Raw genomic sequence first — 252,029 nt, 5'->3', positions numbered from 1 at the left:
CAAGTCAAATGAAATTGGAAGCTCGTACGCACACACAGACACACACAGACACACACACACACACACACACACACACACACACACGTATGCACGCACACACAGCAGCTGAGAAACTATCAAACTGATTAATACAGATACCAGGAATGCTTCCCTAAGAAACCTTGGCCTTCTCAGAGTGTGAAAATGGAAACATTCCACCTGCTCAACCTCATATTCCCTTTCTCTGTAGCTATTTTGAACCTATGTAGTGTGTAATAATGATTCACATATCCCTAATCAAAATTTAAGAACTAGAAATGTTTAAAAGATATGGAGCAATATTTTAAAGTTAAGCCAACACCTCGATTTTAATGAAAATAAGATTTCAACACTATAGGGTTATTTTTTTGAAAGGAAAAATACTGAATGAGAAAAAGTATTATTTTAACATATTAAGAGCATTCATTTAAAATGCTGAAAGAATCAAGTACTCTTTGAATGCTGTTTGCAGTCCTTATAATGATTAACTGAAACAGCTGCTCCATACTGCTAATTTAATGCACAATGGGCTCAACTCTCCCATTCTAACCTAAACTAATACAGCAATAAACCCTCCCAACTCAAGCTAGCAAGACAGTCACTGTTGTCTCTTGCGGTCTACAATTATTTCTAGGCCAACAAATATAAAATGAGAAGAAATTAGGATTGAAATCCATTTCTACAGGTGTCCCTAGTTCTAGATAATGTTTTATTTTCTTTTTTAACAGCTTGATTGATATATAATCCACTGATCATACAGTGTTCAAATGTACAATTCAGTGGTTTGGGTATACTCCCAGAGTTGCCCAATCATTAGCAAAATCTAACTTTGGAACAATTTTTTTCCCCCAAAAGAAACCCCTTATCTGTTAGCAGTCAATCCTCCACCCTGTCCCCAGCCCTACACTACAGCTTTTTTCTTTTTATATATAAAAATTCTTTTATAGACTTTCCTATTCTGGAAATTTTGTATTAACAAATTTATCCAATATGTGGTCATTTGTCTCACTCCAGTCATTTAATGTTTTCAAGGGCCATCCATGTATCATGTAGCATGTATCAGTAGTTCATTTTTTTATTGCCCAATAATGATTCCATTGTATGGATATAGCACATTTTATTTATCAACTTATCAATTAATAGACATTTGTTTCCACTTTGGGGCTGTTTGTGTGGATGTTGCTTATTCTTTTTTAATACTTTAAAAAATAATATATATATCCAGTTTACAAGTCCATATGTTTTTCTCCTAGCAGAATTACTTTGCTCCTTGTTGTTATTTAGTCACTGAGTCATGTCTGACTCTTCGAGACCTTGTGGACTCTAGGCTGCCAGGCTCCTCTGTCCATGGGATTCTCCAGGCAAGAATATTGCGGTAGGTTGCCATGCCCTTGTCCAGGGGATCTTCCCAGACCCAGGGATTGAACCTGTGTCTCCTACCTTGGCAGGTGGATTCTTTCCCACTGGGCCACCAGGGAAGCCCCTAGCTTTGTCTTTTTTGCCTGCTGTTTGAAATCTGCACTCATCCCCGGAAGGCTGGCATTTCTATTTGGGTATTTCACATCTGGCCATATCACTGCCCTGTTTAAAACCTTTTAAAAGGCTTGTGATTGGTCTACCCATGATCTTCCTAACTTTCTTCCCCGCTCTGATGTCATTCTCTTTCTCAGATAGTCTTCGTTTCAGTTCCTGGACGTAGGGCCAGACCCTCCTTGCTTCAGAGCCTTCCCACAAGCTGTTCCTTAGTAAATGTTCTTTCTCTCCCCATTCCCCTTAGCCTCTGAATGAATGCCCGTGAATCTGCCAGCATCCTGCTCTGCTCTCAGTTCGTCAAGAACTCTTCCTAACTCCCCAGACTAAGCCCCTCCTTATCTAGGACTCTCTACTTTTTCTTCAAAGCATTCATCAACTTAAAATGATTTCTATTTGAGTACTTGGTTACTGTCTGTCTCTTTCCCCTGCTAGACTGCAAGATCCCTGAGCAGGAACCACATCTGTTTTTACTTAAACATGCCTGGCACACAGCAGGTGTTAGTAGTTCTTCAGTAACTATTCAGAGGAAGTAAGGGAGGAAGGGAGAGGAGGAGGGAAGGAAGGAGGGAAGAAGAAAGAGAAAGAAGGAGAAGGAGGGGGTGGGGAGGTGGAGGGGGAGGAAAAGGAAGAGGAAGAAGAGAAAAATAAGAAGGAAAGGAGGGAGGAAGAGAAAGAGAGGGAGGAGAAGGAGGGGAGAGTGGGAGGAGAAAGAAAGGAAAGAAGGAAGGAAGAGAAGGAAAGGGGGGTTCTATTTTTCCCTGTTTTTCTAGACTTGAACTAAATTATAAGCCCACCATGGAGGCTCTTGGGCCCACAGTACTACCTCAGCAAACCAAAACTTAGAGAACTTTTATGTTCCTGTAATTCATCCACTAGACCAGAAACACAGTATATTCAGTCAGACAAACCCCACTGTTCTTGCCTGGGGAATCCCATGGACAGAGAAGCCTGGTGGGCTACAGTCCATGGATGGCAAAGAGTCAGACATGATTGAGCAACTAAACAGCAACAAATCCCCAAATGCCAAGGCAACGCCGAGTTTATTCCTTGTTCCTTCTCACCCCAAGCAAGGTCGGCAGTGTGGCCCCAGGCACTCAGATATTTTCTGTTTTTGTTTTTCCCTGTTTTTTAGCCTGTAAAAGCTTCCTGCCTTTCATTCCATTTTGCAATTCTTGGAATGGAGGCTGTCTACTTCATGAAGAGTTAGCTCATTTGTATCACCTAAATTGTTTACTTTAAGCATTTTTTTAATACCAGGAAAGTCCTGGTCTTCAGCAAGTCCTGAAGCAAGGTCCTGATAAATGTTGTAAGGCCTATCTGTGCTGTGGTAAAGGAAATGAATAGAAAGCCTGGCCCATGCTTGAGATGGTGTAGCAAGGGAGGCACATATCCGCTGCCCCATGCTTCTTACAGAGAGGGCGATGTGCGGAGGGAAAGGCATTGGTGTACAGTGAAGATGAGGCCTCAGTATGACAAGTCAGAGAACACAGGCTGTGTCTACTTTACCTAACATATACCAAGGAAAGCCTCAGTGGTCCCCCAAGTGCCCAGGACACATTTTAGTGGACTGATTCCCAGCAGTCAAGTTAGTGGCTGGTGGATCTCCTCCAAAGTAGTTTTGCCACTTAATGAAAATGTTACTTCCATTTGTTTGCATAGCCTAATGGAGCCAAGACATTTGAGTTACAGGCGCATGAAAGAATCCTGGCCCAGCCCAGATGAATGATTTGTTCTGATCACCTGGGGCATTAAGCATCATGTTGTTGTGGCTGTTGTTTAGTGAGTCAGGTACAACTCTTTTGTAACCCTCCCGACTGTAGCCCCCCAGGCTTCTCTGTCTATGGGATTTTCCAGGCAAGAATACAGAGTGGGTTGCCATTTGCTTCTCCAGGGGATCTTCCTAACCCAAGGATCAAACCTGCATCTTCTGCGTTGGCAGGTGGATTCTTTATCACTGAGCCACCTGGGAAGCCCACTAAGTGTCGTGGTTCTGACTCAAGTCAGCTCGTTCAGTCTGGTTCTGCCTTTCCATGGAACTAGGCATGTGAACAAAGCTAGCTGTCCATGTAATCCTCCTAATGACCTTTTGACGACAAAGCAGGCATCATCTTTCCTCCGGATCTCTGGAGCTTTACACCAGCAACCTCTGACAGCCAGGAGTAGATTCCATGTCGCTTCCTGTTTGAAAACTTGAGCCTCCCTTTGGCCCACTTGCTGAATTCCTGTTTCCTGCCTGAGTGATGGTGCCAGCTGGCTGTTCACTTGTGACAGAGAGATGTCAGTCCTTCTTTGTCACGCTGCTGTTTGGGGATTTGGGAGGTTTTAGTAATAACAAATCAATACTCACACGTTATGTAGAATAATGGAAAATACAGGAAAAGAGAATAGAGCTGATTCCCTCTCTAGTGGTTGCTTTACATACATTACCGTTTCCCTGATGGCTTAGACTGTAAAGAATCTGCGGGCAATGCAGGAGATGCTGGTTCAGTCCCTGGGTCGGCAAGATCTCCTGGAGGAGGAAATGGCAACCCACTCCGATATTCTTGCCTGGAGAATCCCACAGACAGAGGAGCCTGGTGGGCTACAGTCCATGGGGTGGCAAAGAGTCGGACATGACTGAGCAACTAACGTTTTCACTTTACATACATTATTTAGTAATATTTAATAAACCAACTTTGGAAGGTGGGAAAATATGAAAGTTATAATTTCATCAGCCAGTTAAAAACATAAAAATACTTTTTAAATTTAAAAGATGAAGTATCTCATTCATGACTTTGTTTTGCGTGAGTGATTACTCAGTCATGTCCGACTGTTTAAGCCATCAGAGAAACGGTAATGTATGTAAAGCAACCACCAGAATACTGGCGTGGGTTGCCATTTCCTACTCCAGGGGATCTTCCTGACCCAGGGATTGAATCTGCATCTCCTGCATTGGCAGGCAGATCCTTTACCACTGAGTCACCTGGGAAGCCCTGACTTAGTTTCACTAGTGTGCATATTACATCACAATCTGTTGTGTCATTTATAACACTTACCTTACTTGTTTGTAATGAGTCTCCTGAAGGACAAAAGTTCATCTTAACCTTTTGTATAAAATGACACCTAGTAACATTTTTTGTTGTTTGTTTGTTTTTACTGCAGTATAGTTAATTTACAATGATGTGTCAGTCTCGGCTATACAGCAAAATGACTCATAGACATATATACATTCTTTAATATTCTTTTCCATTATGGTTAATCCCAGTAATGATTTTATGTATAGTAGGTGTTTATTAAATGCTCCATGACTGCTAAAATCCTGACTATAAGTATTAGTAAACAGTACAGAAGATAATTCATAAGTGCCACTCCAAATTAAAGACATATTGAATTGGAAAAATATATTTGAGTGCTGTTATATATCATACTCATATATAATAATTATTCTGATTTAAAACATTATGCTGCTGCTGCTGCTAAGTCGCTTCAGTCGTGTCCGACTCTGTGCGACCCCATAGAAGGCAGCCCGCATAGCTAAATGACTAACTTAACTTCCAATATGTAAAATACAGGTATACCGTCTTTTAAGAAAACATAATGTATGACTGTATGAAGTTCAAAAACAATGTCTAAATATAACTGCTTCATAAGACAGCTTTTAAAATAGCAGTGCCCTTCTTATTTTGTGTGGTTGGTATAGAGTTAACTGTGGGCTTTCCAAGTGGTGCAGTCATAAAGAATCTGCCTGCCAGTGCAGGAGACACAAGAGACACGTGTTCGAAGCCTGGGTTGGGAAGATCCCCTGGAGGAAGAAATGGCAACTCACTCCAGTATTCTTGCCTGGAGAATCCCAATGGACAGAGGATCCTGATGGGTTACAGTCCATGGGGTCACAAAAGAGTTGGACATGACTGAGCACAAGCACAAAGAGTTAATCATAAAATAGAAGAGCAACACTTTATAAAATAAATTTTTACTACAGCGACTTCCCTGGTGGCTTGATGGTAAAGAATTCACCTGTCAGTGCAGGAGACACAGGTTCAATCCCTGATCCAGGAAGAACCCACTTGCCAAGAATCAGCTGAACTCATGCGCCAAACTATTGAGCCTGTTCTCTAGGGCCGGGGAATCACAACTACTGAGCCCATGTGCCACAACTATTGAAGCACCTATCCTCTAGAGCCCATGCTCCACAAAAAAAGAAGCTTCTGCAACGAGAAGCCGGAGCATGGCAGCTAGAGCGTAGCCCCCTCCGGCAGCAACAAGAGAAAAGCCTGCACAGCACAGCTCTGTGATCCAGTGGATGTTGGTAATTTGATCTCTGGTTCCTCTGCTTTTTCTAAATCCAGCTTGAACATCTGGAAGTTCTCGGTTCATGTACTGTAGAAGCCTGGCTTGGAGGATTTTGAGCATGACCTTGCTAGCATCTGAGATGAGTGCAATTGTGCGGTAGTTTTAAACATTCTTTGGCCTTGCTCTTCTTTGGTATTGGAATGAACTCTGGCCTTTTCCTGGAGCTTTTCTGGAGTGGGTAGCCATTCCCTTCTCCAGAGGATCTTCCTGACCCAGGCAGGGATGGAACCTAGGTCTCCTGCATTGCAGGCAGATTCTTTACCATCTGAGCTGCCAGGAAAGCATTGCTTTTTGAAAGCCTGTCCATATCTCACATTTGATTGACCAGGTTGCTATCCTTATCAGTTGCTGTAATAAGATTCTTACAAGGATCTTGTTATCTTGAAACATCATGATTAAAGGCAAGGTGTAATGGGTGTAACATGATTCTTGCTGAGCTCCTGTTTCACACTTTAATAGCCTGTAACTCTCTTTTTCAGGTGCATGCATGCGAGCCTAGCCGCTTCAGTTTTGTTGTTGTTGTTATTTAGTCACTGTCGTGTCTAATTCTTTGTGACCCTATAGACTGTAGCCCGCCAGGCTCCTCTGTCCTTGGGCTTTCCCAGGCAAGAATAGTGGAGTGGGTTGCCCTGCCCTCCTCCCAGGGACCTTCCTGACCCAGGAATCAAACCCTCATCTCCTGCATTGGCAGGCAGGCTTTTTACCATTGACACCACCTGGGCTGGTCAGTAGCTATTCTGAAGTTCCTGTATAAACATCTGATGAAAACAAGATGTTTAGTAAAATAAAACCAATAGAATACCACACTACCTTTTGTATATGGGTTGTGGAAACGTCATTCTTTTATGGAAAATACAAGTCAAAACTTTACTAGGTTGGTGCAAAAGTAATTATGGTTTTACACTGTTGCACTTTGACATTGGAATACAGTCTTAAATGAATGTGGTTATGTTATACATCATTTTGATGCATGTTTCTTGCTTTATGTTTTTTTGCTAATGACTTATTACTTGCTGTTTATTTTAGACTATAGAAATGATGTTAGACAAAAAGCAAATTTGAGTGATTTTTTTTTCAAGTTCAAAATGGGTTGTAAAGCAGTGGAGACAACTCACGAGATCAGCAACGTGTTTGGCCCAGGAACTGCTAATGAATGTACAACGCAGTGGTGGTTCAAGAAGTTTTGGAAAGGAGACGAGAGCCTTGAAGATGAGGAGCATAGTGGCCGGCCATAGGAACTTGACAACAATCAAATGAGAGCCGTCATCGAGGCTAATCCTCTTAAACTACGTGAGAAGTTGCCAAAGAACTCAAAGTCAACCATTCTATGGTCATTTGGTATTTGAAGCAAATTGGAAAGCTGAAAAAGCTTGATAAGTGGGCGCCTCATGAGCTGACCACAAATAAAAAAAAAATTGTTGTTTTGAAGTATCATTGGACTGTGATGTGAAACAAGAAGTGGACTGTGTACACCAACCAGAGACAACTAGCTCAGTGGCTGGACCAAGAAGAAGCTCCAAAGCACTTCCCAAGGCCAAACTGGCACCAAAAAAACATCATGGTCACTGTTCGGTGGTCTGCTGGCCTGATCCACTACAGCTTTCTGAATCCCGGAGAAACCATTACATCTGAGAAGTATGTTCAGCAAATCGATGAGACGCACCAAAACCTGCCATGCCTGCAGCCGGCATTGCTCAACAGAAAGGACCCAATTCTTTTCCATGACAACGCGTGACCACATGGCAGGTCGCACAACCAGCGCTTCAAAAGTTAAATGTGTTGGACTACTCTCACCATCCAGCTACCACTTCTTCAAGTGCCTCCATGAGTTTTTGCAGGGAAAATGCTTTCACGACCAGCAGGAGGCAGAAGATGCCTTCCAAGAGTTCATCAAATCCCAACATATGGATTTTTGCACTACAAGAATAAACAAACTAATTTCTCATTGGCAAAAAATGTATTGACTGTAATGGTTCCTATTTTGATAAATAAAGTTGTGTTTGAGCCTAGTTATAATGATTTAAAAGTCACAGTTTGAAACCACAATCACTTTTTCATCAACCCAATACTAGGTACTTCTTGGACTTTAGTGTCAAATCCTGTGCCCTGCCAACTTTAATATTAGTCTGAATTTTTTATAACTATTCTTAATTATTATGAACATTTCTTGCTCATTGTACTCTTTATGTAATGCCAAGAATTCAGCTAAATTCCAGGAGGAACTAAAGCCCTTGGTGGATGTCTGCTGAAATGTACGCTATCTTATTTGATTCTGAATCATTATTACCTCCTCACTTTGGCATGCTCCAAAGTGCCTGCATTTCTACCTGGTCTCTACCAAAAAGGTCAGTGCAGCCTTCTTGCTACAGCATCCTTCATTAAAACAGAAATGGACAGTGAAAAGCTCTTTCTGAAGAAGTAATTGATTCTTAGACGCCATGTGGAATCTGTAGGGCATGGTATGCAGGACATGGCACATCCTTCTGCCAGGACACAGCAAATGCTTCCTCTTCTTGTTTTTAACGATCTGATTCACCACTTCCCCTGGAGACAGGGTTTTGTGACACCAAAATGTTCAATCCTCTGATCCAGCCTGTATTCCACTCCTGTCCCTCATCCTGAAATGACAATAATTTACGAAAAGTCTTAGTTGATCAGTCATGTCTGACTCTTTGCGACCCCATGGACTGTAGCCCACCAGATGCCTCTGTCCATGGAATTCCCTAGGCAAGAATACTGGACTGGGTTGCCATTCCCTTCTCTATGGTATCATTCTGACCCAGGAATCAAACCCGGGTCTCCTGCATTGCAGGCAGATTCTTTACCATCTGAAGCCCATAATATATGAAGAGACCCAGCAAATTGTCTGCCTTCCCTCAATCAGAAGTCTCTCTCATTACCTACAAGTCAGAGAAGATTGCCATGAATTGCCATGAATCCTGACCTCTGTTCACTTGTTAACTTTGGCCAACTTGGGTTCTACTTTTCATGACTCGTGGCTTCTGATACCTGCAGGTCAAAAGGTGAAAGTAATGAAACATAAAGATGCACAAGTATACACAAGCACAAACACCTGCAGGGAGAAGCCAAAGGCTTTCTGTGTCCCCTGCCAAGAAATTAGTCTCCCTGTCCACCTTCATGATGGATTTCCTCACTAGGCTCCCTCCTTCTCAGTGATGTAACAGCAACTTCACGGCTGTTCCAGTAACAGGTGGTTCACTTCCACCTATTCCAGGAGCCGCTGGGATGTTCATATCGGTCATCTTTGACCTCCATAAAGGCATCAACAAAACCACTGTAGTCTCAGGACCACGCTCTCACCCCAGCCCCTATATTTATATTCAGGATCACTTTACATCCTCTTTTCACCTGGTACAATCATATACCATCCTGATACAATCATGGTCGTTGCCTGTGATCAGTACCTCTTTTCTTTCTTAAAAAAAAAAATCTCAGTTTGTAAAATAAATTATAATGACATTGTATGTACGTCCTGCTAGACAGACTTTTTCTTTCCTGCCAAGTCAAAATGGACCTGTCCTGGGATACTTGCCAGAGAGAAATAACCAGCCAAATCCTAAAGTTACAATCTTCAGTTCTACTCTTCACCCTACAAAGAAATCTAATGGTCGTTTCTCCTTCCCACCATCTAAATTGAAATATCATCCACCCTTACCTCAGAATATCAAAAGTGCATGAACCACATTTTCTAACTAGGGTACTTCCTGGACTTAATTCTCTTTGTCAGCATTTGTAGCTGTAAAATATGGTGAGGAATTCTAAGTCACAATTCTAATTGACAAGCTTTCTCAAGGAAGCCAAAGTGACCTTCAAGTGATATGTCAAAGTGGTACCCAGGGACAACCCTACCAGCATGTTACTAATCTCAGTAGCATCCTGGTAATTTCTCTCTTTAAAACCTTTTGCAAAGCTGCCTGACACTTGTCTCATCTTCTCAACATTAAGCCTGCCATATTGGTTTGACCTACAACTACAGCTCTTTAAGTGCTCTCAAATTCTACAGCTCTCAAATCTAGCAGCCTCTCCTTCATCCTGCCAAGCACAATCCCCACTGTTCCCACTAATAAAGGATATTTAGGAATATGTAGTTCATGTCATACCAGATTTTTTGGATGTCCTGGAAAAAATTCCAGTACTTCGATAAATGGAATACAAGCAGAAGACCAGAGCTGGGAGCCTGCCTTCTCATCTCTGCTTGCCATTTGCAGTCCTAGGCCATTAGCCTATGCAGATGATGCAGAGTCCCATAATTCTAAAGTGTCTATTGCCCCCTGGGCCCTAGAAAACTATCTAGTCCACTTAGAGAAAATGACATCACTACCTATCCCCAAGGGTCTAACTCCCCCTGAGAATTTCTGAAAACTCATTTGGCAGGAAGCCTCCACGGGATAAATTTTTCTCCACTCTGATCCTGCCCTCTTCACCGATTATTTTTGCTTCATTGCAACCTGTTTGACAGCTGTGCCACTTGAAGGCAGGCAGGGACTGTATGTTGTTTATCGTTGACTTTCCCCAAGTCACAAAATTAGGCAAGGAGCTTCCATAGTGGTGCAGTGATAAAGTGCATTGCCTGCCAATGCAGGAGATACAGGAGACACAGGTTCAATCCCTGGGTCGGGAAGGTCCCCTGGAGGAGGAAATGGCACCCCACTCCAGTATTCTTGCCTGGAAAAAAAATCCCATGGACAAGGGAGCCTGGTGGTCTATAGGTCATGGAGTCGCAAAAGAGTCAGATACAACTGAGCGACTAAACAGCGACAAAGAGCTGGGCAATGAGCATCATTTAGGCAGCAGACTCATCCCTGCTGCTTCACTATATCCTGTAGCTCTCTCTTTTCCATATGCTGGCCTTGAGGCTTGGCCTGACGAATGGGAGCAAAAAGCACTGGAAAAAGAGATGTATGTTTTCTACATATAAATGTTTTTCTACTGCTGGTTATTTCACAAATTGAATAAAAATCTGTACTCTAGCTTCTTGTTTTTTCTCTCACAACCATCCAAGGTTCTTTTTCTTCCCTCAATAACACAGTTATATCAGGCCTGGAAATGGAATGACCCAATGAGACCAAGTCACTATTGTTCTCCATCATCATATCGTGGTACACCTTCTTTGGAACAGGGTGGAGAAATTCCCACTCATGCTGAAAGAACTCTATGGCCACACCCCTGAATGTTATTGATCCACGGGCCTTGGTTTTAGACCTGCAAGAGCTGATCAGTCCTCAGGGTTCCTTTATCAGAAAAAACTCAGAGAGGTCACACATGTATTGGTATTTGCCTTTCTCTGTCTGACTTCACTTACAATGGGGCTTCCCTGGTCGCTCAGATGGTAAAGAATCCGCCTGCAATGCAGGAGACTCAGGTTCAATCCCTGGGTCAGGAAGATCCTCTGGAGAAGGGCATGGCTCCCCCATGCCAGTGTTCTTGCCTGGAGAATTCTGTGGACAGAAGAACCTGGTGAACTACAGTCTATGGGGTCACAAAGAGTCCAACACAGCTGAGCCACTAACACTTTTACTCATTTTCATTCTCTTCACTTAATATAATGCCTTCTAGATCCATCCATGTTGTGGCAAATGGCAGAATTTCCTTCTTTTTATAACTGAATAACATGCGATTGTATATATGCCACATTTAAAAACTCCACTCATCTCTTGATGATCTCTTGTTGTTTCCGTCTCTTGGCTATTATAAATGGTGCTGCACTTAACACTGGGGTGCTGATATGTTTTCAAGGCATGATTTTGTTTCCTTTGGATAAATATCAAGAGGTGGAACTGCTGGGTTATATGGTAGTTTTGGTTTTGGGGGGACTCTCCGTGCTGTTTTCCATGGTGGTTGCACCAGTTCACATTCCCTCCAGCAGCGCACAGGGGTTCCCTTTAGTCCACATCCTCGCCAACACTTGTTGTTTCTTGTCTTTTTGATAAATGGCCATTCTTGCAGGTGTGAGGTGCTATTTTATTGTAGTGTTGATTTGCATTTGCCTGATTGCTGATGATGTTGAACTCCTTTTCCTGTACTTGTTGGCCATTATTGTGTCTTCTTTGGGAAAATGTCTCTTCTGAGCCTCTCCCTGTTTTTCTTTTTTTCATTATTTTATTTTTTTTTTAATTTTATTTTTAAACTTTACATAATTGTATTAGTTTTGCCAAATATTGGGATGTTTGTTTGCTTTTCTATTAAGCTCTATAAGATTTTTTAAAATATATTGTGAATTATAAGTCAACTATATTCTAATATAAAATTTAAAAAAATTTTTTTTAAAGCAGTGGAGCTCTGGGATCAGAGTTCGTAGCCTTGAAGATAGTGGGGCTTCAGTTTGGGTGTGATCCGGTTGCTAACGGATCTAAATCAGGCCTGAGCTGTAGTCATCTCTAAAAGGGCAATAAACAGAGGAGTCTTAGAAGAAGCAAGAAGACAAGCTAGTAGAGCCAGAGAGAAATGTTCAGAGAGCAGAAAGACCACACTGTTCAATGCAGAACTATTCAGGAGACCTTGGGCAAAGTGTTGCTGACAGATGTTGTATTTCACAACACAAGTAGCCTGGAAGCATGCCATCCTGGGTACGTGCTTAAAGGACTCATGATACCCGAGTCTTCTCTAAGACAGAGGGTTATATTTCTAAGAGGCGCTTTAGGTCTGAGGAGAAAGAGAAGGTTAAGAGAGACAGTTGTGTCCTAATAAATGAGTTTCTATTCTGAAGGCCTGGATCTCAAGAGTGTTTAATTTGATCAGTCTGACACAAGTTAGGAAGGAAGTCTGAAAGCAAGTGCAGAGAGCTGTAAATTTTCATCACTCTTAGCTGAGCTATCTATTACACTCATTCACTGGACTGAAAGAGGTTTCAGACAACTGAGCTGGGTGGAAATCCAGTCTGGAACTCAGAGTTCCATATCCTGAAATAGTTCATGAATGCAGCAGGTGTCAAAAGATCTAACAACAAGTCTAAGAGGTGATTCAAAAGGCAGACAAATCCAGGCTCAGGGAACCTAGGCTCCAGAGATATTTAGGAATCCAGGCTGACAGCTGGCAGGATGTGTATCAACAAATAAAAGAATGTCTCTCCAAATGGGTGCAGAAGCGGGACATCAGTTTTGGAAGAGAAATGGCCCAAACAAGGGAACTCCTGTTCCTAGATCAATTCCTTAGGTACCCAGGAGCTCAGGTTCAATGAAAAGAGAAAAATCAATTGTGTGAATCAGCAATCAAGTTACTAAATTGAGATGTAAGATCAGGGCCAACACTAAGATATTTGGGGGACTTCCCTGGTGGTTCAGTGGCTAAGACTCCGCACTCCTAATACAGGGGGTCCAGGTTCGATCCCTAGTCAGGGAACTAGATCCCAGAGGCCATAACTAATACCTGGCACAGCCAAATACATAAACTAGTTAATTAAACAAAATACTAGGATGTTTTGTATACCTTAAAGAAGTTTTGCAGTAAGGATAAATTCTAGAACCTGGCTCAGCTTGTTCTGCAGGGACAAGATGGAGGCAGATGATGGGAACTAGGTATAGTTTTAAATTAAGAAAATTTACAAGAAACTGCAAGTAATATAACAGATTTTTTTAAAAGAAGTAAAATGTTCCAGGTACAGTTAAAGCTTTATTCTCACTATGCTTTCTTCTCCTTTTCTCTTCATAGGAAACCGCCATCCTGAAGTTGATGAATATCTTTACCACAAATGTTTTTATATTTTTAGTATATGAATTCATAAACAATATATGCTATTTGAGTGTTAAAATTTTTACATAAATGGTGTCACATGGTCACGTGGTGTGTATATATTTGGCAGCCCACTTATTCTTTCATTCAACACTAAAAAGTCTAATATACTGATTGATGCATGTTTCTATGATTCATTCCATTGTATTAACAGACAAGTTTATTTACGCATTCTCCTTGAGCTTCTCTGGTGGCTCAGATGGTAAAGAATCCACCTGCAATGCGAGAGACCTGGGTTCGATCTCTGGGTTGGGATGATCCCCTGTAGAAGGGATAGGCTACCCACTCTAGTATTCTTGTCTGGAGAATTCCATGGACAGAGGAGCCTGGCAGGCTATAGTCCGTGGGGTCGCAAAGAGTCAGACTAAGCGACTGAGTGGCTAACACACACGTTATTAAACATCTCTAGTTTTCATTAAGACAATCTTGAAATACACCCTGTTATACATATCTCTTTGTGCCTGTATGTATATACCTAGGAGTGGAATCACTGGGTCAGAGACCAGAGGTATCTTCAACCAATAAGGTATTACCAAATAGGTCTCCAAGTGGTTATACTGATTTACATTCCCATTTGCAGTGCGTATGAATTCCTATTTTCTTTTGCCCTTGCCAAAACCTCTGTTATCATACAGTTTTGCCAAGCTGAGGGATCTAAAATGATCTCTCATTTGCCTGCATTTCTCTGACTACAGTACCACTGAGCATATTTTTCGATTTTGTCAACATTGATTATTTAAATTCCTTTGATAGAAGTTGCTTTTTCATTCAAATTGCCCATTTTTCTAATGGATTATTTGCTTTCTGAAATTATTTGATATGAATTTATACAGATGGCAAAGAATCATATGAAAAGATGCTCAATATGACTAGTCACTAAATAAACGCAGAGTAAAACTATAATGAGATAAGCTAACCTACTAGAACTTACCCATTCATCGGGCTCAGTCACTTGATTGTGTCGGACTCTCTGCGACCCTGTGGACTGTAGCCCGCCAGGCTCCTCTCTCCATGGGAATTCTCCAGGCAAGAATACTGGAGTGGGTTGCCATGTCCTCCTCTAGAGGATCTTCCCAATCCAGGGATCTAACCCAGGTCTCCCACACTGCAGGCAGATTCTTTACCATCTGAGCCACCAGGGAAGCCCAAGAACATTGGAGTGGGTAGTCTATCCCTTCTCCAGGGGAACTTCCCAATCCAGAAATTGAACCAGGGTCTCCTGCATTGCAGGCAGATTCTTTACCAGCTGAGCTACCAGGAAAACCCATATGTATATCATAGATACTAATTCATGGTACAATAGTTTTTATGTTTGAAAGTATTTTTCCAGTCTGTGGTCTATCTTTTAATTTTTATATGTTGTTTATTATTGAACAGAACCTTAATAATTTTGTTTAGTCAAATTTTGAATCCTTTTTAAAAAATGGTCTATGCTTTTTATACCTTATTTAAAATAATCCTTCCCTAGCCCAACAACACAGAATATTTTCTTATATTTTCTTTTAAGAAGTCTGAAGGTTGGCTTTTTACATTTATGCATTTTATTTATTAGAATTAATTTTGAATATGATGTAAAGAAAGGGACCTAATTTTTTTCTTTTTCCTTGTAGATGTCTAATAATTCCAGCACTATTGACTGAACAGCTTTTTACTTCCCTCTTAATTTTAAGTATCAATTTTCATTCTTCGAGTCTAAGAAACATGCCTGACACTGCTTTTTCTACATTTATATTTTGTCCTCTCAAATAGCATGGCATTCCACAAGCCCAAAATCTTGTCACTTCTGAGAGATGACATTGACAGCAAATCAAGTGTTTATTAAATACTCCCTTTTAGAATAAAAATTCTAGAAAATAACTAGAATTTATTAGCTTTTTAAATTTTTTTTATTCAATTAAAAAATTAAAATCTCCATTTGTGCTCATAAACACCCTTGTAATATATATTAGCACCCATAACGTATAAAAAACTAATATAATGCTGTGATTAAAAACAGGTACATTTCCTAAATAATCCTACAGACTGAATTATTTAAACCAGTACAGTCTGAAAGAAATCTAATGCAAGCCATGCATGTAATTAACTTTTTTTCTAGTAGCCATATTAAAAAGGTAAAGAGAAATATGAAAAACTAATTCCATGATATATTTTATTTAGCCCAATATATTAAGAATAGTATCATTGCAACATTTAGCTAATATAAGAATTATTATTGAGGCATTTTACATTCTTTTTTTCATCCTAAGTAGCAAAATTTGATGTGTATATCTGAATTCAGACTAACCTCATTTCAAGTGTTTAATAGCCACATGTAGCCAGTGGCTACCATATTGGATAGTGCATATTGAGGCTCAGACGGTAAACAATCTGCTCACAATGTGGAAGACCAGGTTTGATCCCTGGATCTGGAAGATCCTCTAGAGAAGGGCATGGCGACCCACTCCAGGGCTCTTACCTGGAGAATCCCAGGTAAGAGGAGCCTGGTGGGCTACAGTCCATGGGGTCGCAGAGTCAGACACGACTGATCGACTAACACTTTCCCTGTAAATAGCTATAACTGTTGGATAAAATTTGAATGAAGACAAAATTCTAGAGAGTTAAGTTTACTACTGAATCAGATTTTATCTGAGGGCGTTTGCCAAAATGGCTGAATGAACGGCTATTTTCACGGCTTCCAGGATCTCAGGAGAAAGACTGTCTAGTCAGGAGCCACCCTAGGTGAGGAGTCTAACAGGAAACCCTTGTCACTGTTGTTTAGTAGCTCATTCATATCCGTCTCTTTTGTGTCCCATTCCCCCTCCCTAAAACACAAAAAGACTGCCCCCTCAGCCTCATTCAGGTGAGTCAGAAATTAATCCATCCCATGGACTATGACTGGACCGTCTCCAGAATGGAAAGCTGCCATTAACACACGTATTAAAATCTTGTGAATCAAAGAGAAAAATCATGAAGTAAATTATTATATGTTTGAAATTGGGTAATGAGGCTGAATGTTAAAAGTTGGGGGATACGCAATACCTTCCCCGCATCAGGCTCAGCCTTGCCATGTCAGTCCTGAGCAGGGCATGGGCCTCTGTCTGTTGGAGGGCTTCTCACACAGCATTGGTGTGAAATTGCAGGTCTGGTGGCCGGAGGACTTGCTGTCAAACCTGGACATCCACAGAATCTTTCCACTGAACTCCAGCTCTCTCCTGCTTATACCATGCTGGGTTGGTTGTCTGATTGGGGTTTGGCCTGAGTTTCCTAACTGAGGTTAGAGACTTGTCCTAAGTCTAACCCACAGACCTCTCTTAAGTGACTGAACTTGTCCAGGAAGTCCCAAACAGGCAGATGACCATCTTGGACCTACCATGCTTGTGTGGTACCTTGTGTCTGACTCTTTGTGACCCCACTGACTGTAGCCTGCCAGGCTCCTCCATCCATGAGATTCCCCAGGCAAGAATACTGGAGTGGACTGCCATTTCCTCCTCCAGAGGATCTTCCCGACCCAGGGACTGAACCCACATTTCCTGCATCTCCTGCATTGGCAGGCTGATTCTTTACTACTGAGCCAAGTGAGAAACCCCATCTTGGACCCAAACATGGCCTCTAAAAATAGAAAAAGAAAAATCCTGTGGGATGCAGCTAAAGTAGTACTTAAAGGAAAATTGATGATTTGTATCCTTTTATTAATTAATAAAAAGTATATACTAAACATCCAACCCAAGAAGTAGAAAACTAAAAAGAGAACTAACTGAGAGTTTCTAAGAAACTAAGAACCTAACAACTAACTAAGAAACTAAGAGGAAATAAAGTCATGACTAAATAGTTCTACTGGTAACTCCACTGTATGTTCAAAGAACGGACAATTCTGTTCTTATGCAAACTCTGTCACAGGATAAAAAAGAAGGTATGCTTTCAACTCATTTAATGAGTTACTGTAACCTTGACTCTCAAACTAAGCAAGGGCAGTGTCACTTTTGAACATAGATGTAAGAATTTTAAAATATTGCACATAAGATATCCTCTTCACTCATTCAATAGACATTTTTTGAAGATCAGCTAGGAGCCAAGCTTCGTTCAATGTGATGGGGACAAAATGAATAATATATGCTCTTTGTTCTTAAGAAACAGTGAATTTAGTGGGAAGAGAGATGCATTAATAATTATGCTGTAACATAATTGCTCTAGTCAAAAATGAAGTGTAATGGGAACAGAATGTCTAAGTTTGCCTTAAGAAGGTCACATTGGGAGATCCCCTGAGCTGTGCCTCTATGGAAGTTTGACAGGTAGAGAAGAGGTGGTGTTGGTGGTGGAGCCAGGGAGGAGGGTAGGAGTGTAATTTAGGGTACTCTGTGTGTGTGTGTCTGTGTGTGTGTGTGGTATATGTTATATGTGGAGGGCAGAGGAAATGATGTAAAGGATGAGAAAAAAACACCAATTCAGAGGTAGGCTTGAAAGCTTTCCTTTCATGCAGACTCAATGTACAAGGGAGATAAGTGACTTTGTGCTGTGCTTAATCGCTCAGCCATGTCCAACTGTTTGTGACCCTATGGATTGTAGCCCTCCAGGTACCTCTGTCCATGGGGATTCTCCAGGTAAGAATACTGGAGTGGGTTGCCATTTCCTCCTCCAGTGGATCTTTCCAACCCAGGGATCTAACCCAGGTCTCCAGTGTTGCAGGCAGATTCTTTACTGTCTGAGCCATCAGGGAAACCCAAGAGTATTGGAGTGGGTAACCTATCCCTTTCTCCACGGGATCTTCCCAATCCATAAATCGAACCAGAGTCTCCTGCGTTGCAGGCAGATTCTTTACCAGCTGAGCTACCAGGGAAGCCCTAAGTGATTTTAGTTAATACCTAAACTACTCTGTAATTAAAGTTATCAGAGAATGCAGAATATCAGAGAATGAGTCAGTATAACATGAATATAAATTAACATTTAAGTTCACAGAGTTTACAATGAATTGATTCACTAAAGTTAGTTTGACTTCCAATTTTTGCTTGTGTTTATTTTTATTCATTTTATTGTTATTGAAGTCCCTATATTAAGATAGATAGAAATTACATTAAGATAATTTCTATCTTGACGAAAATAGAGACTGGATTTTACTTTTAAATTTAGAAATTACTTCTGGCCAAAAACAGTAAAACATATTTCCAAGGATTCTATAATCATTTTCAAATAAGCTGAAGTGCTCTTTAATAATTTGATTTCCAGTTGAAATTGCATATTTCATCAAATCATTATTAAGCTAATCAGAGTGTTATATATCAGTGTTTCTTGATGGTCAAAAAATTGTCATCATCGAATAATGAGCTTTTAGACATTCATGCCATTGAGCTGAACAAACTTTTATCATAGTCTTGAGATGTTTAATATTCTTATTGTCAGTCTAATGGTTATTGGCTTCTGAGCTTTAACTGGTTATCAGTTTTGCTGATTTACTGTGGGGATATATTTTGAACAAGTTATGAGAGGTAAGTTTTATGCTCTGTTGCAGATTTCTTGTTATTAATTTCCAACTTAACTGCACTAGGGTTAAGAGTCTCTAGTTTGTATGAGTTGGGTTCTTTAAACTTGTTGACAGTTTCTTGAAGCCCAGAACTTAGCTTTTCAAGCTCTAGTTTATTTTCTGTAAACTAGGGGCTAAGGTGAGTAGAGAGGTTGGATCAGATCAGTGATTCCTAAGCCTGGTCAAGGTAAGAATTATGCAGGGAGGGTGATCAGAATGGCACACTGATCCCTTCCCCAAAGATTCTAGTTCCATAGGTCCTGGACATTTTTTAACTTGCTTTCCAGATGATTCTTGGGAAGTCAGTGGAGCACTGGAAACTTTTGAACTAGGGCTGCATTTTTAAAACTGTAGAACTGTGGACAATGACCTATTAGTGCAGGGGTCAGGCTGCCTTCTGTTTTAGTATTTATTTATTTGGCTGGGTTGAGTCTTACTTGCAGCATGCAGGATCTCTGCTGTGTCATGCGTGATCCTTTACTGCAGTGCATGGATTCTCTAGTTGTAGTGTGAAGGCTCAGTAGTCGCGGCTCACAGGTTCTCTAGTTATGGTCCATGGGCTTAGTTGCCCAGAGACATGTGGGTCTTAGTTCCCAGACAAGGGATTGAACCCATGTCACCTGCATTGCAAGGTGATTCTTAACCACTGGACCACCAGGGAAGTCCCCTTGTCATCTGTTTTTGTAAAGAGCGTTCTGTTGGAACACAATGATGCCCATTATTCACATCTTGTCTGTGACTGCTTTTCTGCTGACACAGCAGTGTTGAGTAGACTTAAGAGTCCCCCATGGCCCACAAAGTCCAAAATATTCACTAAACCCTTTACAGAAAAAGTTTGCCGATTCTTTCACTAGTGAGTTATAAAATCATTTTGATAGGTTGCAATCAGTATTTTAAAAAAGAAAATAGAGGTGCTTCCCTGGCAGTCCAGTGGTTAAGACTTTGCCTTCCAGTGCAAAGGGTGCAGGTTCGATCCCTGGTTGGAGAGAGCTAAGATAGGTTCGATTCCTGGTTGGAGAGAGCTAAGAGTCCACATACCTCACTGCCAAAAATCCAAAACTTAAAAACAGAAAGCAATATTGTACCAAATTCAATAAAAGACTTTTTAAAAAATGGTCTACAAAAAAATAGAAAATATTAAAGCAGATTGCACGTGCGTAAGAGCTGTTCAGTTAAACTTGTTAACATATAAGCATGTGTATACATATGTATCGGAGAAGGCGATGGCACCCCACTCCAGTGCTCTTGCCTGGAAAATCCCATGGACAGAGGAGCCTGGTGGGGTCGTGAAGAGTCAGATGCGACTGAGCGACTTCCCTTTCACTTTTCACTTTCATGCATTGGAGAAGGAAATGGCAAATGCCTGGAGAATCCCGAGGATGGGGGAGCCTGGTGGGCTGCCGTCTATGGGGTCACACAAAGTCGGACACGACTTAAGTGACTTAGCAGCAGCATACATATGTATGTATACACACATATGTATATATTTGTGTTGTTCAGTTGCTCAGTCATGTCCGACTCTTTGTGACTGCAGCACACCAGGCTTCTCTGTCCTTCACCATCTCCCAGAGCTTGCTCACACTCATATCCATCAAGTTGGTGATGCCATCCAACCATCTCATCCTCTGTCGTCCCCTTCTCCTTCTGCCCTCAATCTTTCCCAGCATCAGGGTCTTTTCCAGTGAGTTGGCTCTTCACATCAGGTGGCCAAAGTATTGGAACTTCAGCCTCCGCATCAGTCCTCCCAGTGAACATTCAGTATTGATTTCCTTTAGGATTTACTGGTTTGATCTCCTTGCAGTATTTATATATACTGGAAAAAATGTATTTTTTGGAAAAAATGAGTAGAATGCTTTAAAAAAAAACCTACTGGATAATCTTTGGTCCCTTCCCTTCGTGGACTTTCTCCCAGTTGGTAGGGTGCTATGGCAGGGTGGATTGCGGTGGGAAGGAAGTGTGGGTAGGAAAGGAGGTATTCAAAGAATGTGCTTTACTGATACCATGCTTCTGGGGCTTCTTCCTACTTGGTGAGTCAGTGTCTCTCCTTTAAGGAAGGGTAATGCACGATGCCCATATTGATCCAAAATATCATGGCCAAAAGTAGAACCAACCTGAGTTGTGTGGAGGGTGTGAGAACATTTCTCATGGGACTAATGCTAAACTTACAGGGTTATGATGAAGATTAAGTGTACATGTGTGCATGTGTGCTAAGTCTCTTCAGTCATGTCCGACCCCATGGACTGTAGCGTGCTAGGATCCTCTGTCCATGGAATTCTCCAGGCATGGATACTGGAGTGGGTTGCCATTTCGTACTCCATTAAATGTACATATAGTGCCTCAAACTAAGAAGTGCTATTCAATTCTAGGACGCTATAATTTCTCATCTGTAGCCTCTCATTCTTGTGGCTGGAATCTACACCCCAGTCAGAGGCAAGTTCCAGGATGTTACCAACCATAGCACTAATTGTCACATTTTGTGAAGGCACCACGATGGCACAAGGACTGGGGAAGACAAACATCAAGGCTAGAGATAGGGGAGGAAAGATAAGGTTCAGATCCTTGGACTATTGGGAAAATTCTTGTTTCTAAAATAATAATAATGCAGAGAAATTCACTGTATTTAGGTTTCCCGGTAAAAAATTATTGTGCTAGCACTACACCACGATCTGAATGTTTGTTGAAATCCTAACCCTCAAGGAGATGATATTAGGAGGCCGGGCCTCTTGGAGGTGAGTAGGTCACAAGGACTGTGCCCTCATGAGTGGGATTAGTGCCCTTATAAAAGAAACTCCTGGAGAAGGAAATGCAACCAGCCCAGTATTCTTGCCCGGAAAATCCCATGGACAGAGGAGCCTGGTGGCCTACAATCCATGGGGTCACAAAGAGTCAGACACGACTGAGTGACTGAGCACACACACAGAGACTCCAGAGAGCTTCCTGGCCTCTTCCAACATATGAAGACAGAGGAAGAAGGTGGTCCTCTGTGAACCAGAAAATGGGCTCTCGTCAGACACAGAATTTCCTAGGACCTTGATCTTGGACTTCACAGCCTCCAGAACTATAATCTATAAATTTCTGTTGTTTAAAATCTATCCAGTTTATGGTATTTTGTTATAGTAGCCTGAAAGGTCAAAGACAGACTCTACACTGTTTGCTGCCAAGATTAGGAAACTGACCTTCTGATTAAGGAAGAATTATGACTATATAAACAAGTTACTGCTTTAAAGAATTTTTATAGAATATAATTTGCATTTTAAAGTAAAAATAATTTAATATGATGATTCAGAAAGTCCTTCAGACAGTATCTCAGGGTCACCATGGAAATGAGTAAATGTTTCGGTCACTAGTGACTTGTTTTTAAAAGGATGCTGGATAACAAGCTTTTTTTTTGGAGTTTAAACTCTGGTTCTTTTTTTTTTTCCTAACTTGGTTAGGATTCTGCGTATTTTCCCTTTATATATAGCCAAATGCAAGGTTAAAGGGCCCCTCAAGATGTTCTGCTCCTGTGATCTGATGCTCGAATTAATTCTTACTTAGTCATCAAATAGATCACGTGCATACCATGTGCCAAGCACTGGTCCATACACTGGGATACAGTGGTTAAAAATTTTCTTCCCCCATGGGTTCACATCCTCTCAGTCTCTGAACCCTTTTCTTAAAGGGGAACTCATTCAATGAGACAGTCCAGTGCGTCTTTGGACATCATAGTTTTTCCTGTCAATTTCACTTGTTTATCTCATTTAGAAGTGTCCATCAGTAGATGAATGGATAGAGGAGATGTTTTTTATATATATATATATAAATATATATATATACATATATATAATGAAATACTATTCAGCCATAAAAAAGAATGAAAATGTTGCCATTTGCCAACATTGAAAATGTTGGCAAATGGCATGCCAAATGCATGCCATTTGCATAGATGGGACTTGAAGGGTATTATGCTAAGCCAGACAGAGAAAGACAATACTGTTTAACATCACTTACATGTGAAATCTAAAAAAATACAACAAAATAGTGAACATAACAAAAAAGAAGAAGACTCACAGATATAGAGAGTGACCCAGTGGTTACCAATGGGGAGAGAGAGGAGGCAATATAGGGGTGGGGCAGTAGGAGGTCCAAACTATTGGTTAGAAGACAGGCTACGGGGATGTATTGTACAACATGGGGATATAGACAATATTTTGAAATAACTGTAAATGGAATATAACCTTTAACATTGTATAAAGATATGAAAAATTTTAAATTAATGATTTAATAATTTATTAAAGATGGATAAATAAAAGATAAATAATTTAATAAAATATTAAGAATTAATGCAAGCCAAACTCCCTGTGATTGTCTCTCAAATATCTTAATCAACTTTAGGTCCAACTTCATCTCCTCCCACCTCTACCCCATTTCCTCAACCCGAAATTTTCTCTTTTTCAAACTAAGAATCCTCTGGTCCCTCAGCTGTTTCTCTGGGGGCAACATCTTGCCCCACTTTCCACTGTTCTTAAAGAAAAGTGCTGTGTGCGACTAAGAAGCCACTGACCTCTCAGCTCCCATATACACATTGTCTGCTGTGATGCTGGGGTTGAGGCTCTCGCAATACGAATGCTCTGCTCCCTTGCCAGCTGGTTTCCTGCCCACTCTGCCAATGTGGGGCACAGGAAGGCAAGTGGGAAGCAAAGAGGCTTACTCTTCCTCCTTTCTTCACCCTTGTTGCCAGCATGGCCTGGGACCAGTTCTCACCTCCGAAGTGTAGTTGGTCCCGTTCTCCAGCCCGGAATCGGCTTCATCACACCCATCTCCCAGAGGCACCATCTGTACAGCACCCCTTCCTCGGAGGTCTTCCTCAAAGTTGGAGGAAGAACTCCAACTTCCTCGGAGTCCTAGCTCTGTGGACGCCTCTTCTGAGTCCTTGGGGATCTTTCAGGACTTCATCTTTCTAATGGCTTCAACCCACCTCATGAGGCTCCCAGATCAGTATTTCCTTCCCATCTCTCTCCCGGACACTGTCATGTACCTTATGGAAATCCTATGGTCGTCTTACCCTGTGATGCCCGAGTAAGAAGTTGACTTAGGTACTTTCCTTTTCAGTTGGTAGAAATCCGAGTCTTCTCTTCTCCTTGCTTATCCACTGCCAGTCTCCAAGCGCAAGCCGTTTTCATCTATTTCTCAGATCTGTTCCCTCCTTTCCATTTCCACTAAAACTGCCCTAAAGAAGTCCCTCATCATCCATTGCTTCAATCTCTAGCTAATCGTCCTGTCTTTAGTCCTCTGCAGGTCTACTCCACCCACGGAGGTCAGACCTGATCACGTGGTCAGATCTGATCACGTGGTCCGGCCGTCACCAGCTCAGTTTCCGTCTCCGCTGTACTCCCTTTATGCTTCTGCAGCACCAGGCTGCACTGTCAGCCCTACATCACACACCCGTACTTTGCCTGGCTAACTGCTTGAAGACTCAAGGTCACTGATCCAGGAAGGCACCCCTAAACCTCCTCTCATCCTCTGTCCCTCTGTGCTCCCCACATACAGTAAGTCCCCTACATACGGCCCTTCAAGATGCAAACTTCAAAGACGTGAACACGTGTTCATATGTCCAGTCACATGAGTTAGGTCGTGTCTAACTCACATTATCACGTGGGTGGACCCTCTACAAGTGGTTGTGCGTTTGTGTACTTTGCTGTACAGCATTGTAGAGAGTACAGTATCTTTATTTCAAACCCAAGATGTCCGGAAGTAAGCGTAAAAGCAGCGGTGACGTAGCTGGCACTGGTACTATGATAAAATGTTTTGCTTGCTTTCATGTATTATTCGGGTGAAAAGTATTATAAAGCTATTACAATACAGTTCTAGACAGCCAATCGTGTTCATTAGGTACCTAGGCTAACTTACGGTGTTCTTGGAATGGAACTCATTCCTTTTGCAGGGGACTTGCTGTACACGGTTGCAGACTTTTATGACTGCACATAACAGTCTGTGCTACAATAGCCTTTCTTTCTCACTAGACAGGACTATTCATAGATTGTTCCCACTGGAAACAGCTACTTGGTTCTTAACAAGTGTTGATTATCAGTAAACTGCAATGACTCTTTACTATAAGGATAAACCAAATAAACGTTTACCATGAATCCCCCCACTGAATGGAGTATTACTCAGCAATAAAAAGAAACAGACTACTGATGACTATTGATATATGCAACAACTGGATGAATCTCAGAAAACCAGACTGAGTTAAAAAAGGAAGTCACATACTATATGACTCCACTAATATAATGCTCTTGAAATGCTAAGATTATAAAAGTGGAAGTAGATTAATGGTTTCTCAGGATTAAGGATGGGGTGGAGGTGGGAGGGAAATAGATGTGGCAAAACAAGGGGATCTTTGTTGTGGGTCCTTGTGATGAGAGAACATTTCTGTCTTGACTATGTCAGTGTCAATATCCTGGTTGTGATATATGTTTGCAAGATGTCATTACCAGGGGGAAATGTGCAGAGGGTACACAGGATCTCTCTCTCTGTTATTTTCTTATGACTATATTAGACTCCACAATTATCTCAACAGAAAATATTTAATTAAAAAAAAAAAGATTCCAACCAGAAAAAAAATGGAGACTTCACACACTGTCCAAATGCAATCTTTTTATTTGAGAAGGACAATCTCAAGGCAGTGCCCTTTGGGAAAGGCATCTCTCATCATCAGATACATCAAGATCAACCATTACTCTCGGCAAGGTACAAAAATACACGCATCAGTGACTTCCATACAATAAATACATAATCATGCATCCCACAATAAAAGGCACAGAAACCTGGTCACTTAGTAGTCATAAAAATTACTAGCTACATTAACAAAGCCACCCAAATTATCAGTATAAGGAACTGTAACAATATATTCCAAAGGTGAAAACACATAAAACATCTTTAAAATAGTATGCAATAAATATCTCAATTGTTGTATATATTTAAAAAATTATGCCATTGTAAACAGCATGTAAACAAACAAAACTCATGTTTTCTTACCATTATTAAAAGTTATTAGAGCTAAAGTTATAACCTCTGCTCTTTCAGGTATATTTCACTGGCAAGTGTGCTAAGCAGTTTAAAGTTTCACTCTTTTCTGCAGCAAACAGAGCCCACTGTATAATAAATAGATAGGATCTCCATCTTTCAGATAAAAGTTTCAAAACAGACTACAAAAACGTAGTAAATTATTAGCTATAAGTAATATGGCAAAGGCTAGAGTACAACTACCTTCTGCAATGCAAGGGACAAAAGGAACTATGCTGTTAGATATTCAATGTGATGATAAATAAGAGGCAAATCATTGCTAATTCTCTTTATTGAAAGGTAGAATGATGCTACTGAGTGTAACGGTCAAGTGTCCAGTCTTCTGAGCCTCCTTTGTTTGTGGGCCTTTCACAACACGGAACAAAGAGTAAAGTTCTATCAAACTAAGAATTTCTTTTTGCTAGAGAACATAGAAATGGTTGATATTTTATACTGATGGGAAGTGGTGACTTCAAAATATGCCTATCAAAATGTAAGTATACATTCAAGTAAGGTTTTTTCCATACTTACAATATTTTTTCCTTCTTATAAAGGAATCCAATTGTCTAACCATTAATAAATATTCAGAGAAGTTAATTTTTTGCAACTCAAATAGTTCATCTATGTATCAGTGCATTGCGGCACATAAATACTAATAGTGGATTTACCATATGCTTAGATAAGTATGCTAGCTGTTAATATTATGACTCCTTTCTCCCCATTAAAAATAAAAGTGGTGGAAACATCAACCCATAACTACAAATGGAGCCTTTGAAGTACATTGCAAAGCATTGTTTTATAACTTTTTCCTTTTACTGTGAATTCCCAATGGATATTTCATATATTTTGGAGTAACTGTCATTAATAAGGATATATGCCTTCCTAAAATAGACTGAAAGTTGAATTTGTGTTCTATAAACTCATTAGTCATTTGAATCATGTATAGCACCTATGGTTGTGAAAATGGGGTTTTATAGAATTGGTGAAAGATGTACTTGACGAGTGATGGTCAAAAATTATTTGCAGTTGACCTGAAAATACAAAAATTGTGGACATAAAAATGAGATTAGTCCTTTATGACACAGAACTTGTTAGTTTTTTGGGTGGAAGGTGATGACTTTTCTGGAAAACCCTGAGAAGTAGTATTTGCCTTAAAAACATGTCCTCCCAATTTCTTAAACAGACTAGAAAAATAATCATGACCATGAACTTGAACTCTATTAGATAAGAGCGGTCTTATTTTATTTGCATCCCCAGCATTAATCAAAGGTCAAATGTAGAGCAGGTAGAAAAAATCCTACTGAGTGAAGTAAGAGGTGATTTAATTTAATTATATGCAAATTGGGGACTTGTTTCATTTTAAAAATTGACTTTAAAGGACTTTTTGTGTCAATCTTTATCATAATTTGGAGACATGGTAGAAAGGCTTTACAGAATCACAAAATAAAAACAGTCCCTTAGGTAATAGTTTTTAGTCTTTATGGTCTATCTGTGTGTGTCAGTCGCTCAGTCATGTCTGACTCTTTGCAACCCCATGGACTGTAGCCCGCCAGGCTCCTCGGTCCATGGAATTCTCCAGGCAAGAATACTGGAGTGGGTAGCCATTACCTTCTCCAGGGGAATCTTCCGGATCCCGGGATCAAACCCAGGCCTCCCACACTGCAGGCAGATTCTTTACCATCGGAGTCACCAACAGTGGCAAAGAAGCCTTCTTACATTTACATAATAAAAAATGAAATAATCATTAACTATAAATGACCTGAAAAATGACCTGAAACTGCACAAATCATTCTCCATCTCTGGTTGAAATCTATTTTTCAGAAAATTTTACCTTCATTTTTTTTTTATTCTTTCTCAAGTGTCATTATTTTGTGTAGGTCATTAGTGTACGTATCTATGTAGACTGTATACACTGAATACAGAACATCTGCCAATGAGAAAGATCATCTTTAAGGCATATTTACGAATTACAAATAAGAATTCTGCAATTACAAGAAAATTTTCTAAGCCTCAACTTTAGAAACAAGAATTCAAATTTGGTAAATATTTCTCATGAGTAGCTAACGATTATTCTTCATTAATCAACTGTTCTTTCCTGCTGTTTCTCTTCTGTTGATTCTCCCAAAATTCCTTTTTTTAAATTTTTTAAAATTTTTTTCCCCAAAATTCCTGCATGCTTCTGAACACACACCCACCTCTTGTGGACTGTCAGGAAAGTTTATACGTTCATTTATGGAAGTGCAAAAATACAGAGAAGTCTGGGCTCTATATTATCTTCACCATTTCAAAAACATTTACTAAAATCCTACCATGGGCTCGCTAGATACTGAAACTACGAAGATAGAGAAATCCAGTTGTTGACAAGCAGATATATACATTGAATTGCTGAAATGTGAGATATATATATATATATATATATATATATATATATATATATATCTTACATATGGGGGCATCCCGGATGGCTCAGACAGTAAAGAATCTGCCTTCAATGTGGGAGACTCAAGTTCAATCCCTGGGTTGGAAAGAGCCCCTGGAGAAGAACACGGCTACCCACTCCAGTATTCTTGCCTGGAGAATTCCACAGACAGAGGAGCCTCATGGGCTACAATCCATGGGCTCGCAAACAGTCGGACACGAATGAGTGACTAACACTTTGACTTTTCTTTCATATATTCATACATATTCAATAATTATTGAAATGATTTTATAGAATAAATTTCAAGAGACTATGGAGCATGGATGAAATACTTAACCTTCTGGGTAGTTAGGCAGAGTGTCCCAGAAGGTAAAATCTGAACTGAATCTTAAATGAGTTAATCTCCAGCAAGTGATTATGCCAAAGCACTGAACTGTGAGTAGCTCCAAATTCCTGGGTTACAAAAGGTCTCTAGTGGAAACGGTAGGTGAGGATGCTAAAAAAGGTGGGACGAGGTCATGGAGATCCTTATCCATCACACTAAGGAGTTGGGGTGCTGTGCTGTAAAGAAGGAGAGTCTAGTTAAGATTTTTTTTCAGCTGAATCATGACAAAAGAAATTTGTGTTTTAAAAAGACCACTCTGTCAGTCATGTGGAAGATGGATGAGTGGTAGGGGAGAATGAGGCGGGAAAACTGGTTACTGAAAAACCATAGCAAAACCATAGAAGAATAATGAAGGTTTGTTCTGATAAAGGCCTGAATGGAATTGTCACTTTGCTTTACTGCAACTAATTAGAAATAGAACACAAAATGCCAATTCAATTTTTGAGATGGACAAAAAATGAAATATGCAACTGTATAAGTACTAAAAAAAATTTTTTTTTATATAGAAAATGCTTTGGCTTACACAATTCAAAACCAAGATTAGGTTAAGCTTGTGTTTTGTTCCACATTTTAGCTTAGGAGTTTCTTGGCAGAAGAACATGATCACATAATGTTGCTATGAGAACTGTATCACCTCTCAAAAGCTTTCTAAAATCTTTTCGAGTAAAAGGAGGCGAGGAAACAAAAGACCTGCTCGAGTTTGCAATGCTTTCATCCTCATCATTATGTATATAAAAAAATAGCTGCACAACAGAAATCTGTAAACAGGGAAGGTTCTAATTAAAATTATAATTAAGTTATACTAAGATCAACTGTATATCAGGTCACTGTGGGAAGCAAATTCCCAGAAAAATAACTTATTCCCATCACTGTACCAAACCGTTCTGGAATCATCATTTAGAGATCTGTTATTATGAAAGCTAAGTTGTCCCATTGTTGTTGCTGAGTCTCTAAGTTGTGTCCAACTCTTTGTGACCCCATGGACTGTAGCCCACAAGGCTCCTCTGTTCATGGTATTTCCCAGGCAAGAATACTAGAGTGGGTTGCCATTTCCTTCTCCAGGGGATCTTCCTGACTCAGGGATTGAATCTGCATCTCCTACAATGGCAGGTGGGTTCTTCACCACTGAGCCACCAGAGAAGCCATTAAGACAGATCAAAACACAGGTAAATGAGTTCTGATTCAGTCTTTTCCTTGATGTCATGCAGCTTACAGCCTCTTAAAATCCCAACATTTTTAGGGGAAAGGGATGCCACAGGAGTGCCAATGTATCATATTATACTGTTATAAATAGCAGATTTAGCAAAGAACTTTTTGAGTCAAGTGGTCAGATAGTGACTGAATTCAAGGGTCAGGGGAAAATAAAGTCAATATTCATTTACCCTCATCTACATTTGATAATTTTAACTGGGTTATTCTAATTTCTTTAATTGTACTCAGGTTTTCATTATGGTAATGAGTAAGACAATCTCTAGCTTAATTTCTTTACCGGAAGTTTTAAAGGTACTTTGCAAGAGACAGTACCACTCCATAGCTAGAGAAGACAGTGATGCATGCTTCAGATGATACAGGATGCTCAGGGCTGGTGCACTGGGATGACCCAGAGGGATGGTATGGGGAGGGAAGTGGGAAGGGGGTTCAGGATGGGGAACATGTATACACCCATGGTGGATTCATGTTGATGTATGGCAAAACCAATACAATATTGTAAAGTAATTAGCCTCCAATTAAAATAAATTTATATTAAAAAATTAATAAATAGCAAGGAAACCATTCAGAATTCACTGGGTAAATGACATCACAGAGTTAAACATCCGGTGTTCCTTTTTTTCAATGCTGATTTAAAGAGACATTTCCTCTTTGGGGATTTAAGCTATGAAAAGATGTGTAGTTCTTAGTTATATATATATAACAGAATCACAGAACTCAGCTATATTATATAATATACATATGTATATATTTATAAAATGTTTGTCTGGGGTGAGTGTAAAAAAATTACTCTAAATTTCTGAAGATTTTAGAAGTTTTTAGCCTATCCTAAGATGAAAAGATAAATCTATACTACATAGATGAAAATACCTATAACCTAGTCTGAGCAAGATAGTGCTAATGTGACTTCACTCTCATTTTCAAAATAAACACTGAAGGATACTAACTCGGACTTTTAATTTTCATGCTATAGTCTGGGATCCTTTATATCTAAACGACAGCGGGAAAAGAGGTATGTTTAAGTACGACTCACACTTACATAGTTCCCTGATAATATCGTGGGCCATTTCTAACTAGGGAAACCAAAGGACCGAAACATAGAGCTCGTAGAAAGGACAAAGGGAGCCAGGGCTAAAGTCAGTTGCGGAATCCAATGAACCCAACCCTATTCCCACCTCTAGACTCACAGGATTCAGCTACTAGGAATACTGTAAATTTGAATACTTTGTTGCTGTTTCAAACGAAAGAAAAATCCATCCTTCTAACAAATTTCAAGGCTGGGAAGGTTCATAAATACCTCTTTACTCCGTGTGGTCTGGTCTGATCTACCTTTACCAGAGCTCTTCTTTGGGAAGTTGCTAAGCCCTACTGACCAGTTCTCTATCATTCACGAACGTGAAAAAAGTGAAGTCGCTCAGTCGTGTCCGACTCTTTGCGACCCCATGGACTGTAGCCTACCAGGCTCCTCTGTCCATGGGAGTTTCCAGGCAAGAGTACTGGAGTGGACTGCCATTTCCTTCTCCAGGGGATCTTCCCAACCCAGGGATCGAACCCCGGTCTCCCTCATTATAGCAGACGCTTTACTGTCTGAGTTACCAGGGAAGTCCAGGGATTATTGTCTAGGAAGTCTGTATATATATTATGGTTTATCTTGCCTCATGTAATGCACACAAATGATCAGGTCATCCAAACCATATCGTAGCTATAAAATGTTATGGAAAAACCCAAATGAGCTTTCTGGCCAACCAGTATCTGTTTAACCGACTTCCAAGCTTCAACAGTAGAATGGGCTCCTTAAACTCACTGGTTATTTTGAAAAGAGTAAAGATACAATTCCAAACTTCACCAGTGTAACATTTTTATGTTCTTGTTTTGTGCCCGCCATATATCTCACACCTGCTTTGCATTTCTATAAAATAAGCTGAAAGAGATCTACATTCACACTCTTCATTTCCAAAACTCTCCCAAATTACCAAGCTCCTTTATCCTTTAATTTTCATAGAATGTTTCTGATATGTTTTCTTCTTTCCTGCCATCAATAATTGATTGGGCAACAGTATAATAAAACTCTTTTGAGTTAAATTAATTCTTAATTTTCTACATTTCTTAAACAGTTTACAATTCATCTACTGCTTATACTGTAAAGCAATATGGCAATTGAGTTTAGGGCTTTAATATGTGACATTTTTCCTTGAAAATGTGATTTTTATTCTGTGTAGTATGCTGTTGTGCTACTATGTTTCAGATTTTTGGTTTTTAAAAAGTTGAATAGAGAATATTTCAAAAACAGAAATAGTTCAAGACTCAATTAGAATCTCACTGACTTAATTGACAGAAACAAACTAGCAAACCATAATCGCTTAGGGGTACTCTGACTGAAGCAGCCCAGAGTCAAATGCAAACCTGTTAAAAACATACACTTTGAAACCAAGAGCTGGAAGTATGTGAAATTTGGAGGGTTCAAGATTCTGAATGTTCATTCAAATGCCACTCGTGTCTGTGCGCTCAGTCACTTCAGTCGTGTCCGACTCTTTGTGACTCCACGGACATGGACTGTAGCCTGCCAGGCTCCTCTGTCCATGGGATGCTCCGGGCAAGAATACTGGAGTGGGGTGCCATGCCCTCCTCCAGGGGATCTTCCTGACCCAGGGATCGAACCTGCATCTCCCGCATCTCCTGCATTGCAGGTGGATTCTTTACCACTGAGCCACTGGGGAAGCCCTCAAATGTTATACTGGCAGTATAATCACTGAGCTCTCTTTTACAACAAAAGTTGAAGATTAACTACAGAAAAGATGTTCTGACTTGAAGATAAAATGTATATTGGGCAAATACAGCATGACGAATCCCTTTGCTATATTAAATTCTTAACCTTGATGATTTCATTTTTTGATTTATGCCTTTTTTATTTTATGCCTTATTTATTTTAAACATGAAATAAATATGCCTTATTTATTTTAAACATGAAAATGATTTTTTTTAAACAAAGTCCCTATGACTTTTCCATTGTCTAGGAAGGTAAATAATACCATTTTTTACAAAGAAAAAAAACTGGGCATCTGTTTGGCAGAAATGAGTACTTCAAGTACATAAGTCAATCAGGAACAGAGCTATTACACTCTAAGCAACAGCAGTAACAAGGAAAAGAGCTAGAATATGCATTTGGTATAAAGATTAAATTTCATGGTATAATAAATAAGTGCACTCTGATTTACACAACTTGTAAAACCTTCTGCTGATGATTATGAATAATACTGTCTATCATTGACTTTGCTGATATCAGCACTGCCTCACATAGAGTTTCAAAGACAAAATTCTTGCCCCCAAAGCCACAAAATGTACAAAGCTGCTTTGTTATTAAATATTTTGTCTGCCAAAAGCCCTGCAAACTAAAATACATCTTGGAAGTCTGAATCACCAGCATGATCATTATTTTGGTATAAAAAGATAAGAAAAATTTTAATATGAAAATTAATAAAACCAGTAAAAGGAGAAAGCTGTTGTATAAATAGACATTTTAACATAAAAGTGAGACTTTTATCTCACTTCAGAGAAAGAAAAAATTTGATACAACTTACTTGAAGATTTGAAAATATCTTATTTTCCCAGCTCTAGATAAATATATTACTCCAATTTATTAGTCATCTTCAATACACAATATATAACTCACAAAACTGGGAATATCACAACACCAAAACCTTTCACAGCACTAGCTACCAGTTACCAGAACTGTAAGAAATCTCATAGCTACATATCAGCTTAATACTTAGAATAGAGAAATAGATGGCTAAGCTGTGGTAAACAATAGTGCAATCAAACAGTAAGGACCACAAAATATATTTGTTTTCCTTTTTAGCTTGTATAACTAACCTCATTAACCTACTTCAATAGCCTTATCAACTGAGTATGAAACATTTTATTCCATTTAAAAAGTTGCCATATGTTCCTTTAGGTTAGGTTAATTTATTCTTGAAGTGCAGTTCTATGAAATATCCAGACTATTCATAAATTCCTATACAATGAGTAACTCGTAGCTAAAATGAAAAATTTTATGTGGAGCTTTTTAAAATAACTTTTAAGTAGTGGCTTGGTTTCTACTTTTCCAACTAAAACTTGGAAGTGCATACAAAACTAAGAGAGAAGATATAAATATATGTAAATAGAATCTTAATTACATAAAAGAATTAACTTGTTCACCTATGTTAGTAATATGGGTTTTTACTAAACACCATTACTGAGTTGTTTTTTTTTTCTTTTGGCTGCATTGTGCAGCATGCAGGATCCTAGTTCCCTGGCCAAGGATTGAACCCGTGCCCCCTGCATTGGAAGCACAAGTCTTAACCACTGGACCTTTGGTGAAGTCCCTATCGTTACTGAGTTTAACGCAGCCTTGCTTACTGTGTTAAGCTTCTCCTGAAAATAACAGAAAGAAATACACAAATAGGTACAGCCCAGCTGTCATTTCTCTCTCTGTTCTCTGTAATGACAAACCTTTATAGCTTTTTCCATTCTAACGGAAATATCTCTCAACAGAACTTGGAGAAAATAAAAGAGAAAACAATAAGAAAGATATAAATTAGTGCTCTGCATATTATAAAAATCAACCATTGTCTTTCTAAAGTTTTGCTTGTTTCTTCAGGAAGGCATCCCATTGCAAAGTCAACATATTATCCATCTAAGACAGAAACTGCTATACAGGAGTCACTGGGGAGATGCCGGAGCAGACAGAAACAAGCCCCGGGCCCCCTGGCATCGGGCGAGGGGCACTGAGGGGACAGACGTGGCAGCCAAGCTCTGGAAAACACTTGGGAAGCCATCCCACTGACCAACATGAGTACTGAGGACTCTGCACTTCCCATTCTTTCAGCTGACTTAAAGAACTGTCACTTTGGTCATCAGTCCAAGCTGCATGTGAAACATTCAAGATAAGTTCATTTTGGAAGGGGGCGGCAGGAGGGACCGTAGATGTCAAGGTTGAGAGATGTAATGTTTTTAGAGCTTAATGAGAAGCAGTATCTTTAAAGAATTCACATCTGTACAACATTAAAAGTCCACTATGTTGTCAACTCTGTTGGGCAAACGGGTCATTTACTTTAGACATGGCATAGAGAAGTTTCTGCTCTAATTTTTTAAGTCATAGCTTTGCATGAGTATTTCCTTCCTCCATTCCTGTTACAAATAACTTCTATGGAGACTCAAGCAGTGATCTCATCATTCTTCAAAGTTAGCTGAAGAATCTCTAGGCAGTAATGTTTTGGTCAATTATATCATTACGTAAATAGTAAAGGCTTACTGACTGTACGTCACTGGGAAAGATCTTATTATAGAATTACATAATTTGTATTTTGAGGGTCAAGAATCTATTATTTTCCAGGCACTATTTTAAAGAATTATTAACCACCTGAAAATCAAGATAAGGTAGCATAATAAGAAAGCCAGATTTTAGTCTAGCAAAATATGCCTCGAGGGCTTTAATGACATATTCACTTTACTTGCAATCATTTTGGGTCTCTCTCCCCCACCCCTTTTTTTTTGCATGCCTAATGATTCATTTAATGTGTGTGTGCTGCTGTGTGTCCTCAAGCATGAACAATGTCAATAGGATAGTCTGCTGATAAGAGAAAGCGAAAAGTACAAGTTGCTGGAGACTGACCCAGTCTTTCCTCATCTCAGTACATATTCTTCTGAAACGTTCCCTGTGGTTTAAGTTGTGAACAAATGAGAATGTCACATGAGCAAATGCAGACTGTTAATGACTTAGACGTGGGGTGAGGGCCTAGAGTGAGGTCAGCTGTGTTGGCCAGGATCTGTGTGCCACCTTAGCTACCAAAATATATACTGGGTAGGCAGGGCTCATCCAGAACCTGAATTAGGAATAAGGACTGAGAGGGAAACTGGTGATGGGTGATGAATGAGTTTCAGCTCATTTCTGGGATTAGTTGGAGAAGGGATAGGAAAGAGTGGGTTGGAGAGTCAGCTATTCTAAGCACCTCTGAAGACCTCAGATCCCACTCATCTAGAAGAGATAAAACCAGTTAGGCCAGTACTAATCACCTCACAAATCTTAGGAAGATTTTGACTCAGTAGGGACGGAGTGGACTGAGATTCTGCACTCCTCTAAGCTCCCAGGTGACAGGATGCCGCTGGTCCATGGACCACATTTTGAGTAGCAATGATTGTAGCGCAATGTTACCCAGTAAAATTTTTGCAATGACGGAAGTATTCAACATCTAAATTGTCTACTCTCGTTACTGAGCACTTGAAATGTGGCTAGGACAGTTAAGAAAGTAAATTTCTACTTAAATTAACTTTAAATAGCCACATGGCGCTAGTGGCTACTATGTAGGACAGCATAGATCTTGGACATTTACGGACCTCTTCTCACCAGAGAATTTACATCATGGTCCCCAAATGCTCTAATCCATCAATTCATTTAGATGAGTAAGTTCCCTTCCATTAAATGCAAACTATAAAATTTAAATTTAAATTGTTTTCTTCCTAATAACACTTGGCTAGATGACCCACAATGAGGGGGCAAAGGTGCTCATGCTCAGTTACTCAGTGGTATCTGACTCTTTGCAACCCCGTGGACTGCGTAGCCTGTCAGATTCTGCTGCCTGTGAGATTCTCCAGGCAAGAATACTGGAGGGTTGCCATTTCCTCCTCCAGGGGATCTTCCCAACCCAGGGATTGAACCCACGTCCCCAGTGGTTTAGCGGTAAAGAATCCGCCTGCAATGCAGGAGCCGCAAGAGATATGGGCTTGATCGCTGGGTGGGGAAGATCCCCTGGAGGAGGGCATGGCAACCCACTCCAGTGTTCTTGCCTGGAGAATCCCATAGACAGAGGAGCCTGGTAGGCTCCAGTACATGGGGTCGCAAAGAGTCAGGCATGACTGCAGTGACTTAGCACGCATTTCTGCATTGGCAGGCAGATTCTTTACAACTGAACCACCAGGGAAGCCTAGGGGCAAAAGTGGGGTGAGACAAAAGGAGCCCTTTTGCAGTGGGATAATTGCAGAGGAAAGAGTAGTACATGGTAGTGAGAATGTGAGTAACCATCTCTGACTGGGCCTGTGGAAAGATGGGAAAGTGAAAGTGAAGTTGCTCAGTCGTGTCCGACTCTTTGTGAACACATGGACTGTAGCCCACCAGGCTCCTCCGTCCTGGGATTTTCCAGGCAAGAGTACTGGAGTGGGTTGCCGTCTCCTTCTCCAGGGGATCTTTCCAACCCAGGGATGGAACCCGGGTCTCCTGCATTGCAGGCAGATGCTTTTACCATCTGAGCCACCAGGGAAGTCCTGAAAGATGGGAAGCCAGGCAGTAAGAATGAAACTCAGAAAGTGACGTAGAAGGACGAATGGAAGAGAGAAAATGAGTACTTGGAAATTTTATCCAGGCCTGACCATGTCCCTGTCTTTCTTAAAAAGTCAGTTGTTCCTCAGGAAAATGAGCAAAGTGAGGGAACACGAAAGGAAGTGGGTGTTGGGAGGTCAGCTGTGAGTCTCCTCCAGTGCTCTGAGATTACCCATGTGTAGGAGAGTCTGGAGGGGAGGAAAGTCTGCAATTACAGTCCCCAAGCCAGGCTCCGACTTGAGCTTCTCACCTCAGCTTATATGTGGACTCAGGCACGGAGCCCCTCTGCACTCCCCAGAGCTCTGATCAGCTCTCATGGAAAGCTCCTCCTATCCCTGCTGTAACCCCCTCTACGACAGAAGCTGGTTCCTCCGTGAGGCTGGACCGTGGCCTCCGGAGGCTCTGAGGGCACTGTCCTGACAAGCAGGTGTGGGTGAAGTCCTCTGGGTCCTACAGAGCCATGCACGGATGACTCATATAGTGAAAAGTGCTTTTATTTAACCCCAAAGATCAATCTTGTCATTTTTAAAGAATTTCCCTCATCCAAAAGCCATGTGCAGGAAAATTCTAGCTAACGATTCTGTTTAGTGAGGTTCGGCATACATAAGAGATGTTACTCAAGACTGAAAAGTGTTAGTCACTCAGTCGTGTCTGACTTTTTTGCGACCCCATGGACCACAGCCCCACCAGGCTCCTTGGTCCATGGAATTCTCCAGGCAAGGACACTGGAGTGGGCTGCCATTCCCTTCCCCAGGGTGAGGGTGAAAGAGCAACATCAAATAAAAAATTCGGTCATTAACATCTTACTCTTAAACTGAACAAGTGATAACTTGAGAATCTTTTCAATTGGCAAAGAAGAATTTGAGGAGAGTGAAAAATCAATAAAGGTTTTTTATACTAATTCATTCTTTTCTAGGATTTCTTGCCTCCTTTTCTCTACCTTTCCTTTTTTTGTGTGTGGACAAGGATCTCTGATCTAAGCAGAGTTCAGAGAATCTGGACTGCCTGATTTCACAGGGAAGTGACTGAGGACACTTTCCAGTGTGGATGACTCGAAAAGGAACTGGAAATGACTTTTGATTTCATAAGTGTGGATAATGTTAAAATTACTAAGTGAGAAGCTCTTGGCTCTTTTAAGCTACCTGATACAATCTGGAAATTTTCCCATTTATTCACAACTTAGGTAAAATATATAGTCAGACACATTCGGTCAGGAGCCTGAGTTCATTTATTTTTAAGATATCCAAACTGTGACTTTTACTAGTAAATACTCAAATCATAAATAAAGTGTTAAATATGTAAACCCTTTTGATACAATTAAATTATATGTCTGACAATAGCTCATTTTAAATGTTTTCCCATCAATATTTCTCTTTAAGCATTTGGCAAAAAAGTCTAGAAAATATCAATGAAAGTATATTTTAGATTACACGTATGCAAGTATGAACATACATATAAATGTACACGTGTATGTGTACATATATGTGTGTCTATATATTTATGTGAATATGTATATCTTTTGAGCACCTACCTAGAAAGCTACTTTATGAGAACTGTCACCACTGGGTCAGTATCCTGTTTAATTCTCTTATATAGAAGATTTTTAAATACTATAATGAATTTTTTAGTATATAATGTCTAAAGTAAATTTATTTGAGGACATTTTTCTGACTTTGTGATAGGTATGCCTTTGGCTTTCAAAGATTTTGATTACAGAAATGTTAACTTCTCATGCACTATATTGAAGTAGAGTGGTTTATAAAAAGGAAAATAATATCTGCCTGACAGGATATAAGAATTAAGTGAGATAATAATAATGGAAAGCCCTTAAGAGAAAATTTAAATCTCTTTCATTGGGAAGTTTCTGTCAATTGTCTCTTTAGCAAATGGATGACTCTGGTGGCCAGTCAGAATACTGATCCTAGTTTGAGACACTGGGGAAATTCCTGGTTGTCAACAGTCTGTTATATTATAGATGCAAACACAGTATTAAATAAATATTAAATTGAAATGAAAAACAGCATGGGAATTTTGGTTTGGAGAGCTATACTAAGTTTTCTTAAGACAAAAGAACATATAATTTTATGAAAATATACAGAGAATTTTCTTAATGTGCACGCCTGCTGTTTACGACAGACTGATATAAAATTGGCTTGCATAAGATATATATCATTTGTTGATTGGGGCCCTGACACATGTTCACAGATTCTTAGATATATAATATGCAAAATTCCACATCAAAGAACAGAAAAGCGCCTTTAGCCAACCAAAAGGTACTTGCTGCTGCTACTGCTGCTGAGTCACTTCAGTCGTGTCCAACTCTGTGCGACCCCATAGACGGCAGCCCACCAGGCTCCCCCGTCCCTGGGATTCTCCAGGCAAGAACACTGGAGTGGGTTGCCATGTCCTTCTCCAATGCATGAAAGTGAAAAGTGAAAGTGAAGTCGCTCAGTCCTGTCCGACTCTTCGCGACCCCATGGACTGCGGCCCACCAGGCTCCTCCGTTAGGTAATAATAAATTAAATTCCATTAAAACTGACGTTAAAGCTAAGTGTTACATATTAAATGTGACATGCAAGAAACAGAAAAACAATTCAGGCAGCAACATCGTGCATTAAGATCTGCATTCATTCATAGTGTTTGAGGGATTTTAACCATATCCTTTGACCACTGAGAGCTAGAAATCTGAAATGATACCAATTCAAAACATCACTTAACTGACATCTTAGTCTTCTAGCCAGTGATTTGAGGGAAGAAGCCAATGCCTCTAACAATGAAACCCAGTAAGTTTCAGCCACATATTTTTATGTGGTTGTGTGATAAGAAAACCTCGTCTGACCAGATTAAAGGAAAGTAAACATTCTACAGTTCCACCTTTTGGACAATGCAGTTGTCTCAGATTCCTCCTGCCTTTTTACTAATATGAGCATATTTGAACATGTCAGGTTTGCACAATAAGAAAATGGCTTCGTGGAATGTATTTTTTTGGCACAAAAATATTTTCTAATACCTCAAATCAAAATTTTCACCCGTAGCCAAATATTAAGCCATAGAGGTGTCTTAGTGGTGCTTACTCATCTAGGCAGAAAACTACAAGAACAGCCAATGGCTCCCAAGGACTTTGTATTAAGTAGCGATGACCTTCCTTCCAAGGAATAGCACCAGTATGATTACACCTCAGGCTGGAGGGTGCTCCTTTCAAGCTCTTTAATTCCCTGGAGAATTCGCTTCACATGACCCACTTTCGGTATCCCCAGGTCCTAAAAAAAAAAAAAAAAAAAAAAAGGTAAAAAGAAAGAAAGAAGTTAACTGATATGAGAAAACTGATGGTTAAATATTTAGCCAGCTAATAAAATGTAGTTAGCATTCAGCTGATTCATCTTAGTTGAGATTCAATGATTTACAAAGAAAAGTCAGGAAAGTAAGTTTATAAAACCAAAATCCTGAAATTAAAAAATTACCAACCATTAAAAAGCCCACATCTTACACACTCTTAAATGTAACATTCTCAGGTTACACGCAAGGTCAATTTTTCAACTGTCAAAATTACTTTCTCCTTTTTCTTTTTTGATTTACAAAAACACAGGTCCTATTGGAATCTCTGAGAGAAGTGACATGTGACACCAGGGTACCCACAAAATTTACTCAAATAAATTTTGTAGTCTTAAAACAACTACACATTTCCTTGCTAAAATATTAAACTTACAAATAAGTCCTGCTCCTCAAGGAAGGCTCCAGTACCTATGACCTACATGTGGAATGTAAATCCTTTTGTACTTGCATTTAGAGTCTTTGATGTGAATGAAATATTTAAATAATTTTTATGTTTTATAAGTGTAAAAAAAATCACATAAGCATAGGTATATGTGAGTTGATGTTTTTCCTCAAAACACTTTTGACTCCTTTCCCTCAGAACTCTTCTTGTTTTTTTATTTATTATTATTTTTTTCATGCAGCCCCAGAGGGGCTATTCTTATTTTTTTAAAGACCCATCTTCCTGAAAAGAACCAAGAAGCCAAGATTTATTGGGTTGGCCAAAAAGTTCATTTGGGTTTTTCCATAACATCGTATGGATGTTTCCATCAATGTTATAGGAAAAACCCAAATGATCTTTTCGGCCAACCTAACAGTTTTCAGAAATGAATAGTGACTGCTGAGTGTGCAGCATAGAGCAGGCACTTGGCAAACGAATGCTTGTTGCATGGATAAAGGAGATGCATTCAAGATAGCCATAATATTTACTGTCTGAAAAACTAAAACAGATGGTGAAGATCTCTACTCCCGACCGCTTCTTAAAGCTTAATGGCCATAGTGTATTTGCCAGTATGTGAAGTCAATTTCTTCACAAAACAGAGTGTGGAATATCTGAAAATAAGTAAAAAGATGACTTTCAAAGCAGTCTCAAAAGTAGGATTATAAGGTATCACAAGATTATTTGTCTGAGAAGACACACACACACACACACGTTCTCTCAATCTCCCCCAAATACTTTATGAACTCTCTGAATTCTATAGCACCAATGCTACTGAGGATTCAGCATCTTTCCGGAAAATAATCTTTCCAAAGTGAGTGCTCTTTTTGAGCCTGAGATAACTTCAGGGTAATGTTTTTAACAATATTGATCCTGATTGATCCTGAAAAACATCTGCTCATGTGACACCAGGTCATCCAAGACTAGTCTTACATCAACTACCCAACTCCTGAGTGTGTGCTAAAACAGCAAACTTAAAACAAGGCCAAACCTTAAAGGAAGATAGAAATGCAGATGCATTTGATTTGAGTGGAATAGGTAGGTATTCTTTATATTTTGTGATAATGTAGTTATCTGATTAAGAAAGATATTTAATATCAAATATTTTATCTTAGGCCATAGGCATACTATATTCTCAAGAGTAAAAGCTTCGTTGAGAAAAGCAGACTCTACTCATAATTATTTTTGGAGTCATGAGATGAATGTTTTCCCTAGAGTTACACTAACTTCTTAGCTATATTTTCTTTAGTTTGAGTTCAACACATTCATGTCTTCTAGGAATCAGGCTGTGATAAAGTTATGCCATGAGATCATATTCATTAGTGTTGACTTTTTCTTTCTTTGGAAGAAGAGCTTTAACTTTGCAGAGGCATGCTTTGTAGCTACTGTTATCCTTTGGCCCACTCATAAACAACTTTCCAAATGGAGAAAACAAAACACCAGCCAAACAATCCCCCCGTGTCTTCACCACTTTCTTTGGGGGGTGTGTGTGTGTGTGCACTCAGTCGCTCAGTCATGTCTGACTCTTGAGACCTGCTGGACTGCAGCCCACCAGGCTCCTCTGTCCATGGGATTTTTTCCGAAAAGAATACTGGAGCGGGTTGTCATTTCCTGTTTCAAGGGATCGTCCCAATCCAGGGGTGGAACCCGAGTCTCTCATGTCTCCTGCCCTGGCAGGCAGATGCTTCACCACTGTGCCACCCGAGAAGCCCTACTTTCTTTGGTATCCCTCACTGCTTTCTGCTGGCTTCCAGGAGAGAAACTGCTGCAATCGGTTTGTCTGTTACAGCACATTAGAAATATCTTCCCTTTCCCACCTTTAGACTGTCACATTGCTACCTCCAGTTGAGCCAAGATCTGAGCAACAGCTAGCCAAGTGGCAGGTAGGTAAGAAGCACACCTTCAGAGGTTATACCCCTGACGTGAGAGTTTCATATTTTTAAATCAATGAAGCACGGCCAGATTGGAAGAGTATGTCCCCAAAGGGTCAGTGGCCCCACAGCAGGTTAAATACATAGGCAGAACTTTGTGGGTGTCCCATAGATGCTGAGTCTTTATTGGGATTGAAATGGGAAGCCACCAAAAGGTTTTAAGCAGATGAGTGATATACCTGATGTTGTTAAAGCATCATTCTGGGCTTCCCTGGTGGCTCAGATGGTAAAGAATCCGCCTGCAGTGTGGGATACCTGAGTTCAATCCCTGGGTTGGAAAGAGCCGATGGAGAAGGGAATGGCAGCCCACTCCAGTATTCTTGCCTGGAGAATCCCACAGACAGAGGAGCCTGGTGGGCTACAGTCCATGGGGTTACAAAGAGGCAGACAAGACTGAGCGACTAACACACACACACACACAAAGCATCACTCTAGTTGCAATGATAATAGATGAGAGGGCAAGAGTGTCAGTGGGTGGGCCAATGAGGAAGCTACTGACCTTACAGAGGCAAGAGGAAGGGTTGTGGAAAGGAGAAAGAAAACTAAAGGGAGATTAAAATCAAACTACTTTGTGATGGTCTAATGAGGCACGGGGGAAGGATAAGGAAAAGGAAGGTGCTAAATGTGACCCTGGGTTTCTCTGGCTCAGGTCCCTGAGTTGCTAAGATAACAGACCACAGGAGAAGGGGCAGAATAGGAGGAGGACAGGACTGCAAAAGTTTGGTTGTGGACACTTTAAGACTGATAGTCTGTGTTGTGGCCTAGTGGCAAGCAGACTTGGTGATACGATCCTAGACTTTACAAACGAGGTCAGGGCTAGAAGTAGAACTGTGTGAACCGATGATATATCCATGCACAGTATCTGAAGTCATGGAAATGGATATGGTTACCTAGGGAGTAGATAACCCTTCACCAACATTCAGAGACTTTCCTCTAAAGGGTCTGCTCCCTCTTAAAGCTCCAACGACAGAGAACGAGGTGAGCTCATTTCTGGCTTGGTTTTGTCCCACTGAAGACTCTGTAAAATTACTACCCTTCCCATTGCCCTATACTCTGTTTTAGAACCAAAAACTGACTATGTCAATACAAATTTCTGAAAGCAAAGTTTTAAGGGAAAGAATGTCATTTGCCCTAAAAATAAAAACAAAAGTCTCATGCTAAATAAAAATTTTACTAACATAATTCTTCATCACCTCCTTTGTACTCTTATTGATTTTCCCAGCCGGGTTCTATCAGTCTAACTTTAACTTTTATATGTGAGCTTTGTTTTTTTGTTCTGCAAATATTATCACTCATTGTGTGCATGTGTTATGTTTATGTATGTTTGTGTATGTTTATAATACATATATTATATATAGACAAAGTTTTTTCCTTCAATGTATGCTTATTCATGGCAAGTGAAATGCAAGCTTCTAGAGGGCAGATGCTACCTAGAGAAGAAAATAATATATTCATCAGTATGTACATATGTATGTGTTAGTCGCTCAGTTGTGCCTGACTCTTTGCAACCCTATGAGCTGTAGCCCGCCAAGCTCCTCTCTCCATGGGATTCTCCAGGCAAGAATACTGGAGTGCATTGCCATTTCCTTCTCCAGGGGATCTTCCCAACCCAGGGATCAAACCTGGGTCTTCTGCTTTGCAGGCAGATTCTTTACCCTCTGAGCCACCAGGGAAGCCCATTCATCACTAGCTATTCAATAAATATTGCTGCCTGTTGAGGATATCAGAAGCTACACAAATATGTTACATGTAATGGTCTTCTACATTTACTTTTTGGTGTATTCATTCCAAGTGCTGAAGTCAATTTTTACTCTAATACTATATATTCTATATATTTTGCTATGTTCCAGATTTGGGACTTTCAACTAAGGTAATTAGTTAATCTATTATTTTATTATTCTTCTGGCTAAAAATGTCTAGGTATATGTCTTTAGGTATAATGTTTAGTTATGTGTGCATGTGTGCATGCTAAACCACTTCAGTCCTGTCTGAATTTTTGTGACCTTATGGACTATAACCCACCAGGCTCCTCTGTTCATGGGATTCTCCAGGCAAGAACACTGGAGTGAGTCACCATGCCCTCCTCCAGGGGATCTTCTGACCCACAGATCGAACCCACGTCTCTTACATCCCCTGCATTGGCAAGTGGGTTCTTTACCACTAGTACCACCTGGGGAAGTGCCAATGTTTAGGTATAATATACTTTATATTACCGATTTGGGTTTAAAAGTCTCTACTAACATATTTTTAGATAAAGGCACAGCTGTTCATGAATTTATTAGGAATTTACTGTCTCATAATTTTATGCATTTTAGAACCAGGTGATTAGGAAAGGAATCAATCCATCAAATGTTGAAGGCTTTATCACTGGCTTAATGAATCACTCTTGGAATTTTTAAATGGCAGTATGTGGCAAGAAAATATAATATGACAGAATGCTACTTTTAACTCTGGGACAGAATATGCTACTTTGGCCATTTCTGTGGTTGAGTGTCCACTCAAAGAGGAAAAGGGAATTGCTGCAGACCATGAATTCATAATTTTTCTTCCCTGTCATAAAAGACAAATAAGTTTTGAGAACCTCTCTAGCAAAAACAAGGCATAATTTTTACTTCATTCACTAAAAAGGAAAATACGTTTATTTGGGGGAAGAATACAATTTCAATAATAAAGCCATGGAAAGGAAACTTGAATTTGTGTAGTTGTTCATGTGACCTCTGAAAGGTCAATTCAGAAACACAACCAAATCATAGAATTCTAAGTAGCCACTGCTATAAGTCTCTCATCTAGTTCCCTATATCAGGAAGGCCTTGTTGTTGGCATTTTGAATGAATTTTAGTTGTTTGAACTTTTTAGTAGATATTTTCAGTCATTTTAAGCAACAAATATCACCTTTCATGTTGATTCAAAAAAATGAACTGATGGAAACGTGATCCATTTGGAAATATTAGCACAGCCATGCCAATGGACACAAAGAAAAATTACTAAGTTCATGCTAAGCTTTAGCTATAACTGTCCGACAATGATTCTGACAGAAAAATATTACTGACTTTCTCTTTTCAAAAGCACATAAGGAACTCAGGCCACAGAACAATGCATATTATATAGATTACATACGCATACCATGAGCCAAGCTGCAAGCGCAGAACTGAAGGGTGCAGCAGAAAGGAGTCTGTTTTGCAAGAAAAAAATTTAAGAACAGAAGAGTAGCACAAAGGAAATACCTTAAGATCTCGCCTTTCCAGATGCAAAAGTTCAGCCCCTCTGATGTCATGGCGGATGAAGATTTCTTTGTACTCTCCCAAATTGAGCAGATCCAGCCAAGCAGCAACTTCCTCTGTGCCCCATTTCTGAACTACCAAAGTTAAGAGCAAAACCCCCTTAATTTCTACATGCTCAATGCATTACAAAGCACAGGTTGGCCAAAGAAGATGCAAAACAGAGTACAGCGGCAGTGCCAGCAAAGGGAAAGGTTCAAGGTACTGTCTCAACAAAACTACAACTCCGCTTTTTCCCATGCAAGTTTCAGACTGCCAGTCAACTTGAGGTTCTGACTCTACAAAGACATTCACTGCTGTGCACTTGAGCCTTTCGCTTTAGCTCAATTTCCTCCTTAAAGCCATGCAAACTACACAATGTGTATAAAAATGTGTTCCTCATAATTGGGATCAGCAGTACAAGGTCTAAATAAACTCTGACGATTTCCTTACGATCATATACGAAACTTATTATAGTTGAGCTACCAATGCTAATAAAAATTTCAAATCTGACACAGGATATAATTTTACACAAACTTCCGCTTCAGGTCTTGCCAACTTCAAGACCTTCATTGGTTCTCAGATGCCTTTATTGGTTCTATTCTATTGATGATACCCATTACAGACAATCACGCAATGCTTGCGTGCTAATAATTATGCAAGGCTTGCGTGCATGCTAATCGCTTCAGTCGTGTCCGACTCTTTTCGATCCCATGGACTGTAGCCCGCCAGGGTCCTCTGTCCATGGGATCCTCCAGGCAAAAACACTGGAGTGGGTTGTTGTGTTCCCCTCTAGAAGATCTTCCCGACCCAGGGATCGAACCCATGTCTCTTATGTCTCCTGCATTGGAAGGTGGGTTCTTAACCACTAGCACCACCTGAGCGACTTCACTTTCACTTTTCGCTTTCATGCATTGGAAAAGGAAGTGGCAACCCACTCCAGTGTGCTTGCCTGGAGAATCCCAGGGACGGCAGAGCCTGGCAGGCTGCCGTCTATGGGGTCCCACAGAGTCGGACACGACTGAAGCGACTTAGCAGCAGCAGCGCTACCTGGGAAGTACAATTATGCAATAAGTGTCTTGTTAAATCAACTTAACATTGTCTAAAAACTGTCAACACTGCTTTCCAAGATTAATTGGGTTATTTTACTGTATGTATCCTCTTTCATACGTTTTACCCAACATTGATTAGCTTAATAAAAAGTTTCCCTGTTTGCCACATTTGGTTTTAAAATGCTCTTCAACAGCTGCTCTGTGCATTATCAAAAATAAGGTTATATATCACTTTTTAGTATGAGATGGTTAACTCAGAAGAGTTATAAAATTATTTGATAAATTAAGACATCTACCATCATATACATAGAACTTGAAGGTCTTCAGCAGTATTACAGGACTAAATTTGATCTCTAGGGAAAGGTGAAAAGGCAATTTGAAAGAATATCCAAGAAAGAGTTTAATCTTTGCTTGAGAATACAAGCGTCACAGTGAATTGTTATTAATGAGCTGAAACAGCGTTCTAAGTCCTTAAACGAGGAGGAACAGAATATATAACTTGAGGTGGGAAATACACGTGGCAAGTTAAAGGATTAAGCGAAAGTTTCTATGTTCCGTTTGTCAAAATGAGGTAGATTGTGCATGCTAAAGAAGGAAAACAAATTATAGGCGTTGAACTGCTGTTGAGCAAGATGAAGAGCCAGCAAACAGAGGTGCTGACGTTTACACAATGAAGTAGAAACAAATCAGCAACCACTTCGTAGTCTTGTGTGCTTCACGACTACAGACTCCTACTCACAACGGGACTTATTTTAGGTGTGCTATGATTTTTTTGTATGATGGTAAAGTGAACATAAAATGAAATTCACTATTTAAACCATTTTATAGTGTATGATTCAATAGCATAAATGCTATTTATAAGTACATCCATAAAAGCTATTTATGAGTACATCCATAATGTAGTACAATGATTATCACTCTCTAATCTCAGCTCATTCTCATCCCCTCAATGATATCACGTTAATCCGTTATTTTTTTCATAACATTATACTTTCCCTTTCCGTGTGGATCACCTACCAGGCTGTGAACTTGTCTTCTGCTTCTGAACCTTCTCCTTTTTGAATTTGGGCACAATACGAAATACCGTGCTTCTGCTATTTCTCTTGGTGCAATCCATGGGGGGCTCCTGTTTGAGTCGATCAAGGAAAGAATTTTCTCAGGATATTAAGAGAAGAAAAACCCACTCTGACAGCAGAGATAACAGAGGAAGAGGTTATACACACAGAACATTGTTGGAGTGATAACTCCCTCCCCAGAAGTTCATGGTGTTGTATACTCCTGAAAATGTACTGATTCCTGCAAGATGACTTTGTTCACATAAAAGCTTTTTCTCATTTGCTCAAGAAAAGTGCATTCGAAAGGAGGACAGTAGTCTCCCCGACCAGGACAGTAGTGTGGTTCCCCTTTCCATGGCTTCTGTTACCTGCCGTCAACCTCATTCTGAAAATACTACATGAAAATTCCAGAAATAAACAATCCGTACAAGTTTTAAGTTGTACCCTTCTCTGAGCAGCATGATGAAGTCTTGAGCCATCCTCATCCATCCCGTCTGTGAGTCCCTTCATAACCAATCTGAGTTATCTGACCAGGTGTTGTGGTATCACGGTGCTTGTGTTCAAGTCACCTTATTTTACTTAATAATGGTGCCAGAGAATAAAAGTAGTGATGCTGGCAACTCACATATGCTAAAGAGAAGCTGTAAAACGCTTCCTTTAATGAAAAGACCAGAGTTCTTAATAAGGAAAAAAAAATTGTATGCTGAGCTGGCTAAGATCTACGGTAAGAATGTATCTTCAGTCTGTGAAACTGTGAAGAAGGAAGAAAAAATTCACGCTAGTTTTGCTGTTACATCTCAGATTGCAAAGGTTATGGCCACAGTGCGTGAGACTTGCTCAGCCAATTTGGAAGAGGCATGACACCTGTACAGGAAGATATTTTGAGAGACGGACCACACTCACATAACTTTTGTTACAGTGCATTGATCGTTATAATTGCTCTATTTTATTATTGCTGTTGTTCATGTCTTGCTGTGCCTAATTTATAAACTCAACTTTATCCTAGGTATGTGTGTGTGTGAGGAAGAGCATAGTACATGTAGGGTTTGGTCCTGAGGTTCCAGGGGTCCCGTGGGTCTTAGAATGTATTTCCTGCAGATAGGGGAGGATGGCGATATTTAAAATGTATTTCCTCCTGAACATTTCTTTTTTCAAAAGGTGTGTTCAAATTCTATTGTCACAAAGCGCACACATTTATAAACAGGTTGAATGTTACATACCTCATCCTCATTCGGGTGTAAGATATAATAAAGCCATGGAATCTCTGTTAACTTCTGTAGCTCCACTTCCACGGAATGTAAGGCATTGGATACTCGCTCTTCATGTGGAGATTCCAATTGCTATTTAACAGCAGATTAAAAACCGAGATAAAACAAGCCTTAGAGACCAACCTCAAACCCTCAAACAGAATAAACTATTTCACTGACACTGAACATCCTCACCTCTTGTGAGACGAGACAGAGTGTTGTTGGTTTTAACACAAAGGAATAGAGAAAAAAGAACAAATTATTTTATACTGACTTCACTTAAGCAAATTTGCATAGATTTATCCTCACTTCCAAAAGGTAGTATAAGCAACTAGTGTGACTTAAATAATTTCACAGCAAACACTATTGCTATTGGTGGTTTTTTCCTATGCAAATCTCTTCTTCCTTCTTATCCTTGCATCCCATCTGCCTTGACATAGTGAATAATCTTATCATTTTAACTTATTTGTAGCAAAAAATCATTTTTATTTACATAGGCTATGGTGTAAACAAATAATGATATTTCAAATTGGTCAAAAACATGTCACATAAGAAGAATCACCTGCCACAAAAATCTTTTGGGTAAAGATTAATAAAATAATAACTAAAATAATAACTTTAGGAGGAAAAAAGCCTATGGATCTCAGAAAAATTGGTGATAAAAAAGCTGTTGTACAAATCAGGAAAAGCTAAATGGCTTGTAAACTGGAAGAAGATTTGGAAACTTTAAAGAGAATTTAACTGGTCACCTCTTGCCCATTCATTTAAAGCACTTATCATCACTATTTTTTAAAATTTTTTGGCTACACGGGGCAGCATGGGGAACAGTTCCTTGACCAGGGATCAAACCCCAGCCCACTGCATTAGGAGCTTGGAATCTTAACCACTGGACCACCAGGGAAGTCCGTAAAGCAGTTATTAAAAGTCACAAATTCGATAAATAAATAAAGGTGAAATCAACACTGCTACAAGCAGAATTGGGAGGCGCTGAATTCTAGCCTTGGCCTTGTTACTAACTATGCCCCCAAGGGATGATGAATTGATTTGAGGAGTCTTAGTTTCCTTCTTGGGCTTCCCTGATAGCTCAGTTGATAAAGAATCTGCCTGCAATGCAGAAGACCCTGGTTCAATTCCTGGCTCGGGAAAATCCGCTGGAAAAGGGACAGACTACCCACTCCAGTGTTCTTGGGCTTCCCTTGTGGCCCAGCTGGTAAATAGTAGAACATGACTACACAATTTCGAGGATCTCTTCTGGCAAATCGAACTTTGATAAATGATGTCAAAATTGTACAGTACCTATATATAGGTTCACGGGGATTGAATTTATTTATTTTGGTCACACTGCAAAGCATGCAAGATCTTAGTTCCCCAAACAGGGATGGAACTCACACCCGCTGCAGGGGAAGTGTAGTCTTAACCACTGGAACACCAGTAAAGTTCTGGTTGACAAGATTTTAAACTGAAAGTTTAGAGAGAATATTATTATTATTTTTTATGGACATTATTTTTTCCCCTCTGTTCTTCAAATGCTCTCAATTCCCCTCTGTTATGCAAATTCTAGTATTTCTAGAAGCTAATAAAAATACAGAAATTCTCCACCATATCATATAAAGTTATCACTTTTATTTTAGTCTAAGTATGTATGTCTTATAAAACTGATAAAATAGTCATTGTGTGTGCTATGTGCTAATAAGTGGCTTCAGTTGCATCTGATTCTTTGTGACCCTGTGGACTGCAGCCCGCTAGGCTCCTCTATCCATGGGATTCTGCAGGCAAGAATACTGGAGTGGGTTGCCATGCCCTCCTCCAAGGGATCTTCCTGACCCAGCGATTGAACCTATTTCTCTTATGTCTCCTGCATTGGCTATATTCATTCTATAAGCAAAATAAAGAGTGTAACTTAGCTGCTCTCAAATATGATTGGTTTTTTATTTTGATATCAATATTGCCAAACATTTAAAAATCATCCACTGGTAAAGGGGAATTCCCTGATGGGCCAGTGGTTAGGACGTATCCTTTCACTGCCGTGGACCAAGGTTTGATCCACAGTCAGGGAACTAAGATTTCACAAGCGGTGCAGTACAGTCAAAAAATAAAAATTTCACTGATGTACATTTTCAAGCCAAACATCCATGTTTGACTATGACAGAAGAATTAAAAGTGCATAAGAATCCTATATTAACAAAATATAATTGATTAATATTAACCAAGTAATACTCAATGGGTACTTTCAGTATAGAGAGCTAAAATATAAAATAAGTTATGCTTCTAGTTCTTCTCGATCAGCAATTATCTTAAATATATTTCAAATAACATAAAAAAAATACATGTCCTTCATCTAGTAATTGGTACTGAGGTCATGACTTGCTGGATTTCCTATAGGACTAATTTTAGAAGAGCAGCAAGAAGATTTTGGTTAAAAATATAAGTGTCAAGAATAACCAAGATGATTTTCCTATTGGTTTTATCAAAAGATATATCCAATATTTCTTCCTAAAAGTTTCTATTCACGACCATAGCAGAGGCAGCCACCTCTTGCCCCAAGGAAGTCACTCTTGAGTTTCCCTTGGAAATGGGTAAAACCAATTGATTCATGCAGCCTTTAAGATTCTCTTCTCAGAGCAAAGGATGCTTCAATGGCAATATTCTTCTGGACAGCAGCCAATCACCTCCAATCACCTCTCTCATTCTTTCACTATGCCAGATACTATGATTTTTATTCTCACTTTTATTTAGATGTATAAATTTTCCCCAGCAAGAGATAAAATTATAGTAAACAGAAATGTTTTAAGATTATCACCTCATCTATCAATTAATGAAAACTGTTACAAGGAATTTAAAAATAGCTAATACATTAGGCTTTCTACATTTACAACAGCATGTGTGAATAACCTAAAATTGAACACTAGGTGGCGAACAGACCCAACGCTAGAACATTTCCAGGGTGAGGGAGGAAAAGCCAGCAAGGGAAGGATTCTTGGCAAACCAGACAGAAACATTTACAGAATCCTAGCACTTATGCTTGAGGTCCAAGGACTGTGGTCTGATTCACACTTGGCCTCAACTCGATTTCCAGCACAAATCTTGAGTTAATCCAGGGCTAGGTCTAGTTCCTGAAATTTAGTTCTGGACACACCAAGTCTAGAAAGCATCATCTAAGCCAATCTAGAAAACAGTAACAATTGTATTTCAAAGGTTAATTTCGGAGACACAAGACCTCCTCTACTTTTCTGCATTCATGGGTGAACAAGTCCTTGAAGAAGGTCTCACTGTCTGTAAAGCCCAAGATTCTCAAAGCTGACTGGGGAGAGCAGGATTATATAAAGACATGATGACAGGGAAGCTCTACTCCTGCTGTGGTTTAGTTTCAAGGTCGTCTCTGACTCTTTGTGACCCCATGGACTGTAACCCATCAGGCTCCTCTGTCCATGGGATTCTCCAGGCAAAAATACTGGAGTGGGTTGCCATTTCCTTCTCCAGGGGATGTTCTCCACCCAAGGATCAAACCCGGGTTTCCTGCATTGCAGGCAGATTCTTTCCTGACTGAGCTATGAGGGAAGCCCTCTACTCCTGTTAGCCTGAAGTGTACTCCCAGGCACAGCCGTATAGTTTCTTGAAAGCAAAAGCGAGGTGAAAAGGAAGCTCTAGAGATGGGGGCCAGAGCCTGCCTGTGCATTAGAATCTGGTGAATGCATGCTCCCAAATGAAGGCAAGAACCATACATTTATCATCATTCTGATGTTATCCATCATTTCTTTTCCTTACCAAAGGAACCCTGCCCACTAGTAAAGATTCTGTTTCGTTATATAGGGCCTTCACATTGATGGCTATTTCAGTGGCAGTGTCTCTTGTAAGACTCTAGGAGAAAAAAACAAACAAACAGAGACATCAAAGACAAGTAGTTCTGTATTAAACTGGGATTCAGTCATCAGAGAGTACATTTTATCTTTCTGATTTAAATTCACATTGCAAATCTTTTAAAAAATCTGCCAAAATGCTCTTGTAACTGCAAAATTTCACATTCACATTTGTTAGCAGGATTACCTCTTCTACATCTTACAGCACAGAACCAAAAGAATACGCTGACTATAGTAAACACACAGAAACACATCTCGGGCACACAAGCCTATATATGCTGGTGACAGAAGACACATGTTCCCACAAAAATTAAGTCAAAGAAACTTATGTCTTAAAAGGGGCATTATCTGATCATATTAGCTCTATCCATTGAATTTCACTTTCATTAGTTCCAACCAACCAGACTGATTTTTAGACTTTCATCTTGAGGATGAACACTTCTTTTTACACTCACTTAGGCAACTTCAACTAAATAATTGAAAGGATAAAAACAATGCCATGTATCACTTGGCAAGTGAATATAACTTCAAGAGTCAGATTCTATCCACCTGTTGTAACTTCTATATTAGAAAACTGACCAAATTTACTGATGCAGTAAAACAAAATGATGAATTATTTCAGTGGACAGCTTCAACACCAAGTGATCAGTTCTAGTTAAACGCATGATACCTAGGTGTGCCCTGTATGAAAGGTGCAGGGGAGAAGGTAAAAAAGAGGAATGGTGGGTACTTAAAAGGACAAGGAGTACAAGGAAGATGGTAGGGTGCCAAGTGAGTCAAAGCAAAACAGAAAAAAAGTGATGTGAACTTAAGAGCAGGAGTGGGAAAACGGTGGCAGGAAAGGAAAATCAAGAAAACTCTGGTCATAAGTGAAGGGTAAGCTTTCAGTAGAGACTCATATACTGTTTTCTTTCAAAGCATGAGGCATGTTTAAAGTATCAACCTCTGCACGTAACACCAAAAAATGTGCGGAATGGGCATTTACCATTAGCTCCTCACCTCTGGGAAGCGTGGGTTGGCTTTGTTCAGGGCGTGGGAGCAGGCGTTCACCGCGTGGGCCAGCTCCTGCTCCAATAGACAGTGGATGGTGGCCGCATCGCAGATCCTGGAGGCAGAAACAAGACCCATGAACACACCACTCTTCTGAGCACTACTTGAGTTTTCTGAAGTGTAGAAATGGTAGAATAAAACAAGTAAAAAAAAAAAAAAAAGATCACGAAAGGGAAAATTTTTTTTAATAACTGCTCAATTATAAATGGCACAGGGTAGATTTACAAAATTCAAACTCTACTGCAACAAAAAATGTGTGTATGTGTTAGGCGCTCAATCATTTCTGACTCTTTGTGACCCCATGGACTGAGGCCGCTAGGCTCTCTGTCCATGGGATTTCCCAGGCAAGAATACTTGAGTGGGGTGCCATGCCCTCCTCCAGGGGATCCCGGATTCGATGCAGGGATCGAACCCGGGTAGCCCACATTGCAGGCAGATTCTTTACCATCCGAGCCACCAGGAAACAAAAAATACCAACCCCCAAATCTTTTATATAAAAAGTTAGGCCTATGGACTCTCCAGGTGGTTAAGAATCTGCCTGCCAATGCATATCAAACACAGGTTTGATCCCTGGTCTGGGGAGATTCCTCATGCCTTGGGGCAGTCAATCAAGCCCAAGTGCCACAACTACTGAAGCCCGCGCACCCTAGAGCCTGCGCTCCACGAGAGAAGCCGCCGCAACGAGACGCCTGTACGCTGCAACAAAGAGGAGCCCCTGCTCACTGCAACTGGAGAGTCCGTGGGCAGCAACGAACACCCAGTGCAGCCAAAAATAAATTAATTAAATTGAAAAAGACGTTAGGCCTAGCATCAGAGATACGCATACTGAGGTGCTACTTGGAAGCACAAGATACAGTAACACTTCATTTTGCATTATCGCTGGAAAGTTGAGAGGGGTCCCAAATGTAGAGTGTAGACACATCTTTTATTCACTGGAAGTTTAACCAGGCACAGTTACAACAGATTCAGTCAGTTCAGTTCAGTCACTCAGTTGTGTCCGACTCTTTGCAACCCCATGGACTGCAGCACGCCAGGTCTCCCTGTCCATCACCAACTCCGGGAGTTTACCCAAACTCATGTCCATTGAGTCGGTGATGCCATCTAACCATCTTATCCTCTGTTGTCCCCTCCTCCTCCCACCTTCAATCTTTCCCAGCATCCGGGTCTTTTCAAATGAGTCAGCTCTTTGCACTAGGTGGCCAAAACATTACCACATATATCATCATGCTAAGTGCTTTATATGCACTATCTAATTTAATGTTCACAACCTAACAGGTAGTTGTGGTTTTTCTCCACTTTGCAGATGACGACATATGAGGCTCAGAGAGCGTTAGTATGTACACAAAGCTAATCAGTGATAGAGCCTGGATTTTAGTCTATTTCTATCCAACGCCAAAGCCTGTTGTGCCGCAGTCCTCTGGAATCTAGACCTTCAAGAACAGTCCTAGAAAGACAGGATCTAGAAAGGCAGGGCAAAAAGGTCAAAGAGAAAAAGGAGAAATTCTACTGACTGCTAGAAAATGAGCAAGGTGTGCAATAAGCAAGAAGGTACGTCTATTCTAATCCTTTTGCTTCTGACATCTTCAAGCAGAATGATCTTCAATCCAGAAAGGGAAGAACAAAGGAAGAGACAGGAGTCCTCCATGGCTGAATCATGAGCGAAGGAGAAGAATTTAATTCTTAAGGATAATATGATAGATATCCAAGACACAAAGGAACTTGCAAACATCACCTAAGCATCCTTATCAATAACCTTGAAATCAGGAGGAAGAGGAAGAACAGAGATGAGAAAATGTTATTCTAATTTTCAAGGCAAAAGAAAGTATTCAACATCAAGGGAACCCTTCCAACTGCTAAATGAATTTCCTACTAGGTGCAAGCTTCCCTGGTGGCTCAGATGGTAAAGAATCTGCTGCAATTCAGGAGACCAGGGCTCGATCCCTGAGTCAGGAAGATCCTCTGGAGAAGGGAATGGCCACCCACTCCAGTATTCTTACCTGGAGAATTCCAAGGACAGAGGAGCAGGAGAGGCTGCAGTCCTGGGGTCACAGAGAACTGGACCCGACTATGAGACCAACTTTCACTTTTCTGCTTTTTCAAATGAATACACATTCTGAAAATTGATGAGTGAGCCTGATTTACTGGCTGATGGGGAATCATGTCCCCTCTTTTTTTTTTTTTTTGGATAAGGATATTTGGTTGATTGACAGGATGATAATATAGGAAGAACATTGCGGTTTCAAGGGAGCATGCTTTAGTTTCAAGAAAACCAAGGAACCTCCATACTGCTTTCCATAATGTATATATTAGCTGGATTGTATTAATTATTTTACAATACATATGTATATCAAACCATCACACTGCATACTTTAAATATACAGTATAGAATTTTTATTTGTCCATTGTATCTCACTAAAGCCAAGAAAAAAAAAACACAAAAAATTCTGTAAATTGAAGTCAACAGAACATGTTCACAGTATCTAAGATGTATTTACCTTAAAACTACTATGTCTGTGGATAAGAAGCTGAGATGCACAATAATGCAGTTACGTGGATTTAGCTGGCTAAATATTAATTTTTCCTTATCTTTTTCCTAAGCTACTCAGTATCTTACAGTTATCATCCTTTATTCTAAAATGTTAAATACTGGTCTCCAGCAATAGGGAGTGTGTATCTTTTTTCATATCTCTAACATCTAGCACAGTCTGGGCATCTAACATATATTTAAAGAGGAAAATAAGGAATGAGTGAGAGAGAGCAGACGGAGAGGGTGGGGAATGAGTGAGAGAGAGCAGACGGAGAGGGTGGGGAGGGGAAAGGAAGCAAGTTAGCTCCTCGGACTCCTAAGCTTTGCTTTCCTTCTTTTCTATTTCAGCGTTTTGATCAGTGACCAGGCGAAGGTGTGGGAAGACTTAACAGCAATCATGCACAGAACACCGAATATGCCGGACCTGCTGTGCCAAGGGCACTTCCCATGGCGGGTCTCACTTAACCTTCACAGTGACCTGGTCAAGCAGCTCTTACCCACGTTGGGTAGATGCCATTTGGGTGAAGAGGCGAGAAGACGCATGCCTGTGGTCCCGCCTCATCTTTGAAGTTTAATCCTGGTCATAGTGATTTTTATCTGCTTTATGTTCACAGAACTTTTTCTCTTTTTTAAATCTTCTCTTTCTGTCTCCTAAAATTAATTTCTGTGGTCTGGCAAAGTCCGTGATGTACCTATTGGAAACAGATTTTTGGACAGTTCCCACCCATTCCCACCCCCTGACTCTTCTTGGGAGCAGGGTTAATGTTTATATTTCCTTCTATATCCTATAAACATTTAATAAGTACAAAGCACCATATAAGTGAGTAATGTAGTATAAAGAGGGCTTCCTGGGTGGCTCAGGGGTAACGAATCCGCCTGCCAATGCAGGAGACACAAGAGACCTGGGTTCAATCCCTGGGTGGGACAGATCCCCTGGAGGAGGGCATGGCAACCCACTCCAGTACTCCTGCCTGGAGAATTTCATGAACAGAGAAGCCTGGTGGGCTACAGTCCACTGGGGGTCACAAAGAGTCAGACACGACTGGGCGACTAGGCACACACGCACAGTAGAGACTGTATGTAAAGTGGGGAAATAATAACAAAAGGGTTATATATATAATATATATACATAATACATACATATATGCTTTATATGTGTTAAGTTGCTTCAGTTGTGTCTGACTCTTGCAACCCCATGGACTGTAGCCTGCCAGGCTCCTCTGTCCACGGGTTCTCCAGGCAAGAATACTGCAGTGGGTTGCCATTCCCTTCTCCAGGGGATCTTCCTGACCCAGGAATCAAACCCACATCTTTTAACATCTCCTGCCTTGGCATGTGGGTTCTTTACCACTAGTGCCGTCTATAAAATAGGGCTTCCCAGGTGGCTCAGTGGTCAAGAATCCAACTGCCATGCAGGAGATGCAGGAGACTGGGGTTCGATCTCTGGGTGGGGCAGATCCCCTGGAGAAGAAAATGGCAACCCACTCCAGTATTCTTGCCAGAAGAACCCCACGGCCTGAGGAGCCTGGAGGCCTACAGTCCATGGGGTCGCAAAGAGTTGGATACAATGGAAGCGACTGAACACATATATAAAACACAAAATATACAAAATAACAAGAGTGTACATTAGGCAAGCTCTGCCTTGTGTTTCAGGAAGTCCGAGACCCGGCCTGTCGTGGTGTCGGAGTGGACTGATGAAGGCAAACAGGGATTTCTGAGGCACAAGGGAAGTAGCAAATGGAGGAGAACAGAGGCGTCCCTTCCAGAGACCCAGAACCACCGCAGAGACGGATTCAAACTACGGAAAGCAGAACGGGCCACGCCCGGTGTCCTCGCAGCCGCCAAGGCTCGCGGGGCTCGGATACCTACCTGGTGATGAGCTCCTCGGCCGCCTGCGAGCACAGCTGCATCTGAGACACTTCCTCCGTGGCCAGGTCCGCCGCGTGCTGGATGTACAAGTGCGTTCGGAGAACTGGCTTACCCGAATCACATTTCTGCTTATCTTCCCAAGACTTCAGGGTGCTTTCAAAGGCCTATTTAAAGTCAATACGTAATGAACTGTGCGCTTAGAGCTAAACGCACACAAATAAATGTGTATGTAGATAGTACACATGGCTTTAAATGGCTTTAAATTGGCTTTAAATGGCTTTAAATTGGCTTTAAATGGCTTTAAATGGCTTTAAAACTACTAGTAGTTTTTCCTAATCCTAACACTTCATGAAATATATTGCAAGGACGAAGAAGATATCTTAAAGTTTTCTCATATATTACAACAAATAAAAAGTAATGTAATTGATGATCATTATATCAGAAAGTTTTTAAAAAGCTTCAACTTATGCTTCAATATTTACTACTGTATGAATAACAAACCGGATGGATGTTGTAGTCTTATTTGTTATGGGTGTGACCTTAATTAAGAATACATATTCTGGTAAGGCAAAACTGTCAAGACAGAAAAAGATGGGGGTGCCAGGGGTTGGAATAAGGGAGGGAGGGATGTGAGGAGGAGGACAGGAATATTTAGGGCAGTGAGACTACTGGGCATGTATCTGTAACGGTGGACACAAATGATTATACACTTGTCAAACCTATAGAATGGAGAACACAAACTATTACTTCAGTGAATAATAATGGATCAATAGTGGTTCATCAGCTGTAATAATGTACCACACTAAACCAAGATATTAAGGGGAACAGAATAGGGAAATACAATAGGGGAATTCATGTGCTTGTCAGGGAGGTGAGGACATATGTGGGACCAGAAACAGAATCCTCTACAGTTTCTGCTCAATTTTTCTCTAAACCTAAAAAAAGAAACCATTTTCAGAACTAAATATTTTTTTCATGTTTTTAAACTAGAATGATCTACATGTCAGACTTAAAAGACAATTTAAATCTTTTCCCTGGGCTTCTGTTTTTCATGACAATTTACTTTTTACAGGTTGAACAGACTCTAGAAGAACTTATTTTCGGTTACGTACCCTGTCCCTGGTGAGCATCTGAGCTCTGTTCTTGTGCACGATCTTGATAATCCCTGGAGGCTGAACCCATGCTTCTCCGTCCACCTGCACTGGGACTCCCTCGTCACCAAAGATAGTGATCTTTACTGTACGGCACTGAAACAAAGCGAGTTATTTGAGAGTACAACTCATCTGACACTCAATCTTGTTGTATTCAAAGTTGACTCTTAGTCCATTCTGTGGAATGGGATGTTATGCTTTTCCACATAGGATGACACAGTAACAACTGGAATAACAAGAAAGCCCATTATTTTATAGATGAATATACAGCGTACGAGTCATTGGAATAGCTTCTCAACAGCCCAAGCGGTGAGGGCTTCTCAGCTGGCATTAGTGGTAAAGAACCTGTCTGCCAATGCAGGAGATTTATGAGACACAGGTCTGATCCCTGGGTCGGGAAGATCCCCTGGAGGAGGGCATGGCAACCCACTCCAGTATTTGGGCCTGGAGAATTCCATGGAGAAAGGAGGCTGGCGGGCTACAGTCCATAGTGTTGCACAGAGTCAGACACAACTGAATCACCTTAGCACGCACATGCACACAAGTAGTGAAGTCAGGTTTGGGTAGGGAAACCAACCTGGGCGATTCGATGGTGCTGCAGTTTAATGACCCTTGAAACGGCCATTTGCACGCTGTCAAATATTGCAACGACTTCTAGGATCTTGTCATCAAATGATGGTGCAGCAAATATCTGAAAGAAAAACCACATTACACTTTCACTAATACAGTTAAGGTTTAAATGAAGTGGCCCACCAAGCAATGTAAACCCTGCAACATATATATTTTTTAAAATATATAAAAATAGGAAGCAGAAAAGTAAGCAAATATTATCAGCAAATGATACTTCAAGGACAAAATCACTGAAGAGAGCTTAAAATAAACTTAATAAAGGTTTGAAAACCCATGGATATAATACTCATGCCCCTCTTATAAAGCAATCTTGACAGGAGTAAACTAATATATTTCCAAATGATTCATCTTGGTGTGTGTGTGTGTGTCTGTGTGTGTGTGTGTACTGTGCTCAGTCGTGTCTGACTCTTTGCAACCCCATGGACTGTAACCCGTCAGGTTGCTCTGTCCATGGAATTTTCCAGGCAAGAATACTGGAGCGCATTATCACTTCCTACTTAGGGAATCTTCCTGACCCAGGGATGAAATCTGCGTCTCTTGTTTCTCCTGCATTGGCAAGAGGATTCTTTACCACTGCACCACCCAGAAAGCCCCATCTTGGCATGAGATGTACTAAATATCTGTTCATACATAACTCAGGTATCTCAATTAAATGATGCATGTAACTTTAGGAAACTTTAAAATTTCAGAATGTGATGCAGATTTCAGAAAAGTAAAGATAATGCCCACCACTGCGCCACCTGGAAAGCCCCGTCTTAGTATAAGATGTATTAAATATCTGTTCATACATAACTCAGGTATCTCAATAAAGTGATGCATGTAATTTCAGGAAACTTCAAAATTTCAAAAAGTGATGCAGATTTCATAAAATTAAAGGTAATGAACATGGAAATTGCAATCGGGTTCACTTGGTATATTTTAAGGGAAATTTTTCAAGGTGTTACAAGCGGTGTCTGTATGTGCTTTATTATATACCTTACTACAATTTTTTAGGGCATTTAAGAACATGAAAAGAAATCTCAGAAGATGAAAACACGTGGGCTTACTTTGCTTTGATGTTAAATGTATTTTCACAAAATTAACCTAAAAACTTTAAATTTCAGCTCTATTACTTTGTTCCTTTTACTCCCTCTTTTTACTGTATCATACATAATTATGCCTCTGAGACATTACTTTGCCAACAAAGGTCCGTCTAGTCAAGGCTATAGTTTTTCCAGTGGTCATGTATGGATGTGAGAGTTGGACTGTGAAGAAAGCTGAGCTCCAAAGAATTGATGCCTTTGAACTGTGGTGTTGGAGAAGACTCCTGAGAGTCCCTTGGACTGCAAGGAGATCCAACCAGTCTATTCTAAAGGAGATCAGTCCTAGGTGTTCTTTGGAAGGAATGATGCTAAAGCTGAAACTCCAGTACTTTGTCCACCTCATGGGGAGAGTTGACTCATTGAAAAAGACTCTGATGTTGGGAGGTATTGGGGGCAGCAGGAGAAGGGGACGACAGAGGATGAGATGGCTGGATGGCATGACCGACTCAATGGACGTGAGTTTGAGTGAACTCTGGGAATTGGTGATGGACAGGGAGGCCTGGCGTGCTGCAATTCATGGGATCTCAAAGAGTTGGACACGAATGAGCGACAGAACTGAACTGAACTGAGGGCTAGAACTGTGGACCTTAAAATATTTTGCTGGCATATCTTCTAAAAGAATTTTGAGAAACTATGAACCTTCTTGTAATTTTGTTTGACACATAAAATATTTCACTTTAACTTGGCAAAAAATATAATTCCTATTTTAAATATTACTATTATAAGTATATTTATAAAATAGATAACAAAAATGGAAATGCATTTTCATTAATAAATATCAAACATAAAAATGAAAAAAAAAAATTCAATGTAAAGTAGTACCATAATTAAAACTTTTACTGAAAATCTCAGGACACAAATTTGGGAACTTTTTGTTATCAGACTGCCTGGTTTTAAACTCTGTCTCCTCCACTTATGAATTGTGTAAACTTGTGTCAGTTTCTTCATTGATAAAATTTAGATAAAAATTGTGGCTATTCATATGATAATCTCAATAGATGCAGAAAAAGCCTTTTACAAAATTCAGCACCCATTTATGATTAAAACTCTTTAAAAAATGGGCACAGAAGGAACCTAGTAAAGCCATATATGATAAGCCCACAGTAAACATTATTCTCAATGGTGAAAAACTGAAAGCATTTCCTCTAAGATCAGGAATAAGACAAGGATGTCCATTCTTGCCACTATTATTCAACATAGTTTTGGAAATCCTAGCTATAGGAATCAGAGAAGAAAAAGAAATAAAAGGAATCCAGATTGTAAAAGAAGAAGTAAAGCTCTCACTGTTTGAAGATGACATGATACTATACATAGAAAACCCTGAAGATATTATCAGAAAATTGCTAGAGCTAATCAGTAAATTTAGCAAAGTCGCAAGATACAAAATCAATACACAGAAATCATTTGCATTCCTATATACTAACAATGAAATATCAGAAAGAAAAACTGAGGAGTCAATCCCATTCACCATTGCAACAAAAAGAATAAAATGTCTAGGAATAAACCTACCTAAGGAGACAAAAGAACTGTATACATAAAATTGTAAAACACTGATGAAAGAAATCAAAGATGACATAAACAGATGGAGGGATATTCCATGTTCCTGGGTAGGAAGGATCAATATTGTGACAACGACTATACTACCAAACGCAATCTACAGATTCAGTGCGATCCCTATCAAATTACCAATGGCATTTTTCACAGAACTAGAACAAAAAATTTCACAATTCATATGAAACACAAAAGACCCCAAATAGCCAAAGCAGTCTTGAGGAAGAAGAATGGAGCTGGAGGAATCAACCTTCCTGACTTCAGATTACCACTACAAAGCTACAGTCATCAAGACAGTATGGAACTGGCATAACAACAGAAATATAGACCACTGGAACAAGATAGAAAGCCCAGAAGTAAGCCCATACACCTATGGGTACCTTACTTTTGACAAAGGAGGCAAGAATATACAACGGAGAAAAAACAGCCTCTTCAATAAGCAGTGCTGGGGAAACTGGACAGCTACATGTAAAAGAATGAAATTAGAACACTTCCTAACACCATACACAAAGATAAAGTCAAAATGGATTAAAGACCTAAATGTAAGACCAGAAACTATAAAACTCTTAGAGGAAAACATAGGCAGAACACTTGATGACATAAATCAAAGCAAGATCTTCTATGACCCACCTCCTAGAGTACTGGAAATACAAACAAAAGTAAACAAGTGGGACCTAATTAAACTTAAAAGCTTTTGCACAGGAAAGGCAACTATAAACAAGGTGAAAAGACAAACCTTAGAATGGGAGACAATAATAGCCAATGAAACAATTGACAAAGGATTAATTTCCAAAATATACAAGCAGCTCATACAACTCAATGCCAGAAAAATAAACAATCTAATCAAAAAGTGAGAAAAAGATTTAAACAGACATTTCACCAAAGAAGACAAACAGATGGCTAACAAACACATGAAAAGATGCTCAACATCGCTCCTTATTAGAGAAATGCAAATCAAAATTACAATATATCAGCTCACACCAGTCAGAATGGCCATCATCAGAAAGTCTACATACAATAAATGCTAGAGATGGTGTGGAGAAGAGGGAACCCTCTTGCACTGTTGGTAGGAGTGTAAATTGGTGCAGCCACTATGGAAGACAGTATGGAGATTCCTTTAAAAACTAGGAATAAAACCACCATACGACCCAGCAATCCCATTTCTAGACATTTACCAAAGACATATACGTGAGGAAACCAAAATTGAAAAAAATACATGTATCCCTATGTTCATTGCAGCACTATTTACAATAGCTAGAACATGGAAGCAGATGTTCTGTAGATGTTTATCAACAGATAAATGGATAAAGAAGCTGTTTTACATACACAAAATGGAATATTACTCAGCCATAAAAAAAGAACACCTTTGAGTCAGTTCTAATGAGGTGAATGAACCTAGAGCCTATTATACAAAGTGAAGTAAGTCAGAAAGAGAAAGATAAATATCATATACTAATACATATATATGAAATCTAGAGAGATGGTACTGATGAATTTATTTGCAAGGCAGCAATGGAGAAACAGAGACAGAGAAGAGACATGGGGAGAGGGAAAGAAAGGGTGAATGTATGAAGACAGCAACGTGGAAACTTACATCACCATATGTAAACTAGATAGCCAATGGGAATTTGCTGTATGACTCAGGGAACTCAAACAGGGGCTCTGTATCAACCTAGAGGAGTGATCAGGAGGAGCTTGGGAGGAGGTTCAAGAGGGAGGAGACATATGTACACCTATGGTTGATTCATATTGCTGTTTGACAGAAAACAATAAAATTCTGTAAAGCAATTATCCTTCAAATAAAAAATAAATACATTTATTTTTTAAATGTGGGTTATTAAGTTATGAATGTGAAACTCTCAGAAAACTGTCTGCCTACCTAGTAGGAGTTCAAGAAACATTAGCTTTATTTATCTCAATCTCACTGATTTCTTCTTGAAATATTTAAGAGTGATGATGGGCTGACAAATAACTGGTTGCTAATTTAAATTTCTATACTCCAATAGGATTGGAATATATTCATATTATGAAAATTACAAATATTTTCCAATTTATTTTATACCTTAATCCCTGCCTGCACATCTAAGAGCTCTGAGAAATTGGTTCAGTGAGAGCCACTACATCATAAGCCTCAAATCAAAGGGCCTATCATTCGGTGTATATGACTCTTCAAAGACCATGGTAAACTTTCCAGTTTTATTGTTATATATGCGTTAATAAGTGTGTCAACTCTCATCTTTAGCACAACTGCATTTCTTAGGTTGTATTTTTTCTTTTTTAATAAAGGAGAGTATAAAAACAAAAATAACCATATTCCTCAATGGCCAAGTGAGCCCTTTGACATTTCTAAAAATTAAAACAGTAATAAAATACAAATTTAGAAAAGTAAAGGTACAGAAAAGTATTTTGGTAGGCAGAATAATATTCCCTTCCCTGCCTTCCAAAATGCCCCTGTCCTCATTCCTGGAACCCGGGAATGTCACCTTACACGGCAAAAGAGCCTTTGCAGATGTGATTAAATTAGGAACCTTGAGATGGGGAGATTATCCTGGATGACTGGGGTGGGCCCAGTGTAATCACGGAAGTCATTATAAGTGGAAGCAGGAGGCAGAAGAGATCAGAGTGATGCAACGTGACAAGGACTCAACCGCCTCCATCAGCTATGGGGATGGAGGGAGGGACCTCATGCCAAGGAATGTGGGCAACTTCTAGACAGAGCAAGGGAATACTTACATCATCTTCTTTAGTTCCACCCCAAAAGTTAGTGCCTCCGGCATAGCTGGGGATGTTCAGCACTGCTATTCCTTGCAGACTGGGGAGAGGGATATACTGCCCGTCACACTGTAAAGTCAAAAGCTGAGAGGTCAGATCAAAAGAGCAAAACCACAAGTTTGGAAGACAGCAGAAGACCAAAGGCAAAGGACAATGGAGGAAAGTGGTGGTGACGTCAGCTTTCCTGTAAATATGTTCCTACACATTATCTTATTCTTTAATTTAAAAAATTTTACAGAGTAAATAATTATTTATTTATAGAAGTTGTTACAGAAAAACAAATTGAAAAAAAGTGTTTTATAAACCAACCTCAGTGTTCACTGATGGATAAATGGATTAAAAATGTGATATATATATATATATATATATCACATACATATAAAATATGCTGTGCTATGCTTAGTTGCTCAGTTGTGTCTGACTCTTTGTGACCCTATGGACTTTATCCCACCAGGCTCCTCTGTCCATGGGATTCTCCAGGCTGGAGTGGGTTGCCATTTCCGTTTCGAGGGGCTCTTCCCGACCCAGGGATCGAAACCCGTGTCTCCTGTACTAGCAGGCAGATTCTTTACTACTGAGTCACACATGAGTAAGTTCTTGCTGAAGAGAAGGTTTTAGCCTTTGTTTTGAAAGCAAGGAGTCTGCAGATGTCATACTTAAAACAGGTGCTGTATTTTCACTAATTCTCAAATTAAACTAATTAAAAATTAAAAAATAATTAACATAATTTTATTAAAATTCCATTTTAATGCCCAATGAAAATGATCTTCAACCTTTAGAACAAATGAGAATCTGGTCTGAACCCACTTTTCAAAAATTTTAAGTAAGTGCGAATACTTCCTAACACTAACCTCCACGAGGTGTTTTCAACCTTTCCTTTCCTTTGCAGGACAACATAGTCAAAGGCTCACACTGTATCTGGGCGCCTAGGGCAGTTCCCGGCACACAGCAGGTGCTCAGTGAGTGTTTGATAAATGAATGAACAGAAAGTATTTAGTTGAACAATAAACCTTTTCTGAACTCAACTGAACAAATATTTTTGTGTGCTTTAGAAAAAAGTCATATGAGTCACAAAGGAAATGGAAAAATGATATCTTCATAAATATAAAAGGAATACTAAAAACATTCAGAGCAGTCCTTAAAGATTTTATCAATGAACATACTATTTGCAAGCATAATACGGAATAAGATGAAAATGTCAAAAGCTCCATATGGTTTGCTGAATTTAACATACATGCATTAGGAAAACACCCAGGGTTAAGAGCTTAATGTCCATTTCATATAGTCTCAGGGAAAGTATGAGCAGTACAGATTCAATAAATTAAGGTCACCTGATTCAACTGTTTCTTTCAGATTCAGGAGTAAATTCAGGAGTGTTATATTTTTTGTATAATCTTCTCTAATCTCATATTTCCACTTGTTCATGATGCTGCAAAATGCTTTAAAACTGCAGTCACACTTTTTTTCTGATCAGTGTTTGCTTTTCAGCTCCTTTCATTAGGAACTATGGGAAGACAGGGGACCTGTTTGGAATCCTGTCACTTATTTGGTCAAATGCCTTAGACTTTCAGAGATTCATTTTGCTCATTGGGAAAATGGGCTAATAATACTTCGTCCACAGGGTGGCCAACAAGGTACGGGATGGGAAAACATCTACAACATCTAGTGGGGAGTCAGTAGATGTCTTTTTTCAGTTATATTACAAATTAATGTTTTACAGGGAAAAAAACTGGAGTTGAAGTTTTGGCATCTCCAGGTACCAACTGCTTGATCTTAGTTAGGTAAGTGACTTAAAATGAAATAATAATACTTGCCTCATAAAGAATAATAACTCTCATAAAGTTTAAATATTAAACATAATATGTAGAAAGCATTCAGGAAGCTTCAATTATTATTTTTGCTGCTGTTTAGTCACTCAGTTGTGTCTGACTCTCTTCTGACCCCAAGGACTGTAGCCCGCCAGGCCCCTCTGTCCACGGGTTCTCCAGGCAAGAATCCTAGAGTGGGTTGCCATTTCCTGCTCCAGGGGATCTTCCCAACCCAGGGATTGAACCTGCGTCTCCTGCTTTGGCAGGCAGATTCTTTATTACTGAGCCACCAGGGAAGCCCTCAATTACTATACAACATGACTTAAAATGTAGCTATAGTCATTATTATTGAATGAACTAAATAAAGATAGAAATTACTATAAGCCAATTTTAACAAATTATGGAAACAACTGTTGTGAGACTATGGAAATATGTGAAATTACAAAAAATGTGAATTAAACAACTCTTTGTTATATTTTATTAAGGATTACAGGTGAACATTGTTTTTCTCCTTCATGTATCTTGGTATTTAAAGGCCTCAAAACAGTATTTGATCATTACTTTACTTAAAATCTAGAACAAGCTGCTTGATGCATGTAAATTAGGTATATCTGGACCAAAAAGTCATCTTTAGGAAAAAATTTGAATCTTAATGACATTTTTCATTCATAGGTCAAAGGTATTTCTGCTCTACAAATTGCAAAATTTGATATTACATTATTCTACGTTTCTGGCATTCCCATGATTGTAGAGAGGATTCTAAATGTCATTCAAAGGTTCTAAATCTTCAGTACCTATCAGATTCACAGGGTATATGGCTTGAGAAACAGGGTTTATATTTGCATAATTCTTTACAGTTTAAACTGTGATTTCCTATATCAATGAATTATAATTCTGCACATAAGCATTATTTTATCCATTTTGCCATTGGAAAAGCCAAGGCCAAGGTCTTTGCTTTGTGCAAACTCAAAGTCAACACATGACTTCTATACAACACAACAGGGGAAGGCAGACTCCTGAGCAAAAAGCTGAGGTTTTTTGGCCAGTGACTGGCACTTGATGAAAAGGGATCTTTCTGAGAAAAATTCCCTAAGCCCTGGGTCTCTCTTCTCTACCTTTATCCTAAGTGATCCAACATCAAGGAAATTAATTTTTCAACAATGGACCTTCCATGGTCCTCAGGAGTAGCAGGCGTTTTGTTTGTTTATTTTTAACTATAGCAAAGAATTCTCTTAATTTTTCTACTTTACTTTTTGTGCATATTAACAAGATGCTTTCACCTAGTTTTCCTAAATTTACTTTCCTTTTAATCACTGAATATAAACTTCTGTATCAGGTCAGAATTATATCAAGTTCTGAATCTGAGGTTCAAAAACCAAGGGTCCACGGTTAGATTCACTGTCTGTTAACTACAATGGTAAAAACATATCTCTAATAGTCAGCAATCTCTGAAATCTAGCAATGCACTCAATTATAAATGTAGACAACAAACCACACATTGGCAATACAGTACTGTGACTTCATCACAATAGAAACCAATATTCTGTATTATATTACAGATGTTTCAGATATCTTTTAGTATCATTTGTGTTCATCATTACTTCAAAAGTAAAGTAAAAGTGTGAAGTGTTAGTCGCTTAGTTGTGTCTGACTCATTGCGACCCATAGACTGTAGCCCACCAGGTTCATCTGTTCATGGAATTCTCCAGGCAAGAATACTGGAGTGGGTTGCCATTCCCTTGTCCAGGGGATTTTCCTGACCCAAGGATTGAACCTCTTCTATATTGCAGGAAGATTCTTTACTATCTGAGCCACCAGGGAAGCCCACACTTACTATTATATATACCATTAGATTTTTGTCATTTGATGTAGCAATAAAGAAACAAATATATCACTCTACAATGCTTTAAAAACATTTTGTTAATTTATTTCAATATTATTTTATTTTGTGTCTATATATATTTAAAGAGTGCTTTAAAAACAATATTCCGAGAAGGGGTCCATAGTTTTTAATAGCATGCCAAAGGGTTCACAGATCAAAAAGTGTTAAGAACCTCTGCTTAATGGAGATTACAAAGCAGCTGCGTAGGATATTGTTCAGAATTTGGACCATCAATCAAAAAGGACAGAAACAGAACTTCTGAAGACCTGAAGGCTCTCCTAGAAATAAAGCAATCCAGTCATTCTCATTCTGGATAGTTCCCCAAATCCTAAAGATGGCCAGCTATGGGTCTTGACCACACAACACTTAACAAATTATGTAAATGATCATTTGCCTGTCTGTTTCCCTCTCAAGTCAGGGCCAGGACCTGTGCAAGCTTATGGGGCTAACAAAAACTTCTTACCCATCCTTAAGCAGAGTGTAGCTGACTAGGGGACATAAATAAGGAAAATGATTATACAGGCAATCCATAGGCAAGAACCCAAGTTAAGCAATGATGGGGTGGCCAACAATAGCATTTACAGAGTATGAGCCTTCCTGATTTTGTACCTTTTCAGCCAGTAACATCTATCTTCATTTCACAAGCAATGATAAATCAAACCAGTGGATCATGTAGCTGTGCTCTAGAGTGGCAGGTAAAATAGGTTTATTTTTGCTAGGACATTTAGTTGATAATGAATGAGCCAGACACGTCTCTAGTCCATATTTCATTACTAAGATAACAACTAAAATAAAAAACATTCTGTTTAATTCATTGAGCTGTCAACTTAAGATTTGTCCTGGTGGCTCAGACAGTAAGGAGTCTGCCTGTAATGCAGGAGACCTGGGGTTCGATCTCTGGGTTGGGAAGATCTCTTGGAGAAGAAAATAGCAACCCAATCTAATATTCTTGCCTTGAGAATCCCATGGACTGAGGAGTGTGGTGGGCTACAGTCCATGGGGTTGCCAAGAGTTGGAGAAAACTGAGCGACTACCAATTTCCCTTTCACTGTATGTAGTCTATACCTCAACTTAAAATATCTGGTTATAAAAAGATCCAAGATAGGAAAGACAAGCCTATCATCATAAACAGTGAGCTCTGGAACAAAGGTGAAGGAAAATAATACTCTAAAAATAAGTACACTTCTCGGGCTTCCCTGGTGTCTTAGTCGGTAAAGAATCTGCCTTCAATGCTGGATCCTGGGTTGGGAAGATCCCCTGGAGGAGGAGATGGCAACCCACTCCAGTATTCTTGCCTGGAGAATCCCCATGGACAGAGGAGCCTGGTGGGCTACAGTCAGTCCATGGGTTTGCAAAAAGTCAGACATGACTGAGCGGCTAAGCACACACATACACAGCAGACTTCTCAGAGCCATGTCCTCTATCTTCTTTTTCCTGTTACCAGATTAAAGAACTTTTGCTGTCCTTATCATCCTATTTAAATTAGAAAAAAAAAAAAAACTAGAAAATGTAAATGCTCAGAATCTCTTTTGATTTTATTAACTTGTTGTTAGAATTAACTGGAACAAAGTATACATTTAACTTAAAAACTATTTATTGTGAATGGTATTTTCAGAGATTTGTGAAACTTCAGGCATTATAGAATCAAGTCAGAATTTAGAAACTTAAATGAAAAAATCTGATAAAAATGCTTTCCTGGGAGGGAGGTTCCAGAGGGAGGGGGCATATGTATACCCTATGGCTGATTAATGGTGATGTATGGCAGAAACCAACACAACAATGTAAAGCAATTATCCTCTAATAAAAATAAATAAATTGTAAAAATGTTATCCTGTGTATGTACACACTTCCATGGTCTGGCCTTTTCACGGGGAACCTCAATTTCATAAAAGCATCTAAATTTCATGATCTAATGATAATGGTAATTAAGCGTATCACTCATATCCAGTGTCTAATACCTCCTTTGGCATAAAGTAGAAAACCACATTAATTTTTTTTTCCTCCAGTGTTTAAGCACTATTCAAGAGAATAAAGTGTGCCCTAAATGTCCTAAGTGTTAGTCACTTAGTCATGTCCAACTCTTTGCGACCCCTTGGTCTGTCCATGGAATTCTTCTAGGCAAGAACACTGGAGTGGGTAGCCATGCCCTTTTCCAGGGGATGGTCCCAACCCAAGGTTCAAACTGGAATCTCCTGCAGTGCAGGCAGATTCTTTACCATCTGAGCTACCAGGGGAGCCCATTCAAGAGAACAGTTAAGGCCAAATCAGCTCCACAAATAAACCTTGCAAGATAATCTGAAATTTCTTTACTATCAAGATGAACTTACTTCGAGTTGAACCCTCTGTTCCAAATTCTTGTATGATCTTTGTAATAATTCCCGAGTTCCAAGGACTCCATACCACATCAAGTTTTTAGTTCGGCTCCTGAAAATAAACATAGGCGGAGAATTTCTGTAACTATTATTTATTTACCCTTTAAACGCAGAGTGAGCCAAAGAGGTAATAAATGAAATTAAAGTAAAATTGCCTTTGTGTAATTACATTATCACTATTATCCAAATTACCTGCATTTTTCAGGGTGCTCCTCTCTCTTATTATTAAATTCTAATGAAATTTTTGCATCTAATCCAATCCCAAAGTAATTGTTCATGACACATTTTTCTGAATAGCCATCTCTACAATAAGGAAAAGTACGTGAAAGTCAATTTCAGGTTCATAACAACAATTACAATTTGCACACAAAATAACACTTGACACCATTTAAGCTTACATTTCCTATGAAAAGGGGAAAGTTTACCAGGAATCATTTCCTATTTATGTGCCATGCGCATGTCCCAGTGTGTCTTAAATTTCAGAACAAGTGACCTAAAGGGACTGCGGGCAGGGGAAGTGGAGACAGTAGTGGTAATGCTTTTTCTATTAATTGTAACAAAATCTTAGTTCTTCTACTTCCTATGTAAGCCCCTCACTACATACACAAATTAGAGGGCCTCACAGTCAGATGCTAATACTCTTTTTTTGGTCAGAAAGTCTCCTCCACACTTGTACTTTTATTATTTATTGAGCAGAAAACAACTAAATTAGTCCCTTCTTATAGGCGCTTTAAAAACGTACAAAGGAGTGTGGCACAGTCCTTCAGGAGTGTCATTAGGGAAATGAGACATAAAAAAGCAAAGTTAAATATGGAAGTAAAACAAAGTATCAGTACATATTGAACAACTGATGTTTTAAAGGAATTTTAAGAAGGGAAGGGATCAGTATGAGCCAGAAACTCCCTGAAATAAGTAAACCTTGACGTTGAAAGATGGAAGAATTGGCAAGGCTGAGAAAAAATGAGGTGAAAGGAATAGCAAAATTACAATTATGAAGGCAGTGATGAATAAAACATTCCAGGGAAAAGTGTATGCAGCTGCGACTCACTTTGCCACTGGGTTGGTATCCGAGACTACAGGCTGGAAGGGACCTACCTTAGATCATGAAAACCACTGTATTTCACATATGTTCATGTATTCATCACCATCAACTTTTGAAATTTTCTGATGATTCTTTTTTTGGATGGGGGACTATTTTTATTGTAATGTATTTAAAATGTTACCATTCAAATAAAACAGAAACAAGGAAAGCCAAAACAAAATATATGCAAAAGTATATTCTTACACTGAATCTGGATCTGGGTCAATAAATGGCGTGGCACCAAAAGGGTCAATATTTGCTAGCAACATTTTGTTGATAATAGAACTTCCAGCAATTGAGGCAGCTAGTCCTGCTCTTAAACCTGGCCAGGAAAAAAATACAGGAGGACACGTTAAGAGAAGAACAGAAACAGCCGATACATTGTTTTTAGTTTTCATCAGAAACATCTTGCTCCCAAAGCATGGAGCAAAATGTCTCTATGCTTTTCAGTGTTTGTTCTCATTAATCAAAACTAAGAATTATGATATTGGTAAATACAAGGTTTCTGATGCTCCTTTTTATGATCTGTTGTCATAAAAAGTGAAAGAGATAAGGACCTAAATAGGAGTCTCTTCCTGACAGTTTCTCATTGACCATCAATGATTCTGTAATTTCAACAAGTAACCGCTGCTTCCTTTTCATTAGCAAAGAAGGCAGGGAAGGGAGTCTGTAAGGAATTTACAATAAAGGCCGAATTATCCAGAATGTCACAAAGTTAACATTTTCACACTCTTGATGCACAGACAATAATACTCAAGTAAAAACGCTGACGTCCAAGGGTGAAAGCTCAGTGTTGGTGTCAAGAATAAGTAGTAAAATATTAAACCCAGGTATTTATGGATTTTAGAAGAATACAGCCTTGAACATAAAAATGAAGCATCTTACCTCTAAATATGCAAAACTTCAAATTCATTTCAACAACTAGTTAGCTTTCTGCTAACTAGTTATAGTATTCAAAGCTAATGAGTTTTATGATTTACCAAACCAAATGTTAAGGCCAGAAGCACTAAGGAATAAGGACCCCAGGGAAGAGACAGACAAAAAGGAAAGAATAGTGAAGAAAAATAGGTTTTGCAATCAAGAAACACTAGGAAATTAGGAAACAAAGTCCTTTCTTTAGCTAACATTCCTTTCTTCAACAAAGCACTCCTCTTAGAAATATTCATTATTTTAGTTACAAAGGTTAGCTGATTATCAAATAATCAAGATTAACTGTATTCTGTCATTTACTCTCATAGTTTCGAATATACAACGGTTATGCCAGTTCCCTTTACGTCTAAATAAAATAAATAAATGAACAAAACAACCATGCTGGTGAGAGAATAACGGCTTGAAAAGATGAAGAGTCATATTTCAGATGCCCCAAAGAAAAGCACAGTATTTTCTAAAATGTTTTAAGGTTAGCCATATGTACAGCTTCCATCCAGAAGGGTCCAGGTTTGAAGAGAGATAGGACTTCTAGACACAGAATCCTTTCCGGAACCAAATGTGTCCTGGATTTATCATTTATACTTTAATATTTTCACTAAGATATAATTCACATACCATAAAATTCACCCCTTTAAAGTATGTAACTAAGTTTTACATACACAAAGTTGTTCAATGATCATTACTACCTGATTCAGAACTTTTTATTACCACTGAAAGAAACCCCATATGGGTTTGCAGTTATTTTCCATTCCTTCCAGGGCCCCCAGGTCTCAGATCCTGGAAACCACTAAGCCACGAAAGTTCTCTTTCTCTATAGACTAGACTCTTCTGGAGATGTCATGTAAATGGAATCATATAATATGTGCCTTTCTGTGTTGAGCTTCTTTTGCTTGGCATAATGTTTTCAAGGGTAATTATGTTATAGCATATATCAGTGGTTCATCATTTTTAATCACTAATATTCCATTGTATGGTCACAGTGTATTTTGTTTCTCCACTCATCAACTGATGAATATTGGGTTGTTTCCACTTTTTGACTATTATAGTACGGTGAAGTCGCTCAGTCGTGTCCGACTTTGTGATCCCATGGACTGTAGTCTACCAGGCTTCTCTGTCCATGGGATTTTCCAGGCAAGAGTACTAGAGTGGGTTGCCATTTCCTTCTCCAGGGGATCTTCCTGACCCAGGGATCGAACCCAGGTCTCCTGCATTGCAGGCAGACGCTTTACCCTCTGAGCCACAAGAAGCTCTATTATAAACAATATATGACTATTACAAACAATAATAAAGTCTCCAAATATTACTCTTGAATTGTGATACACCTTTAAAAAATCATTTGTAGAAGAGATTGATTTTTAGAGTGTAATCTAGGTTCCAAAGTACTCTGGAATGAATTTGGAAAGTTTTCACTAAGGCAAACAAATGGTACTTAAGGAGATCTCTGAGACACTTATCCTAAATCCCAAGCCCTTATCAGGGCTGAAACAGATGCCTCGGACATTCCAAAACGATGCAGTATTATCAGTCTAAAAATAACTGTAGATACTTGTGCTTAAAACTAAGAGGAAGGCTGTAAGGATACTTTAAAGTTGGTTAAATACAAGATCAAATTTACCTTAGGACTTAAATTCAGATTCCTGGGTTCCATTCTAGAGCTACTCAATCAAAATTTCTCAGGTCAGGGGCCAGGAATATGCTTTCTAAGAGTTACAGACAATTCTTAAACATACCACAGTCTAAGGATCTAGACTTTGAATAATGAAAGTACTAAGAACACTTTCTTAAAGGAACACATTTATGAGCACATTTCTATAAAGTTCAGGAAGATGAGTACTTATACATTTTCACAGAAACACTTAAAAATACACCATGTTTCAGAGTCAGTACTACCTGGGCAAATTATTCTGGTATTGAGCACAGGGAGGTTTTCCTTGCTGGCTGCCACAGGGGCACCAGGGCCAGAGTCAGTTTGGGAACGACCAGCCCGGCCATCCGGAGACCGAGGTGCACCTTTAACTGTGGGCAAAAAGTCCAGATTAAAAAGAGATGCTGATAAAGCTGTTTTAAAAAACAAGCAAGTCTCTATACACTTGATGACATAAAATAATTTCATACATGTTTAATCAGTCGAACTGAAAATATTACCTTGTGTTTACTTTTTTTTTTTTTTTACCATTTTCTATTCATTTTCTTGGGATTTACCATGTGGAAGGAATGTGTCACAGGTAGCTGTATTGATCTCTCATTTGAAATAGATGATGATCAATAGGATCAGACGGTAAACTATCTGCCTACAATGCAGGAGACCAGGGCTTGATCCCTGGGTCAGGACGATTCCCTGGGGGAGGGCATGGCAACTCACTCCAGTACTCTTGCCTGGAGAATCCCCATGGACAGAGGAGCCTGGTGGACTAGAATCCATGGGGGTCACAAAGAGTCGGACACGACTGGGCAACTAACATTTTTACTTTTCACCATAATTAAAGGTCTATCCCACATTGAAGGTCAGGAAGGGCGGCGGTGAGGAGATACCCCTCGTCCAAGGTAAGGAGCAACGGCTGTGCTTTGCTGGAGCAGCCGTGAAGAGATACCCCACGCCCAAGGTAAGAGAAACCCAAGTAAGACGGTAGGTGTTGCAAGAGGGCATCAGAGGGCAGACACACTGAAACCATACTCACAGAAAATTAGTCAGTCTAATCACACTAGGACCACAGCCTTGTCTAACTCAATGAAACTAAGCCATGCCCGAGGGGCAACCCAAGACAGGCGGGATCATGATGGAGAGATCTGACAGAATGTGGCCCACCGCAGAAGGGAATGGCAAACCACTTCAGTATTCTTGCCTTGAGAACCCCATGAACAGAATGAAAAGGCAAAATGATAAGATACTGAAAGAGGAACTCCCCAGGTCAGTAAGTGCCCAATATGCTACTGGAGATCAGTGGAGAAATAACTCCAGAAAGAATGAAGGGATGGAAAAACAATACCAAAGCAAAAACAGTACCCAGCTGTGGATGTGACTGGTGATAGAAGCAAGGTCCGACGCTATAAAGAGCAATATTGCATAGGAACCTGGAATGTCAGGTCTATGAATCAAGGCAAATTGGAAGTGGTCAAACAAGAGATGGCAAGAGTGAATGTCGACATTCTAGGAATCAGTGAGCTAAAATGGACTGGAATGGGTGAATTTAAATCAGGTGACCTTTATATCTACTACTGCAGGCAGGAATCCCTCAGAAGAAATGAAGTAGCCATCATGGTCAACAAAAGAGTCCAAAATGCAGTACTTGGATGCAATCTCAAAAACAAAAGAATGATCTCTGTTCATTTCCAAGGCAAACCATTCAATATCCAGTAATCCAAGTCTATGCCCCAACCAGTAACGCTGAAGAAACTGAAGTTGAACAGTTCTATGAAGACCTACAAGACCTTTTAGAACTAACACTCAAAAAATATGTCCTTTTCATTATAGGGGACTGGAATGCAAAAGTAGGAAGTCAAGAAATACCTGAAGTAACAAGCAAATTTGGCCTTGGAATATGGAATGAAGCAGGGCAAAGACTAATAGAGTTTTGCCAAGAAAATGCACTGGTCATAGCAAACACCCTCTTCCAACAACACAAGAGAAGACTCTACACATGGACGTCACCAGATGGTCAACACCGATTTCAGATTGATTATGTTCTTTGCAGCCAAAGATGGAGAAGCTCTATACAGTCAATAAAAACAAGACCAGGAGCTGACTGTAGCTCAGATCATGAACTCCTTATTACCAAATTCAGACTTAAATTGAAGACAGTAGGGAAAACCACTAGACCATTCAGGTATGACCTAAATCAAATCCCTTATGATTATACAGTGGAAGTGAGAAATAGATTTAAGGGCCTAGATCTGATAGATAGAGTGCCTGATGAACTATGGAATGAGGTTCGTGACATTGTACAGGAGACAGGGATCAAGACCATCCCCATGCAAAAGAAATGCAAAAGAGCAAAATGGCTGTCTGGGGAGGCCTTACAAATAGCTGTGAAAAGAAGAGAAGTGAAAAGCAAAGGAGAAAAGGAAAGATGTAAGCATCTGAATGCAGAGTTCCAAAGAATAGCAAGAAGAGATAAGAAAGCCTTCCTCAGCAATCAATGCAAAGAAATAGAGGAAAACAACAGAATGGGAAAGACTAGAGATCTCTTCAAGAAAATCAGAGATACCAAGGGAACATTTCATGCAAAGATGGGCTCGATAAAGGACAGAAATGGTATGGACCTAACAGAAGCAGAAGATATTAAGAAGAGATGGCAAGAATACACAGAAGAACTGTACAAAAAAGATCTTCATGACCCAGATAATCATGATGGCATGATCACTCACCTAGAGCCAGACATCCTGGAATGTAGAGGAGGTGATGGAATTCCACTTGAGCTATTACAGATCCTAAAAGATGATGCTGTGAAAGTGCTGCACTCAATATGCCAGCAAATTTGGAAACCTCAGCAGTGGCCACAGGACTGGAAAAGGTCAGTTTTCATTCCAATCCCAAAGAAAGGCAATGCCAAAGAATGCTCAAACTATCGCACAATTGCACTCATCTCACACGCTAGTAAAGTAATGCTCAAAATTCTCCAAGCAAGGCTTCAGCAATATGCGAACCATGAACTTCCTGATGTTCAAGCTGGTTTTAGAAAAGGCAGAGGAACCAGAGATCAAATTGCCAACATCCGCTGGATCAGGGAAAAAGCAAGAGAGTTCCAGAAAAACATCTATTTCTGCTTTATTGACTATGCTAAAGCCTTTGACTGTGTGGATCACAATAAACTGTGGAAAATTCTTCAAGAGATGGGAATACCAGACCACCTGACCTGCCTCTTGAGAAATCTGTATGCAGGTCAGGAAGCAACAGTTAGAACTGGACATGGAACAGACTGCTTCCAAATAGGAAAAGGAGTACGTCAAGGCTGTATATTGTCACCCTGCTTATTTAACTTATATGCAGAGTACATCATGAGAAACGCTGGACTGGAAGAAGCACAAGCTGCAATCAAGATTGCCGGGAGAAATATCAATAACCTCAGATATGCAGATGACACCACCCGTATGGCAGAAAGTGAAGAGGAACTAAAAAGTCTCTTGATGAAAGTGAAAGAGGAGAGTGAAAAAGTTGGCTTAAAGCTCAACATTCAGAAAACGAAAATCATTGCATACAGTCCCATCACTTCATGGGAAATAGATGGGGAAACAGTGGAAACAGTGTCAGACTTTATGTTCTGGGGCTCCAAAACCACTGCAGATGGTGACTGCAGCCATGAAGTTAAAAGACGCTTACTCCTTGGAAGGAAAGTTATGACCAACCTAGATAGCATATTCAAAAGCAGAAACATTACTTTGCCAACAAATGTCGGTCTAGTCAAGGCTATGGTTTTTCCTGTGGTCATGCATGAGTGTGAGAGTTGGACTGTTAAGAAAGCTGAGCACCGAAGAATTGATGCTTTTGAACTGTGGTGTTGGAGAAGACTCTTGAGAGTCCCTTGGACTGCAAGGAGATCCAACCAGTCCATTCTGAAGGAGATCAGCCCTGGGATTTCTTTGGAAGGAATGATGCTAAAGCTGAAACTCCAGTACTTTGGCCACCTGATGCGAAGAGTTGACTCATTGGAAAAGACTCTAATGCTGGGAGGCACTGGGGGCAGGAGGAGAAGGGGACGACAGAGGATGAGATGGCTGGATGGCATCACTGACTTGATGGACGTGAGTCTGAGTGAACTCTGGGAGTTGGTGCTGGACAGGGAGGCCTGGCATGCTGCAATTCATGGGGTCACAAACAGTCGGACACGACTGAGCGAACTGATTGAACTGATTGAACTGAAAGGTCAATGATATTCCTAATCTGAAAGTGAGCAATCCATATTTAAAGAAAGGAAATTTTGACACCTTACAATCTTTGAAAATGGAACATATATATTGTAGTGTATATTACCAATGTAATCCTTTTCTCAAAAATGTTGAGTAAATAATCAAAGGTAATTAGTGTAATTCTCAGAGGAAAAATATTATTTTTTCAAATGAAATCAATATACTTTTATGTCTCAATTAACCATTACTCAAAGAAAACAGTTCTACCATATTCTTATAAAAGCTCATTAAAAAAATTATTCCAAAACAGAATTATTCTCAAAGTAAACAAGAAAAAGAGATTTAATTCTACCTAAACTGGCACAATTTAATGGAGATCAAATAGTATCTTTAACTGATTTAGGAGCAGTTGGCAGGTGTTTAAAAGAAACAGTAATCCTCAAACTCAATTTAAAAATACTCTAAAACCTTATTATCTTTACTTTGCCTAAGACTAATTACAAACTAACTATATTAATCTTACACTCTCATCTCTCATTCAAAAACTGTCCAGTCGCACTAAGGAAAAGGAACAGAACAGAGCTCTTTTTTTTTTAGACAGATGGGAGCCCTGAAACTAATTTCTTATAAAAATAACCTTTTGATATTCATCTCTGATAAAAAAAAACCAGAGAGTATTCTGGTGACCAAGATTGATGTTTCACTACAGGTAACTAAATTAATGTTTCATGGCTCTTCTTAAACATATCATTGATCATATTAATGTGTATTTTGCACATCTAAGACATACAAATAATCAAGTTATTCAATGATAATATAATGAATGTGCTTCAGAAAGTTAATGATTTAACTTAGAAAACACTCCTCCAGATACTGATGCCCAATAAACTGGAATACTAGGCAAAAATTAAGAACAAATGCTGTACCATAAAGACTTGCATAATCTATGCTTATTTCAATAACAACATCTATGTCATTCTATCTCTACTTTTTGGTTTTCTTTGCAGACTACAACAGAAGCATCAAATTCATGACAGTATAGTAAGATGGGATGGGAGGTGGTTGGAAAACCAAAACCAATGAGCGCTGAAAATCCAATCCTCCAAAGAGCCATTCACTGTGTCCAGAAGGAGGAGTGTATGAGTATTGATGTGCTATTACATTACAGAAATACCTGGAAGATGCTGTTCAAAATGGGGCATCACATTTTAATGGGGCATCATATTGACCATTAATGAGAAAAACAAAAGGTTTAAAATGATCACGTTAGATTGGTAAAATAATTTACTAGACAGAACCTGGAAAAAGAATATGCAATGTGTGGAAAGAGGATATGATGCCCTGAAAGCTGTTTTCAGTAAGGGCTGTCCCCTGGAAGAGCAATCTGCAATATCATGAAATGATGCGTGTAAAACTGAACCATGAAGCAGATGTCAGTAGTTGTTTCTCTTAACATGATCTTGCAAAATGTTTTTTAATAATAATGTAACCACGGGTAGAAATTTAAGGAAGAAAATATAGAGCTCAATACATTGACAGAAGAAAAACTTTCTAACAATTAGAGCTGATCATGAGAGCAGGCTCCAAAATCACTGCAGATGGTCAATGCAGCCATGAAATTAAAAGATGCTTGCTCCTTGGAAGAAAAGCTATGACAAACCTAGACAGTGTATTGAAAAGTCAAGACATCACTTTGCCAACAAAGGACTGTATGGTCAAAGCTATGGTTTTTCCAGTAGTCATGTACGAATGTGAGAGTTGGACTATAAAGAAGGCTGACTGCCAAAGAACTGATGTTTTTAAATTGTGGTGCTGGAGAAGACTCTTGAGAGTCCCTTGGACAGCAAGGAGATCAAACCAGTCCATCCTAGAGGAAATCACCCCTAAATATTCATTGGAAGGACTGATGCTTAAGCTGAAGCTCTAATACTTTGGCCACGTGATGCGAAGAGTTGACTTACTGGAAAAGACCCTAATGCTGGGAAAGAATGAAGGCAGGAGAAGGGACAATAGAAGATGAGCTGGTTGGAAGCCATCACTGAATCAATGGATGTGAGTTTGAGCAAACTCTGGGAGAAAGTGAAGGACAGGGAAGCATGGCATGCTGCAGTTTATGGGGTTGCAAAGAGTCAGGCACGACTTAGAGACTGAACAACAACAATGAGCATGGGTTGTAGCGACAGTGAGTAATACAAGGCTCATGACCATTGGTCAAGGGTGTAAAATATGCCTACACTGGATTATATTCTGCAATGGGGCCATTTAAGGTCAAAAAGGTCAAAGGTTAAATTAATATAACTGGGTTATGTGCTGGAAAAGGTCTGCTAAGTCACTTCAGTCGTGTCCGACTCTGTGCAGATGTGCCCACCAGGCTCCGCCGTCCCTGGGATTCTCCAGGCAAGAACACTGGAGTGGGTTGCCATTTCCTTCTCCAGGAAAAGGTCTAAACAGGTCTAAAATAAGGTCCAAAAAGACGCTGTAAAATATGAAAGAACTGGTTATAGGTCAGACACATGAGGTCTATAATATGGTCCAGTTTCAAAGTTTCTAGGAGTTTTAAATACAATTAAGAACTAGTCTTTCAAAGTTAGTGTAGTTAGTAGCAACAACAGCAGAAGCAGTAGCAATAATCATAATCGTGACACTGACCGCAAACATTCCTTTTCAGCACAATGTATCCAGAGCTATTCTAAGCACTTAATGGGTGTTAACTTATTTAAACACCACAAAAAAGTAGGTACGTTATTACCCCCATTTTACAAATGAGGACACCGCAGAGAACTTAAGTAATCTACCCAAGTTTACATGTAATGAAAGTAAAAGCAAAAATGTAATGATTGCGAACAGTTGTGATAGAATAGTATTGATTTTCATTTGTACTATGTTAATTATTTTCGTATTATCTTCTCGCCTTCATTAATAATTCGGCTTGTTTTATATCCTAGTAAATTAATACCTTTTCCCTTATTCAACATGAAAAATTAAAAGTATAAATTCACCTTCAGTTAAAGCTGGAAAAGTAGAGAAATAGTTAATACTCTTCAAGCAACTACATATTAATTCCCTGGCAAAAATAATTTCAGTAGAAAAAAAATAATAATAATTTCAGTAGAGATAGGGTTGTAACTAGATGTCCTATGATTTAAAAACTTAATTTAACAATAAGGATTATCAACCATCTAGGCTGATCAATAGAACTCAAGGGACCAATGAGTTATTTAAATGCAACGTTTTATGTTTGTGAGGCCTGCAGCTTCCATATTATTCTCAAAGAAATCTGAAAGCTAAAACAAGTTAAAATCTTCAGTTTTTGTAGTTACTCTTCCTAGAGGAAAATTAAGATATTTAGCCATGTTTGGTCCCCAAATTCTTAGTTTATGATGATGATTTTCAGATTAAATGATAAAAAGGGATGTGAGAGTACTTGCCAATAGTCTAAACAATGTTACCTTCATTACTTCAGCATTCATGAATACCTAAGCTTTAATTTCTGAAAAACCTTGTTAAAAAATAAAAATGCAAATAGTTTATTTCATACTAATAAGCCGTTCGAAAACAGAAAGCAGAGTTATATTTTATCTAATCCCAAAATAATCTTATCACAGTTTTCTTACCAGTTAATGACTCTTTCGCATCATCTTCTTTTAACTCATCTTTGGAATCATCTGTTTCTGTGCTATCATAATCGAATGACTGATTAACTGGTTCAGAGGAGTGAACTGGCTGGTCATCCATCACTTTAAGTAGCAAGAGGAGAAATATGTTTGAATGAGCAAAAATAAGATCCATAAATATTAACGTATTCTTGGAAAATTGAAATATAAACTCAAAGAAAGTTCCCATTCACCAATAAGCACTGATTGGCAGTGAACTCTGGGGTCATGTGATATCTGTTAAGTATTAATACTAGAGACTATAAAAGGAAATATTTTAAAATCTCAAAACTATATTTTTAGCAGAAGAGAAAAATTTAATCTAAGAACTTCGAGGATGAAAGACAAGTCCAACCACAAGTTACAATTCATAAAGGTTTCTGAATATTATTCAAAGTTAAGTTTTAGTCGACTACCTCAAATTCTAAGTACACATATTACAGGAATACAGAAAAACTAAAATAGAGGTGGAACTTTTATAAAAACCCTTAAAAAAAACAACATAAACATTTAAGAGATAAATGTTAAGAAAATATTTTCAAAGTAGCTTATAGGCTTGATTTTCTTTTAAGAATTTAACAGATTCCAGTTAAAAAATTTAATTTCAGAAATATGATTTAAAAGTAATTTGTAATTTTATTTTAACATTTTCAGTGTACTTTATCTCTGAAATTCTTTTAACATGTGTCTAGTCTGACCAACGGGCTTCCCAGTTGGAGCTAGTGGTAAAGAATCCGCCTGCCAATGCAGGAGACTCAAGAGTTGTGGGTTCAATCCCTGGCAGAGGGTGGGGGGCAAGATCCCGTGGAGTAGGAAATGGCACCCCACTCCAATATTCTTGCCTGGAAAAGTCCATGGGCAGAGAAGCCTGGTGGGCTATAGCCCATGGGGCTGTAAAGAGTCAGACATGACTGAGCACGCACAGTCTGACCAGTAGGAAAATTCTCTTGTGCTTGCAATAAGAATGTTGCCAACTCCAGAAGCTGCTTCTGTTAACGTGTACCTTTTCTGGCCTCCTCAATGACTTGCCTCACTGCTTTCTTTAAACTGTTTGCCCGCAGCATTATTTCCCTTGGTTTGACAGCTTTCTGGGAAGAGGGTTTCGTAGTGTCATCCAAGAGATGTTCCTTGCTCTCACACAAGGATTCTTCGCTGGAAGATTCCACAGCATCTTCTACCACGAGAGGGCTGACGCCTGGGAGAACTGGACCTGCCTGGGACTCTATGTGCAAAGCCTGGAGCAGTTGTTCAAGCTTCTCATTTAGGATGGAACACTAAGAAAACAAAAACATAGTGATGAGTCTTCATTGAGTGGAGATGGAAAGTGACAGTTTAAATGATGGTTTTCAATTTTTTAGAGGAAAGATGCCTACATTGATGTTTTTCATTAATATTGTTGCTGTTTAGTCCCTAAGCCATGTCCGACTCTTTGTGACCCCATGGACTGTAGCCCACCAGGTCCTCTGTCCATGGGATTTCCCAGGCAAGAATACTGGAGTGGGTTGCCATTTCCTTCTCCAGGAGATTTTCCTGATCCAGGGATTGAACCTGAGTCTCCTTCACTGGCAGGTGGATTCTTTATCACTGAGCCACCTGGGAAGCCGTTATCATTAATTGGCTATCTATTATAAATTATACTTTAGATAACTATGGACTAAATAAATTTTTTTAAAAACTGCACAATTATTTTGTAAATTTACTGATTTATACTTCCAGAACTATTTAAACTCCATTGCATGAGTGAAAAATCTTTACATTCCTCCTAAAGTTATTTTTCCGTAAAAGAAAACAAAGAATGTTTCATGATAAAGTGACACATTACATAAACAATTTACACATTATACAAAATTTGCTATACATTAAACAAAACATGGACTTCCCAGGTGGTGTGAATAGTAAAAAAAAAAAAAAAAAAATACCTGCTTGCCAATGCAGGAGACATAAGGGTTCAGCCCCTGGGTTGGGAAGATCCCCTGGAGGAGGGCATAGAACCCACCCCAGTATTCTTACCTGGAGAATCCCATGGACAGGGGAGCCTGGCAGACTGCAGGCCATGGGGTCACAAAGGGTTGGACACGAATGAAGAGGCTTGGCACACACGCATTCACGGCAAAACACTGAATAAACATTTTTTAAGTGATCAACTTATGGCACTGTTTGGAGCATCACAAATTGCCAAGTCTGGCTGAGTCTTGCAAACACGCCTTCAAAGCTGTGGTTTTGCAAAGGAGTGTGAGTACTTAAGGGATTATTGGCTCAAAGAAAGAAAAAGAATGTGCCCAGGATAGGAAATCACGATGCAGAAAGGAAAACAAGTGCAGGGCTCTTGTTTCCTTCTGCTTTCCTTGAATTCCTCAGGGTAAAGAAAGACTTAGGACTGAAGGTGTGGCTCACGCTGCTTAGTTGCTTCAGTCGTGCCTGACTCTGTGAGAACCTAAAGACCAACAGCCCGCCAGGCTCCTCTGTCCATGGCATTCTCCAGGCAAAAATACAGGAGTGGCGTGCCATTTCCTTCTCCAGGGATCTTCCCGACTCCGGGATTGAACCCATGTCTCTTATGTCTCCTACTGGCAGGCAAGTTCTTTACCACTAGCTTCACCTGGGAAGCCCAAAGCTACTGATGCTGCTCCCTAATGTACCTGGTATCTCCACACAAATTTCCAGTCCTCTCTGCCTTTTTTTGATCACAGGCCAAGACAAAGTCACAGTGGAAATAGTCAGGGGAAAAGCGTGTAATGACGCAGGGTCTCTGTTTTCTGAAGCTCTCCACAGAGTAGAAAAATACGAAAAAGAGGCCGAAAACTTCAGATGTATTGTTTCTATTTTCTTTCCCTTCCACTCAATCCAACCACCATCCACAGCTGGGGAAGATCATGCCTTTGCAAAGCCCCAGAGAGCCAAACCTTCTGTAAGGATGCCCTGTTGTTAGCAAATGAAAGCAAAGGCAGTGGCTTTCAGGGTTCAGTAAACTGTTCCTATTTTAGCCTAAGACAGCTCACAAAGGGAAGAAAGGTACCTATCAAGAAAAAAGGCAAAGAAAGAGACAGAAACCTGAAAGATGCCAAGGACCATAACATCCGGGGAATTCGAACAACCATTCTGGCAGGGAACTTGGGTGGTCAAGGTTTGCCTGGAAATGGAAAACCATTCCTCTCCCCACTGAAGCACCAGCTGCCTAGCAATTTCCCCCATATGACCCAACTACTGTGCACTTCTCCTTCAGAATGTCAACCAGTGGGGAAAAGGAGGCGAGTTATCAAATTCGGATTGTTGGTCTTCAGCAATGCAGTTTTCGTAGGTACCAATGGGAGGGAGGTCCAAGAGGGATATTTGTAAACCTCTAACTGGTTCACTTCATTGTAAAGCAGAAACTAACACAACATTATAAAGCAATTATACTCCCCCAAAAAAAAGGAAAAAAATAGCGTATGTTTTAAATCCTCATATCTGATACAAAAGCAATTTTCTCTTGCCTTGAGATGCCTTGGCAGGAAAGCCACTTCATCAATTTAGCTGTAAAACAGTTTGATGTTCACATTGTAAAAGACCTTCCCGCCCTGAACGTGTCCCGCTTACTTTATTGGCCACTGCATCGGCTGCAACAGCTTTTTCCAGCGTTTTCTCGTGTGCTTTTTCTACTTTGGCAACGAAGTCCTTTACAGTCTCACAGAGTATCCTTTGAGCAAAAGAAATTGTGCAATTCAGGAAACTCAGAAAGCGGCTTTGCTTTGATTTACAAACATATTTAAAAATAAGCACAATTGAGTAAACTGTTAAAATATCAGGAACATTGCTTTATAAACCCAAACTTGTATCTGTTGTGTGGTGCGCTCTAGATTAGTTCAGGACATTCAAAGTGATAAATGGATATACGAATAAGCCTTGCTCTACATAATTGAAATAAGTCGTTTTAAGGTTATATCAAGTTTTTCTGAAATATTTAAATGCTTTAAATTCTTGAGAAGAGTAGTTTTAGATCGTATTTAAAATATAAATCATTATCTTCTGCGTCTTACATATTCTTATAATAGAATTTGCAGTGTTGAACAAACAAAAAAATTTGTCACTGATGATGTCCCTGTTGCTCTTCTATTCATTATATGTGTAACTTGGAAGTATATCTTTCCTGAAGAGAAAAGAGGTTGTACGTTATGCTGGAAACCAACCTGCCACTTGAACTGACTTATATTCTCTGTAAATCCAATCTCCTCCCCACCTCCCTTAAGATAACTAATGCAATACCATGCAGACTAATTGAATTTAGGTCTTGTTAGTGTCAGCAATACACGGTTTATCTGTTTGTGTCTTTTAATTACATTTGGTTTCTTTGCAATGAAATAGACTAAAAAGAAAAAAAAATCATCTGAAATAAAAACAAAATTTGTCAAAAGTCTAGAACTGGTGTTGGATTAAAAACTACAACCAACAGAATGGTATGAGCAGCTTTCTGAAGCAAGAGCTTATAAAGTAATTTTTGAAAACAAAATCAGACTATTTAAAAAATAGTATTTCTCTTTAACACTGATAGAAGTTGAGGAATTTTAAGAAAAAGAAGATTCCACCAGATATTTTTTTCTATTATATTGACAATTTTCTCTGGTATGTGAGCAACATAAAGTTTTCAGATACTTAAATAACTATGAAATCAAGCCATTCAATAGATACAGGGGACACACACATACTCCAAACCTTCACATTTATCATCTAAGAAATAAATAAATTACTCCAAACAATTTTTGTTTTGTCCTTTGGCAACAATTTCTACGTGTCACTTGGACAAAAGGTAATATCCTAACCTTCCACCTTTTTGATCACCCTTTTAAACTCAAATTTCTACAGAGACTCTAGTTTATCAGAGATTCATTCATGTGTTTCATGTCATTTGGTCTTCTTTGTTTTATGTATAATACTTCTATGGAATTTCTTGAAATATTAAGACAGGCTACTATGAGATTTCTTCTATGGACTTTAGGATTCTGTGTTAGAACACTGGCCACTTAGCTGGAGGAATCTCATGGTTCATTAAGTTCCACATTCCAGAAGATAGAGGATATTTATTATAATCCAGAGGAATGAATTCACTTCTTGTTACACCTAAATGGGTAGAGTTTTTAAATAGAAATAAAATATATACTTAAAAGCAGTATGATTTCAAAGTCACACCAACCAGGAACTTGCAAAATTGGGGAAAAACAGGTTTAAGATGTACTTACCATAGTAACACAAAAAACATTCTCCAGCTGATACAATTTCCCCCTTAATACATAAAGACTGCCAGAAAACACGCACAAAAATCAAATGAATGAATGCGGCACGTGCACCTTCAAACGGAGCTAAAAATATTTTAAATTCCTAATTACATATTTGATTAATGTTAGTTATTATTTTAATGAAGCATTTCCAGCACTGTATTTCTTTAGTTTTGCCCTCTCTCTTCAAGCTGAACAAACACGTGCATTGAATATTCAGTTGAACCTAACAAAAGCCCACAGTTAGCATGCCTGATGGTTCCCACCATCATCTCAATTACGAGATCCATACTTATCAGCAGCAGTACCGTCATTTATCAGTTTTCACTGATTTTTTATGAAAGATAAATGACAATAAAACATGCAAATGCTACAGTAAGAAAAATATGGCAATGGTGCCCAAACAGGATCACATGTTGGTAGGCAGGGATCATACGATCAGAACCCGAAAATTTCATTTTTAATCTGATATTAAGAAGTTCCAATCAAAAATTAAAGGTGATTTACAAGTATCAATGCATAATATATTAAAATCCCTAGCTACCTATGTGCCCTGAAGAAGAGTCTAACGACTATGTATCATCCCTCATCTGTTCAGTGAGGCAGGCTGCCTAAGTTATCTCTAAAATAGTCCCCAAATCTAAAATTCTATGGTTCTAAGACAAGGATTCCAATTTTATTGTTTTGTTTCCTGCTAGTGATCCCGTTTTCTGAGAAGTTTTGTCTACAGAGCAAATTGCATTTACTTAATAACCTGCTTTTCATTTTTATTAATAAATGACATCTATAATGACTAATTAGTGCGTCTGAGTCTCAGAAGATAACTCATGTTGTCTTACTGGACTGACAAAATTTCAAAGTCAAAGAAATATTGATGTTGTGTTGATGAACTACATTAGTTAACCTACTTATTAGCTATGCTGATGAAATACAGCTTTTTCATCAGCATTTTCAACATTTAAAAATAGTTAAAAATAGCTTAAGCTACTGAGAATTACTATCTTATGAAACAAATATAAACATAAAAAACAGGAGGCTTATTTAAAAAATGTTCTGCCTCAATATTGGATCATGCAATAATTAAATGGCATTAACAAGGGAAGGAAATGCTTTATTTTATCTGGGTGGTGGTCAGAAGAATGTGAGTGTGAATGTGTGTTATTTTTTTCTAAGCACTGAGTTGTACCTTTATGGTTTGAGCACTTTATTGTGTATGTATCATGCCTCAATAACACAATTTTTTAAAAGCAGGAGAAATATTATAGATTTTCTATGTTTTAGAGACATAAAACCTAAAGGCAATATGTAGCTTGTTAGGATTTTGATTTGAATGAATCAACTGTTTAAAAAAAAAAGAACTTCAAGAAAATTAAAGAAATGGAATATAAGTTGAGTAATTATTATTAATTTTATTAGACTTTAAAAAAATTATTGGATATACAAACTGAAAGTGGAATAAAATGATTTCCAGTATTTGCTTAGATATACCAGCAAGAGAAAGTGGAGAGTAGATAACAAAATATTGACAAAATACTGAAGCTGAGTGACAGGTATGGTAGAAAATCATTACACTAATGTCTCAATTTTTTTGTATGTCTGTAAAAAGTCTGTAACAAAAATCAAAGTAGGGACCTTCCCTGGCAGTCCAGCAGCTAAGACTCTGCACTTCCATTGCAGCAGGCGCAGGTCTGATCCCTGGTTGGGGAACTCAGATTCTGCATGCCACTTGGTGAGGCCAAAAGGAAAAAAAAACTCAAAAATATACTATACTGGTATAAAAATATACTATATTGGTACTATATTACTGGCATAGTAAAAACATACTATACTAGTACTATTACTATATTACTGGTACAAAGTTATTGCATATAGTCACATCTTTTCTCTCTTGAACCTCATTATGGCAAATCCCCTTGAATTTTAATCTGCAGTTGCAAAGGTTGGGCATCTGGGCAGGTCTGGGCACCTGGACGAGTAACAAGAAAGAGGGGACCAAGACAGGAACAGAGTCTGCTTAAAGGCAAGCCAGTCAGTCAGAGAGAAATCCAAAGCTAAGCTAATAGAGGCTAGACAAGGAGCCAGGTCAAGGTCAAAGAAAAAATGTGAAATGCAGTTGGGTAAAACATGAGGTGACGACACCATAGTTTAATACAGCACTCTGTACTTCATAAGTTCTATATTTATTTCGTTCCTCAAGTTAATTCCCCTAACAGTTCCACGAGGGAGGAAGGACAGGCATTCTTTCCATTCTTACACTTGATAAAACAGACATGGGTCACAAAGCCAGCAAATGGCTGAATCTCATGTAGGACCTCAGACTGACACGGCGCAGCACTGCGACTTACGTCAGTGGTTTTCAAGCTACTTTTCAGAAATATTTCAAGGATTCCACCAAGGCTAGATTAAAATTTCATTTAGAAATATAGACTATAATTTTTAAAATGTGCTCAAATCATTAAGCATGTAAGAGAACAATACTATGTTAGCTTTTAATTTTGAATTCACTACTTTTTGGGCAAGTCTTGGACTATATTCAATGCAGTTTCCAGCTATTTCTGTATTTTATGTTGGTTACGTAATTGTAAGGAAGTTGTCCTCAATTAATAAATAAAAATGGCATCCTTACAATTACATAACCAACATAAAATACAGGTAACTGGAAACTGCATTGAATATAAACTAAAACTGTCACCTGTAACCTTATTGCTTATTTTTTCTCATAAATAACCAAAAACTTAATCCTATCCAGTGTATTAATGTCAACAAAATAGAATTTTAGTTTTTAAATATTGAGATTCTGCATAAAATATTTTTTAAATTGTTATAAGTTTTTTTAAAATGTTATAAGTCTTAAAGATATATACTCTTAGAGAAATAAAATAAAAAATATATAAAATGTAGAGGAGGCAGTAACCAAACACATCAAATACACAAAGTTCAATATTAAAGCTCTGCTAACATCCAAACTAAGAGAGGTGGCCAAAGATAATATTTACTTAACTATATTGAAGAATAATTCTGCAACTTTTTATCCCTTTAAAAAGGTCCCATTTCAACTTTTCATGTTTTCTAACAATATCCTTTAAAATGTCCTGTAAAGAAGCATTTGACTCGTAGGGCCAGAGTGCAAATGCAAATAGCTTCCTTGTAGAAGTAACTTAAGAAACACCTAAGGAAGTAACTTCAGTCTATGGATTTGGCCCAAGATGAAAAAGGCCATAGGAGGTGTTAAGGCCTGGGATAAAGTTGAGATTTGTACATTTCACCATAAAGCAATACAACTAATTAGAAAACACCCAACCGAGGGATCAAACCCAAAAACCCAGTAGCAGCACTGTCCATCAAAGAGCTCTGGAGCCCACCAATCTGGACAACCAGTGTGTTCCCTTGACTTACACTGCTCAACTCTTTTCCTACTGCTCGGTCATATCTCCCCTCCTGGGGGTTGTAGCATCAAAAGCGACTGTCACTACATTTGTACTTTTGTCACAAGCAAATTTATTTATAATGATTTATCTTGTCTTTCCTTGATTTATTTGCTAATTAAGTATATAACATACTAAATTTTATGTCTTTTTTTCCTCCACCACTTTCCCGTCCCCTTTCTTTAGTTCCTCTTTCTCACTTCTTTCTGTGCATCAGTAATATTTCCTTGCTAAACCAGACTCCTAAAGCATGTTTTTACTTTCACTTATTAGTTGAAAATTTGAGTGAGTTTCACCCCTTCCTCCAGCTGATTTTTCCATTTCTCATGATGGCAGTAGAGGATGCTTCAAACCAAAATCCTAAGTTCTACCCAGGCAACATTTGGAACAATAAAATAGTTTGGGGGTCCATGTATGGAACCAACAATTAAAATCTGATCACTTTGAATTCAAATATAATTACAAAATTTAACCACGCTGAGAAATGCCATTTTGAAAAATCTCCTTGTTATTTTCCTTTCCTTTTTCTGATGTGAACGATCCCTAAATAGTAGTGTTTATGGAAATAATGAATTATAGTAAACTGTGTTTTCCACATCATAATTAATCATAAATGTTTGTTTAAATAAGAAAGATAAAATGCTTTCCTCGCATTTTCGCTGTATAACTATTTCATGACTTGAACGCCACAACTCACTTGGTAGAAGATATGACCACTGCATGTTCATCAGAATTGAGGATTTTTGTAAGATGAGCTGCAACTGAGTCTTCATAAATTGTCATCTGAAAAAAATAAAAAAAAACCTACCCTGTATTACTGTTGCTGGCATTCATACAACTCTGTTATAGCTTCAAAAATGGCATCATCTTGACGCATGTGACACACGGCAATGGCTATAATGAAATATAAATGACTTTAATGAAATAAATACATCTATGAGAGTCATTATACAAAACAGATAAGTATTTCCTTTCTCTGAAAGGTTTTTAGTTTCTGGATTCCTTAATTCATATTCTCAGAGAAACCCAGAAAATCCATTTAAAATTTTGTAGGAAGTTTCATTCAAAATCTTTCACACTAAAAATAGCCTTCTTCCATGTAGTTACAGTTGTACCTTATATTTAGTGACTACACATGTGATAAAAGTAAATTGTCTAGCTTTATTTTATATGCTAGGAGATAGACATCTCTGAAGTAAGAAAAGCAAAACAATCTCTTCCTTTTGTCCCTTTGGAGAGAAAATTGATAACATTAAAAATTCTATGAAGAAAAAAGATTGGTTCCTATAAAACCTTTATGTTTACAGTTGGATAAAATATTCTTATAAACAAAAACAAAAATGCTGCTGGAAATAAAGTAGAAAATATATTCATCTTTAACAGTAATTATTAAATATTAGTAATTAGGGCTTCTCGGGTGGAACTAGTGATAAAGAACCTGCCTGCCAATGCAGGAGACATAAGAGACACAGATTTGATCCCTGGGTTGGGATGATCCCCTGGAGGAGGGCATGGCAACCCACTCCAGTATTCTTGCCTGGAGAATCCCATGGACGGAGGAGCCTACCGGGCTACAGTCCATGGGGTCACAAGGAGTCGGATGTGACTGAAGTGATTCAGCACACATGCACCTCTGGGTGGCGGGACTATAAATAAAATTTTTCTTTTCTTTGTTAAATGTTTTTGTATTTTCCAAATTTTTTAGAAGCAGTTTTTGCTATTTCTATATCAGGGAAAAAAATTAAATACAATTAGTTTCTTTAAGAAATAAAGCCCGTGTTTCTAGATATTATTCCCTTCCTTAGTTTTGACAAGATCATAATTTTCTTAATGACAAAACAAAGATTTCCACTGTAAAATAAACAGATGAATTTTCCTAGAGGGAAAAATAAGCTGTCATAGATCAAACGGTCTTAGTAAGTCAGAGAATAATCCTTTGAAAATTATGTTCTTTTTAAAATCTCCAGTGCTTTGAGGTTTAATCAGAATGTAGAGTCTTTAAGAACGTCTAAACACTGCAGCTATTAACGGTCTGGAGCAGGGATGGAATGAAGGGCCCTGTCTTCCTTTGTTTTATCTTGATCAACAGGCTTAATCTAGAGAACCTTAACCTAGGGAGGTTATTCTGATACGCCCTCAACACAGCAGGCAAAGCAGGAAGAGAGAAATTCTACAATATTCTGGCAACAAGTATTGGTGTGCTTGGAGGTTATTTAAGGGAGCTGGGTGAACACCTAAGAATCAAACAGGTGCTCATGGCTGACGCAGGAGATGAGTGAAAGCTGACTGGAGCCTGGCATCAGCTGACTTCCCTAGAGCCCTGCTGGAAAGAGTAAACGGGCAGGAAGACTATTCAGGGAGAATTCTCTTGGGGTGGGATTAAGGGGGTCTGGATATGCGGTGCTTTCCACACTCATCACTTCCTTCAATCCTCCCAACAAGGCGCCTCCTCAACAGATGAGATCCATGAAGACGAGACCCACGAAGGCGAGTGACGCGGCTGAATTCACACAGCCAAGGAGGGTGTCGGGGAAGGACCCTAACCGGGATGGTAAGGATTCTTTCCTCCAGAGGGGAGGACTAGAGGCAGTCAGAGACCAAACCCCAAATGGGAACAATTACAATTAAGTGAAGATGCTACTAGATCTTATACATGTTTTTTTTTTTTATTGTTCAAGATACTCTGTTTTCAAATGATAAACAGGTAAAGAGTTAGTCTTACATAAAATTCTTCAGACGCCTCTGGAGGTTCGGGAAGTAGAGAAGCTTTTGGCGGCAATTTGAGTTCATAGGTCATAATACTCCACCTGAAGGGAGAAGAATATCTGGTCTAAAATTGCTTTAAAATTTAATGGATTTTGTTCTCACCTCACATCCACACATGCTCGTGCTAAGTCACTTCAGTCATGTCTGACTCTTTTGCAACTCCATGGACTGTAGCCCAACAGGCTCCTCTGTCCATGGGATTCTCCGGGCAAGAGTACTAGAGTGGGTTGCCATTTCCTCCTCCAGGGGATCTTCCTGTCCCAGGGATGGAACCTGGGTCTCCTGCATTGCAGGTAGATTCTTTACTATCTGAGTCACCAGGGAAGCCCCTCACATACACATGCACATACACATACATTCATGAACATGTTTACCAAGTATGGGAAGAGATGGACTTATCATAATCTCATAAAACGCTGAATTCATAATTTATGATTTCCCTATCTTACCAAACCTGAAATAACCAAGTATGGGAAGAGATGGACTTTATCATAATCTCATAAAATGCTGAATTCATAATTTATGATTTCCCTATCTTACCAAATCTCTGATTGGAGACTTTCAGACATTTGAAGGCCATGGCCCACAGTAAGAAATGTACATATGTAACAAGACCGCCCCTCTTTACTAAGTGCAAAGCATTATGACTTTTCTGTTCTTTTCTGTTTTACTTTTTAAATAATGCTCACTGCAATTTCTAACTAGATTATAAAAGTTACTAATGGGTCACAACCCCAAATTCTAAAATAATGTTCAAGATTAAATAAATGCACCTATGAAAAATAAATCATTCTGCAGGTAACAATCACTCTTACCAAGTCAGCTTATACAGATATGAAATGGAAATTAGCTAAATAGTCCCTCTTAAATTAAGAAAATAAGTGTGGAATTGAGAGGAAAATATTAATAGAAATAATGCTTGACTGAAGCAAATTCATTTCAATTAGCTGTAAACATTAATTTCAAACCAAACACTGAATCATTTGGTGTTAGACATAAGCAATCAACTCCAGATAAATCCAGTCATTTATCTAAAATAATTTCAATACGTGAGAAGAACAATTGGGTATAGACATTATTATTGTCAGTAACGAGATGTGAAATAAAGACTTTTAAAAGACACAAAGCATAATGAGAGCAGTATTACAAATTATGAAACTTTAAGAAAAGCATATCACAGTGACAGAACGTAGAGGGAAATCCCAAGATTAGCACCAGTATGTAAACAGAACCTAGTATATCAATCAGACTAATAAGTCTGCATAAAAATTCAAATTCTGAGAGAATTCCCAGAAAGACATAGGTTATCTGTTAGGGTGTGTAAACTAAATAGATGTGTATAACTACTATTCAACTCTTGATATGAATATATTATAAATATATGCCTGTTGCTGGTTTAGTCACTAAGTTGTATCTAAGTTTGAGACCCCATGGACTGCAGCCTGCCAGGCTCCTCTGTCCATGGGATTTTCCCAGAAAGAATACTGGAGTGGGCTGCCATTTCCTTCTTGACCCAGAAATCAAACCGCCATCTCCTGTATTGCAGGCAGATTCTTTACTGCTGAGCCTGCATGGAAACCCTCATTATAAATATACATATTTGAGCATAAAAAGTCATTCTTTCCTTCATGCATCTATGCAACAGGTATGTACTGAACATCTCACACTGACAGTATTCAAGGGTCTGGTAATAGAAAAGTGAATATGACCTCTCTAATAAAGCTTATATTTTGGTGCTGAAAACAGATGTAATAAAAGCAATGAATAAAATAATAAAACTTTGTAAAACTTCATAAAGGGAAAAATCACAACTGAAAACCAGGAAGTCAAGTTCTGTATACCTGGAAATACTTCTCTGGTCAAAGGACGGTTACAGAATTGGGAAAGAAATCCACCCAAGTGTCCTTGACCTTCCACCTATACCTCTTCCCTTTATTGGCAAATGACTGGAGCTGAAGAAACAGGAGAAAGTCTCAGCACAAGCCAGGAAGGGATGCTCATTGGTACCGACTAGGTAGAGCTGGAGGCAGGAAGTAGGGAACCAGTTTGGTGGTGATTATGTGCATTAAGGGCTTCCCAAAGTTCAATCCTTGGGTTGGGAAGATCCCCTGGAGGAGGGCATGGCAACCCACTCCAGTATTCTTGCCTGGAGAATCCCATGGACATAGGAGCCTGGTGGGCTGCAGTCCATGGGGTCGCAAAGAGTCGGACACGACTAAAGCGACTTAGCATGCACGCATGTGCATTAAGAGTGAGTGCAGTGTTGAACAAAGGCCCTTGGAAACAGTCTGTATTTTGGTGTAGACAATTGGTTCAACCGCTTATTAGCAATTTGACCTTGAAAACAAAAGAAATCTCCTGAGCATTTTACCCTGTAAGATAGAATAGTATTAACCATCTCTAAATGTATAGTGAGGATTAAATGAGATGATATTCTATTAAGAAAAGCAACTAGATGTGGCAGGCAGCCAAAAATATTAATCATTCTTACTCCCACTGTCTCTAGAAAACTCAACATTCATCTTTGTGAAATAGTCATAATAATGCTTTTCTTAGCCAGTGCTGTTTTGAGGACTAAATAAGTTAAAGTGAAGTCACTCAGTCGTGTCCGACTCTGCGACCCCATGAACTGTAGCCTACCAGGCTCCTCTGTCTATGGGATTTTCCAGGCAATAGTACTGGAGTGGGGTGCCATTTCCTTCTCCAGGGGATCTTCCTGACCCAGGGATCGAACCCAGGTCTCCTGCATTGTAGACAGACGCTTTGCCGTCTGAGGGAAGCCCATATAAGTTAATATATATGAAAAAGCATATATAATGTGGAATATTTTTAAACATCAATTTTCCACTTGTACTGACAAACGTCCATAGTCAAAGCTATGGTTTTTCCAGTAGTCATGTACGGATGTGAGAGTTGAACCATAAAGAAGGCTGAGTGCTAAAGAATTGATGCTTTCAAACTATGGTGCTGGAAAAGACTCTTGAGGAGTCCCTTGAACTGCAAGATCAAACCAGTCAACCCTAAAGGAAATCACCCCTGAATATTCATTGGAGGGACTGATGCTGAAGCTGAAGCTCTAATACTCTGGCCACCTGATTCAAAGAGCCGACTCACTGGAAAAGACCCTGATGCTGAGACAGATTGAAGGCAGGAGGAGAAAGGGGTGACAAAGGATGAGATAGATGGATGGCATCATTAACTCGATAGACATGACTTTGAGCAAACTTCTGAGAGACGGTGAAGGAAAGGGAAGCCTTGGCCTGCTATAGTCCATGGGTGGCAAAGAATTGGACACAACTTAACAACTGAATGACAACAATCAGCTAAAGATATCCTGTTATCCTGTGGCCTTCTGACTGACTGAAATGGGTGACAGAGGATGGGATGGTTGGATGGTATCACCAGCTCAATGAACATGAGTTTGAGCAAACTCTAGGAGATAGTGAAGGAGAGGAAGCCTGGCGTGCTGCAGTCCATGGGGTTGGACATGACTTAGTGACTGAACAACAATAACAATTCTTAAATTAGTAAAGAAAGCACAAGAACAAAATTTTCTTATGTTTCTAACAATAGTCCTAGCTTTTTAAATCCCCTTTATTTTTTGGGGGGGGGTGGAGTGGCTTTGGGGGCTTCCCTTGTGGCTCAGCTGGTAAAGAATCCACCTGCAATGAGGGAGACCTGGGTTCGATCCCTGTGGGAAGATCCCCTGGAGAAGGGGAAGGCTTCACTCCGGTATTCTGGCCTGGGGAATTCCATGGACTGTATAGCCCATGGGGTCGCAGAGTCGGACATGACTGAGTGACTCACTTTCACTTTTTTTTTTGCAGGTCTGTATTAAGGAGTTTTACCACAGGGGTGTTGTTTCTCTGCTAACCACCTGGAGACATTAATTTTTATAACATACGAGGGAAAAGCACACACCCAGTGCAGAGGAAATGCCTCACAGTATTTCCTAGGTTGTGGGGAGAGTGGTATTTAAATTTACAAGAAAAAGCCATTTAAAATACCTTGTGAGGTTTGGTAAGTGCTAAATTGGGCAGTCTTCTGGGAAACCACCTCCAGACTCTTTTAAAGACTGGAGACTGAGTCCACTTTATGCTCCCAAACTACATGGGGATCCCCCTCATGACTGGTTTGGGATTAACTCAGATAAATGCTCACCAACCTAGCTTTCTTTTTAAATATCCTATCTGCAGAAGAATCAGCCATTGCAACATTACCTTATGGCAGGCAAGGTTACCATTAATTAGATTACAGCTTATTTTAGAGTAATTACATTTTGGATTGGTGGCTCCCTGATGAGATTTTGTTATTTTCGGGAAGAGTTCCACAGATGGCTAATCCTATCAGAGTTGTTTTGATTCATGCTAGCTAGAGTTTATAATGAGATTTTGACATTTGTGTTCCAGTGATGATGGCGGTTACTGCTTACTGAGTCCTGGTTGCTCCTTATGTGCCTGCGCGCAGTCGTGTCTGACTCATTGCAACCCCATAGACTAGCCTACCAGGCTCCTCTGTCCATGGCATTCTGTAGGCAAGAATACTGGAGTTGGTAGCCATTTCCTTCTCCAGGGGAGCTTCTTGATGGAGTAATCAAACCCACATCTCCTACACTGGCAGATGGATTCTTTATCACTGAGCCACTAGGGAAGCCTGGTTGCTCCCTATATGTCAATTCTAAACACCTCCTCCATAATACTCAGGTCACACAGACTGTTTTTTTTTTTTTCTTTTTACATGTGAGGTATTTAGAGAGAGAGCAGTTAAGAGATGCAATCCAGAATACCATAAAAACAGTGATGGCTCCTCCATGTGAAGCTGTTTTCCTAGCATTTTCCTGTCCCTGGGAAAGGATTATATTTTTTAGTATTTTGTTGGCTCGATTTCTTATTAACATGTATAATTAAGAAGATATACTATCTACAGTTTGTATGTTTTCTTTGGTTTTCATGAAACCAGAAGAGGAAAGGGCCATACCTTGTATATTCATCAAAAGACCCCCCATAAATTAACTATTTAAGCTTTCTGACCCAAACAGCAGTTAAAAGTAATTAGTATCAACATGAGCTTTCCAAATAGTTCAGTGGTAAAGAATCTGCCTGCCAAGGCAGGAGACGTGGTTTCAGTCCCTGGGCTGGGAAGATCCCCTGGAGAAGGAAATGCAAACCTACTTCATTATTCTTCCCTGGAAAATCTCACCGACAGAGGAGACTAGTGGGCTACAGTCCATGGGGCCACAAACAGTAACGTGACTGAGCGACTAAACAGCAGTAAGCATTAATGTAGCCATCTATCTTTAAAATGATGGGTTCATTAAACTAGTCTTCTCATTAAAAAAATTCATTCATTCACTCAAAAAACATATTTACAGAGTGTCTGTTCTGTGTCAGGCTCTGTTCTAGACCACAAGGGTGGAACCCCTTCATGGGCTTACTGTCAGTACAGTCCTAATGATCAAAAAGAGGATATCAGTATGCTGCTTTCAATCTAGTTTTAGAAGAGAATTTGTTATTACCTGTCCAACATTTTGGTACTGGCTCGTTCCAGCTTCTCAAGTATCTGAGGAAGTTGGGTGTCGTCATCGTACGAGCCTCCCCAGCCGAGAACCCGGGCAAGGTCATTTCCTGTCCCCAGAGGCAGTACTCCCAGCTGACACTGAAAAAAAAACAGCCCCACCGGAGACCTCAGACAAGTCGAGAGAGGGGGACTCTGACACTTCTGCACTTCACTGGTCAGCAGGTTAGGATACATTCATGTTAACTAGCAACGAAAAGAATGATGACCACTTGCCTGTTTGTTCAAGTTGAGCTTATCAATTTCTGACAAAACCCAACCTACACTTCCATCTCCTCCACAAACAAGAATCCGGAAATTGTCAAACTTCTGGAATAATCTTAAACTGAAAGTAAGAAGTATTTGATTTTAGGATAAGTGAATAAAAATCACTCTCCCCAATTCTTTTGTCATTCTATTGTTACATATTGGTACTCATGTTCAGATTAAATATAAGAACTCTTACAGGTGAATCATACTATAAAAATTAATTTGAGTGCAATGTGGAACTCACAAAAATGTCTTAATCATAAAGAGGAAAGAGGATTATATGCAGAAATGGAGACAAAATTAGGAAGAAAGGGGAGTGAGAAATGCAAAAACAAAAAAGAAGCAGAACCCAGGAAAGATTATTGAAGGTTAAGTGATAGGCGATGGTAAAAATAGTGATTTTTTTTCTTTCTATCACAAGGATATATTATTTCCATGAGTAGCATATTAAGACCAGGGTGGAGAATCCAGGGCACTGATGCTCTTGAGTGCCATGGAGGCGATTCCTAAAGAGATCCACCAAACATCACTAATGTACCCCCACCACACTGCCAGCAGTTTTTTAACTTCCTCTTTTCCTTTTCTCAGGTCAATCTTTCTACTTCTGCCTTCCTTCATCTCAAATTTTGACACATCTCACCCTCTGAATGTACCTTTGTATACCTCAAGTATTGTGGAAAATTGAAAAAATATGGAGACAATCTCAAGAAGTTTCACAAAGGGAGTTCCTTGGAATTTTAGAGGATGAGTAGAAAAAATAAGATATTGGAGCCATGAAGGGTTATAAAACAGATATGCTAGAAGGGGAGACAAAGCTAATCAGCAATGGGAGAGACAGAGGTGATGAGAGAAGCTAGATGGGGAAGTGCCAGGACCCATGCAGGGGGAAGGAAGGGAGGTACAGCACATAAGGCAGGACTCGGGTTCAAATGAAGAGCGATACCCAGGGAACCAGAAGGGCCTGAGATAGCAAGAAAAAGGCAATGGGAACAAGGAAGGCCCCGAAGGGACAAAAGTGAAAGGGGCACAAAGAGAGACTGAGAAGAGAAACAGAGAAGACAGGAGAGTGCTGGAGCACAACAGGCCTTTTCAGGAACTGGGATCTAAAGTCTTCATTTCTACTTCGGCGTTACAGTGGACTCAAGAGAAAAGCCAAGCTGGCGTGAGCAAATCAGAAAGAGAGTGTATGCCCCTGGTTCAGACGACTCAATATCACCTCTTCAATGAAAATCATATATATATATACATATACTAAAAATGTATTCAAAGTGCCTCAAGGCATATTTTCCAACACTGAAACATTAATTTTTTCCCCCAGATTTTAAGTTACATGACATTCCAGAAAGTTTGAAGTGGACAGTTAACAAAAGTACTTTCTGTCATTTATGGGAACCAAGTCTTAAATCCTTGACAACTTGTTTCTGAGATCCACAAGAGTATCTGTGTTTCAGTTAAATAACTGATTATTTGTATTGTATACAGTTCAATACTAGCCTCCCAATGCAAATCATTTTCTGAAGTTATTTTTTTGTATTTCTCCATTTACATAAGTTGGTCTACTTCTATAGAGCTAAGCAAACAGAATTGTTTGATGTAGGATATATTCGAAAACATTTTCTAAACAAATTTTAGAGCTTTGGGCACACAGGAAGTTATATAAATATCAAAACGGTTGTGTTAAAATTTATAATTAGAACGTTAAAAAAAGGGAGGTGTGAGAAGATCAACCCAGAGGCGTCTAGATGAATCTACAATTTTCATGAACTGAAAAAACAAATGTACTTCACACTTAGTGCTACATTTCATTCAAGGAAGATTTGTCAGTAATCAATTACCCCAAATGAGGACCGCCATTCATCAAATCAAACACCTGAGCTGGATTTAGTAACTGTTTAAATCGACGAAGAAATTTTACTCCCTGATTATCTCCACTCTTAGAATTGACAAAAACCAATAAAGGACTAACACAGAATGAAAATGTTGCTCTACAGAAACCTGCGGGGAAAAAAACAAAAACACAATGTAAGATCAATATGCACCGCTTTCTCTTAACAAAACTTTAGAAGAAAAACAGTTAAGTTCATACTTCAGAGCCCCCATATGCAGACAGGTTTATTACTCACATATTAAGAACACAGAACTTACCTTCTAAAATATGAGCTATAATGAAAAATCATACAAAAGATGGTGAAAGTATTAAGCACAGATAATTTGAGATCTACCACTTGCCCTAGCAACACTTAATTATTAAGAAAAACCAATCATAGTGTACAAATTCACAGTTGTTAAAGGATTCATGCTAATTTTCAGTATTATACAATATTTAACACCTCCTCCTTAAGGTCTCAGAAAGTATTTTTAAATTTTATAATAAGTAACAGAACTTTGATATATTGGGGCTTAGGGGGAGGCTGTTAACAGCACAGGTTAAAAAAATCATATCTTCTGCAGCTTCTAGTAGCTATGATATCTACTGGCATATTTCTATAAAAAGTTTGAAAAGATAAAGCACTTTATTGATGCAAAACATTAATAATAGTTTATGGTAAAAGCCTTATGTAATACGGTTTGTTTACAAAGAAGTGGTAAGTATGCTATCCCCAAACCAGTGTTGTAAATGGGTTAATATGTACAATTAAGTCATAAAATAGAAACACTAAAAAAAGTGAATGAATGTATGGGAATATAAATTCTTACAATGAAACGATAGAAAAATGGGTTTCAAAAAGAGCTTTGCTAATGGGCAGTTTCAACTACAGAGGGGAAAAAATGCTTATAAAAAATTAATTTGTTCAGGTTGCATTTTCTTACAGAATAATGATCTTATTTGATTTGCTGAAATGTAAAATCTATAAATCTTATACACTGTAATTTCACCACTGTGTTAATAGTTATGTTAAACCTTAATTTTAAAATGTTCTTGTATAAATTAAATGTACTGTTCTGCAATTGAAATGGAATTATTATATATAAACTGACCAGAATAACCAACCACAGTGTTATTTATACTAGGGAAATAGTGTACATATCAACATTTGATGAACCAGGAATATACATACTTCTACTACCGATACTTACCATCAGAATCAGTGCTGTTGAGTGCAATTGGAGGTATGACAGATACTTTACATTGGCCAAGTGGACATACAGGATGATATAAATCTTTACAGGCAGTGTGTACCTAGTAGCAAAGAAAGAAGCCTTCAGGAATCACTAAACACACATCCATGTTTTGTTATGGTACAAACTATGTCTAAGGAACTGAAAAATTAAGACTAAGTGCATCTTCAAATGTCCAGGAATTCATAAAGTATTTTAATGGCACAGTGTTTCTATTTCTAAGGAATGGACTAATCATTTTAGAGATGGGAATTTGATTTGGTTTGTGCAGTCTGTTTTCGTGGGTGACTCAGGCAAGTAGTATGTAGTCAGTAAATGCCTGGTGAGAGCAAGGAGAGAGGAAGAGACAGAGGAAGGAGGACAGAGGAAGGAAGAAGGGGAGAGGGGAAGGGAGGGAAGAAGGGATGAAGAAGGGAAGCAAACCGGTATGCGTCCAGCATCACTGTCCATAGGAAAAACTGATGACACTAACCGTACAAAATTCTTACATAATATAATGAAAATAAAAACAGTCTGCAAGGTGTCTGCAGGGATCCTGCAACTTTCCATTCACACCTTTTTTATAACACTGTCATGCTAGTACAGTTATAAGGACATCTGTGCCTACTGTCTCAGCTAGACTGCCCTCTCGGCAACGAAAAGAGAAAGGTCTTATTATCGCCCACTCATCTTTAGAAGTGATCCACATCGCCAGCACTCAGCAGATGTCTTAATTCCGTAGGAAAAAAAGTTTCAAGGTCACTCAAGCTTTGGAAACATATAATGTAGGACCTAGGCAGGAGTTGGAGAAGGCAATGGCACCCCACTCCAGTACTCCTGCCTGGAAAATCCCATGGATGGAGGAGCCTGGTAGGCTGCAGTCCGTGGGGTCGACAGGAGTCGGACACGACTCAGCGACTTCACTTTCACTTTTCACTTTCATGCATTGGAGAAGGAAATGGCAACCCACTCCAGTGTTCTTGCCTGGAGAATCCCAGGGACAGGGGAGCCTGGTGGGCTGCCGTCTATGGGATCACACAGAGTTGGACACGACTGAAGTGACTTAGCAGCAGTAGCAGGACCTAGGCAATTTAGAATAATTTATGTATCTACCTAGAGAGCTTTTAAATGCTTCATCAGTAAAAGCAGGCACTTCATAAAGCACTTATTTAATGTGGTTTTATTTCATTAGTCCTTTAGAAAACTGGCATATCAGTTAAATATATTTATAAAACTTTTAGGAAAGTAATTGAAATTTGATAGTGATTCTTATTCTGCTGATGACCTGATTTGGGACAGTTTCCTATTATGATTTATAATAATTAATCCATCAGGATTTTAGAAAAATGAAAATGCACAGTTTTAAAAGAAAAAAGTTTGAGAGTCATGAAACAAAACAGAAAAATATTTATAACAGTGTTAAATGAAAAAAGCAGAGATAAAATTGTATCTTCACTATTTTTATAAAAAAGGTAAAACTATATCCAAAAACTGGGCAACAGCTGGAAAACTTAGGAGGTGATTCATTAAGGTTGTGGAAATACGGCTTGGTTTGGTTTTGAACCAAGTGACCATGTTTAGACACTAGAGATTCTGCTGTTAGAAACTCATAGTCTAAAGGCAAAATAATATCATAACAGATAAATGATAGTGTATATGATATACAAGATTAAGAGGGATGGAAAAGGTGGCAACAGAGGATGAGATGGCTGGATGGCATCACCGACTCAGACACGACTGAGCGACTGAATAACAGCAAGCTTTCCTTTTTGGTTACTGTAAGTTTATCTCCTATGTCTGCAGGATAAATTAGGAGTTTGGGATTAATGTACACACACTACTGTATATAAAATAGATAACCAACAAGAACCTGCTGTACAGTACAGGGAACTCTACTTAATATTTTGTGTAGCTATAAGGGAAAGGAATCTGAAAATGAATATATATACACACGTATGTTTACTTATGTATAAATGAATCACTGTGCAGTACACCTGAAACGAACACACCACTGTACATCAAGCATACTTCAGTTAAAAAAAAATAATAGCTGACTAAAGATAAGGAGAGAGCTATATATTGCAGGTAAAGACAACTTTTATAAAATCTTTCTAAAATGAATCATCACACAGATGATCTCCCTTCTTTTCAAAACGTTATGAAAAGAGCAGCTGCAGTTTCAGAAGGAGAGAAATAGACTTCAGTAAATGCAGACTAATAAAAGCAGTGGTAGAGACATATATCAGCAGTTACCCCCCCAAAAAAAGAAATCTTAAGTGGAACGGAATCTTGACTTAAAATCTGGTTTGAATGGCACAAGAGTGTTTTCAGGGTTAGGGTTGCACGAAAACTCCAAAAGGAGAGAGATTATCCAATATAGTCTGTATATTATATTAAATGGGATTTAAAAAGTAACACCTATGGCAATAAAAATCATGGCAATCAGGAGAATTATGTTTGATTCAAAGACGAAAAAGAAACACAAGATAACCTATCAGTCCTGACTAAAAAGTCATAGGACTTATTTTTCCTCCATGGCTCATGGAATCAATTTCATGGATTACAAAATCAAAACATCATATGCAGACCTCTTGCATTCACTGATCTTCAAATCAACAGTATTTTTAAAATTTTTATTAACACTATTTTTTATTTTTATTTTTTGGCCACATCATGAGAAGATTTTAGTTCCTGGACCAGGGATTGAACTCACACCTCTGCAGTGGAAATACAGACTCTTAACCACTGAACCACCACAGAAGTCCCTTCAACATAGTTACTGAGAGCAATGGTTTCCCATCTTTTTTGTTGGGGGGAGGGGGTGACTTCCAAGACTCAAAACTTGACCAAACAACTCAGCCTCAACGCAAGGCAATCGGCACCCTAGCTGGACAGCATCGCCCAGTGCTCAGGTGGGCGCACACTGCCTCCTCGCCCTGCTGTCTTTTAGCCCCACATCACCCTCTGAGGGCCGTGAGGACACCCTGAGGTCCTGCCGGGACCACCCTCCTGCAGCATGGAGGCCCAGTCCTCACGCAGACTGTCAGAGGTGGGACCATTCCTTGCCGCGGGCTCCATGCTGTGCTGTACCTGCTTCCCACCACTTGCTTACATGTGCAAAGAAGATTTTAAATATCTACCCATTTCTAAAACATAAAGGCATACACTTTAAAATGTATCAGTGCACGGCCTATTGAATTCGGCTTCTTTCTGTCAAGAGAACATGCATGGGGTTGTAGCAAACCCACACCTTGCTTGTCAGTCAAAATCTGGTGGCTTTCTGTCAGCAACAGGTGTTAAAATGGGCTGAAAATAGCAAACCACTAGATGCGGCTAAAGCTTGATGAAAAACAGTAAGACTGTGAGAAAGAGGTCTTCAGATAAAAGAAATATATAACAAGAACAGGTGTCACAAACAGGAAACGTGCAGAAGTAGCCAGAGGGGAAAGAATACACTTTGAAAAAGGTGCATCTTAAAATGGGCTTCCCTGGTAGCACAGCTGGTAAAGAAATGCAGGAGAACGCCTGCAATGCAAGAGAACGCCTGCAACGCAGGGCACGTGGGTTCCATCCCTGGGTCAGGAAGATCTCCCGGAGGAGGAAATGGCAACCCACTCCAGTATTCTTGCCTGGGAACTCCCATGGACAGAGGAGCCTGGCGGGCTACAGTCCACGGGGTCACAAGAGTCAGACACGACTAAGCGACTAAACCACCACCACCAAAACGGGTACCTGTACTATCGGCTGTGCTCTGCCATAAATTCTTAGCTTTGTCTCTAAACCACATAGATGAAAAGATACAGGAAGAGTCATTTCTTTTAATGGAGAATATTCATAAACCTCTCACCATCGTTCTACACCAAAGGCATCTCCAATCTTGAAGACGGAGAACGCTGCCGCACGTTTTGTCGCAGACGGCACACTTGGCGCTCACGGGCAAGTTACCCTCGAGCCACTGGTGAGGCATAGCCACCTACACAGCAGGAAGAAAGGGCAGTCGAGTTAAGACCATGGAGGACACCGTTCTTAGCCCAGGGAAGAGAGACAATGATTTCTTACTCTATGGAATCAGCAGCATGTATCATTCCTGGCATGCATGCATTTCCCCCACTTTTAATGAGCATCTATTATGCCCAAGCACGATAGGGATACAAAAATAAAACTAAACCCCTACCCTGCAGGATGTGTATTCTGGCTGAGCACAGAGAGGGATTATCGTAAAGTGACCAGGAAGGGGTATCAGAGATTTGCATGCAAAGGAGATAAGGTTTTGAAGGTGGGGGAGCAGGCTCCAAAGTCCGAGGAGTGAATGTCTGGGTATACAGCTGAGCTGAGCCTTACAGAGTACCTTAGTCGGCCAGATAAGGGTCTGCAGCATCAGCCCAGCCCAACAACCCCTCCTAAGCCCTTACACACCAATCCTCTTAAAATTTAAGAGCTGAAAGAAGCTACGAAGGATTGAATTGAAAATAAAAAGTCCCAATCTACCCAAACTTTCCATCTGATCCTAATAATCAACACTTCCTCTTAACTTCCTGTTGTAATTTAACTAATTAGATGGCTCCCACTGAACTTCCACGGGAGCAGAGAACGAAGGAGTGGGGGTGTCTGGGAGAGAGAGGAGAGGAAGGGAGCCTACCCCGTCCTCGTTCTCGATGATGTCCTTCCCAATGGAGGCCAGGGTCGTCCACTTGCAGTTGTTCGTTGCCCTCACTGCACAGCGTTTGTGAGCCTTGAATTTACACACTAAAAAAAAGCCAACCATTGCTAAGTGAACATGTACTTCTGGACCAATGATGAAAGGAAATCACAGCATGAAATTTCAAAGGGCTGGGGAGGGTGAGTAGAAGAAAGACAATATTTTTTAAAGTTTCTATTACTCTTCAATAACAGTCAATATTCTAAAAATCAAATATGATTATGTGCTTATGAAGCATTCTGATCAAGCTACAGATTGCTACTTAAAGAGATTTCACTTACTCCTAAAAGAAGAAAGGAAATAAATACTAAAAGAATTAATTCTTGAGAAAGGAGACAACACACACACACACAAAGAAGATAAAATTCAGTAATACAGGTTTTCCAGTGGTCATGTATGGATGTGAGAGTTGGACTGTGAAGAAAGCTGAGCACCAAAGAATTGATGCTTTTGAACTGTGGTGTTGGAGAAGACTCTTGAGAGTCCCTTGGACTGCAAGGGGATCCAACCAGTCCATCCCAAAGGAAATCAGTCCTGAATGTTCATTGGAAGGACTGATGTTGAAGCTGAAGCTCCAATACTTTGGCCACCTGATATGAAGAGCTAACTCATTGGAAAAGACCCTGATGCTGGGAGGGATTGGGGGCAGGAGGAGAAGGGGACGACAGAGGATGAGATGGCTGGATGGCATCACTGGACATGGGTTTGGATGGACTCTGGGAGCTGGTGATGGACAGGGAGGCCTGGCGTGCTGCGATTCATGGGGTCGCAAAGAGTCGGACACGACTGAGTGACTGAACTGACTGACTGACAGGAGTTCTGGTAACATCCAATTTCTAAGTCTGGGTGCTGATTACATAAAAGCATTTAATTTGTGAAAATTCAACAAACTGTGTACCCTTCTGATGTCTTCTTTTTTCTGTTCGTATATTACACTTAAATAAAAAGTTTGAAAATATCAGAGAGATAAAGAACAAGATAATTCAGGGGAATCTGAAAGTCCAAGTACATCAAGAAAATATCCAGACATCATGGGAAATGCATTGATGAGGGTCACAAAGACGGCACTGTCTTTTAAAAGTGTCCTGTTGGGACTTCCTGATGGTCCAGTGGCCAAGACTCTGTGCTCCCAATGCAGGGTCCCCAGGTTCGATCCCGGATCAAGGAACTAGATCCCACATGTCACAACTAACACCCAGTACAGCCAAATAAATATTTTTTAAAAGTATCTTGTTGGAAGTGAGTAAATAAAAAAGAGAAAAACAAACATCGCATACTAACGCAAATGTATGGAATCTAGAAAGATGGTGCTGATGAAATAATCACAGACATAGAGAACAGACTTGTGTACACTGAGCAGGGGAGGCAGGGGGTAAGGGAGGAGAGGGTGGGATGCAAAGAGACAGTAATATGGAAACACACATTACCATGTGTAAAAGAGACAGCCTTTGGGAACTTGCCCTGTGACTCAGCGAACTCAAACCAGAACTCAGTAACAGCTGAGAGGGGTGGGATGGGGAGGGAGGTGGGAGGAGGTTCGAGGGAGGTGACTTAGGTAAACCTACAGTTGATTCATGCTGATGTCTGGCAGAAACCAACATAACACTGTAAAGCAACTGCGTGTGTGTTAAGTCACTCAGTCTTGACCAACTCTTTGCAACCCTATGGACTGTAGCCCGCCAGGCTCCTCTGTCCATGGGATTCTCCCAGCAAGAATACTGGAGTGGGTTGCCATTCCCTTCTCCAGAGGAACTTCCCAACCCAGGGATTGAACCTGGTCTTCTGCATCATAGGCAAATTCTTTACCGTTTGAGCTACAGGGAAGTCCTAGGGATATATCCTTCGATTAAAAACAAACAATGTTTTTTTAAAAAAAGATTTAAAAAGTATCCTGTTGGGATGACTACATGATAATGCAGAAGAAAGGAATAATGAAGTGACACTCCCACTACAGGCATCACTAAAGCTCCCCAGCCGTATCACCAGAAAGATACCTACAAAAGAGAAATATGAGGAAACAGCAAGACAGAAGCAGCGTGTACACGAACAAAACAAATAAACCACAGATTATCTGAAAAATTAAACCTTGCTTATGAAAATCAGAACTTGACTACTACTACGCTTATCCATCCCTGTAAGGACACACGCGGTTGTTTACTCGCTCAGTCGTGTCTGACTCTTCTCGACCCCATGGACTGTAGCCCGCCAGGCTCCTGTGTCCATGGGATTCTCCAGGCAAGAATACTGGAGTGGGTTGCCGTGCCCTCCTCCAGGGGATCTTCCTGATCCAGGGATTGAACCCGTGTCTCCTGCACTGCAGGTGTATTCTTTACCATTGAGCCACCAGGGAAGCCCACCAAGAACATGCATTAACATACATTTAGCCAATTGCTAATGAATATTGACATTATAAAGAGTTTCTGACTTTTCAGAGAAATATTTAAAAGTAGAGATCATTTTGGTAGAAACATAACAAGGTACCTGTTGCAAATTCAAAATGAAAAGGTGGCTCCTTTTTGCATGGTTTTTGAATTTCTGCCAGTAAACCATTAACAAATTTCAAATAACAGGTTATGAGCTCTTCTCTTTAAATTGTCTTAATTTAATATAACATGAAAACAAACAGGTCAAGTAAAATAAATGAGATGCCTATATAGCCAAATGTTCAGAATGCTTCAGTATATAAGTAGCCAGTATATAAATGGCCATTTAAATTGAGCCATTTTTCCTTAAAAACAATATGAGTACATAGATACTGGCAATGTTTCATTTACCTGCTCTTTTTGTGTACACTGACAAATTCTTTCCTGGAAATCATAATATTTTTGCTATAAATGACTTTGTGACTCAAGCACAGACCTCATACAGAAAACAAATTTTCCACTTAACTTTATTGCTGAGAAACAGCAAAGTAAAGAAACAGCATCGCAGAAGGTAAGCTTTGTTTGAAAAGTTACTTCAGCATGATATCTACTCCCTTTTGCTATAAGGCAAGTGACTTTTACATTAGTTACTATTTTAAATTATTTAAATGGCTCAATCTGTTATTTTATTTCTCAAAAGAATGGTTTTAGTTTTAAAAAAGCAAGGTGTTTTCTAAGTACAAATAAGTGTTGATAGTCAATAACTTTTCTAAGAGACAAAGAAGGAAGTAATATAAAGAGGGCAACAGGGTCTAATTTCATGGCTTTTTGAAGATTTTGCCATTAAAAATTAAACGGTTCATGAAAAATAAAAATCACTTTTGTAATAATAAAGTTCTTCATGCAATGAGCATTGAGAATCACAAAGGTGTTTAATATAATATATAACGATTAAAATAAAACAAACGAATGAAATTATGGTCACTAAGGAATGGACATGAGGAATAGGCCCCTTAATTTGGCAGGTGACAATTTTCTCCACACAAGTGATTCTGAAATAAAGCATTTTTTCCTGACCTATAATATAGCCATTATTTTAAACCACAGAACTTAAAAAATACACTGGCTTGTAATAAAATTATGATTCTTTATTGCAATATAGTCTTGAACAAGTTTTAAGTGTTCAACAGTGGTTAAGACAAAAATTCATAAATACCCCTGTAGAGATATTTTAAGCTGTTGATTAAAAAGAATTACCATCTAACTTTTTATTCTTAGAGTGCTGTTTAAATCCTTGAGAATCACAATTATGCTCTGAAATTATAATTAGCATTCTCAATTGATTTAGGGAATTTGTGAAATGCATTTTCTGCCTTCTGTTTTTCATTCATATATTTTATATATGCAAGGTTTTAAAATAATTCAGTTATTGTTTAACACAAGCCTAGAAGACAAATCAGTACAGACTCCTTTTACTGTGAAAAAGGGGAAGAAAGACTAAGTAAATATAGTATTGGTGTTGCACCCTGGAAGATGGATTCTATTATAATACTTTATTCATTTTCATTATTGAATGAATTTTTCCTGAATTTGCACCTCTGTTATAACTTTAAAAAATTTTTGTGTTGTAAGCCTTCGGTTTTGCTAAACAAGCAGTTTATGCAGATTTCAAGGGGATTTCTAAAATTTAACTTTGTTTACAATAAACATATCCTAAATAACTACAGTCTCAGAGAATAAAAAGGCTTCCCTGGTGGTTTGTAGAGAATCCCCCTGAAAATGCAGGAGATGTGGGTTTAATCCTTGAATCAGGAAGATCCCCTGGAGAAGGGAATGGCTACCCAGTCCAGTATTCCTGCCTGGGAAATCCCATGGACAGAGGAGCCTGGCGGGCTACAGTTCATGGGGTCACAAAAGAGTCAGACATGACTTAGCAACTAAACAATAAAACAACACAAAATAAAAGGCAACCTTTTTGGGTATTCATAAAACCTTTGGGATTTCTAAAATCTGCTACAGTTCTAAATATACTAATGGCAAGATTTAAAATTTTTATCAACAAAAAAATTGAATACTAACATATATTCCTCTAAAAGGTATTTTAAAAATGCTATAATTGAGACTTTAAAAATCAGAAACTTAATTATCAATAGAATAATGTAACACATCTTTTTAAAGACTTGGAAGCTTTTTATCCCCACCAGCTAATGTAATTTTCATTTTTCTTTTAAAATGTTTAGAAAAATATTCAGTCATCCCACTGTTAAGTTCAACTCCTTTACCATTAAATATATTTAATAATGCATAACTCTCAGATCAGAAGGGTACCACAGATCAGTTCTAACAGTATCTAAGATACTAATAGATTTGATTTTTTTTTTTTAGCAGTTTGAGGAATAACAGACTATAAGGTAACTGTAGGGGGGCTTCCCTTATGACTCAGTTGGTAAAGATCTGCCTGCAGTGCAGGAGACCTGGGTTCAATTCCTGGGTTGGGAAGATTCTCTGGAGAAGGAAATGGCAACCCACTCCAGTATTCTTGCCTGGAGAATCCCATGGACAAAGGAGACTGGCAGGCTATAGTCCATGGGGTCACAAGAATCGGACATGACTTAGAGACTAAACCACCACCAAGGTAATTGTACAAAGACCTTCAGAATAACTCCATATAATCACTAAAGTCAGAAAGACTAATTATGTCTTTGTTTTCAATCATTTGTTAAATCTAAAAAAAATGTTTACGTCTCCTCCAAATTCTCATTTTCATGAATTTTAATGCATCAGGCCATGATACAATCTCTAATTGTTTGCTTGATGAATTTCTTATACAACTCACCTACAAATGTCTACAATTTATCTGACTAGAAAAACAGCATCATTGTATGCATTCTCTTATTTCATTTTTATAGTATTCTGTGAGATATAAATGACTATTATCCCCATTTTAGAGAGGAGGCAGCCAAAGTCTAAAAGGGTTAGACTAATCCTGGTCATAGTCTGTAGTGTTGAAACTGGAATCTGAACCCACAGAGTTTAACTACAGAACTTTATTCTTACACACTAAGCCTGTCATGTTAAATAGCTGAAATACTGATGTATCCTGGGTTTTATAATTCAAAATGAGTTAAAACTGTGACTCTATTTCTTATTTATTATTTAATTGTAATAGTTATATTACAAAATTATCTAAGAATTTTTTGTATTAAGAGAGAAAAGCTAATAATAGTATTATATGTGGTTTAAAAAGAGGTACACAGTGATGGAACCACTGAGCTATTAAATAAATCAAAAGAAGGTATGAGTTTTCTCCTGGTGATGTTAAGTGGTCACTTCTCTTAAATTTAAAAATAATCCACAAATCCTGTGATGAGAACAACAGCATAGACCTTATTTTTAGAGAACTTTAAAGAAATTTAAAAGGATGTGTGTGAGTGTTAGTCGCTCATTCATGTCCAACTCTTTGCAACCCCATGGACTGTAGACAGCCAACTTCTCTGTCCGTGGGATTCTCCAGGCAAGAATACTGGAGTGGATTGCCATTCCCTTCTCCAGAGGATCTTCCTGATCCAGGGATCAAACCCAAGTCTCCTCCATTGCAAGCAGATTCTTTAGCATCTGAGCCACCAGGGAAGCCCCATTTACATTAAACACAAATGAAATAAAACATTTAAAATGATGTAGTATAAGTAACCATCAGAAATTCTGCCAAAGGAGTATATACTATCCACCAGAAAGTTTTGTCCTCTATAATCAAACAGAACAGAAAAAGAATGCTGGAAAATGAGAATGAAATACACAGTCTACAGAGTTTTCTTTACCAGTAGATGCTAGTTCCTGAGGAGGGAAATGCCATACTTTGATTTATGCGTGTATGCTCACTCACTCAGTCGTGTCCTACTCTTTGCGGATGTTTGGACCAGAGCCCACCAAGCTGCTCTGTCCATGGGATTTTTCGGGCAAGAATACTGGCTGCTGCTGCTGGAGTGGGTTGACATTTCCTCCTTCAGATGATTTCATGTTATCTTTTCCTAAGCTAAACTATTTTCTAAGTCGTTCATATCTGGGCAGAGCTCCTCTTGAAGCCACAGTTTAAGGACAACACTCTGGTCCCCCGAGAGGCTCCCACTCACTGCTTCCACCCAAGGGCAATGCCTTGCTGCGGAGCTGTTTCTCTGTTCGCAGAGGTGCCGGTGGTGGCGTGTGTACAGGAAGGACAGCGTTGAAGGAGGACACGCCCTGGTTGCTACTGTACCTTCGCAGGACAGGCCGTGGGAGGTGACTCCAGAAAGACTCTCTCGGCACACGTTACAGAAAGTGGGGCGGGCGTGGGAGCACGCGTACCAGTTATGCATCCCTGAGAAATGTTCCACGTTAAACTGGGCCACCTGGAAACGAGACGTCAGGGTAGGTTTGCCAAACGAGAGAACAGGACTACATGCAGAAGCTACATAATGATGACCGAAATTTCAAATCCATTATTTTTAAAACTAAAACACTTTGCTTTAGCTAAAAAAAAAAAAAAAAAACTATATCAGGTTTAAACAGGTTGCCAAATGAATCTACATATACTTTTCCCCCCCACAGAATATAGCTGTAGCATTATGGATCACATTTATTCTCTAAGAGGGCAAGAGGAAAAGAGAGATGCTACTTCACCTCGTAAGGTTCTCTGGTCTGTACAGACTTCAGCGAGCTGATCCAATCCTCCATCTCTTTCCTGTTCTCAGCGCACAGCATTAGTCTTCTAAATGGAGTGATTATCTGAAAGGGATAATTCAACATAATGACTGCTAACAGGCAACAGAGAGAGGTGATTATAAGACCTAACATCTTGCAAGGTGATTCTATTTCTAACCTTTGAGTCCTTACTTCCTTGATGAAGAAAGTATGATGCCCTATAATGTAAATGGATTTAGTTCTCACTGTGGTACAGAATGTTTCTAGGAAAGACACATTCTGACGAATCTTTTCTAGTTTTTTATCTCATTGCTATTCACTTATCAGCCCTTTACCCAAGTCTATGAACTCAAATGAGCAGAGTATTCTTATTTCATGGAATATATCTTGAAAATTAACTTAAAATATACTTCAAAATAATTCACAGTAAGCTTAGAATTAATACATTTTCCAATATGGAAATTTTTTAAATTCAAAAATCAAAGGAAAGTAATATTAAATGATTTCATAACGGGTTCATTACAGTTTCAAGACTATTCTAAGTAATGTTGGGTTTACACATCCTTCCCATGGCCTATTGTAATATGATTTATGTGATGAACTTTTCTTCCTGCTGTGTAGAACTCCACTGTACTACCTTTTAGTGAGAGCAGGGAAGAGGAATTAGCACGCAAGTCCTTTAGCTGGCTTTAAGAGAAGAAAATAATTGTGACTTTCATCTTTTTTCTCATGTTACTAAAGAAGGCAAATTCACTACACCAAGAATCTTAAAGCAAGAGGAATAAAAATTTCATGCTGTTATAGTACCAAAAGTAAGATTCTTCGAGGTAAGATTCTGAAATGACTTGAAAGCAGCCACTATTTACCTGTGAATACAATACTCAGGTTGTAATCTTGAAGTTGCTACACCCAAAGCATTTACGGACAGAAGGGACCATTTATTTATTTGTGAAAGAAAAACAAAATGTTACATTACTACCTGGAAACTAATTCTGAATAATAAATTATATATTTATTTATAGAGCAAACAAGAAATTTTCTCAGGTTAAAAGCCATTTGATTAAGTGATAATCTACATATTGCATTAGAGAGCAGATTTCCCAAGTTGTGGAAAAGTAATAATTATATTAAAAACAAACAAACACGGAGCACTTCTCCAAAAGAGTAAACTGGCAAGCCTCAATCACTACAGCTCATCTTAGGAAATAAGTCCTTTATTCAAAGCTAGAGTTCAGCACAGTTGTAGCTACTCACCAGTCATTGCCTATTGCCTCCTGTCAACCGTCGTTAGTTAAGGCTAACAATCCTTCCGCAGACCAAGGGGATTTCAGTACACTGCACAGGCACTCGTGCTTAAATACAGCTGGCCAGAAGTCACGTGGATGGGGAGCACGAACCACTCAGCACTGAGTATTTGTTAATTGCACATGAAATTGAACAGAACCTCACTTTTCTTCTGTTTTCCACTAAGCTCTCTGGATGAAGCTTATTAGCAATTGGTCACTCCTCTTCCTCAATAAATAGTTAATGCAAAGAGCAATGCCTCCCTCATTACTTACAAGCCAAATGGATGCTTTATTGCTTCAAAATGTTTTTCCAGGACAGCTCATCGAGTGCAGCAGAGAGGTACCATTAAATGATAAAACACCCCTGGCTCCAGTGACTGGCACAACACTCCAGAAATATCTGCATGTCAATGGGACTGACTGAGTAAATCTGGTATTTAAATAAGTATCATCTTCTGTATGCTTTACTTAATTTTTCTGCTATATGATATGATGTCACTTTAAGGATTCCTTCTCTTTCATTATGGCCTTAGAGTGAGTGAGATGCATATTATACAGGTAAATAAACCAGGCTTGCTATCTTATTCTTTCATTTTGTTTTTGTTGATGTTAATTTCTTAGTAAAGCAGGATGTCTGATGGTTTTAACTATCTTTAATGGCTTTAACAGCCATTGTGAATTCTATATAAAGAGGGTAAAGAAAGATGGAGAAATAGCTTCTAATTTTTCTTGCAGTTTTTGGAACTACATGAATGCCTCAATGCTGAACGATTTCAGCAACATAAATCATGCATGTACTTCATGCATTCACAAAGTAAAATGTTTACACTTTCAAATTCTCCTTTTAAAAAAAAATGCGTTTTAAAATGGGCAATAATAAGCCAGTAAAGATAATATATCCTTAAAATACAAGACTTTTTAAAGCCATACAGAAATTATAAATAATCAGGATTTACAAGCCTTGTGATTAAGAAATCTACTGATTATCAAGTTAAGATGTTGATCCAGAAAAAGGAAATCCTCCATAAATCGTGAAATGCAGAGAGATCTCGTTTTGTGGCTGCAGGACCAAAAATACCTCAGGGAGCAGCCCAGAACTGGCTGGGCTGAACAGAAGACAAGACTGGTTCACCAGGCAAACCGGTAACACCTCCCAGATTGCCCCTTTCCCCGGTGAGTTAATCGCTCATCCATTCGCCAAAGCAAAGAGTCTTCTCCCCACCTTTAATGTAAATTCTTCCTCATCACCGAGAAGAGGAGCAAAAGAATGTGATGTGACAGTCACAGCCGCTAACTGATGGGCTCTGGCTGCATCGTCACCAAACCCCATTAAACTACAGTAGTCCCTCATCCAAATCTTTATTAGGAAAATACCTGAGAAGCAGCAAACTCTGAGAATTACTTAGTTCTACTCTGAAAGCCTTTTTATTACAACAGACAAGGGAGTAGGGTAGGGAGATCGAAGGACAGAGGCGAGGCCATTCCCAGGGAAGACTACGTTTGTGGGTGCTCACTCAGTCTCGTCTGACTGTGACCCCAGGGACTGCAGCCCACCAGGCTCCTCCCATCCATGGGATTTCCCAGGCAAGAATACTGGTGTGGGTTGCCATTTCCCTCTCCAGGGGATCTTTCTGACCCAGGAATCGAACCTGTGTCTCCTGTTTTGGAAGGCGGATTCTTTACCCACTAAGTCATCAGGGAAGCCGTGCTGGGGGCCAAAGCTGGGATGTTTCTGGAGGTAGAGGACTTTTTCCCTTTATTGCGGGATTTGTGCTTTACCTATTCTAAGGCATCCCCAGCTTTCCCGGTGGTTCACCAGTAAAGAACTCACCTGCCAATGAGGAGACATGGTTTCGATCCCTGGAGTACAAAGGAAAGATATCTAACACTACTATGTATAAGATACATAACCAACAAATACCTTCTGTACAGCACAGGGAGCCCTTCTCAAAATTCTATGATAACCTATGTGTGAAAAGAATATGAAAAAGAATGAATATACACATAGAGAGAGATAGATATAACTGAATCACCTTGCTGTATACCTGAACTAAAAAAAGCAACTACACCGTAAAGCAACTACAATCCAATACAATTTTTTTAAAAAGGAAAGATGTCTAAATTAGTTTTTTAAGTGCTACCTCGAATTAAAGACAAACTGTAGAAACAGAGATACTCTTTCACTTTGGTGGTTACTGGCCTATAAGGGTTAATCCAACAACATGATTATGTTGTAAAAGGATCAATAATTTCTCAGTCCAGTAAAGCATATAAACATAAAAAACAGATATAAAACAATCTGGCATTAATATATAAAATTATATCAAAGAGAAACATTAAGACTTTAAATACATGAACAGGAAAAAACAAATAACTGTATTGGTCATCTTTCAGTGAAAGAACTGTAGACAATTTAAATATTTTGTTTTGGTTTGCCTGTGGTTTCTAAAGCAAATATGTAGTATTTCAGTCATAAAAACATTCTTTAATTTTTTTTTTACTAACATTAGAACAGGAACTTAAAACTTTGCACTGTTTCAAAGCAGGAGTTTTCAAACTTGGCCGTACTTTAAAATCACCTGGAGACTTTAAAAAATTCCAGTGTCAAGGCCACACTCCACACTGATGAACTCGGAACATAAGAGGGTGGGATCCAGCTACCAGTGGTAATTTTTTTAAACCCCCAAGTGATTCCAAAGTGCAGCCAAGTTTGAGAGCCAACATTCTAAAGATGCGTGCGTGCTCAGTCACTCCGGCGCTCAGTCGTGTCCAACTCTTTGCGACTTCATGGACTATAGCCTGCCAGGCTCTTCTGTCCATGGGATTTCCCAGGCAAGAATATAGGAGTGGGTTGCCATTTCTAAAGATATTTTACTGTAAATTCCCAACTGGAAACCAAGAATGTAACAACAGAGTGATTCAGTGTCTAAACCCTGAAGTCAGACTTAGAATGAATACCAACAGCATCCTTCCTTAGATGTGTGGCTAGGAACGCCTCCTGGCTCTCTGAGCCTCAGTTTCGCATCTGCAAAGAGAGGCTGGAGCAGCTCCTCACAGCTCTGCAGAGTGTGGTGTGCATTAGGGAGACAATCCAAGCAAAGCCCTCAGCACAGTGTCTGTTAGGAAGCCAGAGATGAGATGAGGGACATATTCACAGCTTTCTTCTATAATATACATATTTCTTGTGACAATATACATTGCGTGTTAAGTCGCTTCAGTCATGTCCAACTCTTTGTGACCCCATAGACTGTAGCCTGCTGGGCTCCTCTGTCCATGGGAGTCTCCAGGCAAGAATACAGGAGTGCGTTGCCATCCCCTTCTCCAGGAGATCTTCCCGATCCAAGGGTCAAACCCTCATCTCTTATGTCTTCTCCAATAACTAGCACGTTCTTTACCACTAGCACTGTGTAAGTGTAGTCATAGACAAAAGTAATAGGAACTTGGGTCAAAAAAATGGAGGCATTTTGCCAAGAAAATAGTCACTGAGTAGGAAGCCACCCAAATAGAGTTAAAGATAATGACCTATTCCTTAGAAGACATTAGGAAATATCAACAAATAAATCAGGAAACAATGGTCCCTTCCTTTAATTGCAGTGTCTGCTGCTGCTGCTAAGTCACGTCAGTTGTGTCCGACTCTGTGTGACCCCATAGACGGCAGCCCACCAGGCTCCGCTGTCCCTGGGATTCTCCAGGCAAGAACACTGGAGTGGGTTGCCATTGCCTTCTCCAATGCATGAAAGTGGAAAGTGAAAGGGAAGTCTCTCAGTCGTGTCCAACTCTTAGCGACCCCATGGACTGCAGCCTACCAGGCTCCTCCATCCATGGGATTTTCCAGGCAAGAGTACTGGAGTGGGGTGCTGTTGCCTTCTCCAGCACTGTGTCTAACCTTACCCAAAGCAGTATTATAATGGTAAAAGGCTTACCAAAGAGCATGAGATCCCAGGACAGCAGTGAAAGAGTTCAGAATGCTGGCTCTGGTAGGTATCATGTCTCAACTAATTAAGATAGAAGGTTCCTTCTGCAGGGATGGGGGAGGTGCAGAGGAGAGAGTGAGAGAAAGTGTGTGTGTGTGTGTGTGTGAGAGAGAGAGAGAGAGGGAGCATGTATGTGAGAGAGAGAGGGAATGAGGTTGAGGTGGTGGTGAATGTGTGTGTGTTAGTTGCTTAGTCACGTCCGACTCTTTGCAACCCCATAGACTGCAGCTCACCAGGCCCCTCTGTCCATGGGATTCTCCAGGCAAGAATACTGGAGTTGGTTGCCATTTCCTTCTCCAATGCATGAAAATGAAAAGTTAAAGTGAAGTCACTCAGTCGTGTCCGACTCTTAGCGACCCCATGGACTGCAGGTCACACAGAGTCGGACACGACTGATGCGACTTAGCAGCAGCAGCAGCAGGGACTACACTTTGACTTTGTGAAAGCCGAACCAGGTATAGAGATATGTCTTTCTAACACTAGGTCTGCTATACACGAAGTGGCCAGAAGCTCAGTCTTAATATCCCTCTTCCATCCTTCCTCATAAAATCTACATCCATCTCTTAAATTATGTATGTTCTCTTTTTTTCCATTCTCCTTTTATGGAATGAAATAATTCACTTTGACAATTTAAATGTGCCAAACTGCAACACAGCTAAGCATCCTACATGGGTATTTTGAGAGCAGAGATACTCCCATACTTCAGCGAGTAAACAGGGATCGCTACATCCAAAGGCACAGGTCTTCAATGATGTGTCCATACTTGAATCAAGCCGAGAGTTTTTCCAAAACACGCTCCAAATCAGACTTGGTGAATCAAAATCTTATTGGGGGGCATGAATAATTTCAGATATTACTGCATATTGACAAAGCTATACAGGTAATTCTGGTGCACCTCCATTAGTCAACCATGAAGGATAACAGAAGCAACCAATTTTCCCATTCATCAAGGAGGGATCTGGTCTAAATAATGTACAGAAAATGATCTTAAGCTTTATGGCTCTTTATGGGGAAAGAGTCACACCCCTTTCCCCATACCCCTGTGCTCCCAAGTTTCCAGAGCTCTGCCCCTAGTAGTATTTCCTTGTGTGGGACCCATATATAACATGGAGAAGGAAATGGCAACCCACTCCAGTATTCTTGCCTGGCAGGCTACCGTCCATGGGCTTACAAAGGGTTGGACACGACTGATCGACAATTACCCACTCACTCGTATGTAACAGCCCACCACCTTTAGCACCCACATGATACAACATTAGTTACCAAATGGTGGGCTCCGAGGTTTTCGTTTGGCCCTCTGTTGACCACTGAAGCGCTGTGTTATGAAACAACAAGTTAATATCTATCATATTAGACAGGTTCCTTGCTCATCACAATACAAGCAGCTTAAACCTATTTTCTTCAGCTGACCACTCCATAGCCTGTTGGTTCCTAGAGGCATCCGAGTTTGCAAATCCTACATAAACTCTGATGCCTTGCCTTCTAAGGTCAGTGCTTCCCTCTTTTATCATAGTTGCTCAAGCCCCACTGGTTTTCTAAGATGACAAATACTGATCTAAAAAGTAATTTTTCTAAGGTGTTGATGGATGTGCTGCTGTGCTATGCTAAGTTGCTTCAGCCATGTCCAACTCTGCGACCCTACAGACTACAGCCTGCCAGACTCCTCTGTCCATGGGGATTCTCCAGGCAAGAATACTAGAGTAGATTGCCATGCTCTCCTCCAGGGGATCTTCCCAACCCAGGGACTGAACCCAGGTCTCCTGCATTGCAGGCAGATTCTGTACCATATGAGCCACCAGGGAAAGCCATGAATACTGGAGTGGGTAGCCTATCCTACTCCAAGGGATCTTCCCAACCGGGGAATTGAACTGGGGTCTTCTGCATTGCAGGCAGATTCTTTACCAGCTGAGCTGCTAGGGAAGCCCTCTACTTTCTATACGAGGGGTTTAAAAAGTGTTACAGCAAATTAAAAAAAAAATTATTCCTTCACTGTAAAATACTGAACTAAGTAACTATGGTCAATGCAGATTCTCTTTCTTCTCTTTCACAGCTTCTGCATCCCCAGGTTTTGTTTGAGAAGAAAGATGAAAAAGAGGCAGAGTTAAAATCTGGCAACTAAATTTTGAGGGATGCCTACTAAAGAATGAGGGGTCAATACAACGATGAGAAAGATTTGCTTTAAAGCACTTCAGATAAAATAGAGAAAATAGAGAATAGATAAATCAAGTGTGGCAACATCTAGATGGCAGTAAGAGAGAGGCAATGTGGATGTGGGGGTTCATCACAGTTATTCTGAGTCTGGATTTAAAAAAAAATGTACCAAGCATTTGGGAACCCCAAACAAAACTCTTTAAGGAAATGAGAAGGCAAGGGATGTGGGTGTCTTAAATCTCAGCTTGCAGGCCACACCCACCGGGACACAGCATCTGACCTCCCACTTCCTTCTCCCATGCTGCTGACGCCTGGTCGATTCAGTCACGTCTGACTCTGTGCGACCACATGCACTGCAGCCCGCCAGGCTCTTCTGTCCATGGGGATTCTCCAGGCAAGAATACTGGAGTGGGTTGCCATGCCTTCCTCCAGGGGAATCATCTCAACCCAGGGATCGAACTCAGGTCTCCTGCATTGCAGGCAGATTCTTTACCACTGTGCCACCAGGGAAGCCCTCCTTCTTCCATACCAAACTCAAATTAGATGAGTAATGTGGTTCCCTTGCTCAAATGACCCAAAATGTCCACAGAATCTAATGAAGCAAGACTTCTGATTACTGATGGAGATGGGTTGGGATAAAATATGCTGCAGAGAGCTGTGTAAATCCTCCTCCCATATAATTGTTGAGTTTCAATGATTCTGCTTAAGATTAAACCTGTAGATCACAAAACTTGATACAGGGAATCATGGCTTCATAACAATGTCATTTTCCATGCTAATTTGATTTGCCTTATAACCTATGGTTGGATTCTTTAAATTGCCTTAGAATGTCAAACGTAAATAATATAAACTCTGGTACCTGTTCCCCTGAAAAAAGAACCACAGACTTCAATGCTATCAGTACCAACATTCTCTCTACATATCTAGTATTTCCACAGGATCTCACATTCTAAAAATCAAAGTTTCCCTTCACTTAAATTAAAAAATCTAAAATACTCAAAAATCAAAATTTTCTTGAAAAATAACATATTAACACTACAAAATAGAGACATGTTAGCTGCCAGAATCTAAATATTTTTCAAAGGAGCAATGAACTCAACATTACATAATTCACACAGTCTTAGAATCCATACAAAAACTGTAAAAGAAAGCAGTGCATTTAATGTCTTTATGGGAATGTCGTGTCTTTAAGGCTTTGCTTCAGGGCAATCGTTCTGTCACTTCCTAGAAGCATTTGGTTCACTAGAGAGTCAAAGAGGGGACACAGTGAAGCTGTAAAGTCAGTACCTCTGAAGCTGTGCTTCCCTGACCTGCTATCCCTGGAAAACAAGACGAGGCAAAGGCTTCATGGAGGCTATTAAGGAAAGCTATAAAAGTGTTCCTTTCTGGGATTTCCTACCATATCATTTACATACATAAATTAGTTGTATAATGACAAACCACTGTTTCTTTGAAGACAAAGAAAGTTTGTATCCAAGTTAGTATTAACAGTCTCTATGCTGTTGTTTAGTTATCAAGTCACATTCAATTCTTTTGCGACCCCCTGGACTGTAGCCCGCCAGGCTCCTCTGTCCATGGGGTTTTTCCTGGCATGAATACTGGATCCAGTTGCCATTTCCTTCTCTAGGGAATCTTTCTGACCCAGGAATTGAACCCATGTCTCCTGCATCTCCTGCATTGGCAGACAGGTTCTTTACCAGTGAGCCACCTGGGAAGTACAGTTATTAATGTCAGGCAATCCCTACTGTATTAGTTTCCTATTGCTGCTATAACAAAGGATTCCCATACAGTTGTGATAGGAGTTTGAAATCAAAGGTGTTGGAGGGCTACATTTCTTCTGGAGGCTGTAGAAAGAATCTACTTTCTGTTTTGTTTCAGCTTCTAGAGGCTGCCTGCATTCCTTGGCTCACGGTGCCTTCCTCGTATCATATCGTTTCACCTGTTTTCTTCTCTGATTCCTCTTGCCTTCCTCTTACAGGGACCCAGGTGATAACTGGGCCCACTCCAATAATCCAGGATAACCTCATCTAGCAAGTCTCTTTTGCCATAGAAAGTGATGTTCACAGGTCACAGGAATTAGGGTGTAAACATCTTCAGGGTTCATTATTTAGCTTACCACACCCACAAAATAAATATATAGTTGTAACTTTTGATACTGTAATAATGAACTGATAAATTAATGACACCCCTAGTATATTTTATTATATTCATAATTTTAACTAATATCCATGGATGTAAACAACTTCTTTTCAAAGGGATTAATAATTAAGTTCCTTAAAAATAGGAGGCTCTTCACATGGAAACTCTCCCCAGCGTTATGTGGCAGCCTGGACGGGAGGGGAATTCACAGGGTAATGGAAACACGTGCGTGTATGGCTGAGTCCCTCCACTATTCACCTGAAACTATCACAACATTGTTAACTGGCTCTACACCAATACAAAATGCAAAGGTTTTTAAAAATAGGAGACTCTTATGTTCATAAATGGGATTTCCCTGGTGGCTCGGACCAGGTTTGATCCCTGGATTGGGAAGATCCCCTGGAAAAGGGAATGGTAACCCACTCCAGTATTCTTGCCTGGGAAATCCCATGGACAGAGAAGCCTGGAGGGCTACAGCTCATGGGGTCACAAAGAGTCAGATAGCACTCACTTCCATGTTAACAGACAGAATGATTCCTCCTGCAGCATCTTACATTTTCAGAGTGCCTTACCATCAATAAGGTCACATACATTATCTCATGCAATCATCCAGCTATTTAGCTGGCCGACATGACAGGCAAAAATAAATTTAACTTGTTTAAAATCTCCTATTTAAACGTGTTAAATAGGAGAGCCAGAGCGTACAGTTAGAATGTCCAGCTTCATACCACAACCTCTTTTTCTTGTTAAGCCAAACAAGTAGAGCCTGTTTCTCAGCTGCTGAAAGTGAAATCTCTTGTGCTATAAACTGAGCTATCAACTCTAAGAAACCAACTGTTGACAAAACAATTATGTCAACAGAAAACAAAAAGCTTAAGGTGAAGAAAGTTTCAGATTAGCAATAACAAAAAAAATTTCCTATAAAAAATATCAAAATAATTAAGCTATAACTTAACTAAATAATAGTACCTAAAATATACTTGGTTCACCAAAATTGGTTTCTAAAAAATCTAAAAATCACTGATCATCATTCTAAAAGGACACCAAAGTCAATTAATATTTACACTGCCAGTACAAAGCAAACCTATTTCACAACTACCAAAGGGAATTAAAAGAATTCAGAACCAAAAGGCAGGCCACACCCATCAGCTGTGTAGTGTTCCATATAGTTTTCTTAGTGTGTGCAGGTTCCCCACGCGTCCAACACCCAAGCGTCTGAAAAACAGAGTTGAGTAACTTCCTGAGTTCACCTGGCTTCTAGGTGCCTGGGTTCACCTGGAGCCAGACATCCTGGAATGTGAAGTCAAGTGGGCCTTAGGAAGCATCACTATGAACAAAGCTAGTGGAGGTGATGCAATTCCAGTTGAGCTATTTCAAATCCTAAAAGATGATGCTATGAAAGTGCTGCACTCAATATGCCAGCAAATTTGGAAAACTCAGCAGTGGCCACAGTACTGGAAAAGGTCAGTTTACTTTCCAATGCCAAAGAAAGGCAATGCCAAAGAATGCTCAAACTACTGCACAATTGCACTCATCTCGCACTCTAGCAAAGTAATGCTCAAAATTCTCCAAGTCAGGCTTCAACAGTACGTGAACGGTGAACTTCCAGATATTCAAGCTGAATTTAGAAAAGGCAGAGGAACCAGAGATCAAATTGCCAACGTCCGTTGGATCATCGAAAAAGTAATAGAGTTCCAGAAAAACATCTACTTCTGCTTTATTGACTATCCCAGAGCCTCTGAATGTGTAGATTACAACAAGCTGTGGGAAATTCTGAAAGAGATGGGAATACCAGACCACCTAACCTGCCACCTGAGAAATCTGTATGCAGGTCAAGAAGCAACAGTCAGAACCGGACATGGAATACCAGACGGGTTCCAAATTGGGATAGGAGTACGTCAAGGCTGTCTATTGTCACACTGCTTATTTAACTTATATGTAGAGTACATCATGTGAAATGCCAGGCTGGATGAAGCACAAAGATAGAATCAAGACTACCAGGAGAAATATCAATAACCTCAGATATGCAGATGACACCACCCTTATGGCAGAAAGAGAAGAAAAACTAAAGAGCATCTTGATGAAAGTGAAAGAGGAGAGTGAAAAAGCTGGCTTAAAACTCAACATTCAAAAAATGAAGATCATGGCACCCAGTCCAATCACTTCATGGCAAATAGATGGGAAAACAATGGAAACAGTGACAGACTTTATTTTGGGGGCTCCAAAATCACTGCAGATGGGGACTGCAGCCATACAATTGAAAGACGCTTGCTCCTTGGAAGGAAAGCTATGACAAACCTAGATAGCATGTTAAAAAGCAGAGACATTACTTTGCCAACAAAGGTCCCTTTAGTCAAAGCTACATCCAGTAGTCATGTATGGATGTGAAACTTGGACTACAAAGAAAGATGAGCACCAAAGGATTGATGCTTTTGAACTGTGGTAAAGGAGAAGACCCTTTAGAGTCCCTTGGACTGTAAGGAAATCCAACCAGTCCATCCTAAGGGAAATCAGTCCTGAATATTCATTGGAAGGACAGATGCTGAAGCTGAAACTTCAATACTCTGGCCACCTGATGTGTAGAATGGACTCATTGGAAAAGACCCTGATGCTGGGAAAGATTAAAGGCAGAAAGAGAAGGGAACGACAGAAGATGAGATAGTTGGATGGCATCACCGACCTGATGGACCTGAGTTTAAGCAAGATCCAGGAGTTGGTGATGGACAGGGAAGCCTGGCGTGCTACAGTCCATGGAGTCACAAAGAGTGAGACACAACTGAGCTATTGAACTGAACTGAACTGAACTTCCCTGATAACCTTATCTAAGGTTTCCACTTTCACTCTCTACCTTTACGGCACTTTTCTCCACTCAGAGAGAAACATTTGACTGTTTCCTGACTCCACCCACTTCATGTCTGTTGTACAAGTGCATTCTAAAAGTCAAACACACACACACACAACATAAATAAATAATAAAAAATAAAGATCAAAAGCAAGTGTAGCACAGAGTGTATTAATGTCTTAAGCAATGGGCAAAGATAATGGATTAGATGAGCTATAACATTATGAGGAAAGTGCTAAAGGCTATCTATTGTGATCATTTAAAAACTTACCCTATTTGAATCCATCAATCAAATTACTCACTCAATCACTAGAAAATATAAAGAGTGTCTATTTTATGCCAAGCAATATTGCAGCCCTGGAGGCAAAGAAATGAAATACTCCATTCTCAAGGAGCTCATAGAATAATGAGGAACATGAGGTAAGTAAACATGATTTCAGTACAGTTAGTTCCTGCCATCTTCTAGACCACGTGACCCGACTTCAAGATCCTTCAAGATCTGGACCCTTATCTACGCTCTCAGCACCCAGGGTGCAACTGGAATACAGTGAAACTTTGGCAGCTAACCAAGACTGATGCATTAGGGAGCCAATATTCAAGCATTGAAGGATGAAAATAAGATTTTTTTCACACCTAAAAAATGTAATAATCCCTTACTATCATTTTATAATCAGTCAATGGCCAAAATTTCCCCAATTGTCCCATTAAGTGACTTTTTTTTCAAGTTAAGATGTTGAGTGCATTTCTATGGAGAGGGAGGGTTATTGCCAATAAAGGGACACACAAACCACACAGCTGAAGAAGGGCAAGGTGAGAACCAGTATTGTAAGTAGTGTGATAAGCCAACCATAGCTGGAAGAACAAAGAGAAGCCAAAGGTAGTCATGAAAAGCTTTCAGCCATGCTCAGGAGTCTGGCTTTGATCCCCAGAGTGACAGAGCGCTACCAAAGGGCTGTAAGCAAGGAAGCGAGCAAACCCTTTATTTCAGAAAGAGAACTCTGGCAGCAATGCAGCGGGTCAGCCGGGTGGGCAGGAGACAGGGGAGAAGACTCTTCTGAAACTGTAGGCAAGACAAGCCAGGGTCTGAGCTCAGGGTGGCGGTGGGCTGCTATGGAAGGAGGAGTCCAGAACAGACAACAGAGATGGTGAAGGGTTTAACAGCTTTCCAGGGGCATTAATGGGACGTGGCGACCGGCTGTGAGAGAGATAATGAGAGAGCAGTTCAGATGACTCCGGCTTTCACACTTGGAATGAAAATCAGTTTAAAGTCCAAAATGCTAAGAATTACCATTTACGGAGCGGTTATAACAGGCCAGAACACACGTGTACTAAGAAATATCTCATCATATATCATTTCATCTGTCATACAGCGTATACCATGTGTGTGAGCTCAGTCATGTCCAGCTCTTTGTGACCCCATGGACTGTAGCCCACCAAGTGCCTCTGTCCTCGGGACTCTCCAGGCAAGAATACTCGAGTGGGTTACCATTTCTTTCTCGAGGGGATCTTCCTGACCCAGGGATCGAACCCTTATCTCCCGCACTGGCAGGCAGATTCTTTCCCACTGTGCCACCTGGGGCACCCAGCATATATAATATTACATCACATATCATATTGTATCAATTTCATCCACAGAGCTCAAAGGGAGCAAACCATTTTACACTTGAGGAACCTAAGACCCAAAGAGGTTTGCAATCTGCCCAAGGTCACAATGCACATGCAGGATTTGAAACTAAATTTGGTCTGCTTTCCTAGCCATCTCCTAGAGACTGAAGGAACATCAAACAATTTACTGGCATTATCCTAGAAGAAATGACAGAAAAGGCTGTACAAACTGCTACCTTTTTCTCCCCTTAAAAAATAATCAGGGATATTTCATTTATATCTCAATCCTGTATATACTTGTACATTCTTTAAAGATGAGCACGGAAAGGTGCTGGTAAAATAATAACTTCATTTACTAACATAGACAGATCTCTGCAAACCAGATATCTTTGGAGAGCAAGAGAGTAACAAGAACAAGGAAATCGTAAAGGAAATCAACCCTGAATATTCATTGGAAGGACTGATGTTGAAGTTGAAGCTCCAATACTTTGGCCACCGGATTCAAAGAACCAACTCACTGGAAAAGACCCTGGTGCTGGGAAAGATTGAAGGTAAAAGGAGAAGGGGGTATCAGAGGATGAGATGGTTAGATAGATAAGATTTATGTCCACCAACTCAGCGGACATGAATCTGAGCAAACTCCTGGAGACAGTGAAGGACAGGGGAGCCTGGCGTGCTGCAGTCCACAGAGCTGCAGAGTCAGACACAACACAGCGACTGAACAACAGCAAAAAAGACAATCATGCGGAGCACTGTGCTTGAGGTATTACACTGTCCATAGGAAACTGAAAGGTTTTTTGTTTATAAACAGACCATTAATCTCAGTATTAATGGCAATAACAAGGATCACAGTGATTTCAGAAATTATTTCTGTAGGCTGTCACATACACTTCCACTGAAAATTAGCAGCGAGCATTAGTTAATGGACACATTAAAAGTTTTACCCTTCATTTAATATTTTTAGACTGTACTAGGGATTGGAACAATGCATTAGCCTCATTCCCTGGGCACACGCTCTTTTGGTTTGTAACCATAAATTGCTTTGTACAGAACACACAGGCAATGGAAACTGTCAAAACAAAGTAATTATCTTATTTGTACTGGTCACCACAAAACTGAAACGTTTCTGAAATCTAAAATTTCCATTACACCACAATCATACGTAAGGAATACAGAAGATATCTGAATATGCTAGAAAAAGAGCCATGAAAATGATAGCCCCCCAAAAGTACTTCATGTTATTTTAACAGTTTTTTAAAGCATCTCTCTCAATAGCCTCCTAAGAATCACCAGGATACCTTACCATTATTTCAAATTCACAATGTCCAATTTACACTGTCTCCTTTTCACTCCCCATAAACCTGCCTGTCTTCTTATTTTCTATCCTTCAATAAAAGCATCATTTATATACCAGTCCTCCCAAATTCAACAGTTCTAAGTTCATTTCCTCCTCTCCCTTCCCCTCTCCCTTTGGCCATTGTTGTCTGGTTTTCCCCCACATCATCTCTCATCCATCCCTTGCTTCCCTCCTGCTACAGACGGTCTGATATGCACCCTATGATGGTTTCCTTGGCACTCTAGCGGTGTCCAACTTGGGCTTCCTACTAAACCCATCTGGCGCAATGGTAAAGAACCCTCCTGCCAATTCAGGAGAGGCAAGAGCCTCGGGTTTGATCCCTGGGTTGGTAAGATCCTCTGGAGAAGGGAATGGCCACCCTCTCCAGTATTCTTGCCTGGGAAATCCCATAGACAGAGGGGCCTAGCGGGTTACAGTCCATGGGGTCCTAGAGTCAGACCCAACTGAGTGACTGAGCGTGCATACACTAAGCCCATCCCTCTTGTCAAATGCATCTGATATGAAGCTATCAGAAAGGGCTTCCATATAGCATGTAAAATTTTTAAATAAGTAATTTGTAAGTTTCCTTCCTGATGGAAATATTTGTAGGCTTCTGTGTACCTCTTCAGAGACCTTCTCTGCATACACAACAAATATGTAGTCTTTTGAGGCTTAAATGTATGCGCGTGTGCGCATATGTAGACTGTGGCATTTTATACACACATGCTTTTCCACAGCTGGCTTTTCCCACTGAATAAAACTTGGGAGTTTAGTATTTTTTAATTCAATTTTTTTTTTTTTGGCTGTGCCACGTGGCATATGGGATCCCCATTCTGCACCTAGGAATTGAACCTGTGTCCCCGACATTGGAAAGGCAGAGTCCCAACCACTGGACCGTCAAGGATACCCTGGTGTACACTGTTACAGAGAGAGCTCATTGAATTGCTCTTTTTCATTATTGTGTAACATTCTACTGTGTGACAAGTTTCACCATTCATTTCAGCCTCTAATTTGCACATTTGGGTTGTTTCCCATCTTTCCTTATTTCAGTGTGCAATAAATATCCTTGTACATATGTCTTTGCACACATACACAGTACATTTCACTGCCTCTGCTAATTCTAGACGCTGTGAGCAGTAAAGGCATTGATGAATCTAAAAGCCTGAAAAAATATTCTTTACAAACTATCCCAGAAAGTATGTATCTTGATCATATGGTGTTAACCCTGGAGTCAAAATTTTTTATAAGCTCCTCAGTAATTGTTTTGAGTAGCCATGTCAATCTTTGCTGGTGGGCATGCTTCCACCCAACCCTAGAACAGAGTCATAGGAACAATGCCTCATCTGTACAAAAACAAAACACAACACCCTGGATTCTTATAAAGGTCTGCAAAGGGAGAAGGATTTGCCGCTTTGTCCATCAGCCTTTCTCACTTTAGGAGGTTAACAAACAGGGAAGTTCTAACACTACTGTTGAGCAACTATGAAAAATTAATGTTGGGATTCTGAGAGAGAAAATGGCCAAGGTTTGTGCAGAAGCCAGACCACAGAGGTCAAATACTCAACTGTCATAAACATGAGCTACATAGAACATACATACAGATAACACATGCTATACTGTGACTCTTTCCACTTGAAATACTAGCAGCAGGTCTATATGACTTCTGCTTACTATCGCATTAACTACTCACTTCAGACACTCATACCAAACAGGGTTGTGCTAGATTATTACAAGGGCTTCCGAGGTGGTGCCTGGCAATGCAGGAGATGTAAGAGACACCAGTTCAATCCCTGGCTCAGGAAGACCCCCTGGAGAAGGATATGGCAACCCATTCCAGTATTCTTGCTTGGAGAATCCCATGGGCAGAGGATCCTGGCAGGCTTTAGTCCATTAGGGCTGCAAAGACTCAGATGTGACAGAAGCCACTTAGCATGCACACACACACGCAGATTATCACAAAGCATTAGTGAAATGTCCAAAAGCACCCCCATCGCAGAGACTAGACAGCCTACCAACTGATCCAGACAGACAGCATCATTAGGTCATGTCCAGGGTCCAGGTCACTGGAAGGTATCACTCACGCTTGCTGGAAGGACGTCTAATCAAGCTCTGATGTCAAGGGCCGAGTTATCTAATGGCCACACCTTCCACTCTAAGATGCCAGCTCTGTTTAACAACTTCTTGATGATAATCTGCTTCTCTCCAAGATTTAAACATCATCTTCTGCCTTGAATCCCATAGTGGAGGCAGCTTACAAGAAACTTCTGAAACTATCCTATACAGCTGTCTGATCCTTCATAAACCCTGATCAGCAAACACAGCCTAAATGCCAGGACCATCCACAAGCCTTCAGATCTCCTCTCAGCTAGTCTCTGTAACAATAAGCAAAACCAAACAGGGAAATAATCTCCGACTGCCTAGCACTCCATCTGCCTGTTGTCCATAGGAGTCTTTCTTCTGATGTGTTGCTGACTAGACTGTAATTCGTCTTCCATAAGTATAAACCCATCTTCGCCTGCATGCAAAGTTTAAAAGCACTGGGTCCAGAGACCACAGAATATTTAAGGCATAAACGACTGAACTGAAAAATCTCTTTTTTAACAATGTTTTTGTTGGAAATTAAATTGTTACTGGAGACCTGTCACAATGTGGAGGGCAATCAAAATTGCAAAATCCTCTTTCTTCCATTAAAGATAATTAACCTAATGACTACACAAAAATTGACAATGAGTAAGCACTCTAATCATTGATAGCTGGTACACGGGTCTACATATCCTTCTCTCCACTTGTAAGGTAATGAGGATTCACTAAGAATGTCTGGATTGAACTAAATCCTATTTAAAATGTTGATTACTGCACTTGCACTCATAAAATTGTAATATGCTATTCATCCTCATGGAAAAATCCCAGACTTCAAACATTAATTATCCTACCCATTAACTATATAAATTTACAAAATTAAGTTCTCTGAACTTCACCTTTTCATGCACTAATGGGAAGAACTACTTCCTGGGTTAAATGAGATAATGAAGCAAGTTATAAACTAAAAAGTACTTGCTGAGTGCTCATGACTCCTTATTGTGGGTTACCAGACAGACCAAAGAAGTTTTAGAAATGAATAATCATTTATTTTGTTTACCTATATTATAAACAGCTTAAATTTTTTAAACTTGTAGAATAACAAATAGGCTTTCCTGTGTGTGCTCAGTACTCAGTCACGTCTGATTCTTTGCAATCCTATGGACTGTAGCCCATATCAGGCCCCTCTGTCCATGGGACTCTCCAGGCAAGAATACTGGAGCGGGTTGCCATTTCCTTCTCCAGGGGATCTTCCAGACTCAGGGATCAAATCTGTGTCTCTTCCATCTCCTGCATCGGCAGGCAGGTTCTTTACCACTAGAGCCACCTAGAAGTTTTAATATTTCATTAATGTTCAAGGTAAACTTAAAATTAGTTTAATATTTAAAAAAAATAAGCAGTTGATATTTTAAATTGTCTAATGGAGCCAAAATCTGAAAAGCATAATGATATGTTTAATTTTTAGAGCATTTCAGGCTGAATGCAAGGCGAGATTCCAGAGTCATCAACAAGGCCAGGAGTCGTAGACAAAGCACCCCTTTTTGTGTGCACATCACTTGGGCTTTGTCAGAGTGATTTAAGGCTGCAGGAGGCTTGGATCACTCATAGGGAATAGGACGGCAAACATTTCTAGAATTTTCTGGAATGTTTGAGCACCATGGCTTTTCTAATTTCTTAAAAGGGTGCCAAAGATTCTGACTTCCTAGGAGATATGGAACATCAAACTCCTTAGAAAGACTCTGCTCGGCTGGCAAGGACAGAACTTCCAAGACACTGAACCCTTCACAATTTTACTGCTTCAGTCAGAAGACCACAGGATAACAGGATATCTTTAGCTGATTGTTGTCATCGTTCAATCGCTAAGTCGTGTCCACTCTTTGAGACCCCATGGACTGCAGCACGCCAGGCTTCCCTGTCCTTCACCATCTCCTGGAGCTTGCTCAAACTCATGTCCATCAAGTCAGTGATGCCATCCAATCATCTCATCCTCTGTCATCCCCTTCTCCTCCTGCCCTCAATCTTTCCCAACCATCAGGGTCTTTTCCAGTGAGTCAGCTCTTCACATCAGGTGGCCAAAGTACTAGAGCTTCAGCTTCAGCATCAGTCCTTCCAATGAATATTCAGGATTGATTTCCTTTAGGAATGACTGGTTGGAGCTCCTCGCTGTCCAAGGAACTCTAACACCACAATTCGAAAGCATCAATTATTTGGCACTCAGCCTTCTTTATGGCTCAACTCTCACATTTGTACATGACTACTAGAGAAACCATAGCTTTGACTAGAGGGACCTTTGTTGGCAAAGTGATGTCTCTGCTTTTTAATATGCTGTCCAAGTTTGTCATAGCTTTTCTTCCCAAGGAGCAAGCTTGATTCAGACACTGATGATGGTTTGGGTCTTTTTTTTTTAACATTTTTATTGCTGGTAATTTATTTTCCCATATTAGGCCTCTATTTCAGTACCTCTGTGAGATAGGATCTGGTCTCTTACAGGGTTCAAGGCTCCATTCTGCACGACAAATGGAGATCAGAAGACAGGGCTAATCTAAATGAGCATGGAACTAAAGAGCCTTTAGCCACGTCAAGTCCACTGAAGTCCAAATAAACCCCACAGCCCTTCTCCAAAAAGAGCCTCGGTGGAGCGGCCAGGCTGGCGGTGTGAATGTGTCTCCTGTGTGGTCTGCACACCTTCGAAGCCTCTGTGGAGCTGGATGGCCGGTGGGCCTGGGGCGGCTCTTTCAAACCTTGGGCAACCCTTACCAGTCTTCACGCAGCATCTCTCCAGAGAGAAGATGCGATCTAGAAGTTCAAGTCCATGCAGCTATAGCAGCTGCTCCCAAGATCACAGAGAGACAGCATCAGCTAGCTCACCACCAGCTAGCTGGAACCTGGGAAAGACCTCGTATGTGGAACGTATCACTGAAATGCAGATTTACAACAAGCCCAAGAACGGAAGGCTGTGTAGCACTGCGGCCATTCACTGGCAACTTCAGTGCAGCGGGGGCGCCGTGAAGATCAACCGTCCAGGACGCAGGCCGGGCCTCCCGTTAGGATGGACGTCTTCCGCTGCCGTCGCCATGGTCCCTGAGGTGAAGTCTTCCCAGGAACAGGCTTCTTGAAACACTGGTGTTTAGGGGCAGGAGTAAGCAGTTCTACCTGGTCACCATATTGTGGTCACAGGAATACTGGTACAGGGTGCACGTTTGTACAGAAAAGCAGTGGAAGCCATGCCAGAGGATTTCTGTCTGTGGAATCCTGAATGGCCTGGCCCCTTAAGAGTTTGTTAAACCTTCTCTTTCCGATCACTTGAGCTCTTGTGATGGCATAGTTTCTGGACCTAGCTGGGAGGCAATTCATTGTTTTTCATATCTCAAGAACCCTATTCCAAGGCCACATACTTCAAAGATAGGGACCTGTTCCTGGAGGCTCTTAAACTCTTTCAAAATATAGTATCAGTGACCAGTTCCTTTTACTCGCCACTATAAATATCCAGAATCTAGCAGTGCCTGATACATACAGTAAGCTTTTTTGATAGGGTCAGTCGCTCAGTCGTGTCTGACTCTTTGCAACCCCATGGACTGTAGCCCGCCAGGCTCCTCTGTCCATGGAATTCTCCAGGCATGGAGAATGGAGTGGGTTGCCATTCCCTTCTCCAGGGGATCTTCCTGACCTGGGGATCTAACCCAGCTCTCCTGCACTGCAGGCAGATGCTTTACCATCTCAGCCACCAGGGAAGCCCCTAAGCTTTGGATAACTATTTGCTAAATGAATGAATGAATGTCTAAGGGCAGTTCTGAAAATGGAGAATCGGGGGGAGTGTGGCCTGCGGTACAGGTTGCAGGTTTCTGGTCCCGAGCACCATGTTCCTCCTGAGTCATGGATCAGCACTGGGCAAGGGGCAGGTGGTAATGCCAGGCACAGCAACTGAACACGGTACCCTGCCTGGACCTCCAGGCACACAGCTCTCTCAACGACGAGAGAACCTTCCCGGCCTTTTAGTGGTGTCTAGTCACACAACAACAGGCTATCTTGTGAAACGGATCTGGACACCCATGGTCTGATTATGCAACCAAGCCCGGGTTCCCAGAGCTCCTGAGCTGCCAGGATACTCAAGGACATGCTCAATGGTTTACTTGAGAAAGTCCATTTAAAAGATGTATGGAAGGTTACTAGTGAAGGTGGAGATCTCAGTAAACCTATCTGATAGGTTCATGGAAGGGTACTAAGGAAGGTGGAGACAAAGGTAGAGTTCTCCCACCCGCACCGCATTTCCAAACATTTCAGTCTAGCTACAAAAGGACCAATGTTTTCTTACCTCCTAGGACTGTGGCTTAAGGGAGCTCATGAAAATGTGAAAAAGTATTTTGTTGTACTCTTGAAAAAGATGTGTATCACTCAATGAAAAGATTAACATGATACACCCACAGAAACAATGCTATTTCATTTCTAAAGGCCTGGTGTCTTTTATAGAAAAACAAATACAAATTTCAAAAAATGTAAAAATCATCAGAATCATAATATAAAGTCTAACCTAAACTGTATATGAATCGATTTTAAAAGCAAAACAATAGCCACTCCAATTGCATTAATGTGGTATCACTTTGGTGGTGGTGGTGGTGGTGTAGTCGCTCAGTCGTGTCCTACTCTTGTGACGCTATGGACTGTAGCCTGCCAGGCTCCTCTGTCCATGAGATTTTCCAAGCAAGAATACTGGAGTGGGTTGCCGTTTCCTTCTCCAGGGGATCTTCCCGACCCAGGAATCGAACCCAGGCCTCCTGCATTACAGGCAGATTCTTTCCCAACTGAGCTACAAGGGAAGCCCATGGTATCACTTTAGAGTACAAGAAAATATTTTCATCAACATAGACATTAAAATAGTTTCATCGACATTACTTTCAGGCATCTAGTAATTATGTGGAAATACTGCAATGATCAACATAAGTGAGAATCATGTTTGTAAGGCTTATTGTTGGTATAAAAATAGTCTGAGTCATAATGTATAGATGTCAAAGAAGGATATACATATTTATGGGTATATTATAATCCAACACCATGGGGGGAAATTAGGAAATTGTGCTCTCTAGGCTAAAACTTGAAATAACACCTTTCTAAAAACTAGAGTCTACAAATATCACTCACTCCTTCAATAAGACCTATCCATTCATTCATTTGACAAATATTTACTGTCTTTCCCTTCTGTGTCTGGCCCCGTGTTAGCCTTGGGGATTCAGTGGTGGAAGAAGACAGTCTTTGCGCCTAAGGAAATCTCAGGCTCCACCATCTCCTTAGCCCCTACCCACATACACACACCACGAAATAGTCTCTTCAACAGCAATCTTGAGGAAGGTCCCTTAGCTCTTGCTGTGTGCGATGAGACAGAGTATGCACACTGTCCAGCACGAAGTCCAGCCATCTCTATAGCCCTCGCCCCCTGCTTACTCCCAACGAACCCTGAGGGTGGAGAGCCCTGAATTCTAAACCAGCTGTGCACAGCTATCAGTCATCCAACCTTGAGAAAGTCACTTCAGCTCTCTGAACCTGAGTCTGCTCTGAGCGCTCTCTTCTTGAAGGCCCCTTCCAGATCACATGGAAGCAAATGACTGGAGATTTCTAATAATGGGCAGAGCCGTTACCTCACAAGAGGCTTGTTCTATCAGATGACACAGAAAGTTCTCTCCTTGTGTAGAGCTGAGATTGTCCCTCCATGAATACAGGATCTTTGTCCTGTACACCAAACCTGCCAACTGTTTCTTATACATAAACGCGTGCTCAGATGCTCAGTCCTGTCCAACTCTTTGTGACCCTATGGACTGTGTAGCCCGCCAGGTTCCTCTGTCCACGGGATTTCCCAGGCAAAAATACTGGAGTGGGCTGCCGTTCATCCAGCTCCAGGGGATGTTCCCAACCCAGGGATCAAACCCACATCACCTGCATTGGCAGACGGATTCTTTCCCACTGAGCCACCTGGAAAGCCCTCTTATACATAATAATCCTTCAAATACTAAACAGATGTCACATTTTCCCAAGTCTTTAAAATAAAAAGTGCCCTTTAATGTCAATTAATCCCATGATTCCCAGACCTTTTTTTTTAATATTAGCTTTTTATACTATTAGTTACCTGCTTTGTTATGAATCTTTCTATTTAAAGTGCTGCCTTCACAATAAAATGTAGTGCTCTAAATCTGTGGTACCACCAACAAGCACCTACTGCACGTCGAGTAACACTAAGACTCTGTGATTGACTTGGCAAAGAAAACACAATTGAACAAGTAAAAACCAATAACAGGAATACTATCTGAATCATACTCGTTTAAAAATCTATGAGAGAGAGACAGAAGAGCAGAGTATCAAGAGTACAGATCAAGGGACTTCCCTGGGGGTTCAGTGGATAAGAATCCACCTTCCCAGGCTGGGAAGGAGAAGGGTGTGTCAGGCGACCCACACACCAAGGGCCAACTAAGTCTGCCCACCGCAGTTGGAGCAGCCTGCCCATGCAACAGAGAGGCAGCACGGCCGAAAAAGAAGCACAAATCAAGGCCTTAGAACCCAGATACGTTAGATGTTAACTTCTCTGTCTCAGATTTCTCACTGTAAAATGGGAAGCATACTAGAACCTACATTACAGGACTGGTGTACAAAATTGAATGAGTGATGAGATCAGTGATCTTATAAAACAGTTATAAGAGGTACACAGCAGACTGCAAAGAGAGAAAGTGTTACTCGCTCAGTCGTGTCTGACTCTTTGTGACTCCTTGGACTGTAGCCCGTCAGGCTTCTCTGTCCATGGGATTCTCCAGGTCAGAATACTGGACTGGGTAGTCTTTCCCTTCTCCAGGGGATCTTCCCATCTCCAGGATCGAATCCGAGTCTCCTTCACTGCAGGCAGATTCTTTGCCATCTGAGCCACCAGGGAAGCCCCGTGCAGCAAACTAAATATTATCTAATAAAGCAGGCAACTTACTTTTCTAAGTGATTGTACATCAACTTGTTTACCTGAATACCTGTTTTGTGATGGGCGTTCAAAACTGACAGAAAGAAAACAGCTTTTTGCTATTTCCATCTAACTAAAGATTGTGTTGTTAATAGACAAAAGTAAACTGACACTTCCTTAGGTTCAAAGGATGTGACCTCTCTCTTAAGAGAGAAGATGAAGTGAGTTACATCAACAGAGAGAAAGCTAAGGGGAAAACAGGATAAACACAAAGTAAATGTGAAAGAAATAAGTTCTTAAAAACATCTTCCCTTCCATTAAAACTCAGCCTGCTTATTTTGACTGTACTGTACTGTGAGAGCACCATTTTCAGGACTTGACGTGCCGTTATGAGTATTCCCTCTATTGGTTTGCTTTCATGTCTCCTTTTAAGAACCTCATCAGAAGAATCATAGTCTAATGCTAATCAACTTTTGGTCATGTTTACATGACCATGGCGAGTGACCCAGACCTAAAAGGACTCTCTGTTCCAGTGCTCATTTAGTTCTAAAAACAAGTGCTGCCACATGGCATCTGTTTCCATACAACTGAGTGAGCCGGCAGGGATGTGAAATAGCCGGGGGATCTGAAACACACTTGGAGATCACTCACTAAAAATGCCAAGGGTAGTTAAATAAATTACCTTTGTACCTCTTTCTTGTTTAAAAAAAAAAAAAGCTTTCTTTACAAACTTCCATAAAAAATTTCACCAACGTCAATACAATCATTTCTTTAAAAATGATGACTTCTTTGTTGAAGGTTTAGCCTAAACTTCATTAAAATTTAAAGAAAACTGTCATTTGAACAGTACACTTTGAAAGCCTGATGTATACCACACCACTGTGATGGCTTTCAAATCATTAAAAAGCTTTTCTTTAGCAAAGAACATTTAACCAACAAGGAACAACTGTATTTTCATTCATTACAAAATGGTCCCTTTGCCTAATAATATAATATGAGATAAGAGTGGAAATAAATCTTCACAACATCTCTGAGAGACAGGAAGGATGGAATGTTTTCTCAAGATAAAGTTTGTCCATATTCTCTTTCAAAATCCCCAAACTTTTAAAAGTTGGCAATACTGACACTTGTGAAGGGAATCAAGGGATAATTAAGTTCAAGGGAATGCTAAACAGCAGTCCCCAATATGTAGGGCTTCCCTGGTGGTTCAGACAGTAAAGAATCTGCCTGCAATGCTGGAGACCAGAGTTCGTTCCCTGGGCCGGGACCATCCCCTGGAGAAGGGAATGGTTACCCACTCCAGATTCTTGCCTGGAGGATTCCATGGATGGAGGAGCCTGGCAGCCTACAGTCAGTGGGGTCAAAAAGAGTCAGACACAGCTGAGAGACTAATACGTTCACTTTTCACTTTCAGAGGTAAGGACACTGAGCAGTTAAGGATTTAGAGCAGTTAACTAATTAGTCTGAGGTCACCTAACTAGACATGGCCGAGCCCCGACCCAAACCCTGACTGTTTGACTTTGGAGTCTAAGCACTGCACCTGGAAAAATCACCTAGTTCCAGAAAGAGCTGCAGATGTAGAGAATGGATGTGTGGACACAGAGGGGGACAGGGAGGGAGGGATGAATTGGAAGAGTAGCGTTGACTTATATTCACTACCATGTGTGAAATAGATAGCTAGTGGGACGCTTCTATATAGCACAAGGAACTCAGCTCAGTGCTTTGATGACCTAAAGGGGTGGGAGCATAGGAGGGAAGCTCAAGAGGGAAGGGATATATTTATACCTAGGGGATATATGTATGTGCTTAGTCGCTTCAGTCGTGTCCGACTCTTTGAGACCCCAGGAACCGTAGCCTGCCAAGCTCCTCTGTCCATGTGATTCCAGGCAAGAATACTGGAGTGGGTTGCCATTTCCTCTTCTGGGGGATCTTCCCCACGCAGGGATCGAACCTGTGTCTCTCAGGTCTCCTGCATTGACAGGTGGGTTCTTTACCACTAGCGGCACCCAGGAAGCCCTGGTATATGTACACTTACAGCTGATTCACTTAGTTGTATAGCACAAACTAATGTAACCTTGTAAAGCAATTATGGTTCAATAGTAAATCAACAGAAGCTGGGTCTGTAAATGCCATGATTAGTGAGAAAGAGATGAAGAGAGCAGCAGATGTGAGAAGAGACAGAACAGAGGCAAAGACTGACCAGCCGGAGAGAAGCCCACCCGGCAGGAAAGCACTCTGGGATAGCTATCAGGGGAACTGCAGCCCCTTCCTGGGGGGCCCAGTGGGACCAAAGGGAAATGAGCGCTCTCCAGTCTAGTATCAGAAGAGCACAATCACACATAGCACAGATGTGTTAGGGATAAAAAGGTTAAAGTGAAAATAAAACCCCAGAACACTATGCAAATGTCAATAAAATAAAGAAAATGAACGATTAAAAATAGACCAAAAAATTAAGAAAGTTTTATTGATCCCATAGTCAGAGAAAATGCCGTGGTAGAACTTAAACTGCAAATTAATTGTGAATGTTAACCTCAGTTCAGTTCAGTTCAGTCGCTCAGTCGTGTCCGACTCTTTGCGATCCCATGAATCGCAGCACACCAGGCCTCCATGTCCATCACCAACTCCCGGAGTTCACACAGACTCACGTCCATAGAGTCAGTGATGCCATCCAGCCATCTCATCCTCTGTCGTCCCCTTCTCCTCCTGCCCCCAATCCCTCCCAGCATCAGAGTCTTTTCCAAAGAGTCAACTCTTCACATGAAGCGGCCAAAGTACTGGAGTTTCAGCTTTAGCATCATTCCCTCCAAAGAAATCCCAGGGCTGATCTCCTTCAGAATGGACTGGTTGGATCTCCTTGCAGTCCAAGGGACTCTCAAGAGTCTTCTCCAACACCACAGTTCAAAAGCATAAGGACTCATAAAATGCCAATAAGGCTGTCAGGAATTGGTCTTTTCTGTTCCCCAATCACATCACTGACAACTGTTCAGCATTAGTAGATTTTGTTGTTGCTGCTGCCTAAAGCAGAAGACACTTGCAAAACCAGAAATTCAAACACAGGTCAGAATTAGGCCAATGTGGGACTTCCCTGGTGGCCCAGTGGTTGAGACGCTGTCTTTCAACGCAGGGTATGCGGGTTCAATCCCTGGTCAGAGAGCTAAGATCCCACACGCCTCAAGGCCAAAAAAACCAAAACACAAAAAAAGAAGCAATACTGTGACGAACTCAATAAAGATTTTAAAAACAGTTCACATTTTTTAAAAATCTTAAAAAAAAATTAGTGCAAAGTGGTGTCACTAGTGGTAAAGAATCCACCTGCCAATGCAGGAGACGCGAGAGATGTGGGTTTGATCCCACATCGGGAAGGTCCCCTGGAGGAGGAAATGGCAGCCCACTTCCGTATTCTTGCCTGGAAAATTCCATGGACAGAGGAGCCTGGAGGGCTACAGTCCATGGGGTCGCAGAGAGTTGGACACAACTGAGTGACTAAGTACACAAGGTAATTAAAGAGTGTGTGTGTGTGTGTGTGTGTATTTAATTTACCATATCTATGTATTTCAACATCGTGAGACCTGAAGAAGAAGAATCCAGCTATTTTACGAGACCGACAGAAACTGTAAGATTATAAATAAGCATTGTTTTAAGTCACTAAATTTGTGGCAATTTGTTAGGAAGCAAAAGAAAACTAATACAATACCTGAGGCAATTTAAACAACCTCCAAAGCAAAACAATTATTCACTCTGGGGATTAAAGCACACAACTATTTAAAAGCAGTCCTCATGCAGGTAGGTCTTCACGATGCCTGCAGATCCCTTAACACCATCCTTGGGAGGTCTGTGTCCCCCCACTCCCTGCAGCATCCCCCTACTGAGCCCCAGCCAGCCTCGATGCCTGCTCATAACCACAGAATGAGTTAGAACACTCCCTCTAGAACCCATTTTACGAGAGCTTGACAACTGGGTTTTGGGGTGAAGCACAGCGTTTCCACTTCCCATTTGCTAATTATAGATTTTCCATTTACTGTGTGTCCCTTGTCGATATATCATCCTTAGGGACTTCAAGGCAAGGAGGAGTGACTGAAGGGAAGCAGAATTTGACCATTTGCTGGATTCACCAAACTACATCATTAACCTCTGACACAAACTGGTCAAAATAACAGCATCAGCCAGCAGTCACTGTGACCCAGGAAGGTGGAATATTTAAATATTTAAAGACAGGGAGGACTGTCTTTAAACAGTCCTTGGAAACATGCTTGGAAACATATCTCTTATTCCATTTTATACCCTGCAAAGTTCTATTGAATTGACTTGCTACAAAATTCTAAGCAATCCACCCAACATTTTAGTCTCTGCATTTCTAGTTCAACAAACTTGAGACACAACATTGGGATGAGTCAAGAAATTTCCTGAAAATAATTCAACAAAAAAGTCTTCTCATACCCCAAATAAACTTTCATTTTATTCGTTAAAATCAACAAATACTTATGGATAAGGAGCTATGCCCTTAAATGTGTGACAGAGTCCCTATTCTCAAGGAGGTTATGAAAACACAAGTACTTAACTAAAAAAGGCAGAAAATAGTAAATTCTAGGAAAAGACACAACAGGAGACACCACATGCAGTTGAAGGTCCAAGAAAGAGTTGTACAAACAATTTGAATAACCTCTCCCAAACCCAGGCTGTCCAAGTCCCTTTACGTAGTCCAACACCCTAGGTCTTGTCTTCATCTGAAGTTACTCCATCTTTCAAATCTTAAATTTTGGAACCCTTTTTCATATTAAACTCTGGATCCTGGTCAGGGAGAAACTCTTATCTGCAACCATCACTTTGAGTCTCCATGGAGGGGAAAAGAGGCTTGTCTTGTTCACTCCCCAGGGAAGGCAAGTGGTTAATCTGATAGCTTAATTACCCAACCCCACCCTCACTTCAGAGGAAGGAAGAAAAGGCAACATTTTGCCCTTGAGCCTCCAACAACTTATCAGAAGCTCTGCATTTACTGGTTACTGGAACCTGTTCAGCCATTAATAAAGTCAACCCTTATTCCTTATATTCTATTCTCAAAAACTGAGAACACAGAGGGGGAAGATGGATGAGTTACTGATCCCTGAAATCCAACAATCTGTTTATCTTTCTTTCCAATATGCCCTGCCTGCGGGCTAAGTCGTTCAGTCACGTCTGACTCTGTGACTCCATGGACTGTAGCCTGCTAGGCTCCTCTGTCCATGGGATTCTCCAGGCAAGAATGCTGGAGTGGGTTGCCATGCCCTCCTCCAGGGGGTCTTCTCAACCCAGGGATTGAACCCAGGTCTCGCTGTTTCCTTCATCAGCAGGTGGGTTCATTACCACTAGCATCGCCTGGGAAGCCCTCCAATGTACCCTAGAAGTCATCAATCCTGGGCCAACTTAGCTGTTTTTCTTTATTCATCTTATAGAGAACTCTGTTGGCCTAGGAATGAAGAACATTTCTAAACTTAATCTCCAATCTTTGGCAGACACTCTCTACTACCTAGTAATCTTCTACTAGACTCTGTTCAGTGTGAATTCTCATTTTCTACAGTAGCTCTTGCAAACCCTCCTGAACTCCTACTCATAGTATATATCCTTATCTTTAATTTCACTGAGAAAACAGTAGTGTTTGATTTTGAAATATATGATCTTCCTGCCCACACCTTTACTTCCATAAACTTTCTGTGTCTTGTTCAAGGCTTATCTTTCTTTCTTTTTTTTTTTAATTGGGGTATAACTGCTCTAAAACGTTGCATAACAAAGTGAATCAGCTATATGCATCCATATATCCCCTCCTCCATGCCCCTTCCTCCCAAACCCCACCACAGCTCACCACAGAACACCAGACTGAACTCTATGCTGTAGAGCAGGTTCAGTATTCTTGCTAGAGAATTGATGGACAGAGGAGCCTGGTGGGCTACCGTCTATGGGGTCACAGAGAGTCAGACACGACTGAGCAACTAACACTTTCACTGTTCCCCTATATCACAGGTTCCAGCTATCCATTTTAAAGGCTAACCTCTTAACCTGTGTTCTGGGTCCCACCCCCTGTCGTTTACTTGGCAAATACTCTCCATCAGTTACGCCCTCTCTCTCCTGAAGCTTCAAACTTTTGCTCTAACACTTCTGTCCTCTGGTGGTATAGACACGCTCAAAAACCAGTTTTAAAAACCAAAGCAAAAGATCTATTACTACAACAACGGAACCAGAGCTGCCTCTTCGAACCTGAAAGTTCTTGGTGCTGTGTCCCAGCTCCTTATTTTAACAGCCAGGCTTTGGGATCAGGAATCCACGCTGCTTCTCTCTGCCTTCCCACTTGGCATCTCCACGTGCCTCGTGCACACGACCCTCCACTGCCACTGCTCCCACCAGTGTGACCGGATGACCTGCCCTGATTCCACATTCAACAGACGCTCTTCCTTTCTTCTTGGGCTTGACCTCTCTACAGCATTTGATGTGTGACAACTTCCGCCTTAAAACTCCCTTCCCCTGGCTTTTCATAACATCACTGCCTCCTGCCGTTCCTTCTATACTTCAGAGTGCTCTCTCTCAGTCTTTAGTGGCCAAACCTTATGTTGTGAAGCTTTTCCCAGGATTCTATTCTTGGCTGTCCTCTCGCTTCTCAAACTCAATGGTCCCTGGGGAGGTGGGAGGGGGAGGGACGCACGCAGCATGAATTATCTCTCACGCCCGTAAATCAATCAGACTAAATCTGAACTCTTGCTTCCTCTCCACCCCCAGCCCTACTTTCTGGAGCTCACCTCCATCATGGTACTGCCCTGCACCTGTCTGTCCTCCCTGACCTGCGTGCCTAGGGCATGAACACAACGCCCTGCTGTCTATGCTGGTGGCTTCCCAGAAGAGGGGCTGGGAGCCTGGATGGCGACAGGACCCAGAAAGAGCACCTGAGCGGACCTTAAGGATGCAGCTACACAAAGTATCCCAGATGAACTTCACTCAGTTATACTGTGCATAGCTTCAGCAGAGTGGTGTATATATATGTATTTTCATCTCTGAATCTCATTTATTATGTTTATTAGTTCCTGGCACATGGTGGATCCTCAATTCATATTTAATTTGTATTTTTGTAATCAAAGAAGTACAAAAAGAATGGGATATCTGACATAATCTTTGAAGCGTCGGTAGACTTTCCACAGCTACAGATGCAGGAGGCATCGTTTAAGTCAGAGGAAGCAGAAAAAGCATTCGGCTCAGAAAGCAATGCTGTATGGGTGGGACGCATACGGACAAGCAATTATCAGCAACACTAGAATGCAGTGGTAGGAGTTTATAGGGCTTTATAATGTAGTTACTGGAGAAGGCAACGGCACCCCACTCCAGTCCTCTTGCCTGGAAAATCCCATGGACAGAGGAGCTGGTAGGCTGCAGTCCATGGGGTCGCTAAGAGTCGGACATGACTGAGAGACTTCCCTTTCACTTTTCACTTTCATGCACTGGAGAAGGAAATGGCAACCCACTCCAGTGTTCTTGCCTGGAGAATCCCAGGGACAGCGGAGCCTGGTGGGCTGCCGTCTATGGGGTCGCACAGAGTCGGACACGACTGAAGCGGCTTAGCAGCAGTATAATGGAGTTACAAATGCAACCTGAGCCTATGAGGCCTTTGAAGCAACATGATTTGCAATTGAAAAAAAAATTAACTAGAACTGAGGACTCTTCTTGAAATAGCTGCCAAATGAATTACTTAAATGAGAAGAAATGAAGGTGTAAACCTTAGCAACTGGAGTAACAGTAGAAGAAAAAGAGAAAATACTGTTTTTAAGACCGAAGGGAAAAAAACAGACGTTGTGAATATTCAAGAACAGTGGAATCAGTTGAACTACTATATTTAAGGAGGTGAAATATTTAAAGCACTAAAATTAAGACATCCAAAATATATATATATATTTAAAATATACATTTAATGGATTGGTTTGTTGACCCAAACAATCACGAATGGTTTGGGGTATTAGAATCTACAAGGTACTAATCAGGTTTATTGTCTTGGTGGGAACTCCAGCACACATGACGCGCAGCTGGCAACTGAGGAGGGCATTCAGTACAAGCTTTGCAAAGGTTTTTCTATAACGTTCGAGGAGGGAGTCAGCAGAATAGAAGCATACCGTGAAGCTGTTGTTAGCGTTTTTCGTGCTTGCTTCAGCTACACTGGCATCTGAGAGGTCAACTTCATCAAATATCAGAGACTGTTAATGAAAAAGAACACAAACATATTATTTGAAAACCTAACTCAGTGCTCCTCAGTAATTTTTTTTTTTTTTAACCATCAGGTCATGACCATGAAGCTATATCAGGAATTCGAAATTAAAAAAAATGATGAAAAACTTAAGTTAGTGATACTTTGTGAGTAAAACCAAACACATAAATTTCAAACTGTATAGGACTTTAGAGAAGCCCCCTGGTACATAGTCTCATTGCAAAACGCCCTGTGCTCTCCAGAAGCATCGTTTATGGGGAACCTATTAAGTGTGTGATATGCACACCTACTCACATACCCCACCATGAGAAGAACTAGTCCTGGCTCAGGTCACGACCAGTTACCGAACCTTCTGAATGTTGCTGTCCTCATCTGTAAATGTGTTCTAATGAGACGGTGCGTATGCTCTGCAAACATAAGATGACTTTCTTTATATACTCTTAAAAATTTTATTTATATTCTTTTCTTTTTTGGGGAGGCCAGGTTCAAACACTTTTTTTTAGGCTGAAAAGCATTTTAATCAAAAAAGTTTCAGTGGTTAAAAACTCCATAGAATTAAAATCTTTAAAAATGGACCATTGAGAGATTAGGAAATTCTACTCAATATGTGTATCCTTCCTACTTTCAATCAACTGGTCCTCATTCACAGTCCTTCAGTGTACTTCCAGCGATGTCGGTATAACACTGCTCCTCTAGAACTACAGAAAAAAGGGCTCCCTTATCTAATTTAAGTTTCCACCACTCCCCAAGATCTCCAGGGTGTAATGCAACTCTACTTCAAGCCAACCAATCTGACAATCAGACTTGTTCCCTAACGAGAAAGAATTTATAATCTAGCATGGGAACTGAAGAGACACAACTAGTTTTAAGTAAGGTAAACTATTAAATGTGGAAGAGGAGATACGCAAAATACTATGGAAGGTCATAGATAATTTTTCCAGCAGAAAACAAACACTTTCTCTTGTGCATACTGGAATAAAGACAACTTTAGAGGGATCTTAAAGAAAACAGGGAATTTCTTCAAGTGGAGACAGAGGGAAAATCATCCTGGAGATGGAAAATATGGGGCTGGGCTGTAGGCGATCAAATGGTCAGTGTTGCCTGGAAATAAATATGCAGGGTCAGGATGGAGCCAGATCAGGGTTTAACTGTGAACATAATGGCCTTTAAAATAAGATTATTTCATTTTGCTATTATTTCCATAGCTGCATAAGCTAAGAATTAGGTTTGTTTATTTATTTTTTACCTCCTGGTGTATAACTATACTAAGTATTATATCACAAACATATTTTTAATATAAAAATTATCAATTATCTTATTGGTGCAGTAACAATAAATCTTACTATTTTTAAATTGAAGTATAGTTGACATACACTATTATGTTAGTTTCAAGAGTACAACATAGTAATTTGACAATCAAATACATCATCAAGCGATTGCCTAAGTAACCATTTGTCATCATATAAAATTATTACAATATTATTAATTATATTCCTTTTCCTGTATATTAAATTCACATGACATTTACTTTTATAACTGGAAGTCTGGATCTCTCAATCCTCTTCACCTGCTTCACCCAACCTCACATCCCCTCCCCTCTGGCAGCCACCCATGTGTCCTCCGTATCTGTAAGGCTCTGTTTGGGTTTTTTTGTTCATTTGTTTTTTAGATTCCACACATAATTTACAGATTCCACATATAATTGAAATTATATGGTATTTGTCTTTCTCTGTCTAATTTATTTCACTTTTAGCATAATACCTTCTATATTCATCCATGTTTTTGCAAATGGCAAGATTGTTATCCCGTATTTCTTTTCATTTCTATTTGCATGGCTGAAAACTTTCCTAACCTGGTGAAGGATACAGGTATCCAGGGCCAGGAAGTACAGAGAGACTCAAACAAAGGGAACCCAGTGAGACCCACACCAAGACACATTATAACTAAAATGCTAAAATGTTAAACTAAAGAGAATATTAAAAGCAACAAGAGAAAAACAACTAGTTACATAGATGGAAGCTCCATAACACTGTCAGCTGACATTTCAGCAAAACTTTACAGAAGGGAGTGGCATGATATAGTCAAAGCATTGAAAGGAGGAAACTTGACCAAGAATACTGTACCCAGCAAAATCATAAATCAGAATTGACAGACAGAGTTTCCCAAGCAAGCAACAGCTTGTCTGCACTGTGGTTCATCACCACTAAACCAGTCTCACAAGAAATGTTAAAGGAATTTAAACAGAAAAGAAAAATTATAACTAGAAATATGAAAATTATGAAAGAAAATATCTCGCCAGTAAAGGCAAAAATGTAGTAAAAGTAATAGATCGAAGGTATGAGTGCTTTCCAGGGGGCACTAGTGTTAAAAAAAAAAAACCGACCTGCCAATGCAGGCCACATGTGAATTAAAAGACAAAACCAGTAAAATCATATATATCTACAATAATTAAGGAATACACAAAGTAAAATAACATCAAAAACATAAAATGCTGAGTGGAGTAAAAATGTAGTGCTTTTAGAACATGTTCAAACTTAAGCAACTATCAACTTAAAATAGACTGTAATATACAGAGGTTGTGATATAAGCAGTAACCACAAACCAAAGACTGTGATAATATGGGGTTGGTCAAAAAGTTCTTTTGGGTTTTTCTGCAGGATGTTAGAGAAAATGATACACAAATAATAAAAAGAAAGGAATATAAACATAATACTAGAGAAAGTCATGGAATCACAAGGGAAGAAAAAGCAAAAAAAAAAGGAGCAGAGAACAAAGATAACCAGCAAACAGTTAACAGAACGGCAGGAAGCACATACCTATCAATCATCACTTCAAACGTAAATGGACTGAATGCTCCAATCAGAAGACACAGGGTAGCTGAACAGATACAAACACAAGACCCATACTTATGCTGTCTGCAAGAGACTCACTTTAGATCTAAAATCACACACGGACCGGAAGTGAGCAAATGGAAAAGCTATTCCATACAAGCATAGATGAAAAGAAATATGGGATAGCAACACTTATACCAGATAAAATGGTTTTAAAACAAAGACTGCAACAGGAGAAAAAGAAAGGCATTACCTAATGGTAAAGGGATCAATCCAACAAGAAAATGTGACACTAGTTAATACATATGTACCCAACATAGAAGCACCTGGATCCATAAGGCAAATATTAACAGACATAACGGGAGAAACCTGCCAGTCATATAGTAATAGCAGGCGACTTTAACACCCCTCTACATCAGTAGATGGACCATTCAGACAGAAAACCAATAAGGAAAACCGCTGGCCTTAGGCTGGGGCTTCCCTGGTGGTGCTAGGCCTCAGGTTAGGAAAGTTTTTCAGCCATTATTTCTTCAAATGGGTTTTCTGTCCTTCTCACTCTCTTCCCCTCTGGGACTCCAATAATGTGAATCTTAGCACACTTGATGTTGCCCAAGAGGTCCCTTAAGCTAGTTTTTTCTTTTTTCTTTTTGCTGTTCCAACTGGGTGAATTCCACTAACTTATCTTCTAGATCACTGGTCTTTTCTTCTGAATTGTCTAATATGCTGCTGGTTTCCTCTAGTGTATTTTTCATTTCCGTTATTGTATTCTTCAGTTCTGATTTTTTTTTAAATATTTTCTATCTCTGTTGAAATTCTCACTTTTCTATTCCACTGAGTTCAGTGAGTTGTCTTTATGACCATTACTTTGAACAACTTATCTGGAAGGTTGCTTATCTCCATTTCATTCAATCTATTTCTGAGTGTTTGTCTTCTTATTTTGTTTGGAACATACTCCTCTGTTTCTTCACTTTGTCTAACTTTGTGTTTTTTCCTACATATTGGGTAGACCAGCTACGCCTCCTGGTCTTGAGAGAGTGGCTTTGTGTAGCATGGCTGGTCCCTGTAACGTGGTGTCCTTTGGTTACTAGGGTCAGATGCTCAGGGAGTGCCCCGTAACGTGGTCTCCTTTGGTTACTAGGGTCAGATGCTCAAGGAGTGCCCCGTAACGTGGTCTCCTTTGGTTACTAGGGTCAGATGCTCAGGGAGTGCCCCGTAACGTGGTCTCCTTTGGTTACTAGGGTCAGATGCTCAGGGAGTGCCCCGTAACGTGGTCTCCTTTGGTTACTAGGGTCAGATGCTCAAGGAGTGCCCCTTAACGTGGTGTCCTTTGGTTACTAGGGTCAGATGCTCAGGGAGTGCCCCGTAACATGGTCTCCTTTGGTTACTAGGGTCAGATGCTCAAGGAGCATCCCCTCAGTGGGCGGCATCTGTTTTCCTGAAGCAGCCTGGCAGCACTTTCTGAGGATGTGCTCGCATGCAGGGTTGGACCCCAGTGTGGCTGACTGAAAGGCCCAACTGCAACATGATGGATGCTCTGATGTGTGTGGATGACCCTGGGGCAGGAGACACTTTGAGGCAACATGAGTGATGGCCAAAGGTGTCTGCCAGGCCTGACAGGGCAGGGGGCCACTTTGGTGGGGCTCCAGTGTCTACTGAGGGCACCTACCTTAATTTTATTTTTGAAGGAATAGTAAAGTATCAGTTTTAAGTGGAAGCTCATCAATATCATTTTTTTCTTCCAAAGCTACATCATTCTTATTTCATTCAATTATTTTATAAAAATTATTTAAGCCTTGATTTTATTTCACTATGATTTTTATTTCTAATTGCTAGACTAACTGAATGATTGCTTTGAGCTTGGTATTACATGAGCACTTCATTTTCATTATTTAAGGGTCCTCTCAACAACATGCTGCTCACTGCCACTCCACTGGAATATGAACTCTTGTCTGAAATCAGAGTATGCATTCTTAGCAACTATAGCAAATCCTCTCTCATGTTCAGGAAAAGATTTATAAGGTAAAAATTAGCAAGAAAGGGGGGAATTCAAGTCTAGACTTTATTATATCTAATAAAGTTACATTTAAATTTTCATCTCAATGAAAGATTTATAAGGTAAAAATTAGCAAGAAAGGGCGGAATTCAAGTTTAGACTTTATTATATCTAATAAAGTTACATTTAAATTTTCATCTCAATTGGAAGGAAAAAAGAAAGAAAACTACACTAGAACCTTGCCATAAGAATGTCCTTAGGGGACATCACATGAAATTGTCTCAAATAGACCCCCTTGTGATCTGGTCCAAGATGAACCCCATTTATATTGAATTAGACCAGTAATGCTATACAAAGCCCCAAGACAAAGACAGTTTACAGAACCATCTACAGCCCTCAAATGCTTGCAACTAGCATTCTCTCAAATTACCTTTGAGTCCTTTGCATAATAAAGTGTACGACCTCGAAGTTTGAAGTATCGCTTTTTCCACCTTTGGAAGGAACTGGTTTGCTTCAGCAGCTGTCCCTCTTTAATACTGGTCTAGGGAGAAGCAGAAGCACAACATGATTAAAATGAAATTCAAAGCCAAATAACACTCAAAATTCATGACACACTACCGCTGACATTTTGAATATTATTTCTCATGTTTTGCAAATTACGGGAGAAAATACTTTACTTGCACCATTCAACCACGGAAACACATATGCGAAGCGCCAAGTAGCCAAGGCGAATCTGACATGCCCTCAAAGCAGTCACAAATAGTATGGAAGATACATCCACAAAACTTGTGCTTTCAACACAGTGATGAATACACGTACCTATTCAAATGCATACTTATATATAGTAAAGACTTAGTAAGTGATGGAAGGGTAGATGTACAGTAAATGCAATGGTTAGGCAGGCATGAGCTCTGGAGCCAGAAATACTGTGATCAACTCTTGGTGACACCACTGAGTAGCTGGATGATCTTAAGCAAATCAATAAACATCTTCTGCCTTTAACTGTTCATCTGTAAAACGAAGATGACAACAAGATATACCTTTCCGGGCTGTTGTTGTCAAGAATAAGCCTTTAAAACATGTAAAGGATTCACTGCATGGCACAGAGGAAGTGCTCATTAAATGTCAATTATCATCAACTATGTGTTACTGTAACACACACAAACACAAAGCATGGTGCATGGTGGTTCAAAAAAGAAAGCTCTGCCTCAGAGGGAGTCAAAGGCGTCATCCTCCCAGAGGACAGCCTTAGGTCAGTCTCCAGGGAGTTTATCAGACGATAAGGAAGGGTCTGTTGTCGTTGTTCAGTTACTAAGTCCTGTTCAATCTTTGTGACCCCATGGACTGCAGCGCGCCAGGCTCCCTTGTCCTTCACTGTTTCCCCGAGTTTGCTCAAATTTATGTCCATTGAGTTAGTGGCTATCTAACCATCTCATCCTCTGTCGCCCCCTTCTCCTTTTGCCCTTAATCTTTCCTAGCGTCAGGGTCTTTTCCAGTGAGTCAGCTCTTCGCATCAGGTGACCAAAGTATTGGAGTTTCAGCATCAGTCCTTCCAATGAATATTCAGGGTTGATTTCTTTTAGGATTGACCGGTTTGATCTCCTTGCAGTCCAAGGGACTCTCAAGAGTCTTCTCCAAAACCACAGTTCAAAAGCATCAATTCTTTGGTGCTGTTCTTTATAGTCCAACTCTCACATCCATACACAACTACTGGAAAAACCATAGCTTTGACTAGATGGACCTTTGTTGGCAAAGTAATGTCTCTGCTATTTAATAAACTGTCTAGGTTTGTCATAGTGCTTCTTCCAAGGAGCAAGAGTCTTTTAATTTCATGGCTGCAGTCACTGTCCATAGTGATTTTGGAGCCCAGGAAAACAAAATTTGTTACTGCTAAACTTCCTCCCTTTCTATTTGCCATGAAGTGATGGGACCAGATGCCATGATCTTAGTTTTCTGAATGTTGAATTTCACTCTTTTCTTTCACCCTCATGAAGAGGCTCTTTAGTTCCTCTTCACTTCCTGCCATTAGAGTGGTATCATCTGCTTAACTGAGGTTGTTGATATTTCTCCCAGCAATCTCGATTCCAACTTGTGCTTCATCCAGCACAACATTTCATATGATGTATTCTAGATAAAGTTAAATAAGGAGAGTGACAATATACAGCCTTGTCATATTCCCTTCTCAATTTTGAACCAGTCCATTATTCCATGTCCAGTTCTAACTGTTGCTTCTTGAGCTGCATACAGGTTTCCTACGAGACAGGTAAAGTGGTCTAGTATTCCCATCTTTTTAAGAATTTTCCACATTTTGCTGTGATCCTTATGTCAAAGGCTTTAGCATAGTCAACGAAGGAGAAGTAGATGCTTTTTTGAACTCTCTTGCTTATCCCATGATCGAATGGATGTTGGCAATTTGATCTCTGGTTCCTCTGCCTTTTCTAATCCAGCTTCTACATCTGGAAGCTCTCCAGTTCTTATGTACTGCTGAAGCCTAGCTTGAAGGATTTTGAGCATAACCTTGCCAGCATGTGAAATGAGCACAACTGTTTGAACATTCTTTTGCATTGCTCTTCTTTGGGATTGGAATGAAAACTGACCTGTTCCAGTCCTGTGGTCACTGCTGAGTTTTCCAAGCGTATTTTAGGTGTGTGCAAAAGTAGAAAAGTTTAAATCAGCCCAGATATTTGGGGAATCTTCATAGAATTTTTTTTTTTTTCTTTTACTTCTTTTTTTTTTTTTTTATTCTTCCAATTTTATTTTATTTTTAAACTTTACATAATTGTATTAGTTTTGCCAAATATCAAAATGAATCTGCCACAGGTATACACGTGTTCCCCATCCCGAACCCCCCTCCCTCCTCCCTCCCCACACCATCCCTCCGGGCCGTCCCAGTGCACCAGCCCCAAGCATCCAGCATCATGCATCGAACCTGGACTGGCAACTCGCTTCCCACACGATACTTTACATGTTTCACTGCCATTCTCCCGAATCTTCCCACCCTCTCCCTCCCCCACAGAGTCCATAAGACTGTTCTATACATCAGTATAAACACAGGTAGGGCTCTCAACAGGGAGCAACAAGAGATGTGGCTGGAAGAGGTGGGCAGGGCCTCTATGGTTCTTGGCTACACCTTGCGCTGGCTGCTTTATGTGTATATCAGTTCATTTTATTGCCACCAACAACATCCTTGGAACCCCTCTGACTTCATCTTGTACCTCTCCTTCACCTGGTCACCTTCCCTCCCTCACAACAGTGCATCTCTCTTAAGTAGGCATACATGCACGACCCTCAGGACTGAACACCACCTCTTCTTTCCTCCTAGACGGTTCTGCCCTCAAATATCCATCTGATCAACTCCCTCATTTCTTTCAAGTCTCTGATCTTCTCGATGAGACCCACCTCACTGACCTACTTAACATACTCTTCGCATTTCCCTCCATCCTGATCTTACTTTCCCCACACAAAGTACTTCCCATCTTGTAACATATAATGCAATGTGTGTGAGTGAGTTTTCAGTGGTGTCCGACTCTTTGTGACCCCATGAACTGTAATCTGCCAGGCTCTTCTGTCCATGGAATTTTCCAGACAAGAATACAGGAGTGAGTTGCAATTTCGTACTCCAGGGAATCTTCCCGACTCAAGGATCGAACCCTGGTCTCCTGTGTCCCCTGCATTGACAGGTGGATTCTTTACTGCTGTGCCACCTGGGAAGTCCATTATGTAATGTAATTTATTATATTTATTGTGTTCATCCATTCCAGTATTTTTGGGCTTCCCTTGTGGCTCAGATGGTAAAGAATCCTCCTGCAATGAGGGAGACTTGGGTTCGATCCCTGGGTTGGGAAGATCCCCTGGAGAAGGGAAAGGCTATCCACTCCAGTATTCTGGTATGGAGAATTCCATGGACTCTACAGTCCAGGGAGTCACAAAGAGTCAGACACAACTGAGCAACTTTCACTTGCAGTTCGTTTTCATGATATGGAAGTCTGTATGAATGAACAGAAGATGCTGAGATTAAACTCATGTTTGTTTGACTCCAGAGTTTATTTCCAACTTTTACACTTTTATTATTATTGCCTTTTATTATCAACAAGACATAAAATATTGAGAAAAGTTTATTTCCTCTAATAGGGTAGTTAGGTCATACTAATGTTTACTTTCAATATAATTAGAAGATTCCCTCTAGAGCTTGCTCTCAGATGGTCCTCCAGGAATTGTGAGAGCATTAAAGTTTAATGATAACAAAACATTTTCGTATCTTCAGTACCAAAGAGCCCGACTTAGAATCAGACAGACAGCCTTCAAGCCAGGCTCCACTACACACTACGGTATAAATCTGGGCAAGTTACTTCAGTTCTCTGTGCCCCCATTTCCTCCCCTAAAATCCAGGCATAATAATGCCAACTTCACAAGCTGATTGCATCTAATTTAATGATAAGATAATGGCTCAAGAGCACTTAGCACACCATCTGGATTACAGAAAATATTTAATAAATGGCAGCAAGTGTTACTATGATATCATGATGCTATTAAGTTCAGGGAGTATTTGCCAGGCACCAAATTAAAAGAGCTTTTCGGAAGAAGTGAGTAAGTGTTTGCAGGCTGCTGTGAGAGCAAATAACAGCTGGAATGGAAGCAGAGTATCCAGAGATGAAGTGAAGGGAGCCAAGAGCCAGGAGATGCTGGCCACAAGGGGAGTTTGCTTTTTATTCTCAGTGCAAAAAGCTAGTGAGCTGTCTGAAGCAAGAGACGGAGAAATGGGTGAGGAAGCAAGGGGAGAACCAATTAGGAGGTGACTGCAGGAGTCTCAGGGACAGACCAGGGAAGATGGAATTAGGACTGTAGCATCACTGAGACAGACAGAAGTAGCGAAAGTTGAGCTGTTAGTTTGGAGGCAAAATCTACTGGCCTTACCGGCCTTACCTTCTTACTTACCTTACCAGCCTTACCTTCTTGACATGTAGGGCAAGAGACAGAAAGGAACCAAGAGAAAGTGTAAGCACTTGCCTTGGGCAACTAGATGCAAAAGATTGCTAGAGTTCCGTGTGCTATACAACAGGTCTTTGTCCGTTATTCATTTTAAATACAGCAGTGTGTACATGACCATTCCAAAGTCCCGAGCACATGGAAATCTGCTGAGTGTTAGGTGTCACCCTGGATGGAGGGGGGCTTGGGGGAGAATGGCTACATGTGCACATGGCTGAGTCCCTTCTCTGTTCACCCGAAACTCCCACAACACTGTTAATTGGCTAACCCCAATACAAAATGTTTTCGGTGTTAAAAAAATAATTTAATGTTGAAAAAAAAAGATTGAGAGAGAGAGGGTAGGAATAAGCCACGCTGCTGTAGCCCAGGGTAGAAAGTCTACATTCTTAAACCCAAACACAAAATCTTGAAATGCTAAAGAGAGATAACTCACGCAGGGAACAAACCTCTTGGCAATTCAAAGGCTAAAACGTGGGTGTTTTCAGATTTTTGTGAAGTTGCTTAAGGCAATGAGGAAGAAAAATTAACGTTTGGTCTACTTATGTTCTATGAGGCTGCTTTTTTTTAAAGCCTAAGCAACCTAATATTTCTTCTCCACGTGTTTATTAAAGCAATTTTCTAAAATGAAAACCCTGTAACAATATGCCGCTGCTTAGAGTCCTTCCAGTTTTCTTTTTAAGTGTTCAGTTCAGTTCAGTTCAGTTGCTCAGTCGTGTCCGACTCTGCGACCCCATGAATCACAGCACACCAGGCCTCCCTGTCCATCACCAACTCCTGGAGTTCACTGAGACTCACATCCATCAAGTCAGTGATGCCATCCAGCCATCTCATCCTCTGTCATCCCCTTTTCCTCCTGCCCCCAATCCCTTCCAGCACCAGTCTTTTCCAATGAGTCAACTCTTCGCATGAGGTGGCCAAAGTACTGGAGTTTCAGCTTTAGCATCAGGCCTTCCAATGAACACCCAGGACTGATTTTCTTTAGGATGGATTGGTTGGATCTCCTTGCAGTCCAGGGGATTCTCAGGAGTCTTCTCCAACACCACAGTTCAAAAGCATCAATTCTTCGGCACCCAGCTTTCTTTACAGTCCAACACTCACATCCATACATGACCACTGGAAAAACCATAGCCTTGACTAGACGGACCTTTGTTGGCAAAGTAATGTCCCTGCTTTTGAACATGCTATCTAGGTTGGTCATAACTTTCCTTCCAAGGAGTAAGCGTCTTTTAATTTCATGGCTACAGTCACCATCTGAAGTGATTTTGGAGCCCACAAAAATAAACTCTGACACTGTTTCCATTGTTTCCCCATCTATTTCCCATGAATTAGTTTTCTGAATGTTGAGCTTTAAGCCAACTTTTTCACTTTCCACTTTCACTTTCATCAAGAGGCTTTTGAGTTCCTCTTCACTTTCTGCCATAAGGGTGGTGTCATCTGCATATCTGAGGTTATTGATATTTCTCCCAGCAATCTTGATTCCAGCTCGTGCTTCTTCCAGCCCAGCATTTCTCATGATGTACCCTGCATGTAAGTTAAATAAGCAGGGTGAAAATATACAGCCTTGACGTAATCCTTTTCCTATTTGGAACCAGTCTGTTGTTCCATGTCCAGTTCTAACTGTTGCTTCCTGATCTGCATAAACGTGTCTCAAGAGGCAGATCAGGTGGTCTGGTATTCCCATCTCTTTCAGAATTTTCCACAGTTTATTGTGATCCACACAAAGGCTTTGGCGTAGTCAATAAAGCAGAAATAGAAGTGTAGCTGACTTACAATATTGTCTTAGTTTCAGATATACACCAAAGTGATTCAGTTATACATATACCAATTCCTTTTCAGATTCTTTTCCCTTATAGGGTATTACAAAACACGGTGTAGAGTTCCCTGTGCTATATGGTAGCTCCTTGCTGGTTATCTGTTTTGTACACAGAAGTGTGTATATTTTAATCCCACACTCCTAATTTATCCCTCCCCCCTCTTTCCCCTTTGGTAACCATACATTTGTTTTCTATGTCTATGGTTCTTTTACTATTTTGTAAATCAGTTCATCTGTATCTTTTTTTTTTTTTTTTTGCCTTCAATACAAAGTCCAAACTTCTATATGTGTCAGAAAAGACACCTATGTGATGCTCTCCAAACTCCCCACTTGCCGGTTTGCAGGCTCCTCCCTCTGTCCTAAATGTCCTTTCCTCAATCACCTGTCTTAAAAAAAAAAAAAATTTATATATATATATATATTATATCCTTTTATTTGGCTGTGTCAGGTCTCAGCTGCAGCAGGCAGGATCTTCGTCGAGGGGCGAGGGCTTAGTAGTTGTAGCAGGAGGACTAAGCTGCCCCATGGCATGTGGGATCTTAACCCCCCACAAGGCATCAAACCGCATCCCCTAAACTGGAAGGTGGACTTCTCAACCACTGGACCCCCAGGGAAGTCCCCACAATCACCTGTCTTGAAAGCTCCTAATCGCTTGGACTCCGACTCAGTGCCACGGCCCCCAGAAGGCTTCCCCACCCGCTAGGAAAAAGCGAACACCTCCACCTTTGCCTGTTGAATGCATCCTCCTCCTACCTGTTTAACGGCACCTCTGACAACCGAGTGGCCTGTTTGTGGTCCCACCAGGCTGTGACATTCACAGAGCAAAAACTGTGTTCTCCGTATTTTAACAATGTCACCAATTAACACATTCGTTGGCACTTTAAGGGGCTTCCCTTGTGGCTCAGCTGGTAAAGAATCTGCCCGCAATGTGGGAGACCTGGGTTCGATCCCTGGGTTGGGAAGATCCCCTGGAGAAGGGAAAGGGTACCCACTCCAGTATTCTGGCCTGGAGAATTTTGGACTGTGTGGTCCATGGGGTCACAAAGAGTCAGACACAACTGAGCAACTTTCTCTTCACTGACAGTTTAAGACCTTCATAAGTGTTAAACCGAAACCATTTTTATTTTATTTATTTCTTGGCCGTGCCAGGCGGTATATGCGGTCTTCATTCCCCAATCAGGAATGGAACTGCATTGGAAGTGTGAAGTCTTAACCACTGGACTACCAGGGAGATCCCCAAATAACTTTTAAAGTGTAAAATGGTATATAAGTTTGTCTTTTAAAGAAAACAGTAGAAAATGGAAAAGAGTGACTATAAATGACTTCATGGCTCCTGGCATTCAGCACATCTGAGCCTGCTTCTTTTTACTGTGTATAAAAATAGTAGTGCTCAGTCGCTAGTCCTGTCTGACTCTGCAACCCCATGGACTGCAGCCCGCCAGGCTCCTCTGTCCATGGGATTCTCCAGGCAAGAATACTGGAGTGGGTTGCCATGCCCTCCTCCAGGAGATCTTCCCCACCCAGGGATCGAAGCCAGGTCTCCCACATTACAAGTGGATTCTTTACCATGTGAGCCACCAGGGAAGCCCCAAAAAACATCAGTGCCATCCCTGTGTGAAGGGCTGGGGAGAGACAGTCAGAGGGACAGGAAAATATCTGTCTATCCTGATTTTAAGACTATTGCTAATTTACAGATGCTCTTTACACAGTCACTTTCAAAGCAAATTTATATGTGTTGTCCCATTTGGCTTTATACATTTTTTCAATCCTGCACAAGCATGGATTTATTTGCAATGTGTAAGCCTGAGGAGAATACAGAGATTTGTAAGATATAGTCCTTATTTTCACGCATTTATAAACTTCTCTATGTTATAATATACAGTCAATTTTAAATTCTTGAAGAAAGAAAAAAAGCAAGAAAAAAAAAAACATCTGAAGTTAGCTCACTTTCCTAGAGATGTGATTAAAAAGATTTAACTGGGAGGCGGTTTTTCACATGACAGTTAATCCTCAAAATAAACTTCTGTTTATATATGGAGAGTGAAACAAACACTTCTCATGAAAGAAGGCGCATAACAAAAATGATTAATCTGCAATAGCCCCAGCCAATATAATCAAATAAGTAAAGTGTGGTTCAGGGAAAAACGATGTAGTTCGAAAAATCTCAAAATAATGAGTAAAATAGATCAAGAAACAAGGTTTTTAAAAGTCACAATATTTAATATATTCAATATTACTGTTCACCTAGAATGACAAACTGAATTTAGTAACAGAAATAAGAAATAGTTATGACCAGAGAGCTATTATTAAAATCTATTAAAAATACATATTAGAATTTTATGTTGTTTGCAATTTCCAGGATAAGGGATAAACTCTCCCCTCCCTCAAAAAAGGGCTTAGAAACATTTGCATTTAACGGCCATTGGTCACATAAATTGATAGCTCAGTTGATAAAGAATACGCCTGCAATGTGGGAGACCTGGGTTTGATCCCTGGGTTGGGAAGATCCCCTGGAGAAGGGAAAGGCTACCCACTCCAGTATTCTGGCCTGTAGAATTCCATGGACTGTCGCAAAGGGTCGGACATGACTGACTGAGTGACTTTTCACTTTTTGTCACATAATCTAGCAGATATTAATTTAGTATTATTTGACCCTCATGAAAAATCAAGAAAGCCACAGAGCCCCCCCAGTAGTAATCCAATAACCCAGTTTCCAAATATTAAAACCAAAAAGTCAAATGAATTGGCTTTGCAAAAAATGTTTCAAAAAAATAAGCTTTAAAAGTTTTAAGATCTCTTTTCTATCTGGCTTTCTGCAGTCCAACGTCTTCAAGCTGTGGAATTACTCATTTCACACCCCTTTCTAAAAGCAAACACAAGTAATTTCTCTTTTAAATTATACACACATGAGAGCTCCAGGATTTCACCTAATATTTCAGAAACAGCACTGCGTCAAAAGTTGAAGCTGCTTTGGGGACTTACTACATCAATGTCCTGAGGAGAGTGCAGCTTTATAAACAGCCATTCAGTGAGCCTTTTTATAAAGCTAAGAATCTCTGAAAAATCTGTTCCTGCGTGATTTATCTGATAAATGTACATTTTCATATGTTGGCTTTGGGGGAAACACCACACAGGCGTGGTGAAGAGTCTGATGTGGAAAAGGGGAAATGTCAGTCATGACTCATGTTTTACAGATGCCTTCAAAAATTCCAGAAGCATCTTGAGCTTCTCCTCATCTTGTCCCAACATGACCCCTTAACTTCTCTCCTAGGGAATGGGAATAAAATTTGTTGTGATAGGAGATGTGGGCTGTTATGGACTAAATGTTGGAGAGCAATCCTAACTCCCAGTTTGATGGTACTAGGAGGTAGAGCCTTTGGGAGGAGACCGTGTCAAGAGGGGCTTCCCAGGTGGCACTAGTGGTAAAGAGCCCGCCTGCCAAAGCAAGAGACTTAAAAAGATGCAGGTTCAAACCCTGGGTTGGGAAGATCCCCGGGAGGAGGGCACAGCAACCCACTCCAGTATTCTTGCCTGGAGAATCCCATGGACAGAGGAGCGTGGTGGGCTACACAGTCCATAGCGTCACAGAGTCAGACACGACTGAAGCAACTTAGCATGAACGCGTGTGTCAAGAAAAAAAAAACAACCCAGACCCCCTCCTGCCCCTTCCACCATGTAAGAGCACAGCCAGAAGATGGCTCTCTCTACTGGGACACTGACCTTAGACTTCCCAGGCTACAGAACTGTGAGAAATAAGTATTTATTGTTTATTTTGGCAGTCTGTAGCATTTTTGTTATAGCAGCCTGAACAGACGAAGACATAGGTCAAGAGAATTTTTACCACTGTATATTTTGTATGTAATCACTTCTTTCCTCTGAAAGTCGCTCAGTTATGTCTGACTCTTTGAGACCCCATTGATTATACAGTCCATGGAACTCTCCAGGCCAGCATACTGGAGTGGGTAGCCTTTCCCTTCTAAAGGGGATCTTCCCAACCCAGGGATCGAACCCAGGTCTCCCGCATTGCAGGTGGATTCTTTACCAGCTGAGCCACAAGGGAAGCCCAAGAATACTGGAGTGATATATTAAAAAAAAAAAAGAATACTGGAGTGGGTACACAGTCTTCTCCAGTGTATCTTTCCGACCCAGGAATAGAACTAGAATCTCCTTCAAATTCTCTGTCTACTTCATTCTCCCAAACAGAGAATTATTCTTTGTCTTATACCTTTTGCTGCCATATCCAGTTTGTTATATAAGATCCAGGAAGGCTGTCTGTGTACAGGGTACCTGTCCAGAACCTATAACATCAATGAGTCTATAAGACTTCCTTAAATGGTAAGCCTCTTTAGTTTTACAGATTTTAATTTCTAAAGTGGAAATAATAACTGTATATCTTTATGTGCTATTGTGATATGTGAAACAATGGATAGGAAAAGATATGTAATTCTTTAAAAAGGTGGTATGACAAGATATCATCATCAGTCACCTTAGGCCCCATGATAAGCATTATTTATTACAGAACAGATCTTATCTTTCATTCCATCTCTTTCCACTCCTGCCTTTGCCTTAGTTCAAGCTTCTCTCACTCCTTTGAACTCAACAGTACCCTACGTGATCTCCATACTAGCAATTTTTCCCACCACTAGTCCATTCTTCCCACTGGGGACAGAATTACCCATGGGGGAAAAAATTTTTTGATCCTGCAAAACTCTGGTTTAATACGTTCCGTGGTTTCCTATGACCCACAGTGTAAATCCAGAGTTGTGAGCTGGGCAGAGACTCTTCCTTCCATAAATGGCCCACCTTCTTTAACAGCTTCATCTTCAGCAGTCCTCCTAAATTCATCCACAGTAGAGAAGAGAAGTACCTGTGAATGCCCAAATCCTCCATGAATCCCTGCGTCCAAGCTCTCACTCAAGCGTTTCCTTCTACTCATAATACTTTCCTCTGCTTCTTCCTAGAAACCTCCCATTCCATCCTACCATCCTCCAAGGCTCAGGTCACCATCATACCCTGGGAGCACCCAGTGCAACACACACACACACACACACACACACATAGCACTAACCATGTGAAGTAAAAAATTCTTGTCTCGCTCCTCTGTATCTTATTTATTTTTCCATTCTACACACATAACCATGTACTTGACACTAAGAAAACAATGAGTATATTAACAGATTTATTCAATAATTAAGAAACAAAAAGTAAGAAATTTAAAGGATTAAAACATATTTCTCTATAAGACCTTGAGGAATTCAACAGAGAAAGAGTTTTCAAATTTTCTTTCCAGCTAGTCAATATAGTGTCAGAAAGTGCAAAAGAAATAGACCTGCCTCCTAAACAAGAGCCCTGGGACATCCCTGGTGCTCCTGTGGCTAAGGCTCCATGCTCCCAAAGCCGGGGACCCAGGTTTGATTTCTGGTCAGATAACTGTAACAGATCCCACGTGCCACAATTAAGACCCAGTGCATCCAAACAAAAATATTAAAAAATAAAAGAAGAACCCTGGATAGAGTTCCATCTCTGGCTCCGTTTACTGTATTTGTGGCTGCATATGAGTGACAACATCTATGACCCTAAGTTTTCCTATCTGCAAGGTAAGGATAAATATCACCTGCTCTGCATGCCTCAGAGTTGCTAGGACAAAACAAAATATAGCATAAACATCTTTCATAAACTTCCAAATGCCATACAAAGTTTCATAAGCAAGGTACTTTTTTAACAGGCCATACTTTTGGGAAAAGTATTTTAAGTGGGACTGGCACAGTTAAATAAAAAGATACACCATTTCTGAACAATGGCTTGATGCTTACATTTAAAGAAATTATCCCCAAAAGATCAGGCTTAATTACATAAAGTATACAGTCCCAAAATGCATACTAGTTTTCTAAACATTAAAATAAATCAATCATGAAATTATATTTAATAATGGAGCAGACTTTATAGCTCTTATATAGTATTATTATTTTACTTCTTAGAATATCAGTCTTATTTACCAGTAAGAATTATAAAATGATGACCGCTGCTGTTGGATAGCTCCACTCTGGTGCCAGGGGCTCTTCAAAATTCAATTAGCCTCAAACCAATCTCCCTATTAGTTAGAGCAAGGCCAGGCCCACCTTATTCACCGCTGCAGTGCCAGCACTTCATCATGGTTCCCAGCACAGAGAACAGTTCTTAATTGCACAAATGAATAAATGAAGTGAAGACGGATATTCAAATAAAGCAGCTGAAATGTCTTTGAAAGGAAACATGAACTGTACACTAAGAGCTTTTAAGGCAGAGCCTGGGCAGGACACTTGACAGCATTCTGAGAACCAGATCCAGAGGGCTTTATTTTGCAGCCATCTCCTTCTCATTTGCAAATGTCCTTGCAGCAAATTTAAGCACTTAGTCGCTGACTATTCTCTTGGGGTTTGCTTTCCCCCAAATTGAAAGCCAGTCTGCTTTTATTCACTGCCATTCACTCCACTAGTATTAGTCGCTCAGTTATGTCCGACTCTTTGCGACCCCGTGGACTGTAGCCCACCAGGCTCCTCTGTCCCCTGGGATGTCCCAGGTAAGAATACTGAAGTGGGTTTCCATTCCCTTCTCCAGGGGATCTCCCCCGACCCAGGGATCGAATCCGGGTCTCCTGCATTGCAGGCACATTCCTTACCACCTGAACCACCAGGGAAGCCTTTACTTTACCACCGGAGCCACGAGGGAAGCCTTTACACCAGGGAGACCACCTACTGCATCATAATTAATTTTGTATTTGAATGGTATCTAGGCATATATCCATAAAATGTACGTATCAGTGATTATCTGCAATGAACTTTCTATCATTCCCTATTTTATCCAACAGTTAAACTGACAAAATTTGGCTTGAAAGGTCGAATGAAACCACACAGGTCCAAATTCTGCTGTCCATCTCTAAAACTAAAAGTCCATCTTCATCACAAGATTGTACATTAATGTATGTGCCTTCTATGACAGCATCACTTTTTTCTTTTATTAGCTCTTCTAGTTTTTGCCTGATTATAAAATAAGAACTATTTTTCTCCACACACATGCCCAAGCTTATGCTGAATGGTTACTGCCCATCGTCTTAAGACTTTGGAAGTTTAGCCAACTACTGTCATTCTGATTCAGTCTGTCAATCTCTTTTATCAGCTGCATATTCAATTGCTTAATGCCTGGTTTTTCTATCAGCCTCCAAATTTCCCTCAGTTCCTCTTAATTCCAGACCCTTTGGTTTTGTGCCTTATATTCCTCTTTCCCCTTCTGAATTCGGTAGGAAATATCTGTTAAAGTAGATATACATTAAGCCCTATCAGATACACCAGTTATTCTTCTAAAATCTGGCTTATCATCTGAATCACATGGAGAACTTTATAGACATGAACAGTCTCAGTTCATCTGGGACTTTTTTAAACTGAAGTATAGTTGATCTCATGGGAAAAGACCCTGATGCTGAGAAAGATTGAAGGCAGGAGGAGAAGGGGACGACAGAGGATGAGATGGTTGGATGGCATCAGCAACTCAGTGGATAGGACTTTGAGCAAACTTCAGGAGACGGTCAAGGACAGGGAAGTCTGGCGTGCTGTAGATCATGGGGTCCCAAAGAGTAGGACACGACTGAGCTACTTAACAATAGTTGATCAGCAAAGTGATTCAGTTATACTTTTTTCAGATTATTTTCTATTATAGATTATCATAAGATATTGAATATAGTTCCCTGTGCTATACAGTAAATCCTCATTGCTTATCTATTTCATGTAGTTTGTATCTGCTGACCCCATATTCCTAATTTGTCCCTCCCACTTCCTTTTCCCCTTTGGTTACCATGTGCATATTCAGTCACTAAGTCATGTCTTGACTCTTTGCAACCCCATGGACTGCAGCACGCCAGGCTTCCCTATCCTTCACGCTGTCTCAGAGTTTGTTCAACTTCATATCTATAAGTTTGTGTTTTATGTCTGTGAGTCTGCTTCTGTTTTGAATACAGATTTGCTTTTATTATGCTTTAGATTTCACAAGTGATATCACACGGTATTTGTCTTTCTCTGACTTATTTCACTTAAGGTAATGTCATCTGAGTATACTCATGTTGTTATAAATGGTGAAATTTCACCCTTTTTTAAGGCTCAGTAATATGCTTTTGAACTGTGGTGTTGGAGAAGACTCTTGAGAGTCCCTTGGACTGCAAGGAGATCCAACCAGTCCACCCTAAGAGGGTCAGTCCTGGGTGCTCATTGGAAGGACTGATGCTGAAGCTGAAACTCCAATACTTTGGTCACCTCATGCGAAGAGTTGACTCGTTGGAAAAGACTCTGATGCTGGGAGGGATTGAGGGCAGGAGGAGAAGGGGATGACAGAGGATGAGATGGCTGGATGGCATCACCAACTCGATGGACATGAGTCTGAGTGAACTCTGGGAGTTGGTGATGGACAGGGAGGCCTGTCATGCTGCGATTCATGGGGTCGCAAAGAGTTGGACACAACTAAGCGACTGAACTGAACTGAACTGAATATTCCATTGTGTATATACACCACATATTAAATGAATCATCTACCAAGGGACATTTAGGTTGCTTCCGTGTCTCAACTATTGTAAACAGTGCAGCTATGAACACTGCAGTGCACAAAACTATTCACGTTATAGAGTTCTTGTCTTTTCTGGATATATACCCAGGAGTGGGATTGCTGGAATCACATGGAAGCTCTGTTTTTAGTTTTTTAAGTTACCTCCATGCTGTTTTCCATAGAGACCGCACCAACTTACGTTTCATCTGGGATGTTCTGCTTCAACAGATTTGGAGTAAGACACAGGAACCTGCACATACTAAAATTACTCCTGCTGTCACAGAGCCTCGGCTTTGGGTTCCCTGTGTCATACAGCAAATTCCCACTGGCTATCCATTTTACATTTGGTAATGTATATGTTTCAGTACTACTCTCTCAAGTCTTCCCACCATCTCCTTCTCCCACTTTGACCAAAAATCTGTTCTTTATGTCTGTGTCTTCTTTGCTGCCTCACCAATAGGATCATCAGTATTCTCTTTCAACCTAGAGGAGTAGGATCAGAGGGAGGTGGGAGGTGGGTTTAAGAGGGAGGAGCCATGTGTATGCTTGTGGCTGATTCATGTTGATACATGGCAGAAACCATCACTATATTGTAAAGCAATATAAAAATTAATTTTCATATTAATTAAAATTTCAATTAATTCAATTAATTAAAATATATCCATTAAAATTTTTAAATTAATTTTTTTAAAGGAAAATTTCTTTTTGTGATTACAATTATCAGTCAGGTTTAATAAACTCTCATAAGTATTTAAGTATAAAAATTTATATAAAACCTTGAAAGATATCTTAGTACTTTAATTGATTCCATTCAGTCTAATCATTTACTCTTACTTAACTTCAAACATATTAAAAATTGGGGGCCAGAGTCTTCCTAAAATACAGTTATAGGAAGTACTGCATCTCTACATTCAAAGCGATCCTTTCCTCTGTATGCATGCATGCATGCGTGCTAATTCGACTGAGTCGCGTCCGACTCTTTGTGACCCTCTGGACTGTAGCCCCCAGGCTCCTCTGTCCATGGGACTCTCCAGGCAAGAATACTGTAGTGAGTAGCCAAGCCCTTCTCCAGGGGAACTTCCTGACCCAGGGATCATACCCACGTCTCTTCTGTCTCCTGAACTGGCAGGCAGGTTCTTTGCCACTAGGAAGGCCTTTCCTCTGTATGTGGAGCCCATTGGTGCACCACTTCTGACCTCTTTCCACCCCTGCTTGTTCTGCTCCAGCAAAGGTGGGAGGAGTCATTTGGCTTTAATAACCGAGCAAGTTGGGAATTCCCCTGTGGTCCGGTTGTTAGGACTCTGTGCTCTTACTGCCAGAGGATAATGTAGCAAGGGAGGAGAATCTCAGCTTATAGAAGAATGGAGACAGCGTGTGTTCCCAGAATTAGTATTTAAGAATAACCCAATAAGGTGATAGGTCTCCCCTCATTGCTCAGTTGTTAGAGAATCCACCTGCAACTCAGGAGACCCCAGTTCAATTCCTGGGTCAGGAAAATCTGCTGGAGAAGGGACAGGTTACCCACTCCAGTATTCTTGGGCTTCCCTTGTGGCTCAGCTGTAAAGAATCCACCTGCAATTTGGGAGACCTGGGTTTGATCCCTGGACTGGGAAGATCCCTTGGAGAAGGGAAAAGCTACCCACTCCAGTATTCCGGCCTGGAGAATTCCATGGACTGTATAGTCCATGGGGTCTTAAAGAGTTGAACATGACAGAGCGACTTTCACTTTCACTTTAAAAAGGTGATGCAGGTGCTCTATTTACAAATTACAAAGTTACGAAACATTTCCCTTTTTATAAACTACCACTTGAAGCAGTGGTCCTCAAGCAGTTTTGTGTATCAGAATATATGACCATAAACTTAGTTTTTATTTTATTTTTTTAAATTTATTGAAGTATAGTTAATTTACAATGTTTGTGTTCTTTTTTGCTGTACAGTGAAGTGACTCAGTTATACATATATATTTTTTCATATTCTTTTCCATTGGAATATCCTATTCCAATATCATAGGATATTGAATATAGTTCCCTGTGCTATAGGGTCTGCTCAGTCATGTCCAGCTCTGCAACCCCATGGACTGTAGCCCACCAGGCTCCTCTGTCCATGGGATTCTCCAGGCAAGAATACTGGAGTGGGTACTGCCATGCCCTCCTCCAGGGGATCTTCCCAACCCAGGGACTGAACCCGTGTCTCCTGCACCAGGAGGCAGATGGAGTAGAGCCCTGCTATTTATTCATATAATAGTTTCCATCTGCTAATCCCAAACTCCCAATCCACCCCTCCCTGCTCCCCTTCCTTATCAACCACGAGTCTGTTCTCTGTGTATGACCAGGCACTTTGAATAGGTATTCCAGAACCTAACCAGCTCAACTGCCACATTCTGGGCTACTCAGAAGAATTCTACAGCTGCATAAAAAACAGCTCAAAACTATGAGACAATGATGAGATCCATTTAACATAATGATATTTATAGTCATACAACAAAATCTTGGCATTTATTATTCTAGAAGTTTGTGAAATCATTTTGCTTTTATCCTTAGAAAAAAATAAGCTACTGTTTTGTTTTTAAAGTTGTAGGATGTAAAATCAACACACAGAAATCCCTTGCATTTCTATACACTAATAATGAGAAAATAGAGAAATTAAGGGAACAATTCCATTCACCATTGCAACGAAAAGAATAAAATACTTAGGAATATATCTACCTAAAGAAACAAAAGACCTATATATAGAAAACTATAAAACACTGGTGAAAGAAATCAAAGAGGACACTAATAGATGGAGAAATATACCGTGTTCATGGATTGGAAGAATCAATATAGTGAAAATGAGTATACTACCCAAAGCAATCTATAGATTCAATGCAATCCCTATCAAGCTACCAATGGTATTTTTCACAGAGCTAGAACAAATAATTTCAAAATTTGTATGGAAATACAAAAAAAAACTCGAATAGCCAAAGCAATCTTGAGAAAGAAGAATGGAACTGGAGGAATCAACCTACCTGACTTTAGGCTCTACTACAAAGCCACAGTCATCAAGACAGTATGGTACTGGCACAAAGACAGAAATATAGATAAATGGAATAAAATAGAAAGCCCAGAGATAAATCCACGCACCTATGGACACAAGGAGGCAAGAATATACAATGAAGAAAAGACAATCTCTTTAACAAGTGGTGCTGGGAAAACTGGTCAACCACTTGTAAAATAATGGAACTAGAACACTTTCTAACACCATACACAAAAATAAATTCAAAATGGATTAAAGATCTAAATGTAAGACCAGAAACTATAAAACTCCTGCAAAACACTCTCCGACATAAATCACAGCAGGATCCTCTATGACACACCTTCCAGAATATCGGAAATAAAAGCAAAAATAAATAAATGGGACCTAATTAAATTTAAAAGCTTCTGCACAACAAAGGAAACTAGAAGCAAGGTGAAAAGACAGCCTTCAGAATGGGAGAAAATAATAGCAAATGAAGCAACTGACAAAGAACTAATCTCAAAAATATACAAGCAACTCCTGTAGCTCAATTCCAGAAAAATAAACGACCCAATCAAAAAATGGGCCAAGGAACTAAACTGACATTTCTCCAAAGAAGACATACAGATGGCTAACAAACACATGAAAAGATGCTCAACATCACTCTTTATCAGAGAAATGCAAATCAAAACCACAATGAGGTACCATTTCATGCCAGTCAGAATGGCTGCTATCCAAAAGTCTACAAGCAATAAATGCTGGAGAGGGTGTGGAGAAAAGGGAACCCTCTTACACTGTTGGTGGGAATGCAAACTAGTACAGCCACTATGGAGAACAATGTGGAGATTCCTTAAAAAACCGGAAATAGAACTGCCATACGACCCAGCAATCCCACCACTGGGCATACACACCGAGGAAACCAGAATTGAAAGAGACACGTGTACCCCAATGTTCATCACAGCACTGTTTATAATGGCCAGGACATGGAAGCAACCTAGATGTCCATCAGCAGACAAATGGATAAGAAAGCTATGGTACATATACACAATGGAGTATTACTCAGCCATTAAAAAGAATACATTTGAATCAGTTCTAATGAGGTGGATGAAACTGGAGCCTATTATACAGAGATAAGTAAGCCAGAAAGAGAAACACCAATACAGTATACTAACGCATATATATGGAATTTAGAAAGATGGTAATGATAACTCTGTATGCGAGATGGCAAAAGAGACACAGATGTATAGAACAATCTTTTGGATTCTGTGGGAGAGGGCAAGGGTGGGATGATTTGAGAGAATGGCACTGAAACATGTATATTATCACATGTGAAACAGATCACCAATCCAGGTTCAATGCATGATACAGGGTGCTCGGGGCTGGTGCACTGGGATGACCCAGAGGGATGGGATGGGGAGGGAGGTGGGAGGGGGGTTCAGGATGGGGAATACATGTACACCCATGGCAGATTCATGTCAATGTATGGCAAAACCAATACAATATTGTAAAGTAATTAGCTTCCAATTAAAATAAATAAATTTATATTTTTAAAAAAAAGAAAATTTCTTGGGGCAAAAAAAAAAAAGAAAAACTCACAGTATAATCAAGAGATCTAATCTGGATAGATAAGTAACATTCAAAAAGAATTCTGGTAACAAAAGTGGAGGTAATCCTGAAGGAAGAAATTATTGTGTCTGCCAAGATAGCTCTTTGGTAAGTTCTTATCTTAAAGGATCGTTGGCAGAGGAATAAATAATCAAGAATTTTACCTGCAAAACAAAGCTGAAAGTGAAAGGCATCTTACCGAAAGACGTTAGGTGATGCAGTGAGCTTTGTTACACAGGGGTAGAGCAAGGAGAACAAACAGTAAAGAGGTGATGGATGGTAACCAAACTTACTGCAATCATTTCACTATACAGACATATATCCAATTATTGTGTCAGGTGCTTTAAAGTTCTACAATGTTCTATGCCATGTATCGCAAAAAAACTGGAAAGAAAATAAAATGTAAATGAGTAATTAAAAAAAAAAGAAGTTTTCCAGAAGTAACTGTTGACCTTTCCATGTAACACACATATGCACATAATCCTCTAGCATGCGCACATGCACACACACACTCACACCCTCAGGTTGGAGGTTGTCTGGGCTGTATATATTGAGAGAAAAATGTAGTCTGGCCATCCATCATACATGAGTGTATTCTTGGTGTATGCCTACTAGTACTGTGCACATAAGAGGTTGTTAAGTGAAGCAGAAAACTCTAAAGTGGCCCTGTACATGGCTTTGCAGTTTTTCATCCTGCGGTGTTCAACACAGTGACAGAAGAGGCTTTCCACTACAACTCCTGACATATTCCCTGTCCCAAAAGGAAAAAATGTAATCTGTCAAATAAAAGTTTGTTATACTGCAATAAGTACAAACCCTGGAAAGTGATCAGGTCTGCCCCCTAAAAAATCAGGAGACCATACATGCCCAGGGAAACATAATGAAGAAACCACAGTTTCCCCACGCCTAGAGAAGGGCTCTGAAATGTCTGGATATATTAAAAATATCCTCATTATTATTTATTTATAATTATTCTTGGCTGTGTTGGGCCTTGGTTGCTGTGCTCAGGCTTTTCTCTGGGTGTGGCGAGCGGGGGTACTCTCAAGTTGCCGTGTGAGGGCTTCTCGCTGTGGTGGCTTCTCCTGTTTGTGGAGCACAGGCTCTGGGCACACAGGCTTCGCTGGCTGCGGCTGGAGGGCTCTAGAGCGCAGCCTCGGAAGTCATGGCTCATGGGCTTAGTTGCTCCGTGGCTTGTGGGATCTTTCTTGACCAGGGATCGAACCTGTGTCCCCTGCATTGCAAGGTGGATTCTTAACCACTGGACCACCCCAGAAGCTCAACTTCATTATTTCATCTGAAATACTATCAACTCTAACTTGGGGACACATATTTAGAATGCACAATATTTTCAATCGAAGCATAGCTGATTTACAAGGCTGTGTTAATTTCTGCTGCACAACAGAGTGATTCAGTTATACATATACATACATTTTTTATATTCTTTTCCATATGGTTTATCTCAGGATATTGAATATAGTTCCTTGTGCTATACAGCAAGACCTTGTTCTTTATCCATTCTGTAGAACACAGGAGCCCAGCATGCTGCAGTCCACAGGGTCTCAAACTATTTAGCGACTGAACAATGAAATGTAATAGTTCAGAATTCACTGTATTTATAAATTAAAACATTCTAAAGCAATATAATAAGCACTATATTAAATTTCAACATATTCTAATTAACCTCTATGTCATTAAGCCATCTAATGATTATGAAAGTATTTTGTCCCCTACACTGCTTTGTAATTGTCTTGAGAAACGCTGTAGGGAGGATCACCTTCCTGAGACTGTGGTTATTTTGTGAAGTTATTTTTAATGTGTTCCTCCTTTAGAAGTTCCTAAACGTTTTTCTAATTAATATTAAAGGGATAAAAATATATGATTTTATAAAGTGCTATTATACTGTTATACAAAGAAGAAGGAACAAAACGCTCATACTGTAAACACATCAGCTGTCCTGTTTTTCATGAAATACCCTGAATTACAACGTATTACCACAGGGTGGTGGTGGTGTTATGCCCAACGCCTGGCTGTTTTTTCAGAGCAGGGAACAGAGATGGGCCTTTCGTCAGAGTTAGACCAATCTTTGCCTAGACTCGTGAGTGGCATAAAATAACTTTGTTGTAAAGGAGTAAAAAACCCTCCCCTCTTAATCCTGAATTATCTTCTTTTGTTAAACATCTCTGCTTACTTTGAAGAGTAACCCCTTTGCCTATATATGACATTTTTTTCCCTCTGTAGAAAGATCAATCTTAATAGTTTTAGTGAGATGTAATTGATACGCAAAAAAAGCTGCATACACTTAAAGGACTGTGTACCCTTTGATGAGTTTTGACCTATGACTAAACCTGTGACACTGTCATCACAATCAAGGTAATAAACATATCCATCACACCTCCAAAAGACTTCTGCCCTTTTCTTTCTCATCATTATTGAGGTGAGTACACTGAACATGAAAGCTACACCCTTAACAAATGTCTGAGCACACAATTCAGTATTGCTAACCACAGGCACGATGCAGTGTAGCAGATCTCTGGAACTTACTCGTCTTATGTAACCGAAACTCTATACATTTGGGATAGGACTTCCTCATTTCCCCCTCTCCCCCCAGCCTTCGACCACCATCATCCCACTCTTTCTACGTGTTTGATTATTTTAGATGCCTTATACAAGAATTATACTCCGTGTGTCCTTCTGTGACTGATGTGTTTCACTTAGCAATTAAATGCCCTCCAGATCCACCCACGTTGCCACAAAGGCAGAATTTACTTCTTCTTTAACGTGTGTGTGTTCTTGGTATTCAGTCATATCTGACTTTGTGATCCTTTGGACGGTAGCCTCTGCTAGGTTCCTCTCTCCATGGGATTTTTCAGGCAAGAATACTGGAGTGATGTAACTACTTTCCCACTCGGCCACAATGACACAACTATTTTGATGTGGTTAACACAAACCACCAAACATCGTGCTTATTTTTTGAGCTAGTAAGTAATGTGCATAACAAACAACTTCACGCCATGCCCAAGTGTCACAACACTACTCCCTGTGTCCGCAGTTCAGACGGCAGTCCCACCGGGGGGTCAGTGGTCAGAGGATCCAGATGGTCAGCAATGGGACGGGAAATGGGGTGATGCCCAGGATCTGGCCACATCTAACCAGGAGTTCTACATATATATCACACATTTATATCAGAAAGGGCTTTCACCATTCTGTGCAAAGTATCTGTTTAGTTTCAGGAATTTCAGTTGTGATCTTCAATAGTACTCTTCAAGTTCACTGGTTCTTTCCCAGAGATTATCTGGGTCTCAACTGCATAGGAAATTCTTAGCTGTCTGCTCTGATTTCACTGATAGGTGAGGAGGTGAATAGATGGACAGATCAGGAGGTAGGTGGAAAGAAGGAAAGAAATTTTATTATTTTTAAAATCATAAACTCCACTCTAATGATGGTTTCAATCTGCAGGACTGATACTCCTAAAAGGATAACTTGGTTCCAGGCGACTTTTTTTCCTTGTTTGAGTTTTCTTTCTTTTTTTAAAATTAATTAATTTTAATTGGGGGCTAATTACTTTGCAATATAGTGGTGGTTTTTGCCATACATTGACATGAATCAGCCATGTGTATACATGTGTCCCACCATCCTGAAGCCCCCTCCCACCTCCCCAGGAGATATTTTAAGAGCATCTTAATTGTTCAAAAAAAAGAATAAAATCAAATGTGACTGTCCTCTGTGATTAGAATGGAATGGAGCAAAGGTCAGAGATGAGAGCTGTGAAATTACTAGGTAAAACAGTAACACACACACACACGACCAACATGGGTTCCTACAGGGCTTGTGACCACGTGTTCCTTTATTAGGACCTTCTGTCCTCCACTCACTCCTGCTCTGAGATTTCCTGCCCTACTCTATCCCACTCACTGCCAGAAAAACAACTCCTTCCTCACTTCGGTGCTTTCTGTTCACATGGCCCCCGGGGGGCAGAGCTACAGTCTGGGTGCAAATCATGGCTCCAGAGCCGACAGCTTGATAAAGACCTTGAGCAAATGATTTAATCTTTCTGTGCCTGAATTTCTCGTCCTTTGAACTGTGGCTACTAACGATGATAACCAGCATGTATGGGATGGTTACGGACTAAATGAGCCAGTGAATTTATGTAAAGCTTTTTTGTTTTTCAACTTAACCTTTTTTATCTTTCAATTTAACTTTATCTTTTTTTTCAATTTAACTTTATGAGTGTTTTTTATATAACTACATAAGTATAGTTGGTGATGGACAGGGAGGCCTGGCGTGCTGCGATTCATGGGGTCGCAAAGAGTCGGACACGACTGAGCGACTAACCTGATCTGATCTGATCTGATCGTTGATCCACAGTGTGGCATCAATTACTGCTGTACAGCAAAGTGACTCAGTTATACACACATATACATTCTTTTTAAAAAAAATTATCTTCCATTATGGTTTGGAGCTTCCCAGGTGGTGCAGTGGCAAAGAATCTGTCTGCCAACATGGAGACACAAGAGATGAGGGTTTGATCCCTGGGTCAGGATGGTCGCCTGGAGGAGGAAATGGCAACCCACTCCAGTATTCGTACCTGGAAAATCCTATGGACAGAGGAGCCTAGCAGGGTACAGTCCCTGGGGTCACAGAGTCAGACATTACTGAGCGTGCACGCACACGCGCACACACACACATTATGGTTTATCACAGGGTACTAAACATAGATCTCTGTGCTATGCAGTAGAACCTTGTTGTTAACTTATGGTGGCTCACATGGTAAAGAATCCGCCTGCAATGCAGGAGACCTGGGTTCTATCCCTGGGTCCAAAAGCTCCCCTGGAGAAGGGAATGGCAACCCACTCCAGTATTCTTGCCTGAAGAATCCCATGGACAGAGGATCCTGGCGGGCTACAGTCCATGGGGTCGCAAAAAGTCAGACACAGCTGAGCAACTCACACACACACACGCTAAATATAGTTCTCTGTGCTATACAGTAGGACTTTGCTGTTTATTTATGTGACGTATTTACAACAGTTCCCAACACATAAGTCTTAGCAGATATTAGTAGTTCTTACGTTATTCTTTAATAATTATTTTTAAAAATATTTATTTCTTTATTATTTATTTTGGTTGCACTGAGTCTTAGTTGCAGCTTCTGAGCTGTGGCATGTACGCAGGGTCTAGATCCCTGACGGGGGGTCGAACCCAGGCCCCCTGCACTAGGAGTGCAGAGTCTTACCCACTGGACCACCAGCAAAGTCCCCCTTATCTTATTCTTGGTCCCGTCCTTTATGACGCAGAAAATTCCCCAGAGGCAGGACTGTGTTTACTCCATCTCTGTATCCCTGGTCCCCAGCAGCACGCTCATCACCTCAGTGGTACTTATAATTTTTGTGTTAAACTGAACTGAATTCTTCCCTCTGCCTCCCATCTCTAATCCTTCCTTCCCTACCCATACTTTCCCCCTGGCAAGTCTGCACTTAAAAGGCAAAAACTTGTCTCACCTCTTAATTATGTCCCAGGTTACAATCTATGCCCTCCCTCTCACTTAAACTTCCCCTAAACTTCTTTTTCTCCCCTGCAAATATAGAGTATTCTTGCCTCTTTCCTCTTCCTTTACTGCCCAGCTTTCGCTCCTTGTTCAAGACAACTGCCCCTTGGCTATTTCCAAATACATCCTATCTGCCCAATCTTTCCCTGTGAGCTGATTCTTCAATTATGTCCTCTAAATATATACAGACCTCCTAAAACCAATGTCTCCATTTACTCTTGGTTTTTTATTCCAGCTCCATGGAGATGCCATCACCGTCTGAAACTCGACAAGCACATTTTACTTCACAGAATGTGTCTTGGTACAGTTTTTTAAAAACACGTTTGTCTGGTCCAGGAAACCTAGATTCTAATTCTGAAACTTCCGGGAAGTAACTACACAACGCTGGGTAAAAGTCACCCATCTGAAATTCGAAACGCTCTCAGCACCTTCCCACGGCAGCTTTGCTCCTCTTCCTGTGACCCCATCTGTCAACAGCAGCAGCAGCGTTTTCCGAAGCACACAACCCCCAGACTTCTGAACTATCTTTAATTCGCTCTTGCCCTGAATTCCTTAGTTTGCCATCAAAACGATTTGGAAATCCAGTCTTTCTTTCTGTTCCTACTGCCAGTGCACCAGTTCTGGTCATTCTGTTACTTTTCACCTAAGGTGAAGTGTTAGCCGCTCAGCTGTGTCCGACCGTTTGCGATCCCATGGACTGGATCCCGCCAGTGGAATTTCTGTCCGTGGAATTTCCCAGGAAAGAATACTGGAGTAGGTTGTCATTTCCTTTTCCAAAGGATCTTCCCGACCCAGGGATCAAACCTGGCTCTCCAGCATCGGTAGGCAGAAGCTTTACCGTCTGAGCCATCAGGGAAGCCCACTTCTCACCTAGATGTCAGCCGTGACCTACTACGGAGAAGTAGAACCGGCCCTGGAGGAAGAATTTCCTGCTAGGCTGCTGTCTCCAGCACCATCCTTCATCTGGAAGTGACTGCTTCCCCTTGAAGTCTGGCCTGAGTGTGGAAAACAATTTCAGTCTTACTAGCTCGCACTAAAGTGAAGGCAAACGAGTCTTCCCTGAAGACTGGCAGAAATAAACAGACGAGACACGGAGAAGACCCAGACAGGAGGTATGAAGAGAAGACCTCTTGTCCTCTGGGCCTGTGAGTCCAAGAGGGACCCAGACCTTTGTGTCTTGGCTCCCCCAGCAGGTACACACCAGGGGTTTCCTGACCACCAAAACACTGCAAAGTCTCCGAACAAACACCAAGAAGCAGAACCCTCCTATCCGCCTGTCTAGACCCTGTCCTCACCATTGCTCTCTACTCACAGGGATGCTGGCTCATGGCACAGGCTTCAACTGAACACCACCATCCAACAAACCTTCCCTCCTGTTCATAAATGGAAATCTCGTCCTTGCTAGTTCTCCATACTCCTTCCCTCCAGAATTGTTTCCTTAAGATACAGTTTCAATCCTGTCACTTCCCTGTTCAAAATCCTGGTCGGTTGCTCATAAACCACAGAGTAAAACAAAAACCCTGCATTTGAGGCCCTGGGCTGTCAACACCTTCACTGCCTTGGCAGTTCACTCTCCACAGCAGTGTCCAGCCTCACTGGTCCTGTAGCTCATGCTCCCGGTGTACTGGTCTACCTGCCGAGGGCTGAACGAGGGCAGACTCTCCTGTGCTGGGACCTACATTTACGTGTTTTTAGAGGAGTGCTTTTCTTCAGGATCTTCCCTTCTCATTGGCTCTCCTTTAACTGTTGAGCTTAAGTATCCTCCTGTCCAAATGCATTACCCAGGCAGAGCTCACTCATTTGCAGTTCCATGTGCTGAGTCCTCACGGAGCCCCATTTGTAAAAGGTAATGCATTCCTAGAGGAGAGCAATGTGCTAAGATTATGTTTACTCTAAAAAGCTTATTATCTCTCTCATTTTCAATATTATCAGTGGATGTGAATTCTGAAAAATACATTACAGTTTGAGAAGAAAATAAAGCATAAAACAGGTCAAGCTACCCACTCAGTCGGTAGGCATAGACAACAGTTTAACCCTATCTCCTTAACCCCACAAAGTCATTCTAGTGTCCAAATTATTTTATTTCTTACTCAACCCATTCAGACTCAATCCACTTGAGAAAAACCGTGTTGAGAAAAATGGATGTTTTTGTTGTCTGGCTGGAATGGAACATTTCCTTCCCTCTCTTCAATTCACATACACCTACACCTTGATGCCTATCTTAGGCGGCATCACATACCTGTTTTTGTTGTCATTGTTGTTTAGTCACTCAGTCGTGTCCGACTGTTTATGACCCCATGAACTGTAGCCCACCAGGCTCTTCTCTCCATGGGATTCTCCAGACAAGAATACTGGGGAAGGTTGCCAAGCCCTCCACCAGGGAATCTTTCCAACCCGGAGATCGAACCTGCATCTCTTTCGTCTCCTGCATTGACATGCGGATTCTTTACCACTAGTGCCACCTGGGAAGCCTGGGGTTGACGTATACTCACTACTACATAGAGAATAGATAACTAATAACCTGCTGTATGGGACAGGGAAGTCTACTTAATACTCTATAATGGCCGATATGGGAAAAGAACCTTAAAAAGAAAAACAGAGAGGATAGATGTATCGCTATAGCTGATTCACTTTGCTACACATCTGAAACTAACACAACATTGCAAATCAACTACATTTCAATAAAAATGATTTTTAAAAGTTTAGGACAACATCCTACCACTCAAAAATAGTTTTCTACATGAGAAAGTAAGCAACCACCTCCAAGTAGCAGAATCAAAATCCAAATGGGCTATAGGAAGAAATTTCACCATCCACTTCCAAAGAGATGCCTGTTTTCTTTTATCAAACATATAACCTTAGGTTATAAAAGTTCAAACATACACACACATGCAAATACACACACTGTCTTACAAGGCCAAGATCATGTATATTCTTTTATAAAAAATGCCTTTAGAAAAAACTTTTTCATAATGATTCTACTAACACTACTTTACTACTAATATCAGTTTTTCCTATAGTGATATGATAGATAGCAAGTAACTCAAATCAAAAGTGTTATGATGATGATGCCTTCGGTATGATGAAGGATATTAGCCTTTAGGCATTAATAAAAATGTGTCTAATAATAAGTCCCAAGATAGAAACCTTTATATGAGAGAAACAGCTATCATAATCCATTCTTCCCTTCCCCCGGTACTTGGCCTTCCAGCTACAAACTGCATTTCCTAGCCTCCCTTGTATGCAGCCACAGGACTAAGTTTAGGCCAATGGGGAGTGAGTAGATGAGATGAGTACATCTGAAGTGCAATCCCCTTTAAGACTCTTGGCCTCTTCCCCACCTTCTGCTGGCTGGTGATGGTGACGACTGGAGCAAACTTGGAATCTGCCAAGTGACACTCCCTTTCCCAAGTGCTAACTATCTATGATGTCCCTGCAAAGTTCATACATTGACCTCTACTTTCCAGTGTGATGATATTAGAAAGTGAGGCCTTTGGGACATCAGTAGGTCTCTACTCTCAAGAATGGGATTAGTGCTCTTATAAGAGAGACCCCAGAGAGCTCCCTCATCCCTCTGTCATGGGCGGACTCAGCTAGAAGATGATCACCTATGAATGCGGAGGCAGGCTCCCACCAGATACTGAATCTGCTGCCACCCTGACCTTGGACTTCCTACCTTCACAACTGTGAGAATAAATGCTTTTTGTCTATAGGCCAGCCAGCCTTCAGTATTTTCTTACAGCAGCAAAAACAGAGAACAACCTCAGGCTTTTCACAGTTGGATGAGCCTTGTGGCTAAGATCCCGCACAAGGAATGGGAGCAGAAGGAACGAGTGCCCTCTGGCCTGGCCCTTGATACATGGGCTTCCCTCCTGCATGTTTTCTTTCTCCACTTCCTGGCTGGAGCCTGGAAATAGTAACAGACTGGACCCCCTGGTTAAGGACAGTCAATCCCATGCTGTTTGCTGTTGGCATTCAGTTGCTAAGTCATGTCCAACTCTTTGCAACCCCGTGGACTGCAACACACCAGGCTCCCCTGCCTTCACTATTTCCAGGAGTTTGCTCAAATTCATGTCCAGATGGCAAAGAAAGAACACGGAAGGAACCACGGTCTCTGAGCAGCCCGACGTAGCAGAGATACCCACTCACCTCAGAAGCTTTCCTAGGACTGTTACGTAAAACAGAAACTTCCTTGTTCTCTCAGTCTCTGAAACTGGGGGAGGTTCGTTATTATTACAACTTGGCAACTCTTAATATTCAAGCTATGTTAGAGCTCTCCCACCAGCTCTGGGCCACATGCTTCTGAACTGTTTTTGGTGAGAAAGAAGTAAAGTTTGCAACAGACTTCCCTGGTGGCCCAATGATTAAGACTTCACCTTCCAATGCAGGAGGTACATGGTCAATGCCTGGTTGGTCAGCCAAAAAGCCAAGACGTAAAACAGAAGCTATACTGTTAACAATTCAATAAATTGTTAACAGTATAGCTTCTGTAAGACTTTAAAAATGATTCACATCAAAAAAAAAGACATAAACTTTTGTATAATTAAACCCACTATATTATGGTGTTTTGCAACAAGTTAGTCAATGCATACTATGGTCCTACCATCTAATCTGTAATAAGCTGCTATATATAATTCTAGGAATATCTACAAGGCTTTTTCCAACATCTTTTTCTCCTTCCTCACAGAACCCCGATTTGGTTTAAACACCCACTTTCTCTCCCTGCAAGCCCTATGCTGGGGGGATGCCGACTCTGTTCCTAGTTCTATCAAGTTGGTTTAGTAAGTTGCTATGAGGATTCCTTCCCCCCTCCTATGAGGAATTAGTCTGGAAGCAGGATGAGACCCAATCCCAGCCCATGAAGTCTGAGTGGAGGTCGGGGGTGGGGGTGTGAGGGACTGCTCTGGGTCCACCGGAAGAGAGAGCCTGTTCTCTGTGTGCTGTCAGGACGCGACACCTGGAACTGACTGATGTTAGCTGAGGATACAGCTTACACAGAAAGGAGGTTACAACCTTGAGAATCACACAGAGAAGTCAGAGCCAGCCCTGCATCCAGGTGCTTAAGGCAGTATGATTTACGGGTGTTTTTCTGGGTCACCTACAGCTTATGGCATTCTAACTCATAAAGTATAACAGGAGTCCCCATAGAACATGCACGCATGCTCAGGCCCTTCAGTCATGTCTGACTCTTTGCGACCCCATGGACCATAGCCCCTCCAGGCTCCTCTGTTCATGGGATTCTCCAGGAAAGAATACTGGACGATGTTGCCGTGCCCTCCTCCAGGGGATCTTCCCTATCCAGGGTTCAAACACGCATCTCCTGCATTGCAGGCACATTCTTTACAGCTGAGCCACCAGGGAAGTCCCCCATAGAACATACATAATAAGTAAGTCAAGCCTAAGAATAAAATATAAATAATACACTACCCCAGCCCAATCATGAACTGAAAGAAATATATTTAATAACTATCCCCACTCCAGTATTCTTGCCTGGAGAATCCCATGGACAGAGGAGCCTGGCGGGCTACAGTCCACGGGGTCGAAAAGAGTCAGACACGACTGAGCGACTTCACTTTCACTTTCACTTTTCCCATAGCATCAATGGCATTAGAAGCAACAGAAGAAAACGCAACTGTGTTATATAGCGTCCTCCTCTTCCTTTTACTCTTACTTCAAAATGACAATCCACAAAACCATGAGGCTTAAAAATTCCGAAACTATAAAAACCAAGTAAATATATGTCTCCTCCTTATCCCAGACTAGAGAATGCTCCCCCAATGAGTGTCAAAAATCCCATCTGCTGAATCCATTAATTCCTATTGTTTCTCTTCAACCGGCCGCACTGGAGGTTATTATCCTTTTTGCTTTTTTGTTGTTGCTCAGTCGTCAAGTTTGCAACCCCATGGACTGCAGCACACCAGGCTTCCCTGTCCCACACGGTCTGCTAGAGTTTGCCCAAGTTCATGTCTATTGAACCAGTGATGCTATCCAACCATCTCATCTTCTGTCGACCCCTTCTCCTCCTGCCCTCAATCTTTCCCAGCATCAGGGTCTTTTCCAATGAGTCAGCTGTTCACATCAGGTGGTCAGTGTTGGAGCTTCAGCTTCAGCATCAGTCCTTTCAGAGTATTCAGGGTTGATTTCCTTTAAGACTGACTGGTTTGATTTCCTTCCTTTTGTTTCAGTTCAGTTCAGTTCAGTTGCTCAGTCATGTCCGACTCTTTGCGGCTCCATGAATCACAGCACGCCAGGCTTCCCTGTCTATCACCAACTCCTGGAGTTTACTCAAACTCATGTCCATCAAATCGGTGATGCCATCCAGCCATCTCATCCTCTGTCATCCCCTTTTCCTCAAGCCTTCAATCCTTCCCAGCACCAGGGTCTTTTCAAATGAGTCAGCTCTTCACATTAGGTGGCCAAAGTATTGGAGTTTCAGCTTCAACATCAGTCCTTCCAATGAATATTCAGGACTAATTTCCTTTAGGATGGATTGGGTGGATCTCCTTGCAGTCCAAGGGACTCTCAAGAGTCTTCTCCAACACCACAGTTCAAAGGCATCAATTCTTCTACACTCAGCTTTCTTTTATAGTCCAACTCTCACATCCATACATGACTACTGGGAAAACCATACCTTTGACTAGATGGACCTTTGTTGGCAAAGTAATGTCTCTGCTTTTTAATATGCTGTCTAGGTTGGTCATAGCTTTTCTTCCAAGGAGTGCCTTTTAATTTCATGGCTGCAATCACCATCTGCAGTGATTTTGGAGCCCAAAAAAATAAAGTCTGACACTGTTTCCACTTTTTCCCCATCTATTTCCCATGAAGTGACGGCACCAGATGCCATGATCTTAGTTTTCTGAATATTGAGCTTTAAGCCAAGTTTTTCATTCTCCTTTCACCAAGAGGCTCTTTAGTTCTTCTTCGTTTTCTGCCGTAAGGGTGGTGTCATCTGCATATCTGAGGTTATTGATATTTCTCCTGGCAATCTTGATTCCAGCTTGTGCTTCCTCCAGCCCAGCATTTCTCATGATGTACATTTTGCTTACTTCTTATTAATTCTCAACATAATCTCTTTTTTAAGTTTTATTATTATTATTATTATTTGGCTATGCTGGGTCTTGACTGCTGCATGGGCTTTTCTCTAGCTGCAACGAGAAGGGGGGCACAGGATTCTCATTGCAGTGGCTCCTCCTGTGTGGAGTACAGGCTCTAGGGATGTGTGCTCAGTAGATGCAGCTCCCGGGCTCTGGAGCACAGGCTCAGTAGTTGTGGCACACGGGCTCAGCTGGTCCTCAGCATGTAGGATCCTCCCAGATCAGGAACTGAATGTGAATCTCCTGCCTTTAGAATCTGCATAAAGTAGCTCTGGCAGGTGGATTCTTTGCCACTGAGGCACCAGGGAAGCTCCTTAACACGATCTCTTAATAGCTCTTCTAAACATTCTATACTCTCATCAAACTCCAAATCAGTACAGCCTCTAGCCCAAATGGATAAGACTCCCTAGAGAGCAGACAGCAAAAATGGTGGTCTCTGCCTGCTGTGCCTTTATTCATTCCCTATCGAGGATGGAATCTGTCCCAAAGCTCTTCCAGTCATTCATAAAAATTAAAAGTTCTCTGGCCACCGTTAGTCACAAAAACCATTATATTCATATTTCACTAGGTTAAGTGTCCAGCCCAAACTCCAAACTTCATTCATTGTTCAAGTTTCTCCCCTCCCCAGTCCAGGCTGTTCCAGGTGTGAAAAGGCTTCTTCCCTTGGAATCTGTCAGCTCCTTCCTTTCATTTACTATCCACAGCATCTGGCTCCTCAAAGGGGCCTCTTCACGAGTTCTGCAGAGATTTTCCTTCTGGAAACATCCTTGGGCAGCTCCTTCTATTCTGGGCTCACACACTGGAAGGACTGATGTGGAATGTGAGGCTCCAATACTTTGGCCAACTAATGTGAAGAGCTGACTCCCTGAAAAAGACTCTGATGCTGGGAAAAACTGAAGGCAGGAGGAGAAGGGGATGACAGAGGATGAGATGGTTGGATGGCATCACCAACTCAATGGACATGAGTTTGCGCAAGCTCGGGGAGATGGTGAGATGGTGATGGACAGGGAAGCCTGCCATGCTGAAGTCCATGGGGTTGCAAAGAGTCGGACATGACTGAGCGACTGAACAATGACAACAACAAAAGGTGGTCACCCTCCAGGTGATCGTCAGCCTCCAGCCTCCGTATCTGATGGGCACACCTCCAGCCTGTACCGAGGAGGTCGTGCTGTCCCCGGCAGGAAAGGCTCCTGCGTGGGGTCACTCTTTGAAAGACCATCCACCAGGCCCTGTCCTTGTTCATGGAAAACAAACCCTGCTGCTTTGCGTTTTTTTCAACTGAAGGATAGCTGATTTACACCATTGCTTTAGTTTCAAGTGGACAGCAAAGTGATTCACATATACATACATACATATCTATTTTTTCTTCTTTTCCCTTATAGGTTATTATTACAAAATTATTACAGTTTCCTGAGTGATACAGCACATTCTTGTTGGTTATCTAGTTCATATATAATAATAGTGAATCTGTTAATCCCCAACTCCTAATTTACTCCTAATTTACGTACACACTTTTCCTTTTCGGTATACATACATAATTTGTATGTATGTTTGCGGGTCTATTTCTGCTTTGTATATAAGTTCGTTTGTATCATTTTGTTAGACTCCACATATAAGTGATATCATGATGTTCGTCTTTTGTCTCGCTTAATGTGATAAATCTCTAAGTCCCTCCATGTTGCTGCAAATCGCATCATGTCTTTCTTTTTTATAGTTGAGTAATATTCCATTCGGAGAAGGCAATGGCACCCCACGCCAGTACTCTTGCCTGGCAAATCCCATGGACAGAGGAGCTAAGAGTCGGACACGACTGAGCGACTTCCCTTTCACTTTTCACTTTCACGCCTTGGAGAAGGAAATGGCAACCCACTCCAGTGCTCTTGCCTGGAGAATCCCAGGGACGGGGGAGCCTGGTGGGCTGCCGTCTATGGGGTCACACAGAGTCGGATACGACTGAAGCGACTTAGCAGCAGCAATATCCCATTGTGTATACAGACCACATCTTCTTTATCAATTCCCCTGTCACTGGACACACTGCCTTATTGTTAGTGAAAGCACAACCTCCTCTCCTCGTTCTGAAGCCAGGCAGGGAGATGGAGCTGTAGCATCTGCCCTCTAACCTTGTCTAGTCCAGGTTCAGTGACCACACAGATCATGTCAAGAGAGTAAAGGGGAACTTCCCCGGTGGTCCAGTGGTTATGAATCCACCTTTCAATGCAGGGGAAGGAGGTTTGATTCCTGGTTGGGGAACAGATATCCCATATGCTGCAGGGCAACCAGACAGCCTGAGAGCCACAACTGCTGAGCCCACAAGCAGAGCAGAAGCTCAGCAGAGGCTTCTCTGTGCCTCAACGAGACGCCTGCACGCACTGCAACTAGAGAGAGTCCGTGCCCCGCAGCAAAGACCCAGCACAACCAAAAAAAGAAAAGAAAAAGAGCCAAGTGGTCTCTTGCCAACCCCCTCACTCAGGTGAGATGGACGCATCTGTTTCCCTCCCACCCTCTCAGCCCCTGCCTTGGTCTCGTCCAGCTTGACCACACCTTCAAGGTGCTGGGCTCAGGGATACAAACCTTACTTAGGAACACGGATGTCGTTGCCATTTACTGTGTGACACCTTTTGGACCTCACTCAAAACTGAAACAAAGTGAAACCCATGCCAACATCCTGTTTCTTGTTTATCCCCAAATCCAATATGTCTAGCCTTTCCTCCTTACTCTCCCTCCAATGTATAGAACAGACTCAGTCCTGTTTTCATGACCTTTTCTCCCTACACACCTCATTTTACTTGGTTATTACTTTTCCTCCTTTTCCTCTTGTCACTGTCAAACCTCTAGGAACAACTATCTAAACTCATCACTTCCATTTTTCAACAGGCATTTCCTCTGACCATCTGCCAATCTACTCCTCCCCCAGAAGTTCCTGAAACAGAACTCCAAAGTCACCTGTGACCTTTTAGACACGTGATGTCCAACTGAACGTCCTGCAATGACGCACATGTTCTCTATCTGCACTTCTTACTAGCCACTGGCCACACGTGGTTACTGAACACTTGAAATGTACAGTTGAGACTGAAAAGTCAAAGTGTTACTTGCTCAGTTGTGTCCTACCCTTTGCAACTCCATGGACTGTAGTCCATCAGGCTCCTCTATCCACGGGATTCTTCAGGCAAGAACACTGGAGTGGGTTGCCATTTCCTTCTCCAGGGGATCTTCCTGACCCAGGGTCAAACCCAGGTAGGTCTCTCACACTGCAAGCAGATTCTTTACCATCTGAGCCACTAGGGAAACCCTGAGATTCAAAAACTGAATTTTTAATTGTACTTAATTTTAACTGATTTTAATTTAAATAGCCACACATGGCTGGTGGCTACTGTGCTGGACAGCACCGTCTTGACAAAACAAGGGGCTTGTTCCCAGTTTCCAATCTACTTAAATGCTGTATAATTTGGTATTGCCAACACTTTCCAGGAACTTTTCTTTAACCATGAGCTCTAGGAGACTATTTTAAAACAATGTGCATAATTTAAATCAATGGCCTAAAGAAAGAGCCCAATCTGGAAGAACAACATAAATATAAACAAAGAGTAATTAATCAGCAAGTGGTGTGTGCGTTGGAGAAGGGAGGAGACAGGAGTGAAGAAGAGCAACTAGAGCATCTTCAAAGGGCAGGGATTATTTGGAGGGAGAGGGGCACCGGGTGGGTAAGCTAGAGATGGATCAAGAACCACTGACACAGCTGGGAGAAAAAAATCACAGAAGTAAAAGTTTAGAGCACAGAAGATACCTACAGATGAGGAAACTAAGATTTGCTTAGGGTCTTACTTTCCCGTACAATAGGGTTTGAGTTTTAAGCATTTAATTATAAACTTCAGCGTTTTAAGAAAATTAACTCTATCAATGGTATGCAAGAGAGATTAGAAAGGAGAAAAGTCTGAAGGTGCTGAAGACAACTCTGGTAAACCAAGGGGAAGGCAAATTAAATTCTATAAAGTTTCAAAAACTTTTAGCAGTGCATTCTCAATGTGTATGTAAGTGCGATGTTCTATTAAAGCAAAATCATCTTTAGGTTTAAGTGGGTAAAACTACATATTATGATATTAACAAAAATTGTATATTACAGTAAGAACATAACTGTGTCAAAACCCAGGCCTCTTCCCAAACATGACTATTGCGTTGGCACCAGGCAATGCATTGGTGGTATCTAATGTGTAAAACTTCATACGTAACATATTTGTCTGCACATGCTATTGCTCATTACTATTTTTGAAATGTTTTCAAACATATTTAAAAAAAATAAAATTCAGAAAACATGGTTACTGATCCTCTGAACCACCATGGCTACCCCCAGCATTCTGGAAAATACAGTATGAAAACCATTCAGCCTCAAGGTAGGGCCCAAATTCTCCCTTCTCCATCTCTCTGCTTTATAGTTTCCCTTGCAATTATCACCTTCTAACATACTGCACCGGAGAAGGCAATGGCACCCCACTCCAGTACTCTTGCCTGGAAAATCCCATGGACGGAGGGGCCTGGTGGGCTGTAGTCCACGGGGTCGCTAAGAGTCAGACACGACCGAGCGACTTCCCTTTCACTTTTCACTTTCATGCGTTGGAGAAGGAAATGGCAACCCACTCCAGTGTTCTTGCCTGGAGAATCCCAGGGACGGGGGAGCCTGGTGGGCTGCCGTCTATGGGGTCACACAGAGTCGGACACGACTGAAGCGACTTAGCAGCAGCAGGATACTGCACAATCTATTTATTATACTTAAGCTTTCTATGTATGACATATGTATATATGATTTTTATATGTCTGTTCACTGCTGCATCCAATTGTGAAACAGTTGCCTGGTTTCACAATTGAATGAAACCAACTGTGACACTCAATAAATATTTGCTGAATGAATGAATTCAGTATCTTTCGAGCCTTCGTCCGAGCTTACCAGTGGTGTCTCACCTGCAGTGAAAACAGCCTCAGAGACTTCCCTGGTGGTGGAGCTGGTGAACCTAAGACTCTGCGCTCCCAATGCAAGGGGCCTGGTTTGATCCCTGGTCAGGGAACTAGATCTCACATGTCATAGCTAAGAGTCTGCATGCCCCACCTAAAGACCCTGTGTGCTCCAACTAAAGACCCGGGTGTGTGTGTGTGTGTGTGTGTGTGTGTGTGTGTGAGTGTGTGTGTATGTGACAGTCACTCGGTCAGTCAAACACTTTGGAGCCCATGGATTATGGCCCGGTAGGCTCCTCTGTCCATGGGATTCTCCAGGCAAGAATACTGGAGTGCCTCGTCATTCCCTTCTCCAAGGGATCTTCAGGGATCAAACCCAAGTCTGTATATACAGCAGAGTCAGGCCTAATATAAAATTTAGCATTTAATCATGTTCCCTGTGAGTCTGTAATTCTTCCAACAAGAAAAGTTTTCGTTAAATACTTACGCACTTTAGTATCCTCCTGGGATGTGTCCTTAAATATTTAACATTACTTTTCTCAGTGAACAGTAGCTCTGAAGCACTGCCTTGGGCTTCAGAATAGCTCATACAGCACTAGCACATACATGCCTTCAAATATTTATGCAATTATTGGATTTTTAATATAACTCATTTTAGAAACATGTGCTACTAAAAAGAGTGAAAAGTAAATTATTTATACTTCTGAAGTATTCATCACATATTTAGATCACAGAGAAAGTGGCATTACACTACAAACTTAACGAACATGAACACATGAGGGATCATATACTTAAGCCTCTTCTGATCTATTTTGGGGTGATCATCCAAAAGCTTCACTCTTACACTATGCTCCAACTGCCACTACACACTAACAGATTTTTAAGTATTAATTTTGACATTAAAACATTCATTCCTTGAAGTATTGCCATTTACAACAACATGGATAAACCTGGAGATCATCATACTAAGTGAAGTAAGTCAGACGGAGAAAGACAAATATATGACACCACTTAGGTGTGGAATCTAACAAAACGATACAAACGAGCTTATTTACAAGGCAGAAGCAGTCTCACAGACACGGAAAACAAACTCATGGTTAGCAAAAGGGAAAGGGGATGGGGAGGAGAAACAAATCAGGAGTTTGGTATTAGCAGATCAAACTACTGTAGATAAAAACAGACACACAGCAAGGTCCTACTGCATAGCACAGAGAACTATATTCAATATCTCGTAATAAACTATAATGGGAAAGAACCTGAAGCATATATATATATGCATATGTGTGTGTGTGTGTGTGTGTATATATATGTGTATATATATATACACATATATATACACATAATTGAATCCCTTTGCTGTACACCAGAAACGAACACAACACTGCAAATCAACTATAATTTTAAAATAAATTTATTAAATTTAATAATTTAAAAAATTTATTTATTCAAATAAAACAAATTTATTTATTATAAATAAATAAAGATACCCATTCTTATATCACCTTGATCAAGTTTTAAGTTCCCAAATTCCCAATTTAAAATAGATGATTGAACACATGCTTTTAGCTCTACTCATTCTCAACACTTCAAAATCTCAATAAAGGGATTTCCAAAAAGGCATAAAACCACAAGGATAAATGAAATGAGATGTAAAATTCTGTAACATGTAAAATAAATGGATGAGTACGGATGGACTTAGCACAACCTAGGACAGCAATGAGGAAAAGGTGAAAACCACCCCCTTGAACAAACCATCCCCAAAGGGCTTAAGAACTGGCAGCACCAGGTGTTGCTGGATGCCAGATAAAGGTGAAGCTAAAAAGTCACTGCAGATGGTGACCGCAGCCATGAAATTAAAAGACGCTTACTCCTTGGAAGGAAAGTTATGACCAACCTAGATAGCATGTTCAAAAGCAGAGACATTACTTTGCCAACAAAGGTCTGTCTAGTCAAAGCTTTGGCTGTTCCAGTAGCCATGTATGGATGTGAGAGTTGGACTATAAGGAAAGCTGAGCACCGAAGAATTGATGCTTTTGAACTGCGGTGTTGGAGAAGACTTGAGAGTCCCTTGGACTGCAAGGAGATCCAACCAGTCCATCCTAAAGGAGATCAGTTCTGGGTGTTCATTGGAAGGACTGATGCTGAAGCTGAAACTCCAATACTCTGGCCACCTGATGCGAAGAGCTGACTGGGCGTAAAAATGGGGCAAAGAGAAAACAACAAGAAGAGAGGGCTTCCTCGAGGAGTACAGGCCACCCTAGCTGCAGGGCCAACCCCTCTAGAAGCAGATTCCCACTGGCCCAGGGGTGACCCGATTTCAGCGTCGGGGCAGAGTAGATTGACCCCACCACGGGGAGGAGGGGGAGGCCGGAGCAGACGAGCCTGGAAAGACCTAAAGCAGACGACTGTTAAGATTTAAAGAAAGTTGCAGCTATTGTGTTCTGCAAAGCCAGCAGAAGTGTTTCAAACTGATGCAAATTTAGACATGCGTGGTACTTAACAATAAAGTTTTTAATGTAAAAAAAAAAAAAAAGATCCTGATTCTGGGAAAGATTGAAGGCAGGAGGATAAAGGGATGACAGAGGATGAGATGGTTGGATGGCATAACTGACTCAGTGGACATGAGTTTGAGTGAACTCCAGGAGTTGGTGATGGACAGGGAGGCCTGGTGGAGGAGGAAATGGCAACCCGCTCCAGTGTTCTTGCCTGGAGAATCCCAGGGACGGGGGAGCCTGATGGGCTGCCATCTCTGGGGTCTCACAGAGTCGGACACGACTGAAGCTACTTAGCAGCAGCAGCAGCAGCAGGGAGGCCTGGCGTGCTGCAGCCCATGGGGTTGCAAAGAGGCGGACACGGCTGAGCGACTGAACTGAATTGAACTGAAAAGGAAGTGGTTCTATTTAACGGGGAAGGGAGGCTCAAGAGGAAGGGGCTACATAAAATTATGACTGATTTGCACTGATGTATGACAGAGACCATCACAACACTGTAAAGCAATTATCCTCCCATAAAAAAATACATAAATAAAAGAAAACCTATTTGAAAATCACTCAGTCCCCTCTTTACTCCCTACATTCCCTCAACACCTCCATCCTCTATTTCTTCAACTTCAGCCCAGCAACTGCCCTCTTCAACCCTGGAATAAAACTGGAGGTTTATTCTGCAGAGGGTCACACAGAGAATGCTGGAAGTAGAAGCCCAGGCATAACTGAAAGTGGGGACATAATATTAAAAAACAGGAAAATTACACAAAATTTTACACGCTGGATATTGAGAGCTCCACAGACTCTCTCCTCAATGGATGCTGGTACCAGGACTACAACTTTCCATTGGAAGAGTCTTCTCTGGGCCATGGACAAAGTGAAGAGAAAAGCCGTAAAGACAGTGATGGCAGAGGCTACTGACAGAACGGCTGACCCAATTACACAGCAACGAGCCCCCAGCCCACGCACACGCAGAGTCCATACAGCTCTGAGGGTGCTCCTGTTTGTCCCTTCTCTTCCTCTCTTCCTCTCAAGCTCCACCACCCTGCCAAGCCACCTTTTCCACATAAAATACACACACACAGTACGTACATTTACACAGGTGTATGTGCCTAGCTGGCACTAGTGGTAAAGAACCCGCCCTGCCAGTGCAGGAGACATAAGAGATGCGGATTCGATCCCTGAGTCAGGAAGATGCCCTGGAGGAGGGCATGGCACCCCACTCCAGCATTCTTGCCTGGAGAATCTCATGCACAGAGGAGCCTGGCGGGCTATGGTCCATGGGGTCGCAAAGAGTCGGACACGACTGAAGCGACTTAGCACACGTGTGTCTACCTAGCTAAAGACATGGAAAATGCAATAAAAGAGTTAGAAAAATAAAGTTGAGAACATCATCCGGAAAACAGAACAAGAAAACCAAAAAGATGGAAAATGGGGGAGGGAGGGGGAAGAGGAAAATAAGATGATGCGTGGGGAAGGGACGACACCCAAATAGTAATGATTTCAAACAAAAGAGCGCAGACAACAGAGCAGAAGAGATGGTTCAAGCCAGTTTCCCAGAACTGAAGACCAAAAGGGCGTAAAAAGCCACAGAGTGGATGAAAATAAACCTACTCAAGAGTACTGCTCTGAAGTTTCAGACTCCTGAGGAAAAGAGAAGAGTCTGCAAGCTTCCAAAAAAAATGGAGGAAAAGCTATATACAAAAGCCTCAAAGGTCCAGAATGTAAAAGAATTTCTGTATTCTGGAAACTGGTAATAGTGGAGCAATGCTTTCAGTGTTCTGAGGGGGAAAAAAAAATCACTTCCAAACAAGAATTCTAAACCAGCCAAGCCATCAATCCAGGGTGATCAAAAAGCAGACCTACCTTCAGACACAGAAACCCACCTGCCGAGGACCTCCTCCCGCGTGCTCACACCCATCATCAGACTCTGCATAATCCTTACACACTCTCCTTTCTCCCGTGGTTCCCGCACCCCACCTCAGAGAAGACGTCCCCCTGGAAAGAGACCTCGGTCACGTGACCAGAACCTTCTCTCCCAGTGGAGCAGCAACTTTAACCATTCTGCCAGTTCCACTAAGCATAGAAGAATATACAATGCATTACATTATTGAAATTCATGGGTGCCACAAGATCAAGACATCTGGAATGACTGTGGAACGCTTACCACGATAAAGGGATCTGAAGTGAATTTGACGGCTCTCAAAAATTACTTGTCACAACCCAACACTGTTGAACTGACATAAGTTAACCTGGAAGTATTCTCAAAATAAAGTTTCAACTAAAAAAAAGTTTCAACTCTAAAGAAAATAACAAAACATATACATCATACAATTTCTAAACAAATCTAATTACATCTTTTTTTTAATAAAATTCTTTATTCTATACAGTCCATGGAATTCTGCAGGCCAGAATACTGGAGTGAGTAGCCATTCCCTTCTCCAGGGGATCTTCCCAACCCAGGGATCGAATCTAGGTCTCTCGCATTGCAAGCACATTCTTTACCAGCTGAGCCACAAGGGAAGTCTTAATAAATCTAATTGCATAATTTTTAAAAATAAAATTCTTAAATGGCACACTGTTGCACACTTGTCTCTTAACTCTGCCCAATGGTAAGAGTCATTTCATACACAGATGTAGGTCTGTGAGAAATAGGAAAAACATAAACCTTTATGAGGCATGAAAATTCAAATAAAGCATTACTACAGAGATAGCTGGACAAATCTCTGTGAACTCTGTGGTGCTTTTTACAGACCCACACTAAATTCTGTTTCCTAATTTATGATTGAAAACAATGTATATTTAAAGATGAATGTGTTTAGTCGCTCGGTCACGTCTAACTCTTTTGCGACCCCACGGACTGTAACCCGCCAGGCTCCTCTGTCCATGGGATGCTCCAGGCAAGAATACTGGAGTGGGTTGTCATTTCCTTCTCCAGGGGATCTTCCTGACCCAGGGATCAAATCTCTGTCTCCTGTATTGGCAGGCGGATTCTTTACCACTGATACCACATTACAAAATCTGAATCAAAGTTTGCGTCTTAAAATCTAGACGTATAACCAGATTCGATCAGTTGTTGCTGAGCACTATTTAACAGTCACCTTTACATATTAATAGTTTCCGCAGGCTTTCCTTAGAAGTTGGGGTACAATGCACATGACCCAAATCTGACCATCGTAACCACCTTTAAGTGTACAATTCAGTAAGGTTGGCTGTTCTCACATTGCTGTACAACCAGCCTCCAGAACTCTGTATGAGAAACATACACTTCATATCCATTAAACTCTCCATTCTCCCACACCCCCAAGTCCCTGGCAAACAGCACTCTACCTTCTGTCTCCATGATTAATGACTATAGGTGGATCACATAAATGGAATCATACAGAATTTTTTGTGTGTGGCTAGCTTAGTTCACCTGGCATAACGTCCTCAAGATGTATCCATGTTTTAACATGTCAGGATTTCCTTCCTTATTATGACGGAATAATATTCCATAATAAATATTCATAATATTTAACACATTTTGTTTATACATTTGTCAGTTGATTAACATTTGGAATGTTTCCATCGCTCAGCTAATTCGAAAAACACTGCTATGGACATCATGAGTGTACACATAACTTTTTGAGATCCTGATTTTGATTTTTTTAAAGATCCCTGCTCTTATTGCTCTTTTAAGAAAACTGAAGTCTTATAATAAGTGAGATTAAAAATACAGACATCCCACAAATACATCACTATGTTGTAAATACCTTTGGAAAGATACTTCTTAAGTGCTACAGATATTCACAGAGGAAAGAGAGGACTCAGATGATGAACTTTAAAGATACCTGGATCTTCCAAGAGTTGAAGTATTTTTTAAAAACTCATTATTTCAATTTAGAAACTCTGCCTACACTAGCTTCAAAAAAAGGCATAGAGCTATGTCTCAGAGTCTTAAATCCTAGTATTATTTTTTCTTTATTCTACTTTATGTTCTTCCCCAAACAATCCACATCATCCATGTAAAGGCAAGTTCTGCTGAAGAACTACCCATTCTCCATCATTTAAGATTTCAAGAAATATGGTTGCTGCATCATAGCAGCCTTATTGCTTATATTTCAAGAACTATCAGAGCTTTCAAACCACCTACAGAAACAAACTGCCCATCAGTGTACTTTTCTTCTTGTGTGATCAGTCACTCAGTCGTGTCCCAACTCTTCCAGACCCCGTGGACTGCAGCCTTCCAGGTTCCTCCGTCCATGGAATTTTCCAAGCAAGAATACTGGAGTGGGCTGCCATTTCCTCCTGCAGGGATCTTCCAGACCCAGGGAATGAACCCGCATCTCCTGCAATGGCAGGCGGACTCCTTACCGCTGAGCCACCAGGGAAGCCCATACTTTTCCCCTTACATCAATGTATTTCAAATTGTATCCCGTGGGGCCATGACCATCCTGGGCAGCTTCAGGAGGCAAAAGTGAAAGTGTTAGTTGCTCCGTTGTGTCCGACTCTTTGTGACCCCATGGACCGTAGCCCACCAGGCTCCTCTGTCCAAGGGATTTCCAGGCAAGAATGCTGGAGTAGGTAGCCATTCCCTTCTCCAAGGAATCTTCCGACCCTTGACTGAACTCAGGTCTCCTGAATTGCAGACAGATTCTTTACCATCTGAGCCACCAGGGAAGCCCTTCTGGAGGCAGGATTGCCATTATTTTGCAGGGGCAAGGGAAAGGGAGGGATGGGAGGGGGATCCATGCCACTATTTTGTTCATACATAGTTTACATACATGAAATGTAATATTACAATTTACAAACAGTTATTATATTATCGAAGGTTCCCTATGCCCTGCCAACTTAAGTGTTGGTCAGTACACCACAGCTAGTATTCAGTTGATGATCCAGCCTGTCTCAGTGTACATTTCTATCATTTTATGTTAATATAACCTAAATTTGCATTTTAAAAATATTGCATCATATCCTCAACTCATAAAGGAGATCAATAGACTGCTGGCTATTTCAAAGCAGGGATAAAAATAGCAACATAAAGTACCATGAAAAAAATAGTAAACAGAAATCCAGGGTGCATACACAATATCCATTTATGGGATTACAGGTTATTTTATACTAACAGAGAATGTCCATTGTGAAAATTTCCACTGAGTTAATAAAGCGGGATTCACCTGACCATTACCATCTGCTTTTGCCAAATTTGCTATACTTCTCCGTTACACTCAGAACAAAGGCAGCTATAAAGTCCTAGTAATTTTGCCAGAACAATGACAACACTAAATATTATAAGTATTATAAATATATTGAAACTTAAATCTAGTATGTTTAAGCTACTAATCTAGAAAAAAAAAATCTAATCCTTAGCTTCCCCTCTACAACCTACAAGAGTACTATTAAGTGTTAAGATTGCACTCTAAGCCTGTATTGGTTGCATCAAACATACCCACAAAGGTTATTTTAATATTAGTTCAGAATGAAAAGAATATAGGCAGTGCTCCACTCAGCTAAAGCTTAATAAACATATATATTTTTTTAATTAATTTATTTTAATTAGAGGATAATTTCTTTACAATATTGTGGTGGTTTTTGCCATAAATCAACGTGAATCACCCACAGGTGCACATGTGTCTCACCATCCTGAATGGCCCTCCCACCTTCGTCCCCACCCCACTCCTCTGGGTTGTCCCAGAGCACTGGCTTTGAGTGTCCCGCTTCATGCATCAAACTTGCACAGGTCATCTATTTTACATATGGTAAGATACATGTTTCAATGTGAAGCTTAATAAATATATTAACATTAAGATAATCCATACTTTATTATGTTTATATAAAGTTAACATCACTAGCCATTTTTTGTAATAGTAAAGCTCTTTAAGATGAATGAGGCTATTGTGAATAGCTTCCTGAAAAAAAAATTCCTGGTAGTTTTAAATATTTACACCTAAATTAAAAACACACAAGCGCTCTTATATACAACACTGAATAGCAGATGGAATCATTTCCTACAATGTAGCAGCAAAGAAAAAAAGAACAGATTGTACTATTTCTGTTTGGAAAGCAATAAGAAGAACAGCAAAGAACTTCCAAGAGATACCTGTGAATAAACAATTCAAAAAAATTTTGTCTTCAATCACTTTGCATAAGTACGTGCTAAGTCGCTGCAGTCATGTCCGACTCTGCGACCCCATGGACTGCAGCCCACCAGGCTTCTCTGCCCATGGAATTTCCCAGCAAGAAAACTGGAGTAGGTTGGCATTTCCTATTCCAGGGGATCTTCCCAACCCAGGGATTGAACCCAGGTCTCCTGCATTGGCAGGCGGATTCTTTACCATTGAGCCACCAGGTAAGTCCAATGGTCTTTATACTGTGTGTATGGTAGTCGCTCAGTCACGTCCGACTCTTTGAGACCCCATGGACTGTAGCCCACCAGGCTCCTCTGTCCATGGAATTCTCCAGGCAAGAATACTGGAGTGGGTTGCCACTTCCTTCTCCAGTTCTTCATATTAAATACTTAGTATTTTTACATACATATCCACAACTAGGAGTTCCTACATCACTATGTAGAGATTGTTACTAAAATTCGATCACCAGTTTCTATTATTCTACTATTTGCCTTTATCTGCTCTCATGTTTCATCCTCTGCTACGGTCACAGCTTCTATTTGTAAAGCCAGCTGCCCCTCTTCCTGGGACTACTGAACTTAAAACTGGGTATAACACCAAGTCCACTTGTCTTTCTTATTCTGTATAACCCTTGAGAAAATATGCTGGTTTCTGGGGTATTTTTTCTTTTTCTATTCATTGATTGATTGGAGAAAACGTGTTGGCTTCTGGGTTATTTATTTATTGATTTATTTGGCAGGGCTTATTTCATTTTCAGTATTTTTTAATTTTTGGCCACACCCTGCAGCATGTGGGACCTGAGTTCCCAGACCAGGGATTGAACCCTCGCCCGCTGCACTGAAAGGTGGAGTCTTACCCACTGGGGTGGGTCTTCGTTTATGTTACGTGTTTATTTGACTGCACCAGGTCCTAGTTCCCTGACCAGAGACTGACCCCAGGCTCACTGCATTGGGAGCACAGAGTCTTAACCACAGGACCACCACTTCAGGGAAGTGCCTGCAGTTTCTGGGAACTAGTTCCCGCAGGCCTCACCTAAGACAAGGGATCAAACCTGGGCCCTTTACATTGGGAGCTCCGAGTCTTAACCGCTGGACAACCAAGGAGATCCCTAAGCCCATTTATATACGAGACGTGAACATCCATGGATTTCAGTCTGAGGGCCCTGGAACCAGTTCCCTGGAGACTGAGAGATGACTGTATTCCCTGCATTCTGAGTAGTGAAATTACAGAATCTTGAATTTGCATAACTCTTACAGCTTTTGGCATGTCTCTATTTGAATCTCACAGTTGAATAAAACAGGAAGAGAGGATGGCAATCATTACTTTACAAATGAAAGAATAATTTCAATGACCTCACAAGTGTCACCACCACTATATACTGGTATCACTGACCCTTCGATATAGCTCTCCATTCAAGGCGCAAGTTCCTCAAGGAAAAACTAAATTTTTTTTTTTTTTTTTTCGCTTCTCAAACATTTTAAAATGCTGACAACTGGCAGCATACTTACTAAGAGTGCCATCTTTAAAGATTCTTAAATTTATTATCTTTAAAAAATTCTCATGATCTTATGTATGCTGCTAAGTCGCTTCAGTCATGTCCGACTCTGTGCGACCCCATAGACGGCAGCCCACCGGCTCCCCCGTCCTTGGGACTCTCCAGGCAAGAACACTGGAGTGGGCTGCCATTTCCTTCTCCAATGCATGGAAGTGAAAAGTGAAAGTGAAGTCGCTCAGTCGTGTCCGACTCTTAGCGACCCCATGGACTACAGCCCACCAGGCTCCTCCGTCCATGGGATTTTCCAGGCAAGAGTACTGGAGTGGGGTGCCATTGCCTTCTCCAGATCTTATGTATACCACTATGTATAAAATAGGTAACTAATAAGAACCTACTGTATAGCATAGGGAACTATACTCAATGCTCTGTGGTGACCGAAATGGGAAGGAAATCCAAAAAAGAGGAGATATATATAAATTGGATCTCATTGCTTGCATATATATATATATGCATAGTTGATTCACTTTGCTGTACAGAAGAAACACAACACTATAAAACAACTATATTCCAATAATTTTTTTAATAAATTCTCATGATCTTAGCTAGTATTAGGCTAGCTAAAGCAGAAATTTCTAGGCTATTCTCCTAGACCAAAAATAGGAAGAGAGTCTGGGCAGTCAGAGCCTCTGGCATAAACCCTATCAACTCCCCAGTATCCCAAAGTTCTAAAACCGACTACTTATTTTCACCCTCTTCAATTCATTTCAAAAGACTTTCAATAAGCCCTACACGGGGCCCAAGGGCAAAGGCTGGAGACTCTAGTGGGGAAACAAATATAGACCAACAGTACAATCTGTAGAGTAAAGAGGAATATGGAATGTTATCAGTGCCTACAGGAGGGACATCTAACCTCCTCCAGAAGATACCAACATGGAGTGCCCTTCTCTTAATAAATTAAACAAAGAGCATTCTAGCACCTGGTAAAAATGACGATTTGAAAATATCAGTGTGACTACTCAGAAAAAGCTAGCATAATTTTATACACATTAGTTCTACCACAGGACAAGCAATGAGATCCAATGATGCATGGCATCGAACAAAAACACTGCTATAAACTAAAGTTTAAAAATACAGGCCTCTGCCTCTGACATGTATTAACATTGCAGGGGAAACTCTATAATAATAAAACAGAAACTGATGGGTAAATATAATTTGAGATAATAAGGCAAACAATACAGGAAAAACATATTAAGGAATATGAAAACCCTAAGAACAAAAAGGTCACTAAAAGTACAGTTGGAAGGTCTAGAAAAAAATTTCAAAAGGTAGTTTCACTTTGCATTATTATTGCTGCCAATAACAAATGTTTTCCTTTCCTTCTTGACTAATTCAGTTCAGAAGCCCATTAGGTGGGGCTGAGCAAGGCAGGTAAGCATGGAGTGCTGGAGGCCAACCAGGGTAATGAAGGTCTGTCTCCCCAGAGCCCTGTGGGGAGCATCAATGGCTTATAACCCACTGAGTAAAATAGAAAGTCACAAGCCCATACAGACATAGGCAAAAACAAAACTTAAAAATAAATGGAGAGGACTTCCTGGTTGGTGCAGTGGGTAAGAATCCGCCTGCCAATGCAGGGGACATGGGTTTGGATCCCTGGTCTGGGAAGATTTCACATGCTGCAAGGTAACTGAGCCTGTGACCACAACTCCTGACCTGCAAGCTCTAGAAGCCACGAGCCGCAGCTACAGCCGAGTCCAAGCGCCGAGAGCCTGCGCTCCTCAACAGAAGTCCCTGCAGTAATAAGCCCACGCACCGCAACTAGAGGAAGCCTTTGCCCGGCAATGAAGACTCAGCACAGCGAAAAATGAATTCATTTAAATAAACAGAAGCCAAAACATCTCCTTAGTAAAAGTGCAACTCACAAATGTAGAAAATGATGTAATTAAAAACAACCCATTTGGCAAATACCATAGTAATTGTTCCCAAAATGCTACAGCATTTTAAAATAGGGATATAAGATGGTAAGTGTGGAATGAAGAATGATCTGAGTTTTTGTTTCCCAGGACTGCGTGGCTGAAAAAAATTAGGAATCTGGCTCTGTGACTTACTGCCAACAAATTAATACTTAGTTATTTCTGATTCTTAAATTTTCCTCACATATAAAGACATATAAACTCGATTCATGGTTCTAAATTATTAGTTAAGAAATACTTTTTCCCCTCCAAAGTCAAATTTTATATGGAAACTACAATCTATAATATTCAGGTAAGTAGTTTGGAGAAGGCAATGGCACCCCACTCCAGTACTCTTGCCTGGAAAATCCCATGGATGGAGGAGCCTGGTGGGCTGCAGTCCCTGGGGTCGCTGAGGGTCGGACATGACTGAGCGACTTCACTTTCACTTTTCACTTTCATGCATTGGAGAAGGAAATGGCAACCCACTCCAGTGTTCTTGCCTGGAGAATCCCAGGGATGGGGGAGCCTGGTGGGCTGCCGTCTATGGGGTTGCACAGAGTCGGACACAACTGAAGCGACTTAGCAGCAGCAGTAGCAGCAGTATGGGGATAAAATTTTCTGAGAAGAATTTAAATAATAACTAAAATGGGTATACTTGGGACTTCCCTGGCGTTCCAGTGAACCACTTCACCTCCCAAGGCAGGGAGTACAGGCTCAATCCCTGGTCAGGGAACTAAGATCCCACATGTCTCATGGCCAAAAAAACCAGAACATAAACAACAGAAGCAATACTGTAACAAATTCAATAGAAAAAAAAAAAAAAAAAATGACCCACATATTAAAAAAAAAAACTTTAAAAAGGGTAAACTTAATGAAAAATGCTCAGAAATCTCAAGTTTTCAGACGTCAAGAAAAATACGTAGGGCAAGAGAAAAAGTCATAAAGGCTTCTGTTTTAACAATATTGCCGACTTGACATTTATAATCGTCAATTCAGCAGCCTTCTTAGAATCTGAAACTCTTAGAGAAAGACTTTTAAGAAGTGAGTTAATTCAGAACCTAGTTTTTAAACAGATTATCAAGAACTGGAAACAGTTCATTCGTTTTCATTACAACAAGCATAATTAGCAAAGGATTTCCCCATAATATTGCCTAGTCACAGGCCGATACTGGAAGTCACAAAATACTGATTGAGGAATATCAGAGCTGGAAGGGTCACTGATCGTGCGTGCATGCATAAGTCGATTCAGTCATGTACGACTCTGCGACGTTATGGACTGTAGCCCGCCCGGCTCCCCTGTCCACAGGATTCTCCAGGCAAGAACACTGGAGTGGGTTGCCATGCCCTCCTCCAGGGGATCTTCCTGACCCAGGGAACAAACCTGCATCTCTTATGTCTCCTGCATTGGCAGGCAGGTTCTTCACCACTAGTGCCCCCTGGGAAGCCCACTGGTCACCTAGTCCAATCTTTTATCCAAGAGAACAGAAACCCAACCCATTCAACAAGTACTCAAGATGGGAATGGCAGAAAACAGCACCTTGTAAGGTACAGACTAGATCTAGAACTGGAAAGTTAAATGCCTTCTCTAATACTCTTACATTTGGTCTGAAAAACATGGACTCACTTGTAGAGAGAGTTTTAGAGGCAAAATAAGGCTGGAATTGGAAAACCACTGAGCATGCTGATGCAACATATTGAACTGCCCTTGCAGGAACACTTACAGCTAGACATTTTCATACAAAATCTATTTGGTGAAAATAGAAGTAGGTAACATTTAAATCTTGATGGTCAGCAGCCTCTTTTATTTTCTTTAGCCAGAAAAGCAGTAGACTGCCTTGAACCAAAAGCCAAATTAGCTTGAGATGTTTCTAAATAGGCTGACCTTATTCACCCTAACATTTCCATTAAACAGATAAAAGTTCAAGGACAGTGCCAAGGATGATAAAAATTACTTTCCAATTTCAGCTCTGATGCAGAGAAACAGCATTCAGAAATTTGTATCAGTCATTCCTTATCTGAACATATTAACTAATCCTTTTTTAATTTCTTGGCTAAATGACTTTACTATTTTTTAGTCTTGCACCATTAAGCCAAATGCCATCAGTAATAATCAACAATAAAGTGCCATGCAAGCTTTCAAAAGCTCTAACAACAGAATTTCATGAATTATGTATTTCTATTCTGAAGTTTGTAACATCATCCTTTCAAGTATTAATAAAGTGGTGATCTAAATCACATCAGAAAAAAAGTGCTACATTCACAATATGGGCAGATTAATGAACATTTTCTAGTCCTTTTTTTTTTTTTTTTTTTGGCTGTGTCATGCAGCATGCAGGATCTTAGTTCCCTGGCCGGGGATCGAACCCAAGCCCCTTACAGTGGAAGCACAGAGCCTTAACCACTGGACCTCCAGGGAAGTCCCTCTTCTAGTCTTCTAGTCTATAATTTCTCAAGGGGCATGTTAAAGTTTTATTAAATGGTTAAGTGGAGGGATTATTACAAATATAAGCACCCTAAAAGCACCAAGAATGTCTGAACCATACTGCAAAAAGAGTGTGAATACACATTATAAAGAAAGAGAAAGTGGTGCATAATTATATTTAATACCCTTGGGGACTTTTGTTGTAACAGGATAAAAGTCTTAGTTACAAACCACCAAAAGAAAAAACACACATACAGATATTTTAAAAATATATACCATTCTACTAACTTCTTTCTCAATGCTATGGAATTTGGAGCTGTATCTAATTATTTTAACCAGCAGGTCTTGGTTGCTTCTCTTGGATGAAGCGTACTGTCACATCTGAATAACACAGGTCTTAAACCAATATTCTGTTGCTTATGTATTCTTAGAAAAAGAGCCATGCGTTACTTATGATAAAACAATCAAATCGGCAACATTATACGTCAAAACCCTACAGTCACAGAAAACAGAAATAAAATTAAAATAGTCAACTGTAGAGAAAACATGTTAGCCTGAACAGCAGTAAAATTTCTAGAAAATGGGCAATAAAAAAGATTATAGTGTTTTCTTGAAAAACACTCAACTGAGATAAATATTTTGCCTTTCGCCTTCCAGCTCTATGCTGGAAGTTGATTTTTCTCTTCTTTCTTCAGCTGGTCATTGTCCAAAAATCCAGTGCAGAAAGTTTTCCATTATAGATAATAGAAAATAAATAACTATGTTAGCACAGATTATACATCCAACTCTACCAAACATTGAATTACTTTTGACATATAATAATTGCCTTAGTCCATATGGACTGTTATAACAAAATACCATAGACTAAGTGGCTTATAAACAATACTAATTTATCTCTCAGACTTCCAGAGGCTGGGAAGCCCAAGATCAAGGAGCCAGTAGATTCAGTGTCTGGGGAAGGCCCATGTCCTGGTTCATGGACAGCTGGCTTTCCAGTGTCCTTATGCAGCAGAAGGGGCAAAGGTGCTCTCTGGGGTCGCACCATAGAGGCACTAATTCCATTCGTAAGAGCTTCACGCTCACAACCTAGTCACTTCCCTCAGTCCCACCTCCAAATATCCCCACTGAGGATTAGCTTTCAACACAGGAATTCTGTAGGGACACAAACTTTCAGCAGTACCACTTTTATTCTCTAGGCCAATAAAGAACTGAGCTGTTTCCTTTGAAACACAGAAGTCTGTGACCCAGCCTAATAACAACATGATTAACAATTTTTACTAGCCAAGTAATTTTTTCAGCTTATTTTAAGGAGGCAAGAGTCCTGTATTTTTTTTTTTTTTCAAAAGTGAAAGTGAAGTCGCTCAGTCGTGTCCGACTCTTTGTGACCCCACGGACTGTAGCCTACCAGGCTCCTCCATCCGTGGGATTCTCCAGGCAAGAAAACTGCAGGGGGTTGCCATTTCCTTCTCCAAATCATAGACTAAATTTTGGGAAGTTTATTGATATAAACCATTAGTACAATATTTACAAACACCATCTGCAATTACAAAAAAAAAAAGGTTTTAAGAGGATTATATACAATGATTGGAAGGTGGAATTACATTGAAAGTGGGCTGATGTTAAAAGGAAAAAGCTATTATTGAGATTTAAAGCTTAATATGTTCTACATTGTTTAAAATCACTCAGGAAATTTAGGGCCTTCAAAAATAAAACCAGGAAGGTTCAATTAGGAGCACAGAAATCAAGGATGACAATAGCTAACACAGGTGGAACTGAGTTGACAATGAGTTTGTAAAATGTAGAGAGCAGCCTGAGAACAGAAAGAGCAGGAGGGGGCTGCTGAGACAGGTGCCAGCAAGTGCTGCTGTGATAACTAGGGTAACAGATGAACAGCCAGGGTAGAATCAGACCTAAAAAAGTCCCCTTCAGGCTCCTTTAACTCCAGCTGGTGGCTCCAACAACCTGAAGACATTAATAAATAACATGCAGGTCATACCAAACACCCTTTTCCAACCCAGCTCTACACATAGACATGACCAGATGGTCAATACCAAAATCAGATTGATTCTTTTCTTTGCAGATGAAGATGGAGAAGCTCTACAGGGTCAGCAAAAACAAGACCTGGAGCTGGCTGTGGCTCAGATCATCAGCTTCTGATTGCAAAATGCAGGCTTAAATTGAAGAAAGTAGGGAAAACCACTAGGCCATTCAGGTATGATCTAAATCAAACCCCTTTTGTTTATACAGGGGAGGTGACGAACAGATTCAAGGGATTAGATCTTGTAGGCAGTGTCTGAAGAACTATGGACGGAGGTTCGTAACATTGTATAGGAGACAGTGACCAAACCCATCCCCAAGAAAAAGAAATGCCAGAAGGCAAAGTGGTTGTCTGAGGAGGCTTTACAAATAGCTGAGGAAAAGTGAGAAGGGAAAGGCAAGGGAGAAAGGGAAAATATACCCAACTGGATGCAAAGTTCCAGAGAACAGGAGAGATAAGAAGGCCTTTTTCAATGAACAATGCAAAGAAAAGGAGGAAAACAACAGAATGGGAAAGACTAGAGATCGCTTCAAGAAAATTAAAGATACACAAGCGTGAGCATAATAAGGAAAGAAATGGTAAGGACCTAACAGAAGCAGAAGATATTAAGAAGAGGTGGCAAGAATACACAGAAGAACTATATCAAAAAATGTCTTAATGATCCAGAAAACCATGATGGTGTTATCACTCACCTAGAGCCTGACATCCTAGAATTTTAAGTCAAGTTTGGCCTTAGGTAGCATTACTATGAACAAAGCTAGTGGAGGTGATGGAATTCCAGCTGAGCTATTTCAAATCCTAAAAGAATATGTTGCTAAAGTGCTGCACTCAATATGTCAGCAAATTTGGAAAACTCAGCGGTGGCCACAGGAAGGTCAGTTTTCATTCCAATCCCAAAGAAAGGTAATTAAAGAATGTTCAAACTACTGTACAGCTGCAGGCATTTCACAGGCTAACAAGGGTATGTTCAAAATCCTTCAAGCTAGGCTTCAGCAGTACATGAACTGAGAAGTTCCAGATGCACAAGCTGGATTTAGAAAAGGTAGGGAAACCATAGATCAAATTGCCAACATTCATTGAATCGTGGAGAAAGCAAGGGAATTCCAGAAAAACATCTACTTCTGCTTCACTGACTACACTAAAGCTTTTGACTGTGTGGATCACAGCAAACTGTGGAAAACTCTTAAAGAGATGGGAATACCAGACCACCTTACCTGCCTCCTGGGAAACCTGTATGTGGATCAAGAAGCAACAGTTAGAACCGACATGGAACAATGGACTGGTTCCAAATTGGGAAAGGAGTATGACAAGGCTGTATATTGTTACCCTGTTTATTTAACTTCTATACAGAGTATACCATGCAAAAAGCTGGGCTGGATGAATCACAAACTAAAATCAAGATTTCCAGGAGAAATATCAACAACCTCAGATATGCACATTATACCACTCTAATGGTAGAAAGTGAAGAGGGACTAAAGAACCTCTTGATGATGGTGAAAGAGGAACTGAAAAAACTGGCTTGAAACTCAGCATTAAAAAACTAAGATCATGGCATCTGATCCCATAACTTCATGGCTAATAGATGGGGAAAAAGTGGAATCAGTACAGATTTTCTTTTCTTGGGCTCCAAAATCACTGCAGATGATGACTGCAGCCATGAAATTAAAAAGACACTTGCTGTTTGGAAGGAACGCTATGACAAACCTAGACAGCATATTATAAAGCAGAGACATCATTTTGCCGACAAATGTCCATATAGTAAAAGCTGTGGTTTTTCCAGTAGTTGTGTATGGTGTGACAGTTGGACCATAAAGAAAGCTGAGCACTGAAGAACTGATGCTTTCGAACTATGGTGCTGGAGAAGCCTCTTGAGAGTCCCTTGGACTACAAGGACATCCAACCAGTTCATCCTAAAGGAAATCAGTCCTGAATCTTCATTGGAAGGACTGATGCTGAAGTTGAAGCTCCAATACTTGGGCCACCTGATGCAAAGAGTGGACTCACTGGAAAAGAGTCAGCTAGGATGCTGAGAAAGATTGAAGGCAAAAGGAGAAGTGGGTGACAGAGGATAAGATGGTTGGGTGGCATTACTGACTCAATGGACATGTATTCGAGCAAACTCCAGGAGATGGTGGAGGACAGAAGAGCCTGGCGTGCTGCAGTCCAAGGGGTCAGAAAGAGTCAGAGAAGACTTAGCAACTCAACAACAAGTAGTCTAAAGAAGTGGGCAGGAGTGATGAGGACCAGCTGAAAAATCTACTGAAGGCTAAATTTCAAAGGGACTTCTGAAGGACTTGCCTGTCCATCCAATAGTCGAGACTTCACACTTTCAATACAGGGGGAGTAGGTTTGATCCCTGGTCAGAAACTAGGTTCCCACATGCCCCATGGTGCAGCCAAAAAAAAAAAAAAACTAGTTTTAAAAAAGGGAGACTTCTGAAAGATTTGCAAGCTAAGGTAAGAGAACAACAGTATTTTATTTATAGATTAACAGGGATGCAAAAATAATGATGGTGAATGTCGAGCCAAGTATGTATTGCACTTTTAGACTTTGATGTCTTATTCATTGATGCCCTCAGTCCCAGGAGATACGTTTTCATGATCAAGTGAATATTTTAAAGGTTCTTTCACTTTAGAACAGCGAGACATAATGCAGCAGCAGAGCCACCACAAAGCTGCCAGCCTGAAAAGTAATATCCTAAATGTATTGCCAAATTAGAGGACTCCTACACTTTCAAACAACTCGTAGTAAACTCAAACCTGAACTTATTTAACAAGTTGCAGAAATATGACCTAAAGCAGGAAAAAGTACAAAAGAGACAGAAGACAAACTGAAGCTCACTTTTCCACATTTCATCTCATTTAATCTTCGTAACAACCCCAAAAGGTGAATGGAATTATCTCAATTTTAAAATCAGGAAACTGAGGTTTGAAAATGTTAACTAACTCACCTACTATCACACAATTAATTCTAAGTGGCAGAATGGTTTATAGGTCCTTAAGACACTCAACACTATCCATTCCCAAGCATTGCTTCAATAATACTGGGTGTGGAACAAAGTACCAGGTACTATTTATTTCAAGAGTGACATGTATTTTCAAATATTCAATTCAATTTTCCAAAAATTGTTTTGTTAGATCAAACTATGCATTTATTAGAAGTAAGTTTTGAGGTATTATTCAACATGAGAAAGCCACATCAGACAATGAACAGCTAAGATGCAGGGGATGTGTTTCATTCATTTTTGTAATTTCAGCACATAAACAGCTCCCAAGTTCAAGTTGTTAGCAGGTGAGTGGATGGATGGATGCTGGAGCACAGCCTGTCTTGAAACATTATCTGGGTCGGGAGATACACAGATATGCTGCAGCCCATAAGCCAAGGTTCGGCAAGGAAGCCACTGTTCCTCTGCCACGGTATAGACTGTTACACGTGTCATCCTTTTTTCTCTTTTAAAAAGAAGAATTTCTATTGCAGTACAGTTGCTTTACAATGTTGGGTTAGGTTCTACTTTACAGCAAAGTGAATCAGCTTTACATATATATATATGTAAAAGATATATATATATGTAATATGTATCTCCTTAGGGTGATTCAAGTGTCATCTTAATAGTTAGTTTAATATGCCACAGACAAAAGTTTACAAATATTTCCTTTGTTTACAATTTATTCAAAGGCGAAAAGGACGATGAAATTTGCTGCTTTTCACAACTGATTTTGAGTGAGATGCCTGAAGTTTCATCGTCCTCAGAATGTAGATTTTAGTAAATGTAGTAACCTTATAGAAGATAGGAAAGTACACAAACAACAGAGTTTAAAAAGGGCAAAATCATGTTTTGAAGAATTCCTTAATATGCCTAAGTTTCTCTTTAAAAAACACATGTAACCTCTGTAATAATTCTCAATGTTCAAAACACAGAAATGGAAATAAACTGGCGTTCTTCAACTGTTAAGAGTTTTCTACTGTGTATCTTAGAACCACAGGGACTACAATGAAAAGAAAAATCTTTAATTCAAGAACACATACTGGAGCATAACGAACATAATTTATATTGTTTATATCAGAACAAATTAATTAGCAATTTTTCTAATTAGCAATTTTTCTAATTACTCTTTCCTGTTACACACAGTCTAAGAAAAACACCATAGGCAATTTCCATGAGAACCCCTGAAAAAAGTTCCATGAATTCAGTGAACGCTAAAAAACAGTGTTTTAGGGAAAGGATAACACAGTCGTTATAGCAGAGCACCTGAAGAAAAGAGCCAGGATGCAGGAACATCTGGCTAGAATGCCCTGCTTCCTTGGTGCGCTTCCTGCTTCCCTCGCCCCTGCCTCCTGTTACTCACCGGTCAAGGTCCACTTCAGTGTGACTCTCCTGGAAGGCTTCTGTATCTGCCCAAGAGCGCCCTCTATGTCTGCCTCTGTTACAGCATCCATCGGTCACCATAGCAGCAGTCTCCGGCCTTTCTGACACTAGGGACGGTTTCACGGGAGACAATTTTCCCACAGACTGGGGTTGAGGGATGGTTTCGGGATGATTCAAGCTCATTACACTTATTGTGCACTCTATTTCTATTTTTATTATATCAGCTCCACCTCAGATGATCAGACATTAGATCCCAGAGGTTGGGAACTCTGCCATATATTATATATTTGTACACATGGCTATCACTTCTGCTAAAAGAGGACTGTGTTCTACTAATTTTATATCCCCAGCACAGAATAAATCCTTAATAAGTGGCAAAGAAATAAAGTATTGATAGCTACATACCATTAATACGTTGTACGCATGCTAAGTCGCTTTAGTTGTGTCCAGCGTTTTACGACCCTACGGACTGTAGCCCACCAGGCTCCTCCGTCCATGGGATTCTCCAGGCAATAATACTAGAGTGGGTTACCATGCCCTCTCCAGGGGGCCTTCCCAACCCAGGGATCGAACCCACATCTCTTATGTCTCCTGCGTTGGCAGGAGGGTTCTTTACCACTAGCACCATCTGGGAATTACATAATATGTTGCATACTCTGCTATAAAATATTGAGAGTGTCTATCAGGAAGGATCCTAATTTAAAATTGAGTTACTCTTAATTAAACTGATATCAAAGAGAAGGATGAATATTACCACAACATCTAAAATACATAGAAGAATTTCTCAAAACTAGAATTATATCCTTATTCATTCAACAAACTTTCTAGGCAACTACTATCTAATAGGCGGGCTTTCAGATGGCTCAGTGGTAAAGCATCTGCCTGCAATGTAGGAGACGTGGGTTTGATCCCTGGGTTGGGAAGATCCCCTGGAGAAAGAAATGGCAACCCACTCCAGCATTCTTGCCTGGGAAATCCCATGGCCAGAGGAGCCCAGTGGGCTACAGTCCATGGGGTCGCAGAGAGTTGACACAAAGGAGCAGACGCACGCACACATTGTTCAAGACAAGAGATAGAGCAGAAAACAAAACAGACAAATATCCCTGCCCCCGTGCAGTTTATATTCTAGAGTTAGGAGATAAACCGTGGAGAAAATAAATAAACGTATAAGGCAGGTATCAGACACTAATCCACGCTAAGGGAAACAGCAGAGAAGGAAAGGGTGTTGGAGCACCCAGACTGAGTGGGGTTTGCAACTTCCAGGGCATGGCTGGAGCAGGTCTCACTAAGGAGGTGATGTTTGAGGGGAGGAAAGGATTTAGGTATTTTTTCCCTTCGTTTAAAACTCATTGGGAACTTTGTTGTTGGCTCAGTGGGTAAGAATCCACCTGCCGATGCAGGGGACACAGGTTCAATCCCTGGTCTGAAAAGATTCCACAAGCTGCGGAGCCCCTGAGCACACGCACCACAGCCAGTGAAGCCCGTGTGCCCTGGAACCCGCACGCCACAAGTACTGACCCACATGCTGCTGTGCTGAAGCCCGCATGCCCGAGAGACTGCTCCGCAACAAGAGAAGGCACCGCAATGAGAAGTCCATGAGCTCCAGTGAAGAGCAGCCGCCCGCCCTCCCCTCCACCGCAGCCAGAGCAAGCCCAAGCAAAGCCACAAAGATCTGGTGTTGCCAAAAAAAAAACCCATTGGTTAAAAACATTATGTCCTATAAGTTGTTGATAATAAACAAAACTCCAATAGACAATGCCCTGTCTCGGCTTTCATAATGAGATTTCACAATGCAGTAAATTTATTAATAGAAACTATTTACAACAGAACTAATGGGATGCCATTGTCTGATGACAATGGGCAGATCTATGTTTCTTTGTGAAGTAAACATTCTTTTTTCTTGATCATCATCACAGAGAGTAAAGTGTGTTTCGGATGCTGGCTTTATTTTAAACAGCAAACTTGTCATGGTCCATTAGCTGTATTTCTTTAATATTAACATAGAACTGAGCATTATTAATTACCAGTTACGCTCCAGCCACGGTTCTAAATTCTCCTATTATCTCATTTAAATCCTCACAACAACTCTATGAGGTAGGTGCTCTTACTATATCAAATTTAATGAAACTGGTTGCGAGAGATTGACCCTCCCAAAGTCACGTAGATAGTAAGCTGGACAACTCGGATTCAAGACCAGGTCTTTCTCAAAAAGCAAAGTGTCCTTGATGACCACACTCTACTGCTTCAAAGGAGCAGTTATGTCATTAATATATAGCATTTCAATATACCTGCTGATTAACTGTCCAAACATAAACTTACTACAGAAAGATTTCATAACAAAAATTTTTCTTGTAATTCAGACATTAAGTAATATGAACTCCAAGCAGCAGAATACAGCCCCTATTTTTAAAGACCCCTTTAGGAATCTATTACATAAACACAGTGAGTAGGGATCCCAGAAGGGTCATTCTGATAGGGAAAAGGAAATAAAATGCAACTGATAAAAACAAAAGTAAACTGCATCCTTCTGTCTCTAAGAATATCTCTAGTCTCAGAGTTGTTCCTTTTAAATTAAACCAACAGAGGAGTGAGAAATGTATTGTTGATTGCTAAATCAACAGTAGCAAAAATTAATAATTAAGCCCAAAGATTAAGAACTAGTGTAAAGTGTTGGGGTCAACACACACAATATCTACTTGTTATTTCAAGCTTCTATGTTCTTTCTGGGATTAAGGCCAGTTTTCTGTGACATGAAACAGATTATCTCAAAGTCAAATATGTGCTTGGTATAGAGAAAAATGAGTCCTCTTAATGAAGTGAGTAATTGTGCTCTATCTTTAAAATTTTTCTTTTAAGTGTGTTGAAAATGGAAACAACAGACTTGATTCTCTTTGGACAGAACAGATTTTTTGGTATACTATTCTGATTTGATTGGTTCTGCAGTGATGAGTTTCAGCTCAAATACTGGCTTTGCTTTCATGATAATAAAAAATACTTTAAAAATCTCTGATAATTCTTTTCTCCTGAAGAACAAAAATGAACTCAACAGAACTAAGGTTTTTAATAAATGCTTTTTTAAAGAATCATTACCTAAACTGGATTCCACAAACATTTTCATTTTCCTTGAAAAGAAGAGTTATTGGTGACATTTTTCCTTTAAAGTAGTTTAATATACAGTTAATTCTCATTACTTACAGTGGTTGCTGCTGCTGCTGCTGCTGCTGCTGCTAAGTCACTTCAGTCATGTCCGACTCTGTGCAACCCCAGAGACAGCAGCCCACCAGGCTCCCCCGTCCCTGGGATTCTCCAGGCAAGGACACTGGAGTGGGTTGCCATTTCCTTCTCCAACACATGAAAGTGAAAAGTGAAAGTGAAGTCATTCAGTCGTGTCTGACTCTTCGTGACCCCATGGACTACAGCCTACCAGGCTCCTCCGTCCATGGGATTTTCCAGGCAAGAGTACTGGAGTGGGTTGCCATTGCCTTCTCTGACTTACAGTGGTAAAGCTCCATAAAGCCACTGAGGAAACAACAAAAGCCCCAAATAGCCAAAGAAATCTTGAGAAAGGACAAAGCTGGAGACATCATGCTTCCTGATTTCAAACTATATTACAAAGTTACGATAATCAAAAGAGTATTTTCCTAGCATTAAAACAGACACATAGATCAATGATGAACACACAAAAGAGAGAGTCCAGAAATAAACCTATGCATAAATGGTCAATTAATTTACAACAAAGGAACCAAGAATATACACTGGGGAAAGGAACAGTCTCTTTAGTAAATGGTATTGGGGAAATTGGACAGCCACATGCAAAAGAAGGAAATTGGACCACTATCTTACACTTCTCACACTATACACAAAAACCAATTTAAAATGATTTAAAACTTAAACGTAACCTGAAACACAAAACTCCAAGAAGGAAACATAGGTGGTAACACTTACTCCTTGGAAGAAAAGTTATGACCAACCTAGATAGCATATTGAAAAGCAGAGACGTTACTTTGCCAACTAAGGTCCGTCTAGTCAAGGCTATGGTTTTTCCAGTAGTCGTGTATGGATGTGAGAGTTGGACTGTGAAGAAGGCTGAGTGCCAAAGAATTGATGCTTTTGAACTGTGGTGTTGGAGAAGACTCTTGAGGGTCCCTTGGACTGCAAGGAGATCCAACCAGTCCATTCTGAAGGAGATCAGCCCTGGGATTTCTTTGGAAGGAATGATGCTAAAGCTGAAATTCCAGTACTTTGGCCACCTCATGTAAAGAGTTGACTCATTGGAAAAGACTCTGATGCTGGGAGGGATTGCGGGCAGGAGGAGAAGGGGACAACAGAGGATGAGATGGCTGGATGGCATCACTGACTTGATGAACGTGAGTCTGAGTGAATTCCAGGAGTTGGTGATGGACAGGGAGGCCTGGTGTGCTGCGATTCATGGGGTCGCAAAGAGTCAGACATGACTGAGCAACTGAACTGAACTGAACTGAAACATATGTGTGAAATATGTGTCAAGACATCAGTAGTGGCAATGATTTTTTGGATCTGACACTAAAAGCAAAGATTCATTTCGATATTTGGCAAAACCAATACAATATTGTAAAGTTTAAAAATAAAATTAAATTAAAAAAATAAATAAATAAAATGAACAAGTTGGGCTACATCAAACTAAAAGGCTTCCACACAGTAAAAGAAACCATCAACAAAATGAAAAGGCAACCGACAGAATGACAGAAAACATCTGCAAATCATATATCTAATAAGGAGTTAATATGCAAAATATATAAAGAATTCATACAACTCAATAGCAAAAAAAAAAAAATCTCATTAAAAAAATAGGCAGATTTCGTAGGCTGCTGAGTCACTTCAGTCATGTCAGACTCTGTGCAACCCCACAGATGGCAGCCCACCAGGCTCCCGTGTCCCTGGGATTCTCCAGGCAAGAACACTGGAGTGGGCTGCCATTTCCTTCTCCAGTGCATGAAAGTGAAAAGTGAAAGGGAAGTCACTCAGACGTGTCCAACTCTTCACAACCCCATGGACTGCAGCCTACCAGGCTCCTCCATCCATGGGATTGTCCAGGCAAGAGTACTGGAGTGGGGTGCCCTTGCCTTCTCCAGGCAGATCTGGCTTCTCCAGACATTTTTCTAAAGAAGACATACAGATGGCCAACAGGTATTAACACATGAAAATGTGCTCAACATCATTAATCATCAGGAAAATGCAAATGAAAACCACAGTGAGATATCATCTGTGTTAGAATGGTTATTAACAAAAAGATACAAAACCGCAAGTGTTAGTAAGAACATGGAGAAAAGGGAACCCTTGTGCAATGTTGTATGTGAACTGGTGCCTCCCCTATGGCAAACAGCATGGAGTTTCCTCAAAAAACTAAAAATAGAACTACCGTATGAGTCAACATTCCACTTCTGGGTATTTTTCCAAAGAAAATAAAAACATTAACTCAGAAAGATATATGCACCCCCATGTTCACCGCAGCACTGCTTACAATGGTCAAAGTACAGACAAATATCCATCCATGATTTTTTTTTTTTTTTGGCTATGCAGGTCCAGCCTCTAACACCTCAGTAACATTTTTACAGCAATCATATTTATAAGTATGGATCACACCTTGTAGGGGTTTTAGGGGTTACACATGGCTACACATGGCATTATAATCTCCTTTTTCTACTATACTGTGAATCTCTTCCAGGTCAACATGATGTAAATTAATTTATTTGTTCATTTAGGTACTTCCCTAATAACAGCTGCCAGGCACTGTACATCTGATGGAACAGTGATTTATTTGATATGAGCACAGCATAATTCATTTAACCAATATTTTATTATTGGACATTTATGTCATAACCATATAATGAGAATTTTTCTAGATAAACACTAATTTGGGAAGTTGTTTGCCTTGCAAATTGGTTCATGGTTGAGTTTCAATATGTCAGGATTCAGGAAGCTTTTACTCTCTGTTTTCTTCCTTAGTGTCACATTTTAAAATTACCTCCAACCCTATGACAATGCAATCACGTATCTTTATGAATTCTAGTACTTTTATGATTCATTTATTATAAGTTTGATCTTTAATCCATCTGGAAACCACGTAGTCCATAATGTGAGGTAGAGTTTGGGCTTCAAATTTTTTGACTGAATGGTGAGCTAGTTGCCACAAGAGGAATATTGAGTAATACATTTTTTTCACCACTGACCTGAAATATTATATGTACTGTAAAATATATTCTTATATATTTATGGGCACGTTTCTGGACTTTTTATGTTGCACCTTTGATCTCTCAGTTTAATCCCATATCAAAGCCACATTGACTTTTGTGTAGTTTTAGGCTAAGTTTTATTATACCTGATTGGCTAAGACTCTCTTCAGTACTCTTTCATTTCAATATGTAACTAGATACGATTTTATGGACTTTCAGATCATTTCAGTAAGCCAAAATTCCAATAGCAAATGTATTTGTAATTGTGTAAAATTTACAGATAAAATTAGGTAAAACTTAAGAGCATTCATTCAAATTCTTTTTGTCCTTAAGCAAAGTTTCATAGTTTTCTGATGTTTTCTTAATGTTCTTGATGCTTTTCATATCTCTTGAGTTTATTTTTCACTTTTGTCTCACTAAAAAATTCTCAATATTTTAGTTTATAGTGGGCCATTTCTATGAAGTTTACATTATAATTTGCTTTAATTATAAAATACACAAAACATAAAATTCACCATCTTTTTAAAATTAATTTTTATGGAATATAGTTGGTTTATAATGTGTTAATTTCAGGAGTAGAGCAAAGTGAATCAGTTACACATATACATATATCCACTCTCTTTTAGATTCTTTTCCCATATGGGTCATTACAGAGTACTGAGTAGAGCTCCCGGTGCTATACAATACAGTTGCTATACAGGTTCTTATTAGTTATCCATTTTATATGTAACAGTATATATATGTCAATTCTTCTTAACCATGTTTAAGTGCACAGTTCAGGGGTGTTATGTGCATTCATACTGTTGTTCAACCACCGTCCATCCACAGAACTCTTTCACCTTCCAAACTGAACCCCAGTACCCATTAAACACTAACTCCCTGTTCCTCCAGTCCCTGGAACCCACCATTCTATTTTCTGTTTCTCTGAATTTGACTTCTCTAGAGGCTTCATGTAAGTAGAATTATACAGCACCTGTCCTTTCATGGTCCTTTCAGCTTATTTCACTTCGCATAATGTCTTCAGGGTTTAGCCATGTTATAGCACATGTCAGAATATCTTTCCTTTTTTAGGCTAAGATCCCACTGTCTATATAGACCACACTTCGTTTACCCATTCATCCACCAATGGACACTTGAGTTGCTTCCATTTCTTTTGGCTCATGTGAATAATGCTGCCATGAACATGGGTGTATGTGGCTTTGTAATCTAAGTATTTTATGTATCGCATGCTCATCGTATGCCGTGATGGAGAATAAAGTGTACGTCGAGTCCCGGGCGTCATCAGCCTGCAGATACACACGCAATCCCAACAGTGGCAATGCCCCATCCTGGACTGGCTGCTTCTCTTACTTGTTCACGTAGGGGCCCAGTCAGCCTCCTCTGCCCATACATTTCCTCAGAAATGTCTCACACATGCTCGCAGTTTGCTTTAACAAGAAAGCCAAGTGTATGTGGCTCCCTGCTCATTCATTCCAGCCTCTCAATTACACCATTAGTCCCTTAAGGTACTAAGGCCCCTGAGGGAATTTTCTCCTGTCGATTTATCATATCTGTTCTCCTCCTCCATAACCAAGGAGAATGAAGAAGCTGATTCAACGAATTAGAGCGGGTTTTTCTTTAAGAGGAGGAGGAGAAAGACCATGAATCCTCAAATGGTAGTAAATTAGAACTGTTATGACAAGTATGGGTGATGATAAGGCAGAAGCGTTATGGGGGAAAGTTGAATCTCCTCCTTCAACATTCCTCCCTTTACTGTGGAATCTTAACCAGATTTATGATAAGATCTCTGTAAACTTCCCAACTTAGAAAAGGTTTACAGTCAAACAGCTCTGAGCTCTGCATGCCAAAGGCAGAATTAGCCTGGGAATTTCTCACTATGACTGAAGGCTTTACGAGCACCTCACTCACTCATATACTTGTAAGCACAGAGGTATCCTCTTGAAAAAGATTCCTGAATAATATAAATGAACATTTATTATCATTAACTGTGTACCAGGCATTGAGTTAAAGACTTTATCTCTTTGGTCCCCACAAAAGTTTTAAGATGGTTTGTTGTTAACGTTGATACTTCACGTTTGACACTTTTGTGATGCCATGGACTATAGTCCACTAGGCTCCTTTGTCCGTGGGATTTTTCAGGTAACAATACTGGAGTGGATTGCCATTTCCATCTCCAGTGGGGCTTCCTGACCCAGGGATGGAACCCACATCTCCTGCATTACAGGTGGATTCTTTACCGCTGAGCCACCGGGAAAGCCCTCAAGATGGTTTACATACAAGGAAGCGAAGGCAGAGAGAGGTCCTGTAAGTTAACCAATAAGAGCTGGCACGGGAACACTTGAGTTACTTAATGCACGTTAGACTGTCATTGCATAGTTAAAAAAAAAATCCAAACCAGGTCTACTTATTTCTTTGAGAAACTGTTTCATGATCTAAGTAAAATATTCTTTGTACTTACTGATGGAGGGATACCAGCTGTACATACATGATCTAAAGATTTCCCCAGGAAAACCTATTATTAATGCATCTGCAAAGCACATTTAAAATAATTAAAGCTTCTTCTGGTGGTCTTTCTTTCATCTCTTTTCTTCCTTTTTTAATTTAAATGACTACAGTTTAACCCTCTGCAATAATGTTCTCTTCCACCCTCCCTTAGGTGTTGGGTGCCAACCCTACTCCTTAGGACCTCTTTCAAGCACCCACTGGATACCTAACACAGATCTCAGAGCTTGTCATGATAACCTCTCTTTTGTATCCACTCTCAATCTCCCCATCCCCTCCAGCTTTGCCATACTTTCTTAGACAAACCTCAATCCTGGCTTAATCCAATTCTCCACTTATTCCGTGCTTATACTCATGCAGCCAAACGTGGTCCCACAAAAGGCTGGCAGTGCTGACCTTAAACTCACAGCCCCTCACTTCAGGAGTACCCTAAATGCCACTTGATATTCCCACTATCTTCCCAAGTGGCACAGTGGTAAAGAATCTGCCTGCCCATGCAAGAGACACAAGTGATGAGGGTTCAATCCCTGGGCTGGGAAAATCTCGTGGAATAGGAAACGGCAACCCACTCCCACATTCTTGTCTGGAAAATTCCATGGACAGAGGAGCCTGGTGGGCTACAGTCCAGGGCGTCTCGAAGAGTCGGACATGACTGAGCAGCTGAACACAGCAGAGGTGATTCCCACTCTATTTCTCTACCCCACTCACTTTCCACTCTCCCTTTCAAGTATTTCACATCTCCTCTCTTCAGATCAATAATATCTTCCCTGCCATATTGATTCTCAGCTGTTGGCCTCAATTCTTATTCCACTAAGAAAACTGAAAGAATCAGAAAAGAACTTCCAGAAAAGAACTGCCGTTGGGTCTACCCAAACTAGAGAGAAACTGCCCTGTTCCCAGCAAAGACCAGCTACTCACAAGATCCCATCCTGCCTCATATATTCAGGAACACTGCTCCAGCAACATTGCTCTCTCTTTTCTGCATCATCTAATCCTCCCTCTCCACTATTCTACTCAGACCACCAATACTCCCTTCTTTCTCCTTAAAAAAAACACCCTCACTTGATCCTAGAGATCCAGAGATCCTCAACAGATCAAGAGAAAAAAAAAAAAAAAAACCTCACTTGATCCTAGAGCTGAAGAGATCCTCAAGAGATCAAGAGAAAGGAAAAAAAAACCTCACTTGATCCTAGAGATCAAGAGATCCTCAACAGATCAAGAGAAAAAAAAAAAAAAACCTCACTTGATCCTAGAGATCAAGAGATCCTCAACAGATCAAGAGAAAGAAAAAAAAAAAAAAACTCACTTGATCCTAGAGATCGAGAGATCCTCAAGAGATCAAGAGAAAGAAAAAAAAACCCTCACTTGATCCTAGAGATCTAGAGATCCTCAAAAGATCAAGAGATCAAGAGATCCTCACTTGATCTCTCCAGCTACATTTTCATGTCTCTCCTACTTCTAGAGTCTGTTTTAGACACTGTTTTTAAAGGTCAAATTTGTAACTGTATTACTTTACTATTACCATGACATGCTGCGTGCTGTGCTAGGTCACTTTAGCCATGTCCGACTCTTTGCAACCCCCTGAACGGTAGCCCAACCAGGCTCCTCTGTCCATGGGATTTCCCAGGCAAGAATACTGGAGTGGGTTTCCATTTCTGCCTCCGGGGGATTTTCCCGACCCAGGGATGGAACTGGCCATCTCTTACGTCTCCTGCATTGGCAGGTGGGGTTTTTACCAATGCATCACCTGGGAAGCCCATTACTATGATAAGCAGTATCTCTGAAGTGTCGACTGTGTGTGAGCTACCATGCCAAATATGTATATTATCTCACAGAAATCCTCACAACATGTCTGCTGTCCCCCAACCTCTCTTAGGGTCCTTCCTGCTACTCGCTCCCACCGCCCTCACTTCGCCCTAGGCATCCTTTGCCCCCTCACATTCCTGCGCTGTGTCAAGAGTCCTTCTACCTCAGGGCCTTTGCACTGGCTTTTCTCTCTGATTGTTCTGTTCTTCCTCCAGACATCCTCCCAGCTCTCTCTCTCAAAATAAAATAAAATAACATCGGCCCCAATTACACTGTGCAGACACAGCAGTTGTCAAACTGTCCTCAAGACCTTTCCAGGGGTCCATGAGGTCAACACTCTTCTCATAATTTTCCTGAAACGTATACATGTTTTTAACATTCTGCACTGCACTCATAAAACACTGCAAACATATTCTTAAAAAAACTACTCTCAGAAACATTTAATACTGAGTTGAGAGCTACCAAGAAACATCAGATTTTTCTTTCTGTACCAGCTGAGAACATACCCTTCAATCCCCTCTTGTCAGTCACACCTGAATAAATAACAGCAGCAAAGAACGTGAGACGCTAGGATACTTCCAAAGTACTTCGGCAGACGCCCAGTTTAATAGGCGGATGGTCTGAAGGTCATGCCATTTATTCAATCTTCAAAAATATTTTGGATTTTATGCCTGGATTTAGTCATAACTAAAGCTGCCTTACTTAAATCCCCTCCCAAACTGCTGGCATGAAGGTTCAGTTTGGAGCATGTCCAGCCCTGAAAAGGAGCAACATTGCAGGGACATGCCCACACTTGCGTCGTGATGTAGGTGAGTGTCTACCTCAGCCCTCAGTGACAGCCATGCTGATACTGGCAGAACACCACACAGCCCTGGGGACCTAGAAAAACTTGTTTTCCTGCTAAAATCCAGAGGGCTTTTTCACTCCTGACCATATAATTTTGTAAGTGATTTTGCTGCTGTGGCTGCCAGGAAGTGTGGGGCCAAATTTACAACTCACCTTCCTTTTGTTAATAAAGTATATATTATACATTATAAAATATAAATATAAAGCATACATTTATATGTAACATTATATATAATATAGTATATATTATTAGTGTTATAAAATTATTACATATACTGTACATATTATCTGATATGTAACATGTAATATAAAGCATTATCATATCTATTACACCAGCTTCCCTGGTAGCTCAGCTGGTTAAAGAATCCGCCTGCAATGCAGAAGACTCCAGTTTGATTCCTGGGTTGGGAAGATCCCGTGGAGAAGGGAATGGCAACCCACTCCAGTATTCTTGGCTGGAGAATTCCATGGAGAGAGGAGCCTGGCGGGCTACACTCCATAGAGTTGCAAAGAGTCAGACAGGACTGAGCAACTAACACTTTCAGTTTCATGTGGTATATAATGTTATATAATACATATATAAAGAGAGAGAGAGCGGAGTCTCTGCTCTATAGACTAACCCACTAACCTTCCTCTTGGTCCCACAGTCAGAGCTACATTTTACTGAAGCTTGATACACAGTACTGGATGTAAGCCACTTTACTGTTTCAGAGATGTGGGAAAATAAGAGTAGAAAATGGATCAGGCAGAGAAACAGAAAATAACGAGTGCAAAGACGTGGAAATGAGACCGCACCTGCCTTACTCTGGGAACAGAAAAGGGTCTGGCCTGACTGCCCCCAGGGTGCAGAGGCAGACTGGAGACCTCAGTGTTGACTCTGCCTGGCACGCCCTGACACCAGATATCTGCATGGCTCATGCCAGTTCATTCAGATCTCTGTTCAAATAGTACCACACCCAGGAGAGTCCTTCCTGGACCAATTCACCCAAAACACTTTACACTCACACACATGCATGTACACACACACACACACTGCTCTAACTACTTCCTCTCCCTTTATCCTATTTTATTTCCCTTCATTGTGCTTATGACGGAGAAGGCAATGGCACCCCACTCCAGTACTCTTGCCTGGAAAATCCCATGGACGGAGGAGCGTGGTGGGCTGCAATCCACGGGGTTGCTAAGAATCGGACACAGCTGAACAACTTCACTTTCACTTTTCACTTTCATGCACTGGAGAAGGAAATCGAAACCCAATCCGGTGTTCTTGCCTGGAGAATCCCAGGGACGGGGGAGCCTGGTGGGCTGCCATCTATGGGGTCACACAGAGTCGGACATGACTGAAGTGACTTAGCAGCAGTGCTTATGAACATCTGATATGTATTTACTTATATGTTTATTAACTTCTCCCTCAATAGACTAGAAGCTCTAGCAAGCAGGGTTTTTTATGCTATTTTGCCATTCTGGCAACTACAACAGTACTCGATAAATACTGAATAAATGACTAGAAAGGTGGTTTACCACTAAATTGAGAAAGACCTACTAAGCCATAAGAAATTTACCATTAATGGGTACTAGGTAAGTAAGAGCTTATACAAAATTTTATTATAATCAAACTTCTCTTTTATGACTATAGCTTTGGCAGAGGAGTAGTAGAGAATGGACCAGATAGGAAATCCATGACAAAAAATCCAAATGCCAAATCCTAAAGGTTAAGTGAAGGTTAGGAAAAAACAGCAACAGAAGTGGGAAGGAACGAAAGAACTCCTGACAGATACAAGCAGGAGAGAAAAAGACAGTAGTATGTATCATAATGGGCTTCCCTGGTGGCTCAGTCAGTAAAGAATCCACCTAAGAATCCACCTGCAATGCAGAAGACCCCAGTTTGATCCCTGGGTCAGGAAGATCCCCTGGAGAAGGAAACGGCAACCCACTCCAGTGTTCTTGCCTGGGAAATCCCACTGATAGAGAAGCCCAGTATGGTTCACTGGATCGCAAGAGTTGGACACGACTTAGTGAAGGCTCTATATAAATATTGTAATAGTTAAATCAGGCATGAAACAGGTCGCTTGAAGGCTTGAGTGATCTTGTGTAAATTACTTATATAATCCTTGGTTTCCTTGTTTCTAAAATGGGGATAATATTGGTATCTACCTACTTAGTTTTATTATGGGGATTAAGTGAAATAACCTATGCAAATACACAATTGACCAAACATAGTGACTGCTAACTGGGCTCCATGAGGAAAGGGGCTGTGTCTGCTTTATACACTAGTGTTTCCTAGGCCCGAACACTCACCCTAGCCAAAGGAGGCACTGAATGCATATCCGCTAAAAGCAAATGAATTAATGAAGATGATCAGCAAGACAAAAAAATAATAATAAATCAGTTAACTACAAAGCAAATTCTTCCTATAAAAACAATGAAGCTAAATTTGCCCAGGGAGTGGGGAGAAACTATTTAATCTATTTACGAAAATACTGAGGCTGAGATGGTTACAGGACCCACCACAGAAAGTGTCTAGTAGGCAAAGGAACTGTGGTCCAGATCGCACAGCAAAGCACAGGCTGGAGCGAGACAGGCCTGGACGCCAAAGCCCAACCTAATAGAAGAGATCAACAAAGGAAGGGCAAAGAGAGTTAGAATCCTGGGAAAACGCACACAGGGACAGAGATCGAGAGGCAGTCAAAAGCTAGTAAGAAAGAGAACAGGAATTAAACCTTGAAAGCAAATGGGGAAGATGTGAGGGGGAAAAAATGGTCAACAGTGTCAAAATTGCAAGAAATACAGTTGAGTGAAAAGTAAAGAGACTGCTGGAGGTTAGCAATTAGATCACCTTTGCAAAAGAGGTTTTCACGAAGTGGTTTGGGCAAAAGTCAGATTATGGGGACAGAGGAGGAGTTGAGAAAGGGGACGACGGGGAACGTGTAGAGAAATTGGTTCAGGATAAAGCAGATCGGGCTGTGGATGCACCTAAAAGCCTACCTGGCCATGTATCTCCACTACCAGCTGCGAGAGGTCACTTGTTTTTAATAAAGTATATTTTCCCTATGACATTTGTAACATATCTTACTCTAGAAGCAAGGTTAGTCCTCATGAATGTCATGCAGTGAGCCCATCTACATGGCTCCTGCAGTATGAGTTTTCAGATATCCAAAGGGCCCTTTGTGGTGGCAAAGATAGTTCTGGATATTACAAAATAATGGTCTGTAAAAATATAATACTTTTATCAAGCCTTTTAAAGAGCCAACAAAGGACCATGGTCTATATAGCCTACTGAGTAAGAAGCTGCTTAAAATATTTAAAAGCACATGTATCAGGAATAACTGCGGTATGAGGATTTTATACCAGTTTTTAAAAATAATTATACTAGTCAGGGATACAAAAGCATCCTGTGTATTTCCTTAATCCTCATCATAACCCTGAGAGGTAGGAAGCACTAGCCCCATTTGGCAGATGAGAAATCCAAAGTTCAGAGAGATAAAGTGTGTCGGTCATGGTATGCTAACTGCTGCAGCGGATAATACCTAGATCTTAGGGGCTCAACACAGTAAAGGTCCACAGCCCTTCTGAGTCACAATCCAATGTAAGCTTGGGGGCAGGAACAGAGGCTCTGCTCTCTGAGTCAGGGATCCAAGCTCTTTCCACTGCATAATCTACATCTGCAAGGAACAACGCAAGGAGAGGCCCACAGACTGCTTTAGAGGCCACAGTGACAAGCATCACTCCCACTCATGTTCCACCAGCTGAAACTCCGTGACACAGCCCCACCTTTCTGCACACAAAACGAAGCCTCACAGCTGGCCAGGAAAGACGGGGAAGCCCAGAGACTGAAGAGCACAGCATTCTCTGCCACAGTAACACTGAAGGGACTCTTGTGGAGGCCCAGTTGTTAAGAGTTCACCTTCCAATGCAGGGGCTGCGGGTTCGACCCCCGATTGGGGAACTAGGACCCCACATACCTTGCAGCCAAAAAAAACAAAGCATAACACAGAAGCAATATTGCAGCTAATTCACTAACGACTTTAAAAACGGTCCACATTTTTTTAAAAAAATAGTATATGGAAGAGTTGAGACACAAACCCGACACTACTTAAGGGTCCCAAGGAACCTTGCTGTCCAATGGGGCTTTTCCTTTCATTTCATTAAATCCATCACTAATTTTAGCATTTCTCCAAATAACTATGATAACGGATGATTACAGTATGTGTTTCTTTTTTTTTTTTTTTCACCTATCTTTTACTGTCTGTCCTACAATTCCCTGTTACAAATCGATGGTTTTAGTCTTCTGAGGGGCATACACATGAACACAAAATTCGGGGAGCCCCCTGAAGCCCATCCAGACTACAGAGCGCATGTGTGCTCTGTGTGCACGTTCAGTCGTGTCAGACTCTGAGATCCCACGGGCTGTAGCCTGCCAGGCTCTTCTGTCCATAGGCTTCTCCAGGCAAGAACACTGGAAAGAGTCGTCATTTCCTACTTCAGGGGATCTTCCCGACCTAGGGACTGACTGAACCTGCATCTCTTGCATCTCCTGCACTGACAGGCAGATTCTTCGCCACTAACGCCACCCTATCCCATGGATGGAGAAGCCTGGTAGGCTACAGTCCACAGGGTCACAAAGAGTTGGCCACGACTGAGCGATCTCACTTCACTCACTTCAATGCCACCCTATGGGATGCATGAGCCCAAGGCAAAGGACTCCCCACTACTTTACTGTTAACGTCTGGCTTTCTTGCCATCCCCCCACCCCACTTCAGCCCCACCCTGCTGACCCCCTCCTTGTTGTAGCTTCTGTCTCTTGGTCATTGTACCCCTGTTCCTTCTGCCTAGGCTGCCTTCCCCCCAGAGGAAGGCTCATTCCCTCAAGGTCACCATTCCAATGTCACCTTCTCAGGAAGACCTTCCTCTTCCTACCCTACCCACAGTCCCATTCGTGTTTTTTTCCCCCTCTTTAGCACTTCTCACCTTCTAATATGTTATGCATTTTACATACTTATAAGTTTCTAAGTTCTCCCAGGATTAAAATGTGAGCTCCACGAGGGCAGAGATCTTTGTCTATCTTGGTTCTGATTACTGCTCTATCACTGGCATCTATGACAGTGCTTGGACACCATATGCATCTCTGGAATAAATTACTTTCTAACATTTATTTATTTACTTTTGGCTGTGTCCAGCCTTAGTTGCTATGTACGGGCTTCTCTCTAGTTGAGGCAAGTAGGCTCAGTTGCCCCATGGCACGCAGGGTCTTAGTTCTCAGAGCAGGTATAGAACCCTCATCCCCTGCCTTGGAAGGCGGATTCTTAACCACTAGACCACTAAGGAAGTCCCTTTTTGAATGAACTGAGGGACAACAAAAGAGTGAAAAAGAGAAGGGGCACACTTAGATAGCAGCTTAGATGGCTGCTGCTGAAAATGTTCTCTTTCTAGTTCATAGGGGTTTATTTTACCACAGTGCTCCACAAACCGGAGACAGTATATATTCATATATATATTTATATATATAAAATAATATGATTTTAAAGTACTATATTCAGTTCAGTTGCTCAGTCATCTCCAACTCTTTGCAACCCTAAGAACTGCAGCACGCCAGGCCTCCCTGTCCATCACCAACTCCTGGAGTTTACTCAAACTCACGTCCATTGAGTCAGTGACGCCATCCAACCATCTCATCCTCTGTCATCTCCTTCTCCTCCTGCCTTCAACCTGTCCCAGCATCAGGGTCTTTTCTAATGAGTCAGTTCGCATCAGGTGGTCAAAGTATTGGAGCTTCAGCTTCAGCATCAGTCCTTCCAATGAATATTCAGGACTGATTTCCTTTAGGATTGACTAGTTTGATGTCCTTGCAGTCCAAGGGACTCTTAAGAGTCTTCAACATCACAGTTCAAAAGCATCAATTCTTCAGCGCTCAGCTTTCTTTACAGTCCAACTCTCACATCCATATATGACTGCTGGAAAAACCACAGTTTTGACTAGATGGATCTTTGTTGGCAAAGTAATGCCTCTGCTTTTCAATATGCTGTCTAGGTTTGTCATAGCTTTTCTTCCAAGGAGCAAGCATCTTTTAATTTCATGGCTGCAGTCACCATCTGCAATAATTTTGGAGCCCAAGAAAATAAAGTCTCTCACTGTTTCCATTGTTTCCCCATCTATTTGCCATGAAGTGATGGGACTGGATACCATGATCTTCGTTTTTTGAATGTTGAGTTTTAAGCCAGCTTCTTCACCTTCAACAAAAGGCTCTTTAGTTCCTCTTCACTTTCTGCCATAAAGGTGGTGTCATCTGCATATCTGGGGTTATTGATATTTCTACCGGCAATCTTGATTCCAGCTTGTGCTTCATCCAGCCTGGCATTTCACATGATGTACTCTGCGTATAAGTTAAATAAGCAGGGTGACAATATACAGCCTTGACATACTCCTTTCCCAATTTGGAACCAGTCTCTTGTTCCACATCAGGTTCTAACCATTGCTTCTTGACCTGCATACAGATTTCTCAGGAGGCAGGTCAGGTGGTTGGGTATTCCCATCTCTTTAAGAATTTTCCACAGTTTGTTGTGATCCACACAGTCAAAGTCTTTAGCATAAAGCCTCACTAAAAACATGAGTTTTGAAAGTACTACATGAGTTTATAAAAAGTACTATATGACTCTGTACAAATAACCCCACTCAAAATGGTGTGCCTGCTCATGTACACGACCTGGAACTATTTCTTACCTAAATGGAAGAGTCATATGGAGAAAATTGTACCCTATAAATGTCATGTTCATTCCTTAGCTAGTTAAAAATAAATTTTATTCATGTATTTTCCTCAATAGGCCAAATGGAAAAGCACTTTATATAATTCATACTAGCACTATATCATGACCTTTTAAAACCAGCATCTCATCTTACAAAAGTGAAACTAACAGTTTTCTTTGAAAATCTATTTGAAGCGTTAGATACCTATAAGCATTTCTTATAAATGAGTCCTTCTAAAGCCATTTTCAAAGTGATTCCATGATTTGGCTAATGGTAATTAAAATTAATAGAAATTTCAGCTGAAATATTTTATTTTGAAAGTGACTTTTCAAACATATACTGTTCAACATCTCACTAAAAACGTAAGTTTTGAATGCAAAAAGGCATTGCTGCTGCTGCTAAGTCACTTCAGTCGTGTCCAATTCTGTGCGACCCATAGACAGCAGCCCACCAGGCTTTCCGTCCCTGGGATTCTCCAGGCAAGAACACTGGAGTAGATTGCCATTTCCTTCTCCAATGCATGAAAGTGAAAAGTGAAAGTGAAGTCGCTCAGTCATGTCCGACTCTAGCGACCCCATGGACTGCAGCCTACCAGGCTCCTCCGTCCGTGGGATTTTCTAGGCAAAAGTACTGGAGTGGGGTGCCATTGCCTTCTCCGCAAAAAGGCATTAGGAAACCTAAAACATTGGTCAGAGATACATTCAGATTAAACAGATGAATAAAGGGCGGGGCAGGAAGGGAGAGGGTAACACAGGGGAAGGGAAGCAGGAGAGGTGAGCAGACACCCACATATTGGGTTGGCAAGAAGTTCGTTAGGGTTTTTCCATAACACTGTACAGAAAAACCCTAACGAACTTCTTGGCCAATCCAATACACCCATACTTGTATACTATAGAAGTCAAGTTTCAAATCCAAGAAGCTTACTGGACTTAAAAGAAGACACTTGGAAGCCATCCACTATTTCCAAGTCCTGCTTTTGAGTTGCAGTCCTGCAATTTACTTGGAAGATATTCCAACCTGCTGCTCTCAGTTTTTTCATTTGTAAAATTCAGATAGTTTTACACAACTGTTTGATGAGATCATGTATATATTATAAAACTGCTCTATAAACAAACACTAAGGAGAAAGGGATCTTTACATTTCTGACATGAATGTCCCAAGCTTAAGAGCTAGACACGACTTTGTAACTGAACAACAAACATTAAATCACAATCTGGTGTTTGGACAAAGTCCTGGTATTCAACCTGCACAGTGAGAAGGTTAGAGATGCCTGCTCCACACATGATAAAGTTAATCATACTTCCTTGGAATGAAACAAAAGGCTTAGGTAACTAATAAGGGCCTACCACACAGCACAGGAAACTCTACTCAGTACTCTCAGTGATCTACATGGAAAAGAATCGTAAAAAGAGTGGATCTATGTATATGTATAACTGATTCATTTTGCTGCATTTTTTTATATTCCAATATAAATAAATAAATAAATAAACCCCAAGAGGCTAACAAGTCTTCCAAATATCCTTCTAATAAAAAGCGGGGAGGGGGGAATATTGTCATTTATGTTACTTTGAAAAAAATAAGTGACAATCTATTGATAAAATAGAAACAATGTATACTGCATCTTAAATTAGGGTTATTATCAACAATGGATATTGACCTTTTAAGCCACTTAACCAAATCAAAAATACAAATGGGTTTCAAATAACTAAATAGTTACAGAAAAAAACCACTCCATACCCAACAAAATCAAATTAATTCGTCAAGGGAAAACATAATGGAGTAACATGTTACGGGTCTTTTTCAAGGGTCTATTTTTAGACATAAACCAAACTCTCTTTAATTAAAACCTTTGCCTATAAACATATTTCCTGAGCAAGTAAAGCCTAACAAATCCAATATGAGTGAAACCCTGTACCCTGGAAACAGAAAGGAGCCCCGAGTCATCTACAATAAAAGTTTCATATAACCTTTCATCACTCCCACCACAACAGCAAACATGCAGCCTTAAAGTGAAAGCTTTCTAAATTTAGATACCTTCAAATAATGCATCTTAAGTTGTATGTGAAGGTTGAATAAATTATTTATTAAGTCTCATCTTTAATAATGGGATATCATGTTTAACTTGTAATCAAAATGGAAAGAAAGTTGTTATACCATATATTACTGTACCAAGACTCAGAGTTTCCAATCTATATTTAGTTCACATTAAAATGGAAGCAAAGACGCAAACCAAGCTAAAAATAAAATGTTCTACAAAGATGAGATTTTTAAATGGATTGAGATCTAGCTTTATTTGGTCCCTTCAACACTGATTGCATTTCGCAGCACCTTAACTTTGCAATGCTATGCAAACCATTTTCCATTACCTAGAAAAGTAATCAGAAACTAAAGCCCACAAGAAGATCCATGGGCCGTATACTTCTAGCACCTGATTGTACACAGCCCACAAGTTAAGAAGGTTTTTACATGTTTAAATGGCTTTAAAAAAAAAAATATATATATATATATATATTTGTTAACACATGAAAATGTTATGAACTCAAATGAAAAAATATTTGTTAACACGTGAAAATGTTATGAACTCAAATGTTAACATCCTTAAACTTTTATTGGAAGAGATGGTTAGATAGCATCACCTACTCAACGGGCATGAAACTGAGCAAACTACAGAAGATGGTGGAGGACCACGGAATGTGGCGTGCTGCAAGCCACGGTGTGCAAAGAGTTGGACACAATTTAGTGACTGAGCAACAACACATAGAGAGACATATATCACATGACAGCCACTTATAGGTATATTCAAGTACTGCTTATAGATGCTTTTGCACTACAGCAGTAGAGTTGAGTAATTCTGACAGTCTATGGCCCACAAAGCTTTGAATATTTACTACCTGACCCTTTATAGAAAAAGTTAGCTGACTTCTGCCTGCTGCTGCTGCTAAGTCACTTCAGTCGTGTTGGATTCTGCGACCCCATAGATGGCAGCCCACCAGGCTCCCCCATCCCTGGGATTCTCCAGGCAAGAACTCTGGAGTGGGTTGCCATTTCCTTCTCCAATGCATGAAAGTGAAAAGTGAAAGTGAAGACGCTCAGTCGTGTCCGACTCTTAGCGACCCCATGGACTGCAGCCTACCAGGCTCCTCCGTCCATGGGATTTTCCAGGCAAGAGTACTGGAGTGGGGTGCCATTGACTTCTGCCTAGACGAATGTTAATTACTCTTATAATTCAAGATATCTTCCTGCTTATCACCTATCAAAATGTAAATATTCCTACTTGCCTTTCACATCATAGTGAGTTTCTGAATAATAAACTTGTTAATATTACTTTATTTATTACCAATCTGCTGGCCTTGTTTCTGTTTCCCATACTATTTGGATCATCACCCAATTCAATGTTTCCATGTAGAACTACATGGAAACAATGTTTCCATGTAGAAAATACTTAAATAGTATTTTCTAATTTATTCTGTTTCTGTTTCAAATACTGGATATGAACCAGCAGAACCTACTAACCGGCTGCCATCTACAATTTGCAAAACACTAAGCAAGTCCTCCCTAATCTACTCTACAGAAGGTTTATGGTGAAAGATAATGTTTAATTGCACAAATTGCATCTCATAAAGCAGTGAAAAATACAAATCAATATTTCCATATTGATCATGCCTTACCATAAAGACACGAGTTTATTTATACATCCTTCAAGTTAAAGTAAAACCAGGTTTTAACTGAAGAATGTGGTGGTTATTCTTTTAATGGGCAGAAAGAGATGCCCTAATACAGGTATCGTGTTGCAAAGTTCTGAATATCTTTTCAGTGCTTAGGTGTGTTTTAGCTAAATTTAGAAACTCATTTATGGACATTAAAATTAACTGTAAGACATAAATGTGGAAAAAATAAGTGGGAGCATAATAAAGCAAATTAGGAAGCATTTTTGACACATGAAGCTTCATGACCTTAGCCAAGATGAGTCAAAAAGTCTTTGAGTTGGTTCCTATCTGTTTTTACCATTTGGCTTATGACAGTTGAACAATTCTAGTCTATAATCCTGACCAAGGTTCCTCTAGCCATTCACTGCAAGATGAAAGACTACAGTATTGATGGGCCAACAAAAAGCAAACCAAGCGACCTTCACACTCATGTTCATAATTAAGCTGTTCTGAGTTTGTATTAGTGCTGTTCCAGAACGCCTCAGGCCCAGTAAACACCTGTGAAATTCTCTACAACAGTACATCTAAATGCAGAATCAATCTAAATGCAGAATTCTCCTTGAGGCAAGATGAAGAATTTAGGGATAATAGTCCTAGGTAAAGAGAAAGGAAGAGATCTGATGAGTTGCAGCTCCCTTTAGTTTCCCCAATCAGTAGTACTTAAACTTCTGTATGCAAGTGACTTATTTCCTTTGAGGAGATTGAGGCAGCCATAAAATTATCTAGTGTTTAGCACCTGGGTAGCTAGATGAGCCTACCTGAAATTCTACTTAGCTGATAGTTTGAGAATCACTGTGTGTATGTGTTAGCCACTCAGAGGTGTCCAACTCTTTGCAACCCCACGGACTGTAGCCCACCAGGCTCCTCTGTCCATGGGATTCTCCAGGCAAGAATAATGGAGTGGGTAGCCATTCCCTTCTTCACGGTATCTTCCCGACCCAGGGATTGAACCCAGGTCTCCTGCACTGCAGGCAGATTCTTTACCATCTGAGACACCATAGAAAGAAAAAAGGTGAAAAAACAGAGAATGAGAAAAGTAGGAGAGAGATAGCAAGGACAAAGAAACAGAAGGAAAAAATGGGAAATGAAAACAGGAACAGAGTACACAGTATGGGATTGAGGAGGATACTAAAACGTACATGTGGATTTTATTAGACCATACTAATTCAAAAAGCATGCCAGTCTATTTATTCCTTACCTAAAAAGTGTATAGTATCCACTGCAAAAAAGCTGAGATTGGTGCTGTCTTAAAATAGCCCATATTTCCTTTCATAGAGAGCTGGTTAATTAAGTGAAGACATAACACGCTAGATTAAACCATATGAGATTTCCCATATGGGATCATTTTTTTCCAGCTTTATTGAGGTCTAATTGACAAGTAAAATTGTATAAATACTTAAAGTACTTAATGTGATGATTATTTGATAGACATATATATTGTGGAACGATCACCACAATTAAGTTAATTAATATATCCATTACCTCACAGCTACCATGTGTGTACCTGTGTGTGTGGTGAGAATATCTTGCTATTCTCTTAGCAAATTTCAAATACAGGATACAATTTTAGTAACCATAGTCACAATGCTGTACATTAAATGCCCAGAAGATATTCCTCTTAGAGTTGAAAGCACGTACTTCTCCCCGTTTTCCCCACCTCCCAGCCTTACTCTCTACCATTTTGACCTAATGACAGTGCAGTTTCACTGAGCTCAATCTGATATAAAGGAATACTTTGCCATCATCAGAAAGAACAAAGTATCTGTAGACAAACATTAGAGAAATGATCTCCATATTATATCCCCAAACAAACAAGATGCAGAACGTGTACAGAATGTTCTCATCAGTATTTGCAAAATACTACATATTTAAGTGTGGTGTGTGTATATATATATATATATATATATATATATATATATACACACACACACGTGTGTGTGTGTGTTAGTTGCTCAGTCCTGTCTGACTCTTTGTGACCCCGTGGACTGTGGCCTGCCAGGCTCCTCTGTCCATAGGATTCTCCAGACAAGAATACTGGAATGGGTTGCCATTCCCTTCTCCAAGGGATGTTTCCAACTCAGGGATCAAACCCAAGTCTCCTGCATTGCAGGTGGATTCTTTACCATCTGAGACACCAGGGAAGCCCATCTATGTATACATATATATATTCTTTTATGTACATAGAAATTGTCTAGAAACACACAACAAAGGAACTGTCAACAATTGCCTTTGAAACAGAGACTATGAAGTCTAGTGTGGGAGGGAGATGACTTTTCACTGGATACCGTTCCCTCACCAAATATCCTCTCACACTGTCTGAATGTCTTACTATATGCACACCTTATTTTTTCAATTAAGAAAAGTCTGGACACTTTCCAAATGCCACAATTAAGGTTCTTCACTAACACTCAAATTATTTAAAACATTAACCAACATTTACCACAAAAAAAAACACTTAAAATAAGGTAATGACTTAAATTAGTGGTTATTTTTCACTCCAAAGCTAAACACCAATCGGCTTTATGAGCCTAAGGATCTTAAAGGAAACTAAAAGAAGTAGTGTGTTTTAATGGTAATACCCATATATATGAAGCATTACATGAACACACGTAATGTATACACGTAATCATTCAAGAAATAATGTTCAACTCATCTTTTCAACTCACTCTGCTGTAGGCCCTCTCTGTATGTGCACAAGTGCTTTCCAAAGAGACAGCATATATTAACATACACAAACATACGTAAGCAAGTGGATATAGGCACGCAAATTATGTGTTCGTGTGCCACATATACCATTCCAGACTGCTATACACCATAATTGAAGACGCTATTAGTAACCACAACGTGTCAGACCTAGTGATCCCTTGGTTTATCTTCAGGATGTATGAGCTCCTACTGTCTAAAAAATGACCAAGCTGTGGGCTAGTCCCAGGGCCTCCTCCTCCAGGCTCTCCCATCTCACAAACCTGTGCAAGGGATCAATGGCGTATCCGTCCTTTGCTAAAGATCTTTTCCCTCAACTTTTATCTGGATCATAACTGAAGACTGGAAACCAACAGTTGAATTTAGCGGTGCTCCTTCCCCCCACTGCTCTGCCTTCATCCCTGAGAATCAGAGATGTAACTGCTGAAATTTGTGGCAGATATGAACAGTCTGGACTGGGGGATGGGGCGGGTAAGGAGGCCAAGGATCAGCAGTTTCAGCCAATTTAGGCCCTGATCGCTTGTGTCCATGTATGATAATGATGATGAACCTGTATGCACTTGCATTAAGCGAGTACAAAAAACACAACTTCTGAAATTCAGTACATAGGAACATTTCATTTAATGATCATTAATTATTCCTAATTATGCCAAAACATCAGTGTTAAATATTTTTGTTAAAAAGTTAAATGGGAAACCAACAATAAATATGCTTCTTGAATTGACTCTCAGTCTTGATATATATGCTTTTCCCCAAACCACAGAAAATATCAAATTTAAACAGTATAACTGTAGCTATCAACATCAGTTCAAGTATCTTTCAAATTTTAGTGGTACTCCCAACAAATTTGTTTTTTATTTCACTCAGTTCAAATTAGAGATCTCTCTAAATTTTCTTCCAAACAGTATAAATTTACTGGTCAATTTTGACGTAAGCATACATGGAATTTTAGCCTTTTCAGGTGAATATGTAAAAACACCACTTTACCTGTCATTTTGCTGATTATCAACACCGTTTTGTGAACTTTTTAAATTAAGATTTCAAATGTTAAAGGCACTCTCTGTTAGGAAAGACCCTATTTTATTTAGCCTTAATCTTATAAAAATACATTAAATGCCATACCCTTAATTTATCACAAAGTTTATTAAATTAGAAATGTCACTATTAAAAGCAGTTACAAGACCTGCACTTAAAAATGAAGCAGTCTTTGACTCTTCACTCAGTGAAGCTTGTTAACAGTTGTGTGTGTGCTTACACATATTTATTTTAGAAAGTAAGGAGCCAGGCAAGTGCAAACATGAATCCACAGGCATATAATAAAAGTTCTATTTTCATATGTGGCTCCATTAACCTTAGAAAACAAGTTCTCGTAAAAATAGGTATAGAATGAATTAACTTCTGCACATTTATTTTTAAAGACCACACAAATCTAACGATTTTATTGGTTCCCTTTTCTAATTCCTCGTTAAAGTCGCCCAGTGATAACAGACTCTCAACGTCATAATTTCTAAAATATGACCCAAATTTAGAATATATAAGTAATGTTTAAGTTGCCAGCACTTGAAATATATATATTATATAAAATCAAATTAAAACGCTCAACTTGAGCCCTCACAGGTCAGTAACACTTGTTACAGAAAGAATAACACAGCTTGCATATCTCCATATACGACAAAACAGTTACTTTTCAGTATTAAAAATAACCATGCGTGCGTTGATAAGATCTGAATACAGCACTTAGTGGAAACCTGGGACTCGAGGTTTGTGGTTTGTGCTGCGCAGAGTGCGAGCATCATTTACCAAAGCACAGCAAAGGGGCAGGCAGGGGTCACCTCCCCATCCTACCCCTCTGGGAGGGTCAGGGAGCGACAGGCTGCTGCCCTCGGGAAGAGAAGGTGGCGAAGGTCACAGCAGCTCTGGCTGGCCTGCCTGCACTTCTCTCCCTGTGCAAAGTGTCAGCAACCACTGCTCGGCAGGTAGGACCAAAAATAATAAAACACTCCTTTTTGGATCCCTGAGTGGTAACTCTAAACAGCGTTTCGGCATTTTCCCACGCTGCTTGGTTCCCCGTCTCCACCCTGGCTCCCCGGGAGCCCACCCTGAAGGCCCCAGCGTCGGGACCGGGAACAGCTCCAGTGGGTCCCGGCCCAGGCTCTGCCCTCACCTCTGAGCCCCACGCTCCCAAGATCCGTCGGCGCGCTCCCCGCCCCCGGGTTCAGGCCCCGCCCCGAGCTCAGGCCCCGCCCCCGGGCTTGGGCCCGGCTCTCACCTCTGCTCCCCGCCCCCGAGCCCAGGCCCCGTTCTCGGACCCCGCCCCAACTCTCACCTCTGCTCCCCACCCTCCCAGGCCCAGGCCCCGCTCCGGGGCTCAGGCCCCGCCCTCACCTCTGCTCCCCACGCTCCCCGGCTCAGGCCCCGCCCCCAGACCCAGGCCCCACCCTCACATCGGCTCCCCACGCTCCCGGGCCCAGGCCCCGCCCCCCGGCCCAGGCCCCGCCCTCACCTCCTCACGCTCCGGGGATCCGCCGGCGCGCTCCCCGCGCCCGGGCGCCCTCGGTCCCCTTCCCCAGCTGCCTCCTCCCGTCTTCCCGTTGCTCTCGGCCCGCCTTACCTTGGTGCGGATCTGCCCCGAGGTGGACACTTTGCGGATCAGCTTCTGGGGTCCCTCCTGCTCCGCTTCGCTGTCTGACGAGTCGTCTCCGGGCCCCGCCGGGACAGTGGCGGGGGTGACCGCAGCGCCTGCCGCTCCTCCCGCCGCGCCCGGGTGGTGGTGTTGGCTGCCGGCCCCGGCCATCCTGTCCGACTCCTGCGGGAACACAGCCCCGCCCGGCGGGGGCGGCGGTCAGGGGCGCTCTGCTCGAACGGGGCCCGGAGCCCCGCGCCGCCGCCGCCATCTTCACCCCCCCCAGCCGCCCGCGCCGGGGAGGGGTCGCCCGGGAGCCCCCTGGACCCCGCGCCCGGTCGAGAGCCTCCGGGACCCCGCGCCCGGCTCCGGCAAGAGCAGCGCCCGCGGCGGGGCGCCGGGGGCGCGGACCCAGGCCCGCCTGGGACCCCAGGGCGCCCGGCCCGGAATACCACCGGCGCGGGTAGCGGTGATGGGAGCGACGGACTGGTCGGAACTACGTCCCATGTCCCACGTCCCCGAGGGTCTGGGGTCCCCAGGGTGGGCCGCGGAGGGCGAGCGAGGCGCGAAATCTCCGCACCCCCATTCCCGCAGGCCCGGCCGGCGGCGATGCTTCCTCCCTCCCTCGGTTCCCGGGCAACCGTGGCAAGAACGGCCCCAGGAGCAGAAAGGGAACCTGGCTTCCTGCCGGCTCCCCTGGGTGCTCCCGCCACCCTCCCGAACCCAGGATCTCTGCAGAGACACTCGGGCCTCGCCGCACGGTCCCCGCAAGTACAAGTCCCCTGCGGCCCCGCGATGGACGGGCGCTGCCCCTTGGTGGGTCTCCGGATCCCCCAGCCCCTCTGTGATGAAGCGTACCTCTCCCGCCTCCGCCCGGAGGTCCGGGTCCCGTCGGCTCTCCTGACCGTGGCCTTTAGTTTCTGGCCCACCCCCACCCCCATCCGGCGCACACGGAAGAGAAGAGCATTTTCCGGGAGGCTCCACTCGGTTCGGAGAACTTTTTCGTTCGGAAAGAGCGATCCCTTGGGCTAACAGGAAACTGGCAAGGGCGTGGAGAGCGCGCAGAAACCAGCGAGTTACACGCAGCCCGAGACGACGGCGGGCAAGAGAAAGCTCTGAGCTCAAGCGCGAACCGGGGGGGCTGCCTAGAAGAAAACAATGCGCCGGAGCCGTGCGAACGCCGGAGCCCGAGCACGAAAACACTGGAAGGTCCTGGGAGAGAGCCACTCCCTAACCCGGACCAGAGCGGGAGGAAATGGGATCAACAGGCGGCAGCCACCGCTCTCAGCTCGTCCCCTGCAAGCTGGCGGAGCGGACGCTTGGGAAACGGCAGCCTTGCATTGCCATGTGCACGCCTGCTGTGGGAGGGCTTCGGGGAGAAGAGACTCAAGTGACAGGTTTCTCTTGTCATCCACAGAGAATTCCAGGCTGCTGTTAAGCTGTGTGTTTAAGTAGGGCAAAAAGTCCCTGCCACACCATGGAGTCTCTTCACAGTTCAGGAAAGCATCCAGTCTCTTTAGCGTGTTCGCGCCCTTCAAACTCATTCGAATTTTTTTCAGTTGACATGACCTTTAAGGGTCCTCCAGACTAAGGGAGGGGGTGTTTTGCTTTGGGTGGTGTGTGTTTTTTTTTTTTGTTTTTTTGTTTTTAGTTTAAATCTTACTGTCAATAATTTGATGCTGTGGAAGAACTAACAGTTCCAAGAGATTTTCAGAAACAATCTACAATCCCCGTACCACTGTCTAGCCACTAGGTAGATTAAATTGATTGAAATGTGAAATGTGACGGTTAGTTCAAATGTGCAAAGACAGGAGTTTGCGGCCAGGTATTACTAACTGATAAAGGCTACTTCTTTGGGCTCTGTTGTCTTCTTTAGAAAGGGAAAGTAATTGGGCAGAATAAACTTTAAGAACACTTAAGCCTCCATAAAAATGCAAGTCTGTATCTACAGAGAACATACCTCTGAGAAGGGAATTCTTTTAATAGGAAAAAAAAAAATCAAAAGAATGGCCTTTATTCTAACCCAACTGTTTGGTCACTGACAAATCCAGTGATCTCACAAATCCAAAGAGCACCTAAGTCAGTGGCCTTTTGAAAGAATAAACCTAGTTCAGACCTTCTCTTTTAATGTAAAGAACCCAAGGCCCAAAGTCACAAGCAGGACCAAAGTCAAAATCATGTGTCTTATTCTAATGTTCTATTCACATTACCACGTCACACAACAAAAGTTGGTTTGTCCGTTATCATGTTTCTATTCACATTTAGGTTTAAAGTTTTATATAAGCAATGTTTTCCAAAATCCAGGCAGAGAGTGAAACAGAAGGGCAAGGTCCATTGTTTTATGTCCATGCCTATTCTGTGATCTTAAGAGGACTGAATACACTTCTCACTCTCATTCAAACATTGATCACTTACAAATATTAAAAAGTATATATATATATATATAGCTTCACGTGCAAAAGCTGGGCTATTAATACCTCAAAGTAAAGGTATTCATTACTTCATGAAAAATTAACCTCACAGTTACCCCTGCTCTTCAAAGACTCTTGTAAAAAGTTCTAAAATTTGGTTGTGACTCTGAACGTACAGCCAGTCTTCACCCGCCAATGTTAACTAAATGATCCCTGGTCTGCATTTTCCCTAGCACATACTTAGAGTGAACTGCTGTGTAAGCAAGTGAAGGAATGTCGCATCATTTCCCACAAAAGGTAGCTCATGAAAGATGCTCTTTTCTCCAGTCATCTCTTCTGAGGAACTATAATCCCTAACTTCAAGTAGCTGACCCACTGGCATCTTCTCAGGTCTTATCTGTAAATTAGAAATTGCCAGAAGGATATTCAGTCTGTACACTGTATACCTGCAATGCACTTCACTTCCCCTAAAAATATAATAGCAATGTCGAGAGCTCAATATGTACAACCATTTTAATGTAGCTCAAAATAGCAACTAAAACAAATTTCAAATATGTGGCATATTACATTATTTCTTTATAAGATTTCCTTGAACTGTTCTCCAAACTGTTCACCAAAAATTGTTGGTGTTTTCAGATATTCAAATAATTTCTTAGATGCATCTTACATATTTATCTTATTATTATTACTTTGAAATCTTTGTTTTGAACATAATGTATCACAAACAAACTATTATAAGCTCGGACATAAGCCACATAGACACTGCATTCAGAAAGAAGTGGAAATAGAAGCCACCACTAAATTACTTTTAGGTGTCTACTTAAAAGGGCTTTCCACCCCATTAAAAAAAAAAAAAACTATTATACTAAAGATAAGTTACAGCCAATTCTCATTCTGATACCAACCTTATAAATATTACCTATAGAGATATTTTGAATTATATTCTTATTAATCATACTTATAACAAGAGATTTAATATCCATTTGTAGCTTTTATTGATTAAATCCCATATGCTCTATGGTTTTACGTTAAATATTATGTCATAAACATGAAGTCTACATTAGATTCTGAAGAACCTAAGTACATAGGCACTTTAAAAACACGTTCTAAGACTCATGTTCCTAGTCAACTGGAGCCATGCAAAGAACACTGCAGGTTGAACAGGTACAGACTTGCTTTCATGCCAACTTTAAAACAGCTTCCATAATACACTACCTATTCCTATGGTTTTTCCAGTGGTCATGTATGGATGTGAGAGTTGGACTATAAAGAAAGCTGAGAGCTGAAGAATTGATGCTTTTGAACTGTGGTGTTGGAAAAGACTCTTGAGAGTCCCTTGGACTTCAAGGAAATCCAACCAGTCCATCCTAAAGGAGATCAGTCCTGAATATTCATTGGAAGGACTGATGATGAAGCTGAAACTCCAATACTTTGGCCACCTGATGCAAAGAGCTGACTCATTGGAAAAGACCCTGATGCTGGGAAAGATTGAGGGCAGGAGGAGAAGGGAACACAGGATGAGATGGTTGGATGGCATCACCGACTCGATGGACGTGGGTTTGGATGGACTCTGGGAGTTGGTGATGGACAGGGAGGCTTGGCGTTCTGCGGTTCATGGGGTCGCAAAGAGTCAGACACGACTGGGCGACTGAACTGAACTGATTCCATGTTTAGAATGTAACACTGAAAGCTTCATTAAAATTCCCTTGTTATCTCAACGAAGAGGATTTTGAAATGACAGTAATCATGATATCAACTCCATGTACGGATGCCCATCCCTGCACCTAAGGCACACAACTTCGGTCATCTAGACTTCATACATAAATATAAACTCTCATTTATGTGTTGGCCATTTTTCCTTTGAAACTCTTCTCTCCCTAATTTTTCAGTGGTCTGAATAGCTTCATCAGAGCCAACTAGGTAACAATCATTCGGAAATAAAAATAAATTTTAATAAGTAAAGGGTACTCTAGCATCCCAGTACTGTTCAAGCATTACTCTGTAAATACTCTCATACTCTGCTAAGGTCTGGCAAGAATTCTATTTACTTTCTCACAGGCTATTATCTACAAGGACTACTTGGCTAAATATCTTCCTGAACCCACCTATTCCCACCACCGAAATATTTTTTAATTAATTGGAAATTTAGGTAATGCCTCTGTTTCCATGATTTGATTACATTCTAAAGCTAGCATTAAAGGAAATACACAGACACCTGAATGCTAACATTTATCTTCTTGCAGGCCCAGTGCCCTCGATGGGGTAATGATAAGGTTAACAGTTTGTTTAAGTACCCTCCCTTAATTAAATAACTTCATTTCATCTCCAAGTACAAAGACCATCCTGATGGCCAGCAGCTGCCTCGCTGCTCCAAGCACGAGTACGTTTCAAGCTAGACGGGCTATTCTCTTTACTATTACTCAGCATCTATTCCCGACATTATGTTAACTCTTCTGTCTGAATGGTTCCATGTGGAATCATATCATGTTTTGGGACATGGCAAAAAAGACCAGAGAAACTATATCCTTACACATATGCCGTTATTTACAGTAAGAAACAATGCAGCATGATCTGTGTGCTGGGAATATTGCCTGTTCGTTCCTGAATATTCCTTTTTCATAAATGTAACTGAGTATACTTTTATGGTAAAGAAGTATTAAAGTAGCCTGTATTGGAATTCAGGAAAAAAAGAGATTTTAAATGACAGCAAAATGGAATCCAGGTCAAAGCAGATCTTTTAACCCAAGGTCTTTGAAGGTCAACAGAATGGGCTATGGGAACTCTGATTCCCTTGAAATTTTATTAAATTTTTATATGTATGTTGCATGGCTACATCTTGGGGAGGAAGACAGTACATAGCTTTGATTAGATTCGTAAGGGATCACTGATCTGAAAAAAGTTTTTGTAGGGAAATCTGTCCTTCAACATAGATTAAGCTGACATTTCCCCAGTTAGCGCCCCACGTCTGAAATAACTGACATTTACATGCATTATTTCCCCTGTCATTTTTCTTGTCCACACTTTTCAGTAATTTGGATAACTTATCTTTTTTAAGAAGTTAAATGAGAGTCCCCTTTATTAGTTCTTAGACTTCATGTCAGACATGGACAGCCACAGGGTTTCAAATAAAATCACTTTGTCCACAGGATCACTTTATGCCACATACACGAGATCTCTGATGATTTTCTTCTTTGAACTCTTTTCTTTTTACTCTAAAATAGTAAAATGTATGAAACAAGACATTTTGTCTACCTAAGAATAAAGGCTCTGTGATGATTTAAGGATTTGTGCCTGTGCAGTCAACTGCTACATTCAACAGTCCTGGAACATAGTAGGTGCTGGATAAAAGACCTGTTGAGTAAATAAAAAGGCCTGCAGCGTTTAAAGAAAATAAACCTCATTTTTTAAAGGAGAGTTCTGCAGACTGGACAAAGTGTCACAATTCACTCACATATTTCTGTTTGGGCTCTAGTTTTAAAGGCTAATAAATAAACATTTTCATTTTTGTCACTGAAAGTAAAGCAAAAATAAAAGCTTTCCTGCCAAAGTAGCTGTGGCATCAGCATCCTACAGTAAAATAGATACAACCAGGTATTTTTCATTGTGATTGGTGTTGACTCCAGGTCTGCAAGTTCATAAAGGACTTCCCAGGTAGGAAAGTTTAAAAGTAAAGAAGTTACAAAAACAGGTCACTAAATTTAGTTCTCAGGGATCTTTGACTTAAACTCCAAAACCGAACTGTATTTTGAATTTCAAGGATATTTTAATCCTCAGTAATACACACAATACACACAACAGAAGAAATATGAGCAGACGGGCAAGCTAATAACATGTTCAACTTTATGAAAGCAAAGACAGCTGCAGATACAGACTGATCAGGGTTGAAGGACACTGCCGAAAGGTCGGGAAACAGAAGGCAGAGAAACTTGGGCAAAGGAGCCGGTAGGGTACACATTGGAAAAGAAAAAAAACCAAACCCGGCACCTGACCTAGAAGCTCTCAACAGGCAGGGGGCCAGCCTGAGCAGATAATGCGGGAGTCCCTGGGAACACGGTAAACAGAACACCGGTGAGGCTTTTCAAAGAGGCTCAAGAATATCAACCAGGACGAAGTACCAAATATCGAGGCAGGGCGCAGAGAGCTAAAATTCGATGCCAGGGGAAAAGGCAGCCCACACAGGATTACAGAGCTCTGAGTGAGACGGGAATTTAGGGGGAGAAACACTGGAGGGCGGTGAGGTGGTTCTGACTGTCTGAGTTGCAAGAAATAAGTTGAAAGAGTTTGAGAGAACGGATGCGAATACCCCCTCTCCCCCCGGGCTCCTACTCGTTACCGTCGCACATACCAGGCACATGTACTGGCTACTCGGGTCCCTAAAATCACCCAACCTCCGCGTTTTATGGGCGGCGAAAAACCTAGGCGAAATCAAGGTCAGCTTCCCGCTTCACCCCTGGAAAGCCCCCCTGACCCTCTAGAAAAGCCCGGGGCTTTAGCGGCGAGCCAGAGTCGGAGGCGTGGTTCCGGGCTTCAAGCCGCGATGCGCCCGGCCAGCGCGGGTCCCCGGGAACCTGCGCGCCCAGGTGATGGGCCAGGGCGCGGTCTCGGGCGGGGGGAACGCGGATCTCCTCCGAGCCCTGCCGGTCGACCCACGGTCTGGATTTCTCCTTTCCTCCTCCCTACCCACCCTCTTCGCTCTAAAATCAAGTCCAAAAAAAAAAAAAAAAAAAAGTTGAGAAGTGGATGAAGCACGGAAATCAAACGGTGCTCTGAGGGCCGTGGTCCGCGCGGGTCGCCGGCGGCCCCCCTCGGGGAAAGCCTCGGCGGGCCGGACAAAGGGGCTCCGGGCTGCGCGCGAGGAGGAGCCGGGGCGGCGGAGGAAGCGCGGCCCCGGCTGGGAAGCAGCTGGGGACCTCATCCCGGGCCATTTCCTGAACGGAACCCGGCCCGGGCGGGAGGGGGGGGACGCGACAGAGAAGAAGCGGGAGGGGGCGGGCGCGGGCGCGGTACCCACCGGTTCCTCCCAGGTCGGGCTGCGGGCGCCCGGCGAGGGGCGCACGTGCCGCGGCTCCATCGCGCCGGCCCGCGCCCGCCGGCCGCCCGCGGAGTGCGGACCCGGGCCCCCCGCCGCCGCCGGGGCCGCTGGATGCGCCTCCCTCGCCGCGGTGCTCGCGGCCGCCGCCGCCCGGCTCCCAGCCACCGGCCCTCCCGCCGTCTCCGGCTTCCGCCGCGCTGAGCTCTCCCGCCCCCGCGCCGGGCCCTCCGTCCACCTCCCCCTCCTCCTCCTCCGCGGTCCAGCGCCGCGCGATCCGCTCCCCGCCGCCGCCGCCTCCCGCGCCTTCCTCCGCCCCCGGCTCCCTCCCCTTTTCCTCCCCGCTCCCCGCCCCGCCTCCTCCCCACCGCCCCCTCCTCCCGGCGGGCGGCCCGGGGCGCACGTGACCCCCCGGGCCGGCCTTATAAGGCGCGGAACCGAAAGCGGCCGCCGGTTGGTGAGGGGCGCCGGGCGGCCGCGGGGACGCGAGCGGCCTCCCCCCCGGGACCGGGCGCCGAGCTGCCGCCGCGCGCGCGCGCGGGGAGAGCAGGGAGCGGTGGGGAAAGCCCGGCGCGGCCGGCCGATGCGCTGGCGACGGGAGCAGCAGCGACCGCGCGTCCCCGGAGCCGCCTCCAGCCCCCCTGTCCCCGCGTCTCCCTCTCCCGGTGCCCGCAGCCCGCGCCCGCCTCCCTCCCCACGCCGGCGGCTTGCGCGCGGGCACCTCCCCTCCTCCGGGCGCTGGGGCTTGAACTGAATCGCGCTGGACGGTAACCGACTTCGACAGAGCGAGGGAGATCATTGCATTCCAGAGCCGCTCTTGAACCAGCTGCGCCAGGGATGGTTTATGCTTTGTGACATTAAAAAGCCTTGCAGATGGGTTAGCATCTGTGAGAGGGGTTCAGCTTCAGGGAGTACTTTTTTTGTTTGTTTTTTTAATGCCTTTTTAGTGATTAACGGTTTCATGGAAACAAACCCGGCTCCGGAGTGGGTCTGCCTTCCAGTTAGAGCGCTGCCTTCAAATTATGGAAAGGGACTGGCTCGCAGTGAGCGCTCAATATATGACATGTCGCCTGGTCCCAACCTTTGAATACAACGTTTCAAACAGCATTTCTGATCCTCTTATGGGCATCGGAGACGGTTTCAGTCTATTTCCAACCCGAGAATGGCTCTGTTGTTGTTCAGTCCCTGAGTCGTGTCTGACTCTTTGCGACCCCCATGGACTGCAGGACGTCAGGTTCCTCTGTCCTCCACCATCATCTCTTGGAGTTTGCTCAGATTCACGTCCATTGAGTCCGAGTTGCTAACTAACCAGCTCATCCTCCGCTCTCCCTTCTCTTTTTGCTTTCAGCCTTTCCCACCATCAGGGTCTTTTCCAATGAGTCGGGATGGCTTTTCAGGTATTCCCTCTCCTGGACTTTTAGTCTCCTTCTATCAGCATCTTCCCAGGCCCTTCATCATGTAAAACATACACGCACATTTTAAAAACAAACTGAAATTTTCAAAACGCTTCCTTGATCCAGTCTGGATCCTCCAGTCCCCACCTCCTCACTGTCAAGCTCTTTGGGAGATAAATGCCTGTTTTTTATGATTCTTACAACCCTTTCTTCATCTACCACTCATTCTTTCCTGCAACCGATCTCCGTGCCCACTCTTCTTCCAAGGCGACCCTGACAAAGGTCACCTGTGCTTTCAAACTTCCCTGAACCATTGGGTCGTTTCCCTGCCCCCCACCACCATTCGCTTCTTATTTAATGTATCTGCAATATTTGTCACTGGAGGCCAGACTTGATACTTCAGTTTCCTGTCCTCTAAACGTCTTACTTGAACTTGGCCCCTTTTCACCTTTGACATGTCGGAATGCTAAAACAGTCTGTTTTTTTGGTCTGTTTGTAATGTTATCTGGTCTATCCAGACCCATCCATGACTTCAACCATGTGCTAGCAACTCATAACCTGTCCAGCCTATCCCAGATCTCCAGTCTGTAAAGCCAATTTCTTATCAGAAATGTGTACCCAGACGTCCCGCTGGCCCTCAGCTCAGCTTGACTAAAACGGAAGTTAACTTTCCTGCCAGTTTCCCCTTCTCCCTGGTCTCATTCCTAGTAAATGTCTCCATAGTCTACCTTGTCGACCAAAGGAGAAATCTGAAATTGTCCCAGGCTCCCCTTCTCTTCCCCCATCGCCCCCTTGGGAGACCAGACATTCCTGTCCACCACCTTCCATCCATTTCACTGTTGTTGCTGAGTTTGGGGTCCTTTCTTTTGAGCCCTTGAAACATTGCATTGCTTTCCTCATTAGTCTCACTGCTGCTAAGCTGCTCACATCTCTACCCCTGCCATCTCTCACCTTGTGGCTAAAATAAGCTGTCTAAAATACAAAACTGAGCAAGTCATTTCCTGGAGGAACACTTCAAATGCCTCTCCGTTGTGTGTAGGATGAAGTTCCAATATCTTAGCCAACATCTGTTTCTCCAGTCTCATCAAACTTTCTGAGTTCCATGAATGCAGTTCCCTATCAGGCCACTTATTTTTCTGTTGTTGTTATATCGTCTTCTTGGATTGATTCCTTTTTATATATACATAAAATTGTATTTATTTGTTTTTAGCTGTGCCGGGTCTTCGTTGCTGCTCAGGCTTTTATCTCTGTCGCAGTGCACAGGCTTCTCATTGCAGTGGCCTCTCTTGTTGCGGAGCATCAGCTCTAGGACCCACGTGTTTCAGTATTGCGGCTCCTGGGCTCTAGAGCACAGGTTCAATAGTTGTGGCACACGGGTCTCATTGCTCCCTGGCATGTGGGATCTTCTTGGATCAGGAATCGAACCCGTGTCTACTGCATCAGCAGGAAGATTCTTTATCACTGAGCCACCAGGGAAGCTCCAGGTCATATTTTTATGCTGTGCCTTCTCATGGAACACCCTTCCTCTTACTCAGCCTGTGCAAATACCAATCAACCACAGAATCACCTTTCTTATGAAATTATTTTTGACTCTGTTGGCCCCTCTCTCTAGACAAAATGCATGCCCCCCCATAATGCTGTAGAATATTTTATTAAACTCATTTTTACACATACTCTCTCTGATGACAAGTAATATGACTGACTCCCTCTTCCTAGTTCTGATGTATCAGAAGTGTTCAGTAAATGCCAGATGAGTGAATTATATGATCCAATTTGAGTTACTATATTTTTATATCTATAGAGAATGTTCCCCATGTATTATCTCCCAATTCTGCAAATAATATGTTATTATCATCTTTTATAGAGAAAGAAACTGACATTAGAAAAGAATAAAGCAATTTGCCCAGGGTTCTACAGTATAAATGTCAAAGTCAGGACTCTAATCCCGTTTGCCTAGTTAAGTTCGCTAGGTGCTTATCTGTCCATTGTTTTTCCACCTTAAATTCTATGTGGTATGATACAATTATTTTTCTTTTTGTTAGTGATTACCTAGTATATGTCTTTTCATCTCTTCATTTTCAACCATCCTGAGTCATTATTTTTAAGTGTGTTTTTGTAAATAACACTTGACTTTTAAAAATTTTTAATTGGAGGATAATTGCTTTACAATATTGTGTTGATTTCTGCCATAGATCAACACGAATCAGTCACAGGTATACCTGTCCCCTCCCTCTTGAACCTCCCTCCCACCTCCCTCCCCATCCCACCCCTCTAGGTTGTCACAGAGCACCTGATTTGAGCTCCGTGAGTCATACAGCTCATTTCCATTGGCCGTCTATTTTACATACGATCCTTTATGTTTCCACGCTGCTCTGTCAGCTTGTTCCCCCCTCCTTCCCCACTGTGTCCGCAGGTCTGTTCTCTGTGTCTGCATCTCCACTGCTGCCCTGCAAATGTGCATGGCAACAGCTGAATTCTGAGAGTCTGCCTTTTAGTGACATGCCCGCATGCATGCACAGTCGTGTCTGACTCTATGACTCAGTGGACTGTCGCCCACCAGGTTCCTCCATCCCTGGAATTTTCCAGACAAGAACACTGGAGTGGGTGGCCATTTCCTCCTCCAGGGGGTCTTCCCCACCCAGGGATTGAACCTGCATCTCTTTCATGTCCAGCGTTGGCAGTAGCCTATGGTAATGAGTTTTCATTTTATTATGTATGTTAATTAGGGTAAAAGGTTGCTGTAAGAAAGAGCTCCTTCCTCCCTGCCACCCACCAAACACAACGTCTACATCTTGCCCATGAAAGAGTATTGGGATGAGTGGTCCCAGCTGCTGTGTGGCTCCTTTGCCACATATGACTATTCCACCCTCTAAGGTGTCGCTCTTATTTACACAGAAGAAGGAAATAAGGTAGTTCCAGCTCAAGGAAGGATGAAGAGTGAAACACAAGTGCAAAGACCTAGACCCAGAAAGACCTAGACAGACTTATCTGTCATCACCCACCAGATAAAACTTAGTTCCGAGGTTACACCCAGCAGGAAAGGAGCAGGACGATGAGACCGCTAGCTGGGTAGCCATGCCCCAACCACAATTCTATAACCATGAAAGAGAACAGGTTTTTGGTGAACACTAGCACACTTTGTCACACTGTGATCCTTATGCTTGCATTTATTACCACCCTCTCACTTCCTACTTATTTAACTTCCTTTTTCTTTGGTTTTCCCCCTCCTATCTCATCTCCTTTTCATTTAATTTTCTTTAACATACTCTTTTTTTCCCAAACACTTCTAATGATTCGGAATTTATACCTATTCTATTTCAATTCTTTGGGGCTTCCCAGGTGGCCCAGTGGTGAAGGCTCCGCCTGCCAATGCAGGAGATCCAAGAGATGCAGGTTCGATCTCTGGGTCAGGAAGCTCCCCTAGAGTAGGAAATGGCAACCTGCTCCAGTATTCTTGCCTGGAAGTCCACAGATGGAGGAGCTTCGAAGGCTACAGTCCATAGGGTTGAAAAGAGACACACCACTGAGCAACTGAGCACATGCTCATTTCAGTTCTTTAGTGGTCACCCTTAAAATTAACATATATGCATAACATCAAAGATTAGTCAGTATCTTCATCCCCTTCCTTTAAAGATAATTCTAAACAGGCAAAAATAAACACTTCAACTCTCAAGTGCCTCTCTTATAAACTATGTATTGCTAGCACATATTTTTTAATTCCCCCCTGGTGTCTATACAGTGGTTTTCTCAGAGCGCGTTTGGAGTATTTTCTTTTGGAAAACTACACAAGGAAGAAATAAAGGAAAGAAGTATGAGGTTTGGCTCTTTGTCATTTGAGGTATATTAACATTGAGAGGACCGTGCGTGGGATTTGCTATTAAAGAGCACTGTGCCTGAATTCCTGTTCTTCTACTGATTAACCTTGAGACCTTGAGCAAGTTGTTTCCTCACTGTAAAATGAGCATTTGCTGTTGTTTAGTCACTAAGTCCTGTCCGACTCTTTCGAGACCCCATGGACTATAGCCCGCTAGGATCCTTTTGTCCATGAAATTCTCTAGGCAAGAATACTGGAGTGGGTTGCCGTGTCCTTCTGCAGGGGATCTTGTGATCCCAAGGACTGAACCCAAGTCACCTGTATTGGCAGGTGGATTCTTTAGCACTGAGCCACCAGGAAGCATCCATTGTAAAATGAGCACAACCAAACCAGTTTCTCAGTATTCCTGAGGGCTAAATGAAATACTGTACTAAAAATGTCTGATATAATATAGGTGTTCCTTATG

General features: G+C 40.8%; 1 protein-coding gene across 13 annotated transcripts; it reads right to left on the bottom strand.

The window, feature by feature from the left end:
* Positions 1 to 40,643: 40,643 nt before the first annotated feature.
* Positions 40,644 to 246,618, bottom strand: DGKH (diacylglycerol kinase eta). Of its 13 annotated transcripts, none has more exons than XR_015137816.1 (31): positions 246,338 to 246,545; positions 238,904 to 239,098; positions 153,800 to 153,910; positions 148,454 to 148,534; positions 115,970 to 116,074; positions 115,566 to 115,698; positions 108,891 to 108,997; positions 108,099 to 108,224; positions 104,231 to 104,333; positions 102,988 to 103,147; positions 101,120 to 101,228; positions 100,845 to 100,984; positions 95,286 to 95,370; positions 93,261 to 93,346; positions 87,466 to 87,565; positions 84,893 to 85,163; positions 83,851 to 83,973; positions 76,283 to 76,408; positions 73,667 to 73,784; positions 72,574 to 72,684; positions 72,337 to 72,433; positions 66,281 to 66,388; positions 60,862 to 60,975; positions 60,246 to 60,380; positions 59,134 to 59,297; positions 54,673 to 54,792; positions 53,596 to 53,688; positions 49,804 to 49,923; positions 48,546 to 48,654; positions 46,444 to 46,574; positions 40,644 to 40,797 (listed from the first exon to the last, which is right to left on the bottom strand). XR_015137816.1 is itself a non-coding variant. In XM_086328819.1 (31 exons), exons 1-31 carry the CDS (start codon positions 246,395 to 246,397, stop codon positions 40,708 to 40,710), a joined length of 3,717 nt encoding a protein of 1,238 aa, XP_086184945.1. In that variant the 5' UTR covers positions 246,398 to 246,618; the 3' UTR covers positions 40,644 to 40,707. The 13 variants fall into 13 exon arrangements, 11 of the variants coding, with proteins under 11 accessions (XP_086184945.1, XP_086184940.1, XP_086184943.1 ...); XM_086328819.1 differs by having other exon boundaries at positions 54,687 to 54,792; positions 246,338 to 246,618; XM_086328814.1 differs by lacking the exon at positions 246,338 to 246,545 and adding an exon at positions 239,774 to 239,905 and having other exon boundaries at positions 54,687 to 54,792.
* Positions 246,619 to 252,029: the final 5,411 nt, after the last annotated feature.

Source organism: Bos grunniens, chromosome 12 (assembly GCF_055505025.1).
Source record: "Bos grunniens cultivar Pamir isolate PY7600 chromosome 12, Bosgru_T2T1.0, whole genome shotgun sequence".
Taxonomy (NCBI): Eukaryota; Metazoa; Chordata; class Mammalia; order Artiodactyla; family Bovidae; genus Bos; species Bos grunniens.
The sequence above is the reverse complement of the archived record's forward strand: the minus strand, read 5'-3'. Positions and strand labels throughout refer to the sequence as shown.

Excerpts from the sequence above, each read along its gene's own strand:
- DGKH (XM_086328819.1), bottom strand. The coding sequence starts at position 246,397 with ATGGAGCCGCGGCACGTGCGCCCCTCGCCGGGCGCCCGCAGCCCGACC. Across the intron at positions 148,535-153,799 it reads ATTATGCAAAGGACTCAAAG|TCTCTGATATTTGATGAAGT; the intron begins GTAATTTGAGAG and ends TTTCATTAACAG. Across the intron at positions 103,148-104,230 it reads CAACAGCACTGATTCTGATG|GTTTCTGTAGAGCAACATTT; the intron begins GTAAGTATCGGT and ends TTTTCCCCGCAG.